This window comes from Narcine bancroftii, chromosome 8 (assembly GCF_036971445.1).
Source record: "Narcine bancroftii isolate sNarBan1 chromosome 8, sNarBan1.hap1, whole genome shotgun sequence".
NCBI lineage: Eukaryota > Metazoa > Chordata > Chondrichthyes > Torpediniformes > Narcinidae > Narcine > Narcine bancroftii.
In genome coordinates this window covers 18128843-18417200 of record NC_091476.1, presented here as the reverse complement: position 1 = coordinate 18417200, position 288358 = coordinate 18128843, and the positions used below count along the sequence as shown (strand labels likewise).

The window sequence follows — 288358 nt, the reverse complement described above, 5'->3', positions numbered from 1 at the left end:
TCATGAGGAAGTCGGGGGAACACGACCTAATCCTCATCGAGGTAGTGGAGAGGCTCAAGAACTTCAAATTCCTGGGTGTCATTATCTCCGAGGATGTGTCCTGGAGCCTCCATGTTGATGCAATCACGAAGAAGCCTCGCCAGTGGCTATACTTTGTGAGGTGTTTGAGGAGATTCGGTATGTCACTGAAAACTCATGAAAACTTCTACAGGTGTACCATGGAGAGCATTCTGGCTGTTGCATTACTGTATGGTATGGAGGCGCCAACTCTCAGAACAAGAATAAATTCCAGAGGGTTCTTAACTCAGCCTGCGACATCACAGGCATCAGCATTCATTCCATTGAGGATATCTGCATGAGACGGTGTCTTAAAAAACAGCCTCTATCCTCAAAGACCCCAACCACCCAGGCCATTCCCTCTTCATTCTGATACCATCGAGGAAAAGGTACAGGATCCTAAAGACGAACATGGACAGTTTCTTCCCTGCTGCCATCACATTCCAGCGGGGCAGTGGGGACCGGTGGGGCAGCGTGAGTCATCGGGGTGGCCAGTGCGGGTTGGGACAGCCACACCGGGACGCTTCAGCCTTCGGGGCCACTCTCTGTGGCTTAAAACACGGCAGAGCAATGGCCGCCTTCCCTACCGATAATCCCCCATGCAGCTGGAACTGTTCTGGGAACCATAGAGTGGTTTCAGCTTCATGGGGGATTATCAGTAGGGAAGTCGGCCATTGCTCTGTCGCATATTGATGATAGGTGGTGCTACGGCACCAGTTTCCCCACCTCCGTGGATCCGGAGTGTGCTACGAGACGCCTCTGGATATGAATGGGATGCTGGAGCAGCCTTTTAGGACTGCTGTCTGAAAGATAAGTTCAGACTCTTCTATTCGCTCCGTAGCCGGTCTCAAGGCAGAGGTCCAACATGACATGGCCTATTGTGTCATATTCAACCCTCTGTCCCTCGTGCTGGAGAGAACAAAACCAAAAGTAAAATTATAATGACCAGGTTTTGTTGAAACTGTATATTTTGACATACTATATCCAGATATAGTGCCTTCTCACAGCTGTGCTACTGTTACCTCACACCCTCAAATCAATTTATTTCCATTTAAAATGTACTATGGAAATATCGGGTTCAATGAGTACCTACTTCTAACAAATAGCCTGTGGCCATTAACTTTTGACATCACAGTGAGAGTCTCATCCCTTCTAGCATTTTTAGTAATCTGTAGTCAATAAAGCTTAACTTCAATGAACTTTTGCCCGGAGATAACTAACAAAATTTCCATTTTATATATTCAAACTATAAAATAATGATTTAAAAAAAAACACACCTGCCCAGACGAAATGTTTCCATTAATAAACTCTTCGTAGTTCAGAAGTAAATAAGGACAGTTTTTACCTCCAATATCCTAATAAATTAGACAGAAGTATTACAAATGCTAGAAATATGAAATAAAAACAGAAAATGCATGAAACACTCAGCAGATCCAGATCATTCATGTCGAGAGAACCAGAACTAAAGTTTCAGAATTGGGAAGAGGAAGAGCTACAATAGGTTTCATGGTGGGGAGAAAAGATGGAGGGATGGAGAGAATGAAGGAGGAGGTTTGTGAAATGGGGACAGTGAGGAATGATAGATTTGTAGAAGTGGCAACTGAATTGGGTGAAAGGGGGGTGTGAAGGTATGGGTGAAAAGTAAGGTAAAAAAGGCAAGGCTGGAGACACAAGAGACTGCAGATATTCAGGGTTTTCGCTAACCAGAAGCCCTGGATGAACAATTAAATCCAGAACCTGCTGAGAGCTAGATCACGGCATTTAAGTCCAGATATCCAGATCACTATAGAAGGATCAGGTATGACCTACTGAAAGCCATTTCCTGGATGAAGTGGAGTTTCCTGTCGAAAATGGAAACAGCGAAAGGTTACCCGATAGCTGTGGCAGAGCCTAAAAGATATTACCTGCTATAAAACCAAATCTGGTCTGATAGAAGCTTCACTTCCAGATAAACTCAATGCCATCTACACCTGATTTTCCACAAGAACAAGGAAGAACCACCACTCCCATGCCTTCTAATGATCCCCACCTGTCCATATCTGAGGATGACAAGCAGGCCACCTTCAGGTGAATGGATCTGAGAAAAGTACCCGGCCAAATATTTAAAACCTATGTTGATCAAGTTGCCAATGTATTCACAGATATCCTCAACATGTCACTTCGACAGTCAATAGGCGTCAGTCATACTGATGCCCAAGAAGAGGGTAGTAACCTGCCTAAATGACTATCGATCAGTGGTACTCACATCAACAATGATGAAGGGCCAGGTGTTGAAGCATATTAGCTCCTCTCTGAGCAACAACATGATCCATTCCAATTTGCCTACCATTAGCAATAGCTCTATGGTGGATGCCATTTCACTGGCTCTATACAAAGCCCTGGAACATCTGGGCAGCAAAGATGCATACATCAGGATTATCGACTACAGTTCAGCATTTAACACCACCATCCCCTCAAAATTAATCAGCAAACTCCATGACCTGGGACTCAACACACTACTATGTATTTGGATCCTGGATTTCCTCACCTCCAGACCACAATCAGTGAGAATTGGTGGGAACATCTCCTCCATCAGTACCGGAGCACCACAGAACTGCTTTCTTAGACCCCAGCTCTACTCACTATACACCTATGACTATGTGGCTCAGTACGATAACAACACCATCTACAAATTCGCTGATGATTCCACGGTAGGGGTTGCATATACAGGGGCGATGAATCAGCATACAGGAGGGAGATTAAAAACTTGGCTGAATGGTGCACCAAAAACTCAATGTCACCAAAACCAAGGACTTCAGGAAGAGAAAGCCAGAGGTATATGATCCAGTGATTATTGAGGGATCAGAGGGTGAGCAAATTTAAGTCACTAACTTGCAGGATCTTTCTGAGACCCAATACTCTAATGGCATCTTGAAGAAAACACGTCAGTGCCTCTACTTCCTCAGGAGTTTGCCTATGTTTGGTATGACATTGGAACCCCTGGCAAATTTCTACAGGTGTGTGATGGAAAGTGTGCTGACCAGCTGCATCACAGTCTGGTATGGGGATACAAATACCCCTGAGCATAAAGTCCTGCTAAAGGTAGTGGATATAGCCTAGGACATCACAGGCAAAACCCTCCCAACCATCAAGAACATCGACAGAAAACGCTGCTGTCAGAGAGCAGAAGTGATCATCAAAAGTTCACATCACTCAGCATATGCTCTGTTTTTGCTGCTACCATCAGGAAGAATTTATAGGTGCCACATAATTTGCACCAACCTGGTTTGGGATCAGCTGCTCCCCCTCCAACATCAGACTCCTCAACAACAAATTCATTCAGGGACTCATTTAAGGACTCTTGCCTGTGCATTTTATTGATTGTTTTTTTTCTTTCTGTATTATACAGTTTGTTTACATTTCTTTATTGTTTACATATGGACGTTGAGTACTATTATTTTACACTATCGATAAGTGATAATTCTGCCTCACCTGAAGGAAAAAGAATCCCAGGGTTGTATGTGATGTCATGTATGTACTCTGATGATAAATCTGAAATCTGAGATGATGGAATGTGGAGCAAAAACAAATAGCATCTTCACAGGGATCTGAGAAAAGTAGATGTTTTAAGTAAGAATTGCTTTCTCTCCACGGGTGTCTTGATCAGCTGAGTTATTTCAGTATCTTTTCTCACGGAGTCAATAGAAGTCTTATTGGAGAAAGAGGTTTTTTCAAGATTGTATTCCTGTAGGAAAAGTTGATTTGAATTAAGCAGGACAAACAGAAATCCAAAAAGAAAATACTTTAGATGTAGTGCTTAATTGTAAAGTGGATCGTCTAGGTATTTGACTAAAGAGCAAAATAACAAAACAAAATCATTAACCAAATCCTTAATGACATTTTGTCATTTTGACCTTGGTACCTGCTGCATCCAAATCATAGACAGATTAAAAAAATGAGCAGGTACTGTCAGAATGTTTCAAGAGTGTCTGGACGAGCCCTTGAATTGTGAAGATAGAAAAGGCTATGGACGAAATGCTGGGAAACAAGATTTGTGTAGATGAGTACAGAATCATTTGCATGAACAGGGTATTTAATGGTCCACATGAACAGAGTGGGCCGAAAGGGCCATTTCTGCACTTTAAAAGGAAATGACAGCTTCTCCATGATGAAGATTATGTCAAAGGCAGATCAGAAATAGGGAGATACTGGGAAAGCTGTAGATTTAGCTTATCTCGTCCAATCTGGAGTAAACTGAAAAATCTGTAGACGCTGAGGTCTAGTAAATTTCAAAAAAGTTCTCAAGAAAACCAACGAGACATGCAGTATCCTTAGAAAATAAAAGGCAGTTGATGTTTTAGGCCTGAGCCCTTCTTAAGGAGCACCTGAATAAAAGGGTAAAGGAAGGGAAAGGGAAGGGGAAATCTGATGGGGAGGAGAAGGGGGAAGAACACAGGCTAATAGTAATAGGTGTGTACAGATGGGAGGCGAGAAGAAGAAGGATCTGAGAAGAGGCAGAGGGAGAGATCCAAATTCTTGGTTAGGTGCTTTTCTGTGCATGACAATAGGGACAATGGCTACCATAGGCTCCAGGGGCACTGCAACTTCAGGCTAATTGAGCCAGTATGTTTTTTTTTCTGAAGAATAATAGCATTTTGTAATGTGCAGCATGAATCAAAAACTGATTCTAATCTTGGAGGCCGGGACTTAAATAGAGCTAGCTTCTGGTAGATTTTGCAAAACCTAAATATTTGTAACAATCATGGCTTTATTTATGCACAGGTTTGTTCAGCTGTGATATTATGTCCAAGTTTATTATCCCTACCTCAGCAAGAATAGAGGGAGTGCAGTGAGTTTTCACTGTAATAACTCATGGGTTGGTGGCTTTGTCGAATGAATGAGATTAAGCAGACTCAACTTATATATACTCTGTTGAGTTTAAAAGAATGAAAGATGATCTCATTGAAATGTGAAAAATGTATAAGGAACTTGACAGGGTAGATGCAGAGTTGATGAGATGTCACGAACCAGATGTTACAGTCTTGTATTAAAATGTTGAACATTCAGGTTAGCGATGTGAATTTTTTTTTCATCCAGACGATTGTAAGAATTTCCTACACAGAAGGATTGTGGAGGCTCAACCATTGAGTCATAAGAAGGTATGAGTAGAATTGGGCAATAGGACAGGCCCAACAGTAGAGAAGGTAAAGAAGTAATTAGCACAGCAAAGAAAGGAAACAAAATGACACTTTGACAAGATTAAAGATAACAAAACATTTTATTAAAGGTAAACAGGGAAAAAGTATAGTCATTAGGGATCAAAGGGGTGATCTGTTCATTAAGCAAGAGGACATAATCTAACTCTTGAATGAATATTTCTCATCTGTTTGCACTGAGAATAATCTTGTAACTGGAAGGTAGGAGTAAAACCTCCAATGAAAGGATTAGATTAGATGGCTGAAAGGATTTTGAAATGGATACATCCTCAGGATCCAATGATCTGTATTCCAGACTGCTCGGGAGGGGATTACGAGAGGCCTAAGAAATGTTTTGATACTTTACCAGCTGGAGAGAAGGTGCCTGATAACTGGACAACTGCAAATGAGCTTCCTTTATTCAAGAAGGGCAGCAAGGATAAGACAAGTAATTAACTGACGTTTCGGGCTTGAGCCTTGATCAAGGTATGAAAGAGTGTCGGCAGGCATCCGAACAAAAGGATGGGGTGGGGAAAAGGGGGGCGTGGCAAAGACAGGAGATGATAGATGGGAGGGGGACAGCAGCAGAGATCGGGGGGAGGGATGGCTGGGTGGATGGAGGGGGAAGGGAGGGGAGAACTGGAAGCAGAAAGCAGAGATGTCAATGTTAATGCCATCTGGCTTGGAGAGTGACCAGATGGAAAATAAAGCGTTGTTCTTCCAATCTGCGGTGGAATGGTTGACTACTGGGAGGTCTTCTCTTGTATATCCACAGGACTGATTTACTGCATCCGGTGCTCCCTTTGTGGCCTTCTCTACATCGGAAAGACCGGTGCTTCGATGAGTACCTCTGCTCCCTCTGCCACAATAAAGACCTCCAGTACCAAACCATTTCAATTCTGAGTCTCACTCCCATCCTCACATGTCTGCCCATGGCCTTTTGTACTGTCCCACCCTGATGACCCGTAGATTGGAGGAACAACGCCTTATATTCAGTAGGGGAACTCTCCAGCCAGATGACATTGATATTGACTTCTCTGCTTTCTGCTAAACAGCTCGCCTTTTCTTTCCCCTCCCCCTTTCCAGTTTTACCAGTTCTCCCCTCCCTTCCCCTCCACCCATCCAGCCATCCCTCCTCCCCTATTGCTGCTGTCTCCTCTCTCCCTTCTCCACCTATCATCTCCTGCCTTTGTCACCACCCCTCCCACTTCCCTCCCCCATCCTTTTGTTCAGATGCCTTCTGACATTCTTTCATACTTCGATGAAGGGTGAAAGCCCAAATGTCGGTCATGTATTTTTTACCTTTGCTACATAAAGGACCTGCTGAGTTTCTCCAGCATTTTGTGTTTTTACTTCAACCACGGTGTCTACAGATTTTCGTGAAGCGAGGTCATTGCTGGCGGGAGAGTCTAACATTAGTGGTAGGGAATCTCCTATGACCCAATTCCATAATCTGCATGGAGTGGCAGGAACAGCTTTGTCATAGAGATATCTTGTCTGATGAAGGTGATTGAATTTTTTTGAGGAGGTGACTCAGTATTTCAGTGCTGGTCATTCAAGTAACATAATCTACATAGACGTCAGTAAGATCTTTGACATGGTCTCCCATAGGTCCAGAGATTAGAGCTCAAAGGATCCTGAGAAAATTTGGTAAATTGATCTAAAAATGGATTTGTCACAGGAGGCAGAAAGTCATGGCCAACATTGCTGGTAGCCTGGGTTCCATGGAGTACTGCAGGTATCAGTGCTGAGATTATTGCTATTGAGGGGGATAATCTTTGATAATAGAACAATATTTATCAATCGGAAATATGGACAGTGAAATGGTAGTTGGAATTTAATCCTGAAAATTGTGAGTGATATATTTTGGGAGGGTTATTAAGACTAAGATCTAACCATTGACTATGAGTCAAGGATCCTTTGCAGATGACCAAGAATTGTGTTGAAAGAGGTAGATAAGATGATTAAGGACGATAATTTTATTCATTAATCAGGGCATAGAATGCGAGAAAAGGTCACTTTTATATACAATTGCAGTATATAAAGCACTAGTTAGGCCACTACTGGAGAACTATTTGCTCAATGGGAAGGATATTTACGTACAGTGTGGTAACAGGCCCCTCTGGCATATGATGCCCAATTATACCCAATTGACATAAAACCCTCGTGTGTTTTGAATGGTGGAAGGAAACCGGAGCACCCAGAGGAAGCTCACACAGCCACAGAGAGAACATATAAAATCCTTTCAGACAGTGCCGGATTCGAACCAGGGTCGCTGGTGCTGCAACAGTGTTGTCCGAACTGCTATTTTAACCATGCTGCCCACATTTGCATATATTTGCACTAGTGAGGGTGGAGAGAAGATTTAACATAATTTTGCCTGAGATGGAGCCATGATGGAGAGATGCGATAGACGGGTCGCTTTTCTTTGTGGGGGGAAAAATATGAAAAGGAAGGGACGTCTAATTGTACGACACAAAATTATGAAGGGCATGGAGATGCAGATTCTGAAACTTTTTCCTTTTCCAGCAGTGTCTTTTTACCAGATGTTATACACTTAAGGTAAGGCCAAGAAATATAGGGATTTGAGAAAGAATGTCTTAGCGAGTGATTGAATTCCAGAGTTCACTAGAGTCAAAGAGCCGTAGGGTGAAACAGCATGGTAGAAGGCCTTTCTGACCACTGAATCTATGCCAACTATCAATGATTCATTTACACAAATCCTACATTAATCTTTTTTTGAATTTTCCCCATGTTCTCATTCTCTTCAGATCCTACTGCTTCCCTGCAGATTAGGAGCAATGTGCATTTGCCAATCTGACCAATCTATATACCTTTGGGATTTGGAGGAAAGCCACACAATCAATGCTCCAAATTGCAGTTTGGAGAAAATGCAAACTTAATACGGACAGCACCTGAGGTCAGGATTGAATCTGAGTTCTGGATCTATGCGATGGTGCCTCTACTAGCTGCTTTCCATTGTGTTAGGTGGCAGTCGGGGCAATATCCTACAATATTTATGAAGTACTCAGATGAATATTTAAGCATGACATGACATTTATAGGCTGAAGTATTGAAAGGAAATCAGAAATGGGGCTGTTCTCATTAAGCAGTGCAGCAGGTTCAAGGGCTGAATGTATAGACTCCTATGCATGCTGCGAGAGTGGCTGAGTTCTTCCAGCATTTTGGGTGTTTTTACTACAATCACTACATCTGCAGATTTTTGTGGTTGACTCCCCTCGAGGGCTGAATGGTCAACTCCTGCCTCAATCTCTTCAATTCTTTTGATTTTCCTCCTGTAGAATTGCCACCAACAAAATATTTTTAAGTTTAAAAAAAATCATATGTGTAAAGCATTCATTTAGGAGCTACATATGTTTTGTCTTTCAACAGGCTCCAGCTCGCCAAGATAAAACTGTTCTTCTCAAGTGCATTTAGATTTTTAAAAAGGAGGCTGGTCAGGTTCTGTGAGGGTTATAGGCTATCAGTAGATGACACCGTGCTGCAGTAACACAGGCATTAAACCACAATGGCTGCTGAAGTTTAAAACATGTTTTACTCCATTAGTTTGCTGACGCTTTTCAGCATTTCTAACCTCTTCAACCCCAGAAGTAGCCATGTCCAGTCCACTGCCCATTAGGCCAATTCCCTGAGGGATAGCTCACCACTCTATCCACTACAACATCCGATGTAGCTAACCCCAGTATCATTTCCCGCCACAATTTTGTGGAGTTCCCACTGCTGAGTTACATGATTTTCTGATGCAATGAACAGGTTCTGAGCCTGACATTGGACCACTTTCTTGTCATCCAGTTCCAAATGGCTTGTGTTGTATTTCATTCTCTGTGAACTTAAGATTATTTATATGAAAAATGACAGAAACTGTGCAATTAAATACTTCTCCTCAGAGCACCCAGTGACAGTAGCATAACCGCAGATCAGAGAGGAAGTGTCTCAAGGGCATTTGTGAGCTTAGCTTTGATTGATGGAACATGTCATTTGAGCCTGATCATGGACAGACCTCCAGAACAATTCACATCTCTTTTTGACATCCCTTCTCTTAGATTGTCCCCTCTCTTAAACCAAGTCACTGAGTGAATGCCATCAAAGGGCAGCCTTGTGCTTTGTGTGCCTCGTAGGCAAACTTGACTGAGGTTGCCATTAACTGCTTCTAACAAGGGCATTTTGGCCACTTTGATCTCGTGTTCAGGTGTATTAATCAGATTAAGCCAGGGAGATAAAGCCGAGGACAAAAAAAATTGCTTTCAACCCTCAAATACTTCAATTCACCAGTTTAAATTCCAGCTACATTTTGAAGCTTCTCAACTCTTTAAATCCACAACCTCGCAATCGTGAATTGGAAATGAATTGCATTCATCTTCCCATCCAGTAAACAAGAAATATCAGAATTTAATCCATCTGCATTTATTTGAAACATAAGACGAAGACAACCTTAATGTTTGATTTGTAATCAGATTCTATACCACGGGATGAGAATTATTCATTTCAAAATAATTTCTGCTTGTTTTCCCTGATATATTATGAAGATTTGTGATAAAAGAAGTGCCTATCCCTCAGCAGCCTGAGATCATTCAAAATCATTCTCATGCTGAAGAACAGGAGTGGATTTGGAGCTAGAGAAGGGAGGATTGGGAAGCTAATCTTCACCCAAGGACTCTGGTGAACTGGGTGGGTCTTTTATTATTTGCTATTGGTCATATTTGAACTCATAATTTTGATGTTATTGATTCAACAATGAACTATTAAGATAAATATTAATTTAAAAGTAAAAAAACAGAATAGGAAATATACAAGTCAGACAGAATCTTTGAAGAAACAAAAGTTATAATTTTCCATTGAAGATTATTCATCAGAAAAGGGAATGATTGAGTTCATATGCAGCAAATGAAGACAGGAGAGGAAAGAATTACTTTTAAGGTAGCCCATAGGGTGGAAGGTAGGAGAGATCAAATGACCAAAGGATATGGTGGTTCAAAGCAAAAGGGGTAACAATATAAATAAAGGAACCAAAAGGTCTAGCAGATGTACTAATTCAAACTGCAATATTGTTGCTCATTTCTGGTGTTTTAATAAAAAGCCTGAGCAGCATCTGCAATGTAACATTGTTGAATTCTATATTGTATGTAAAAAAAAATGTCATGTGTCTGATGAGAGCCAGAACTGCCATTTCTCAACTTTGTATTGAGCTTTTCTGGAACATTGCAGGCAGCAAAGGACAGACAGGGTAGGAGAAATGGAGCTGAAAATTAAAATGACAGTAGACAAGAAGCCTTGGGGCCACAATAGCAGTCTGAAATTGATCACTCAATTTACATTTGTTCTCTCCAGTCTTGTAGAGAATGTGTTATAGAATGTATATCAAACTGAAGGATCACAGATAAATAGCTACTTCATTGTAATATTCAGGATCCTGAGTATTCAGTGGTGCATCAGTTAAATACTCATAATCTGGACTAACATTTCCAAAGACCAGAGTTCACATTACATCACTGTAGCTGCGGAATTTAAATTCTGAGGCCAATTAAGATGAAGTGAATAAAGAAGTATTCTGTGTATTGATGCTTATAAAACCGAATGCAATATAGTAAAAGCCAATCTTGTTGACTAAAATTCTTCAGGGAGAAAATCTGTCATCTTTACTAGGTCTAGCTTATGTAACTCCAGACAGTCCCATGTGATTGACCACACCAAACCATTTGGTTCAAGGGTAAGTGGGATGGGTAATAAATGCCAATCTTTATATAAAATCTATATATAAAAAAATTAAAATAGTTTTTGGACAGGGTGAATGTTGGATGTTGCGGAGGAAATACATCCTTTGAAATGCTGAGCTGTTGGCATCATACTCGATATGGTAGAAATTATGCGTTCAGTTTTTTGACATACAGTATGTTTATTTTTTTTACTTCAAACATGCCAATCATGGTTATTGTTCAGAAGTACTTATACTGTATCTATTATCCAATTGCAAACATTTTCTCCAACATACACAGCTGATGATTCCTTTTTTATCTTTTTTTTCTCTGAAGGGTCCCTTTTGGATTCTCTTCTTTATATTGTCCTTTTATCAGAAACATTTTCTCTGTTTTTAATCTGCACTTTGAATGACACTGCTTCTTGGCTTAACACTAGCATGTCTCTTTTTTTTAGATCATATTTCCCCATGCGTTATAGGATCAGAAATCCTTATCCTCTAGTGAAATACAGTATCCATTTTCTCTATATGAGCCATTTAAAATTATGACAACACAAATCAGACTTGAAATTCCACTGCAAAGTAGAATGGCTGATTTGTCTATATCAGCTCAGATCATTTTATTGGATAGCTTGTCATGTTGAAAAACAAGAGATGCATTAATTAAGCATTTCATGCAAGTCTTTAAGATGAGAATACCATGTGCATCTGATGTGTCAGTAATGTTATCTGGGTGGTTTCTCCAATGTTATCATCTATAACTGCTGGATACACAGGGCTCTTTGTTCTTATAATTGTGGAGTAAGTGCAGTTCATTGTAAATTATGGTTAAGGATTAGCTTCATGATCAGAGGGTGAAACAGCGGTGTTATTTTGATACTTAATGTAATCCAACTGATAACTGATACACATCTTCTAAGAGTTTCCTTGAATGCTTCAAAGGAAAAAAATCTTTATAATCAGAAATGCTTCAAGTATTCTTCAGTTCTCCATTCTTCACCATGCTATTTGAGAGGGGAAGGGATTGAGGTCTATAAACTCAGTTTAATTTGAACTACTAGACCGAGGGGTCAATTTTCAGCTTGTTGCTGTTCTGTTTATGCTCAGAAATTGGACAGGAAAATAATTCCACTCACTTACCACTTTTTTTTATACTGGTTTTAAGACTGTATATCAGCCATTTATTTGGAAATGGCCCCCTTAGGACTTCTCAGAGTTTATGGGCCCCTTCCCTGTAAAGCAGTCAAGTTTTGGTTTCTCTTGTATTTCTCTCCTATTGACTAAATATTTATGTTCCATGATATTTATGTTCCATGAGAAAACAAGGCTTTTACTTAAATGTGCTGTGACCCCCAGGGGGTGCGGTGGGAAGGGGACGGGGGGTGGGGGTTGGTAGGGGGAGAATCGCAGTGCCCAGTTCGAGAATGGTTACTCTATATGATTATTATTCCTTGCAGACAGAGCTTCTTCCTGAATAAGTGAGTCTCATAAATATTCAGTGTCAAGTGACATAATTCTGCTGCTGATGTGATTTTCCAATGTCTGCTGGTCTGCTCGCAAAAGAACTTCTTTCATTGTATCATGATCCATCAACAATGAACTTGAACTTGAGCAGTTCTTGTACCACACAGTTTCTCTTCCCACAGATGTTGCCACTTTAATTTTGGCCATGAAGGTCTGGTATTGCTGAGAGAGAACAATTTAAAGTCTCCATTTTAATATTGAATTTTGTGGAGAGTTATTTAATTCTTACTTAGAACTATAGAACAATTACAGCAGAAAAACAGGCCACCTCAGTCCCTCTGGTCTGTGCCAACCACTTCTTCTTGCCTAGTCCCACTGACCTGCATTCAGTCCATAGCCCTCCATACCTATCCCATCTATATACCTCTCCAAATTTCCCTTAAAGGTCAAAATTCACCCCGCATCTAACACTTCAGCTGGAAGCTCATTCCACACTCCCACCACTCTCTGAGTGAAGAGATTTCCCCTTATGTTCCCCTAAACTTTTCCTCTTTTTCCCTTAACCCATGTCATCTTGTTTGAATCTGATCGACCCTCATTGGAAAAAGCCTATCTACGTCCACACTGTCTCATAATTTTAAACACCTCTATTAAAATATGCTTCATTCTTCTACGCTCCAGGGAATAAAGTCTAACCTGTTTAACTATTCTCTGTAACTCAGACTCTGAAGTCTGTCAACATCCTAGTAAATCTTCTCTGCACTCTCTCTATCTTATTGATAAGCTTCCTGTAGTTTGGTGACCAAAACTGCATACAATACTCCAAAATTGACCTCACCAATGTCTTACATAATTTTAACATAACATCCCAACCCCTATACTCAATACTTTGATATATGAAGGCCAATATGCCAAAAGCTTTCTCCACATGTGACACCACTTTCATGGAATTGTGTATCTGTATACCCAGATCCATCTGTTCTACCTCACTCCTCATTGCCCTACCATTTAAAATATATGTCCTTTCTTGGTTTGTCCTTCCAAAATGCAACATCTCACACTTGTCTGCATTAAATTCCATCTGCTTTTTTTCAACCAACTTTATCAGCTGGTCCAGATCCCTCTGCAAGCTTTGAAAATGTTCTTTGCTCTCCATAATGCCTCCAATCTTAGTGTCACCTGAAAATTTACTATTCCTATTTACCAAATTATAGATGACAAACAACAATGGTCCCAGCACCGATCCCTGAGGCACACCACTAGTCACAGTCCTCCAATCTGAGAAGCAATCATTCACCACTACTCTTTGACTTCTCCCATCCAGCCACTACTTCATCATGAATACCTAGCATTTGAACCTCCCTGACTAACCCCTGACTAACCTCCCATGTGGGACCTTGTCAAAGGCTTTACTAAAGTCCATAAAGACAACATCCATAGCCTTTCCTGGTGGGGAGGGGAAATGAAAATGTGCAAAAGGTTGAAGGTGAGGGAAAGGTGCATGTTTGCTGTGCGTGAGTTTGGCCGTGCATGAGAGGATATATTGCAACTACTAATATCCAGACAGAATCAGAGTAGGTTGGAAATGTCATGGTTGGTTTGTAGTATGACATTGAGTCCTTATTAACCCCACTGCATGTATACATTTTTTTTTGTATCAGTGCCTGTAATAATCTACTGAATAGCACATGCTCTTCACGAAGATGATATTAATGCAGATTAAATATTCAGCTTGTTCACTAAAATATATTTGCTAAAAAATAAATAATCCCTTCTGTGGATTATACACAGGAAAGATATTTCAAAAGGTCAAAGAATTACCATAATATTGTTATGGGGAATATTATATTTTATATTATATATTAATATGTCTTTAAAAGAGATAGATTGTGGGGGTTTAGTTTGTAGGTCACTTCACAAACAGATACTTACAAAACACATCTAATTTAAAATGCCAGAGCTTTGCTCAAGCCATTCATCCAGGCTCTGAGTGCCTTTGCAAAGACAATGAAATTGTTTTGGAAGGAATTTCAAAAAGCAGATGAGTCCTATGGACTACTTTAAATTGTAGGAGAGAGTGGTGAGCACATAAAGATGAGGCATTAACCAATTTAAAAAGTATGTTCTAAGTTTCTTCACTGATTGAAAACTGTAGGCCCTGTTCCCAGACATTTTTTTTAATTATCGAAAGGAGCCCTTCTTATTAGATATTGAACCATTATAAAAAAGTTGAAAATTAAAAATTACAACTATTAAATTCTTGACAAAGCTCTTAGGAAATTTATATAATTAAAATTTCAAAAAAATCTCTAATCTGCAAATAACAAAAAAAATGACCATTTGGTAAACTATATTTTACTGACAGTTTTTCAAAAGAAGCAAGACTTCATTCAATAAATAGGTCTTTAAAATATTTAATCTATATTTATACCATTCTTTAAAAGTTACATCAATTATTGAAGGTTTAAAGAAATAATTTTAAAAAAATAGGACTAGAAAGAGAAAATCTCAGGAAACCAAAATGTTTTCTAAATGGGTCCAAATCCTTAAAGTATGTTTAACTATCAGATTATCAATTCATTTATTTAAAGATAAGGGAAGTAAAGATCCAAGAAGAGATCATATAAAATTTTGTAACAGAATTAGATTCCAAAGTGACCCATACTGGACAATCTTCACAGCTAATATAATATGACCAAAACGTATGATTTTGTATCTTGACTGCCCAATAATAGAACAAAGATTGGTAGGACTAGACCTCCATTCTTTTTTAAGTTTTCAAAGGTGGACTTTATTTAGGCAAGGGTGTTTATTTTTCCATATACAAGATAAGATTGAGTCAAGGGAATTTAAAAAAAGACTTAGGAATAACAACACGCAGAGCGTGAAAAAGGAGTATAAATTTAAGTAAGATATTCATTTTAATAGAGTTGATTTAACCAACTAATGATTAAAAAAAGGTGACCAGTTTGATAATGCCCCTCTCACATATTTTATTAAAGTAAGAAAATGCCTTTAAATAGGTGTTTATAATACCTAGTAATTGTTACAGGCTCCCATTTTTCAGATTTATATTTGTGTGGGACTGTTCCTTTAGGAGAATAAATTTTGCACAGCCCTGCAGACTTTTGGAAAATGACTGTGAACTGGCATAATGATCTTAAAATAGATCCATTTGGAGAGAGGCAAGTCAGTGCCCCTAAATCCCAGGTGTAGAGACCATGTGACCAGCTTATTATAGAAGCAGTACAGAGCTTTACTCAGGGGCCACTTTAAGAAGACAGCACAGGAGCAATCAGCTCTTCGATGAAATACTGTGCGGAATTGACCTTGTGTGTGGCTGTAGGCAATCTGTCTGATTTCCTCCTGTTTGTTATAGAGGAATGAGAAATACCACTCTGCAATGAAAAGAGTGAAGGTCACTTTTGTTTGATTGACCAACATAAAGGTTTCTAGTTGCAGAAAAAATACTGTGCTTGGATAGTGACTAGAGTGAGAGTCATCTGAGTTCGACTGACCTATGGAAAATTAGCATCATTTGCTTTATGTCCCCTGTGCCAAAGAAGAGGGGAGTTTTGGTTTGCACTTGTCTAAAAAGGACATTTTGCTGGAAACACCTCAACAAAGGTTTCATGAGTTCTAAACATTCTGTCACCCCCAGTCTCTTTCACCCATTTCATGAACTGCTAATTTCATCTAAGGCATGTGTGTCTCATCCATCTAAAGCCTGCATGTCACATCCATCTATCACCTGTGTGTTACATCAAGCCTATGTGTCAACACTGAATTTCCATAACTTTACTTTGAACTGCCTTTTGAGAATTGTGCCTTGAACTCTCATAGGTTGGGGTATTACACACACACACACACACACACACACACACACACACACACACACACACACACACACACACACACACACACACACACACACACACATCAGTATATTCACACATAGTTGGGGGGTTAAGTTAGATAAGTGTAGTTAAGTTTAGATCAGTTAGTAAAATTAGATAAAGTGCTATATTATCATTAATTAATAATTTAAATATTATTTTAAATATTACACCATCTGGATTAATTCCCATTGCTGTTGTCTGTTCTGTAACACACCCAAATAAATAAATTGACCTTACAATTTTAAAAGGAAGGTTGGTATTTATTGATGCCAAATTATTCAAAGGAAAGAGTTCACTTTTATGTAAATTCAGCTTATAACCTGAAAAATTGACTCGAATGAGAAATTTTTTATAAAAAGCATAGAAGACAATGAAGTGTCAAGATTAGAAATTAAAAGGAATAAATTATCATCATAAAGTGAAACTTTATGGTCAGTGCCCTTCAGTAAAATACCATTAGATTTTCAAAAAGTGATACCTAAAGGTTTTGTAGTGAGGTCAAAAAGCAATGGACTTAAAGAGCATCTTGACTGGTTCCATATTGGAGTTTAAATGGATTAGAATTCTGAAAATTAGTAAGAACACAGACAGAGGGAAATAGATATAATAATTAAATCTATTGAATAGAGTCAGCCCCAAAATTATTTTTTTTCTGAAGTCTTAAATAAATAATTCCATTCAACCTGATCAAAAGCCTTCTCCATATTCAGAGATATCACACATTCTAAGAACTCCTTAGGAGGAGTATATAAATAGCATATATTGAAATGGGAATATGGATTCTTAATAAATTCAGTCTGATAATCAGATATAATAAATGGCAAAAAATTGTCAAGTCTACGAGCCAAAACTTTGGAAAAATTTTGGTATAAATGTTAAGTAAAGAAATTGGCCTGTATGAGGAGCAATCGACTGGGTTTTTATTCTTTTTAAGAATAAGCGAGATGGAAGCTTCATAAAAAGACTGTGGCAAGTTGCCCAACTTAAAAGGATCAGAAAAAAATAGAGCATAGGTGAGGTGTAAGTAATGAGGAAAAAGCCTTATGGAATTCTTCAGAAAACCATCTAGACCTGGTGCCTTCCCAGAGTGTAATGTACATATAGCCTAAGCAATTTCCTTATATGCAATAGGTTGATCCAATTGCTTTTGATTAGCAGCAGAAAGCACAGGAAAATTCAATTTATCTAAAAAAATTATTCATTATAATATTATCCTCAGGAGAGTCAGAACTATAAAGTTCAGAATAAAATCCCTTTATGATATCATTTATTTCTAAATGATCAGTTGTCATATCACCATGAGCTTTGTGAATTTCTTTAATTTGTCATTTGGCTACTAAAGTTTTTAATTGATAGCCAATAATTTACCTGTTTTATCTCCATGAATATAAAATTGACTTTTAGCTTTTAAAAGTTGGCTTTCAATTGGATATGTTGGAAGAAGATCATATTTACTTTTAATTTCAACATGCCATTTATATAAAGCAAGGTGTGGAGCTAGAGTATACTTTTGATCTAATTGTTTCAGTTGGTTAGCTAAATCATGTTTCTTTATATTAACTTGCAGTATAAGAAATAATTTGCCCCCTAATAAAAGCCTTGAACATCTCCCAGACCATAACACTGGAAGTCTCTTCCCCTGTATTTTTTTTCAAAAAAAAAGTAATTTGTTCCTCAAAGAACTTAAAAAAAAATCTTTAACAGATAATAAGGTAAAATTAAAATGCCAATATCTGTTTATTTGGAAGAGACCAGGGAATTTTAAAGATAAGAATGCAAGAGCATGGTCAGAAATAACTATATTTTCATATTCATAAGATCAAATGAATGGAATCATTTGACTGTCAATAAAAAAAATCGATTTGCGAATCTATGTGATGAATGTGAGGAAAAAAACCTAACTAAATTAATAATTTGATCCATTTTAACTATTTTAAATAAAGTAAGAGACTGGCAAATAAATGGCTTATTCCATTTATGATGAACAGATTTTGGAAACAAAATAGCCAAAAACAGATGCATCTTTTCAGAGCCAAAAGAACTTTGGAGGAAAATTATAACCCTCCCTCCACCCTCCTCCCAAAGACAATAGACAGACTTCAAGCTACTAGCTAAATTTCCAATCCCCAAAATTTCTGCTGGCAATAGTATAATAAACAGGGAGCTAAGGAGTGAAGATGCAAAGTCCCCACGGGTTCCAGCCACCCAGTCTCTGCCGTCAGCTCCGCACAGGCTTTGGAAGGGGCATTGAAGGAGACGATGGTGGTTTTATTTGAGAGAATAATCCTTGACAATCTGAATCTTATGACCTTGGTAGCCAATCATTCTTCTGTGACGAGATTCACATTTTAAACGCTCCTTAGTTTGAAATTCATGAAAGCACAGTATAACCAATTGAGGTCTCTGACTGGGAGCTGGTTTAGGAGCCAGGGATCTGTGTCCATTTTCTATCACAGGGAGATTCAGTAGAACTTCAGGTCCAAACAATTCTGACAGAAAACCTTGCTAAGAATGTAATAGGTTTTCCACCCTCAGTTGATTCTTCCAAGCTCATAATTTGCAAGTTATTCCTTCTGCTTTTGTTTTTAAGGTTAATAATCTTCTGCATCAATTTTTCGTCAGCATTTGATAGCTTTTTACACAGCTCTTGCATATCATCCATTCTTCCATCCAAAACAGTCGCAATTGCTTCATTATCTTGAATACATTTATCATGTTCTTCTAAGGTTTCTTGAAAATAATCCAATTTTGCACCCTTTTACTTAAACTCCTTTCTCAATTCCTTTCTGAATAGTTGTAATTCATCATAGGATTCTTTTCTATGTTGTCAAAGCAATTCCATAACAGATTCCAAAGATGGAAGAAGATCCTTTTCTTTTTAGCCATGTTAAAGACAGTTACAGTTGTTAATCCAACTAAATTCAAAGTTTAAGAAGGACTTAAAAATGTTGGAAACTGTAAGTTGGAGCAACTTCAAAAAGCTGCTACTCCATCAGCAGCCAGCAGGAAGTTAGCTTCAAGGAGCTGATGTGTTGTAAATGTGGGTGAGAGCTTAAAAAAAATGGCAGTGCTGCCTCTGGATCAGAAATTGGGAGAGCAGGGAGTGGAGACATAGTAGGGTTCTACCTCTCAATCCAACAACCAATGGCTTTAAGTGGCCCGTTCAAAGAGCTGATGTTGTTTTATTTAAAAATTCTGAAACCGGAGATTTGGACCCAAGATGGCGGACCCTGTGCTGGCAGAAACCTCAAGGGGTTGCAGACTCTGGAGAAGCAGAAGCAAGGCACCAGAAAATAGGGAGAGCACTGCCTGTTTGAGAAGGAGAAGCAGAGAAGAAGACCCTATGGGATGATGACCACGGCGGAGAACTAGCAAGGGGCTCTGTGCCTGAAAAGCACACAGATGGCAGGCTTTTAGCAACTCAAGGTGAGGAACCCATGCAGGCTGCGGGCCACTGGTGACTTGCGGTTGAAAGACTCACACCAGGTTGTACACTGCTAGGGACTGGCTCGAGATTGGCTGAAGGGGTAGAGGGGTATTGGAATGGTATGCAAAAGATGCCTTGGGCACTGAAGACTTCCTGAGAATGTCAGAGGTTTGCATCTGGAGCTCAGGTGTGTCTTTAGAGAGTACAGGAGGTGAATCCACGGTCATTCTGTGTCTCTGAAGGGACTCTTTTGGTTCTCTTTTTCTGACTGCAATGGTTGCAGGGCAATTTCTGCTGATGGTGAATCTTTGTCTGCCTTACAACAGGCTAAACACAATTTTGTGTAATATTATGTCTATTTTATTACATGACAATAAAAGAAACTTGAACTTGAAACTTAAGGTCATGATAGCCTACATTGTTCTTTTTATGATGTTTTAATACATGTCCTACTGACTCTTCAGAATGGATAAAAAAAGGAAGAGAAAAAGCCACAGGTAAGGTTGATACTGTGGCAAGCATTGAAGATGAAGGGACAGCTGGACACTGGCCAGACAAGAGTACATCAGTAGGTAATTATTAAAATCTGTCATGGTTTTCAGGGAGAGGTATAGGCATGCACCTGGGTCTGGCCTACCCTGTCTATTGAGGTAAAGTCACTGTTGCCCTCACACCATCTCTGAACCAGCGATTCAGCTGCGGCTGAACTGTGCCACATTTTGCAGATTGGAGCTTGCTGCTGGATATGAATGACTTCTCTTGAAGGGAAGTGATTTTATTTTATTTTTCTCCTTTTCATTATAAAGTATCAAGCATGGAACCTGTGTGGATTTTCCAGTGCTAAGGTGAACTTATCTTGTTCTCTGGGCATCACATGTGGACCTGGCTTTCACTTTACAGAATCGCAGATTCGCAAAATGGTTTTAATTCAGAAGAAAGGTTGTCAGGCTACTGGGTCTATGAAAACCAAAAAACATCTGCAGACACTGGAAAGGTGAAATAAAAATAACAGAGAATGCTGGAAACACCCTGTGATGATACACTGTGGTACATCACTCGGCTAACAGGTGGCCTAGAGACATGGCATCTGGCCTAATGAAATCTGACCACAAGGTGGGGCCAGAGGGCCCATGGTATAAAGCTGAGGTACCGACCATGTGCTCTCTCTCTCTCCCTGGCATCACAGCTAGTAGCCAACTAGATATTTATGTGAGTGGAATAAAGCTGTGTTGTCCCAAACAATATTGAGCCTGTGTTTTCCTTTGGTGCAGCCTGCCACACATTCAGCATCTATGGGAAGAAAAACTGACTGGGCCACTTCATTAGAACTGGGAATGAGATTATGGGAGTAGGGATAGATAAATTGAACAAAAGAAATACATCTGAAATGGTGAGAATGAGTAGCCTCCTGAAGAATTCAAGATTAGATTAAATGTCTTTATTTTTGAGGCTTGTGACTAACGATGAGGCTATGGGACATGCCCAGCAGGCCTGACAGGACTGAAAAAAAGATGAAAAAACTGATGATGGGCAGAATTGTTTTCTTTTCTGATACATTTGGAAAGGAAGGGTCATTTATCTGATGTTGGAGACTTTGATGTTGAGTCCTACAGGCCCCAATGGAGGATGAATTGTTCTTAGATTTGCATTGGTTCCACAATAAGTGCCAGATGCAACAAATGGGAAGTTGCACCTGGTCTCATAGTTGTTAAAAATAAACTGGATTTTAAGCAGACGTTTAATATTAACCAGACAATGGAGACAGACAGATGTCAATCAATCACAGGAACTACAACGTGACCCAGCAAAAACTGTAAAAACACAGAAATGCTGGAGCTACTCAGCAGGACTCACAGCATCCATAGGAGGGAAAGATCTATAGACAATATTTTGGGCCTGAGCCTTTCTTCACTGCAAAATCTCTTCAAGGAATGCCCGCCATGAAGAAGTTGTTCTCCCGCCTAAGGATGTTGTGAGACCTGTCGAGTTCCTACAACATTTTTGTTGTTTTGATACAATCAGAACATCTGCACACTTCTGTGTTTCATGAACAAAAATTCTGAGTAATTACATCTCGGAAAGTAGATTTATGACATTTTGAGCCAAAATGGAGGAAGAACCTGAAGGAGAGGGGATGATGTCAAGCTACTGAGTACTGACATCAGAAGTCAGCTTACCATAATTGTGTTATCAAATGACATCTAGAACATAGAACATTACAGCATAGCACAGGCTGTTTGGCCCACAAAGTTGTGCTGACCTAAGTAATTCTACTCAACAAATTAATCCTTCCCTACCTTAACCCTTTATTTTTCTTACATTCATGTTACTATCTAAGAGTAAATGTCCCTATTGTACCAGACTTTCCCCACCACCTGGTAATGCACCACCAGGCACTGTAAGGTAAAAACATCATGAGATGGGACCGGAGAAGGAGTCACCCAGTACTAAGGAGTAACAGAATGCAGATGTGACCTTGTACACTCAAGATAAGAGTGGGGATGACAAATTGATGTGCAGGAAACTAGCAGAGAAGGATAGCAACAGTTTATTCATTGGACAATGTCATGATAATTTACTAAGTACGTATCCTAAGGTATATAAAAAACACCACTTGCTGATAACGGCAGAATGCGCCTTCTCCAACTAACACTATTAGTTGCAAGTGTTACAATCCGGCAATAAAGAACAAAGAACCTTGATTTCGACTCAGTCTGGTGTCTGACTCACTCGTTCATGAACAAAGCAGACCTAGCAGCACCCAGCACTCTGTATAAAATCTTAAAAAAAACTTGCCTCTGACATCTCCCCGAAACTTTCCTCACTCACCTTAAACAGATGTCCTCTGGTATTTGCTATTGTCTCTGGAAAATAAGTGCTGGCTGTCCATCCTATTGATGTTTTGCATATTTTTATATACATCTATTAAGTCACCTCTCATCCTTTGTCGCTCCAAAGAGAAAATCCCTATTTCTGACAATCTGGCTTAATAAGACATGTTCTGCAATCCAGACAACATCCTGGTAAATCTCCTCTGCACCCTCCCTAAATCTTCTACATCTTGTCTGTAATGAGGTGACCAGAATGGAACATATACTCAAAGTGTGGTCTAAGCAGAGATTTATAGAGCTGCAATATTACTTCACCTATCTGAACTCAGTTCCCGTACTCATAAAAGTCAATTCACCATAGACCTTCTTAACCATCCTATCAACTTGTGCACCAATCCTGAGGGATCTGTAGACTTAGACTCCAAGATATGTCTGTTCCTCCACACCATTAAGAATCCTGTGATTAACCATGTATTCTGCCTTCAAATTTGACTTTCCAAAGTGCATGACTTCACATTTATCTGGAATGAACTCCATCTGCAATTTTAAACCCTGTGACAAACGTTTACACTATTCACAACATTTCTAACCTTTTATCATCTGCAAACTTACTGACCTGCCCCTCCACTTCTTCATCCATGAAGAGCAAGAGTCCCGGAACAGGTCCCTGCGCTACACCACTAGTCACTGACCTCCGGGCAGAATACATTCCATCTATTACCACCCTCTGTTTTTCCAGGCAAGCCAATTCCAATTACACACAGAAATTTGGATCTCTGACTTTCTGACTGAACCTACAATGGGGAACCTTGTCAAATGCCTTACTGAAATCCATATACACCACATCCACCACCTTTATATTCATCTATGTCTTATGTCAAACCCTCAAAAAACTCAATTAGGCTCATGAGGCATGACCTGCCCCTCGCAAAGTCATTGTGACCACCCCTCTCCAATGGTCTGCAGACCTCTGATGTAAGACCCACTGATATATAATTCCTAGAATTCTTCCTGTTACCATTCTTAAACAACAAGACTATATTTCCCATTCTCCAATCCTCTGGTACCTCTCTTGTAGCTGAGACCTTCTGTTAGAGAAGCTGATGGAATCAGATTTTTTGCTATGTTTAAGAGACATTTAGACAGACACTTAAACAGATAAAGCAAAGAAGAATATGATCCTAATACAGGTACTTGGGTTAATGCAGATTATCAAAAAGGTTGGCAAGGAAAGAGTTGGTGGATGAGTAGGCCATCTCAAACACTCTTCAAGATTCAAATTATTGTCATTGTCATAAAACAGTGTAATATTACATGAAATTCCTTTTGCCTGCTGTAAGGCAGACATACTTGCCATTGGCACCTCTTGAAGCCAGAGAAAGAGAAGCAAAAGAGTCCCCTCAGAATCACTGAGTGTCCGTAGATTTGCCTCCAGCACGTCCGCAGCCTCCGCAGCCACATAGAGTCCAGTCCAAATCATTGGCGACCTGAACTCCAGATCTGAGCCTCCGACACGGTCAGGAAGCCTTTAGCACCTTCGATACCCCTCACGTTCCTGATATCCCTTCAGCCAGGTTCAAACCAGTCTCCAGCAGTCCGCAGCTGGTGCATGTCTCCCGACAGCAGTCTCCAGCAGCCCACGGCCTCTGTGGGTTCCTCGCCTCAAGTTGCCAGCAGCCCGCCGCATTTCAGCCACAGAGCCCCCTCACTGATCCGCCACCATAGTCACCATCCCCGTGAGTTGTCAGATGAGAGATGGTCTCTCCATTTTCGGGTGCCCTGCTCCAGTCCTCTGCTTCCCCAGAGACTGCAACCCCTCGTGGCTGCTGCCGATCAGAGGTGCCGCCATCTTGGGCAGATTCCCTGTGTTCACGGGATTTTAAATGAAACTACCATTGGCTCCTTTAACAGGCTGTTCAAAGACTGTGCAGAGCTGACAGCAGTGACTGGGTGGTTGGACCCTGCACGAGCGCAGTATCTCTGTTCCACTCCACGTGGGTCCACACCAGTGGCAGCGCTGCCGTTACAGTGGCTCCAGCAGTGCTGCCATTTTTTAATGTTTTCTGCTCAATACAATGCTCCATGAGTATTCATTAAACTTATTGTCATTCAAGTATGACAATAATGTGTGAGTAGAAATGTAAGCAACAAAGGACAGATGGCACCACGAAGCTCAAGCAATGATCCACCTTCTTATGTACCTGCACTGGGGAGATACACGAGGTTAAAGTGATGTGGAGTGCATCTCTTCCCCACCATCAGTTTAAAAACAGAAGATTTTCAAAATACTCAGTTGGTCAGTAGCATCTATGGAGAGAGAAACAAGAGGTAGAATTTCAGTTTGTTCCAGGTCATGAATATAACTTGATAACTGGAATACGCTTTTAGACATCAAGTTGGGAATCATGAATTAATCGGCATCAGCTATACTTGATAAATACCCCAGGATATTGGTAGCATTCAAGATGAAAATGAAGATTCACCTGAAGAAATGTATGCACTTCGGTTCTTTAGAGTTTACAGTGTGAAATAAAAGGGTCTGTAAGAGCTAGAGACACTGCAGGGAGCAGCTATCATTGAACGAGTTGATTTTTAAAATGTGGCTGCTCCAATTTGCTCCTGTAGTGAAGACAGATGGCACTATTAAGAACCATGAAGATTACAAGATAACAATTAGCAGCCCAACAAAGGGAAGCTATCTCTGAATGATGGTTTGCTATTTAATTGAAAATAGGATAAATGCTCTCAATTTTTGATCAGCCGCGTTTACCAGCAGATCAAATTTGTAAAGGCTCAAGGAAATATTTCGTGCTTAATGGTTACCTTGATATTTTTAATAACTCTTGCTTCCTTTTTTCATAAATGTTTTCCAGAGGACAGTAGTAAATAACTCTGTCAAAATCTGGAAAAAAACAATATAGAAACACAGGAAGAATACTGAAGTAGGCTTCCATTTAAAAAAAAATAGCAGGAGTATGATTGTTGAAGGAAAATAGGCAGTTTTTCTGTCTCAGGGAGAAGTTTTTTTTTTAGAATTTAAACATAATAGCATGGTAAAAGGCCCTTTTGGCCCACAAGCCCATGGCACCTAATAACACCCAGTTCACCTACAACCCTGATAGGTTTTGAATGGTGGGAGGAAACCGATGCAGACACATGGAGAATGTACAAACTCCTTACAGACCGTGCCAGATCTGAATCTGGGCTACTGGCGATAGAGCAACATTGAGCTTATGTCTACACTAACTATTCTTCCCTATCTTTATCAAATGCGTGTTGAATGGCTATGAATGTTTCCTTTATTTTCATAGGGGATAAGTATGTGAGCACAAATCATGCCCTAATAAAAATGGCAGAATAATGTGGTTCTGTGAGGCTCTAGAATTCTGTAAGAATGAACTGTTATTTCGAAGTAATTGCATGAAGGACACCCGCTATTGTCTGTTTCCATATAACCATTTATGGAGCGGAAAAAGGCCATGTCGACCTTTCGAGTCCGCACCGGTTCACTAGAACAACTCCACTAGCTCAACCAAACTGCTTCCCTGCAGTTCTTTGGGAAGGTTGATCGGGGTCCGCATTCTGCCTCGTCTGTTTATGATGCTCGCCTCAGTTCAATTTCTTCAATTACACCTCCTAAGATGTTAACAAGCCTTTTTGCTCTCCTTTTCACTCTTACACACGAGCCCACATACTTAACACCAATCCATATCATCTATTTTCTTTCTTCTCAGATATTCCTTTGTTCTCTCCGTGTTATCCACTTCCCTGCAACTTAATCAAAGTCTGGTTTTGAAAATTTCTCAGTTCCATTGAAAAGGTTATTGACCTGAATTCTGCTTTTCTCTCTCCAAGAATGCTGCCTAACGTGCGGAGAATTTTCAGCAATTCAAGCAAATACCCATAGCTTTTATTTAAAGCTGGGAATGGATAAGGAGGACATTGTATCAGAATATACATGATATCAAGGGTATCCCAAGAATCTAGCTGTAGTTCCACCCAGTCTTGTCTGAACAGACTGTGGTGTATGTGCATTTTTCAGATCCATTCACAGGAAGAATGTATTAGATTCACATGGAGAAATCAGTGCAAGAGCTGTTGTGATCCCACTGTTATTAATTCCATGTTGAATGGAGAATAACAAAAAATATTTTTAATTGTGGGGGAAATTGCTGAACTGTGAAAGGTGTTTTCACTCAATGTTTGCATACCCTTAATAGTTCTGCTTTTAATCATCCCCATTCACCAGGCTGAGAATCCACATTGAAAGGTATGAGGTCACTGATCTTTTGCCAAGTCTGACTGGTCTAGATTTGAAAAGGCAGCAGCTCTCATCCATTTGGTCATGAACTTTGAGTAGTTTGAAAGGGCTGACTACAGTCAATTCAATTCTACACATTGTTTCAAATCAATGACCTTTCATCAGAACACTGACCTGATATATTTGTTTCTCCTGTTACAAATGTTGCCTGGCATGTAAGGTATTTCCAGTATTTCTGTTTTGACTTCAAATTTCGTATAACTGTGGTGTTTTACTTCTGAAAACTCATGGTCCAGGAAAGTCCCTTAACACCAGCTCCTCAGCCAAGAAAGCCCAGCCGCGCCTCTATTTCCTGCGAAGGCTGAGGAAAGTTCATCTCCCACCTTCCATCCTCACTAGATTCTACAGAGGACGTATCAAGAGCATCCTGTGCAACTGGATCACCGCCTGGTCTGGAAGCTGTACCTCCTCAGACCCCAGAACCCTGCAGAGGATAGAGATGTCATTGGAAAAGATCATAGGGGGTTCTCTTCCTACTATGAAAGACGTCTACAACACTCGTTGCAGGCGAAAGGCAATAAATATTGTGAGCTGCTATCCCTTCTGCCATCTAGTAGGAAGCACCATAGCACTCAGGTCCTTATGTCCCTGAGCCATCAGGCTCCTGAATTCCCAGATCATATGAGGATAATGTACCATGGACTTTTACTGAACATGTCTTAATATTTTAATATTTCAATGTGTTTAACTTCTATTCTAACATATTTATGTAAATATGTCTGCAGTCCTAGAGAAACACTTGAGAATGTGTTCACTGTGCGAGCATGGTATGAATTATAAATAAAGGTGACAACTTGACGACTTGAGTATCTGCTGAATGGATGTGGCAATCAACACTTTAATCCTTGGATCCTTGCTCCAAGCCTCAGGTTCAAATGAATGTGTGTTAGCTCATTTTCTTAATTGTGAGTGTGACTGTGCCTTCTGGTAGTCTTTTTTGAATGAGTTGGGGTGAGTGGTGGTAGGGTATGATAGAGGGTATGGGTTAGTGGTAGAAAGAATCAAGGTATCAAGCTGTAGACTATTTCCTAAATGGGAAAAGGATTCAGAAATCAGAGATTGAACAGGATTTAGGAATCATAGCATAGATCCCCAAAAGGTAGACTGAGTCAATAGTAAGGAAGACAAATGCAATGTCAGCATTCATTTCAAGAGAACTAGAATATAAAAGCAAGGGTCTGATGCTGACCACGGTAGGGATGTTTCATTATTTTAGAGCACAGGTGAGGTGCCATAAAATTGGAGGGTGGTAATATTTTGCCTTTATTTAAGCAAGTCTGCAAGGGCATCTGGGAAATATTGATTGTGAGCTTAACATTAGTCATGTGTACATTAACTGGAGGGAGCATAGGAGGATGAGTGGTGATCTCATAGAAGTATACAAAATTATGAGAGGAATAAATTGAGCATAGAATCAATAACTAAAAGGCATAGGTTTAAGGTGATGGTGAAAAGATTTAATAGGAACTTGTGGGGTAATTTTGTTTTACAGAGAATGGTAGGTGTATGGAATGGGCTCCCAAGCAGGTGGTTGAGGCAGGTATAATTGCAATATTTAAGAAAAAAATTGGATGAACTCATGGATAGGATAGAGTTAGAGGGGTAAGAGCCAAATCTAGGCAGGTGGGACTAGAGTGTGTGGGATATTTTGGTCAGCATGGGGAAGTTGGGCCGAAAGGCCTTTTAGCATGCTGTATGACTGTATGACTCCATGATAATGTTGGTGAATTGGGTGCAGAAAAATGCACCACAACGAACTGACTTCTGAACCGTGCATTGAGAAGAGCAGGTTCACCCAGGAGTGTTCAACAGTGGTTGCTCCAAGGATCACATTTTCAAAATTCCTTTGATGCTTAATTCAGAGTGTTGAACACTGATTTGCATCATTCTGTGGGCTTCAATAGAAAACTCATATCAGCAACATTGGGAATGATTTATTCCCAGAATAGTCCTGCCAAATTTTCGTGTTAATATGAAATGACTTGGAAATGATTATCATGAAATTTCACTCAGGGGAACTGCATAATGCTAAAAAACACTGTTATAAAATCAAATTTATTTGAAAGATGGTCTTCCTAAGGATGCATACTTTGGATGCAATGTCTGCACTGACTATTCTTTTATCTGAAGCAGTGATTTATTAATTGTAGTTTACCTGCTATCACCACTACTTCTCTTCAGGAGGTCTGGATTATTTTCAATGCAGTTTTCTGTTGCTACGACTATTGACTTTTCTAAGCTACTGATTAAAATGAAAATGCATCTCAATTCATCTTCTTTCTGGCTATGGATATGAAAGGAGAAATATCAAATCTGTAACAGCAAAGGGGCTGTTTTCCTTCAGCTGATCCCTAGCTGGAATTCCAGTGATCTACTGAATGGAATTAAGGCTCAGGTTAGCATATTTCCCATGATCATTTCCTTTCTGATGTCAGACTCTCTGGCCTGTGCATGGAGTACATTTTGTTTTGCTGTAACCAATGTGTTTTGGTACAGTAAGCAAGTTAAAAAGCAGATTTTGAGCAGAAAGGAACATCATTGTCATCTATCTCTTCCAATTGTAAATACGAAGAGGGGAAATCATTTAAAAAAAATTTAGACATTTAGGGAGAAATCTGAATACTGACAATCTCACCATTTAACAATTCTTTCTTAGTTGTCACTAGGCCATTTATTGGACTGAATCATGAATTTGCTTTACAATGAATAATGTCTGCAAGTTTAGTCAAGTCATGTCTATTGTCATCTGATTGCACAAGTACAACCTGACGAAACAGCATTCTCCAGTCCTTGGTGCAAAGCACACAGACCCACAACCAGTCATAATACACATGCAGACAATCATATACATATGCAGGACAAGTATTGATATAAGCAAATAAATATTGTTTCATGAAGATGAGAGTCTCGGCTGGTTAGTGTGAGCTGTTCATTTGGACGTTCAGCGTTCTCACTCCCCGTAGGAAGAAGCTGATCCTCAGCCTGGCGGTGCTGGCTCTGATCCTCCTGTATCTCTTTCCCAATGGGAGCAGCAGAAAGATGATGTGTGCGGGGTGGAAGGGGTCTTCAGACCACGATCCTGGTAGATCACATCGATGGAAGGGAGGGAGGAGAGAAATATGTCAATGTGTTTGTAGGATAACTTAATCCTCAGAGAATTAGATATTCTACACTATAAAACTGTATCTGAGATCATGAGTTTGAGCTTTATGTAGAGACAGTGCCAAGTTAGCATATGGTGGGAAAGAACTTGTCATTATCTTCACCTTAGGAAATCAAAGAAATGGATGGGGCTGTTCAAACAGACTGTATTGACCCAATTGATCTACTGATGCTGTTATAAATGAATGATGGCATTGATAGCTAATCCTTTCACTTTCAGTAACAATTCATTTTTTTTAAAAAAATGCATAATAAAGACCGTGGCTACATTTAAGATGTATAAAAAATATCAGTTATGACGTTCAATGAAAATTATGCATTTTTAAATGCAAGATATATATAAAAATGTTTAACTAGTGCTACAAACATTAAATTGCCTGATGTATTATTGATCAATTTAGAAGTTCGCTTATTAGATTTCTGTTTTGCCTTGGGCATGTCAATTTCAAGTGAGCTGATGGTAAGTTAACATAATTGGTATCAGCACATAGATGGGGAGGTAAAATATACTATGATTCCTGATCCCTGTCACTCCGCAGTGATCCTTATTCAAGACATACAAATAAATATCAGGGGAGGAGAGAATTGACATATAAAGGGTCTGGCCCACTGACACTCACTGTCTGTTGAGATACGTGAACATAATTATCTGTTTTGAAGGATTCCACTGGTCCCCTTTCAGAGATCTGGCAGAAGACCAAAGGAATAATTGAAGAATCTTATGTCACTACTGTCAAGAATAATACATGAATATTGTACATTAGGCTGCTGTACTGGAGGCCTAGTGACTCTGTGGCAATTATATTTAGTATAACTCACTATCTTAAGAAACAGAGATAATAAAACTCGAGAGGGGAAGTGAATGATTGGAATCCGAAAAAATATTTAAGACTTAAATTTTGCACCATTTTACCTTGCTGTCACTTTCTGATTATTGATGGAAGGCATCATTGCACATAAATTGAATAGGGAATCGTTTTTTATCTTGAAGAGAGTTAAGTTTGGAATGCTGGAAACACCGACTCCAGTGTACACAGATATAAGAGCTTTGGAGAGCAACAAAACTTCACTAAATCTTCACATTTGATAATGTCTCACCAACACTCCCATCTACCCTACACTGTTTTACCCTACCCTCTTAGTTTTCTTTTTTTTAGACATACAGTAACAGGCCATTTCGGCCTACAAGTCTGTCGCTCAATTTGCACCCCATTAACCGACACCCCACGGTACTTTTTTTTAACTGTGGGAGGAAACCAGAGCCCCCGGAGAAAATCCACGCAAACACAGGAAGAACGTATGAACTCCTTACAGATTGAGTGAGATTCAAACCCTGGTCAGGTTCCAATTGCTGGTACTGTAAAGGCATCCCACTAACTGCTATGCTATCCGTGCCACCCCAGCACGGTTTCCAAATTGCCTGAGATATGCATTTTTCAGAGATTAGGCTATAGAGAGAAAGGTCAGGGACAATCAATTCCAGCAATCAACCAACACTGAATGATATCTTGCTTTAGGTACTTGATAAATAAGAGCTTGGGACTCCTGTTAAACACCTAGACATTCCAACATCTGTATGATTGTTTCTAAAATACTTTGCAAAGACTGGAATTAAAGAACAGGTGGGATGATAAGCATAGTGTTTAGCAACATCTCCTTGTGTAGGTTTCCTCTGGGTGCTCCATTTCTTCCCAGCTTTCAAAATGCACAGGAGTTGGAGGTTAATTAGGGTATTTGCACGGAATGGGTTCTTGGGATGGAAGGGCCTGTTACCATGCTGTATGTCTAAAATTGAGCTTGAGATATGTTTGAAATCAAAGTCCAGAATTCTGAGCAATAAATCTAAACTTTGGAACATTGAGGCATGTTTCATTTACTTTTAAGAAAGATCCCTCATGGTGCTGTCCTGAGATCAAGTTATATTGTGCCATGATCTCCTTGTTTTTTTAACCGTATCTTCATCAGTACAAATTGGAAAACTCAAAATATACTAAAGCAAAACAAAGCCCATTGTCTAAAATGAATTACAAATTCTTTCATCCAATTTGTGATTGGATCCCCTTTTGCCTCTTCTCTCTAGAAATATAAATGAAGAGAAGTTATCAGAGGGCTTTTTTAAAGGTGTATAATGAGCTCTATGCAATGTTCCATGTATAATGTGCCCAAGTCATCTATTAAATCCAGACACAAACATTGTGCTAATCATTACTTCAACTCAGATACTTGGTGTCATTTGAGGACAGAGTCACAACACACAACACATGCATGTCTGAACTTAAACTTTTTCGATGAGTCTGCAAAGCAAAAGGCTTTCTATCACATCAAGAACACATCCAATGCCACTGTTTTGAAGAACAGGGTGTTCTCCATGAGGTTCTAGACAATATTAATCAGTCAGTTCAAATAATTGAAAAGAGTAGTATGCTCCTTGTTATATTATTTGTGAGCTGATACTGTGTACATTTTGACTGTTGTGTTCACAAGAGCACAAGATGTGGGAGCAAAAGTAGGCTAATCAGCCCATTGAGTCTGCTCTGTCATTTTGTCAAGCTAATCCATCCTCCCACCAGCTGGCTTTCTCCCAGTGACCATTGATGCCCTTGACTAAGCAAATACCTATCAATCTCTGCCTGCCCTTAAATACACCTAACCACCTCGTTTCCATAGCCATCTGTGGCAACAAGTTCCACAAATTTCTCCGCAACTCTCTTTTAAATTGATGCCCTTTTGTCCTGAAGTTGTGCCCTCTTGTCCTGGATTCTCCTACCATAGGAAACAACCTTGCCATGTCTACTCTATCCAGGCCTTTCAGTATTTCAATGTTCCCTGCCCTTCAGTAATAATCAAATTTTAAAAGTAATTAATTGGCTGAAAAACATTTTCAGGCATCTTGAGGTTACAAAATGCTTGACGTAAATGCAAATTCTCTTTCTTATAGAATCTTGTGGCTTTTTCAATTATTACCAAAGATTATGAAAGCAAAACCAGGCATTTCAGCTATGAAATTAAAGGTTTCAGATGTTTGAAACTTTGTGACAAAATTCTCTTTTGCAAGCAAGCATTCCCAAAGTAATTACCACAATATTTTGCAAATGTATTGCTGCTTTATATGGATTTGTATATCAAACCAAGAACCAAGCCTTGATATCTGACCTTCCTTATTTCCCTTGAACTGGCTGACTGGGAGCGCGTGATTTGTGTTAAATCGTTATTTAGTTCTGTTTGATTTCAAGCCACATGGGGAATTGTGTAAATTAAGAAATCATTCTCTTGCCAACTGTTGCTTGTTTTTCTTTACGATTTACCCTTATTATCCTGGTCAACAAGTGGATTTAAGAAGTTAATTCAACATTCAGGGACAAAACTAGCTGGGAATCATCCTTTCTGGACACTTTTTCTACCGAAAGTTTTAATTTATACATAGAATAAATGATCTTTCTTTCAGTTATTCTGTGCTACGCTGTACTTGTCGTGCACCAGTGTGTACTGTCCTCTCAGGTTAGGCATTATGGTTCCAGGTTTCCCTAGTGCTTGCTATAATCAGGTTCTGGGAAGTCCTGCAGGATATTCGGAGCTGAATTTTAACTTCTAATTCACAGGAGCAGCAATAAACAGACTAACTGCTTAAAAAAAGCACCCAAAACGATTTGGTTCTGTATTCATCAGACCGTGTCAACTGAATTACTGCATTGCCATTTCTAGCTTTACCAACAAATTAGACAGGATGGATATGATGCCAACTCAGGCAATTCAATTCAGCTCCACTATTTAAAGATGCATCAAATCTGATGAGTTCTGCACAAAGAACTCAAAGCATTTGCTGCAAACACACTAAGGACACTTTGGATGCAGTAAATCCTTGCAGTATATCTTGATGGAGACTCCCAAGGGAGTGTCACAATTTCTATTAATGGCAGGCAAAAGCCTCTTAGCATCATTATAAAATATGTGGCTGAAGGTGAACAGGAGCACGGTGATCCCTATTCCTGGATAAAGGTAAAGGTTCCATTATTGCGACATAATACTACATTTAGGATGTAGCATACATGAAATTCTTTAACTTTTGACTACTGTAAGGCAGACAGAGAGTTGCCAATTTGTCCAGCGCCCCTCACAGAAACCGACAACACATGATGTTCCAAGGCAGTCTCCCCTCCAGGTACTGATCAGTCCTGTGCCTGCTTAGCTCCCAAGATCAAACAATCCTAGGCGTATTCCACCATCTGCTGTCGTTTAGTGGAGCAAGCAATTTAATGACCTCGTTGGATCAACAAAAGGTGAGGAATGCCAAATTCTGATGCACATTCTGATGCACACATTATCCCTTCCCTTCCATATTCTCTCTTAAATTTAGTCCAGCACAACAGATTGGACACTCTTACCCCTGTATCCATCACTCTATGTCCATGTATATCATTGTTGAATTGAAACTTATTATCCTGCTCTGTCAAGTCTGTTCCTCAGAAGTATTAAAACATTGACAAGAAGGCCAAGAATGAAAAGATCAGAATGAGAATGGACAAAAGAGTTGTGATGGGTGGCTAAAAGGTCAGGATTATTCTAGCAGACAGATTGAATGTATTCCAAAAAATTAATACTCAATCTAGTTTGGTCTCCACAAAGCACAGATCATACCCTAAGCAGAACTGTATATTATAGTGGAAAGAATACAAGTTGAGTTCCTAGGAAGTGGAAAGAGAGGAGCTAAGAGCTCAGGTTCAACATCTCCTGAAATTGCATAGGGAGAAGGGGAGTTGCATTCAGCGAGATTCAGAAGTAAATCTGAGTTGCAGGAAGACAGAGGGGGAGAAGGAAGAAAGATAATGTGGTGTGATGTTACTTTCATTGTGATAAATAAACTTGAGTTCTTTTGTATTACATTTGTATTATGTAGAATTGGTTTCACCTTGTTGTCTGGCTCCTCATCTGCCTCTGACAGTGTATCTCCTAGAAGGTGGATTTCCTTCAGACCAAACTGACATTTTTTTCTGTTTAGCTTTAATCAGCAGTATGTTTGACATAGTGGTTAGCGCAACGCCTTTACAGCACCAGCGTTAGGGGTTTGAATCCCATGCTGTCTATAAGGAGTTTTGTATGTTCTCCCCAGGTCTGTGTCTGTTTTCTCTGGGGGGCTCCAGTTTTCTCCCACCATTTAAAACATACCGGGGGATGTAGCTTAATGGGGTATAAATTTGGCGGCAAGGATTCGTGGGCCAAAATGGCCTGTTACGGTGCTGCATGTCTAAATCTTTTTAAAAATCTATGCTTTCAGATGCATTGTAGCACTTTGATGTTGTATTGCTCCTGTGTGGATCCCTATAGGACCATTTCATCCATGTACACATATACTCCATTTATACCTTCTATGATGTGCTCCATTGTCCTGTCGAACATTTCAGGAGCTGAGAAAAGGCATCTTTAAACAGGAGTGTTGGCCAAACGATGTATTAAATGTATAGTATTTTCTGCTATCTTATATCAATTTTTCCTTTCTTCAGTAAATTTAACAGTTTCTTCCTTTCGATTTGGTTATGTATTTTGTTAATTTTTAAAGTCATATAGTTCAACATGGCCATTTCATATTTGTTTATCTTTCCTTTCCATTTCCTCATCACCACCTTCCCTTCTTATCCATTTCTGCTTTCTTTTTTTGAACACATTGTAAGACAACATTTCTAAAACATAAAATATTTCCACTATTCCCATATCTAAAATTCCTTTAACCCCAATAGTCCCTCCCTTCTCTGAGTTGCCCTTTGTCCCTTGTCGGGCAACCACATCTCCCCTCTCCATTTGGATTTGCGAATCCGCTCGCAAGCATCAACTGATTTCGCAGTGACTGTTATTCTTCCCCACCCAGCCCCCCCAGAAAAGATTTTAATCTTCATATATAACAAAGCTCACTCTCTTAATTCTCTCCTTCCTTTCTTCCCTTTCTTTCCCTTCTTAGTTCTTACTTATACTTTATTCTTCTTTTTTATATATAGTTTGTTGTCATTTTTGTTCTTTTTACATCTCTTTATCTCTCTGTCTGTTTTGTAGGTGTTCTGCAAATTTTTGTGCTTTTTCCGGATCCGAGAAAAGTTTGCTTTGCTGCCCCGGGATAACTATTTTAAGCACCGCTGGATATTTTAACATAAATTTATAACCTTTTTTCCATAGGGTCGATTTTGCTGCGTTAAACTCCTTCCTCTTCTTCAGGAGTTCAAAACTTATGTCTGGATAGAAAAAAAATTTTTGACCTTTGTATTCCAGTGGCTTTTTGTCTTCTCTTATTTTTTTTCATTGCCGTCTCCAATATATTTTCTCTTGTCATATATCTTAAGAATTTTACAAGGATGGATCTTGGTTTTTGTTGTGGTTGTGATTTAGAGGCTAATGTTCTGTGTGCCCTTTCTATTTCCATTCCTTCCTGTAATTCTGGCATTCCTAGGACCCTTGGGATCCATTCTTTTATAAATTCTTTCATATTTTTGCCTTCTTCATCTTCCTTAAGGCCCACTATCTTTATATTGTTTCTTCTATTATAGTTTTCCATTATATCTATCTTTTGAGCTAACATCTGTGTTTCTTTAACTTTTTTATCAGATTCTTCTAATTTCTTTTTTAGTCATCTACCTCCATGCAATTTTAATTGCCAGAAGTTCTGGGTTGCATCCAATTTGGTAAATATCTTTGCACCGACTATCTCACTTGCAATTTCATCCCTAGTTGGAATCTGATAATATTCCCTCTTTATATTGGAATTCAAGTCTTTTGGGTCCATGCACAGATATAGGTCACCGTTCTTTTTGACACATACCATTGAATTCACCCATTCTGTGGGCTCCTCCACGTTCTTTATGACCCCAAGTGACATCATTCATTTGAGTTCCTGCTTGAGATTTTCTTTTAGTGATATTGCAACCTGCCTCGGGGCATGGACTACTGGCTGTTCATCCTCCATTAATTGTATCTTATAGGTGAATGGTAGAACTCCAAACCCCTTGAAGATGTCTGGAAATTAATCCAGTATTTCCTCTACTCTGTTATGAACATGGTCACTGTTAATGCGATACACCATCTTGACTAGGCTTAAGTTTTCACATGCTTTGTCACCAAGTAATGAGTCATGTCCATCTGAGACTACTGCAAACATGAGATGGTTCTCTTTATCTTCAACTTTCACCTTGAGACTACATGTGCCTTTCATGTCAATGCACTGTCCATTGTAGGCCTTGAGCTGAACAGAATTTGGATGGATGTGTGGCTTTATCTTCATTGCCCTGATGTCACGCTCACATATCAAATTGTCCTTTGCCCCTGTGTCTTGCTTGAAAGGAATATCTGCTCTATTTGCATACAATGGTACCAGCAACTTGCCTTGTTCAACTCTGTTCATGCTTAGCTGTTCAATATCTGTTGGTTTGAAACCTTACTGGGCTACAATACCCACAAAGAATGTATCACTGAGGGCAATTTCTTCTATTGTGTGCACATTTTCACATTTGTTTTGTTTCTCTTAGGAATAACATTGCTTTGCATTGTAATTCTGCCCTTTGCACTTGTTACAGACGTTTCCATGGTCTGGGATTATTTTGGTGTATGCATCCAAACACTGTGGCTATGGTTGTGCTTTCATTTTTACCAGCCCTTGCATTCTCACTGATCTGTTTTGCATGCTGTAGAGCTAATTTACTGGCGTGGCATATCTTCGCATCTCCAGCTATGGTAAACTCCATCTCTCGTGGCAACTTCTCTCTCACTTTCCTGTCAATAATTCCGAAAACAATTTGATCATGGATCATTGAATCTTGCAGCAATCCAAAATTGCATGTCTTGTTTTCAATTTCAAGTCCATTAAAAAAATCTCAAAGCTCTCTGCCTGCAGCTGCGTGTGTGCATGAAACACGTACCTCTCAAATATTTCATTTTTCATTGGTGAGCAGTGTCCATCAAACATCTTGATAACCTTGTCGAACTTGCCGTGGTCATCTGCCTCAGCAAAAACAAACATGTTGAAAACCTCTATGCTTGAGATCCAGCCACAGTAAGTAGCAGAGCAATCTTCAATGCATCCGGTTTGCTATCAAGTCCAATGGCTTGCAGAAACAGCATGAATCGCTTGACCAACTGCCACTCATGGTCAACATTCCAATTCCAATTCACAGCATCAGGCGGCTTCACACTTTCCATGTGTCCTGCTGATACCCACTGATACTCCACTCCTGGTACCATGTGATGTTTCTTCTAAAGTGATAAAGCAAGATGGTTTCTTTTGTATTACTTATATTTTATTATCAATTCACAACCTTGTGGGATACATCCTTGTGCATTTAACCCAATGTGGGATAGTCCATCTCTGACATCCTCTAGTGGTCAGAAGGATCACCAACTCCCAAAAACCAAAATTCGGCTTACACCTTGTAACTCGAGATGCAAGTAAGCAAGAAGTGGATACAGACACAATAGTGGAGCAGGTTCATTAAAAGGAGCAACAGTGTCCAATTTGTAAAACTGGAATACAATCATTCATGTTGAAGGACAGTGAATGAGCAGGACATTTCTGGATCAGCAGTAAAGATTGCGTGCTGTGATGGTGGGTGCCTAGCGTTAATGTGGATACCTGCAGAGAGACTAAAGCAGTTCATCTTTAAGAATAATACCTTCATCCATGAAAACTGTAAGACCCCAGAACAGTTGGGAATTTAAGTTTATTTTAATAAATGAATACGAACTCTGTTGTATTTGACAGGAATTACCCAGGTTGCTGATTTTATGTGCATTAATTCTAAAGAAAAGAAAACCCCTTGAATGGGATTCAAGAAAATGTTCCCCTTAATTGTTCACAACAAGATGATTGTACTAGTTGACTGTCTTCCTGGTCACTAAACACCAAGGACCTGGTCAGCATCAGCTGTAATATTTTTGTTGCTATTGGATGTTAGCCAGGAAACTGACCATGCCACACCTCAAGTTGAATTAATCTCTTTTGGGAGTTTCTGTTAATTGCACCCATTTGTTGTCCTTCAAGGAGGTTCTAAAAAATGTAAACTTAAACTCCTGGTTACTACAGGAATTTCATAGCTCTTGAATATAACTTCTCAATTCACTCAGAAACTGACTACTGTAGTTCAGTTGAACTAAGGAATGATTCTGTATATTTTGAAGTAATTTTCTGTAATTTAAAATTAGATTATTCACAGGTGGTGGATTGGCCCTCTGATATACCCCTTTTCTGCTCATTAATCAAACTGCTTCTCATTACACTCTTAAATATATCAAGCAAAAAAATTGAAGCATTTCCTTTAAAAATTATGTTTTAAAACTTGACATGATTGCAGTGCTTTATGGCAGATTTTATATTCATTGATATTAATTTGAGCAGAAATTCTTCTCAAATCTAATACAATTTAAGGCATAATTTATGTTTCTTTTGCCAATTACAACTCAAGTTGCAATTCATTCCTTTGGTGTTTTCATTCAATGGCCACACAGACTCTCACACATGGACCTTGTAGCCAGGAGAGTGGTTGTGAGTGGGAACTCCTGCAAGATAATGTAACCTTGCATAAAGTGCTAATATTTGAATGGTGCAAGCAAGCTAAATGTGTTTTTGTTTAAGTCATTTTTAAATTGAGCCCTCTCCTGTCAAGTTTAATGAATCAGTAATATATACGTGAATATATTGCATTGACATAGTTGGTTTACTTTTGCCTCTAAATCAGAGGTTTGGATTCTAGTCCTATGTAAGAGTCTTAAGCACAAATATCTATACAGAATCTTCAATGTTCAAGGTTCCTATATTGTCACATAATAGTACATTAAAAAGATCATGTATGATATACTTTCAATGTTTGCCTGCTGTAAGACAAAGAGCTGATAATAGTATTTCCCAGCGCCCCTTAGAGAGAGAGGGAAAGAAAAGCAAAAGAGAGTCCCTTCAGAGTCACTGAGTGTCCATGGATTCAACTCCAGTGGTTCCACAATCTCTGTAGCTGCAGAGGAATTTAGGAATGGGAGTGCTGAACTATTTGTAAGGTGTTGAATGAAAGACCCATTTGCTCTCCCAGATGGATGTAAAATATTCCTGCCCTGATGTTGTATAGATCCATAGAACATTACAGCATAGAATCAGGCCTTTTGGCCCAGATTTCTATGCTGAACTGTTATTCCGTCTAATCTCTCTGATGAGCACCTCCATACCCCTCCCAGCATTTACCATTTCAGCTGGCAGATCATTCCCATCCTCACCTCTCTCCGTGTGAATTTCCCCTCAATGTTACGTTAACCTTAACCCATGTCCTCTCCCTCTCCTCTCATCCAACCTCATGGTAACTAAAGGTGCATTTGTAATAATTTTTGTATGTCTAGCAAGCATTTTGTTCTAGGGCCAACCATTGAGAAATGCAACTCAGAAGGCCCAAGCCCTGGCACATATACAGTGCATTTCTTTTTACATTCTATCATTATGGGCTAGACAAAGAAAATAGGACAACTAGAGTTGGGGCAGCAAAGAGGAGCTAGAGGTGGATGTGGTGGTTAGGGATCATAAGGCCAGCTAAATGGTGGCTAGTTATAAGGTGCTTGATAGTTGTGGGACTGGGAAATTGAGGCAATTGTGATCAGGAGTGAGCTTGGTAGGATTTCTTTTCAATACGGAGACATTGTTTACTATCACTAATTTAAAAGATGGTGGTAAGGTTTTTTTTTAAGACTTTTATTGAAAATATTCCAACTGCATTGCTGAGTAAGGATGCAACAGGGGTTTAGATCCAGCAACAAGGAAGAAATGTCAACATATTTCCATCAATGTAATTAGAGAACCTGCAGGCACTGATGTTCCCATCTATTTGTTGCCTTGCCCTTTTTGGTAGTAAATGTCGTTACTCTGGGGGTTGGGTTCAAAGGATGATTGAGCCATGAGATTAGTATCTTTTGTGGGGGGAGGTAGGCATTGTAGTCAAGTTATGAAAGCAGCAGCTGGAACTTACACGATTCAGTTTTAGGCAACACAAAGTTGTGGTCCCTGATGTCTTCGTTAATATTTATCTTTCATTCAATATCTGAAGAATAGATTATTTGATCAATATAACATTGCTATTTGTTAGAACTTCTCTATTGGCTGCACAAAAAGAATAGAGTTATATTATAAACTATAAATCACTTTGAGAGAACGAGACATCATGAAAATCTTTGCTTTCAATGCAAACCTTTTTCTTCTAAACTAGATAGATCATTTGTTTAATATTTAGAAGAGAGAGATTTTATTTTATCTTTTTAAATTTGACATGCATATAGCAGGTAATTCATATCAAATCAGAGGTGACAGTGTTTGAAGTTTACTCATCCAAGTGTGTAAAACCACTAATCTACAGTGAAACCATTCATTTGACGGCTGGTCTAATTCTAGTGTTCTCTCATTACAGACTAAACATGAACTCAGCTCCATTTTTATTTTATTTATCTGAGATTGAGTCTCTCAGGTATGCAGCGGCTTCAAATCACAAGCCAATCAAAGTATCATTTCACGAAATACTGTGAACAGTTGGTCTTTCTATTATAAATAAAAACATAGGGAGACACAAGAGAAGGTGCAAAAAAAATTGCAAGAATGGTGCCAAGCTTGGCATTAGGAAAGAAAGAGCAGTTCAGGTTCCTTTTCCTAATAAGAGCTGAAAGGTGACCAAATGGAGATCCTCAGTTAGAGAAGCTTTGACAGGACACCCAGGTTTTGTGTTCTGTGTTCAAGATGCATTATTACTGTCTTTGTGGTGCCTGCTCAGAATCCATATCTGACCAATACTAGCTAGACTGGAAAAGTACCAGAGTTTCACCATGAAGTTCACTTTTGAGAGTGGCTAGTGCAAGCTCCAATCAATAGCTTAAAGTCAGTCTGCATTTAAAAGTGTATTAATATCACAGCAGTGGTGGATGTTATTCCACATGTGGTTGTAATTTACTGGAATAAAAGGCAGAATGTGGGTGAGAATAAGCACCTTCAATTTCTATCACTGCCCTGAAGGCTTTGGCCAATGAAGCGGAGAAGAGATATCCTCGATGAACAAGGGACTAGGAGACCAGGAGGCCTTTCTGTCATCGCTGTAGAAATAGGAGTGGATACAAACAATAGTATTTCAGGTTACCTGGACACAATTTCAAAATGCTAGTGACTGCAATGGTCAAAATAAGTAAATTAATCTTCAACTGTTGTGCCAAACCATCTGCATCACTAGCCCCCAGACTTTGCTCGGTCGCTGTTCATCTGCCAGCAACTGGTATCAAATTAACCTATGATTCAGTTGATAACTGTCTTCCATCTGAATCTTCCACACAAGAGAACCAAGCTCAAAATTCTAGGCTAACATTCCAGAAAGTATTTCAGTGTTGGAGGGCAGGATGTTTAACTGAGGAACTGGCAGGTGGATATAACAATTCTCATGGCACAATGAAGATGAGAAGGGATTGATTGGAGGAAGAAGCTGAGCATCATGATAAAAGTGAGGACTGTGTAGACGAGGGGTCATTGAGGGGGTGAACATTGAGGGAGTGGTCATCGAGGGAGCGGTTATCATCAGAGTGATGTGGATTTGGCTCAACAATAAGAGGTGAGGGATAGTTGGAGTTGAAGTAATAAAGCGACACCCTATTTGTGGAACAAAAAGAATTCAGTAAGTAGGCACAGGTAAGGCCAGATGTTGGATATCAAATATTTTTGTCCTCTAGTCATAAACAGTGGGAAAAACAGCCAAGGCAGGGGAATGTGGGTCAACAGGGAAGCCAGTAGTATACCTGAAGGCTTCATCTGCAAGAAGTACATCCAGTTGCAGCTACTGACAAGCCTAGTTAAGGAATTGGAGCTGGAGTTGGATGAACTCTGGATCATTTGGGAGGCAGAGGGGGTGATAGGCAAGAGTTACAGGGACACTATCACACCTAGGAAGCAAGAGGATGGAAGATGGGTGACAGGAGAGGGAAAGGGACAGGCAGGTAGTGCAGGGCACCGCTGTGGCCGATTCCCTCGATAACAAGTATACCATTTCAGATACTGTTGAGGGACAACCTACCAGGCACTAGCCACAATGATCAGGTCTCTGGCACAGAGTTTGGTCTTGTGGCTAATAAGGGAAGGGAAGAGAAGAGGAGAACTGTAGTGATAGGGGGATTCCAAATAAGAGGTTCTGTGGAAAAGATCAAGTAACCCAGTTGGTATGTTGCCTCCCTGGTTCCAGAATCCAAGATATCTCAGATCAAGTTCACAGCATTCTCAGGAAGGAGGGCGAGCAGCCAGATGTCGTGGTCCATATAGGGACCAATGACATGGGTAGGAAGGTTGAGGAGGTCCTGCAAGGAGAGTTCAGGGAGTTAAGCAGTGACATGACTTCCAGGGTTGTGATCTCAGGATTGCTATCCATGCCACGTGCTAATGAGGTTAGAAATAGGATGATAATGCAGCTTAACATGTAGCTAATGATGGTGCAGAAGGGAGAATTGCTGGATCATTGGGCACTGTTCCAGGGAAGGTGTGACCTGTTCCAACAGATAGTTTGCAACTGGAGGGGGACTAATATCTTTGTGAGAAGGTTTGCTAGTGCTGCTCCGATGAGTTTAAACTGTATTTGCAGGGGGATGGGAACCAGAGTGCCAGAGCAGGAAGAGGAGTGGAGGAGGGAAAAGATGATGTGATAAATTACATGCACTGTTAGAAGTCAACAGGTTGCATGTTGTGGAAATTTTGTAAAGTACATCTATTTCAATGCAAGGATTATTGTAGGAAAGGCAAACGAGCTTAGAGCTTGGATTGGCATGTGGAATTATGATATTGTGGCCATTAATTAAACGGTTGCAGAAGGGATGGGACTAGCAGCTCAATGATCCAGTCTTTTGTGCTTTAGATGCGATAAAACAGGGGGATGAATGGGAGAGGAGTGGCATTGTTCGTCAGGGAAAACATCACTGTTGTGCTCAGGCAGGACAGACCAGATGGCTCATCTACTAAGGCTATATGGATGGAACTGAGGAAGGGGAAAGGTATGATCACACTCATGGGGTTGTATTATAGACCGCCCAATAGTCAGCGAGAATTGGAGGAGCAAATCTGTAGACAGATAGAAGGCAGCTGCAGGGAACAAAAGGGGATTTTAATTTTCTGGCTATTGACTGGGACTGCCATACTGTAAAAGGGCTGGATGGTTTGGAGTTTGTCAGTGCGGACTAGAAGGGCTGATAAGGCCTGTTTCCATGCAGTAAAATGTTATATGGTTATAAATGTGTTCAGGAAAGTTTTCTAAATCAATATATAGAGGTACCAACTAGAGAGACTGCAATACTGGTTCTCCTTGTAGAGAATGAGATAGGACAGGTGACAGAAGTATGTGTAGGGAAACATTTTGGGTCCAGTGATCATAATGCCATTAATTTCAAGTGAATTATGGAGAAGGATAGGTCTGAGATTTGGGTTGAGATTCTAAATTTGAGAAAGGCTAATTTTGAGGAAACAATGAAGGATCTGGAATGTGTGGATTTGGATTTTTTTTTCAGGCAAGAATATGCAAGGTTAGAGGTGGACCTTCAAAGGTGAAATTTTGAGAGTAAAGTGTTTGTATGTTCCTGTCAAGATTAAAGGCAAGTTTAGTAGGCATAGGGAACCTTGGCTTGAGGGATATTGAGGATCTGGTTCGGAAGAAGAGAGAAGAGTATAGAAAGTATAGGCAACATGGAACAAATGAGGTACTTGAGGAATATAAAAATGCAAGAAAACCCTCAGGAAAGCAACAAAATAACATGAGCTTGCTTTGGCAGATAATGTGAAGGAAAATCCTAAGGGTTTCTACAGGTATATCAAGAGCAAAAGGATATTAAAGGACAAAATTGGTCTCCTTGAAGATCAGAGTGGTCAGCTTTGTATGGAGCCAAAAGAGATGGCGGAGATCTTAAATGTTTTTCTTTTCATCAGTATTCACTCCTAAAACAGGTACAGAGTTGTGGGAAGTAAAGAAAATAAGCAGTGAGGTTGTAGCACCTATACAGATTAAAGAGGATAAATAAGGGTGAATAAATCCCCATGGCCTGAAAAGATATTCCCTTGGGCCATGAGAGAGGCTAGAGTAAAAATTGCAGGGGCTGTGGCAGAAATACTTAAAATGTCCTTAGCCATAGGTGTGATTCCAGAGGATTGGAGGGCAGCTCATGTTGTTCTGCTGTTTAAAAAAAGGCTCCAAAAGTAACCCTGGATATTACAGCCTGGTGAGCCTGACATCAGTAGAAGGTCAATTATTGAAAGATGTTCTAAGAGGTTGGATATACAATCATTTGGATAGCCTGGAACTGATTAGGGATAGTCAACATGGCTTTGTGCGTGGTAGGTTATGTTTAACCACCCTTATAGAGTTTTTTGAGGACATTACCAGGAAAGTTGATGAAGGGAAGGCTGTAGATGTTGCCTACATGGACGTTAGTAAGGCCTTTGACAAAGGACATTAGTCAGGAAACTTCAGACGTTAGGTACTCATGGTGAAGTAGTGAACTGGATTCGAGAATGGCTGGACAGGAGAAGCCAGAGAGTGGTGATAGATGATTGCTTCTCAGACTGGAGGTGAAATTGGTAAAAGTGTGGCATAGGACAACATGCAAGCTAAATAGTGGAAGTCGATCTTGCTGGACCTTCAGCATCCTAATCACCCAAAGTAACTTCAGGATATCTCAGGGCCGTGTCTACCTTCAACAGCTTCATCAATCATTGTTCTTCTGTTAGTTAGAAGGTTGGGGGGATTGGGGGAGGTGTTTATGTAATGATTAGTTCCAAATACCCTTGAAATGAAGCTGTCTATCCTTGCTTGCAACAATACATGGAATGTCCAGGGAACACACAACTCACCAGACAATGATCATCTCCATAAAGAAACAATCTAACCACTTGCCTTTGAAACCCCAAATTATTCTCTTTATTTATGCCATATACGTCCTCTCTTCTTGCCTGTATGTATGATGAAGCTCATCACCATTCAGGACAAAGCTACTTGATTGACCGGCACCCAATCCATCACCTTTATAGAATCTCCCAAACTCACAACTTCTCCCTCCGAGAAGGGCATTCGCTTTAGCAGTAGATTAGCCATTCCCCTGCATATTTTCCTACATGTCACATGTCATCTTAACTTGGAAATTCACCATTGCTCCTTCACCATCACAGAAATATATCCTGGAACTCCCTATTGAATACGACTGTGGGATTCACTTCTCCAGAAGAACTGCAGTGTTCCAAACAGACTGCCTTATTAAATAAACATCCAAATCCCATAAAACTGCAGTAGCTGATTCACTCAAGTAAATTTTGTAACACGTTTGTAACAATTGCTTGCACATATTCCCACTTGCAGGAGAAGGTGGCGTAAAACTAAATCCAGCAGCTATAAATTGGTGGAGGCAAAAGCAGATTTACCTCACATTCACACCCTGGAGGTAAGAGTGCAGGCACAACAGTGGTCAATAATGGAAAAGGGACCACATGGGTGTGATCATTTGCACATCCCACTACCGTTCCCTCTTTTCTATTTCCACCCTCTTCAGATTTGTCATCTTCATGTAGTGTAAGCAATACCTGTTACTTCTGCCCCCCTCCTTTCATCCTTCACTTAATAATGATCAAAGTATTCAAGAAACCTGATCACATCAACATCTTACAACAGTGAAAAAACCGGGACTGGAGGAAGTAGCATGGGATAAACTGAGCAAATGAATTCAGGTTATTGGAAAGAGAAGCAAAGGACGTCTTGTCTCCAGTAATGAGTGGAATAGGAAATAATTTTTAACTCTCAAATACAAAAAAAACTGTGAACCTGCCAGTGTTGGGTTTTGTTAGATCTGTGCCTTGGAGTATGCAACAGCCTGGTGGTGAGTTGGTTATTTAAATAGTCCATTGACATCAGGTTGTTCTTTCCTTGTTTAACATGCTGACCGCTTTCCCGGACTATGGGGATCTCAGCAAATAGAGAGGGATGAGGACTGTTATATGGAGAAGATAAGGCCTTGCCACCATTACCTGTAGATTAAAGAGAGCAGGAGTGTTTCCTCCCACAAAAACCCGCCCTTACAAAGCAACCCATCCTGTAAACTGAATCCTCTATGCACAAGGCCTTCCTCTAAACCATTAAAATTGGACACCAATCCCAAAATAGTTTCAGTCAACCTACAACCCACAATCACTGATTCACCTCCACCCTTATGATCATTAACATTCTCTCTATTTCCTTCTATATTAAGGCTAATCTCAGGTTCAGGAATTGTCTCTGAGATGTGACCTCATCTGACATCTGTCAGGCTAGTATAGGAGTAAAATAATCTCTTTTAGAAAATACACTCAATCAGTGAAACCAAAGTTTTACAGCTTTCAAGGGAAGCCTACAAGAACTGTCCCACCATTTACAAACACTGCCCCATAAAATTTTGAGGCCGCCGTATCAGAGACATGGGTTAGAGAAGAAACATAGAGGACTATGAGATATGAGATAGAGAGAGAGAGAAGCTTTAATATGAAGTTTAAGTGTTAAAATACAAGTTGCAAACAGCCAGTAGATGTTGACATATTTCAAGCTGTCTCCTAGTAACATCTTTCTTCAAGGTTACAGCTAATTTTCTCTGCATGTTTGAGATAAAATTTTCAGTTTGATTTTCTTTGGTTTACGAAAATGGAGATATTAGAAGAGTTCCAACTTCTTTTATTGACCGTTTAATGATAGTTTTAATATTGTCAAATGAAGTTTTAATGTCTTGTAGTAATGTAGTAACTGATGTAATATTTAATAAAACTTGGAAAACCCAACTCAACTTTAGTATGGATTTGTTTGAAAGAGTTATAGACAACAACGACATTCCAATTTCTGCAAGCGATTATAAAGGAAAATAGTTGCTACATGAAAAGATAGCAGTTTTTTCAAGGAATATTTCCAGTGATAGAGCACATGATCCTCACAGATCATCCCAATGTTTTCTTTTCTTTACCAACAATGTTGTATTGAAATCAATGTTGCCTTATTTAAATTTAAATATTGCTGCAGTAATCAGATATGCAAATACTCGGCTTTTCAAGGGAGTGTTTTGAGCTCATTTAGTATTGAGGATTAGACTGACATAACCTTCCCCAGCTGCTGTAGCCTTTCAGTCAATTCTTCTGAATGCCCAGGGAATAAGAAGCTTACACATCATGTTTCATTAATGTATCACAGGAGCTGTTATCAATAGAGCATCATGTTGCTGACCAACCATTCTGTTTTGTTGCTGGGTTATCTTCTAATGGATTGATACATACTTGCTAAATCTACAAAGGGTCAAGCAATCATGAACTCGTTACACTTATCAGGTACTTACTATCACCAAGACAACAGAACATAATAACTACAGTTCCCTAGGGGTGACCTCCTCTCCCCTAACAGACATGAGTGACTCTCTTGAATCCATTTTCTCTTGAACTTTTAAAAAATTCATTGTGGAGCTTCATATCCAGTCAGCATGTTGCCATAGATTAACTAATAATTTGGAATTAAAGAGAATCTTTGCAGATATTATTAATCTGTTGTGTGCGCGCGAGCGTGTACACACACACACACACACACACACACACACACACACACACGCACACACACATACGCGCACACACACACGCGCGTGCACACACATACATGCACACACACGCGCGCACACACACACACACACGCACACGCGCGTGCACACACATACGCGCACGCACACACGCGCGTGCACACACATACATGCACACACACACGCGCGCGCGCACACACACACACACACACACACACACACACACACACACACACACACACACACACACACACACACACACACACACACACACACACACACACACACACTTCGGAAACATCACTGCCAGAGTTACAATGTGATTTTATTGTCTAATAACATCATCTGGTTGTCAACCATTTCTGAACAATTTATATCCTACCTCTTCAAATCAGAAAGTGAAATTTAAAAACAGACAATGTGTAGAAACTCACAGTTGATTAGGTACTTGGCCTGAAGGGGTCTTATGCTCACTGGAAACTCCTGGTGTGACGGAAGAACGTAGAGAAGTCTTGAGTGCCAGCTGACAAATTTGGTGAAGTTTTCATCAAGAAAACTTCTGTGGGGCTTGTGTTTAATTCAAAATTGATTGGGGTGAAATTCTGTCTTGCTAACATGAGTTTCAGTCATCTTAATCCAACTCCCCATAGGCATGTGGAGACAGTATGAGGCTGGCTCTAATTGGACAATTTCACTAGGGGTTTACAAATTGGATTGTAACATGAGTTTAACCTGCCAAATTGGCAGGTTATCTACCTGTGTACAGGCCAATTGGTGGGCAGAATTTAAAATATATTGCATGGGTAGGCAAACCACCTCAAAGGTGGATTGTCTACCACGTACATGCACGGTGTACCTGCTTCTGGTTACTTTGTAAGTGATCAATGGCTGCCCTGGTAGAAAATGACATCAGGGCTAGCGTGCAATGGTTGTTTTCCTTACCCATAATCTCTCATGTTGCTGAAACTCCAGAGCGGTTCCAGCAGCATGGGAGATTATGGGTAAGAAGGATAGCCACTGCTCCTGCCCCAATTCCGCTCCCCGCCAGCCTGAAAGCATTTGCCCTCTGGCCCGACAGCGCTCGCCCCCAGCCTGTCAGCATTTCTCCCCGACCCTGACTCACCACGTCACCGAAGGGATGGAAGTGCCCTTAAATTGCCTGGTCACCATTACACAGGTAGGATACTCGGGTCTTGAGCAGCCCCAGTTTGTAAAAGCCTATCATTGCATCCAGGATGGCTGGTGGGTGAAATGGATCAAAGTCCATCTAAAGACCTCTTTTCACCACACTTTGTGAATCATAAAACCATAGAATATTACAGCACAGAAATAGGCCTTTTGGCCTTCTAATCTGTGCCAAACTATTATTCAGCTTAGTCCCACTGACCTGCACCCAGACACTGTCCCTCCAAACCTCACCCATCCATGTCCCTGTCCAAATTTTCTTCATGTTAAAATTGAGCCCACATTCACCCATTCATAGTGTTTAGAGGACTAGTCTTTTAAATCAGGGGTCATGAGATCATTCCTCGCATAGGACTCATTTCTGTGAGGGGCATGGACAGTTGCAACGCTCTGTCTTCCCTACAGTAGACAAAGAATTTCATGTATGTTTCATTCTAAATGTAGTATTACATGACAATAATGGAGCCTTTAACCTTTTTAGCTGGCAGGTTGTTCCATACTCACACCACTATGTATGAATAAATTCCCTCAAATCTTCCATCTAAACCAATGGTTCTCAACCTTTTTCTTTCCACTCACATACCACTTTAAGTAATCCCTATGCCATTGGTGCTCTGTGATTAGTAAGGGATTGTTTAAGGTGGTATGTGAGTGGGAAGGGAAGGTTGAGAATCACTGCTCTAGACCCAATTGTTACTGAAATATTTTGCTTGAGAAAAATGGCCATTGGCCCATTTGCTTTGGAGTTATGAAACCATGCACTTAAAGACAATTAAAACAGTGGCTTTCAAACTTTTTCCTTCCATCCACGTACCACCTTAAGCGATCCTTTACTAATCACAGACCACCTGTGGCATAGGGAATACTTAAAGTGGTATGTGAGTGGAAAGAAAAATGTTTGAGACCCACTGCTCTAGACTTTTCCCCTTTCACCCTTAACCCATGTCCTCTGGATTGTATCTCACCTAACCTCAGTGAAAAAAGCCTATTTGTATTTACTCTGTCTATACTATATCAAATCTCCCCTCATTCTTCGATGCATTATGGAATGAAGTCTTAACCTGTTTAATATTTCCCTGTAACTCAGTTCCTGAAGACCCAGCAACATCCTAGTAGATCTTCTCTGCACTCTTTCTCTCTTATTGCTATTTTTCCTGCAGTAAGGCAATCAAAACTGCACACAAAATACTCTAAATTTGCCCTGACCAATGTCTTATACAACTTTATCATAACATCCCAACTCCTATACTCAATACTTTGATATACGATGGTCAAAGTGCCATAAGTTGTGTTTATGATCCTATCAACCTGTGACACTACTTTCAGGAAATTATTTATCTGTATTCCCAGATCACTCTGTCCTACCACATTCTTCAGTGCCCAACCATTTACAATGTATGTCCTACTTTGATTTGTCCTTCCAAAATACATCTCCCACTAAGTCTTCATTAAATTCCATCTATCATTTTACAGCCCATTTTTCCAGCTGGTCTACATTCCTCTGCAAGGCCCAAAAGCCTTCCTTGCAGACCACTACACCTCCAATTTTTGTGTCATCTGCAAACTTGCTGATCCAATTTACCACATTATCATCTATAATATTCTCATAGATGACAAACAGCATTGAACTCAGCACCGATCTTTGAGACCCACGATTAGTCACCGGCCTGCAATTAGAGAAGCAATCATCCAATACCACTCTCAGGCTTCTCCCATAAAGCCATTGTTGAATCCAGTTTACGACTTCACCATGAATACAGAGCAACAGAACCTTCCTGACTAATCTCCCATGTTGAAAGCAAGCAGCAATTCTGGACTATTGGTGACTTAGCTAAATGAAGTGTTCATTCAGTACTATGACCTCCTGTCGGATTAGGACCAGATCTTCAAAACAATGTCTGCTTTTGATTTAGGGAAAAAAATTCATTTTTTCTGGTAAATCCCTGAAGCAACTTCTGATTAAAAAGAATATAAGGTAGATACAGAGAAAAAATCCTTAATTAAACCCTGCAATGCAATACAGCATAGAAAGAAAGCAAGGCACTTCAAATAGACCCGATTGATACTGTCTATTTAAAAACAGAATTATGTAATTTGTCCTACCAATCTATTTTTATTATCCTGTGTTGGGGACCTCTGTTCAGTATGTCACCGAAGGCTCTTGAAAACCTCTGCAGGTGTAATGTGGAGAGCATTCTGGCTGGTTGCATCACTGTCTGGTACAGAGATGCCAACTCTCGGGACAATGTTGTTAACTTGGCCTGCGACATCACAGGCACCAGACCGCTCCATCAAGGACACCTATAAGAGGTGGTGTCTTAAGAAAGCAGCCTCTATCATCAACAAACCCCACTACAAAGGACATGCCTTCTTCACTCTGCTACCATCGGGAAAAGGTACAGGAGCCTAAAAGTGAGCACTTAGCGGCACAAGGACAGCTTCTTTCCCTCAGCCATCAGATTGAATGACCAATGAACCACAAACATTGCCTTACATTTTTGCACAATTTTTATTCATTTGTAAGGTGGTTTACATAAATGTTTGCACTGGTGATACTTCCTCGCAACATGTTCATGACAACAAATTCTGATTCTGATTCAGTTCTGCTGGACAGTACTTTTGTTTCCTTAGTCGCATTCTTAACCCTTTTGAATGATACTGTCTCTGCAACTGTTTGTAACTGGGTGGCCTTGTGGCTAAATCATTCATACTGTTTATGGAACAATTGACAAAGATGGGCTCTAAGTTGCTTTAAGTCTCGAATAGGTTTGTGTTCAAGGACCAGAGAAAATATCATGTTTCCCACCCCAGATCCCTGATCTACATAATTTATTGCATCTTTTGCTCCTTGCATCACCCACAACCATTGTATGGAGGCAATCAAATAGGTTGAATATGGGCGGCATCTCAGCACAAAACTGAGATGGATGGACTTCTATAAATATAATGTAGACAGTATTTGCTTTTGTAAGGTTCAGCCAAACTATCTTCAAAGAGATGCAGGCTGCAGAGATACTAACAATTATAATTCAGTACATGGTGCTGGAACGAGTTGCACCTCCATCCGAGATATTTCAAAAGAGTTACAACAACTAATTTTACTGTTAATATGTTAACAATTGTCTTGGTATGTCCTGTACACAATCATCAATGTCCTTCCTTCCATGAATAGGTAAAAGATGGAAATAATTGTTGACAATTGTGCCAAGTTAAATTCCATATGCTGATCTGTGGCAAATAAAGCATTTACATGCCTGGTTGCAATGAGCCCCATTGGGATGGCAGGCAAAATCAGAAATAAACAAACACATAGTTGATGATATTTAAGCCTGGGAACTGAAAAAAAATACTTACTTTGGTTGGAAGAATGAGAAGAGACAAATTTTAAGGGAGACCTGTGAGAAAACAAGAGGCATGCTAAACTTTTTCCAAAACCCTGATTAGTCTGAACCATAGTGCTGTGGACAATTCCAGGCATTGCCTGCTTCAATAGTTCTTAAGATGCAGAGGAGAATCTCTGCAGTGATACTTTCATTAGGTGGAGAAGTTGCTTTTGTGCCCGGAGAGATAAAAAAAATTGTTGAAGGTAAACTTGACTGAAGTGTTTTATTCTAGGATTTGCCAGAAAAAAATTAAAGTGAAGTTGAAGAACGCAAATTTATTTAATTGGATAAATAAATATTAGGACATATTTAATATAGTATTAAATGAGTAACTTTCAAAACTAAAACAGGAAAATGTTTGGAAGGGAATTATTGTATTACAATGGGAAAACTGCATTTTTAAAGCATACTGGAACATAAAATGGTTGGGAGGACTAATTTAGGGCTGTGAACCACACTAGGAGTACTCCTGATCGCTAAACTGGAAATGAAATCTGTAAATAGCACTAAAAATTATCTATTTTATCTTTCATGCTCTCCATCGTTACCAAATATTTGTTTCAGCTTTTCTTTTTATTCTCACCTTAACCTGCAACTGATGGTCCTAGAGGGATTTTGGTTATTGCAGACTCTAATTGGGAATTACTCATCCACTGAGATATTTGATGACATTCAGTAGAACCCAGCACTGCCTCTGATATTACAGTACTCTGACGTCCGAGTACTAGCAGGGCCAATTCATGCCTCCCAGTTGCAAATCTGACTTGACTCACCACGTGGATTTTATGGGTATTTGATGTACACCAACAGGGAAGTTCAGAGGGTTCTGATTGTGCACAATTACCCAGCATTAGGAAGTGATGATAAAGGCAGCACTTGAACTTCAGCATTCATGGGAGCAAATTAGAGCCAATAATGTTGCTAAAATCTGAAAGCTCCACGGGGATAAGAAATTATGTGTAAAGCCTTTTTACTGCAATTCCATATGGACCGAACTTGATTAAGACAACTGATTGCCTAATTCAAAAAATGCAATAGATACTTTTCAATGTATTTTCTGAAATTTTAAACTGATGTTGAAGATTGCAAGGTTGAAAAATGCAGAATTATAATTTGAGAGAACTTGCTTGCCAAGAATTGTTATGCTTGGATTAAGGTAGCAAAATGCAAGGAAAAAAATCTTTGTCCCACTGCCCATTTAATTAAAACTAACAAATTCAGTGAATCATTCATTTCATACAAAGACTCAAATTTTGTTTAATTATAATACAGTACTAGATTTAGAATCTAATTGTTTTATGCTTGCAAGGGTAACGTTATCCATCTGGGAATTAGAAAGAGGAGAGGTTCCTTATACCTCCACCATCTCAAGATATTTGCTGGTGTTCCTTTTCCTGATCCAGTCAGCACTGCCTGAAATAATGAGCACATGAATGTAAGAGAGCTGCAGCAAGCTTGACTAAAGTGGTATCTGATGTTTGAACAGTGGATTGAGTCTTCCTCCTTAGCTTTTTACAAGTTCGGTGAAGAAATGCCAGCATATGTGAATTGTACAGGACCATAAAAGGAAAGAAAAGAACAAGTGGATTATGGATTGTGTGGAGTAGATTAGAATGTGATGTACAAGGTAAAATAAATTCCTTGCTCTGTTTGAATTATAAACAACAGCAACAAAAAAGTAAAGAAATGACTCACTGGGAATGTTCCTTTGCATTATGTCAAATTTGAAAATCTTTCATTAGTCGGAGCATACACGATACATCTGCCAGAATTCATCCATTCGGAGATTCTGGGTGGAAGTATCACAAAAGCAACCTAATTGTTTCTTAAATGATTCCTGGATTGCCAACACTCTAGCTGGTTAATGACGACAGTTTCATTTGAAAAAGAAAATGGAAGAGACAAACAAAATTTGAAATATCAGGAGTGAAAAAAATATAAAATTCTGAAAATGTGAGATGTAAAACTGATATGGTTGATTATCTGAAATTGTTCAGTTACACGTTGAGTCCTCAGGCTATTTCTTGAACCATGTTGGAGTAGTGCAACAGGGAAGCAATGGAGAGATCAGAAATGACAATGGGTTAAACATTAAAATTATAGGAAATAAAACACCATGTTTACCCTTGCACATTGAATGGAGCCATTCTACAAAGCAGTTACTCAATTTGAATATGGTTTCCCCAATTGGAAATTGTCCACACATTAGCATTGAACTCAGTGCACTTGATTGATTAATGCTTCAGTTGGAAGATAAATGTTGTGCCTTGGGTGACAGGAGGGAAGGAGGTTAAATGGCAGGTGTTGGAAAAAAATGGCGGTACTGATGGAGCAGCTGCAATGGCAGCACTGCCACTGATGTGGACCCAGGGAGAGCAGGGATCGGAGAGACAGATCTCCTTAGCATCATTCTACCACCCAGTCCTGCTACCGACGGCTCTATACAGTTTTAATACGCTGCGACCACAGAGTCTCGGCTGAAGATGGCGGCGCCTGTGTTCGGCAGCAGCCTCAAGGGGTTGCTGACTCTGTGCAAGCAAAGGACTGGCGCATGGAACCCGAAAGCAGGGAGAAAGGGAAGCAGAGAAGAATACCCTATGGGACAGTGACCTCGGCGGAGGATCAATGAGGGCTCTGTGACTGAAGAACACACAGGCGATGGGCTGTTGGCAATTTGAGATTAGGAGCCCACGTAGGCCGCAGGCTGCTGGCAACTTGTGGTCAAAGGACTCGTACCAGGCTGTGGACTACTGGAGAATGGCCGGAGACCGGCTGAATGGATACCAGGTATCGGAGCAGGATGCGAGGGTGCCGAGGGTGGGAGGGTCTCCCTTTAGGCCTCAGGCTTTGAAGCTTTCCTGAGTGTTTCAGAGGTTGGATCTCGAGCTCGGGTTGCTGATGGTTTGGACTGAAGTCTGGGTGGCTGTGGAGGTTTCGGGAAGGCTGGAGGTGATTCTACAGACACTCAGTGACACTAAAGGGATTCTCTTTTGCTTCTCTTTCTCTGAAGATAAGGGTGGCGGGCAATTTCTGCTGATGGTAAATCTGTCTGCCCTTTTACAGACTAAATGCAATTTCATGTAATATTACATGTTTTATTACATGACGATAAAAGAATCTTCAGTCTGCAGTTGCATGGGAAGATGTGATGAGTTGGAAGTGGGGTACTGGTGGAGATGGAAGAGGTAAGGATGGCAAGGTTCCTTTGTGTATTCTCGGTCTCCACATCAGGGCATAGGTTAGCAACATTTTCAAAAAGATGAAAATGTTGAGGGAAGTCTGTGCCTTCACATTGAAGATGTTTAAAATTATGGAAGATGATCCAATATATGTGGAGATTCACAGACTGGAAGGTGAGGACAAGGGCAATTTGATCCCTGCCCTGAGTGGGAGGAGAGTGGGTGAGAACAGAAATGCGCAACATGGAACAGATGTGGTTGAGAGCCTGTCAACTAAGATGAAGGAGCCATCATGAAGGAAAAAAGAGGAAGATATATCAAAAGCATTGTTGGCATTGTCAGAACAGCTGCAACAGAGACACAGACACTGGGAGTCCTTGGAGAAAGCAGTGTGGTAGGAAGTGCGGTCAAGGGAATGTGTGGTTGCTAACCTATGCCCTGATGTGGAGACCGAGAATACACAAAAGTAAAGAGAAGAGTGATAGTTTGACCAGGTGAAAATGAGAGGAGGAGTTTGCCTTTGATCCAATATACAGGAATTTGGAAATCATTCAAGATCCTGAGGCAGGGGCAAAGTTGCTTTGTTATCCACTCTGGAGAGAAACTTAGTGGAAAATTTGTCAGAAGCAATAGGAATCAGTGTGGGTGATCAGAAATGCTCGCACTACAGCTGAATTAAATAGAAATAACTGACTGTGTAGGGTGTAGGCCATCAACACAATTTTATCTGGTGAAAATATTTACCTGAAACTCTAAATACCAGGTCAGTTTGGAATTGTTGATATTTGTGTAGGGTATTCCTTCAATTTCTTCACTTGAAGCAATGAGAACATAGTAATATTTCGAGGAATAAAGGTGGATTGGATCAAACATACCATTGAATTTTGACCTATCATAATTCCACCTGCTCACTATATCTCCTTTTATTTCATGCTTCCACTACCAAAATATGTGTGATATTTATGGAATTACAGTATTCATTTTTGACTTGTATCAGATGTCTTCTGATGTTCCCTGATTCTGTGTCCCTGACCAAAAGGCTAAGCTTCAATCAGACCTGTTCCAACTTCTAAATATTATTTTAATGAAGCCATATCCCAGAAAATATGGCAGTGTTAAAGTGATAAAACCAGCAGAAATCTTTTGGTGAACATCACTCCTTTGAAGGAAGGACATACAGCATGTTCACATCTGTACTTCATGTTCCTTCTACTGACGCATGTTTTGTTATTAATCTCAAACTGTCAATATCAGCCTCATCTCAATATTTAGCTCTGGACGCAGTTATTCTGAGTCACACTCTCAAGCTCACGTGCCTATCCATGGTCTTTCACACCACCCCACCCTGACCACCCGCAGATTGGAGGAACAGCACCTCATTTTTCATCTGGGCACTCTCTAACCCCAGGGCATGAACATTGAGTTTACTGCATCAGCTTGCCTTTTCACCCTTCCGACCCCCCTCCCTTTAACTAGTTATTCCAGTTCCTACTTACTTTCTCTCTCCACCTAGCCCGGACTCCTCCCCCTCCCCCCTCCACCTATCATCTCCCACCCTCACCACCATTCCCCCCCCCCTTCCCACATGTGTTCAGACATCTCTCATGTTCCCCCACACCTTGATGAATGGCTCAAGGCCGAAGCGATGTGATGTATCTTTACCTTTGCTCCATAAAGGCCCTGTTTGACCTGCTGAGTTTCTCCAGCATTGGTGTGTTTTTTCAATATCTAGCTCTATCATTGATTGTGAATGAGTCAGTGTTTCATTTACTCTTTGCGGATAAAAGTGTTGTATGCTGCAAAACAAAATACTATGAACCTTGACACTCTTATTGGCATTTTGTGTTAACAATTCCTAATCCTGGCACACATTATTTCACTGTGTTCTAGGTGGGCATTATTTCTTATCATGTTTTTTTTTTGTGGCTTTTTAGACTTTTACAAGACACTGCATTTAATGGAGGTCTAATAGGCCAACGTAGATAAACACATCATTGCCTATTGCAGGGAGCAGGCATTCATATGCATTATTTAATTATTGTCGTAAACCAAGGTTTCTGCTCACTTGACCACATCAATGTGACAATGTTTTATGGGATAAGCTTAATTAACTGATATTTACAGCTCCTCATATCTTTTTTGAGAGAATGGGTTTCATTTGAAACATCCACAAAATCAATGTTCCTCTGCTGTAGAACACTGGTTGGTCCCTGACAATAAAATTCCATGATGAGATCCTGCAAAATGGGCAACTTTCCAAACACCACTCCAACTCCATCTATAAAAAAAACATGGGTGACATCACCATTGCAGGCAAGATCTCAAACAACTATGAGTCAGTGGAAGTAAGAGGGACTTGGTGCCAGGACATCATCTTTCTCAATGTCAGCAAGACCAAGGAGCTTGTCATAAACTCCCACAAGAGGCAAGGAGCTCACTCTCTGGGCTACAGTAATGGTGTTGAAGTGGAGATAATGGACAGCTGGGTGAAAGCATCTCCAGAATCACAAAACACAATGACCAGGTGGCCGGGTAAGTGGATCAGAAGTTTGAGGACACCTGTGTCCCTTAGCGAACTCTACAGATGGATCATTTTTGAAAGGATCCTGTCAGGGCGTATCAGTGGGTGATATGGGACCTGCCATACCCACGACCGCAAGAAACTGCAGAAGGCTGTGAATGCAGCTAAGTCCATCCCATAAACCCCTCTCTCCTTCATCTGCATTTCATGCTACCATCCCAGCTACATTCTTTGGTCCTCTCCATACCCCCCACCCCCCCCCCATCTGAAAGAAAATTCTCCAGTGTGAGATCACGCATCACAAATATCAAGAACAGTCATTATCACCACTCATGAATATTCCTCACAAATAGTAAAATGGTGTCTTTGCTCTGTATTAACTGATCTCTTTCTGTAAATTTACACTTCTACACTGTGTTTTACTTGCTGTACTATGTCCCGCATCGGACTTGTCAGTCACCAACGAGCCTGCAGCAGACGTGGACATACCCCTCCATAAATCTTTGTCCGCGAAGCCAAGCCAAAGAAGAAGAATGTATGGAATGTCTTGCCAGACTACTCACAAATCAAACTTGACCACTGAACCTTGGAACATATGACAATAAACAAGAATTTGAACTTGTTTTGCAAGAGTCACCTCACGGCAAAGACAAACGTTGACTGACTACCTTTATTAGGGTGAAAGAAGATTGCTCAAAGATCAGGGTCTCAATCCCAAGTCATAGCTCATGGTCTACAGGGAACCATTCAATCACAATTTCACCCCCCACCCCCATCTCCGCAACCTCCGGTATACTTCTAGGGTATTAACTACCCATGGAAGAAACCTAATGGCACTGCAGAGGTAACACTGATGTGCCTTTTATTAAATCATTAGAAGGATAAATGAAACATCAGCATCCATTCCCAAACTAATCTCTACATCTTATTTACATTCCTAACACTAGACCTCCAAAACAGGCAATCTACACTGAATTACATCCTAGGAAGAGATTACTAGAGGAACAAAGGAAGTGGTTCAAGAATGTTTGTGAAGCATTCACAAATATGAAGGCTTCACAAACATTCTTGTAAAACTGTAACATGACCTCCAGTCAATCACTTAGAACCTTGTGTCTCTCTGCTAGGAGGAATGGCAAAAGCCTCATATAAATGTCAAAAGGAGACCACCATCTCCCAATATGATGGACTCTGTAGGTCATCCATTAGTCCATTACTCACCTCAGAGAATAGGAATGGAAGAATTGTCCAAAGGAATTTGTCATAATTTTGTGATAATTATGAAAAACAGCTACATAATAGCAGATATTTACAGCTTTGCCAGGAATATTTAATTCCTTTTCATTTGCTTTGCCCCTTTGACAATGAATCATAGATACTCCACTTTGTTCTTTGATCTCTCCTTGAAGAAAGCAAAGAATAATAAGTAATATATATCAAGGTCAAGGCAAACAATAAGGAATGAAAAGATTTTTTTTAATTTAATGTAAAATATAATCATAAATTTTATTTACAGCATAAAAGTATATGATTTTGGCCATTTAAAAACCTGCTGCCTAATTTTTTTTTTTCTTTGGCTTGGCTTCGCGGACGAAGATTTATGGAGGGGGTAAAAAGTCCACGTCAGCTGCAGGCTCGTTTGTGGCTGACAAGTCCGATGCGGGACAGGCAGACACGGTTGCAGCGGTTGCAGGGGAATATTGGTTGGTTGGGGTTGGGTGTTGGGTTTTTCCTCCTTTGCCTTTTGTCAGTGAGGTGGGCTCTGCGGTCTTCTTCAAAGGAGGTTGCTGCCCGCCAAACTGTGAGGCGCCAAGATGCACGGTTTGAGGCGTTATCAGCCCACTGGCGGTGGTCAATGTGGCAGGCACCAAGAGATTTCTTTAGGCAGTCCTTGTACCTTTTCTTTGGTGCACCTCTGTCACGGTGGCCAGTGGAGAGCTCGCCATATAACACGATCTTGGGAAGGCGATGGTCCTCCATTCTGGAGACGTGACCCACCCAGCGCAGCTGGATCTTCAGCAGCGTGGACTCGATGCTGTCGACCTCTGCCATCTCGAGTACTTCGACGTTAGGGATGTAAGCGCTCCAATGGATGTTGAGGATGGAGCGGAGACAACGCTGGTGGAAGTGTTCTAGGAGCCGTAGGTGGTGCCGGTAGAGGACCCATGATTCGGAGCCGAACAGGAGTGTGGGTATGACAACGGCTCTGTATACGCTTATCTTTGTGAGGTTTTTCAGTTGGTTGTTTTTCCAGACTCTTTTGTGTAGTCTTCCAAAGGCGCTATTTGCCTTGGCGAGTCTGTTGTCTATCTCATTGTCGATCCTCTTCAGCGCTTGACGTCCTGATTTGCGGAAACTGCCAAAATGTTTGGCCTGGAAGTCAGCCTGAAGAAAACTGAGGTCCTCCATCAGCCAGCTCCCCACCATGACTACCAGCCCCCCCACATCTCCATCGGGCACACAAAACTCAAAACGGTCAACCAGTTTACCTATCTCGACTGCACCATTTCATCAGATGCAAGGATCGACAATGAGCTGCCTAATTACACTTACATTAACCTACAACCCCCTACATTTTGGAGGGTGAGAGGAAACCGAAGCACCCAGGGAAAACCCATGCAGACACAGTGAGAAAATGCAGTCAGTGCTGGATTCAAACCTGGGTCAATGGCACTGTGATAGCATTGCGCTAATTGGCAAAGCTGTAAAGGTCGCTAATATGTAGATCTTTACATAAAATCAGACAGGTCTCTCGCTTAGATCATGCAATGTTTATTATGCCAGGTGTCAATCAACTGAGTATTTCCAGTATTTTCTACTTTCCTGCAAATGTCCTGCATTCAATATGATGTTTGTTAGTTTGGAATGCAGTCTACCTCTGTTAACAGAATGAAATTCTGATAGTAGGTTTAGGGATGAAGGGATGTAATATTGATCACACCTCTGGGCAAACCTAGCACATGGCAAAACTAATATGCTCCTTCATGATTTTTAGGTGGAAAACAACAACGCATTTAGCTATGGCAAATTAGGTGTCTGCTTCCAGCGTTGTATGTGGGTACACCGCTGACTGGGATATTTAGCAAATATCCTCAATTGTGTTGCAAAGGTTACAGTTGTGTGAAGTTTTCAAAGCAGTGGCACTATTTTTGGAGTTGCCAAAAGTGGTGCTGAATAATATGGAAGGAATTTCATCATTTGCCATGTTTCAGCAAAGAATAATTGGAGTGGAAATGCTTTGAGGAATGGAGAATTAGGAAGTTATTTCTTCCCAATATTCACAATGGCTTCTTAGCTTCCAATTCTATGGACATTTTCAATAAATAATAACAGATAAATTTAATTCATGAATTTATGAATTCTTTGCCTTGAAATTCACCCCGTGCCAGTGTTAAATGCATCATATATTAATTTTAGAGCTTTTAATTATGCCTCAGAAATTTTGTATTTGAAAATTAACACTGTCGCTTCTATATCAGCTGCCTACATGAGGAACCAGATATGAACTTCTCGATCATTGTTTTACTGTTGAAAGGTTTAACATATTGATCGATTATAGTGTGAGATGGCGTGCAATTGTGGCATTTGCAAATTGTAGCATTACCATGGCTTGCTTACATTCTTAATGAAGTTGTTCTAAATTATGAGAGATTCAGAGAGGTCTGAGAAAATACATTTTTGGCATAGGGATAGATAATTGGGTCAAAAATTTGAATGGAGGAAATTTTTTGACTCAAAGTAGTGGGATCTGGAACTCATTGCTCTAAATGCTACTTAGAAAGTATCTTGATTAGCTATAACCTTCAAGGCCAGAGCTACAAAGTGAAAACGATCAAATTAAGTCCACTTTCAACTAGTATGGACATGATGGGCCATCTGTGCTATAATTGTTTTCATGCTTTTATTTATGACTATAAGAGAATGTAATTGCAGACAAAGCAATGTACACGTTCCAAAAATAATGAAAAACAAGCACAAACATAAATATAAAAACCTTTAGCCTGTGGAGATAATTCAATAGATGAATGTGTTCATAGAGTAGATAATATACACCAAGTACATTAAAATTCCATGAATCCCAGGGTCCGGATCCTTGTTTTTCTCGAAAGCTCAGCAGGCCTCTGGCCCCTGCATTTTTCTGAAAATTCCTGGAGCCCCAGTTCCATGCTGTTCTGCAACTCTGTGGGGACTATGTTCCTACTGTCTCCTGAAATTCACTGGGGCCATTATACCTACGCACAAAGAAATTCACCAGGTTCCAATTCTCATGCACCCATTAAACTAACTGGGTTCAGTAGAACCTTGTAATATCTTAAAAAGAGGAATATGAAGTGTGTTTGATATTTATTAGAACAACATCCAACAGTATGGAAAATCTGCCTATTCAACACAACCAAAAAGATGAGCATGCCATATTATATGTTTGAGGATTTGAGTAACACGAATTACTTTTAGAAGGTTAGCAGTATTAACCCCATTTGGAGTACTGTGTACAGTTTTGGGCCCCCTACCTTATAAAGGATGTGATGTTGTTGAAGAGGGTGCAGAGGAAATTTATTTGGATGATTCCTGGAATGCAGGGGCTAGCATATCAGGAGCGTTTGACAGCTCTTGGGTTGCATTCGCTGGAGTATAGGAGGACAAGGGGGGGGGGGGGGGGGGGGATCTCATAGAGACATTTTGAATATTGAAAGGTCTTGACAGAGTGAATGCGGCTAAGATGTTTCCTTTGATGGATGAATCAAGGACAAGGGGTCATAGTCTTAAAATGCGAAGTTATCCAATTAAGACAGAGAGGAAGAAGAACTTCTTTAGTCAGAGGGTCGTGGATCTATGGAACTCACTGCCACACAAAGCAGTGGAAGCCAGATCACTGGGAGTATTTAAACAGGAAATGAAAAAGTACCTCATTAGTAAGGGTATCAAGGGATATAGGGAAAAGGCTGGAAATTGGAACTAGGTGTGAGCATAGTTTATCTTAGTGTAGAGCCACAGAACAGACTTTTTTTTTAAATTATTTTTTACACTATGAACCATACTGACCAAAATACACACAAACATTTCCCTCTTGAATATACACATTTTCTCCCCTTTTCCCCCCTCCCTTCCCTCCCTCCTTCACCCCCCCCCACCCACTCAATGTTCAACATATATGATACATTAAACCATGTCATCACACAATGAAAATAAATAAGAAATTTGTATCTTCTACTTTTACATACTGGGTCAGTTCAATTCGTCAAGAACAGACTTGATGGGCCTAGTAGCCTGTTTCTATTCCTTTATCTTGTGAACAAGAATGGAAGAACAATACAAGTGCAAACTCCTGCAGGGTGGCAATTACTGTGATAACTCCAGGAGAATTGTAAAAAATATTGTCACATTTGCATATTACAATTCTGCGGAGCCATGCACTCTAAACACAGTAGAAGTCCAGAAATCTGGACCTCCTGAGAATCTGGACTCTTCGAAAACTCTCAAACTCTGTAAATTTAGCTGGCTTTTGTGTGCGTGCGTGCATGCGTAAGCGCAACAGATGTATAGCGGCAACAAGCAACCGCTTTATTTTTCCTTAAGATACCTCATTTTGTGAAACAAAGTATGCTATATTTGATAAAAAATAAACTCTCAAAATGTTATCTCTTCATTATTCCTCCTTAAATTTGAATGTTAAATGTACTGCCTGAGAATCCGAGCAGTCCAGATATTTGGACTTCTGCTGTATTTCTCATCAAAAAATATCACCCTTACCAATATATTGCTGCTGAGATATAGCTCAGTATTAAATTTGATGCTCCTTGTCAGAGAACTGAAAAGGAAAATAAAAAGAATGTATGGATAGGTCCAGCAGGGATTGGGGAGGTGGGGGTGTGTGGAGGTGGTTGGAAAGGTGAAAGATGGTGTATTAACATGGCATATTGAACGTTTTTGACAATTAGATAGAGACATTAGAGGATTATCATAAAACTAATGCTTCAGTAGGGTTTTTCTAATATGAAAAGACTGGGAGCAAGGATACATTTCATGGCTTGTCAATATGTCTGTGAGAGAACGAAAAGCTAAGAAAACATTAAGCCAGACAGCATGACAACATGTCACTTAACACAAAACTGAACTACTCCTTTCCTTCCTAACAAGGTGATTGAAGGGGTTGACTCTCTGTGAACCTTAACAGTCTGCTGTTTTGAGGCTTTTGAGCTCATCTGTCATATTCTGGCAATCTTGATTTTTTTTCAGGGTTTGTACAAAAAGACACTAGATCTTAATTTGAGTCATATGTGGCATAAATGCATCTTTAATATTGAGATTGAAGTAAAGCATGGAAGATTGCATTTGCTTTGTAATAATGTTGTTGTAAAAAAAAACATTTTCTCAACTTCGGAAACCAAATATCACCTCAGGGAAAATAAGTGATACTTTAAAATCTTTTTTGATAAACTTTACTGCTCATAAAGATAAATGTTTTGGGACAATGTGTTGCGTCAACCAAGAATATTAAATGACTGACTCACACTCTTTCATCACATTAAATCCCACCGCTGAAATATTTGCACAGAAATTTGGCCGTAGTTGATTGCCCTAAAACCTGATGGGTATAGCTACGTATTCTACAGCCTTCTGAATTCAAATCAAGAGGGCATGCTCCTCCTCAAATCCTGTTTCTCAAGTAACTCTTCCTATCAATGGTTTGTAATGAGCCAGATTTGTGAAGTCTCCTCCTTTACCTGCATTAGCAAAGTAAAAACATGTCTAGGCATGTAATGTTATTCATAGAACATCTGCTTGATGTAGATATTGACTTCAGGTCATAGGATTTGATGGATATGACTTAGTAATATAAAAATTCAAGACAATATTGACATACTAGTTAACACCCTTTTCTGTCTTCAAAGTGATTTCATGGTCTGGTTACAGTATATTGCACTATTCTGTCATAGCTTATTGGTAACTCAATTTCTGTACGCTGCTCTCATGGACACAGTCAAAGATTAAAGCCTTTGGCTATACAGATCAATGAAAGAAAATGGGTGGAAATTCAAGTGGTCAAGATATAAATGCACCATATTTGTCTGCTTCTTTTTAATTCCTTTTTCTCCTCCAATTGAAGAGAGCTTTCCACTCAATATCACAAGTGTAGAATGGGTTTTTACAATTGTTCTGGATAATATTCATAACTCTGTGTTTAGCTTAAATAGTGGAAGTAAATGAAGCAAATAAGAGGAAAGTCATGGTTCAGCTCACATGGTAAGCTGGTCTGGAATGTTGGAACACAAATGATCTGGTATATTGGATATAGAATTGACTTGATGATGGTAGATGGAAAGTGGTCATGGAGGATTGTTATTCAGAGTGACCTGTGGTCAGTGGTGCGATGCAGGAACTGATAGTGATTCTACTGTTAATTGTCATCAACAGTGAAGAAGGATCTAAACAGGATCTAGATCAGCTATTCTCAATAAGAGTCACTGCACATTTAAAGGGAATGAAATCATAAAATATTTTAATGTTTTTATGTAGTCAGTAGGAGAGCAGAATGGAAGAAACCAACTAAATGACTGCTTCAAGGGAAGAGGGCTATAGCCAAAAAAAGTTTGAGGATCTAAATGAACAGGGAAAGTGGGTCAAGGAAGGGCAGATGGAATTAAATGCACATAAGGAGCATAAACCCAATGAAGCAGCATTCAGTGCAAAACATGTAGACACACAACCAGACATAATACACATGCAGACAACTAATACATATGCAGGACAAGTGATTTATCTATAAAACTAAATAAATAAATATTGTTTTGTACAAATGAGAGACTCGGATGGTTAGTGTGAGTAGATCCTTTGGTCATTCAGCATTTGTACTGCCTGTGGGAAGAAGCTGCTCCTCAGCCTGATAGTTAGTTACCTGATACCCTAAAGCCAGTCTCCAGCAGTCCACCACCTGGTGTGATTCCCTTGATCACTGCCTCAAGCAGCCCACAGCCTGTGTGGGTTTCTCTCCTCGAGTCACCAACAGCCCGTCATTTGTATGTTCCTCAGCCACAGAACCCCTTACTGGTCCGCCACAGTGGCCACTGTCCTCTGCTTCTCCTTCTCCTCAAAGTGTGGTGGTTGGGGGGGATGGTCTCCCTGTGTCCTGGTGCCCTGTGTCAGTCCTCTACTTCCCCGGTGCCTGCGATTGTGGGATTTTAAATAAAACCATCATCAGCTCTTTTAAAAGGCCATTTAAAACCTTGATGGAGCTGATGGCAGTCAGACTGGGTGGTTGGACCCTGCGGGAGCACCATGTCTCTGCTCCCTGCTCTCTGCAGGTCCGCAACAGTGGCAGGGCTGTCATTGCAGCACTGCCATTAATTATCTGAACGCTTGCATCATTCACTGATGCTTGAGAGTTGTGTTCAAGATTTCTGTCATTTGCTTTCACATGAAAGTTCTGCAGCCAACTATGTGTGTGTGTGTGTGTGTGTGTGTGTGTGTGTGTGTGTGTGGAATCTCTCTTCCTTTGCCTCAAACATTTACACTCCAACATTTTCAACGATACACATAAAAGGTCGCCAAATACTAAGGAAAATCTGTGCACGAAACACGAGCATTCAGACCTGCCAATAAGTTAAGCATTTTGGTGCTGATAACCTGCTTATTTTCCAGAGATAGTCTCAATCAGATCCTTCCAATGTTTTGTGGATGAAAAAGAAGAAGTGAATCCCACATTCTGTTTGTAAGTTGGAATCCATCATCTCTGCCAGTGCACAGCTGCTGGAGAAAAGCCATTATCATGTGGGAGATAATGAGGCCTTTTGTGGCCCTTTCTGACGGCGATTTTACTCGCCTAATGCATGGTAAATCTTTTGAGTGGTTTGTTTTAATGGTGAACAACAGGGTTTCTAAATGAGACATATATTATGCATAAGGACATCTGTGTCACATTATAGTGATAATGTTTTTAGTTACATACTGTGGCTGCAGGATGACAGTATTTTTTCTGATGTGTTCTCCCCCTATGCTTTTTTAATTGAATAAATGGGGTGAAAAGGAATCCCCATTCTTTCTGAAGTCAAAGACTGATTTCTATGATTGTGAGTTATGCTTATTCTTGCCAAAGAGGCATCTTAATATTGGGAAATAGAATATATTTCTATTTTAGATATCAAGCACTTTCTAGTACCTGTGCTGCACATTGCAAGTGACTAAAGCCATCTTTCTTTCCATAATGAGCTTCTATAAGCTTTGAAAACACATTCCCCTGAGATAGTGTGATTTTGTTTTGAGTGAGATTTTCAATTGATTGCCAAATTAGAAGCAGCACTGTTTTGCTTTGCCAACTAAAAACTGAATTGAAACTTCTGAAGGTCACTTTGTAGATATCAGAGAGACCAGACTTTTAACCTATCAGTTTAACTTGTATTTGAGCACAGTCTCAAGGACTGAAAAGACAAGTGTCTAATTTACTGCATCCTGAAAGCATGTGCAGATTGCACATTAGTTGCAGATTCAGTCAAGGCCTTTCAAATATCTACATATATACGAGCAGTAACAATCTTTGACAAGCTTATCGTCCACATTCAGGCAGGTGGCTTGGTTCAGATAGAAACTGCAGACAGAGAGCACATCACCAAATATTACTGTTCCATGATTTATAATCTCCAAGTATTTAAAGGGACAGTAACCTGCTGCGATTCCTGACACCTGGCTGCAAAAGAACCAAAAAGTTTGTGAATATATTTGCTGAAAAGAAGCTGTAGGAAAAAAAATTATGAGGACTCTTGTTTTCTATTCTCTGCCCTCTCAGATGAAATTTGAAACAAAATCATAATCGGTTTATTCTAAAATTGAGGCTCGGCCTGCAACATCACGGGCACCAGACCACTCCATCAAGGACACCTGCAAGAGGCGGTGTCTTTAGAAAGCAGCATCTATTCTCAAGGACCCCCATTCAGGCCATGCCCTCTTCACTCTGCTACCACAACGTCAGCTTCTTCCCCGCTGCCAATAGATTCCTGAACAATCAATGAACCAAAGACACTGCCTCACTTTGATTTTTTGTGCATTGTTTTTTTTTATTGCTGTAGGCTGGTTTATATAAATATGTGCCCTGTGATGTTGCCACAAAACAACAAATTTTGTGACTTGTTCATGACAATAAATTCTGATTCTGATGCTTCCTTTCTCATCTGATGCATTAAAAAAATACTAACAAAATATACACTTTATAAAAAATCACATGATTCATCTATAGAATAATAAGCATCACATGGCATGTAGAAGAATGCTTTGATTATTGTAAAAGTACTTCTGACTTAGCAAAAGCAATACCACAGGAAAACCACCAGCATACGTAATTAGTTCATGAATTTAGTTGGTGCTTCATTCATGTGTTTAGAGTTATATTTTGATGGATGTCATGACTCACTGCATTCAGTCTTCATTGCCTATGCCATGTTCTCAATAAAGTTGCAATCAATAAGTTATTCACAGTGGGTAACCACAAGCATCCATCCCCAGAGAGCACATACAAAAGAACCCCTCACCTGAGCTACGGTGAGTAACCGCAGGAATTCTACAATCAAGCAAGGTGGCAAAAATGTTGATTTTTAACAAAGACTTCATCACTTAGGAATGTAGCCATGTAACTAGAATCTTTTCCAAATGGTCAGGTGATATTTGCGTAATGGTTTTATGTTCCTATCAGTTAAGTTCTTCCAGATCATTCATAGTTAACTGTAATGCCCAGAAAGACACCAAATAGATGTATTAGAAGGAAAAAAATGATTGGGATAAAGACATCTATCATTTTCATAATTTGGAGAAAGATTGTTTAAATAAAAGCAGATTATTGTAGAGACTAAAATTCATCTGAATGACTCAAAAATAATAAATGTTTCCTTATCTATCCAAATAGATAAAATGGAGAAATCAATGTTTGCAGTAAGAGAAATAAAGGGAGAAGTTGTGGTACATTAACACTGCTTACAGACAAGCTGGAAGAGGACCAAACCACAGGAAATCATTTGTGGCTGAAGGATAGATACCCCTTGGCTGCGTGCATACTAACAAAATATTTTGAGTGTTCTGGAAACTGACTTCACTAATTTCTTGTACATCAATTAATAGATCTGTTGATTTTTAACTTGGCGAAATTGTTCCTAGAATCAGGAAAGAACTGCAGACTGCCATTATATTGTTAAAAGATTGGCCAAAACTGGATCTGTATATTTCATGGGTTTTTGAAAAATTAATGTCAGCCAATTGGGCAGGGACAAAGAGGAAAGTCCCAGTTATAAGCATTTAACATGCACTTTGATGGATGAATTAGAGGTAATAGCTAATCTATTGTGTTTGGAAATTCTCTGGATTTAAAACTCTGCTGTGTCACACAATGTTTATGTACATTATACAGAGAACTTTATTTCAAGATTGATTATTAAATGGGATCGGCAACAATTCAACATTATTAAAAATAACTTCCAACTCATCCATACTTTAATGCCAGAGGTGGCCTGATATCCATCTATATATAAAACATATTTAGACTCCACTTCTGAGAAATTAAGTCACACAACCATGGTCTGTGGCTGATGTGGGCCAGACCAGATCAGGCTTTTTCTGTGAACATGAGCTCAGCTTTTGCAATAATTAAGATTTATGGTTATAAAGCATGGAATCTGGGGCATAGAACTGGATGCCTTTTAAATGAAGATCTTATCAATCTCTGTAGATCTCCATGAGGTGCTTTCCCTATTTCAACCTTTTTCCTCGTTGGACTATCGCTCCCACTCTGCACCTTGTTATCGAGCTCAACCCATCCAATTGTGATCCCAAGCCCCAACCCTCTCCACTAGCTAATCATGGGAGCTTATTTGAAGCCCTAATCAGATGCTCACTCAACTTCTCCCTTCCCCCTGACCTATCTCCAACGTGAGCTCCTGTGACTGGCAATCTGCAATCCATGCATTCCCTGAATTCTCCCACTTGTTTCACAATGGTGGAACAACAGAGATACCAGTATTATGTGTTAAATACGAAAGACCTCATGTTCTATAGAATAAAGCAGCAACAAGTCTTCATGATTCACACAAACTGCTGCTCTGCATTTTAAGCATCATTCTTGTTTTTTTGCGAATGATCCAAACCAATCATGCTTGAATGGTATGCAAGAAATGTGTAGGATACCAAATGATCAGACGAATCATATTTGAATCAACTGTAATAGCCAATATCCTTGATCACTGAAAGTGAGAATACTGTCCCATGTAAATAAATGAAACATCTTTTCTACAACTGTTTGAAGCATTGTTTTTAAACTGTCTTATCTTCAATCCAACTACAGTTTGAAACAAAGATTTGAATCTATTACTCCCATGTAATTTATGCTAGCAATGAAATTGTATGTAGCCAATAAATACTTTGTGAACGAGCAGAGGGAAGTTCTTTACATTAATTTATGCTTTAACTGTTCTAGTTAGAGAAATACTGGAGGAACTTTAGTCAAACTTTCAGTTTGTATAGACTTGCTTATTGAAACACACTCCATGAACAAAGCCAAGGTTTTGGTTCTCTCAGTTGTACACAGAGGTATTACAGGGTTTAATTGTAAAGAGTGCATTCCAAAGCACTGCTCTGAACAATCAGAAGTCAGATAAAAGTGTAAGAATGAAGTTTAGATAAAAACACCCCATCTCGTAACTTCCAGAACATCTGTACATTTCGAATTAGTACCTAAGTATTACTCACTATAAAGCATCCCTGATTTCAAGAGATAATATAACTAAAAGCAAAAAGGTTGTGTACATTGGTCAGTATTGGAATTGTTTCCATATTTTTAATGACATAATTAATAGTTCTCTTTTCAACTTCACTGAAAAATCTCTGCTGGATATAGACCATGTATAAGATTTTATGGGAATATCTATAGAGTAGAAGAGTAGGCCCTCAGTCTCATTGATGGAACTACCTCCAAATGCTAGTCCTAGTGGAAATCAGCAGAGCCTGGATCATCACAATCCTTGTATGACTCTCTGATTGTAATATCCATTGGAAAGGTTTCCATGAACAGATGGGTCATCCTGTAGCTAACTCAATGCCAAACAGACCCAATCTCCAACTTGTCAGGGAGGATGGTCAGCTGTTAATAATTCGCCGTCGACAAGCATAAGTTTGAGCTCCTGTAATGTGAACCAAACAAAAGCTCCTTATGAATTGTATGGAGAGGATAATTTACATTAAAGCATTTCCATCATCTTAGTTGCAATAACATCCAATAAATGATACACAAAGGTTTCTCCAGCTCTTTGTGCATTGCACGCAACCCAGCTCCTGCAGATGCTCTGGTTTACCTGAGTATTTACTAACTAATTTTAGCCTCCTTATAATGTCCCCAGTATCTTTGAAGCCAGTCTTCAGGTAATACAATTCATTCCACGTGACACCAAAGTCCACCAACAATATCCAGCCTGTGATATTCTAAGCTTACAGTCTAGAACCAGCTAAACCTGTAGTTAAGCCGCCTTGTATAGCTGCGACATGGTATACATTTGTGCCCATATAGGTTCTGTACAAAAAAGGAAGGACCAATTTCCAAGGGATAACTCAACTACGGCATTCTAAATCACCACCTTTTGGTGAAAGTAGAATCCTGTGAATTAATTTTAAAAAGTTTGTGATTTCACAAGCTGAAGGTACAAAGCTTCAACAGCTGCTTTCCGGCCTATAATCCTTGGGTGGGTTGAATGCATGTTGCTACATTTGACCTCCAGGTAATGCTTTCCTTAGCTGGAGAACAGATGGTACCATGGAATTGGACTTCGCCAGGGAGGCTTTGCCTTCAGAATGAGATGAGAAAATTGGCATTAAAAATGGACAAAATTGGAAAAGATGAACATAGCTAAAGGCTGAATAGAATTCAGTCTGTACAAACCAAGGTATACATTTTCACTAGTGGGGTAGATTTTTCCAATCTTTGAACTACTGCCTTGGAGCAATGGGATTTGCTGTTGGGAGCCCTCTGCACACTTGGCTTGCAGCCAGGGCAACTTTACAGAAGGGGAACGAAGGATATCACCTCCTGGTTACCATCCCTGAGAGAAAACAGCAGGGTATAAGCTGGAGACTGTGGAATCATCATGACTGACTGACAGACAGCATTAACCTTACCCCATCACCTCTCCTCTTCCCAAAGTCAGCGGGGGAACATTGGCAAAAATCTAATCGCTTAATTGAAATTGCAACAAGATGACAATTTCTCATAGCTCTCCAGTCTTGTTGGACAATCTACTAAATGAAGATTTCACCTTGTTCATGTAAAACAATTGATTCAGGAGAAATTGCCAGTAAAATCTCACAATATCTATTCCACTTTTGAGAGGAATTTTTCATTTGATTGCCAACAAGAGTTTAGTGATCTGTAAAGAGCAGGAAAAATTTACACACCTGTAACTTTCACTGATCTACCCTAGGAAGTCTGGTGCCAGCAAACTCTGCGCCTATGGAAATGACACAATAGACAATTAATCCTTCACACCAGATTTGGCCTAAAGTTAACATAAATGACAGATTTTAAAGTATGTTTTACTGTCTTCCCTGATAGTCTGCATTCCAGGACACTGAAAGATGTGGCTGCAGTGATGGTAAATGCATTTTGATAATTATTTTAAATTACCTGGAACATTCCCAGCAGATTGGAAAGTTAACAAATGTTAACATTACCATTCAAGAAAACAAGGAGAGAGAAATAAGGAGCCATCACCAAAAAATTAGATCAATCTTATCCAGCATTGATCAAAACACTGATTGTTTCCAGGTGAAATTATTCCAATTACAAAACTGGATCAAGTACTTCTGTGCATAATCCATGTAAGCAAATTATTGCTCACCCAACATTAAACACACATTAGTCACACACAGCACATTTCCATCTGTACCAACATAAAATGAAGCTCAAAACTTCATACAGCATTTCTTGTTGAACAGTCTAAGTACAATTGGGAGCATATCCTTTACATTCTTGCTTTCTAACCATTTAAATGGACAGTACTGATTGAAGTGCCCCAGAATTGCCATTGAACTGGTCAAACTGCCATCAAAATCCAAAATCTACACAGCCACAAGGGTAACATGACCATTTCATAAAGAGAGGATTAACCCCAGATCCTTAGAGCATAAGGCAGAAGCACCCCCTGCTGCACCACTCTCTTGGAGAACATTTAGCTATTTCTTGGAGCAAAACTTACCACAAAGGTTGCAATCCTGTGTCCAGAGAGAGCACCACTCCATCTGTGAACGGCATCTCTCTGCATAGTGAGGACAGTGGCTTATCCCTGTAGTTTAGGAGCTTCAAACTGTTCATAAGTGGCAGAGAACAGGTCATTAATTCAGAGTGAAATTGCATAGGAGCATTTCTAGTTCCGTCAAAGCAATTATTTGGATGTTCAATGTTACTAACATCCAAGAAGAATGGATCATTGCATACATGTCTGAGCACTTGAAAAAATCCATTAAATGAAAGTATTATTCATCGGCAATGATAGATGTAAGCTTTCATATTAAGTTTTGGTATGTGACACTGAACAGTGATTATATTTAGCTGTCTTCCACACACCTTTTAGAGGTACAGTTGGAAGCATATGTTATTAGTGATCACTTCTATGCCAGATTTTCAAAAGGAAATTGCATGAAATAGAATTGATGGAATAGAATAGATGTCAGGGAATAGAGTCATTGCTAAAGAACGTGAGACTGAGGGTTTTGGGTTTTGGAAGAAGAAATTCAAGACCATGATAAACATTCGAATATATGTCTTCAAAGGTGCAATCAGGATGGAGTTATGCTAAATCAAGATAAAATTAAACATCAGCATAATAATGTTCCTTTTATTAGGTGCTCTGTAATGTGGAACTGTGTGTAGATACAGCCAAAGTTAACTCTTTGGAATCTGGCCATTTTTAACCTTTCATAATATATACTCTTGTCTGGGTCCATGGGTTAATGACACGACGAGCACCAGTACAAGCTACCTGCTGGTTGCGTATAAAACCAGTTCTGGAAAACAAGGTCATGGAGTATATGCATTTGTTGGTAGTCCCTGAAAAAAAAGGTAATGGAGTCCAAAGGGTTAAAGTAGTTCTGAAGGTGTTAACTTGAAACAATGCGCATAGACCAATATTTATTTAACCTTGAATATGTTTCTCCCACATCTATCAGACATGCTCAAAGTGTTCAGAAATTTACAAAAAAAGGTATAAAATGGTTTGGAGTGGACATGCACTATAAAGTAGTGGTCAGTGGGACACTGCATGTAGATATTATATACTTAGGGTGAAGTTTACAATGTTCTGCAGCTCAGTATTGACCAAGAGGAACAATGATGCAAAATTGACCATTTGTCCAAGTAATAAGGACATTAAAAAAAAGATGAGATTACCAAAACTCTAGAGGAACTCTTGGCAGTTCTACTTTTGTGTGATGAGTGAACTAAAGGTGGATGGTCGCAATCAAATGAAGAATAAAACAGACCATTGTCATAGGAAACAATTTTTCCCACATCTTACGCCTTTCAACCAAGAAACTTCAGTGAATGTTTCCGAGGAAGGCACTTGTACAATAATTACACAAGTTTGGAGACTTTTCTGAAATGCAGATTCTCAGTGGTTCTATAAATGTTCACAATATACAAAGCAGGACACAATAATTAAAAGAACAATTGGGGATCTCATGAGTCAAAGTCCGATTGTACACCTAGAATGCACTGCCAGCCACCAACATGATTGCATTTTTATTGTGCTTGTGGAGTTGATACTTGCTTCAGTTAAACAGTGATTTTTTTTGGAGGGGAAAGGAATGGGGGTGGGGTGAGTGGGGGGGGGGGAATGTCTAAAAGGATAGATGAACTCACTAAATAAACACTCTTGCTGGTGTCAGTTGCACTTGTGTAGGCTCATTTAATTACATTGTTCCAGGGGTAAAATACTTGCCTCTCCAAATTTTATGTAGCTGCTTTATTGTTGTTGAAACTAAGATAAAGCCACACTGCAACTGGTTAATTAATGGCAAAGATCTTTATTCATCATAGCACACATGATCCTGGAGAACCATTCAGTAGAGTCTTACCAAGCTCAAAGTACATTGAATTTTTATATTCTGAAGAGCAAAGGTAACAGCAGGTGATTTGATGCAATGCCAATAGATACAATGACCCAATTTACTTCAATATTTTAGTCAGACAAAAGGTTCCTTTAAGTTACACTTTTAAAATGGGAGCACATTGCAACTGACAAGTCATCTCTGAATGTTCAAAATGTGCTGGGACAAACTAATTCATATAGATGATATACAAGCTCTGAAGACAGACAACCCAGGCAGCAAAAATTAGTGTGATGAGGACTGATTCTCTGGGTACTCCCCAACGTACGACCATAATTGGGACTGAAGGACCGGTCATATCTCGAAATGGACGCAAGTTAGAATTTTGCCCCACGTGCTTGGAGTACTAAAATCTTAAACTAACTTTTTAATCAAATCTATTTTTCATCATAGATTTGACAATAATAACTTAAACGCTCCTGAATTTGTTGATCAACCTTGATGAATCCACATTAAGGTCCATATTACCGTGTTAGTCGGCGTCCCGGTGTCTTGATTCCTGTTCATATGCGCGAGTCTTTGGTTGGCCCTAACATTCGCACATACACCAACCAAACTCCAATATGTGAATACACTGCGCATGCACCAACCTAAGACTCCATCCCTGTTAAAGTTTGTCAAATACAACATGATACCTGTAAATTTTTTCTTTTTTTTAAAAAAATATATTTTCGGGTATATGTGCTGATGGACGGAAGTGGTGTAGGTCATAAGTCGGGGAGTACCTGTACTCCAATTATTGATAGAGAGAGGAAATATGCCCATAACATGTTTGATGTGATAAGTAACAAACCTTCCCTGATTACCATGACAATAATGTAAAATAACTTGGCTGAAGATGTGTGATGCCAAGGTTTGATGTCGGCTAATTAGAATATCCACATTTCTCCAGCATTGTGTTTTTACTTCGATCACTGCCTTTGCAGACTTGTGTATTTCATAGCATATCCCCATTGTCTTGCATTTGGTGAATGCATACAAGAACATTTCATGGTCATGTCAGTTTCCAAAATATCTTTTGAGTGACGTCCTGCTGTAGGCCATAACCTCTGTTGATAGTACTGTTTGTTGACAAAGCTGAAATTTTACTTAAAGTTTGGTTACATTATTGAAGACTGGTTCTCATTTGTGTTTTTGGCTGATTTCCACATAACACAACTCCTGAATGATCGCTCACACACCCCCAGTAGAGCCTTGGGGAGAAATCGGTCCTCGGGAGGCCAAATTTTAAGGGTTCTAATTAAGTAGGGCAGCAGGATGTCCTTCACTAAAGATTTCCTACCCCAATCACAACACTACCATTTCCCATTGTGGACTTAAACATTCTAATTTACTATCTAAATGATCTAGCAAAAATGGCAATAAAATGTTGTTCCAGACATGTCACCGCTTCCTTTACTTGGATACATTTTATCCTCTAAATCATTTTACCTAGTATTTCTAAATGATGGGTTGTCATTTATGGCACTCTGCTATCCAGGGGTGCAGTGCTGCTGGAGCTCACCAGAGTGTGGTTCCAGCACCTCATGGGTCCTCTCCGGCAATGACGGCCCCCCTGCCAAGCGCTATTCTGGATATATAAGGAACCCGTTTCTTCCACGACTGCTCATCCTCCTTGCTCGTCCTATCGTTTGCTCTCAATTAGACATTGCCAAATACAACATGGTAGCCACCAAGTTCAGGTCTCGCGAGACCTCCTTGTCAGCATTTTTGGTGAACTCCGGCACCTAAAATGTTAGCACTGCACCCCTGCTGCTATATCTTCCTCCACTGGTCCATTGCAACAGATATTCCATTCTTATGTTCTATATGCGGTAATTCTGCCTTGCCCACAGGGAAAAGAAATCTCAGGGTTGTATGTGATGGCATGTATGTACTCTGAAAATATATATTTTTTAATTTTTTTATTTTTCACACTATGAACCATATTAACCAAAATACACACAAACATTTCCCTCTTGAATATACACAGTGTCATTTTCTCCCCTTTTCCCCCCTCCCTTTCCTCCCACCCCCCTCCCTACCCACTAAATGTTCAACATATACAATACAATAAACCCATTAAACAATGTCATCACACAATGAAAATAAACAAGAAAATTGTGTCATCTACTTTTACACACTGGATCAGTTCATTTTGTCTTCTTCTCATTCTGTCATTTTAGGGGGTGGAGGTCCGCAGTAGGCCCACTCTGTTGTGTTCCATGTACGGTTCCCAAATTTGTTCGAATACTGTGACGTTATTTTTTAAATTATATGTTATTGTACCATTGCTGTACTCTCAGGCTCTCTTCTGATTTCCAGGTTGACATTATACATTTTTTTGCTACAGCTAAGGCTATCATAATAAATCTTTTTTGTGCTTCATCCATATTGAGGCCTAGTTCTTTACTTCTTATATTACTTAGAAGAAAGATCTCTGGATATTTTGGTATGTTGCTTTTTGTGATTTTATTTAATACCTGATTTAGATCTTCCCAAAACTTTTCCACTTTCTCATATGCTCAAATTGCATGTACTGTTGTTCCCGTTTCCTTCTTACAGCGAAAACATCTATCTGATACTGTTGGGTCCCATTTATTTAACTTTTGGAGCATGGTATATAGCCTGTGTAACCAATTTTATTGTATCATGCGTAACCTTGTGTTTATTGTATTTCTCATAGTTCTAGAGCATAGCTTTTCCCATTTTTCATTTTTTATCTTATGTTTAAATCTTGTTCCCACTTTTGTTTGGGTTTACAGCTTATTTCATCGTTCTCTTTCTCTTGCAGCTTGATATACATGACTCTGACAATACATCTGACTCATTTGGTTAATTTTGTCTCCTTATAACTTTGAGACCATCAGACAGGGCTAGCAGTAGTTACTGTGTGGGGAAAGGACCATCTGGATAGCTTGATCTATCTCAGGATCACAGGCAGATTTTGCTTTGTTTTTTGCTTTTGTTTTTGTTAAAGATTTTTGAGATTTATTTAACATTGGGTCTAAGCAACAATTAAACATTACACAATAGTCAATTATATTTGCAAGTGTGGCAGTCCATGAAGAAACATTCGTAATAACATTCAGTCACAGGCTGCTATGAAGCAATCTCATGTGCCAGGCACTGTCCATCTCCAACAAGAGTACCGTAAATATTCAAGTATAATGCAAAAAAAAATTCCCCTTCAAAAATAGGGGGGGGGGGTCGCATTATACATGAGAGTAAAATTTTAAGTGTTTTTTCTGCAACTCAAGTGACTCGGGCAGCCAGCCAGGTGGGCGGGCGACCGAGCAGTAGACGGCAGCGTGACTCAGGCAGGTGAGGGGAAGGGGGGGGGTCGTGAGAGATGGCTGTGCGACTCGGGTGGGCAGGTGAGCGGCTGGCGGGTGAGGGGAGGGGGGGTCGTATTATACACAGGGGTAACATTTTTCCCTCAAAAATGGGGGGGTGGGGGTCGCATTATACACGGAACGCATTATGCACAAATATTTACAGTAAATCTTAAAACCAATTCTTGGCATTCAATGGTTTTACATTGCTTAAATCCCCCACAACCAATATCCTGAGAGTCACCATTGACCAGAGAATCAAATGTAAATTCATGGTTGCAAGAGTACTTATATTGAGAGAGACTCACTTTCTTTTTTTTAAAACTTTATTTAGTATTTTTTCAATAAAAATAAACAGACTTTTACAGAATAAGTAGTCTAATAATAAAACAATAAAACAAACCCATCCTCTCCCCCCCTCCCACAACAGATCCCTAAAGGGAAGCATTAAAAATAAACAAAAACATTCAGTAATTTACAATTTTACTAAATTCATATTCTTCATATAAGGTGTCCATATCTTAACAAAAAAATAATTATTATGTAAATTATATGTTATTTTCTCCATATAGATACACGACTTCAACTCATGATGCCATCAAACTACATTTAACTCCGCTTAATCTTTCTAAGACATAGCGATACATTTACGAGCAACCGTCAATGCTAGACGAATAAAAGCCGTCTGAAACTTATCCAACCCCAAGTCCACTAACGGAGTAAAGTAACCTAACCAAAATATTTTTTGGATCTAAAGGAAATTGAATTTTAAACAAATTTTGAAGATAAGTCCTAATTTTAAACCAGAAAAGATGAACTTTATCACAAAACCAAACAGAAGGTAGAAATATTCCAACATGTTTCTTCTTTGGCTTGGCTTCGTGGACAAAGATTTATGGAGGGGTAAATGTCCACGTCAGCTGCAGGCTCATTTGTGGCTGACAAGTCTGATGCGGGACAGGCACCTAAAACACAAATCTGAATTACTAAATCCATATTTTTTCAATTTTTCAATATAACTGATGCAAAAAATTGTAATTAACCAAACTATATCTTACATTAATTTAGTCAACCCATCATAACACCTATTTTCCCAATCCACCTGACTAATCTCACAACTTAAATCATGCTCCCATTTAATCCTAGATATATCTAATTTTTTTAACCATTGAATCTTGTAATAATGCATATATTTCTGATATAAAACCTTTATCTGAAAAATATGAAACTATAAATTCAAATTTAGTTAACTTAGAAATTTTCATTTCTCTTCCAAAATTATCTTTCAAGAGAGACTCACTTTCTGAAATCACACCTGCTTGAATTAGCAGTTCCAATGAAATGCAAGAACCTTAATCGAGGACAAAGAAAAATTAATTAGCATCCTTTCCATAATCAAAAACATTTCTTTCCATCTACTGCTAATTCATCTTGACTGCAGTGTTACCATCTACAAAATGCAACAGTTACTTTCAGATCAGATGCTATTTATTCTCATTTAATAAAAAAGAGATATAATATTACACACAATTGCCTCAGGCAGACAAAAAAAAATCACTACTTGCATTGTCCAGTGCCCCTTACAGTCAGAGAAAGAGAATCAAAAGAGAGTTCCCTCTGAGTCACTGAGGGTCCATGGATTTGCCTCCAGTTCTCTCTCAGCCTTCACACGACTCCAGTTCAAAGCCTTCAGTGCCTTTTGGGAGCTCTTCTTGCCCTCAGAACCCTCTGGAATCCCAGTTCAGATACCTGGTTCTTATCTCGCCTGCAACCTGGTGTGAGTCCTTTGACCTCAAGTTGCCAGCAGCCCTCAGCCTGTGTGGGTTCCTTGGCCGCAAGTCACCAGCAGCTCGCCATATGTGTGTGGGCTTCACCTGTCGAGCCCCTCACTGGTCCACTGCCATGATCACTGTCCTTAGGGTGGTCTCCTCTACTTCTCCTTCTCATTGGGAACAGGAGGAGGGTTCTCTCCCTGATACTGGTGCCCTGTGTCAGTCCATTACTCCCCAAGAGTCTGCAACCCCTCGTGGCCACTGCCAAACACGTGCCGCCATCATGGGCCAGACGCTGCAGTTGCTGGATTTTAAATAAAACAACATCAGCTCCTTTAAAAGGCCATTTAAAGCCTGTGCAGAGCTGTCAGTGGTAGGACTGGGTGGTAGGATCCCATGGAGGAGTGCTGCGTCTCTGTTCCTTGCCCTCCCTGGGTTCGCACCAACAGCATCACGGCCCTTGCAGCAGCTCTGGCAGCGCCACCACTTTTTTTTAAACCATGAGTGGATATGATCCGGCACACCTGCTGACAGAAAAGTAAGACTACTACAGGGAGCAGCATGGAGACCCTGCCACTCCACAGCAAGGAACTGGCATTGGACCGCATGATGCATCACATAATACAGGCAGAAACGAGCTTCAGAGAGGATGGCCATCTGGATACAGGAATATTGCACAGTCCAAGGGCAACCAAAGAGTTTATGGGAAACTGGATGCCACATGGCACCAAGAAGGAACATAAGAAGCAGGAAAAACAATTGGTACATTTATATATTTTGGGGGAAAAACTGTGCCGGAAAAAGATGAGGCCACTTGGACTGTGATATTCTTAAATATACTCTGTTGAAAAGTCAGGTAGGTGGAGATGAGCCAATTATCAAATCAGCCATGATCACTTTGAATGGTGCAGCAGGTTGGATGGGCCGGATGGCCCACTCCTGCTCTTATTTCTTATGTTCTTACTCTGAATTCTGTAAATTATAGAAATAAATCCATCATTCCATGCTGGCTTATTCATTTAAATGAATATTATTGAAATGTTCATATAATGCTCTCATTTTCTCAGATGGGGATTGGGTTAAAGAATTTTTTTTATGTATGAAGATTCTGACAAGGATTTCATACACTTTGAGATATAATAGACATTAGAAAAAATCCTAATGATCAGTACCATAGGGCATGTTTAAATTTACAGTGCAGAAATAACTTAATTAGCCAGGAATCTTTTTTATTTCTTTGATGATCACCGTTAATATAACTGCTTAGTTTTTTTTAACCAGACTTTCCCAATTCTTCGTCATTTTGAGGATCTCATCATTCACTTAGCTACAAATTCCATCAGGTTGGGCTAATTAAATTTACACTGTACATTGAGAGTAGATTTCAGGATGTAGACAAGGGATTGTGCCTATATACCTTTTCAATCTTGTGCTTTTCATTCGCCGAGACAGGTGTAAATTTATCATCTTTCTTCTTTACAGGCAGAGACTTCTATTTTCAGAGAACTTTGTTGGACTCGCGTCGTCTGCTCTGAAGTAGAGAGTTGTGTTTTGGGCTGAGAAATCCAGTATGCAGTAGACAACGGCTTTTCGTGGAATGGGAGAAAAGAAGGATATTATTTTCCCAGTCTTTCTCCAGAGTCGTAATGGCAGCTATAGGAATAACACCCAGTCTCTTGATAAGAATTCAACAGTTCTTAATTTTGTACTAACACCCATTCTTTGAGCATTGTTATATTCTCCAGGAAAACGGAAAGATCCAGAATTTAATTGCAAATGTAATTACAGGAGGTTTTATGGGAGCATGTTGGTGCAAATGGGTGAAGTGTGTGGGGGGCAGGGGAACGGAAACTGTCCTTAACCCAATTCAAACATAATATTACTTCATTACTTCAATGAAATGGATAAATAATGTTTTGTTCCAATGATACTGTAGCACTATCACACTGAGCGTCTTCACACACTAGTCCTCAGACAAAGATTCCACTGCTCAGCTTAATGAGAGGTTAATTGCTCCTGTAGTTTTTCACACTGTTTTTCTTGTGCTGCATTAGTGCACCTCTTATGACCATTCAGTGATAGGTTTGTAAGCTAAAAGCCAACACTGTGATACTAATTCAAGGATTTATCAGAAAGCATGTTCAGGATTCTGGCACAGGGCTGATTGTATTTCTGCCATTCAAGAGGCTGGCAACTTTTCAGTCAGAGGTATTTTTTTTTATGCAGAGAATGGTGATGCCTGGAATGAATTGCTGGGGATGGTAGTGGAGGCTGGTACAATAGGGACATTGAAAAATCATTAAAGATAGAAAGTTTCAATTTATAAAGTTGTAGGGCCCATTCTTAGAATTTTATTATAATTGGAAGAATTATCATGCACTCTCCGATGTTTTGGGGTCACCAATGGATCCACATTTATGTTTTTATTTATTATATAAGGTAACCTTGATTTGATGTAGTTTTTAGTTTCCTTTTTTTCTTTTTTCACCTTTTTTAAAAATTTGGCTCAACTCATCAAATGAGTTTTATATATCAATTCAAATTATTGTTTCTTATGTTTATTAAAGAATTCTTGACTTAGTTTCATCTTTTTTTGTGTCCTTATATGTATACAAATGATTTATGCGCTTTATTTTCTAAAGTTCTGTATGAAAACGTATAGGTTAAGCTCAATAAAAAAATTTTTAAAAAGAAAAGGCATAAACTATGGATGTAAGAAAATAGAGGGTTTTGGTGTGAGGTAGAGAAAAATAGAGGGTTTGGGTGTGAGATGGGGTAGGCTTACAAGGGTTGGCACTACATTGTGGGCAGAAGGGCCTGTATTGTTATAATAAGTATACATGTATGATATACACACACAAAAAGAAATGCTCAATGAATGTATCATGAATGCATACAAACATAGAAAAAAACTATATCCTTAAAATGCACATTAACCTAAAAATAATGCCTCTGTACCATAGAGAAAGGAAAAGAAACAGTGGATAGAGAAGAAGAAAAAGGAAAAGGGGAAAGAGCTGATATCAACATTTAATACGATCAAAAAAGAAATAAAAATAAAAAGATTAAATTACTAATGAGTGATGAAAATGAAATATAAAATATTTAATAAATAGACTAAACTATCCAGCATTTAAATAATTCAAATAAGGCCTGCCAAAATTTTATGAACAGGTTATATACATTTCTAAGATTATGTCATTTTCTCCAGTGGTAAACAATTTTGCATTTCCATATTCAAACAATGAATATGTAAGAAGGAATTGAATTTCCATGTAACCTGGCTATTGACAAAGTGATTTTAATAAATTTGGATTTACTTTTGGGGAAGTTAAAATTCACGACAGCCAAATTCCCCAAAAGAAGCAATTGTCGATCAAGAGGGAAGTCCACCCCCATAATTTTCATTAATATTACACCCAAATTCATCCAAAAAGGTTTTAATTTCATGCATAACTAGGTAGAATGTATAAAAGTATCAATATCTATGCCGCATCTAAAACACAGATTTGAGATTTCTGATTTACTATTATGTAACTTTTGAGGTGTGAGGTCTCGTTGATGTAAAAAATTGAAATTTATAATTCTATATCTTGAATTAATAAGAGCTGTCATACTATCTAAGCATAAATTTGACCAGCATTATTGATCAATGCTCAAATCTGATTCCCATATCTCCTGAGATCTAGATAACCCAATTTTTGGGCTTTGATCCTGGAGCAGGAAATACATAATAGAAATAGAGGTAAAACATTCTGTTGACAATGTGGTTAAGTGAAAAAAACACACAAATGGTGGAGAAACTCAGCAGGTCAAACAATCTCAGGTGAATTCAGGCTATTAGGTTCCAGCAGTATATGTGGGAATAAAAATAATAAGAAATAAAATTAATATTTTTGGTCAATGATGTGATCAAAGTCCATTGGTTTGAAATGTTAAATTGATTTCACTCTTGACAATGCTGAATATTTCCTCCATTTTTGGCATTAATGCTTTTGTCATATTGTTGAAAAGATTCAGTCCTCATCATCGGTCTGGTTAGTGTAGCGAGCTGGGTTAGAATCCTCCACTGTCTTTAAGGAGTTTGTATGGTCTCTGAATCCGTGTGGGGTTCCTCCAGGTGCTCTGGCTTCCACCCACATTCCAAAGATATATGGGGGTAGAAGGTTAATTCATCATATGGGTGTAATTGAGTGGCCTGGCTTACAGGCCAAAAGGGCCTGTTAACATGCCTCACCTCCAAATTAAATTATACTGACATAAGCCTTTATCCAAAGCATGCTCTATATTTTAGAAATGTTCACAAAAAGAAAACAGCTGCAGAAGCTAGAAATCTGAAATTAAACAGAAAATGTTGGAAATATATGACAAGGCAGACAATATCTGTGAAGAGAGAAACACTTTGCGTCAATGACCTGTCATTCAATTTGATAAAAGGTCAGTGACCTGAAACAGTAACTCAGTGTTTCAGTGCTATACTGAAATGCACACAAGGAGCATCAGGTATTCTTTAGGAAACAAGTGGTGGATTACAGGTACAACAAAAAGCTTTTTTGTGCTGTTAGGGAACTGAACCATATGGATTATTGAAGATTTCCCATTAAAGGTTTGACATTTATTTTGTTCTAACTTATCTGATCTTAATAATAGAGTTTCAATTGCTTTGGAAGAAGAAAATGGTCCGGCGGGGTTCTGTCTACTAATCCTGATTAATGACATAACACAGTTTCATTGTCTTTGCTTGTGCACAAAGCAGAATTGAGTCAGGACAGAAAAGGAACAACAAAAACAAGGGAGAAAGCTGGTGATCCAGGTACTTATATTCATTCTAATCTGAACACTTGATTATTGAGCAAATTTTTATGAATTATAAAGTAATTTTGTCTTAAACTCAACAGCTAAACAAAGCCAGGTCCTTCAAGCATGACACAATTCTCTAATTTCAGTCTTTTGTGTACAGGATATGGACATTGGGGACAAGAGGTGATGTGATTATAGAGTTTTACAGCATGGATTCAGGTCCCTAGGGCCAAATGGTCCATGACAACCTTAAATCTATTCCATCAGTGAGATTATCCTAACTGGAAAAAAGACTATTACTACAAATGGACAGCATAGCAATTAGTGTGATGCTGTTACAGTGTCAGCGATCGGGACCGGGGTACAAATCCTGCACTATTTGTAAGGAGTTTGTACATTCTCACTGTGTTTGCGAGGGTTTCATCTGGGGTCTCTGGTTTCCTCTCACAGTTCGAAATATACTGGGGGTAAAAGGTTATTTGGGTGTAATTAGGGCAGCACAGGGTTGTGGGCCGAAATGGCCTGTTACCGTGCTGTATGTCTAAATTTATATTTATTCTATACCTTACTTTTGGCCCTTATGATATTGTAACCCCAGATGAGATTCCCTCCTCAGCCTTTTATGCTCTAGGGAGAAAAATTCCAGTCTCTCCTTATAATTTAAGCCTCCCAGTCCTGATAACATTCTTATCAATCTTCTCAGCACCCTTTCCAGTTTAATGACATCTTTCCGATAGTTGGTGACAAGATGGCATACTATTCACCAAACTTCTTTTACAGTATGACCATTCAAGTACTCAGTGCCTTGACTAATGCAGGCAAGAGTGCCAAATACATTTTTCGCCACCCTGTCTACATGTGCCATGAAACTATTTGACCCTAGATCTTTTCATTCTACTTATCTCTCCAAGGGCATACATTTCAATCTGAATAACCTTCCACTGTCACCTTGTATCTCTTATCATCCAATTGGCCAGCTCATAGTTTCTGCTCTGCCCTGGTGTAATGTACCAAAATGCAAAAACTCACATTATTCTGAGTAAAATTCTATCTGCTATTCCTTTGACTCTTTCCCAGTTCATCAAGATCCAAACATCAGTGGATTCAGCAACAATCCCTGTGCACACTACTGGTTACAGGCCCCTAACCTGAAGAACAACCCCACTACTATCAGGCCAGTTTGCCAGCTCTCTCTGGATCCCAAGCAATCGGTCCTTCTGGACCTGCAGGACAAGACAAAGTACATACAATTCACATTTTGACTTCTTCTATGTTTGATGCCTGTGAATTGAAAGACTACACATACACGGATACAATTTCAATTGAAGAGTCAGCCATATCTTGGGATCAGCCTTACATGGTCTACCAGCATTTGAGAAGGCCTTTAATTAGCAGATAGGCCATGATCACATGTTCCACATCCTCATTGCTGATACCTTGCCATTCTTAATATTCCAATCCCAAGAACTGCTCCATTTCCCACTATTCCTATCGCCAGATGCCACTTGTACACCCAGTGCTGACTTGCCCTGTGATAGCTCCCTTTTACCAACATCTGTGAATTCCCTTGAATTCCCCACCTACTTCTTCTTCTGAACACCTTCTTGAATCCACCACCCAACTGATGAAGCCAGCAACAATGGTTAGCAATGATAATACCCTCGGGTGAGGTTCCTCATTTGAAATAACAGGCTTTATAAAGGGTTGAATTTCAACCACACATAAAACTGCCTTGGACACCTATTTTAACCTGGCAAGGAAGAATTTCCAGAACAATGAGTACAGAATTTTCTTGGAATGTAGTGAAAAGACAGGACAGGATTAATACCAATATTCATATAATAAAATAAAGAAACAAGCTTCAGCTCAGGAAAAATAAATGTGTAAAGACCAGACTTGCAATTCTGAACTGAATTAACTTATGTCAGAGTCTCAGTAAATGCAGCACAACGTAACAATCGGGTGGAGCGCTTCTGTCACAATGCGGATTGCACTTATGCTTATCTAGAAATTTGAAAAAAGTCTCTTTTAAAAGAAACAGAACAGAATAAAATTGTGGTATATTTAAGGCAAATGGCATGAGTGGAGACTGGAGGAATTCCAATCACCTTTGAGGTCTTACGAAGGTTCAGAAGAGCCTTACATGGTTTGGTTCTCATGACCTCTAGAGTTGGTTTAGAGAGGACTAAAGAGTGAAACTTGGATTTTTTTTATTGAAGCAGTATTGCATGAATATGAACTAGCATTAATATGTCCAACCTTACTCTGTAATGTTCTAATTTCTTTTTCTTTCCTATTTTATTAGCTCCACACTTTCTCAATCCAATAATTTTAAATTTCCCTTTATTCTTTTAAGATCTTTAATATCTTCCTCAAACCAATGCTTCAAAAAGTTAGTGATGCCGAAGGAGTCTCACCTTGGAAAGCGTGTACGTCATTGTCGCATAGATTCTTGTAAAAATTTTGTGGTGCATCTCCAATTAAACAAAAGTTGTTTCCATTACTTGGTGCTGCAGTAATCTTTTATTCAGTTTTGTTTTTTTTCTTAATAAATTATGCGGTGACATGATTACAATTAATGAACTGTCAGTTAAAATGGGTTCCAGGAATACACCTCAAAATAGCTCGCTAGACATCAATTAGCTTCAAGCAGTGGGAGACAGGTACTGAATCCAGACTAATTAACATGTAGGCCATTTTGCTTTCATATAAAACACTGACAATTGCTGCTTGTGATAAGCTGACAAGATCTAATTATGCTGCAGAGAGGAAACGAGAAGAGGGTTGAAAGTGCAGATATTGAGCAAACATTTCAGGAATTAGCTTATCTCATTTGTTGATGCTTGACATTTTCACTCTTTAATAATGGTTCAAACAACAAATTTAATAATACTTGTGAATTTTTAAAAAAAAATCTTTTTCAGCAGGACTTTCCCTTCTGCCACCATCCTGTTTTACTCCCTCCACCAATGCTGGTCTATCTTCAGCTACCAAGTTCCTCCTGAAGATCATACTTCATCCTCTGCTGCCTTCAACCTTCAAAACATTTCTCTTGGTTCAGCTACCTTCATTTCTCTGTACGTAGAAGACAAAAAGAGGATGAAGACGAGTGAGCCGCTTAGTGCCTCAAGTTCACCTTGCCACCCACCATGGTTGTGACTGATCTCAGAATTAAAATTTCATGTCATGAGCGTGCCACAAAATTCAAAAATGATCTGCTGCAGGACCCCTCTCTTCCTCTGTGCCAGTTCCTTGTAGTCTTCAATTCCTGATCTTTCATAAATGCATCTACTTCCTCTTTAAATATATCCAATGATACAGTCTCCTCACTTCTTTGGAGATTTCCACCTGCAAGGAAAATTCCATTTGGCTGATCTGACTCCGTTTCCCTGTGCCAGTCAAATGAACTATTGGACCAAATATCAAGAAACCTTGATTTGATCACCTTTCTCCTTCAATTTTCCCTCTGAACAAGACTACTGAGATGAAATAACCCATAAGGTCCATGGAACTGAGGTTGTGTGCGTAGAAAATTAGCTGTAATGTGACTGATTCTTTAGTAGAATGGCAGGGTTTTCAAGGAATATGTAATATGGCACTGTAGTATCCTGCATTTGTTACAGATAATAAAGGTTAAACAATTAAAATAGATGGAGGTTGGGTTAATCCCACACACTTTAATTGGTTGCATATTAAATACAAGTGGGAGAAGAGGAGCTAGCAAAGCAGAATCCTAAACTCACCCTGGGAACTAAATTGAAATCCTGGCAGAGCCAGAACAGAATTATCTCATTCTAGTGAATGTGACATTTAATTAGATCCTCTTGAGCTCACACCTCAGGTCTGTCTTTTGAGTCTCTGAAAACACAGTACTATTTGATACCCTACACAATTATATGTTTCCTTTGAAAAAATAAAACAATGTTCCCCATCATGTAAGTTTGAAAGAATCGTGCTTTCTCAAAGAATGATCAAATTTAAAGAAATCTTAGATAACCTGAATAGAAACGTTCAAGGTCCTGACAGGGGTATTAAGGTCAGTGATTGGCTTGTGAATTTTCCTGTATGACTTTCTTCATGCAAATGTTCTGCTCATTAAAGTGAATAGTGTCAATACAGGGGTAGAATTATTCTATACATTCTATGTGACCAGATGAAAAGTTCAGCTTCTTTTAAACATTCCATTAGCTTTGGACGTATTTTAGATGTTACATTGGAAAAGGAAGGAGTATACTGTACAATTTGTATGAATCTCAATAAGTTTTCTCATCCTAATCCACAGTATTTTTCTTACATAAGTGTTGTGGAAACTTCTGTTAGATCACAACCAAATATTATGGCAAAACCAATCCTAAGTCCTTACCACTTATATTTCAGATACCAGGGACATCTTTGTGGGTGGTTGAGACTTTGGTCCTTTCCTTTTTTCCATACTCTATCCGTTTAAAATAAATATGAATGATTTGAAAGTGTAACAAGTTCAAGTTTGCAGACAATACAAATCTGGTAGGTGAGCAGTGAGAAGGAGTGGGCCAGTGGATTTAAATACAATGCATTAACTGCCACCATGCGAGTTGCAGTAAATACCACTGTCTCTGTGCTGGCCCTCTTATGCCATTGGTATTATCTGATTGAGAATCCTTTTCATACGGACATCAGAATTACATTTTAAGGATCAGAATTACATTTTAAGGATTATGAGATGAAATACGCTTTTATTAAGAACATGGAACATTACAGCACAGTAAAGGCCCTTCAGCGCATGATGTTGTGCCAATCTATATAAACCTACTCCACAACAATGTAATCCTTCCCTAACTCACATTCGTAAACCTCTGTTTATCTAACAAATATGTACCTATCTTAGAGCCTTTTAAATGTCCCTATTGCTCCACCCTCCACACCACCCCTAGCAATACATTCCAGGCATTCAATACTCTGTTAAAAAAAATGTACGTTTTGAGAAAAGAAAAAGCAAGGGCCAGAAAACTTTGGTGGGGGTATCAAAAATGGTCCAAAGAGTAATGGTGATGTTGGGCAAAGTGTAAATCAGGAAATTAGATGTTAATGTAGTAAAAAAAATATTAAAAATAGGGACAGGAATAGGCCATCTGCCCTGTCAAGCCGGCTCCACGATTCAATAAGATCATGGCTGAACTTGTGCAATATTCATGGAATTTTTATAGCTAAATAGATTGGGAAAACTAAATTAGCAGTTTTAACATGGAGGATAAATTAAAGAAATATAAATGCGATGGTTATCTAGACTAGAATGTGTTGATCAACAATTTTGGATAGAACATTGTGCAACCTGAAAAGGACAATTACAGTAATAACGTTACAACTGAATTTTGCAGCTAAAGTTCTTTCAGGTTATGTTATTGTGTTTTATGTAAAATTTGAACGCAATTTAGTTCAAATCATAATCAGGTCATAAATCTAAATTAACCAAACTATGAATGTTTAAGGTAGGAGTAGATTAAAAGTAAACAAGAAATTAGCTAATATTTAAGGAACAAATACATAGTTTCCATAAATATATATCCCTTAAGGCAGAAGTGAAGTAAACAAAAATAATTTAGATGTTGCCACTATTCCTTTTAAAATAGTTAATAATCAATTTAACTATCTAGGAACAGGTGCCTAACCTTTTATTTAGGATTGTTGGGACCAGACACCTGCGTTGTTCAGAATCTTCTGGATTTCAGAATCATTTTGATTTTGGTCCCTTTAAGCAAATGCCTCGCTCCTAACCCTTGGCGATTGTCTCCCCCCCCCCCTCCCCGCCCCCCCGCCCACTCTGCCTCTCCCGGCCATCTGTCTGTTGCTGTCCCCAGCCCTCCAATGCATCCCCCACCCCCCCTAGCCATCTGTCACACCCCCCACCCCACCCCTGGGCTAGTGCCAGACTATTTTATGCCCTAGGCTGGGATGTGTGCAGGGCTGGGGGTGGGGGGGGGGGGTGAATGCTGACTGGGCTGGGGTGGGGGTACTGACCGGGCTGAGTGGTGGTTTGACTTGCACCATACAGGAGGCTTTCCACCCACCAGCGCATCAGTCAGGTGGAGATTGGAGGTGACAGGATGCCCCAGGAGCTCGGCCAAATAGGCAGCCAGCATCAACTGCTCAGAGCCAATGGCCTAGCGGGGCAGAAGGATGGACGCAAGTTGCAGAGCTGCAAAAGGAGCGGACCATCGGGGCGATGGAGCCGAGCGCCAGTGGCTTTTATAACACAGTGCTGTCTGTCACCCTTCCAAGTCCCGATGTAGCAGCAGGGGTGCATTGCTGCCGAGCCCGGAGTTTACGGAGCGCCGCACCAAATCATGGTGACAGCTCAATGCAGGAGTATTGGCGGTCTTCCTTATCCATAATCCCTTATGCAGCTGGAACTGCTCTGCCAGCACCAGAGCGGTTCCAGTTGCGTGGGGGAATATGGGTAAGGAAGACAGCCATTGCTTCTGTCTTGAGCTAGCCATTGCCTGCTTCTCTCCCAAGTGGTGCTGGGAGCTGAGAGTCCTCTTTCCACTGAAGGTTAGAGAGGGTGCCCAAGGGGGGCAAGACAGGAACGGAGGGGTGGGGGGGGGGGTGTATCTCTCTGAAAATGGAGAATTTTTAATTGGAAATTAACATTACTTATGTATAATGTCATTGACCGAAAAAAAGTACCGGTTTTTGGAGGTTGCCTGTGTTCGGAATTCCGAATAAAAGGTTAGGCACCTGTATTACCATTACTAAGAAGTTTAATAATTTGTTTAAAGAAAACATTCTTACCTTAATGAATCATGTCATGACATCCTTGACACAGTGGTCCCCTCTTTTGATGACATTAATTGGATGCATCAATATTATTAAGATGAATATCCTACCTACATTTTTATTTATTTTTCAAGCTGTACCAGTACTTGTTCCCAAATCCTTTTTTGATTCACTGGACTCTCTCATTTCTTCTTTTATATAGAAAAAAGAGTGCCCCCATCTTAAAACTTTTTTCTTTAAAATATAAAAATAATGGAGGTTTAGCATTGCCCAATTTTAGGTTTTATTGCTGGGAAGCCAATATTAGATATGTTTTGTTTTGATCCATCCTCAGGAACATCTAGGTGCTTTAAGATAGAGTAATTTAGAAATTAAATCTGCTAAGTTGTTCTTTCGATGCACCATTACCTTTCTTGACTTCCATATTATCTTATGATTTTGTTGTCAGAATTTGGTTTCAATCCAGGAAACATTTTGGGTACCATAGATTTTTATTAATTAATCCTATTCCTTCTTTTTACCTTCGGTTTAAGATACCGGTTACCATCATTGGTCAAATTTAAGTACCCAGTCTTTTCTAGATTTCTTTATTGACCAAAATCTTGCTCCTTTTGTACAATTATCCACCAAATTTGTAATATCAAAGCATCACTTTTTTTATTAATTAGAGGTTATGAGCTTCTTGAATTCTTTAATTTTGAGGCTCCCTCAAGATTTGGAACATATGATAGAGACATTTATAATTTTAAACCTGATCGCAAACTGTTGTTATCAGTCCTTTATGAACTACTTTTAAGATCTAAGTATAGTTTCCTGGTCAGAATTAAAAAACTACGGGAACAAGATTTTCAACAGTTAATTTCTGAAACTATATGGGACTCGATTTGAAGCGAGTGCATTCATCCACTCTTTGTGTTCGACACCCATTATTACAGTTTAAGGTAACCCACTATTCCAAAGTCCAATTAACTCTATTCTTTCTTCTAAATGTGATAAATGTATAACTGAAGAAGGAACACTGTATCATATGTTCTGGTTATGTCCCTCTCTCCAATTTTTGGGAAGGGGTATTTCATACCTTGTCTTTAGCTCTTAACTTTATTTTGACTCCTAAACCTTTTCTTGCTCTTTTTGGAATAAATGGGCCAACAGGTCTGATATTGACGGCTTCACATCCCATGTAGTTGTATTTGCTTCTCTTATTGCTAGAAGGGCCAAATTAATGAGAAGATGCCATCCCTCCCACTCACACTCAGAGGCTACCTGATATGATGGCATGTCTGACAGAAAAAATTAGATGCTTCACTACTGAAATTAATCTTAATTTTGTTTCCTTATTGGGTTTTTAATTATTTTCAAAATTCGTAAGGTGTTGTTTACTTTTTGCAGATGTAAAAATTGCAGGATTCAGTCAAGAAAGGAACACAAAAAGACACTTAATGTTTCTATAAAAATATTAAAAAAAGAAAAGATTGGCAGAAGTTGACATGAGTCCCCCACAAAATGGAATGGGAGAAATTACATTGGCAATTCAGGAAACGCCAGAGAAATGATATGAATATTTTGTATTTATCTTCATTGCATCCCAAAAACAGGGTGTAGACAACAAGTATAGAGTTAACAAGAATCTAAAACAAATACACAACAAAAAGAAATAGGGACTGAAAGACAATAAATTCATAGTACTTGATCATTTGCATTCCAAGGTCTGGATTGAAATGATGCCAGAGATAATGGATACACCGTTTGTCACCTTCTCAGATCTCACCTATCCTAGTATGGCTCCCAACTAATTGGAAGGTAGGTGAGAAGTATTCTCGCTGAATTCTCATGAGGCTTGACAGGATCTTGAAGGATTTTATCCCCATGTTGGGCTGTTCACAATCAGGGCATCCCTTCTCAAAATAAGATGTCAACTGACCATTTGGGACTGAAGCAAAAGACAATTTCATGCAGAGAGCTGATAATCTTTGCTCCTGACCCAAAAGCTGTAGGAGATGTGATGGGGACTATGTGTTCCAAAAATTCAAAGCATTTTTAGATACTAAGGGAATGGAAGGATATGGGATGAGCTAGGAAAAGTGGTACTGAGGTGAAAGATGAGCCATGAACTTGTTGAATGATGGACAAGTAGCCATATGGTCTTCAGATGCTTCTATTTCCCCATGATTCCTTATGTCCTTTGTGTCCTACGCACATCTCATTCTAAAGCTGGCCTCAGCACCAACTCCGAGTTAAGAAACAGGATACAATTTCATAAAGTCATAGTCACAGAGAAATACAGCACAGAAACAGGCCTTCATATTCAAGTTTATTGCAACATGTATTGAAAATGCAGTGATAGAAGTTTTGCAAGCAGACCAGAAAAATCTCTGTATAGAAGTGCAGAGTTACAGAGAGAGATCAATTGGTAGTGAGCAAAGGCAGTATAGTGTTACTATTTACGGAGTTTATTTCAGGGTCTGATAACAGCAGGGAAGGAATTGTCCTTGAATCTGGTGGTGCATAGTTTCACACTTGAAGAGAATATGGCCAGGGTGGAATGAATCTTTTAATATGTTGGCTGCTTTTCAAAGGCAGTGGGAGTTATAAATGGAGTCGATGGAGTGGGGGAGGGGTGTGTTGGTGGGGTGTGTGTATGATGGGCTGAGACATGTTCACCACCCTCTGCAGCTTCTTACAATCTTGGGTGGCACTGTTCGTGCACCAAGCAGTGACACACCCTGACAGGACGCAATCAATGGTGCCCTCTGAGTCTAGTGTACAAAATGAGAGCATGCAGTTGAAATCCATGTAGTTATACAAAGAATCTGCAAGCTCCACACATAGCAGAGGAGGTTTGGAACTATGGAACTACCTTCAGTGCAAGCCAACCATTTTGTATTCAGATTCTCAGCTTCACACCAGCCACAGTTGGCATGGATCCAATTTTTATTTGGTCCACAGCCTGGACAAAAATGGCAAGTGAACTTAGGAGGATTGGATTTGTTTCTTTATTTTAAGTAATGTTCATGCTTTTAATTAATTAAGGTCAATTAGATTGGTTTTAAATTCATATTGTTTGTCGTTTAAATTATTTAGTTCTTTTCAAATCCTTTAATCTTCAAAGGTATAAGAAATGAATGAAAAGGTCTTTTGTAAGACAAGCTGTCTGAAGGTCATTGGGACACAAACCTTTCAATCTACTTTCGGAGGCCTGGTGGCAGCTTACGTAGCACTGCACTTTGCAGGGCAGCCGAAACTCTGAGGCCTGGAGCTTGATTAGATCTGCGGAGCTGCAAGAGGTCAGAGCACCCTCTAGAATGATTTCTACCGGCTGAGATTAGTCCAGTTAAGCATGCTCAAGTCCAAACAGCCATGTATTGGTTTTACATGGTCACCACATTTTCAATTCACTCATAGTCTACGACTCCAAGCTCCAATCTGCCACAACTTTTGGGCTAATAATTCATTGCAAGACGGAGAGAAACAGTATCGTCAGAGGTCTCTTCAGTCATTGTTAAAGTGAGGCCAATGACGCGTTCAGACAAGCACCAAAATTCTTCTGCTTTTTATTTGATCAGTTATGATATTTTTCTCCCCCTTGTGTGTGTCCAGCATTTAATTGTTATTGTTCCTCTGTGTACTTTCTCAAATAGTCCACTTGTAAGATAATGGAGGCCATCCCAGTGCTGAGATGAATGCAAAACCAATTTGTCTTTTGTAAAGTAATTTCAGAGATAGTTATTCTGGTTATTTTTCTGCTTGCACACTTTTGTTCTCTGAATACAGGTTCTAATACGAGTTCTGCTGGTCAGACCATAATTAAATGCACTAACCTGAGAAGAGAAAAATAGCAGAACAGGTCAGCAGTAACATAATATTAAAACCGTTAACAAAAAGAAGCTGATCTTTTTTCTCTATTGATTCTGAAATGTCCATGGAAACATTCCAATAGTGTTAAATATTTTGCACGATCCCAAATGCTGATGTGTTTATTATTTTAAGAATCTGGTTATTTTTATTAGTGAGGCTAGCAAAACCTTTCAACTCTAAGCACTGGGTTTAAATTCAGCTTAAACTGATGTGATTACAGTTTCCACAGTCTGAGGGGAGAGTGGGTGGTGTGGCACTTTCTGCTTATTGACCTTTCACCTTTGGGTCATTAAGAGGTGTCTGTATACTGACTGCCTTTTTGAAGCAGTGCTTGGGGTGTAGAAGAACAAATGTCTGAACATGAACTGTGCATTTGTACACAGCAGCCAGGCACAGCCATAGGCTTCAGTTGAACTTAACGGTTCAAGCAGCCCTCTTGGTCACAGGGCAAATGCCAATTATGATGTTTCATACCTGCAAAGGCAGAGAAAAAATAATGGAAGGGGAAGATGATGAACAGAGATCTTGGCCGTCTTTGCCAATTGAAGGTACAAGTCAGTGTTGGCTAGCCACAGTTTATGGTATTAGTAATTAAAAACATCTGCAAGGTCTTCATCCAGATCTTGCTCCATAAATATTTTACTGCTACCTTTTAAGGTTTTTTTTATTGTCACATAATAATACGTTAAAAATGTAACATACACACTTTAATTTTTGTCTGCCGCAAGACTATGAAAGAGTCTCCTTGAGCCTGGTGCCCCTAAGAATAGGAGTAACAGAAGCAAAAATGAGTCCCTTTAGAGTCACTAGGTGGTTTCATGTCGAGCCTCTGCCTCAAGGCCGGCTAAATTTGTGGAGAAAAATTCGAACTTACCCTTTTATGGAGCAACACTAAAAGGCTGCTCTTGCGCTGCTTTCAAGAAGAGCGCTGCCTCGTGGTGTCCTCTGGAGCCGATGGAGATGGTGCGACTGGTGCCATAGTACCACCCGCTGAGTTGACGCCATTCACATGCGCTGAGCGTGGAAAGAGCCCTATGAGGGAGAATGGTGACCCCAGAGCAGGTAGGATCGTTGATTACGATGTTTTCAGCCAGTCTTTGTGCCCAGGCAGAAATCCTGTGCGCTGTTGGCATTTTAAAAATCCAGCTCCTCTGTCTTAGGCTGATGACGTCACCGTAATGTCATCAGCCCGTCCCTAGCTGACCGCTTGCAGCGCCAGTACATTCGTGATGCACTGTGCTCCGCCACTGAAACCACCTCGGAGAGGGATTGGAGTCGGCGCCTTGGGGCCAGTTGGGGAGCTTTATGGTTAAGTTTTCCAACATGAGGGCGGAGAATCTCCACCTTTACGTTCAGATTTTTTTGCTTTATGAAAGGGCCTGTTGAATGTCTGTGGATTTGCCTCCAACTCTCTGCAGCAGCACAGACCCCCCCCCCCCCCCAACTATTTGATTAATCAGCAACCCAATCTCCAGATTCAGAGCCCCTTTGGGAGCCCTTCTTGCTCTCAGCACCTTCTTGAATCCAGGCTTCAATATATGGTTCCCATGAGCCAGTCTCCAGCAGCGCAGCCTGCGTGGGTCCACAGGCCTTAAGTTGTCCGCAGCCTGTGTGGGTCCCTCAGCCTCTAAGCCCTTTGCTGGTCTGCTGCTGTGGTCAACATCCCTTGGGTCATCTTCTCTGCCTCTCCTTCTCAACAGGGGGTGTTCTCCCTGTCTCTGGTGCCCTGTGCCAGTCTGCTACTCCCGAGGAGTCTGCAACCCCTTATGGCCATTGCCGAGCACAGGCGCTGCCATCTTGGGCACAGATCTCAGGTTTGCAGGATTTTACTTTCAAACGCTGTCTGCACCTTCAACAGGCCATTTAAAGCCTATACTGAGCTGCCAATTTAGGCCCGGCCTGTTGAACCCTTAGGACCAATGCTGTGTTTCTACTCTCCGGTGTTCTGAATCTGCATCAGTAGCAGGAGTTGTCTATGAGGTGCTGCCCTACTAGAAATAATTTACCTAATTTGCTGCAAATTTTTATTTATTTGGTACATCTTTCCTTAGCTAGGCTTTATCACTGTGTGGATTATTTCTAGTTGAATCATGAGAAATTTATAAATGCTTACGTGAGATGCAAATCTTTGGGTGCGATGAATACAAAGGAGGAACAATTACGCTCGTCTTCCCAGACATATTGCATTTGAAATGTACCAATACAAGGGTTTTCCTCCAATTATAGATGCCTGAGAGAGGCAACAAAAAATACCTCATCAGAAAGATGACTTTGGAAAGTTATTATCTGATCTCAAAAGGTCATTATAAAAGCTTCAAGAGGGTGCAGTAGGTTGTTGACATTAAACAGCATTAACCTTTCGTTGTCCTGATTGTGATTTGAGATTTTACTGAGCTGGGGAACCTGCTCTGTCTTCAAGTGTCATTTCCATTCTGGAGATTCTGGTTGCATCCTCCAGAGGTTAGTGACTGGCCATGAAGAGACAACCTTCTTCTCATCTATCCAAATCTATGCTTTCTTATTTTAATCCAATTCTGCCCTCTCCTCTCTATTCAGTTCAACTCGTCCACCGCACTGAACTAAATCATTTTCCATCATCATTTTGACAAGTTCAATCAAGTCACTGAAAATTCTGTACTTCTCGAATTATAAAATCACAAATGCGGAAACCAATGAATTCTAGCACTAGATACAATTCTGCTCACTCCCTGAAGCTTCTCAAGAACAACAATATCCATATATTGGATAACATCTCCTGGAACCAGCACATTGCAGCAACAATGAAGAGAGCACATCAACACTTCAACTTTCTGAGAAATCTGAGGACATTTGTCACCAAATACTGTATCAAACATCTACAGGTGCTCCATGGAAAGAATACTGACTAGCTCTATCACGGGCTGGCTTGTAAATAAAGTGCCAGGAACGCCGAAGGCCTCAGATGGTAGCAAACATAGCCAAGTCCATCGCAGGCTCTGACCTACCGTTCACTGAAGACTTCAATTGCCTCAAGAAAGCAGCAAAAATCATAAAAGGCCCTCATCATCTTTGCACAACAATTTCTTGCCGCTATCTTTGGGTGGGGAAGGTACAGAAGCCTGAAGTTCAGCATCTCTCGGTTAAAGAACAGGTGTTTTAGGATCTTGAGCCTTCCCTTAACTTCCTAATCATAAACTATTTCAACACAACAAAGGAAATGTCTGCACCATTGAAACACCACTTTGTTTCTTGGTCTTCTGTAACTACAAATATTTATTATCTCTTTTCTCTTTATTGTCTTTCTGTGCAGTAATTTAACGTATACTATTGGAGTTTTTCCCCTTGGCTGCATCAGATAAGAATTTCAGTGCATATGTATATGTGTATGACAATAAACTCTTTGTTGCCTAATTCTCACCCTCAAACCTACCCTGTCCCCAGCAATTATATAAGGGAGCGAAACTAGGCTAAAAATCCAACAAATGGCTGGCTATAAGTAGTACATTTTCATGTTTATATTTAAAAGAGAAAGATGTTCAGTCTTTGTTTACTGCTTCCTCCACTTGGCTGCTATTTAATGGCAGGAACCTTTCAACATTTCAACATCGAATAAACACTAAAGTGAGTTTTAGCATCATCCAAAAAAATGTTCCTTCTTCGTCACTCATCAAAATCAACACATCTTTTAAATTTATATTAATCTATTTTGTGGCTGTGTAATTTGATGTGACTTTTTTTTAACTTGTCATTTTGTTATGACTTCAATTATTTTTGAATGTTTAACTGTTATATATCTACAACATTCATTGGAATGACTTTCATCTCCAACATCGAAGTACTCGAGCAGGCAGAGTCCGCAAGCATCAAATCCACGCTGCTGAAGACCCAACTGCGCTGGGTGGGTCACGTCTCCAGAATGGAGGACCATCGCCTTCCCAAGATCGTGTTCTATGGCGAGCTCTCCACTGGCCACCGAGACAGAGGGGCACCAAAGAAGAGGTACAAGGACTGCTTAAAGAAATCTCTTGGAGCCTGCCACATTGACCACCGCCAGTGGGCTGATCTCACCTCCCACCGTGCATCTTGGCGCCTCACAGTTCGGCAGGCAGCAACCTCCTTTGAAGAAGACCGCAGAGCCCACCTCACTGACAAAAGACAAAGGAGGAAAAACCCAACACCCAACCCCAACCAACCAATTTTCCCTTGCAACCGTGCCTGCCTGTCCCACATCGGACTTGTCAGTCACCAACGAGCCTGCAGCAGACGTGGACATACCCCTCCATAAATCTTCATCCGCGAAGCCAAGCCAAAGAAACAAAAAAGAAGGAAGAAAGAATCTACAAGTCACATCATTAAAGTTAATCTTACAAAAATCTAGACTCTTAGTGACCATGCTAATCATCTCCTTCAATTCAATGTTTTTATTCAACGATTGTTGGATAAATGTTAATTATTAACCCAGTCTGGCTCATTGGTCAGTGATATGGCCTTCGCTCTTATTGATTCTAAACGTTTTGCCCCAGAAGACTCCAGTGTATGTATTCAAGGAAACTTTTCTAACTTCACATCCCAAACTGAAAATTAAAATCCAAATTAAGAAAATTAAAAACAACTTTGTACGTGTTATCGGATTTTATACCTTTATAATTGATATCTTTCACTATATAAATTGCTTTGAAAAGGTCTGGAATTAACCCCAAAATAGGTTTTAACAAAAGGATGAAAGGAAATGAGAGAGAGAAAAAGAAAGGAAAACATTTATACTGTGCTTGATGCTCACTTGGGTGTGAAAATGAAATGTATTTCAAACTGTATTCACTTGCTATATAGGAAATATGGAAACTAATTAATGCACAGCAAGTTCCCAGAATAACCACATAATCTTTTTGAGCAAAGTTGATTGAAGGTGGTGTCTTAAGAAAGCAGCCGCTATCCTCAAGGACTCCTACCACCCAGGCCATGCCCTCTTCACTCTGCTACCATCGGGGAAAAGAAGCCCGAAGACAAGAACTCAGCGGCATAAGGACAGCTTCTTCCCCACTGCCATCAGGTTCCTGAATAATCACTGAACCATAGACACTACCTTACTTTGCTTTTGCACCATTTTTATTTAATTTGTAAGATGGTTTATGTGAATGTTTGTACTGTGATGCTGTGGCAAAACAACGCGTTTTGTGACATGTTCATGACAATAAATTCTGATCCTGATATATTAGCCCAGACACTTTCTTCTCAAAATAGTACAATCTGGTCATTGAACCCATCTGAAAGAGAAGGTATGGTCTTGTTTAATTGCTGCATTAAATATTACTCTGTCTTCAACATAATAGAGCCAAATTCATTCATCCCAAGCATCCCCGAAACTTGGCATCACACCCTCCTCTGCAATTGGATCCTGACCTGCAGGATGCAATCAGTAAGGATTGGTGACAGCACCTCCTGCAAAATCACCATCAACACAAAGGTTTCATGAGGCTGTGTCCACTGCTGTTCTACACTCATGACTGTATGGCCAAATGCTGATGCAACTCCAACTATAAATTCACCATCAGAAGTAGGAATTCACCATACATAACAGAGAGCTTGCCTTGGACATCCATCCCCTAAAATGATAAGGAGACAAAACGACTTGATTCAATGTGTAAAAACAGCTGACGCATTTTTCTTGTTTATTTTCCTTTGTGTGAAGATATTGTTTTATGGTTTTATTGTATTGTATATGTTGAATATTTATGGCTTTTGGAGGGGGGGTGGGAAGAGGGGAGGGAGGGAAAGGGAGAAAAAAGGGAGAAAATGCCACTGTGTATATTTAATGAGAAACGTATTATGTACATATTTTGGTTGATTTGGTTCACAGTGTAAAAAATATTTTAAAAAAGTAGGATTTTAAACAATGGTGAGATGGAATATAGAAGGGAAATAGAGAGACTAGTGGCTTGGTGCCAGAACAACAACCTCTTAATATCAGCAAGACTAAAGGGCAGGACATAGATTTCCAGAAGCGGGGTAGCGCTTACTCCTTGTCTAGATCTCTGGCATTGAGATAGTAAACAATTTTAAAATTCCTTTATGTAAACATCTCCAGTGACCTATCCTGGTCCACCCAACATTGACATGATGGTCAGAAAATGCCCCAGTGCCTCAGCTTCCTCAGAAGCCTGAGGAAATTTGGCATTTCAGCTGCGTCCCTCAACGACTTCTACTGATGTGCCACAGCATGTGGTGGTGCTGTCTTGCTGTCATAAGGAACGTGCTGTTCAAAAATTGGTAGCTTACTCAGGTTGCTATTCAGATAAGCACCAGTTGGAGGGCTCAAACACCAGGCAACTCTCAAGTACTGCATCTTTCTGGGTTCCACAATGGACTTTGGATAATCATGTGATATTTTGAAGGATATTCAATTTGATGCTAATGGTAAACTCAACAATACAGAAAGAATTGAGCAAGTTAGATCACAAGGGTGCTTTGGAAATACCCACAGACACTCTATGAGAAGGTTTGGTTCTTTAAATGATGAATCATTCATCAGCTGCTCTTTTGACTACGTGATTTTAGTTAGCACACAATAACGTTGAAACAGTATTACTTTTGTACTAAATTTCAAACTGGGTCACCAATCCTGATCTATCCATCTGACCACCAGAACAAGGAAGGACCACTGTACACTTCCATGCCCCTGAGGATCCTCTACTTTTGGTATCTGAGAATGACATGCAGGCTGCCTTCAGGAGAATGAATCCAACAAAAGCATCCGGTCTAGACTGAGTACACGGCTGAATACTGAAAACCTGTGCTGACCAACTTGCCAATGTATTCACAGATACCTCAACATTTCATTCCAGCAGGGCATGGTTCCCATCTTTTTCAAACATAGCCCAATTATACCAGTGCCCGAGAAGAGTGTGGTAACAAGCCTTAATGGCTACCATCTACTCACGCCCACAGTGATGAAGTGTTTTGAGAAGTTGGTGTTGAAGCATATCAACTCTTGTCTGAGTGGTGATAAGGTTCCATTCCAATTTGCCTGCCACAGCAACAGGTCTATGGCACATGCCATCTCAATGGCTCTACACAAAGCCATGGTACACCTGGACAGCAAGGATGCATTTATCAGCTATAGTTTGGCATTCAGCACCATATCATCATCCCCTCAAAAGTGAACACCAAACTTCAAGACCTGGGCCTCAATATCCCACCGTGTAATTGGATCCTGGATTTCCACACCTTCAAACCCCAATCAGTGAGGATTAATAAGAACATCTCCTTGACAATCTCCATCAATAATGGAGCACCACAGAGCTACGTATTTACCCCCTGCTCTTTGCACTTTACACCGATGACTGTGGCTCAGTACGACAACAACATCATCTACAAATTGGCTGATGATACCACGGTAGTGGGTTGTATAAAAAGGAGTGATAAGTCAGCGTACAGCAGGGAGGTTGAAAACTTGGTTGAAGAACAATCTTGCACTCAATGTCACCAAACCCAAGGAGCTGATTGTAGAATTCAGGAAGGGAAAACCAGAAGTCTATGATCTATTGATTATTGGGGGATCAGAAATAAAGCAGATGAGCAAATTTAAATTCCTTGGAGTTACTATTGCAGAGGACTTTTACTGGACCCAACAGTTTAAGGTCATTGAGAAGAAAGCACATCAGTGCCTTTATATCCTCCAGGGTTTTTGGAGGTTTGGTGTGACATTGAAAACCTTGTCAAACTTCTAGAGATGTGTTATGGAAAGTGTGCTGACCAACTTCATCATGGCCTGGTATGAGGACACCGATACCTCTGAGTGAAAAGCTTGGCTAAAGATAGTGAGCACAACCCAGTAAAATGCATTGAGAAAATCTACTGGGATGCTAGCAGCAACAAATATCAAGGTTTCACTCAGTTCTCGCTCCTGCCATCAGCAAAGAGGCAGAGATGTCACAAGGTTCATACCACTTGCTACTCCTCCTCTATTAGACTCCTAAACAACAAACTCAATCAGAGACTCATTTAAAGACTCTTACTTTTCATTATTTATTATTGAATATTTTTTCTGTGTATTACACAAGTCAGTTTGTTTCATTTCTTTCTTTGTTTACATTTCTCTCTTTGTATACTTATCTTTTCTTGAGTATAAGTGGAAATTCTGCCTGCCCCGCAGGAAAAAGAATCTCAGGGTTGTACGTGATGTCATGCATGTACTCTGGCAATCAATCTGAATGTTGAACTCTTTCGGTCTGAGCCTCCCATTCCTCACCAATGAATGCTCAAAATAACAAATGAATACATTTTTTATACTTTTGCTTTTTTAAAAACTTTTGCACCTTATAGTTTTGCTTGTTCTCTGTGTGCACAGTCCGTCGTGTACATTTATTTATTTGTTTATATGCATACATTGTGTACAGTACTTTTTGCACTACCAATAAAGGTCATTCTGCCTGGCAGGAAAAAGAATCTCAGGGATTAATGTGGTGTCATTTAAATCAATAAATCTGAAACCTAAATCATTGAAAACGACGATTCCGCCTCAAAACTGCAATGCATATCAAAATGACTGATATGATAGAGGAGATTAATTAAATTGCCTTCCATTCATTTTTTATCCAAGTGCCAACTCATAGTGCTTTTAACAAAAGGTGGTTCATCAGACTACGACCATTACGGTTCCCCAGGTACTTCATTGGGAACAGGTGGTGCTGATTTGGTGGGGATCACATACAAATCTCAAAGACTTTTTAAAGCAAAAAAAATAAAGGCAGATATCCTCTGTCTTTACATCGCTTCACTTACCTTCATAAAAGCTCCGAGGGCAGATTCAACAAGTGAACTCCGATCCATCTGGAGGGTACACTCAGAGGTGGAGCGAGGTCGCTCCACATTTTCCACTGAAAGTGCGGCAAAGGGGCACTCGGCAGTGAACCCACCATGAGTCTAGGAATGTTCATATCAGTGGGCTAGGTTAAAGTGCTCTTATCTGCTCTTCCATTGCCATTTTGGGTATAGGCCACTTTCCCTTCTTGGCGTATATGTTTGATGTCACGCCGACGGGCAGCGCAACTGCAACTCTTGGCCCACCTTCCTCAGCTCCAGAAGAGGGTTCCCAACCCTGCTCAGTATAAAGGCAACACTGGATCAGCCTTCTACCCCTCCACCTTTTTTTTATTGAGCTGGCTTTAATATGTGGTTGCCCATAAAAAGGGTATTGTTACGATCTAGCTTCAAGTAGACAATGTCTAATGAATGATTTTAAAGCATTGCTTCAAACCTTCCAATCTTCTGAGTTAGACAGCTCCTCCTGTCTCATGTTTTACAATGTCTTCCAACCTCCTTGTTTGAATTCCATCTTTTAGCTGACTGCCGGCTCTCTCATATCCTGCATTTCTTCAAGCTGCAATAGAGATATGCTTTTGTCCTCGCAAAGTTACAGAGTTCAGCAACAATCAGATAAAAAAATATCCTTTCAAGCTCAAACAGATTGCAAATTGTTTATTTGGTTTTGGAATTCTTCAGATTGCTACACTCGGTAGCTGAGCTGACTCCTAATTAACACAGCCTGTTCATTTATTACTTTTTAGCCTAAACTGACCCTGAGACAATTCTGTATAAACTGGGAGGGTCCAGTTTACCAAATAACCACCGAACTGCCTGGTGTGCTAAGGAGAATTCAGGCTGCATATCTCTTCTGTGATGCATATGGCAGCAGGTTGTTTCCTCTCATCAGTTTCAATGTCTTTGTGTTCTGAAGATGAAGATATGGGTTATTTTCCTTTTGTTGTGGCTATTTACTAGCACTTACCGGAATGTGGGCTTGTAAAATATTATAAAAACAAGAAAGTGCTTGACTACCCTGTCTTGCATTGATGAACATAATTTTCACTGTCACTCGAGATCCTTGAATGAAAAATGATTGTTTGAGTGTCCAATGAAGATTGCCAGTCTAATGTTGAACTTCTTTCAGTTGGAGACAGGAAATTAAAATTGAAAAAACAATCTGGAGAAATTTAATTTAGCTCAAACCATCATGCCACAATAAAAATGTCACTGACAATTCAATACCCACCCTTATACAAATTGTTCTGCAATCCAGTCCAGATACAAATATTTATTTCAGGTATTTCCTTGATATTTCTCCTCATCAGCTGTTATAACTTTAGGAAAGAGATCCATTTAGAGGAATTGTGCAGATTTTCAGCTGAAGGAAACATCCTTGATTAGAAAAACTCCCAAGGAGTTCTCTAACTCCTAGAAAATTGCAGTACACATTTCTTTCTCTACTTGATCTATCCATGCCAAACCACCTGGTCCCATCCTCTACTCTTTGATATTACTTTCTCCAACAACTATTTAATTATTTTAAGATGTTATGGACTTTACATAATCAATCTGACATTCAATCTCAAGATTATTTTTATAACCTCTTTTTTTTCTCTGGTTATAGTAACTGAGTACTATTCCATAATTGCCTTGCCGGTCAGTAGCAACAAACATTCTTATATAATCTGAAAATCTTGTAGCTCTCTTTCAGATCACTGTCAATCTTCTCTGAAAACAACTCCACTGACTGACTCTCTTCTTAACACTTACCCACTTTCTCCTGACAGCCAAATACATTGATGTTGCACTTTTCAGTTGTTTATAAATCCTACCTTTCCAATTCATTGTTAGTTCAGTATGATGTCTTCATTAAAAAAAGACAATTAGAGGATATGAGGTAAATATAAAAGCCAGGTATTTATTTCCCCCCCCCCCACAAATGTTAATCTTTGTTAGCAAGGTAACATGAAATAAGAAATTTTGAATGAAAATTGATCATTTGCAATGTTATCTACAGAAAATGTTTAGCTTCTCAATGGTGGTGTAATCAAGATATTCTAAAGGCCAAACATACCTCTGGATTCTGTTCTTTGTCTTGAGGTTGGAAACTAATTTCTACTTAACTTTTATAACCTGTTTATTTCACCTTTAATAATCTTTGTCTCCTTGTGTGTCTACATACCAAAGTCCCACTGCTCTCTTATTTAATTTCTTTTTTTTTAATTATTTCAAAATATATGGCTGCTCAGTAATAAAAGGTCATCTATCTTTGAGGCATTTGCCCAATTAGATCCATCTATGAAGTCTCTATTGGCATACCACCAGTATTATATCACAGGTCCCTTATCATGCATTGATCCTGTTATGCATTTGGAAGGTGCTATCTCTGTCTTTGGTCATTTGAATTTTCCTTTGCAAGCATCTTACTATTTAAAATCCTACATTCCTCTGTATGATTACCTTAGCCATCTCATTTGAATTCTGAAAACCATTAATCTTTCTTCATATTCAAGCTTCTAATAACTTCTTTATAATTTCAGACATATTTTAACTGTCTTAACCTGAGCAGCATGAGAGCCAAGTGATTTTTTGCATGTATCAGGCCAGTGTTCCTTTAAAGGTACACAAAAACTGTCAATGCTGGGATCTTGAGTGAACAAAGAGAAGCTGAAGAAACTCAGTGTGTCAGGCAGCCATCACAGAGAGAAAAAAATCAGTCAACATTTCGGGTTGGGTCCCTTTATCAAGGTTTCATCTCAATAAAGGTTCCAGATCAGTAAAGTTGGGTGACCATTTCTACACATGGATGTTTACTCAGCCTTCCAGCTAAAACTGGCCGCAATTGGAAACTGATCATTTAGATAGCAGAAGAGCATCCCTAAATTGGATTTCTATTACAACCCACGAACCCTCACAGCTATCTGAATTATATCTTTTCCCCTCCCTTTATGAAGATTTCCACCCTTTTTTTATAATTCCTCTGCCTCCACCACTTCTATTCCAGGATGAGGCCTTCCAGTTCAGAACATCTGAAATGTTCTCTTTCTTTAATGCCCCTTTACTGTCATTGACAGTATTGCATCCCTATCTCCTCAATTTCTTGTGTGTCTGCACCTATCCCAGCTTGACCCAAGCAGTACAAAGACATTGTCTCTCTGGTTTTCAATTTCCACCCCATCAACTCCCACATCTGACTCATTATCCTTAATACCCACTTCAGCTCAATATCGCCTCCAGCCACATCTTCACTTCTATCTGTTCTGGATGAAGGTAAGTCTCTCCCTAGTCTCCTTTTCCCTTCCCAGCCACTCTTTCTCCCCTTTGTCTCTTCCCACTGTAACTGCAGAAAGAGAAAAACCTGTCCCTACTTCTCCTCCCTCACCTCCATCCAGATTCACAAACAGACCTACAAAGTAAGGGAGAACGGGGGCCAGGGAGGGGAAAGGGGTGGGGGGGGGAAGGGGGAGTTAGTGGCGTACTGTAGCTAGGTTCTGAGGTCAGGGCCAGGCGGAAGGAAGGCGAGTGGGTTGAGACCAGAACAGGGGGAAGGGGGGGGGGTGGGTTGAAGCCAGAACAGTGGAAGGAAGGGGGGAGGAGAAAAAGAGGGAAAAAAAAGACCTACAAAGTAAGGCAGAACTTTACATATACATTATCCAACTTAATCTACTACACTCAGTGTACCCCTCGACAGTGACCTCCTCTACTTTGGTGAGACTACGTCATTGAACACCTTCGAATTTACAGAAACAGAACTAATGACATTTGGTGGATTTGAATTTAATCTTTCTGAAACCAACCATTTAACTCCCCCACCATTCTTACTACATGTATGATTTTGGGCTCATCCATTGTCAGGGTGAAGCCAAACATAAACTTAAGAAACAGGTTCAGCAATGTTCATGTGTGCAGGCTTCAGTCTGCCTTGCGTAAAAGGTTCTGGTTGACCACCAATGTCCAATAGCGCTTCTGTAGCCCCTGCAGCCACACAGAGTCCAGTCCAAACCAATGACAACCCGAGCTCCAGATCCAAAGCTCCGACACGGTTAGGAACCTTTCAGTGCTCCCTGCACCCTGATTCCAATGCCTGGTACCCCTCCAGCCAGTTCAAACCAGTCTCCAGCAGCCCTCAGCTTCCGCGGGTTCCTCGCCTTGAATCGCCTACAGCCCGCTGCATGCACTGGTCCCTCAGCTGCAGAGCCCCCCCACCCCCCACTGGTCCACCGCTGTGGTCACCATCACCTCTGCTTCTCCCTCTCAGACAGTGTATGATCTTCCCATCCTCTGGTGCTCTGCTCCACTCCTCCACTTTCCTGGTGTCTGCAGCTCTTCGTGGCCGCTGGAAATTAATAGGCGCCGCCATCTTGGGCCCAGACCCGTGGGCGTGGGATTTCATCTGAAAACAATGCCAGCTCCCTCAATGGATATTCAAAGCCTGGGCAGAACCAAAGGCAGTCAATGGGGCAGCTGGACCACGTGGGAGTACTGCATCTCCACCCCCTCACTCCCCGTGGGTCCACACCAGCGGCAGTACTGACGTTACAGTAACTCCATCAACACCACCGTACTCATTGGAGTTGTTGGCCTGGAAGAAGATCCTAATGATGGTTCTCTTACCTTTCTGGAGAATTCTGAAGAACTTAGAGAGACTGCATTAATGACATTTTTCCAGTGAGGTGCCTGCTGTAGGAAGTCCTAGTCTCAGAAGCATACAGGAGGACAGAGATCACTTTTTTTTTGTTAGGTCTGAGGTCTCATTCTTCAAATACCCTTTTCCTCATTTGACAAAAGATTGTGCTTTCACATATGACAAAGTACTGACTAGCAAATGTGAAAGGTGACCCGCAAGTGAATCCTCATAGGTATCACTTAAAGTGAAAATTGGATACTTGGTAAAGGATTTTCTAAGCTAACTACGTTGGTTGGGAATAATCTGTTGCCTCAGCAAACTGTAAATATAAAAGATGAGACAATAAGTAAACCAGCCTCCAGTCTTATCAGTCTGGGTGGCCATTATCTCAACAGCAACTAGATTATCTCTCAGCTCAAGGCTCCACTCAGGAACCTGACACAAAAGTAATGATCGAACAAAACTCCTCACTCAATAGCCCTTTTAGATAAGAAAGAAACACAGATAAATATAGAAATTGAACATAAACCATCACATTTTAAATTGCTTACACATGACGGTAGTTTTGTGGTTCCTATGTACCCATAGCAACTCTTCTCCTCATAATTCTTGAACAGAATATGTCATAACTAAACATTGAGAAATATATTTCAAAATTCAATTTGAGATCCATGCTCACATAAGAATTAAAATGCCATTTTGCCGTTTCAGATGGTACACATCTATTACATTAGTCTTTCCCTTGACTGGAGTCATTAAATGTGTTATCCTACATTCCCAGCAGGAAGCAGGATTTTCAGGTCAGAGACTTGGAAGTACAATAGTGTAGCCTTGTCTCTGACCCATATTTCTCACCAATGCCCCCTCCCCACTGAGTCTGGAGATTGTGGGAATTAACACTTAAATTCCAACCGATAGTTCTCCCCTGACATCTGGTATCGAATGTACACATACAAGCCCTGTTGTCCATAACTCATTTGCAGCATTCCACACCAGTGATGGGACAAACTATTTTTACAGTCACTCAGAATGCTGTGGGTCGTCCTATCACGGTCACCATCCAAGTGAATTGCTTTAATGTAGAGTACAAAGAAGAAGAGTCAAGGAGGAATACTTAGGAGAGGTTAAGAAATATCTTTGGGATTGATAGGTGTAAACCAAGAAGGTGGTTTCCTATAATAAAATGCATTATAAAATATATTATAATTGCAAACATTGAGGAAAAGGGACCTTGGAAGAGGAGGGTGGGTGGGCTAAATTAGAATGCTGGAAACAGGCATTGGAATTATGGGTTGGTGTAAAACCATGGCTATTTAACTAGGTATAAGTAGCGTGGAAAATTCACACCTTGACATTGAACACAACTTCAATGATTGACCACTGTTAACTGTAATTTTGCTGAAATCATCTATAATTCTTCTGAAATAAACACAGCCACAGAGGTAAAGGAAATCGCTCTGTAGGTCTTTGGGGCTTTCTTGATGTCGTGGCGAAAATGGGCGCCCCAATTCGTATGCTCAGCGATACAAGGTGGAGAGAACGAAGGGTGAGGAGAAAGTCCTCATGGCAGTGGGAGGAGCTAAAGAACAAGATGAATGACAGCCTCAGAGATGCAGAACCAGAAGTATAGTAACAACGAAACATGGTAAAACCAATCAAATTCCATCTCCATCAGCCTTATGTACAATAATCCTATTGATATCTCTATCATTTAGGGCTCCAAGCCACCATTCAATTACCCCACACACTCTTCTACAATTAACAGTGACACATCACCCATATATATTGACAAAGTCTCGTTAACACACTTCCCTTTATTTATACATTTATTTCTTTTAAATTTAGACATAGAGCATGGTAACAGGTTCTTTAGGCCCACAAGCTTGTGCTGCTTAATTACACCCAATTGATTTACACGCCCGGTCCGTTTTCGAATTGTGGGGGGAAACCTGAGCACCAAGAGAAATGCGGTAAAGAATCAAACTAATGAAGGACATGCCTGCAGCAGCTGATCATGATCATTGAAAATCAAGGCATGCTGAGAACTAATCCTTCCTCTTTATGTCACCGACATTCTACAATTGCCGTAGGTTTATGCTGCAGGTGTTGTTGGCATGCATTTCTTACCTGTGCCTTCCCCTCTCTCAGTAATCCTTCCCTTGTGCTTTTCTTCTTTCACACACCATTGCACTCCCACCTGGCCAGGTACAAGCGACAGAGCAGCGTGGAGAAATGAAAGGAGCATCTCATCATTCATTCTGAGAATCACTGTCACCTGCTCAGATACTGTCGTAAAAGTTCTGCAGCTGGAACAAGGAGGGAAGGAAAGTCTGCAAGGTCACACATTACATAGTTTTCAGAAGATTCACTAATTTGCTGACTGCATGAATATGGTGAGTAACACACTGCTGCATTTTTTAACATCATGTTATTCATCTGCTCTGAAATGTTGTAGTTCTATTCCCATTTACTAAAACTGTGGATGAACTTGAGGGATATTGTACGGAGAAATACCATAAATAGTGGCTTTGCATATTAGGAAATGGCTGAACATTTGTCTGGAAATTGAAATTTGCCTTCTTTTGGTGCACTCTTCTTTTCTTTTCTTTCTTCTTTGGCTTGGCTTCGCGGACGAAGATTTATGGAGGGGGTAAAAAGTCCACGTCAGCTGCAGGCTCGTTTGTGGCTGACCAGTCCGATGCGGAGAAATACCATAAATAGTGGCTTTGCATATTAGGAAATGGCTGAACATTTGTCTGGAAATTGAAATTTGCCTTCTTTTGGTGCACTAAAGCATGTACATGTAGTAATGTCCAGGACAGTACTGTAAATGTCGTATTATTCACAAGTACTGAGGAATAGTACTGTGGTATTTTACAGACAGATTCATGCATTTAAATCACACCTCATCAATTTCGATTGGGAAATGCATCTTTAGTGCACTGATTACAACTCTCAGCCCTCCCTATGTACAATGAACTGATCTGATTAACTCCAATCCAGCAACTGGCTCCAAGCTAATCCAAGCTACAGTTTGATTAAGTGGTCAATAATTATTGCATTCAGATCATAAAACAGGGATCAATGAATTACTTAATGCCATCCTCACAATTGAAAAATGGGATTCATAAACTCGGTTCAGAGGACTCCAATGTGACAGTAAAAATATTTAATTTTCACTCCAATACTAAACACTGTTCTTTTGAGTTAATAATGAAGCTTGTAGGGATCCAAGATGGTGTTAGAGGAGCGTTAGTTGGTTTCTAGAGCTCCCCAGACAGTTTAATATAAAAGTCAGAAAAAATAAGAAATTCCCCCAGAATTTTAATAGGAAAGGATAAAAATAGCACAAGAAGGAGGAAAAAATGTTAAGAAGAATGGGAAAGAAGACAAAACATTGATTTCAGAAAGAATGGGAAAAATAAAGAACAGGAAGGACTCACCCGACCACAAGGCCGACGACAGCACTGGAGTCAGGATCACAACATCATGACCTCTGTCAGGACAAGAACTCCCCTGGGCTGATCTGAGAGGAGGTCAGCAGGTAGCAGGAGTGCGGTCTGAAGCGCTGTCGGGCATTGTCAACGGGAAGGCCCATACATGAGGGAGTCGGGCTGAAGTGGTGATGGCAGCGGCGGTGATGGACAAGGGAATTCAATGAGTTACAAAAATGCAACGGGTTTCACCTGGGGATCAAGAGGAGGCTGCTTGTCAAGCTCAGTCGGGAAGTCGAGTCATTGAGCCAGTGGGAAGCAGGAGTGGCGAGGCCAAAGAGGCGTTGGGAATGTAAGGCAGGAAGAAAGGCTGGATGACTCGATGTCGGAGAACAAGGTGGATGAGTAAGATGGAGGAGAGGAGGAAGACCACGGGGGAAGGAGAAAGATGTTAAATAGAGAAGAACAGAAAAAAAAGGATGTAGAGGGCTTGATGCCCTCTATCAGGGACATAATGGTGATCATTGGGGAGATTAAAAAAAACATTGAAAAATTTCATGGCAGGTCAGGGGTGATTAAGGAAAGGCTAGATAATGACAGAACGGGTGACAGAAGCAGAGGAAAGAATTGAGAGGGTGGAGGAAAAGTTGGATAAGAGGATGAAATGGATGTTCAGGTGAGGGAAAGGGAGAGACTGTGAGAAAAGATGGATTATTTGGAAAATTACAGCAGGAAGAATAATATCAAGATTGTGGGGATGAAAGAGGGTATGGAAGGGAGAGACCTAATGGGGTTCTTTAAAAAGAGGATCCCGGAGGTGCTGGGGAGGGAAAAAATTGGGGAAGATTTGGAATTAGAGGGAGCCCACCAATTTCTTGCGCACTCCTGCCCCCCCACCCCCCCCCACCACCCCCCCACCGCCCAGGTCCAAACCAATGACACTGCTCTGTCCTGGTTAGATTCCTTTGCTACCAGGACAGAGAGCAAGTTTTACGGATGGCAGCTTTGGGAACAAAGAAAAGGAAGGGTCCAGTGGTCCATGAGGGAGTAAAAATATTTTTTTACCTGGACATTCGTGCGGTGCTTTTAAGGAGGGAATTAGGTGTGGTGTGGAGATTGGATCCTTTATCCTTTCAACTTGGCTGTGTACAAAGTTGAAATTCTTCTGGGTGGACCTGGGGAACATTCTGAAAAAATTACAAAGGTGGATTTTCCACAGGATTCAGAATTGTACCTTCTGGGAAACATTATGGATGTCTGTTTTAAACTGTCCAAGTACCAAAGTAGCTAGGAAATGTATAGCAGTCACGTGGAAGTCCAACTCCCATCTATGTATAACACGATAGAATATGGAAATGCAGAGTTGCATTTCCCTGGAGAAAATCATGTACAATTTAAGGAAGAAATATGACACATTCATTAGAGTGTGGCAACCCTATTTGAAACTCAGGTATATTTCACCCTTCGGAATAAAGGAAATGAAGTAACCCATCCCAGCAAGGAAACGATCAGGATCAAAGAAGTGGGATGTGGTGCAGATGATGGGCTCTTGTTTTTTTTGTCCCTTACCCCTTTTTATTTAAGTAGCTGTGTTTTATTCAGTTTTTTTTTGAAAGGGTCGTTGGCCTCACTGGTGTTTGTGAGTTTTTTTTTTGGTTTTCTTTGTATTTATATAATTTATATGATTTTATTCTTGGTTGTATTGGGGCATGGTGGGGGAGGGGGGAGGGGGGAGAAACAGACCCAGGATATGTTGCAAGGATTGTAAGAAAGGGTATTGTTCTCTGAATTTATCTGAGTCTTTGAAAATCAAAAATAAAATATTCAAAAAAAGAAGCTTGTAGGTTTTCCCCAAAAGCTCTAATTTCTGCTAGCACTGCTTGACCTGTGACATCATTAACTGTGTGACTGAAGTGTGCAAATGCCAGCCTTGTTAAGGTGAATCATCTTAGGAAGTGCCCTGACAAAGTTCCCAAATGATGGCACAATCAGATAAGTGCAAAATGGGGCTTTGCGTAAATGAGAAATCTTGATTGCTATGTTAATTTTCATTCATTATATTTTGCACTTAAACTCAGCTGCTTGTTCATTTTTGCACTAAGGTTAACATGATAAAGATTTCCTCTACTTCTTAAAAGGGAAAATGATACTTGACATATCTTTGGAGCCATCTTGGTGATGGAGGGCTTGACCCAAAACTTCATTTTACCTTATGTTAATTTCAGGCATAGCCAATCTCTCTGTTTATTTCACACGATAAGCTTTTTCCCTCAGTATTATTGCTAGGTGAAACTGAAACAGCTTTTTCATTCCTTTGGTATTCTGATATGGTAAAAGAGAGAAAAAAATTCTTACCTTTTGAAGTTCCACGGCATAGTTAGCGTAGCGGTTAGTGTTAAAGCGCCAGCAATCGGGACTGGGTTTCAAATCCTGCGTCGTCTGTAGTTTGTACATTCTCTCTGTGTCTGTGTGGGTTTCCACTAAATGCTCCGATTTTCTATCACCCTTCAAAACATACTGGGGGGTTGTAGGTCAATTGGGTGTAATTGGGTGGCATGGCCTGTTATGTCTAAACTTTTTAAAAAAATGTAAATATCAATTTGATGCTATAATAGTTAAAATTAATTCAAGTATGAGCTGAGTTTATGCTCAACTTAAAATTGTGAATTTAACATTTAGAAACTATTATTAACTCAATACACAAACATGCTGGAGAAACTCAGTAGATCAAGCAGGATCTATGGGAAGTAAAGGGTAGCCAATGTTTCAGGCCTGGACCCTTTGCCATGTACCTTATGAAGGGCCCAGGCTTGAAATGTGGATTATTCATTACTTCCTGCTGATTTTATCCAGCATGTCTGGGTATTGCATTCGACCTCAGTCCTCAGCATCTATCGACTTACATCTAAACTCTTTTAGTTCATCAAAAATTATTTTTGAATTGTTCATGTTTGTAGCCTCCCCAAGTGTCCAGAGGTGCATACATTTTAAGTGCTTAGTTAGAATTAGTCACAGAACGTGATAAAATATAACTGCATCTTTGCTTGTGTTTTCTTCCTGCCCAGTCCCACTGTTGGTTAAGTCCGAGCTTGAGCAAGAACCCCTGACAAGTAAACATTTGGTCCATTAGAAAAAGAATCAACTCGTTAGTGATATAAAAATGCTCAATTTATCCATGAGAAGTCTTGTAGCCAATTCATGCTCTGTGATAAGTTTGTAAGGTTGACATTTTTAGCATCTAGTGCAAGCATCTAATGCAATTTTAGGCATGTACGTTATGTAAAATATTGCCTCCCAAAATTCCTCACCTCCCATTTATGTGTCAGGTTTTCTGAGATCTGGGAAACCAGGCCAGTTAATTAATGCAAAAGGCTTGAATGTGTTTTTTTTTTAATTCATTATTGATGTTTTTACAGTTTTATTAATATTTCAAAAAAATCAGATACTTATGTCCATTGGAAAAAAGTTCAATCAAGAGATGCAGTAAAACTCTCTGATGAGTGCAACTCACTCAAGATTTAGTAACACCGGAAAATGCCGTTTCCAAGTGCTGTTTGAGATTTTAAAAATTTTAGAATTCGTGCTGAACTCAATTCTGTCGTTAAATTTCTCCCAATATGTCTAACATGTAAAATTAAGCAGTGAAAGGTTTTGTTCAAAGTACCGCCACTATTTAATGAGTATGTTTTTCTGTCTCGCACATATAAGATTAGTAAGCCAGTGCTGAAATATACCGAAGACTTATATTTTTAATGTGCAGAACTCTGCCAAAACCTGCATATTGTACTGATGCAGATAGTTTTCACTCTGAATATTTTAGAACTCTATGCAAAATAAATTAATAGAAAAAAAAGCTTTTGCAATACAGGAAAGTGTAGATACTGTAGACTTGACTCATACTTGATCATCTGCTGATTAATCTGCAGAATTTCAAACAGACATTTTTCTGGAGTAATTGGGCAATTTCTCTCACGAAGCGCCATTCTCATCAACTCTCTCCCCATCGCCTAACAGAATTTTGATTCCTTTTTCTAAGGACACCAAGGGCTTCTGATGAGTCATGAGTATTGTGCAGCCGTCTTAAACCAGCCATTTCTCATATTTTAGCTGCCAGACACTTGGCACAACAGCTGTGGAAATAAGAGCCAACACAAATTACCTCTCAGCTCAAAGTGCCTGGAATTGCAAACCTTCTTAGTACTGCTGTGTACAGAAGCTAGACAAATGACAGGCATTAGTGAGTACATAGTGATAAGGAAATAAGCATTTTGTGTGATCTTTTTTATTGAAGAGAATCTTAACTGTGCATTAATCACAATGTTCATCCTGATCAGATGATTTTTTTTGGAGATCTTTTAACATAATTTAATCTGTTGATGAACCAGGACATGTATTACAGAAATTGCTGCACCTTGGAGAATGAGGTATATTACACCATCGCAGGGCAAGTTGAGAGGATAATAGTAAGGTATGTAATATGAATAAGTACAGTTAACAAAGAATATAAAATGTTTTAAACTCTTTCTTCTGAGACAATCCTTCATAATCAAGAACAACAATCTCCCAGTCTGATTTTGATGGGTCCTCAGGTGGTCAATTGAGTAAGGTGCAAATTCTTCCACAGACAGGAAGTGGTTCATGGAGGAGGAAGCTGAAGGTGGAACACTTGTTCTCCAACTTACAGGGAGCATATGTGTTCTCCGAAGCATGGCCTTGAGATTCTCAAGGTCACTCTGAAGGCTCTTTCCCCTTTGAACAGTCACTGACCAGAATTCCCAGGAGATAATGTGGATGTTACAGTTCTTTAAAGGCACATAAAGAGCAGTCTTGAATATATTAATCCATCACAGTAACAGCCACCTGGATATATCCTGAAATATTATGGAGTAAGATGTGCTGTGGACTTTTACATTAAGGGAACAGTATATACATGGTTGAGAAAAAGGTTGGCATGGAATTGTTGTGACTGTGAAGGAGCTGCATGGAGACTGGTACTGTAGATGTAAAATGCTTTTATTCAGCAAAATAACCAGGTGTTCTCTGCAAGGTACTTTCTCTAGGAACTCTCAAAATTCAAAAGTACACTGAGGCTTTTGCACCTTTTCAGTAGTCATAATTATAATGCATTTCAACATTCAGGGTGGAGACACATAGCTATGTAGAAGTACATTATTTACAATGGGAGTACACCTCAACTATCAAAAACACATCTGCATATATGGTTGGGAATCCATACAAGTAAAACTGCCCTTTATGCATCTTTAAAGAAATGTAACACCCTCATGATCTCCTGGGAACTGATCAGTGACCGTTCAGAGGAGAAGGGGCCTTCAGGGTGATCTCGAGAAACTCAAAGCCATTGAGACTTAATAATTTCTTCCCAGATGAATGCAGGGATTGTGCTTTCCCAACTTGCAGTGTCTAAAACCAGGAGTTAAACTAAACTCAAAATAAAAAGTTGACCATTGATGTTTGAGAGGATAATTCTTCAATCAGGGAATGATGAATCTTTAAGCGATCTAAAGAAGCTCAGTTATTGAATATTTTTAAGATAGAGCTGAATAGATTTTAGAATACTTAAAAAAAAACCAAAGGATTAATGCAGACAACTTAAGTTACGGTAAATGGTCAGCCTTGCTTTGATTCAACAGTGCAGTTGATTCAAGGAGTTGAATGTCTTTCTGTTTCTCATGCCTGATCTTATGTTCTTGAGTGACATGAAGTACATACGTAAACATTTTAGTGATGGGTACAGTTCATCAGAAAATGCTTTGGTAGGAAATTAGTCAAAAATATTAGATGATTTTGGAAGAAGGGGAATGTTGTAAGCTTCCTGCAGCTCTCATTTTCTCATCTTAAATGAACACTTTCCTACAACAGATTGATTAGAGTTCAACCCACAATAACCACCTCCTCTCATTCTTGAAAGGGACCCACTATTTCTTTCCAGGGTTGATTTCTTGACACTCTTCGTGGATTTATCGACAGTAGGTTCAAGAGAAGCCAAGGAAAGCATCAAAGCATCAAATTACTTTCAGAGAGAAAATTATCACAATTTAGTAAGCGCCAACATTGGAATCAAAGCAGCTAAAAATGACCTGTGGAGGCTCTGGACTGAAAAGAGGATCGTCATCGAAGACACTGTTAAGACAAAATGAACTTATAGCTATGACTTTCAACAATAACATTTTGGAGGCCTGGTATCATAAGTGGATACAATGACTGGAAGATGATTATGAAAAAGGACTTTTTATGCAATTTGAACAGCTGAAAAATAAATATCACTTATCCAATAAGACCTTTCTTTGTTACCTTCAGTTTTGATCATTCCTTAGGGCTAATTTGGGCCCTGAAATGACTCTAACATGACTTACTGAAGAGGAGAAATTATGCCATGAAGGAAATTTATACATTTATTTATATAATGTACTTTTTATTGATGAGTGAGAGCCCAAAGCCAGGTTGGCATAAGTCTAAGGTGAGATGGGAGTCAGACCTAGACACAACAATTGACGAACAACTCTGGGAAGTTTGTTGGCTACTTTTTCTTTGGCTTGGCTTCGCGGACGAAGATTTATGGAGGGGGTAAAAGTCCACGTCAGCTGCAGGCTCGTTTGTGGCTGACAAGTCCGATGCGGGACAGGCAGACACGGTTGCAGCGGTTGCAGGGGAAAATTGGTTGGTTGGGGTTGGGTGTTGGGTTTTTCCTCCTTTGCCTTTTGTCAGTGAGGTGGGCTCTGCGGTCTTCTTCAAAGGAGGTTGCTGCCCGCCAAACTGTGAGGCGCCAAGATGCACGGTTTGAGGCGATATCAGCCCACTGGCAGTGGTCAATGTGGTAGGCACCAAGAGCTTTCTTTAGGCAGTCCTTGTACCTTTTCTTTGGTGCACCTCTGTCACGGTGGCTAGTGGAGAGCTCGCCATATAACACGATCTTGGGAAGGCGATGGTCCTCCATTCTGGAGACGTGACCCACCCAGCGCAGCTGGATCTTCAGCAGCGTGGACTCGATGCTGTCGACCTCTGCCATCTCGAGTATTTCGACGTTAGGGATGAAAGCGCTCCAATGAATGTTGAGGATGGAGCGGAGACAATGCTGGTGGAAGCGTTCTAGGAGCCGTAGGTGATGCCGGTAGAGGACCCATGATTCGGAGCCGAACAGGAGTGTGGGTATGATAACGGCTCTGTATACGCTTATCTTTGTGAGGTTTTTCAGTTGGTTGTTTTTCCAGACTCTTTTGTGTAGTCTTCCAAAGGCGCTATTTGCCTTGGCGAGTCTGTTGTCTATCTCGTTGTCGATCCTTGCATCTGATGAAATGGTGCAGCCGAGATAGGTAAACTGGTTGACCGTTTTGAGTTTTGTGTGCCCGATGGAGATGTGGGGTGCTGGTAGTCATGGTGGGGAGCTGGCTGATGGAGGACCTCAGTTTTCTTCAGGCTGACTTCCAGGCCAAAGACTTTGGCAGTTTCCGCAAAACAGGACGTCAAGCGCTGAAGAGCTGTGCTTGTTGGCTACTATCAATGCCAGATATAGATTGGTCCATTATAATTTTCTCCATCAACTGTACCTTATCCCACAGAAATTACATCAATATAACCCTGTTTTAGGTGTGATGTAGAAGTTGGTTCCTTTTTACATTCTATCTGGCTTTGCAAGAAGGTGAGGCCCTTCTCATATGACCTCTGTGATACCCTAACTAAGATCACAGGAGTCACCTTCCCAATAGACCCAGAGCTTTGCCTTCTGGGAAACTTTATCATGGTTTGTAAATCACTAACTAATTCTCAAATTAAATTCACAAAAATTGCCTTCTGTATGGCCAGGAAATGCAAAGCGGTAACATAGGTGGTCTTCGGAGATGAATAGTTGCATCCTACTTGGAAAGGTTACATACAATCTCAGGGAGGAATATAACACCTTCCTAAAAATCTGGCAGCCTCATTTAGAGCATACAGGTACCTCACTAGTGCCAATATAGAGTTGTGATTGCTACTGGACAGCCAGTAGACCTCTGTAAAGATTTTAACAATGTGGTACTATCATGTCTCCATATGTTTTACTGAATGCACCGACAATGGGATGATTTTCTTTTTCTTCATTCTTTCTATGTTTAATAGAACATATAGAGGGGAAGGGTTTTCTTGATGTTTTACATTTGGTATGATTGTTGATTGTTAAATATATTAAAATGACAAATAAAATATTTTTAAAAATCAGCTAAAAATTTAGACCAGCTGTTCTCAATTGAGGCCATTCAGCCCCAGTGAGGGTCACAGCACATTTAAAGGGAGCCGTGGACTGAAAACATAAAATATTTTAAAATATTTTTCACATAGTCGGTATGAAAGAAACCAAATGAACTTGACTATTTCGCAAAGAAGGGGCCCCATAACCAGGAACTGCCACACAGCTAAGAATTAACAAAATAACCCTTTAGCTCTCTGATGCATTTGAAAGGCGTCAAAGAAATGTATTTATGCAAGCATGAGGCTCTCAACGTTGATGTATAATTTTTATTCAAATGCAGTTTGCTAATATATGTTGCTGGTACTGTTAAAGGCCATTTCATTTTGATGAGAAAATGCATGTCCAACTCTCATTAATATGGGATGCAGGTCCTCACAAGGGCAAAATAGCTCTGACTTGCAAACTTTTAACACCATCTTCTTTGCACCCATTACTGCATACAGATAGGAGAGGGCATGACAGCTGACAAGGTGCTAGTGAAGATCATTGAAACACAGATAAATTTATCATGGGTCATATCCAGATTAAGTGATATCCCAAAGCAATACAATTGATTTTACATTTTGTGGTTATTTCTTCAAGGATGAGTATCAGTGGGTGAGCTGCTAAACAAGCTTTTCTGTTTTTCACATCTGAGGGTCTGCTCTTCAGGAAGAGGTCAGTCATTCTGATAATGACTCATGGGCCTCATTATATCTGATGCCTTCCTGTCGACTGAAGCCCAACAGAATGTTAAGTCTTGACATCTGGGAATAGCCGGATGTTACACACATCTGATGCATGTATTTGAGTCACAAAGACCAATATGTGGATTGTCACACAATGGGAGCATCAAGCCAGCAGGCGTTTGTATGTAGGAAAAGATGGCTGAATTTTCACAGAACATGAAAATGAACAGAGATTGCCATATGAACAGTAAAACTCCTGTTATCTGAAATACAAGCAACCAGTGAAAAAAATGAAGAAAATAAATAGGTAAAAAAAACAAAGGTTCAAAATTGGCACATCTCACCAATTATTCAACATGTAGTCTCAAGCAAACAGAAAATTCATTTATCCAGCATCGACCAATCACCATTGGTGCCAGATACCAGAGATTTTACTGAAGGACACAAAAATGCTGGAAAAACTCAGCAAGTCACACAGCAGCCATAGTAAGTAAAAGAGAGTCATTGCTTTGGACCCAAACCCTTCCTCAGGAGTGCCAAAAATAAGGCAGATGCCCAAGTGAAAGGTGGGGGAGGAACACAGGCTAATGGGTGAGAGATAATAGGTCGATGCAGGTGGGAGGGTAGAAGAGAAAAAAGTTGAGGAAACATAGGGGGAGGGAAGGCAGACAGCTAAGAAAGATAGCTCTTGATAGGAGAAGGAAGTGGGGAACAGGAGGAAAGGAAATAGAGGAATAAGGAAAAGTGATAGACTGGCATAGGGGGTTAACAAAAATGTTAATATTTAATATTAATATTGAAGGTCAATATGGATGCCATCTTATCCACATCTGGGAGACTAGACACAGACTGAGAGATCACATTGTTGAGCACTTTTTCTCTGTCCCTGCAATGGCAAGGACCTCCCAGAGGCCAGTCACCCCAATACCACATTGACCTGTCTGTCAATAGCTTTGTGAATTCCCAAATTGAAATTACCTGCGAAGTGGAGGAAAAAGCACCTTGTATTCCATCTTGATCGTCTCCAACCAGACAGTGTAAATATCGACTTCTCTAATTTCCATGAAATCCTCCCCTGGTCTCTTTGTTTCCTTCATCCCTTTCTCCTTTCCCCTCATTCTCCTTTCAGAGAGCTGTCTCTTAGCATTCTGCCCTTGCCCCATGACTTCTCAACTTCTTTCACTTCTTCCCTCTCATCTATTACCTCTTACCTGTTAACATTATTCCTCCCCACCCTCATTTCATTTATGCGTCTGCATATTTTTCAGCACTCCTGAAGAGGGGCTCAGTCCCGAAACGTCGACTTCCCGCATGTTTCACGTATAGTAAAGACCTATCTATGTGTGTAGGTATACTGTACTGTACTTTCTATCATGGCTCCCAAACACAGCAAGACCAGTGCTAGTGGTAGCAGCAGCAAGAGGCAAAGGAGAAGTATCGATTTGGAAGGGAAGCAACACTAAGGTGGAAAAACATGCTCGTAATTTACGCATGTTGCACTTGACAATCGTGACCATCCTCAAAACCAAAGTTAAAGGATTAGCTCCACTGAAAGCTACAAGTCTAACAAAAATGTAAGAGGGATCCATATCATAGAAATTGCTAATGACGTGGATTGAGGACCAAATACAAAAACGAGTCCCTCTCCGCACGTTGGCGATCACTGCTAAGGCACGAAGCTTGTTCCAGATGCTTAAAGAAAAAGCAGGACCAGACTACGATATCGATCTTCGTGCTAACTCTGGGTTGGTTCAAGCACTTCAAATGTTTTTCGCTGCATAATGTGAAAGTGAGTGGTGAGTCTGCGAATGCTGATGTGAAGGCAGCAGGAGAATTTGCTGAAACCTTAGATAAACTAATTGTAGAGGGAGGTTATTTGGCCCAGGAAATTTTGAATATGGACGAAACCTCCTTATCTTGAAAGCAAATGCCTTAATGGACTTTCATCCATAAGGAGGCCAAGTCAATGCCAAGCTGTAAGGCTTTAAAAGACAGTGTTGTTAAGAGGCAATGTTGCTGGTTACAAGTTAAAGCCTATTCTTATTTGGATAGTGAAAACCTTCAGGAACATTAACAAAGATGCCTTACCAGTTTATCACAGGAGCAATAAAAAGTCCTGGATGACACAAACACTGTTTCAGGATGCTCTCGCAATTGCTATGCCAGTGAAATGGAGAAGTACTGCTTGGAAAAAGGCACATGTTTCAAGATTTTGCTGAATGTAAACAATGCCCCAGGACATCCCCCTTTCATTGGTGACCGCCATCCCAACATCAAAGTGGCGTTCCTCCCACCAAACACCACCTCTTTAATCCAGCCAATGGACCAAGTGGTTATTGCAGCGTTCAAGGCCTAAGGAGAGCCTTTGCTCAGGGTGTTGCTACAACTGATGGCACTTGTGGTTTTTTAGACTGCAGGAATGTAACGGCACAATCAAGGGAGTTTGCTGCTACAGGGGCAGTCTAAAAAAGGAGTGTGCAGGAATTTTGAATCAATTCCTGCACTGCATTTATCCTGCAGGACCCCCTACAACTTTTTGGAGGAAGCCTGCAGTGTAAATCATACCAGAAAAATTTCTTAACGGTCATCCACTCTACTGCACGTTCAACCACCAGGATTGTTGCACTCAGGTACTTGCTGTCTAAAAAGGCGCCCAGTGTGAACAACCACACAGGCAGTAATTATGTTAATTTTTTCCTGACATAATTTGAAAGACTCTGATGCATTTCTGGAAGGAGCACAACATTTACCAATGCATAAAGAACCTTGCTTGGCCCTGGGATGATGTGACCAAAGAGTCCGTGAATGGCATATGGAAAAAATACTGAAGCAGTATGTGCATGACTTTAAGGGATTTGAAAAAGATGATGAGATTGCAAGGATTAACTGAGTTGTTGTCAACATGGTAAACAACAACCTGAACCTAAACATAGATGATGAGGGCACTGAAGAACTCCTAGAGGTGGTTCCTGAGGAACTAACAGTAGCTGAAGAAAAGGCAAGGGAAAAAGAAACTGCAGAAGGAGAAGAACAGGTGCAGGAGAGGTTCACTGTGATGGGGTTTTAGCCAAATTCTTTGCAGATCTTGCTGAAGAGTTGGACTCAAACACTGAATGCTTTTCCCTGATTGAGTGGAATCCTTATGCAGTATTTGCAAGAAGAAAAGAAAAAGAAAACTTGTCAACAACACTGGGCATATTCCTGAAGAAGCCAATAGCTCTCCAAGAAGAGCCTCACCCTGGTCCTTCAGGCATTATAGTTCATCAGTGGAGGTAATTCCACCTGATCCTCTTTGTTAAATTGTGTGCGATATAGGCTAATAAAGTGTTTACATAAAAGTTTTAAAAGAGAAAAAAAAAGTTCCCAGACTTTCTCCCTCCCCCTCCCCACCCTCTTATTATGGAATACCTGAAGAAGGGCTCAGGCACAAATTATGGACAGAAAGAATAATGCTTTCTGTCCAGCCAACCAGTAGATTGATAGATTTCGACAGTAGTTAACTCTTATTGTTACAATCAATCTCAGATAATTTTGTACCATTTTCAAATTTCTTAAGAAAAACTCACTCATTTATTTTAATCATCAAAAAAAACAAGAGACCTCTTAATGAGCGTCATGGTATTCCAGTAATGTGCAACTCTCCTGTCACTACTATGTTGCCTCCTGCCACCGAGATGATATTGAAACCAAATTGCCTTTTTCCCTTAAATCCCATGGGCTTTGACTTCAATATCCTTGTTCAAAGACTTCTAAGATCCAATATAGGCTATTTCAAACATATCAACCTCATCAAACATCTTTCTTACTTCCAAATAATACCTTTAAAAATTCACTCCTCTGTAGGCCCCAAAAAAGGAACCAAATGCATTTTCTGATGCTTTACAAAGTGCTTCAATGCCACTTCTTCCACTTTTCAATTTATTGGAATTAAATGATGCTGTTTTTGGGCTTGATTTTACCAGCCTTTGCTGTGTTAAGGAGATCAAGGCACAGAAATGCAACATTAGTCTTTAATTGTAGTTCCAGAGAAAATAGGTCCAATCAGGTGGAATCCATCTTACAGCACTTTGAAAGATGCCCCTATCCTCATTGAAATGTTACTCAAATTTGGGACAGTATTAGGGACAGAAGAAAATTACTTCCATTTCATTATATTTGATAGTTGTGTTTTGGTTCCTGGTTCTCCTTAAAGGTGAGAAAGCTGTTCAAGGCTGAACATTTTAATGTGATTGGAACAACATCCAATTTATGTTGTTTACAAGTACTCCAAACTAGCTAAAAAAGAAAATCACAAGATCACAAGACATAGGAGCAGAAGTTGGCTCATTGCCCCATTGAGTCTGAGTTGATCCATCCACCCACTCAGCCCCACTCCCCAGAATTCTCCCCATAATCTTTGATGCCATGACTAATCAAAAACCTGTCAACCTCTTCCTTAAATACACTCAATGGCTTTGCTTGCTTCCACAGCCACCTGTGGCAAATAAGTTTCACAGACTCATGACCCTCTGACAAAAATAATTTTTACACATCTCTGTTTTAAATTAATACCATTTTATCCTGAAATTATGCTCTCTTGTCCTAGAATCCCCTATCACAGGAAGCATCCTTGCCATATCTACATTGACCAGGGCTTTTAGCATTCAAAGTCCCTCTAAGAAGTTTCCCCCTTAAACTTCTGTAATCCAACGAGATCAGTCCAAGAGCCAACAAAAGTTTCTCATATACTAACCCTTCCATTCCTGGTATCATTCTAGTAAATCTTCTCTGAAAGCTCTCCAATCCCACCAAGCCTTTTCTCAAATACGGCACCCAAAACTGTACACAGTACTCCAAGTGAAGTCTTATTAGTGCTTTATTGAGTCTCAACATTACATCCCTGCACTTGTACGCTATCCCTCTAGAAATGAATACCAACATTGCATTCGCTTTCTTCACCACCAACTCAAGCTGGAGGTCAACATTCAGGTTACTCTGCACAAGGACTCCCAAGTCCCTTTGCATCTCAGAATTTTGAATTTTCTCCCCATCCAAATAATAGTCTGCCCGTCTATTTCTTCTAGCAAAGTTCATGCCCGTACTCTTTGCAACACTGTATTTCATGAGCCACCTCTTTTCCCATTCTCGTAATCTATCCAAGTCTCTCTGCAGCCTTTCAGTATCCTCTGCACCACCTCCCCCTCCACCTATTTTGGCATCATCTGCAAATTTAGATACAAAGCCATCTATTCCATAAAAATCCAAATCATTTAATTAAGTAGAGAGAAATGTCTCCAACACTGACCCATGCAGAACACCACTGGTAACCAGAAGCCAACCAGAATAAGATTTCTTTATTCCTACTCTCTGTTTCCTGCCGACCAGCCAATGCTCGTCTTGCGAGAATCCTTCCTCTAATTTCGTGGGCTCTCACCTGTCTAGAAGCCTTGTGTGTGGCACCTTGTTGAAGGCCTTTTGAAAGTCCAAATACACAACATCCACAGCATCTCCCATGTCTGACCTACTTGTTATCTCTTAAAAAAATTGCAAAATGTTTGTCAGGCATGATCTCCCTTTAAGATCTATAATAAAAAGCTAGGATCCATTAGTGAAACTGCAAAACTATAGGATTAACACACTAACATTTATGTTGAATAATTCGCTTGTTAAATCCATGCCAGGTTGACAACTTTACAAAATGATTGGCAGGTACAGATTAATTTCCATTTTATTTTCATCAGTTGATTTAGAGGTATCTGGCTGTTTTATATTAGTCTAATGTTTATTAGTATTTTAGCCTATATAAATGATCATTTAATTTTTAATAGATTAAATATACTTAAGGGATTTTGCATGCTTGGGCTCCTAAACCCATTCACAAATGGTCAATTTTATCAGCCAGTCTACTTGGGGGAAAGGCCTCTTTGGCTGTCAAAATGATTTGAGCATGGAGCAACTCAATTTTGCTTATGAAATCCCTGTTCTGTCCAATAAAATAGGAGCTGCCTTCCCCCCAAAAACTGTACCCAGCAATCTTTAAAAGAGGGAGTTTGTGTGGCTTGCCAATCAGTGCAAGATTGCTCCCCACAAAGGGATGAGGAGCTTTATATTAGTTTGTAGTTGTCACAAGTGTAGTGTTGTTTACATTGGAAATACCAAATTCAGATTGGGCGATCACTTTGCAAAGGATTTGTGTTTCATCTCAGTGATGACACTACACTTCCTCTTTCCCTTCACCTTATTCTTCCTTCTATTACATGAGAACCAACATCAGCTTGAAGAATAGAATTTCCTCTTCCATCTGGCCAAGATGCAGCTTTCCAGACTCTATACTAAATTCAACAATTTCAGGTAGCTTGTTTTCCCTAGTTGTATCAGAACGAACCAATCCTGCTACAGTAATATTAACTCAGTTTTTCTCTCTCAAATAGTGTGATTTAAACTGCTGGGCGTTACCTGCAGCTCTGCATTTCACAACTTTTGTGTTTCCTTCTTGACATTCTTTCTCACTAACCTCTCAACAGCTTCATCACCAGTGGCACGATTAGAGCCACGCTATTACAACGTCAGGGACCTGGGCTTGAATCCAGCATGTTCTGTAAGAAGTTTGTTTGTTCTTCCTGTGCTTGCCTGCATTTTCCCTGTTCTGTACAGGGGTTGAAGGTTAATTGGGTGGCACAGGTTATTGTGCCGAAAGAGCCTGTTTACATGCAGTAGCTCTAAATTTTAAAAAAATCTCACCCTCTCTGAGTTGTACCCTTCATCCTATCCACTGCTCCTCACACTACAATGTAAACTTGTCTTGTTTTTCCTAGTCTGGCAAAGTGCCTTTATCGGAGCACAGTACAGGCCCTTCAGTCCACATGTCTGTGCCAAACATGATGTCCCAATCAAAATAAAAATCTGCTGTACTCAGTTTGAAACTTTTCTGAAAACAACCTCCCTGCTTTTACACTCCGTATCTTGAGTAATGAAGCTCAGCATTCCTTGTACCTATCTAACCATTTATCTATTTGTGCTGCCACCTTTAAGGATCTCTGGACTTGCACTCCAAGAACTCTCCATTCGTCGTTGTTTCCGATGCCTCTATCATTAGCACCAAACTGTAGCACCTCACATTTATCTGGACTAAATGGCATCTGCCATTTATCATCCCATTTCATAATACACCAGCTTCACTCTAACTAAAATTACATTCCAAATGATCCCAGCACTGAACCTTGAGGAACATGTAATCTCGTTTCTAAAACAACCCACTACCATCACCCTGTGGCTCCTATTGTCAAACCAGGTTTGGATCCAGTTTGCCAAATGGCCTTGGATCTCATGACTCTAATCTTCTGGTCATTTTCCCATATGGGACCATGTCCCACTGACAGTCCCTCTACTGAACCAGTTTCAGTAGTTTCATGATTCTCTTTACCTCATTTGTCCATCTACATACCGTGTCAAAAGTTCTCATACTCATCTCACAGAGTTCCACCCCTCTGAGCCTTTTAGTCTTGGGCATTCCTGATTAATATTTGATTAATTAAAATCTCCTTGTACAGGTACACGATCCTTTATCTGAAACCCTTGGGGGACAGTGTGTTCCGAATTTCAGATTTTTCTGGATTTCGGAAAGCCCACCCGAATTGTGCTGCCATATCCACCCCCCACCCCTTTCCAGTCGCCCGGCTGTCTCCCCCGACCGCTGGTCCCTCAGCCGTCTCCCCCAACCATGGAATCTCGGCCACCCGACCACGCCCCCAACTGCAGTCCCTCAGCCGCCGGCAGCCTAACCAAACCACGTTCCTTGGCCGCTCGGGAGTCTACCCCGGCCGTCTCCCCCAACCACTGGTCTCTCGACCGCCCGGCAGTCTCCCCCATCCGTGGTCCCTTGGCCGTCTCCCCCGACCCCCAGTCTCTCGGCTGCCCGGCAGTCTCCCTGGCCACTGGTCCCCACTTGCCGGATTTTGGAGCTTTTTGGATTTTAGATGTCCGGATAAAGGATCGTGTACCTGTACTATTTTATTGCAAGTTTCTGATATCAGCCAACATATCTTTCACTCTGGAGTAAAACACAAAAATCTGCAGGCACTGTGGTTGAAGTAAAAACACAACGCTGGAGAAACTCAGCAGGTCAAATATTGTCCTTTATATAGCAACAGTAAAAATACATTACCAACGTTTCAGGATTGAGCCTTTTTTACCTATACTATATAAATGACACTGTTTTTTGACCCCCTGAGTTTTTCCAGCATTGTGTTTTTACTTTTAGATCTGTGTCTCTACCACTGCAACCTATTGCTTATATAAAAAAAAAGTCCTCATGTTCAAAATTCCCAAAAGAATTTTGCGTTAAAAAAGCAGTTGTCAGGAGATGAGTAGGGATGGGACAGGCAAGAACTTAATTTTTCCATAGCTGTACCAACTGACAATGGGATTGCTGTTGAAGAAAGAAGATCAGCCTACCTTTCCAGCAATACTTTTCTTAAAATGTTACCTTTATGCTAGAGTGGAGAGCCTTCAGCAAGACCCTTGGCTCCCATTTAGACAGCTGTTTTTAGGTGCATTGGGATAACTCAGACTTGGAAGAAAGCCTCAGCAGGCATTGTGTTGGGCCACCCATGAGCCCTGAACACTAGTCAAGTTTATTGACATCCGTTTTGTTCAAGTACAACCCAACGAAACAGCATTCTTCAGTCCTCGGTGCCAAACACATAGACGTACAACCAGACATAACACACATGAAGACAAACAATACATATTCAGGACGAGTATTTCATCTATACAAATAAATATATATTGTTTCAGAAATATGAGAATCTTGCATGGTTAGTATGAGCAGTTTCTTTGATCATTCAACATTCCCACTGCACGTGGGAAGAAGCTGTTCCACAGCCTGGTGGTGCTGTCTTTGATCCTTCTATATCTCTTTCCTAATGGTTGCAGCTGAAAGATGCTGTGTGCAGGGTGGAAAGGGTCCTCAATGATGTTGCGTCCCCTCTTCACACAACGATTCCGTTAGATCATGTTGATGGAGAGGAGAGAGATTTCCAGTGATCCTTTCTGCCACTTTTATGGCCCTGTAGATTGACCTCCGATCCATTTCTCTCCAGCAACCTTACCACACTGTGATGCAGCTGTCCAGGATGCTCTCAATAGAGCTCCTGCAGAAGACTGACATATATGGTGGCCAGTAGCCTTGCCCACTCCAGTTTTCTCAGGAAATGTAGTCACTGTTATGCCTTCCTGACAAATGAGGAGGTGTTGAATGTCCATGATATGTCACTAGTTAAGTGAACTCCAAGGAACTTGGTGCTCTCCACTCTCTCTACTACAGAGCTGTTGATGTGTAGTGGAGGGTGGTTGTTTTCGGTCCTCCTGAAGTCCATGATCTTCTCCTTTATCTTGTCAATGTTGAGACTTAGGTTGTTACTCTCTCACCATTTCACGAGATTTTCCACCTCTCTGTAGAGCGACTCGTTGTTGTTGCTGATGAGGCCAACTACTGTTGTGTTATCTGCCAACTTTGGAATTGGATCTGATGATGTAGTCATGGGTCAGTAGCGTGAACAGGAGTGCTTAGCGTGACGGTGTTCAGCGTCCTGCTACCAACTCAGAAAGATGGTGGTCTTTCCATTAGGAAGTCCAGAATCCCGTTATGGAGGAGTGTTGGGTCTTAGTGAGGACAGCTTCTCCACCAGCCTCTGTGGAATGATGGTATTAAATGTGGAGCTCAAGTTAATAAACAGCAGCATCATTCTTCAGGTGGTCAGGACAGAATGAAGGGACAAGGCATTAGCATTGTTTGAGGAATGGCTTCTTCTTTAGGCAAATTGAAATGGGTCTCTGGGACTTTGATGTATTCATTCATAATTGTGACAATCAGTACCATAGACCGGTAATTAGTGAGGCCTGTTATGGTCACCCTTTTAGATACCATGATGGTGGCTGTCTTGAAACCTGTGGGAATGATGAAATTCTGCAGTGAGGTGCTGAAGATGTCCATAAAAACCTCTGTTGATTGGTCTGTGCTGTCCTTGAGGTATATTATCTGGTCCCGCTGCCTTACGTGGGTTCACCTCACCTCATGGGTTCTCCTCACCTCGAGCATGACTCTGTGGGGGGCCTCGTTTATTAGGGGGAAACAAGACTTTCTTTGCTGTCATCCAGTTCTTCTCAACAAACCATGCATAAAAAAGTTTGGTCTGACTCAAAGGGGCGTGTCATTGTGCACCACCAGTATGGATTGCATGCCCACTCTTTAGATTTGATACCAGATGGTCAATTTACAAATACCAAATAGTTGGTGCTTTGAAGCTGGGATTGATTGAACAATGGAGGATAGATTTGTTTGCACATGTGGATTTCTACATCCAAAGTACTGTTGAATGTTTCTCCATCATTAACATCCTTCACTATCCAGTGAAGTACTCTTGAATTAAATATGCACGTCTTAATTTACAACATAGTTAACATAGGCTTTCTAATCTGAAGGGCGTGGCCTCATTCAGAGCAGTATAATTATTAAAATATTTGGGAAGCAAGCAGGCCAGGAATGTCTCCATTCAGATTTCTGGTTTGTGCTGTCCTTGAAGAATTTTACAGCTAACTTCCTGTTTTTCAGACATGTCATTATTTTATTTACTTCTAGATTCAATGAACAAACTCTATAGGCTACACTTGCATAAGCTCTTGGAGATACGTACTTCCGTTTAAATGGAATACTCTTTTAGATCAGCAAGAGCAATCCAGCTGGTGGCCCTCGATATGGACCAAATGGAACTTAACATCTTATTTTTTCCTGTCCCTCTCTGACATCCACTGGACTCCTGGGATGATCTGGAGCCAAGTCCTTGGACTTCAGAACGTGAAGGATTTTATTTCCAATAGGATTGCACACCTGGACAATGCCATGAAAATCCTTCAAGGTCAGGCCAATCCATGATTGTGCTCAGACCTTTTTTGCCAATTTACAAATGTGTTCTTTTACCAAGGTTTTGCAGGAAAACAATTTCTCTTCCTTGTCATTTCTTGGGAAACTCTGTTAGGAACAGCTTTACAGAGGTACAATGATTGTTTGATGTTCATCTGTGATGCACATAGCCGAGAAACAACTAAGCAGATATTTAATAGGATAAACTGAATAGAGGTAATGAAATTAATGTTCAGTTAGGTTGTGTGTTCTTGTAAAAATCAGTGATCATTTTGAACAAACACATTGTAATTGGCAGCTTTGAAATTTAATTAAAGATGGAAAATTCTGGGATAATTCTGATTGTACAGCCTTGATGAGTCAATTACTCATGATTTTGATCTGGCAAAATTTTAGTGTCAGGAGGCTGAATATTCCGAAATGCAAAAAGGTGCTTGAGAATGAATCAATACCCAACCTTATTTGAAAGGTGAGGGCAGATTGATTTGAAATTTTTTTGAAAGGGAGCCCACGCTCACAGATGTATGAAAATGTTTCTTTAACCCTGTGCAGTCACCCTCTTAATAACCGTCTGGCTGTATTATGGAAAGTAGGTTAAAACCAGTGCAGAGAAATAACAACTATATTTGAAGGCTATATATAGAATGATGGATGAACCAGGAAGCATAAAGCACAAAAATCAGAGTCCTCCACTGATAATTTGTACACATGGACAATTCCCCAGATTATAGTTCTGCTTAATGCTATGCACCTGCTACAGAAAATATGTCCAGATTATTGCTGAGCAAACCTGCAGCGTATAATAACATAACATTACAAATAGGAGTAGGCTATTTGGCTCCTTAAGCCTGCAGCACTATTCATCACAGTCAAGATCAAGCTTGATCTTTTACCTCAGTATTATTATCCTGAATCTATCCCTTTATTTCTCTAATATCTGGCAGAGTTAATGCTACACTATGCCTTAAAAGAAGATTTTTTGGTAAAAATATCTGCAGATCTGAATTCAAACTTATTATTTAATTCTAATATATATAAGACCTCCTAAATTATCTATGATTCCATCTAAAAAGAAATCATTTTATTAGAATGATTATATTCACGTTTGTAACATATCTGGTATTCTCTGAGAAAACTTTTGTGAGGGTTTTATTTTTCTTCATGCAGTGAGCTGGAGAGGGCCTTTTTAATATCTAAGCAATGATTTGCTGGATAGAAAATTAGAGACATGATTACTTTACTTCCTGATAAAGCACTGGGAACTTTGGGATTTTAACATTTATTTTAAATTGTTATCTGAACCCCTCAGTGAGATTTTAGTTAGGAAACCAGTCCAGGATATCTATTTCAATAAATAAATAATCTAACCCCCTCAGATAGATTGCAATGACATTTAACATCTTTACCCAACTGTGATAGAGCCAGAATTTCCAATTCAGTGCTTTTATTTGCAGCTCTCTTCCTTCCTGGTTCACTTTCTTCTATTTCCTTTGGGGAATCAATTGAGTCCTTTACTTCCAATTTTGCTGAAACGTGGACAACTGAAACTTTAACCTATCTCTCATGTGTTTCTCTTTTATTTAGCTCATTCCCATATACGTTACTCCATACTGAAATCATCTTATTCACACAGATTCCGGTCTGTAACACTCCCAGCTAGCTGTCATTCTGAATATAATCATCCAAACCTATTAAATTCCAGCATGTACCTCATTTCTATGACTACACCAACAAATGTTTTAAATACAGAAGAGTATTGTGGATTAGTGAGCACCCATGGAGATGAAGGACGCACAGTTGCTTTCATCCAGCTTCCTGTTCTGTCTTTACAAAATGTAATTTTGACACATCCTTTTTTTCCTTCAGCTTTCAGTATTTTGCTTTATATTTCCTTGATAGCTTTTTAAAAAATTGATAAATGTAACATAAAACAACTGTTTTACCTTCTGGATTTTCTGGACTCCCTCTGTACAACTACATCTTAAATTCTCCTTCATGTCTCCTTGTGGCAGTATGATATCCTTGGTGTGCTGACATTTAATTTTAGCAGCTGTGAACAAACATGTGATCAGAGGTACTTGCAGGCTCATTATTCTCAATGGTCTTTGCTACTCACACTTCACTTTTGTCTCTTTTCTGCCTTCCAGGAGAGGAGGACAATGGGGTAGTTCTGGATTGCAAGAACCTGCTGTAATTTAATTATATTTATAGTATTCAGTTTTTCTCAAATCTTAATGAATATTCTTCTTCCTGTTATATCTTAAACTTCATTTCCTTACCTCCTTATTGCAGTGTAACCTTTCCCAAGTTAGTTTTTGCAAAGGACAACAGTTTCTTCTAGTTTCTCTTCCTTTTACAAACTGTAGATTTTAAAAGGAAAGCTTGCCCTTCCTTTTTGATTTACCTTCTTTCCTCTTCAGTCCTTTAAAATTTTGATGTCTTCTCCAGCCTTTGATGTTTGTACCACTTTCTACTTCCTATTTTCCTCTTCCCTGCCCTCCCAGACACACCAGCTTTAAGGATTCCATAAGCTCAGTGTTGGGTGAAGCTTCCATTGCCTACAAGTTGGAGCTCAACAGTTGGAGCTCAGGCACTGATGCTCATTGCAATCTCCTGAAAATAGAAAAAATTAAGCAAATGTACAGTTAAAGTGGCGCTATTGCATTTAATTCACCAACTCATGAATAGAAATGGGACTTATGTGTTTCTTGTAAGAGCCAGATGAAGACTGGTATTTGCAACTCTATCCAATGGAAAGTGAGTCTGTGCTGAAAGAAAGCTCCATCAAGTAAAGACTTTTTTGATCGATAAGAGAGGTCCTACTTTGATGTTATCTACTTAGAGTGAATTGGAATTATTGATTAGTAATACTAATGTAAATAAATTTATTTCACATAAATCAATTAAGATGAGAAAGAGGAAGATTGGAGGCAATTATGTAGGGATAATATAACATATATAATTAATGTTAGATACAGATTAGTTCAATATAAACTCTTTTTGCATCAGTTATATTCCTCAAAAATTAAAGAAAAATTGAACCCTATATTCTCGGACATATGTTTTCAAATGTGGTCAATGTGGTGAATGTCTGCCAAGCTGCCTGTCTCCCCTCTGGCGAGCCTTGCTGTACTAACATTGGCTGTGCATTATCTCTACTGTTAAGGACACTCCCCTTGGATATAACTGTATATGCATCTATTGTCTTTCATTATTATACCATGACTTTCTTGTCCATTGATGAGAATGTCCCATTCCAAGTGGAAACTGAGTCTCAGATTGTGCCTTGGCAGGAACCCTTCTCCCGCATATTACACGGACCTGAACTTAAACATCCTGCCATTGAAAAAGAAGCCCAGGCTATTATTGAAGCTGTTCGCTACTGGAGACACTTTCTAGCTGGCAGAAAATTTACTCGTCACTGATCAGAAATCTGTAGCCTACATGTTCAGAACTAAACACAAAAGTAAAATCAAGAACAATAAGGTGGCATGCTGGCGAATAGAACTCTCAACTTATAATTATGAGATCCAGTACAGACCAGGCAGTTAAATGATCCCTCTAATGCATTGTCACAATCTGCTGCTGGTGCTCAGCTGGAGAAGCTAAAAGAGATCCATATCAGACTGTGCCACCCAGGAGTCACGAGATTCTTCCACTACATAAGGGCTAACAACCTTTCTTACTCTCTGGAAGAAGTCAGGAAACTGACTAAAAGCTGTCCTGTTTGCGCAGAATGCAAACCGCAATACTTCAAAGCTCCAGAGGTCACTCTAATCAAGGCAACCCCACCTTTTGAGAGGATTAGCTTAGATTTTAAAGGGCAATTACCTTCCAACAACAAAAATGTATATTGTAATTGGCGAATATTCCAGGTTTCCCTTCGCGATACCCTGCCCTGACGTCTCGTCACTGCCTGCCATTAAGTCACTTGACAGAATTTTCAGCATTTTTGGTTTTCCCAATTACATTCATACCGATAGAGGCTCAGCATTCATGAGTGCTGAACTGCGGTAAACCCTGCTACAAAAGGGGATTGCCACCAGCTGTACCACAATCTACAATCCGTAGGGCAATGGGCAGGTTGAAAGGGCTAATGCTACAGTCTGGAAGACTGTTAATCTTGCTTTAAAACACATGGTTACCCTGTTACCCGGTGGCAGGAGGTGCTGCCTGAGGCACTACATTCTATTCGGTCTTTATTGTGTACTGCAACAAATCAAACACCTCATGAACGTATGTTTGCCTTTCTTAGGAAATCAGGAACTATGATGGACTGGTCAGCCTGTTTATCTGAGCCTGGAACCATGCTGCTGAAGAGTGATGCTCAGGTGCGTAAAACAGACCCCCTCGTCCAACTAGTTCAGCTAACCCCAACTATGCTCATGTTAAATTCTCAGATGGGAGAACTGACACTGTACCCGTAAGAGATCTGGCCTCGCCTGGTTCGCCCATTCCTCTCACCCCTACCCAGAGTGAGCCTGAGAGTTTGGACTCACCACTCCCCCCCCCACCCCAGCCTGTGACCCCTACTAAGCTTTCAGATGGCCATGCTGAGGCTCCACTGCCTCATGCTGACAATTCTGGAGTGGGTTCAGAAGCCAGACCTTCCCACACTACAGACCCAGGATCTGTACCAATTCCCAAGGTTGCAAAGGAGCCACCTGTTTTGAGATGAAGCACCAGAATTCGTTAACAACCTGATAGGCTGACATATTCATAAAACATCTCATTATATTTTGATCGCTTGCTAGATACTGGCGTATTTTGGCTGTTAAGAGTATCTCAAGGCCAAACATGGTATCCATGTATCGCTTGCTTCAGTCTTTCCTAGCAACTGTCCTTTTGATTTTAACCCTTCTTCTGTCATGGGGAGACTGTGATGAATGTCTACCAAGCTGCCTGTCTCCCCTCTGGCGAGCCTTGCTGTACTAACATTGACTGTTCATTATCTATACTGTTAAGGACACTCCCCTTGGATATAACTGTATATGCATCTATTGTCTTTCATTATTGTACCATGAATTTGCTAATAAAAGCCATGATTATTGTTTGACCACATTGTCTTTGTCTACTTCATCAGCTGGCACTTCAGTCAAGAAGTTGGATTTTTTTTTACATTCCACTTGGGAATGTCTTAAAGTTAAACAATTTTGGTTGAAAGTTGGGAATTATTTTGAATGACTAATGGGAATTAAGTTCCCACAGGACCCAATGCTATGTTAGTTGTGTAATATTAAGATTATAAGACCTAACTAACTATAGAGCTCAAGAAACAGCTTACCAGAGAAGAGTTTATCAACTGCTTTTTTATTTTATTTTAAACAATTGCGCACTTCAAAAAGGGGAGTGATGTTGGTGCGCTTCATAAAGGGGAGTGATGTCGGTGCGCCTCAGAAAAGGGATTGAAGTTAGCATGCTGCAGTCATTGCCTCTCTAGTAACATGCCAGCAGGGAAGCAACACATCGTCAACCTACGCGGGTCTGCAAACATGGGCTTCTCCTTGGCAAAGAAGGGGAGCTGCACCATTCTGTGCCAGCCGTTCAGTGTAGCGATTCTGTCTGTCCACTGTGCGGTCGCTCGGCTCACCACATCACACCTCCCCCCCCTCCCCCCAGAATTGTTGCATGGCTGCAATGTCACAACTATGGGTATTTTAGGAGGGCATCCCTGGCACTTGGGAGGTGGGACATGCACACGTTCAGCAGTGTTCATGTGTGCAGGCTTCAGTCTGTCTTGCGTAAAAGGTTCTGGTTGACCACCAATGTCCAATAGCAACACAGATCCATTGTGCTGTAGCATTTTATAAGACCCCTCGTAAGGTTGCATTGGATGGATGTTGAATAAAAAGGTAAGAAATAGAGTCGAGAGCAGCAGGAATGTGTGTATGCGGTGATCCATGACGAGTTGCTGGAACTGAAGCCAGGGAGCCCATCTTCTTTTTTAGTTCTTAGTTCTTGTAATTCCTCTGTATCTGAGAATCTATCTTTGCCTGGAGAAGGAGTGATGTCTGCTGGTACTAGGAGTGGAGTGCCATAAACTAATTCTGCTGGAGAGGTCTCCAGGTCATCCTTAGATGCCATTCTAATACCCAACAGCACCCATGGTAACTCATCTGCCCACTGAGGCCCATTAGGTCTTGCCCACAAGGCTTGTTTCAGATGCCAGTGGAAACGTTCCACTAGCCATTAGCCTGCATGTGCTCCACTGCAGTATGGTGTAATTGTGTACCACAAAGACTCGCCAGGTTTGCCCATGAGATTGAAGTAAACTGAATTCCCCTGTCAGAGGTTAGATGGACTGGTACTCCAAATCAAGCAACCCAGGTCGAGGGAAAAGTCCAAGCACACGTTTCAGCCATGATGACCATCATTGGTGTAGCTTCCGGCCAGCGGGTAAAATGGTCAACCATTTTTAGTATATACCATTGACCTCTGGACACAGGCAGCAGGCCCATAATGTCCTTGTGTACATACTGAAAGCTTTGAGTCATAGGTGGAAATTGTTGAAGCAGTGCTCAGGTGTGCCATTGGACCTTAGATGCCTAGCAGGGGAGGCATGTTCATGTCCAGTGAGTGACCTGCTTCCTTAAGCCATGTCAGACATATTTTGAGGGCATAAGCTTGACGGTTGTGCGGACAGATGGATTGGACCGGCCTTGAATGCGGTCAAAAAGTTTCCTCTGCCAAGACAGTGGGATGATTGGTCGTGGGCAGCCAGTTGAAGTATCACAAAGTATGTTCACCTGGTCGGGGCCCAATGGAACATCAGCTAAGAGCAGGTCTGTAATAGCTGTACAGAAAGCTTTTACCTCCTGGTCCTCTTGTTGGGCTATTGCAAGAGCCTGGAGATCCAGCCATCCTGTAATCACATTGACCTCTGTCCTGGACAAGGCATCAGCTACAACATTGTCTTTACTGGACAAATGCCATACATCAGAGGTAAATATAGAAATATAGGCTTGATGCCTCTATTGACATGCCAGCCAGGGATCTGTAACCTTGGCAAGGGCAAACATTACAGGTTTATGGTCAGTAAATGCAGTAAAATGCCTTCCCTCGAGAAAATATCTGAAATATTTGACGGCCAGATAAAGGGCTAACAACTCCTAGTCGAAAACGCTGTACTTTAATTCGGGTGGGCAATGGTGGCGACTAAAAAATGCCAGGGGTTGCCAGTGACTGTTGATTTTCTGTTCTAGGACTGCCCCCACAGCGATGTCTGATGCGTTTGAAGTGAGTGCAAGCAGGGCGTATATATGGGTGTGCACCTCTTTTGCTTTGTCAAATGCTCCTGTGGCCTTTGTAGTCCAGAGCAGTTTTTTTTAAGTTTTGCCAGTAAGGATGTGGAACAAGGGCTTCATGATCCTGTCAGCTGCTGGGATGAACCTGTTATAAAAGTTAACCATTCCCAGGAATTAACTGTAATGGGCTTTGAGAAGGCCCAAATGACTGATAATTTGTCTGGAAGTGGGGTTGCGTCTGCATTCGAATTCCTGTGTCCCAAAAAAGTCATTTGTGTTTTTGCCAAATGCACTCTTCACAAGGTTAAGAGAGAGGCCAAAATCCAGAAGCCTCTGGAACAACTGTCGCAGGTGTTGTCTGTGCTCTTGTGTTGACTCGCTGGCCACTAAGATGTCATCGAGGTAGATGAAAAGGAAAGGCAAATCTTTGTGACAATGTCCATTAAATGTTGGAATGTCTCAGCCGCATTCTTAAGGCCAAAAGGCATCCTCAGAAACTCAAATAGACCAAATGGAGTAATAATGGCCATTTTAGAGATGTCCTCCAGGTGGACAGGCATTTGAGGATAAGCTTTTACTAAGTTTACCTTCGAGAAGATACGTTTGCCATGGAGGTTGGCAGTGAAATCTTGAACGTGTGGTATCGGATTCCTGTCCGGTACAGTTGTGCCTTTGAGGCGTCGGTAATCACTGCAAGGTCTTAGGCCACTGGATGCTTTGGGCATCATATAGAATGGCAATGCCCAAGGACTATCAGACCTTCAGATGATGCCTAGTTCCTCCATAGTTTTGAACTCTATTTTTGGCATGCACTAGCTGGTCAGGGGGAAGTGTGTGTGCCTTGGAATGTAGGGGAGGGTCAGTGGTGGTTATGTAGTGCTGAACTCCATGATTGGAGAGATTAAATAGAAATCCAGTGTAAATAGTTCAGAAAACTCTGCTAATAAGTTTGCAAGATCATTGGTGGTGAGTGTTTGCACACATAGCAGTGTTGCCAGGCGATGTCCTAAAGAATGTGGAGGTATGGAATAAATGGTGCCTTCTCACGTCTATTAACAAGTCATGTGCCCTCAGAAAGTCCGCTCCCAAAATGGGCTGACCTACAGCCACTAGCGTGAAAGTCCAGCGCTAGGGAATGTCACCTAATACCAGTTGTATCGACTTGGAACCATAACTGCTAATTGTAATGCTACTGAGCAGAGCTCCATTGTTGACTAGCAGTTTGCATCCTGTGCGCTAGTGGCATATAACAAGCTGGTCTGTTCTCCAACCGCTGAGGCCATCAGTGATGATTGGCATTGTCATTTCCCTTGGAGTCAACCATGTAACTGCATGGTGGCACACAGCGGTGCGCATTCCTGCCCCTCTTTCTGTGGTAGAAACATCATTCACTGCTCTCCAATGGCTCTTTCTCCCTCGGTAGCTTGTGGAGGGCCATAGAACTGGTGGCTGCATTGACTTGACTGTCCAAGGTGACCTGTTGAAACTTTGCTATGGGAGGCTGCAGTACCCTGATCCATGAAGCCTGTCTGCCTCCCTTGCCACTTCCCTTGGTTTGGAGAAGTCAGCAGAAGAGAATAGCAGGGTGATGTCATGAGGAATCTGTTCCAAGAAGGCTGCCTTGAATATTAAGCAGTTGAAATAGCCGTCTGCTAATGCAAGCATTTCATTCATCAGTTCTGATGGCCTTCTGTCCCCCAAATCGTCGAGGTGGAGTAAGCGTGTGCCTCTTTCCAGGTCAGACAGGCTGAAAGTTGCCTTAAAAGCACTGTATTGATTCTCCTCAGGCGGGTTGTTAATAAAATCATCTACCTTGGCAGCAGAATCTTCATCTAATGAGGCGACTACATGCCAGAATTTGGTGGCTTCATTTGTTATGTTCCTAATGTGGAACTGGACCTCAGCCTGATGGAACCATGGATGTGGTCCATGAGGCCAGAAGGTGGGCAGTTTCATAGCTACCATGTTCAGCACAGTAGTGGCATCCATTCTGTAGGCTTTCTCACTACATTTCACTGTTGGGGCTCAAAAGATGTCAAGCACCCATCGGGGTCACCAATTTAATGGGACTAACTGCAGAGCTCTAGAAACACAACTTACTAGAGAAGAGCCAACTACCAACTGGTTTTTATTTTAAACAATCATGCACCTCACAAAGGGGAGTGATGCCGGGGCGCCTCACAAAGGGGAGTGATGTCAGCACACCTCACGAAGGGAAGTGATGCCAGGGCACCTCACAAAGGGGAGTGATGCCAGGGCACCTCACAAAGGAGAGTGATGTCAGCACGCCTCACAAAGGGGAGTGATGTCAGCGCACCTCACAGAGGGGAGTGATGTCAGTGTGCGCCTCACAGAGGGGAGTGATGTCAGCACGCCTCACAAAGGGGAGTGAAGTTAGTGCACTACAGAATCATTGTCTCTCTGGCAACATGCCAGCAGGGAAGCAACGTGCTCCGTCAACCTACGTGGGTCTGCAAACGTGGGTTTCTCCTGGGCAAAGAGGAAGAGCTGCACCATTCTGTGCCGGCCACTCGATGTGGCTATTCTGCCTGCCCACTGTGCAGCCAGTCGGTCTGCCACATCTAAATTGAAATTAACTATGTATCAAATTGGATTTGTACAAATTGCTTTAGCAGTTTGTAGGAAGTGTATAGCTGTTACTTGGAAATCAGATATTGAGTTGGGAATGGAGAGGCAGCATGCAGAATTACATAGTTGTACACCACTTGAGAAGATTATTTATAATTTACAAAATAGATAACAGGTAATTTTGAAGATTTGGTGCCCTTATTTACATGATGTAGATATGAATGCAGACTCCCTCTCTTGGTAACCCCTGACATCAATATATTTACTAAAACCTTTATGTTATATAATTTATTCTCATGACATTCTCCAGTCCTTTTTGTTTCTTTTTCTTTTCTTCTTTTTGGGTTTTGGGGGAGGGGTGGGTTGGAGGGAAGGATTGGGGGGATTTTTTTATACCACACGTATAACCTTTGAAAGTATGTTATTGAATGAAATTTATTTATTGATGTGGTTTGAAAATTGTTAAATAAAACATTTTAAAAAAGAAAGCTCCATGGCAGCAATGATGAAAACTAGAAGAGCTGGGCTTGGAGGGGAGGTAAAATGTGGCTGAGATGGGCATGGGGAAGGGAAAGAATTGCACGAAACCTGCTGCTCTGACCAACCTTCTCTACCATTCATCTCCTGAAAACAAACACACAAGTCTCATTTTATCACATGAATCAGTATAGTAAATGTTTGGGTCTGAATTTCAGGCTCATCAGCGGGTCAGTGATGGCACCTTACAGCTCAAAATGGATTCTTAAAAATGGGCTGGGGTTAGTGAAGGAAGTCCCATTGATTAATGGTACTTAATGACACTGAGGCTCTAGGATACTGTGTGCAAGACCCAAATGTGACAGTGCAGACACTTTAATTGCCTACTTTTTCCAAAACCCTTCCAAATGGGTTTCTGGCTTTTTGTTTGTAAGCAAATGCAGCAATTATAGCAGGCATTGGAATAAATATGCCCCACATAACAATAGCTACTCAATCTACACCTGGCAAACCTTTGCCTTCCTGACAATTTCTCAATGGATGATAATGATATCATCATCCACTGGGAAATGGTCAATATTATGGTCAGACCTGCAGCGAAACACTTACTTGCTGTTCGACTAGATGTGGCACATGTAAATAGGTCCCATTCCTGATTGCATCCTTTCTAGCCTTCTAACTTCACTATCTAAAATCCAAATTTGTGGACATCCATTACAGTTTGAATTTCCAATAACCCATTAATTATGGAAATTGGCAGACTGTATGATGCTTTGAAGCATTACCTTAAAGAAGTGAAGAATAATACTTTGGCAGAGTTACTGTGGATAACTCTATTGGATTTCAGCTTGTGAAGAGTGAACTAACATACTGTCCACCACAATGAGCAATAGTGCTTGAAAGAGGGAAACTAATGGAGAGAAAGGAGAAAAAATAAAGGGGAAATGGGGAACAGAAGTTAAACTTTTTAAAGAGAAAGCACAGAGCTTTCAAAAGGCAGCATGAATTATTTTCAAAATTCATGTCAGGAATTTCAAAGTTATGGGGTATATTTTACTGTGTTTTTGAAATCTGGTTCCATTGAAGTCAATACTGATAAATTTCAGGTGTACAATGCAATTTCCCTGCAACACCATATGTTTAGCACATTATTTTGTAAAATTGGAAAATAATCGAATTTTGCTTGTGAATCTATTGGAGGTGAAACTTTCAACATTCTGACTTATTGGAATGTTGTAAATTCGAATAAGGAATGGGGCAGTGGGTGATGCAGAATGATCTTTCTGTGTGTGAGCACTTCCTCTACTCAATCACTGATCTCATCCACACACTCAGTGAAAAGTTAAACTTCTCTGCACTCCATCACGGCCAACTCTGTCAAACAAGTCATAAATATAGTTGGAGAGAGTTCTGCTCCTTGAGAAACCTCATAAACCTGTGTCTGTTTGGAAGACTATCCAGCAGCATGTTGTTTTAATCGATGATCCCTGACTTGAAATTATGTGGTTAGTAGAACATGATGAAGTACAAATAAGCATTTGAAAAAGTAGAAACAAGGATGGATAATTTTCATCGTTGTTGCTTGGGTGGTAAACTAGCTGAGTGGATCATGCCTGCCCATCACCATCTCTCCACCCAAAATCCCCTCGACCCCATTGCAAAATCTTGTTCATTCTATAAGATGCCGGTGCTGCCATAACTGCAGCTAGTACGGATCGAGGAGGAGCAGAGATCCATCTCCCAGCGCTCCTCCACAAGTTCCTACTACCCGGCTGTCTCACCCATGGCCCCATCCAGGTTTAATCATCTAGAACAGGACTAATGATATTTTTATTGAATTGAAGAACCTGCAGAGATCTGTGCCCAAGATGGTGATGCCAGTGCTTGGAAGGCATCAATACAGAGTAACAACCCCCCCCCCACCCCCCACCATGCTGAGAAAGAGAAGCCTGAGATAAGTCGCTACAGGATCAGAGATAACAACAGTGTGGGGGTTGGGAGCTGAATATGCTGCTGGAGGCTGGCCAGGGCTATAATGAGGGTTCTGATACAAAGCAGGGGTCCTGGAGGGCCTCAGCACTGACAGTTTCATAATTGTATAGGGGGGCTCAGAACCAGGGGCTGAGGGGAATGACATGGATCCTGGAACTTTGATTCACAGCTGGAACAGACAAGGAGGAGGCAGAATCCATGGACACTCAACGTCTCTGAAGGGATATGAATACACAAAATTTGCTTCTCTTTTTCTTCTTGGCATGGGTGCTGGATTAATGGTGCCTCTTGTGTGCATTTACAGGAAAAGAAACAGAAGCAAATTTTGTGTATTAATGTATATGGCAATAAAGGAACGCTGAACTTTGCTAATTGGACATCCCATCAATTTATTGTCAAGGTAATGAATATAAAAGTTACCCCAAATTAGAATCATTCTATCTTTCCTTAGCTATTTCAAAATATGTTCCTTAATGAGGCTTGGTTCCAAACCTCAACACAACATCTGAGATGTGAAATCACAGTGTTAACTCAAAAATAGTGGAGGAACTCAGCAGTATCCCTGGGTGATAACGATATAGAAACAATGTTTCAGGCCTAACCCCTTCTTCAAGATGTGAGGAAAAAGTAGGCAGGTGCTTGAATAAAAGGCTGGGGAGAAGGAAAGAAAGGGCAGGGGGCCAACAGATAAAAGATAATATTGGACATGGATAAGATGAAAGGTGAAAATTGATCAGGGGACGGGTGGCTTAGTGAATGAAGGAAAGGAGACAGAGGGATGGGGAAAGAGGAAGGAAAGGAGAAATAGGTAGAGATGGGCCAGTGGGCCTATGGAAACAGGAGCAGTTGATCTTAATAAAGCAAAATTTCCAAGCCAATTGTTACCACCATGAAAAATCCATTTATTTTTCTAATGCATTTTCAGGTGGATCAGTTAGGTCCATTTAAACAACAAAGCATGTTTGTTAATATAGTTGCATATTACTGCAGCAATTTACTTTGGAATGACGATTAACGTATTGCAGATTTCAGATTTACTGACAGAGTGCATACTTGACATCCTATACAATCCTGAGATTCTTTTTCCTATGGGCATGCCAGAATTACCACTAATTGGTAGAGTGAAAAAAACTGTATAGAGCTTATACATGTAAGCAAATAAAGAACTGTAAACAGCTAATTAATGTAAACAAACTGATTGTGCAATACAGAGAGAATTAAGAAGAAAATAAATGAAGTGAACAACTAAGTGTCCTTAAATGAGTCCCTGATTGAGTTTGTTAATTGAGGAGTCTGAAGGTGGAGGGGCAGCAGCTGTTCTTGAACCTGGTGATTTGGGTCTTGTGGCACCTAGACCTCTTCCCTAATGGCAGCAGCTGGACAGAGCGTGTGTTGTGGATCTTTGATGATCGCTGCTGCTCTCAGCTGGCAGCATTACCTGTAGATGTATTCAATAGTGGGGAAGATTTTGCCTGTGATGTCCTGGGCTGTAGTCCAATAATTCTTTGGTGGTTTTACACCCAGGGGAATTGGTGTTTCCATACCAGACCATGATGCAGCTGGTCAACACACTTTCCACCATACCTCTGAGAAATTTGCCAGGGTTTCTGATGTCATACCAAAATTCTGCAAACTCCCGAGGAAGTCGAGGTGCTGATATACTTTCTTTATGATGCCATTGGCGTGTTGGGCCCAGGAAAGATCTTTTGAGATAATTACTCGAAAGAACTTAAATTCGCTCACCCTCTCCACCTCTGATCCCCCACTAAGTTGTTCGAAGGCGTGTGTGCCCTTGATGAGGTGTGCCTTATCGGGTCGGAAGAACTCCGGCTTACATTTGGTGCAGACCCGGCAACGTCTGGTCATGGAAAGGTTCTGAGTCTTAATGATCACTAGATTGTATACCTCTGGCTTTCCTTTCCTGAATTCAACAATCAGCTCCTTGGTTTTGGTGACATTGAGTGCAAGGTTGTTGTTGGTGCACCATTCAGCCATGTTTTCACTCTCCATCCTGTATGCTCACTCATCCTGAGGTTCTCCCTATAAGTTCTGCTGGAGGAGATCAAGGCGAGGAGCAAATTCCTTTTTCCATCCATTGAACAGAAGGATTATTAAGCATTGTATATGTTGAATATCTGCTCCAAACAAATAACTGTTCTCAATTTAGATACTTTCAATATGCAATGATGTCATTGACTGAGAGATAATGAGCTATTTTAAACTCTTTTTTCTCTGTTATCTCTCATTCTAGCATTAAGTACAAATCTGTGCTAATATTTAACAGAGTGGTTTAGTATTGCTTGGCAACTTGAATATGGTTATCTAAAGAATGTTTACACAGCCATATTGTTGTTGGATAGCAGAGATGTTGATTCTATGTCACCATGTCTCATAGGGGGTCGCTAAACGTCTTGCAGATCAGCACTGATTAAAATTTAGTTTTGTCATTTTGTCGGCAAAATTAATGCCTGTAATTATTCTCTAATTCTCATACTTCACTTAAAAAGACCCTGAGAAAGTGAAGCAATGTAAATTCCTTTCCAATTTTACCCACACCTCTCCAACAGATACAGAATTTGGCGCCACCATGATCACCACATATTTCAACAATCACAGATTCTAGGCAGAGCATTCCCGGTCACAAGAAGTCTGCAGATGCTGAAGAACTAGAACAATACACAAGACTGCTGCAGGGACCCTGCAGATCATGCAGCCTTCCATGAAAGGCAGTAGATCACTTGGGCTTAAGTTCATCAGCAAGAATGGCAATATGTAAGAATTTGCTAGAATAAGGTGGTTGGGGTGGTGGGGTGGGGGAGTAGCACAGGTTTGTAGATGAAAGGTAGAAGAGGAGGGAGCAGAGAGGTGATGAAGGAGGGGGAAAAGGACTGAAAAGATGTAATGAGCAGGGGAAAGAGAAGGAAAGGAAATGAGTCACCTTTAACATCTCCCTGAGAAGAACTGTGGTCACAACGGGCTTCAAGCTGCTACCATTGTCTCCGTGCTGAAGAAGTCATCTGTGTCCTGCCTCAATGACCACTGCCCTGTCACCTTCATGCCCATTGTCATGAAGGGCTCCAGATGCTTGTCTTAGGGCACATCAAGCTCTTGCTGCCCCCGTCGCTAGACCTCCTGTAGTTCGTATACAGACTTTACCGCTATACAGATTATACCACCGCCCTCCATCTAGCCCTCACCAACCTAGAAAACAAGGACTCGTATGTTCGAATGCTGTTTATTGACTTCAGCTCAGCATTCAACACAGTACCTGATAAGCAACTTGAGCCTGCTGGGTCTAAACACTTCCCTCTATAATTGGATTCTTGGCTTCCTGATGGGGAGATCTCAGGCAGTCTGGATCAGTAACAGCATCTCTAAGACCATCACAATGAGTTCAGGGGCCCCTCAAGACTGTGTGCTGAGTCCACTGCTGCTCACTCTGCTGACCCATGACTATGCAGCTAAATGAAGCTTGAACCACGTCATCAAGTTCACTGATGACACAATCATGGTGGGCCTGATCAGTAAGAATGACGAGTCAGCGTATAGAGATGAAGTGGAGTCGCTAATGGACTGGTGCACCTCCAACAACCCATATCTGAAAGTTAAAAAAAACAAAAGAGATAGTTGTCGACTTCAAGATGGGCCATGATCCGCTGACCACAGTTGAGGTCATCAAGAGTGTCAAGTTCCTAGGAGAACCTCACATGGACCCTTAACACAAGTTCCATAGCCAAGAAAGCCCAGCTACACCTCTACTTCCTGGGAAGGCTGAGGAAAATTCATCTCCCACCCTCCATCCTCACTTCATTCTACAGAGAATGCATTGAGAGCATCCTGTGCAATTGGATCACCGTCTGGTCTGGAAGCTGTACCTCCTCACACCGCAAGACCCCGCAGAGGTTAGTGAAATCAGTGGAAAAGATTATAGGGGCTCCCTTCCTACCATGAAGGACATCTACAACACTTGATGCAGGTGAAAGGCAATAAACATTGTGAAGGACTCCACACACCCTTCATCTGGTAAGAGCTACTGCAGCACTCGGGCCCTTATGTCCAGATTTGGCAAGAGCTTATCCCCAAGCCATCAGATTCCTGAACTCCCAGAACATTTGGGGATCCGGTACCGTAGACTGCTAATGTACAAATATTAATATTTTAAATATGTTGAACTGCTATTCTAACCTATATTTATGTAAATGTGCTCCGTGGTCCTGGAGAAATGCTATCTCATCATTACCATGTGAGCATGGTATGAACGATAAATAAAGGTGACTTGACTTGAGTAGTTTCTTTAGACATTCAGCATTCTCACTGCCCCTAAGAATGTTCTTCATACTGGTGGTGCTGGCTCTGATACTCCTGTATCTCCTTCCCAATGGGAGCATCAGAAAGATGCTGAGTGCAGAGTGGAAGAGATCCTCAATGATTTTGCGTGGCCTCTTCAGACAACAATCCCGATATATCACGTCAATGGGGCGGAGGTGGGGGAGGAAAAGAGAATCTCCAGTGATCCTCTCTGCCACTCTTATGGTCCTGTGGATTGACCTCCAATAAATTTCTCTGTAGCAACTGTACCACACTGTGATGCAGCCGGCTAGGACACTCCCAATAGAGTTCCTGTAGAAGGGTGACATAATGGTGGCAGGTAGCCTTGCCCACTTCAGTCTTCTCAGGAAGTGCAGTTACTGTTGCACCTTCATGACAAGTGAGGAGATGTGCGTGTCCATGATAGGTTATTAGTTAAGTGAATATCAAGGAATTTGATGTTCCTCTTGCTCCACTACAGAGTTGTTGATGTACAGTGAAGGGGTTGGTCCTGGTCCTCCTGAAGTCCACAATCATCTCCTTAATCTTGTCCACGTTGAAACTCAGGTTGTCACTCTTGCACCAAATTATGAGATTTTCCTCCTCTTCTCTGTAGGATTGCAGATGAGGCCAACTGCTGTTGTGTAATCTGCAAGCTTGATGACGCTGTTGGAGCTGGATCTGGTGTTGCAGTCATGACGCAGTAGTGTTGTCAGGAGCGGGCTGACCACCAGCCCAGAGGTGCACTATTTTCCGTTTGACAGTGCTCGATGTTCTGCTTCTGAGCCAGACAGACTGTGGTCTTTCTGATAGGAAGACTAGAATCCAGTTATAGGGAGGGGTGTTTAGTCCCAGAAAGGACAGCTTCTCCACTAGCCTCTCGGGAATGATCATACTTAACACCGAGCTGAAGTTGATAAACAGCAGTCTGGCATATGAGGCATTGTTCTCCAGGATGGAATGGAAGTGCAAGGCTAAAGCATTGACTGAGAAACAATGAACCTGTAGTTGTGGATGTTGGAAAGAATAGGAAAAGATGGATATAATAATTTGAAATTTTGTGAATTGTTTAAACCTATTGGTCTTCCAAAGAATGTAAGCAGGTTAAAGCAGGCATAAAGGGTGAATATAATAATTATTCGATCCCACTTTGAAGCACACAAAAACAAACACAAAAAATACACACAGTCACATACACATACCATAATTAAATGTACTAATTAATACAGTAACATAAAATAAATCATACTTTAAAAGAAACAACATTTCATGGTTATAGGAAGATGAAAGGATTTGCAAGGAAGATTACAATTCACAATTAGTTACACATTCGTCATTTGCAAAGTTAATTACTGTCAAGCCCTGAACCATCTGGGCTCCAGATCTAATGAAGCATTAAAAATGTTGACCTTAAATATTGCTGTAATTGCTCTCTGAACCATGTCCTTATTAATTGGAGAAGAAAGTATCCAAGACAAATTACCCAGGATTCAATGGCAGCAAGAACACAAGGGATCTATCAATGATTGAAATTTTACACCAGTTACCAGAGGTGGATAATACAATCAAACAACATTGCATAATTAAATCTAAAGAGCAGGCTAGCACTGCAAAAGAGGAGTTTAGATAGGTTTCTATTACATTACAAGAAAACAAAAACTTATAAAATGATCTAAAAGGATACAAATTCTAAATTTAAGGTTAGTATTTTTTGGTCTGCAATCTATTAGTTTCCTCCCAACATGGAACTCATAAGCAAAAAATGTTTTTTTTTTAATCTGCCCAAATATTTTTTTTAAAACCTTAGAAATGTGAGTCAGGAGATTGGGAGAGAACATTAAAAATATGAAATGCTGGAAGCAGCCAGCACGTCAAGCAGATCCACGATCAGAGTTAACATTTCAGATCGATGCACTTCCTTCAGACGGCAGTTCTGAAATGCTACTGGCCCGAAATATTAACTCTCCCTCTCTTTCTGACCCTCTGCTTATATTTTAGAGGCACAAAATCTGCAGTTTTCTTGCTTTTTTCAAACTATGGCTAAATATATATTTACTCGAAGTGAAAGATTGATCTGACTATTTTCCCATAATTTTTTATGGATTTTGTTAAATGCATCCCATAGCTCCTACTTTTCTCTCCAGTATAATTATTTTGGTAAAATGTATCCTATCAAACTTCTCCTGTAATTGCAAACATTTCCACCAGATTCTCCTCCTGCTCTGTTTAATTCAGCCCATTATGCAACATCCAAACAACTCACTACTTCTGATTTGTATCTTCCCAACAGAGCAGACGACAAAGAGGTTGCACCAGGATCTCTCCTCACTTCAGCCTGGTAAGAACCAATTTCAATGGCAGCATCCACTATAATATTAACTGATGGATAGGGAGCTTCAAGCATCTTCAAACTCCCAAGAGGAGGACTTGGCACAAGAATTTTATACATTTCTTTTTTACTTTCTATATACGGAGCAGAGGAGCAGAGGTTATTTCTAGGGCCCCACAATGAGACCACGCGGCCACTCACACCAGAGACATCTGCTACTCACAAATCTCTACCCACTTTCTGAACATGGCGTCACAGTGAGGTTGAAGCTGATGCTTCAACTTGATGACACTGTTGGAGCTGGATCTGGTGATGCAGTCACGACTCAGTAGTCGTTTGGTGTCAACAGGACGTCTACAGGCAGAATTATTTCCTGCTGCTTCTCACAAGCAAAATTTAAAATAGTTAAACTATTTCAGGTCTCACTCCTGCCTCTGACTCTCAAAAAAATATTAGATCTTGCTTTTTTTTTGTTTACTGTGTTGGTGTGCTCAGTAAGAGCTGGTGTTTGTGGAAATGTCATGCACAAAAGATGATAGGACTTAAGAAAGCTGCCAAGGCACATCTTCATGACTACATCAATAATTCACCATGAGTAGCCTGAGGGAATTGGATAGTTTACCCTGAAGTATGGAGGGAACTGAAACTAAAATCACTTTTGGACAATCCATTAGCCATTTGAGTGATACATTTATAAGCAGCAAATTGGCTTCTACTTGGATCATCACTGAGCTAAAACATAACAAGGAAAAAACTTGTATAATTTTCCCCATAGGGATTGCTATTGGTCTCCTTTCAGCCATTGGCACATTTCGGTAATGGGTTTGTACTCCACTGGAGTTTATTCTTGGAGCAAGTGATTGACTGTGGGCAATTGCATTCCCTTTCTGATACCATGGCAAGAGCACAAGCCACTATATTGTTTCCAAAGTCTGCATTCTTGCAAGAGATCCTGGCACTGTCAAGTTCTTGCTCTTTCTTACCTGTAAGCCAAAACCTTACCACTCTGACTCAGTCCACTTCCTTATTGGCTGCTCTGTTACACAGTCCCTCACTATTATTGTGATACTCAGCTTCCCCCCCCATTAAATTCTAACTGCCGCCGCCCCTCAGATCACGAGTTTTCTCTCTCTCCCATCAGCTTCTAGCTGATGCCTTTCTCCTTTTTAATTTCCAAGTGCCACCGCTCCTCAGGTCAACTGATCTCTCTTGCTCTAATCAGCAGTGCTTCTATTCTTTTCTGACCAAAGCAAAGCTTCAGTGAAATCAGGTGGATAAAATCATTAGGGTTGGAATCACTGGCCCTCGAGAAACAAAGTACCTTTTTTTCCCAGCATTACAATTATGCAAATACATAATTTCAGTGTAATTTATACTTTTCAGTAAATTAGCTTGTATTGCAGCAATTGCATTACTCACCTAGGGCAGAAGCATGTGGAGCAGGCAATGGCTGAAGACAGTGTTCATGCAATGCTAATTTAATATCAGTATCATTGTATTGCATCACATCATTTCCGTTATTTTCATATGTTCATAACTCAGAGCTCACTTGGTGTTTAATAGTAGATGGAGTTCCCTACCCTCACTACCACATCTGCCCCAAAAACCAACATGTGATATTGAATGAGATTGTTGATGAGTTACAGGATTTTGGTGATTGAATGTGAGAACAGTTCATTGATAAGATGTGCCATGAAATCAGTTTCTAAAGAGGCATATTTCTCCGACTTCCTTAGAGAATGCTGCTGCAAAGAATTTTACCTTGTCATCTGGCACAAGTTAGGGGTGTTGCAGCATTCTTATCAGTTAAACACAAACAATCCATGATATTATCCAAGACAATGATTAATTTCCACGTCATTCATCAGCCCATCATTGATATTATGTGTGCTATATACAGACTGCAGAGCTGAATCTCACCAGACCCCCAATCCATGCCAGAGAGGAAGGTAAAGGCAGCAACCATGTGGAAACAAATCAAAGTTCACTTGCAACTCAGACGATCTCTGCCCTGGCTTGGACATATATTGTTATTCCATGATCATCACCAGGTCAAAATTCTGCACACCCTCTCTAACAGTATTTTGGGGGCACCGTTATGCAAGAGGACATGTCTTTAGTGTTTCTAAAACCACAAACCCCCTTTGTACACAATGATTTTGTGTGCCTTCTTCGGACAATGATCCCAGTAGGTCATGCCGATGATGGGAAGGAGACTCCAGAGATCCTCTCTGCCACTTTCTGGTCCTGCGGATTGACCGCCGATCTATTTTCCAGCAGCAGCCGTGCACACTGTGATGTATCCAGCCAGAACGACAATCTTTCCAAACAAAGCAACACTGCACTTCTGACCCTGCAGGGGTCATTTACTGCATCCGATGCTCCGATTACAGCCTTCCCTATACTAGAGAGACTGGATGCAGACTGGGAGATCGTTTCATTGAATACCTTTGCAGCAATGGTGGGGATCTCCCAGTGGCTAACCATTTCAATTCTGTGCCCAACTCCCGCGTTGCCATGTCTGTCCACAGCCTCATGCACTGCCATGTGGCCAACTGTAAATTGAAGGAACAACACGTAATGTTCCAAATGGGTACTCCTAACTGAATGGCATTAACATTAATTTCTCTGCTTTATCTAAGGCCATCCCCTGTCTCCCTCTCTTCTCCATCCCTCTGTCTTGTTCCCTTCAGTTCTACACCCCCTTCCCTCTTCATTCAGAAGTCTATCCCACCCATGTCAAACTTATCTGTGGGCCTGTGCTTCTCCCCCTGCCCCTCTCCCCCACTATTTTATTCAGATGCCTGCCTACTTTTTGATCACACCTTGAAGAAGGACTCAGCCTTTAACATTGGTTATGTATCTTTATCTTTGCCTTATAAAAAACATTGTGTGACTTGCTGAGTTTCTCCAGCATTTTTATGTTAACTACAATCAAACAATTTATAAAAGAACGTAGGAAAATATGGGCACAATTTAAAAAAGAGTGCGGGAAACTATGCGCCCAATTTGATAAATTATATGCGCACAATGTATAAAAGAGCATGGGAAAATCTGCTGCAAGTATTGATCTACAGCAGTGATTTTTAAATTTTTCTTTTCACTCACATACCGCCTTAAATAATCCCTTACTGATCACCGCTATCCATCGTTGGAGGCTGGTGACAGATAAAGAAAGATAACATTGGTGGCTTCAGACTGTTCAAACTGAGGACAAACCCACAGACTAGCTTGCTCACAGCACCAGGTGACTAGAGACACCTGGGGACAGCTGAGAGTGGGGCAGTGGGATCAGTGGGGGGGGGCTGGTGTTTTATCACAAGCCTACTCCTTTACACTAATCGCCTCTCCCTTAATATCTGAAGGTCTGTCAGTGACTCTCTTGAATAACTGAGCATTCACACCCTCTTTCTGTAGAGTTTCAGATTCAGTACCCTTTGATACATACTTTTTATCTTATTCATGAATGATCAAGCCCTATTTTGAAAGACCAACAGCCACCCCACATCTGTCCTGTCAAAACCTTGAATTATGTATTTATGAATTAAATCATCTCTCATTCTCCTCCCAGCGACACATCAGTACTTCACCCTTCAAACAAAACAGTGAGTCTAATAGAACATACATCACTATTTCATCACCAGTTCATTTCATCTTCAGCTCCAGCCATTTCATCTACTGCTCATTTCAGACTTCTGCATTTATGGGAGGATGCATAGACATCCGAGATAAGCTAAACCCCAAGTGCCTGCCACAGTTGAGATTGCCCTCATTCTTCTCCATGAGCAGCCCACAGCAACAGAGAGAGCAGGCAGCAGGCTGCCAGAAGAGAGCAGGACAGCGGGATTATTATTAAAAAGATATTTTTTGTTCTCCTACTTGCATGTTTTGTCCAAGTTTTTTAAAGACACAAAAAAAAGTACTGTACACAAACACATCCATTCCTATCATGGTGTCGGAATGCCAGATAGCCCCTTTTACACAGACAGCATTCCGGCGCTGATACTGTGCCTGCTGCCAGAATAAAGCCGGGACTGCTATGACCCCACCAGTCCATATCGGTGCTTTTTAGACAGCAGGCATAGTGTAAAAAAACCCACAAATCCCAGAACGAAACGGCTGTGTAAAAGTTTCTACAGCATCTGCAGATTTTCTTGTTTAACTTATGGTTATTGCTGACTAACTGTAGAAACTTTATTGGCCAGGCAGTATTAATATTGCATATATTTTGCAATGGGTCAAACAGTCTTGGGTTTATCTCATTTAAGCTCTGGTATAGATTTAATGGTGTGGCCCATTTTCCCCCTTTGAATAATGTGTAAAATTGACAAACTAATCTATTAGAATGTGGAAAATACAGTGTTAGAAGAGCAGACAAAGCAGACAATGAGCCACGGTGATCATCATGGTCTGCATTTTTAGAATAAAAGCTGTAAAAAATGCAAGAGACTGATCGTCTGCAAATTAACATAAAAAGCATAGCAACATGGAGATATAAAAAGCGCAGATAGAGGCAAGCCAAATAGATAAGAACAGAGCAGATGGGGGTAATAGAGACCCAGACAAGGACCAAATTACAAGGTTGCATCGTTTTTCAGGATTAACTCAAAAATATACCAGAGGATCAGCTGAAACACTGGCAATTAAAGCATTTGCTTTGGAATTATTGACAGGAGCAATATGCTTTCGTTAATATCGTGTATCAATTAAAGCACGACTGCAGACATTAGCATGAACAATGGCATGAGGATGTTGTTACCAATAGTTACAAAAATAATACAGCATTCCAAATCCTGTAATTGAACAGTAAGGCATTTAGCTCATCTTATAAAAAGGTGGAGCCCTTTTTTTGGATGCAGTGAATGCATTATTTCTCACTGTTAGCCCAGCTGTAGCTAATAGGGTGTAACTAAAGCTAATATATACAGCTGTAATGGTACAAAGCATAATGAGGAGATAGTGTGATAATGGCATCTACAGAAGAATCCATGCATGGCGATCTTGGCAGCAGTGAGACCCAGGTTCATCAGTACAATTAAGCATTATCGGCCAGTGGCAGAGTGCCAAATGTTCAGGCAGAATATTAAAAAAAAGTGATCAGAATTAAAACTTGGAAGCTGGTCAATGAAGTTTCTCTTTTTATAACATTAACATTATCAATGTGTAGGATTGTCTTAAATAAGATGTAAAACCTTTCTGAACTGGAATAGTGAGCAGCTTAGGAGTACTTTGTTCTCCTGATTTTAATGCTGTCATTTCAGTATTTTTTTTGTAACATGTAGAGGATTGAATCTCAGAGGAGCCAGTGTCAGCGAGGGGGTGCAAAACATCAGGGAAAAGTTTATGCATGCAACTGTGGGTGGGGAACAATTAGGAACATACAGTACATCAATGACTCCAGTGCACTTTTCAGTGTAACTGAGAAGCTCCTTCATTTGCCTGCTAATTGCAGGTATTTGTGCCATTAATAGCATCTTTATTGAGGCAGAAAAAAAAGCACTAGCTCCAATTTAAATTTTTAACTTGGAGAAATAGCAATGGTAACAGGCCTTTCTGCCCCATGATCCTGTGCCGCCCAAATAACCCATGTGACCAATTAACCTATTAACCCCGCAGGACCCAGTGGAAACCCATGCAGAGATGGGGAGAACGTAGAAACTCCTTACAGAGGGAGCCAGATTCGAAACTGGGTGGCCGGCGCTGTAATAGAGTTGCACTATCCGCTACCCAGTCCTTTTCCTGAAAGCTCTGAATTAACAAACTCTACACTCTTTCTTCTTTAATGACCAGGAAATTATCTTTACCCACCTACCTCTGGCATTTGTCAGTACGATACCATAAGTCACAAGACATAGGAACAGAAATAGACTATTTAGCCCATCAAGTCTCCCTCGCCATTCAGTCATGAGCTGATCCATTTTTCCACTCAGCCCCACTGCCCAGTTTTCTCCCCATAACCCATACATTGGATCTAAACTGGTGAGCACCATTCCCAGAAACAATGATGCAGGAAAGCTGGAAGTTCTTGCCTAGTCCCTGCCCTTATTTCCCAGACCAGTTGAAATCCCAAAACCTAGCTATAAAGCTAGGTTTATAGCTTTATCGAAAGTTTCCTGCTAAAGTAGGGGCAGAAACCCAACTGAACAGCCATGGACTTTAGGAATATTTTATTTAATTTAAATATTATCTTTTTCTGTCCAGGAAGAACATTAGGGTATGATAATGAATGGTCTTTTATACCTTCCCAATGTATTCATTCTTCGATCATGAGTGTCCTCCATGAAAAGCCACAGTGAAGTCAAGGATGCCAAACCTGATAACGATGTGAGGCTACACTATGAATCAGAAGTAATCATACATTATGCATATTTTTTCTTCTGAAACCCCTGTTGATTAATCCAAATATCCACTCCGGCTGAGATCCGTTATCTCAGTACAGACTGCTATCACTGTGTCAAGTTCATAACTGTGGAGAACCATTACAAATGAGATTGATCTTACTCCAAGAAAAAACAGCAGTATTAAATAAGATATCCAGTTGAATGTTTTTTTCTCAAAGTTTGACAGGAGAATTTGCAAAGTTGTAAATGTTTGCAGCCAATAATTTTCATATCAATGGCTGTGAATAAACATAGAAAACTAGGAAATAGGACCTGAAGAAGGCAAATGGCAGCTCCACCATTCAAAATGATCATTGCTGATTGTCTATTTCGGTTCCCTGATACTACTTTGTTCCCATTTTCATTGAACATTTTAGCATTAAAAATAAGTTAATCTCCTTCTTGAATACTTTTAATGATTTGGGCACCATCATCTTCTGTGGTGAGGAAATTTCTCCTGATCTTCATTCGAAATGGCAACCCCCAGTTCCTGAAGATGTGACCTTGGTTTTGGACTTCCCTGGCATCAGAACTATCATGGACCAGATTTTGTCTCTTTAGTCTTGTTGGAATTATGCTAGTTTAAATGAGATTCCTAAGCTCCAGTGAATATAAGCCATATTGAACCAATCTCTCCTTCTACGTCATTCCTATCATCCCAGGAATCAACCAAGTAAACCTTTGGTGTACACTCTGCACTTGAAGAATGTCTTTCCTCCGAGAAGGAGAGAAAATCTACACTCAACACTGAGACAGGGTCTCACCTGAGTCTTGTTTTGGAGAATATACACATTTCTGGGAAATCCATTTTCACATGGACTACTAATGGTACAATGAAGACTCACTGGAACAATATCAAAAATTCAAGATTCTAATTGACAAAAAGACTTGAGGATAGAGGGAAGTGTTCTACTGGGAGTGTTCAGAATGAAGAACATATTGATTTGCTTTTTAATAAAAATTATTCCCACAGAACTGGTAAGAAGAGATGTTGTCAAAATTGTTTTTATGAAACGTGATGTAAATGTGAAGATTTTGTTTTGTTAAGATAAGAACTGAGTAATCTTTCACACAAAGCACTGTAATCTTATTTAAAATGTCATTGAATAATTATTCATAAAAAGAAGGCGATAATAGAACAGTTAATTAAATTAAATACTTCCAGTTTCAAAGTTAACATGATCAGATGAGCAATGAGTCAATTTCGTTCTTATTGCTATAACTGAGCTACCTCAGTTCTTTAAAGTTACCTTGAAAATTATAGCTTTTGAATTGGACCTTCATGGAAATATGTTCCATAGAAAAGGCTCTGAAATGGGGTAAAAAAAAAACAACAATATGTCTCTTCAAGAAAGCTTGACATTGTCTTCTCCTCGAAGAATTTAGGACTGGTTTTCAAGCAGATGGAAAGAAAAGTCCAAGAAGCTTACCCTGATCTCTGAACTGATGAACAACTCTTTGTGATGACTGCAAAGCCAAGACAAAGCTCCAACAGTTTGGGAGAGGAGTTATTGCAGTGCATTACAATAAATGTCAGATTTGAAGGAGTGCAGTTGAGAGGAGCAAAGGGAGGTCTGCAGCCACAATGGGACCTGTTCAATATCCAAACAAATGTTTATAGACATGAATGTAAAACAATGCGTCTGGGCAGACTTCGTTATGGCAGCAGCAGTGATTGAGGATACTGATTCGCGCGTGCTGTGTGTGGTCGAAGGTGTAATTTCTCCACATTCAGTGTTTAAACTCTTAATAAATCTCATTAACTGTACAAAGGCAATTTAATCCTCTGCTGATTAGAAATGTAAGGCCAGTCCTGGTGTGTAAGATGAAAAGCGAGAAGGACTACATAGGAGAACCAAAATAACTTAAATATGCTCTTATAAGTGCTTTTAATGAAGCTCCGCCATCAGAGATTCTAATTCATCCAAGAAAGGGGGCTCTCCCGGCTTTCTGTACTAGTCCTGCTGGACAACTTTCATCTTTTATCTTTCAGATGCCAGTGGAACTGCTGTGATTCCAATTTTTATTTCTTAATTGCCAACACTATTCCTCAGGGCAGAGACTCGAGACATTTAATAGTTCATAAAGTTAAGAAGCTGCCGAGTTACAAAAGAAATTAGATAGATTGAATAATATTCTCCTCCAAATGGAATGGGTTATTCCAATAATGAAGTTCACAAGTACAACAGTATGGCCTGAACTATTTGTCATACAAGGATAGCATATGAAATAAGAATGACTACCACAAGAGCAGGCACAAAGCCTAAACAACGGTCTCTGTGGGAAGAGACATGGAAAGATTATTGTAATGTTTTATAAAGGGGTTCACATGGACAAGAGAGTACATATCAAAGGAAGGTGTATGAAAATGATAATGACTTTATTGTCATACACTTTGTACAAAATACTTAATTGCTGTAACTGAACAAGTACTTATAAAGAAAAAAGATAATAGCAAACTTATTGAATCAAATTAATAGAGACAGTATCTACATAAAATTATTAATAAATATTCACAGTAATCTTAGTTTAAAAAGTGACTTACAATAACGTAGACCATCCATGATTAGTATATTAAAGTGAGGTTCAAGAATCTGGCAGCTATCAAAAGAAACTGCCTTGAAAGTAGAGGTGCTAGATCTCAGGCTCCTATATCTTCTGCCCAATTGTATCAGTGAGAAGAGGTTGTGACCAAGGTGATGGGGGTCCTTTATGAAGTCAGCTGCTTTCTTGAGGCAGTGCCTCACATAGATATCTGCAGGTCAGGACCTATGATGGACCTGGCTAAGTTTGCCACCTTCTACAGCTTTTATTTTGTTCCTGGGCATTGTGTTGCCAAATCACACTGTGATGATACCTGCCAGTACAGTTTCTACAGTCCAATAAAAATGCTAAATCTCCTCAGACAGAGTAGAGGCATGAGTGTGTCTTCTTCACAGTTGCCTCAATATGCAGGAAAGGTCTGTAATATGGACTCACATAAACTTGGCTCTGAATCTCTCCACCTCATTCCTAAAATACACAATAAGCTCTTTGATCTTGTTGTTCTGGCACCACCTGACCATGTTCTCGATCTCCATCCTGTATTATTACTAATAAACTTGGCTGCGCAGTCATGGGCGTACAAGGGATAGAGTAGGGGACTAAGCAGGCAGCCTTGGGGTGCCCCTGCGTTAATAGTCAGTGTGGAGGATGTTGTGTTGTTCTGCATTGATAGGGGTCTGCTGATGAGCACATTGTGGATCCAGTCACAGAGGGATGGACAGAGTCACACATCCTTTAGCTTGGTTGGAATGATGGTGTTGAATGCCAGTTGTAGTCAACGAACATCAACCTGACATAGTGTTCCTGTGGGCTAGGTCAGCTACTCTCAATAGGGAGTACACTCCCTGAGGGCCACAGCACATTTAAGGGGGCCATGGACTGAAATCATTAAATTTATTTAATGTTCTTTATGTAGTCGGTAGGTGCACCAAAGAAGAGGTACAAGGACTGCCTAAAGAAATCTCTTGGTGCCTGCCCCATTGACCACCGCCAGTGGGCTGATCTCGCCTCAAATCGTGCATCTTGGCGCCTCTCAGTTCGGCGGGCAGCAACCTCCTTTGAATAAGACCGCAGAGCCCACCTCACTGACAAAAGACAAAGGAGGAAAAAGCCAACACCCAACCCCAACCCACCAATTTTCCCTTGCAACTGCTGCAACCGTGTCTGCCTGTCCCGCATCGGACTTGTCAGCCACAAACGAGCCTGCAGCTGACGTGGACATTTACCCCTCCATAAATCTTCGTCTGCGAAGCCAAGCCAAAGAAAGAAAAAAAAGGAGAGAAGTACAGAAGAAAGCAAATAAACTTGACTGCTTCACAGAAGGGAGGCCCATAAAATTTGAGCAAAGTCCTAAGGGGACCGTGGCCAATGAAAAGGCTGAGAATGTCAGGTCTAGGTCTAGATCTAACATAGAGTGGAGGGCCAGGGAAATGGCATCTGACATTGACCTGTTGTGATAATTAGTGAGCTGAAGTGAATCCAGGTCCTTCCTGAGAATGGAGTTGATTCGCTGCATAACCAACCTCTCTAAGCACTTCATCGTGGGAGACATCAGTGCCACTTGGTCGTCATTGAGGCTGGTCACCTTGTTCTTTTTTGGGCATCGTAATAAGCTGGAGAGGGAGGTTGAACGTGTCTCCAAAAACTCCAGCCAGTTGGTTTGCACCACTTTTCAAGGATCTGGCCATGTACACCTTCTGGCAGGGACACTTTCCAAGAATTCTCCCTCTTAAAGGTGCTGGTCACCTTTCTCTCAGAAACTGGGAGAATAGGGTCCCTAGGTGCTGTGGGGGCTCATGAAGATTCTTAGTGATATATTAAACAGGAAGCAGCATGGACTGAACAATTCATTACAAGTGAGAACTGGACAAAATCATGGCAAAATATCAATTAACACTACAGGGATAAATCTAACAAGATGGATTACAAGGCTTTGTTCACAGGAAGTAACAACTGTACCACAGGATAGTAACAGGTTTTTATGTCATTCTGGCCAAGAGCAGTGTTTCATATCACATGCTGCAATTTCAGTATTCAATAGCTTTATATTAAAGTTGGCCATAACAAGATTAATTTTTCATTAGGTAAAGGCAACATTTAAAATTACAGTAGGCTTGTTATCATATTGCAAATCATTGTTTAAAATCAATGAGAAATAGCTCAGCTAGAATGTATACTGGTAGTGCCTGGTTTAATATCATGCCATTTAGCCGGGGGTGGGGGGGTGGGGGGTTGGGAACTGTTAGTGTAATGGTTAGCACAATGCCGTTACAGCGCCAGTGACTTGGGTTCGAATCCCCGTGTCTGTGTGGGTTTTCCCTGGGGAGCTTTGGTTTCCTCCCACCCTTCAAAACATACCAGGGATGTATGTTAATTGGGTGTAATTGTGCGGCACGGGCTGGTAGGTCAAAAGGGCGTGTTACCATGCTGTATGTCTAAATTTTTTTTAATTTAAAATTTAACCACAGTATTTAATATCACACTGGGTTTGTAGCTGAAAATGAAGACATGGCTCAATAACAAGGTAAGCAATGCATTCAAGCAATGTGAATGAATGTGATGCTACGGGAAATGGATCCCACAGTAAAGGAGCTAAGTGCGTGAGCAATAGCCTGACATTAGTGGTTCTTCCTCGTGTTCAGCACTTGGAGCAGATGGCCACATCTGGGCTGACTTTTAGTGGTTGAGAATTTTCTAGGATTTCCCTGGAAGATTAAAGCTTGGGATTTCATCCTTTGGGTAGACACAACCTGGTTTTGGTTATTAGAGTGCCCAGGAATGCAGGAGGTAGCAAGCATAGTTAAGACTTTGATAGGCTCCAGCCTCCCATCGATTGAAGACATCTGTGAAATGCTGTCTCAAGATGGCAGACATCATCACGAAGTACCCACATCACCAAGATCACAACCTCTTCTCATTGCTTCCTTGGGGAAGTAGGTACATATGCCTAATGTTAAGCACTCTTCAATCACTTCTTAAACAGTCTTTTTCCAACAGCTGTCAGGTTCTTGAACTTCCCTGTAACATTCTAATCATGAACTAACTACAAAAAGGCCTGTATTAGTGAAACCATTTTTTTTCTTGGGTGACTGTCACTATGAATATTGGTTATAAATATATTTTTTATTTATTATCTCTGCCCATAATTTAATGTTTTTACTATTGGAGTTGTTTGTATTTTACAAAATGTGTGTTTGGCTGAAGCAGATACAAATGTCAGTGCATATGGACCTTGCACATATCTGTATGACTGTAAGCTAATGATCATGTTATCATACTAGGTTGATACTGTAAATGTGCTCTTCATTCTTATATTCTTCCATTTAATAACATTATTGGCAATTATAGGGTTCAATATCATATTAGACAATTATAACATCCAATATGTTATATTCTTTCAGATAATATTGGGTAATAACAACACTTAATCAATATTACTGTAGGAAATATCAGAGCTTTGTCATTGGATTGATAACAATATTGGAATTCCTTGCAGTTATTTGCTTGTTTTGTATCAGCTACCAGAAAGTGAATTGAAGGAATTTTGGTTCTTCCTGGATCCATTGTCACTTCTTCGCCATGTTCCCACACCTTTTCTACCAGATGACAGAAAATTCTCATCGAGATTTGTCCCTTTACTGAGGTAGCTGTCATTCAGAAACGGGCGAAGACTATGTGCAATAGCAACCTATTGAAACCCAGGGACCATCATTGATGAGCTGAATCCTTTCCTCCGCAATTCTGCAGGAACATTATGACATGATCAGCAAATGATGATATTGTGTCCCTCGCTAATACAGCATCACCCCAAACCAATTGAGGATTAAACATAAATTCATGATCAAAAGGCAAAACTGCAGCTAATTGACATCTGAAATAAGCAGAAAATTCTGGAAGCTCTCAGTCGTGAATGCAGAGCAATATTGTTAATGTTTCAGTCCAATGTCTTCAGATCAACCTATTTCTCTCTCCTAACATGCTGACTGGCCTGGTGAGTATTTCCCGCTGAGTCTATGTTTCCCTGAATGAGGCCACGATAACAGATTTTCTATTGCTATTAACACCATATTTTTAAAAAGTGAGTCAGGAGAATGTAAAAATTCCCTTATATACCTGAATAACAGACAAAAAAAATGTTAAAGAATGAAAAGCCAGAGTAAAATGAGAAATCTTTGTGAGTAAGTTTCCTGCTGTGCCATGTAGCGAGGAATGCAATGAGAGAACAATGTTAGAACATTAACAAAGTCCTAAATTATTCACCCTGCGAAACAGCAAGCTCAGAAAACAGATGTAATTATACTGTAATTAAGATGGAACTAATCTCCAGTTAAGTAGGAACTAAGCCTTTTAATCACAGTGGTGGGTGTATGGTTTATGTGACTCTATAGCTACTTAGAGCTCATTAAGTCCAATATTTTTTCTTCTTTCAGTTCATAGCAAGTTCTGTAAAATGGTGATTGGAACAGAAATGAGATCATTTGTCAGACAATACTGTGATATCACCAGTCCTTGGTAAAGTTGCAAGTATATCCCATTCATAAAAGGAAGGATTCGGGGTCAGATCGGGTTCCCCGATGATCCTCACAAAAATCCTCATGAAAAGCATTATCAATGATATCTTCTGAAATCTATTTGTCTCAGTGGATACATCTTCACCAATAGAGAAAACAGTCCAAAAATTAATTTGCTAATATTTCTCCCCTATGCTTTCCTTACTAGTTTAGAAAATACAAAATTTAAAAAAAATGTTTTTTTTAATTTTCAATGTAAACCTTTGCATCATTACCACAATGAATGGTATGTGTAAAGCAAACATACATCTGAAACACCAAAATGAACAAACACCTCTGCATTACAAACTCAGGAGTGCCCCGCTGTTTTATTCTGCAATAACTTTTCCTTGTCTCTGGTTTTAATATACATGTGTGTGTAGAAATTGAGGAGTGCCCCAGCCATGCCTTTTTATCTGAGCCAATTCTATACTTGTCCCACTGATCCTGTTGGCTCTCCCATTGTCGTTCACCCAATGTGATCTATGACCTTGAGAACATTTTTGCCTTATTCTTTCCTGGAACTGCCACATGCAAGGTCTAATTGGGACTGCTGCAAGCCAATAAGTGGGTGGTGTGCAACTGCACATGAAATGTACAATGGCATAGGATGTACATAGCATTGTTGTTTAGTTACTTCGCTATCGATCAAACCTGACTTGCTTCTCCAAAGACACAAGTTCAAATCCCATCATAGCACTCGGAAAACTGAATTTAAATAATTATATCACTCGGATGAAAGGGTAGTATTGACAATAGTCAATGTGAAATTAAGTCAAGTTTATTGAAATCTGGTTGTACAAGTACAACCCAACGAAACAGCATTCTCTGGTCCTTGGAGCAAAACATGTTGACGTACAACCAGACTTAACTCACATACAAACAAACAATACATATGCAAGCAAGTATTCATCTATGCAAACAAATATTATTTCATGAATATGAGAGTCTCAGATGGTTAGTGCGAGCAGTTCCATTGGTCGTTTGGCATTCTCACTGCTGTGGGAACAAGCTGTTCCTCAACCTGGTGGTGCTGGCTCTGATATTTCTGTATCTCTTCCCTGTTGGGAGCAGCTGAAAGATAATGTGTGCAGTGGGGAAGGGATCCCCAATGATTCCAGTAGATCAATTTGATGGCGGGGGGGAAAGGAGACTCCAGTGATCCTCTATGCTACTCATATGGTCCTCTGTATTGACCTTCAATCCATTTCGCTGAAGCAACTATACTACACTTGGATACAATCAGGCAGGATGTTCTCATTAGAGCTCCTATACAAGGTTGGCATAATGGTGGTAGGTAGCTTTGCCCACTTCAGTCTTCTCAGGAAGTGCAGTCACTGCTGTGCCTTCCTGACAAGCGAGGCGATGTTGAGTGTCCAGAATAGGTCACCAGTTAAGTGAACTTCAAGGAACTTGGTGTTCTCTATACTGGGTACACTTAAAGTTTAGCCTATAACATGACTCCAAATCTGCCAAGGTTGGGGACTCTCAAGACCCTTCTGAAATAATCTACGAGTGAGGGATGGACAACGAATGTTGGCCTTACTGGTATTTCTTATTGTGAGGAAGTCGTTTTTTTTTTAAAAAAGAAGACCATTCCAAAGTTGACAGGATTAGCAGCAGGTTCCTGAAGAATGGTTGGCCATGTGGGGAACAGTGTATTCTGATAATATGATACCATCATGACTTTTTGCCTGCCTTACATATTTAGTTCAGGCTGCATTTTGTAATTTTTTTTTAATCCTTTCAGAGTTTCCCCTGTAGGCTTTCTATTTTTACACATTTATCTTTTTTTTAATGTTTCTAAAACTAGGCCAGAGGATGAATCTTTCCAAACTGACCATTTATTATTCTCAGCCCTTAAAATCAAACCATGGAAGAAATATGGGGAAAACGTTAATGATGGGATGAGGTGGGGAGAGTGAGTGGGGTGTGGTGGGGAGAGTGGGAGGTTAGGGTGGGGAGAGTGAGTGGGGTGTGGTGGGGAGAGTGGGAGGGTAGGGTGGGGAGAGTGAGTGGGGTGTGGTGGGGAGAGTGGGAGGGTAGGGTGGGGAGAGTGAGTGGGGTGTGGTGGGGAGAGTGGGAGGGTAGGGTTGGGGCATTGTAAAAATACAAATGATGACCCATGACATCATCAGCACAAAAGGTGAGATCTGACCTGTGTGATCCCTCACTGTTGATCTAAGATAGGACCTGCAGAGTCAGGAAGAGTACTGACGTTTTTAACATTCCAAATTGGCCAGAAGTCAGAATGTACAACCAAATCTCTTATTTGAAGATGGATCATTATTCGTTTCCTTCTACCATCTCCCATCCATAGTCATTGTGATCTCAAACTCTTCATCCAATTCCCTGACATGCTCTTTCTGCACTTGAGGTTCTCCAGCTTCCCTCTCTTTGACCATGCGGTTTCAGTTCAATAACTGAGAGCTGGCAGGTCCTTGTCTTTAGGTCAGCTTTCTCACCATGATTTTGATGACCTCATCCACTCTATGGAATCTTCATTTTCACTTTGGTCATAATTACAAGGAAGCTAGGGCTCTCTACTGTCAGTGGCCTATGACATACAGCAGTCTGAACTATGAAGATTCCTGGATTATCAAATAGTGGCAAATCTCAGAGTGGATTGAGGCTTAACCTGAAATCCCCAGCAATTTCCTGATCTTCAAAGCAAAAAAGCAGCCTGGTTATGACTCCACCCTGAGTCCACACTCTGTGTGGATTGGGCTCCTCTGTATTCCTGCCACTGCAACACTCAACACTTAGGCTCAGAAAGCAAGAACTGGAGTGGTCAACAACAGAACTGGGCTGAGTATCATCAATGCAACAAAGGATAACATATTGACCACAGTGATGTGAATTTCAAGATCAAAATGGTTGCCTCCAATAAAGCAGTTAAAAATGACAAAGGACTGCTTTTCCCAAAGTTTCTCCAAGCAAAGCCACAAGGAAGACAAAAAGTGAGATTCAAACATTTCTACATAATTCCCATCTGAGCTTTAACTCCAGGGAAACCCACTGCTGTAAAATCCTTGATTGTCTGGGGAAGGGTTTTGTCTGACATTGCATTAGATTTTGTACATTTTAGCATTCTTGTCATGGCATTCCCATCTCGCCTCACCAGCTTTACACAGTATCACCAGATGTGGGGAAGTTTTAACAGAGCACAGAAATAGAGCTGATTTCTCTTTTGTTTCTCTTTGGCATTACTGATGTGTACTGATGTGAGCAGAGATGTACACTGAGTGACAGGGAAATTCAAGAATCCTGTCTCTGGACACATGCTGAGCATGTTTCAGCAACAACCGGGACCCTTGCGTGGGGAATTTCATATGTTTACTACCTGCACTCCCCCCAAAAAGGAATATTTGTCATCATCAATATCAAAGGTAGTTTACATAAACATCTTCTTCGTTTTTGACACAGATCAGAATCCTCCAGAGAGAAAGGATTTTTAACTGAATTTTCTCACTGAAATGCTTCAAATGTTTCTCTCTCTCAGTGTAGAATAACCTCTCAATAATTTCCTTGGAGAGATATCTGTGCATATTCTCAGAGAAGATTTACTCAATCTTGCAAAAGTGTTTTTGAGTGAATACTCCAGACCCTCAACGCATTACTGCCTGGTGTCTCTTGGTTTCTCGCAGATACACTTTTACTGGTAAATACTTCTCAATTGTCTGTTGTTTCTTGGGTTTCAATTTGTAATTGCTAGTATAAGGATATGTGAGAGATGAAATTCTTTACTGAATCTCCAGTCCTGTGGCATGAACAGACTAGCCTTTTCTTTCTAATGCTGACCCGACCACTAGCCCCAAGAACAGAACACTTGAATATTTTGTGAGCATTTTAGCACAGTTGGCAACATTGAAAAATTATGTTTCTCATTAATTATCTTTGAAGTATTGGTTGTATTTTGTCCCATCATAGGCTTTTTCTTTTCATCGTCAATCAGGTATCTTTTCCATTTGTTCTGATACTTTGGTTTTAAACAATTGTGCCATTTTAAAAAAAATGGCTTCTAATGGTATCTTGGCAAACAATATTCTCTCAAATAATCATTCTAATAGTTAATTGTGGGATCTTGTATGATGCACAAACATGCTGGAGAAACTCAGCAGGTCATGCAGCATTGATGAAAATTAAAAAGTAACCAACGTTTCGGGCCTAGACCCTTTGCCATATAGCTGAGGAAGGGCCCAGGCCCAAAGGTTGGTTGCCATTTACTTCCTGTGGATGCTACGTGGCCTGCTGAGTTTCTCCAGCATGTTTGTGTATTGCTCTCGACCCCAGCTTTTGCAGACTTTCTTTTTTAACTCACTTTGTGGTTCATGGTCTGTCGAAACTTCTGCGTGGACAACTCCCTAAATGTTTGTTTTTGAGCACAATGTAAATACAAGCTTTTACTTAACATTCACATTTCCTTTCTGGCTCAGGTAAACAAGCAAAAAAAATATTTCAAAGCACTCATAAATTGCTTCTGAAGTAGCAACAACTATTTTAAAGTAATGTCTAATAATACTGCAGGGAGCAAAACACTTTTATCATCGTTTATCAATCCCAATATTCTGTACATCAGTACCCATGATATTTATTCATGATTTACTAACTAATAAATTCATCAGATTATTCAATTGACTATTAATTTTAATCTCATTTAAGTGAATCAATTATGTGTGTCATGTCCCACATGATGTAATTAGTGTAGGATTAAAAATAATAATCAATTGTATTTCTCCACTCACGTGTTTAATGAAAAGAGTGATTGAGGTCATTTTATTGCATGTTTATAAAAAGAATGTCTCACTCAGAATGAAATCTTCATTTTATCTATGACAAGAGTTCAGAAACATTACTGGATCTTCCAGGACAGTTTATAGTTTCTCATTTTATCTACGAGATCCTCTGGAACAGGTTGTAAATTTAGCAGGAGTTTCGACAATGTCTGGATATTATCTTGTTGAGGCTCATGAGAGAAAGATGTCAGAGCAGAACAGGCTTGCCTTCTGTTAGGGAATTAGTTCACTAATATGAAATCTGAATGGTTCTTTGGGGAATTGGAGACATAATTTAATTTCAGGTGACTATATTTTGAAAGTGTCGCTAACTGAAATCATAAAATGGTCCTCACATGGTGTGGCATAAATGGAGAGAGGATAATTTTTTGACAAATTCCTTATTATTTTATTTTCATTTAGCCTTCACTTTGGCTCCACTGGTAGCATTCTCACCTTGGTCTGAAGACTATGTTCCAAGTCAATTCCTACTCCTGTGATTGGAATGCAAAAATTGAGACTGATATTTCAATACAACATGGACAGAGTTTGACAGCATTGCAGGTACCAATTTTTGGGGGGTGAGGTGTTAAACTGAGGGCATAATACCGCAAATGAATGTTAAAGTGCCATAGAAATTCACAGATGTGCATAGGATTTATTCCTGACACCCAAGCAAATATTGAGCTTGTATTCACCAACTATGCAAATAAAGATTAACTCTTTCAGTCCAGGTTTCCAAAGCTTTGTAAGAGTTTATGAATGTCTCTGATAAATAGAGTACACTTATTTATTAATAATTACAAAATAAATTTTAAAAATTATTAAAATCAGAAGGCACATCTTTGTGCTGGAAATGATGTATAGACACAGCTAGGTTTCATTCTTCCTTTTAATATCCAGGTTGGGCATTCCCCTTCAAATGAATGGGGATTCCAATCCTACCCTGTCTAGTTAGCATGCGATTACTGTGATGGATTTGCAGTGTAATACTGAAAATCTCAGCATAATTAAACTCCACTATTGGACTACACAAAGAGGCCAGCATTGAAGCAGAGCGGATCTATCATTGTCTGTCATTCAACTCATCACAGACTTAATGCATAGTTCCCGTCTCCACCAACAGCTGAATGCAAGACCTTAGAGTCAGCTTGGCTTGGGCCATTCTATTGAAAATACATTTGTGATTATAGTCTTCTTTTTTCTGATAAGATTTTTTGATTTCACCCAATTCTTTCATTCTCTTCTTGCAATCTCACTGTTTTACTCTCTTCTTTATGATACTTTTTCTTAGTTTCCTTTATCTTTCAATGTCAGTGTCCTCGTCCCTTTGTCACTTTGTAATGATCTTGTCAGTCAGTTTCATAAAGTTCAATTGAATGACAGTAAAACGGCTTTGTGTGTGTGTGTGGAGGGGAGGGGAGGGGAGTATGGGGGTGTATGCTCGTGTGTGCGGAGGGAAGGTCAGGGGGAGTATGGGGATGTGTGTGGAGTGGGAGTATGGGGGTGTATGGGTGTGTGCGTGTATGGAGGGGGAGGGAAGGGAGAGTATGGGGGTGTATGTGTGTGTGTGTGTAGGAGGAGGGGAGGGGAGTATGGGGGTGTATGTTCGTGTGTGCGGAGGGAAGGGCAGGGGGAGTATGGGGATGTGTGTGTGTGGAGTGGGAGTATGGGGGTGTATGGGTGAGTGCATGTATGGAGGGGGAGGGAAGGGAGAGTATGGGGGTATATGTGTGTGTGTGTAGGAGGAGGGGGAGAGTGTGTGTGTAGGAGGAGGGGAGGGGAGAGTGTGTGTGTATGTCTGTGTCTAATATATCAATTTCACACAGAGAAATTATGAAAAGGGTGCATAATGAGGAAGGGAGGGGAGGGCAAGGGTGAGGTAAGATCAACATATAATCATTGTAATTTTAAATTTAATCAATATTTGTTTATTAATTACATGTATGGAAATTCTTAAATAAAATATTTTTTTTAAATGATGGAAGATGTTGTAATGCTTAGTAACGCAGCCAAAACAATGTGATAAATCTGTAATTATACTTTTCTTGCTTTCTTCTCTTTCTCCTTCTGGTGTACTTAACCACAGAAGAATTTTTCTGTAGATTTCTTGGAAATCAACCTTCATTTCAGAAAGTCCGACCCACAACAAGTTTCAAACACAAAATCTTTCAATGTTCTTTCTTACTTATCAGACTCAAAATTAGGCCCTTCAGTCCATTGGTTTTATGTCTGTACATTCTGATTGTATTTATTTCTTTGTGCTACTCTAACTTATGATCTTTCACCTACTCAACAGCAGGAGTCCTACATTTTCTGAGATGCAATTTTCATCATTGTTCAACTTCTGTCAAGGACCACATTTGCAATAAGCAGTAGCTGCATGGGACCCATACACAAACAAAAACACTACTATCATCGAATGAGTCCAGAGACAGGCAGCCTGATTTGTCACAAATACATATGGAAGAGAAGTGAGTGTTACAAAGGTCTTGGATTTATTAAAGTGGATGAAGCACACCGCCTGACCTGAGTTTACAAAATGCTAAATGACCAATTCTACACTGAACCCAAGCCTGCTAGCAGCAGATGAGGGCACGCAACCCAATTTGTAGAGCCATCTTCCAAGACAGATGTGTACAGCAATTCATTCTTCCCCTGCACAATTAAAGCATGGAATAATCTTCACCCGAGCATACTCACACAACCAGACCCAATTAAATTTAAGACCACTCTTCTTCAAAAATCTCCTCCTTAAGCCCACCCTCCCCCACCTCCAGTTTAAATTCCATATGGAATATTTTGGAGGATCAAGAACCAAGAACTCTCCTTTGATCTTTTTGCCTATTAGCTACTTTACCAGTGATTTATAGTAGCCAATTAACATACCATCACGTTCTGTGTGTGTAGGAGGATACTGGATCACCTCAGGGAAACCTATGCACTCATATGGAGAATATACAACTTCACCCAGATAGCACATGAGGTCAGGATTCAACTCAAATCACTGGAGCTGAGAGGGAGCACGAACTCTCCGCCAGTGTGATGCCTCATAAACAGTCAAATGTTTGACATTTAACTTCAATCCCCTGCAAGGTTTTGGTTAAAGAATTTTAAAATTGTCATAATTGCAATTGCACTTCCAAATACATACCAGACTCCCTACGCATATCCTGAAGTAAAGGACAAAAGGTAACTGTAGGCAGGTACAGTTTTTAACTAAATACTGGGAGTATAAAAGACTGTGTAAATCTGTGTGACTCTTTCTCTACATTGTTACAAATATAATCAAATAGACATTCCCAGACTTGTGTCTTTAGATTGTTGTGTGGGAGTGAGAAGGAAAGATTACTAAGCACAATTTAAAATAAAATGCTTTTCATGTGGTATGTCATTGCCAGAACAGCAAGGATCCAAACCAAACTTTTATTTGAAGCTGGCATTTTTGAAGCCTGATTCTAATTTCTCTTCTATCCACAATTACCATTCTTTAATGAAAGCTTAATATAAATGGAAATTAGAACTTTGTATGCTTCTTGATTGATGTTTTGTCATGTAAAAGTTGAGCTATATACATAACCCTTTGTTTATTCTGTTTTTTATCAATATCTCATAAATCCAAGATTCACCCAGGATCAACATAGTGAGGGGGAATAAACATACAAACATATTCTAGCTGAAGCAAGAAAAGGTTCCTTTTCAGATAACATAAATCCTTTTCTCATCTCCACAATCCTTGTGTATTTGGCTACATTCATTTCTCTTTTCGATGAAACAAATATTTTTTCCCTTCTCTGCAAACCTGGACCCAGATGCTTATTTTTTGTTCCTTCAATCTCATTTTAGCTGAATGTGCAAATGTCTGTAGGCAAAGGAATCTTTCAGAAAAGCAAAAACAAAGCTTCTGATAATGGATTGTTGATCTGGAACATTAAACTCTGCTATGTTCTCTACAGATGCTGTGTGATCTGCTGAGTTTTTCCAGCATATTTTTTTGGTTCATTTCAAGGAATATTTAAGCTGGCTTTCATTTCTGAGTTCTCTTTCCAGAAATGATATTCAGTACACCCATCCCAATATGGCGGGTCAATCTGTAAATTTCTAAAATAATGATGCAACATCATGATCATTTTGGGCTCTTTGGATGCCTAATGTGATAAATGGGATGCCATATTGTCTGGAAATAGAATATATTCACCCCTGCTGTGATTGTTCAAATCAGGCATAAGATGTGCTTTGTCGAGGTTAAATTGAAGCAGTGATCAAATTGCCCCATTAGGAAAAAGGACCAGGCCTCTACACAAAATGTTCCTCTTGCTTCCAATATGTTCCCGACAGGAGATGCACACCGAATGGTGTTAGTAATTATGCAACATCCATTTAGACCTTGCCTACATTTAGAATTCTATCTGGAGCTATTGTTGCTCGGTAACAGTGCAGTTGGTGAGTTGTATCTGCTGACTTCCAAAGTTGATTATGCTTAAATTGTCAAGGAATCCTCTCGTCAGCATTTAGCTACTGAAATACTTACTCAACAGGTGTCTCAGTGGTGACCTGGGACTATATTTGGACATACAGGGTGGTGGGCACTTCAGGAGAGGAGGGAGAAGTCATCTTATGAAAATATCACTTTCACAGACTCTTCAGGGCCATTACATCTTTCTTGGACCTCCCAGACAAGCAATATGTAAAAGCTCAGGAGTTCCAAGGCTGTCATTGCTCAAATCTGTGGGATGACCTGCAGTCATATTCACATGCCTAGTCTGCTTAGAGGTCAAGGTCACGTCGATTCTCATTCTGGAGTCCCTCAATTAGCTGACAGCAGATTTTAACCAATATGATGAGTACTGCAGAATCTGGTGCTATGCTTACACATCAATTGATTTAACAAGGGAAAGGTGGTGGCTAGGGTTTTTGGACTTGCTGGATACTCGTGTACAGGCAGCCATTGGCTGCACTTAAATGCCCATAAAGGGCTTCCATTGGTATCCAACTTATCATCAATGGTTAATCCTAGAAAACCTTCCTTGTTGTCAATGCCCATTGCAGGAAATGCACAAGATATCCTCATACTCAGGGAGTTTGACCTGCCAAACACATGTTCTGGGTAGCACTAAACAGAGGGAGGCATCTGAGGGACAAGGGCTATTCCTCCTTGGCTCCTGTTGCCAATTCACAGTTCTGTATAGTCGTTGGAGCGACTTCATCACCAACATCGAAGTACTCGAGATGGCAGAGGCTGACAGCATCGAATCCACGCTGCTGAAGATCAAACTGCGCTGGGTAGGTCACGTCTCCAGATTGGAGGACCATCGCCTTCCCAAGATCGTGTTCTATGGCGAGCTCTCCACTGGCCACCGAGACAGAGGTGCACCAAAGAAGAGGCACAAGGACTGCCTAAAGAAATCTCTTGATGCCTGCCACATTGACCACCGCCAGTGGGCTGGTCTCGCCTCCAACCGTGCATCTTGGCGCCTCACAGTTCGGCGGGCAGCAACCTCCTTTGAAGAAGACCGCAGAGCCCACCTCACTGACAAAAGACAAAGGAGGAAAAACCCAACACCCAACCCCAACCCACCAATTTTCACTTGCAACCGCTGCAACCGTGTCTGCCTGTCCCGCATCGGACTTGTCAGCCACAAACGAGCCTGCAGCTGACGTGGACATTACCCCTCCATAAATCTTCGTCCGCGAAGCCAAGCCAAAGAAAAAGATAGTCGCTGGGCATTATTACAATGAGAAGCACACAGGCCCCAGTATCATTGTGGAAAATGGCACTGGCCTTCTGAAAGTGAGGTTCTGCTCCAGCATATGTTGACCAGGTGTAGAAACCACCCCAATTTAGGCTTCACGCTGTATAACCTAGTGATCCAAAGTCAGCAACTGATGTCAGAAGAGGAGCAGCAGATACGTCCAAAACCTAACAGGCATGAGGTGCAGCCCAGCAAGGGGCTAAAGGGAATAAAGGGAAAAGAGGATGAGAAAAGCAAGAGGGAGAGTTTCCAATGGAGCGCAGAGCTATCAAAAACTACAGAACCGAAGCAGGCCTTTCAGCCCTTCCAGTCTGTGCTGAACTATTTTTCTGCCAAGTGCCACTGACCTGCTCGAAGATCATAGCCTCCATATCCCCCTTGTCCATGTATCTGTCCAACATTGTCTTAAATATCAAAATTGAGTCTCCATTTACCACTCCAGGTGGCAGCTTGTTCTACACTCACACCAGACTGCTTGAAGAAGTTCCACCTAGTGTTCCCTTTAAGCTTTTCCCCTTTCATCCTTAATTCTTGATTTCTTGTTTTTATCTTACCTAACCTCAGTGGAAACAGCCTATTTGCATTTACTCTAGCTATATCCATAATAATTTTATAAATGTTTAGCAAATCTCCTCTCATTCTTCTGAACTCCAGGAAATAAAGTCCCAACCTGTTTAACCTATCCCTGTAACTCAGGTCCTCAAGCACTGGCAACCTCCTTGTAAATGTCCTCTACACTATTTCAATCTCATTGATCATCTTCTTGTAGTTAGGTGACCAAGACTGCACACAATACTCCAAATTTGGCCTCATCAATGTCTTATACAACTTCATCATAACGTCCCAACTTCTACATTCACTTTACGACCCTTTTCATGGGTTATAAACCTGATGCGAATTTCATGGAATTATGTTCCTGTATTCCTAGATCCCTTTGTTCTACCACACTCCTAAATGTCTTACAGATTTCAATATGTGTCCTATCTTGGTTTGTCCTTCCAAAGTGCATTATCTCATATTTTTCTAGATTAAATTTTGTCTGCCATTTTGCAGCCCATTTTCCAGCTGTTCCAGATCCCTCTGCGAGCTTTGTCCACTACACCTCCAATCTTTGTGTCATCTGCAAACATGTTGATCCAAGTTACCACTTAATCATCCAAATCACTGATATAGATGACAAATTACAGTGGGCCCAGCACTGATCCATGAGGCTAATCACAAGCTTCCATTCAGAGAGGCAACTCTGGTTTCTCATGTAAAGCCAATGTCTCATATAATTTACTACCTCACACCAAGTGACTGAACGTTCCTGCCTAGCCTTTGTCAAAGGCCTTACTAAAGTCCATGTAGACAACATCCATGGACTTTTCTTCATCCACTTTTCTGGTAACCTCCTTGAAATATTCTATAAGATTGGTTAAAACATGACTAACTACAGACAAAGTCATGTTGACTACCCCTAATCAGTCCCAGACTATCCAAATACTTGTACATCAGATCTTTTAGAACTCCTTCCAATAATTTACCCACTACTGAAGTCAGGCTCACTGGCCTATAATTTCCCAGATTATTTTTAGAGCACTTTTTAAATAGTTCAATCTTAAGGTCCCTCAGAGCAGTCAAATGAAGCATTGACTATACTAACATTAAGGGCCTCTAACGATAGAGAGGTGCCTTTTATAATGAGCCTGGTCACCAATCCAGACAAAATGACCCTCCTCAACCTCAATCCATAATACCAATATTGTTCACCAGTAACACATAATATTGACTCACATTGCCCTAAACAAGAGACTCTGCATTGATCAGAACACCAGTGAACGAAGCTCTACTGTATTTGTTTAATATAATGCTGTTCAATTAAATTGGCTTCAGAGGTGTACAGCTTCATATCAGGTGAACATCTGAAATGAAGGTGTGCATTGTTTGAATGAGTGGAGGCTCTCATTCCTGCCAGATACTCCCTCAGTGGCCACTCCCTCAGATCTCCTGCTACCCCTGGCTCAGAGTCTCACTGCTGGCTTTCCCCTCATTGATAAGAATGGCACATCTCTTTCAGTAAGTCTCTCCCTCTGCTCTGCAGACTTTGTTCTTTCATTTACAGCCACAGTATTCAAACCATCGCTCTAATTTGATTTTCATATTTTTATAGAAAGCCCGTTTGGTCCATCGAGTCTCATCCACTCTTTTGTTTTCCTCTCACATCCCATCAACTTCCCATTCATTCTCCTGTCTCCTACCAACACTAGGGTTAACTTACCATCAGCGGAAAATCTTTCAGCGTTAGGTTAGGACATGGGAGGAAACATTGATAACATTTCACAGGAAGAACACACAAATTCAGCCTGTACATTCCCTCCTCCCCACTCCCTTCCCTTCTCTGTACCATCCCTAGGGCTAAGACACCATTCCTCTATTTTCAGGAGGTTTTCTGGATATTTCCATGAACACAGACACAAAATACTTGTTTAATTTCTCTGCCATTTCCTTTGTTTTAATTTCCTCAATGTATAAAAGCCTCGTTTTTGTTTCTTGTGCTTGTTCAGCCACCCACTAAAAGTCTACTCGCATGTGTGTCAGTTAGAGGGCACCAAGTACAGTCAGATCAGCGTACAGAGCAAACCTTCTGTTTCAGTGCCGGCAGCAACATTTCCCACCCAAAAATCGCCAGCTTCTCCTCAACAAAATTTCATCCCCTGATTTTTTTTTAGCTTCGTCTCAAACAGTGAAGATAAAGACTGGTGTTGAAATGTTACACTGGTACAATTGTGGCTGGGATGTATTGGCACAACCACATAGAAGGAGCTTTACATAATAATTGACCCATGATGGACCTCCTCTGGGTGTGCCTGATGTTGACACTACACTCCGTGCAATCTCCAGTACTGACACCCCGAACTTGTAGCAGCATAGAGGATTGACAAAGTAAAGGAAAATTATTTTTTTTAAAGTTCATTAGAAGTGACTGTTCATCTTGTATTGTCGTTTTATCCTGTTTACATTACTCAAGCTCCCTGGTCTATATACACAGTCCCTGTCTGTTTATTCTGCGGCATGCCAAACTACAGCAACTTAAGAGTAGTCAAAATATGCAGAATACTGCACAATGGTGAAATAAAAGGCTACAATTGTTTTTATAGCTCTGGCATATCAGTGTGGTTATGGGGGGGAAGGCAAATCGGCATTGAACAGGAACTAACAAGATAAGCTTCCCTTGGCTCAGAAGAAACAATTAGGGGGAATTCTGTCAGACACACAGTGTCTGACTTGTGAACGCCTTTGGATTGACTCAACTCTATTGCTGTTCTGAGGGTCAAGTAACCCATGAAAACTTAAGACAATGTTCAGAAGAGAAAAAAATATTTCAATAATGTAGGCCTAAAACTATTGCTTAACTAAGTGTATTTAAGAACATCTTTTGGTGGGTTCCTAATTGACAACGCTTCATATCCAATCACCTGTCCAGAGAGGCTCGAAGGAATAACTGAACAGATTATAGATTAGACAGGTATTTAATTCCCATCACTTTTTTTATCAAGAGCAAGTCCGAGAGGTGTCTTATTGTTCGTGTTCAGTGCAGTCATGCAGAAAGTGAATGATGTGAATCTCTGCCAAACTGTGGAGATCATCCTCCACAAGGTGTAAAGAAGTGTATTCTCCAATACATACAAAGTCAGAGCATTTTGCAGTTTTCAACAAATGAGTGCACTGTATCAACTGTGGTCCTACCAGCATGCAGCGACATAGAGCCCCTGATTCAAAGGGGGTACACATGGAAGTTCATCTTGGCAATGTACTTCTTGCTCCAAGTAGAAAGACCCAAAATGGGCCTTCATAAATCAAGGCAGAGGTGGGAGTGTGAATTAGGAATAACAATTGATGAGCAGTTTTGATCCAACCAGTGTCAGACCAGCATTATTAATGCTCAGTACAGGCTAGTAAAATGCAATTACTTACACCACCTGTACCTGTTGCTGCAAAAATTGAACAGATCTAAATCAGAATCATCAGACCAATGTTTCAGATGTGACATTCTGACAAGAACCTTTGTGCACGCAACCTGGATATGTACCAAGATGAGACCCTTCTGGGTGGAACTGGACCAAGCCCTGGAAAAAATCATAGGTAAAGAATTCCACAGAACCCAGAGCTGTTCCTGTTGGGAAAAATAATGGACATAAGGCTTACGATGAACCTGTCCAAATTTCAAATCCAATTCGTAATGATCGTATTGGCAGTGGCCAGGAAGTGCATAGCAGTTACCTGGAAGTCCAACTCCTGGCTGAGCAGAGTGCATTGGAATGCAGAAATGCTGTGTTCCCCTGGAGAAAATTACCATAACTTAAGGAAAAAAATACAACACCTCCTTGAAAATATGGTAACCGTACTTAAATTCCATAGGAGCAGAATTACAGTGTGGACCATTGCACCTCGCTGCTCTACCTTCCCTGTCAATGGGTGGGGGGGGGGGAATCCTATCCCAACCAGGAAAAATTAAGAGAAAGCAAACAGCCTGAGCACTGGCTGCCGCGATGTGACAAACCCATAAACCTCCAAAATACGTCTCATCCCTTTGTTGTGGACATCCCGAATGTTGTGTTTAACTGTGGTTGGTTAAATGTTAAATGTGGCAGGGATAAGAGGGGAGGGAAGGGGACAGAAAAAATCTTGAACGCTACAGAAAACCTTGTATGGAATTGATAATTGTAAACTGTAATCAAATTAATGATGTCAACATTAATATCGACAAAATAGATAACTGAGTTTAAGTTTGCAAAATCATAAATAAAATATTTATCAAAATAAATGAGGGCACTGCAGGTGGCTTCCCTGAACATCACTTCCTCAGTGGGGCAGCTGTATGGTATTCTAAGTTACATATTCACTCCAAATCTACCCTCATAGTTTAAACTCACTTTCTCCTGATCAACTCAAAGCAATGTTTCTTGTGTGGCCGCACTGCAAAAGAATCAAAACTTTTAAAACATGGCCATAATTAGCATGCAACAAACACAGGTTTCATTCATTTCAGCTTCTGTAGGGAGATAGATCTTTTAAAAGGGATTGAAAAAGAATCACCTGATACCTGCAGCTTGTGGGCTAAGGAATGTCAAAGATTTGTATCCTTTTGCAAAAGAAATGTTTCCTTACTTCAGTCTTGAGTGGTGACCCATCATTGGGAGACTATGCCACCACTACCATAGAAACCCACCATGCTTCACCATCTCAGTCAGCACAAGGCCAATCTACATGATTCTTTCTCACTCATTCTAGGAATCAACCAGCAAACATCCTCTGTACTGCCTATAAAACTTTAGGTTTGAAATGATGCAGGGAGTAGGCAGGGAATGGATCAAGGTATGTATTACATTAGGTATAAGCCCAATTGTGGAAAGGATTCCCTAATGTAAAATTCCCTCTTACAATAATTTTAGGCTCCACCATATTACAGTTCATTGGTCTGCACGATATGAGTAACAGCTTTAAATCATCTGTCTGTTAACACCATCATTCTCCCCAAATGAGATTTCCAGCCATTCCTCTGCTGCCTCAAGAGGGGACTTAAGTCTCGTGTCACATAATGACTGTACAAGCTTCTAAATACAATGCACATTGATGTAATGGGCAGGATAAAGCACGATTTAAGCTGGGAACTCCATCCCACACTTGATGGACTAGAGGGATGAGAAAGAAGTTAAGAATAAGCCCAAGGAGGAGTTAATACAAATAAAATGAAATTTTAACTATCATTACAAGAAACCCAAGTCTATCGTTAGATATTTACAACAAGGTGGATGAGCAAGACGTTGTGCAAAGTGAAAAACTGAGAGCCTGGTTTTGAAGGAGCTGACTTTACAGAGGATCAAAGAATGAAAGCCTACGTATTGAAGTAACAAAATCTGGAAGTGACAAAGTCATAAATGAAGATATCACTAATAGCCACTGAAAAGTAAGGCCAGGAATGGCAGATATTTGAAGTAATGATGTGAATATAAAGTTTAATGGAATAATACAAACTTTCTGTTGCAGTTTGAGAAAATGACTGCCAATAGTTTAGGGCAAGTCTAAAATTCATGCCTTGTCAACTTTTTCATATATTTTATGAGAAAACAAGTGCTTCTTGAACAAGTAAAATAAGAAAGTCTGCAGTCTCTGCGATTATAGTCAAAGGGCTGGAGAAACTCAGCAGGTCCCATAACATCCATAGGAGGCAAAGATATATAACTAATATTTTGGGCCTAGCCAAAATATTGTTTGTATATCTTTGCCTTATATGGATGCTGTGGGACATGCTGAGTTTTGCCAGCGTTTTTGCCTATTTACTGTTTGAACAAAACTGGGCATCTTAGACATTTACTTTGACAGCACAGAATAAATGAATTCAAAAGTGGTGGTGAAAATGTAAGGTTGAATGGCATGTTGTATGTTTGGGAAAAAAAAGTTACAGGGAGTAGGAAGGGAAGGGATCAAGGTTTAGCATTTGGAAATGCCCAGATGACAGTGTGAAATGAAAACTGCCCTACATGGAGAATGGCACAACAAGGAAAGTTACGATTCTGCTGGACAAAGGAAGTAAAGTTTGGAGGAGGATATGTTGGCCAACTTATGCTGGAGATTGCAGAGGAGTCGAAGAGGAAAATCAGGAACAATTGTCCATGGGCACCAAAACCAAAAATATTTCTCATTGCTGTCAGTGGGTCCATTTTGAATCTGTGTTTTGTAATTTGTGGTTATAAAATAATGACAGCAGCAAAAGTGACCAAATTCTATTTGGATTGAAATGCCAAAAATTATGGTAATACTTGGTTCATGAACTGAAGCTTTGCTTCATCATTTTGTCTGGCGGAGGTTCACACACATTAAAGCCAATTTTGGAATGTAAAGCAATTACTGTGTAAGCTATCTTGACAGCCATTCTTCACCACTGATTTCCCATGAACTGCCTGAAAATGAATTGATTAGTTAATAGCTTTTGATGTATTGTTGGCCAAAACACCTGGAGGACTTCCTGCCCTTTGCCATTGTACTGTGCAACATTAAAGTGCGCCTAAATAGACAGATCAAGCCTCCAGCTTAACATTTCCATTGAAGGGAAGAACAATTGTCCAAGGAAGTTGGACACTGGGCTCCCTGAACAGTTGGGAAGAGTCGGCACTATCAAGACGTGAGAGAAGTAACAGCAACAGGAAAAAATCTATCTGATGAGAATTGAACAAGTCAGCAGAAAATTATAGAAAATTAATGCATAGCCAAGGACTGCTTGTTAACTTTAGCATTGGAGGTGAAAGGTCAACACTGAGAGTACTCACATATGTTTTCAATTCAAAACACCTGTAAAAACATAATTTTCTGCTTTATGTAAATTTTTGGAGTTGAAGACTAAGCACAATGATTGTCAGAAATATTCAGCTCTAATGAATATTATTTTGTTCCAGAGTTGGCTCCTGCTCCAATGGCTTTCTGAAACTGGAATTGTAATCGTGCATTAAGTATGCATGTCCTCCCTGTTCTAATGCTCCCCTGCAAATGATTAACAGAATGGGCAGAATTTTACACTGTATCTAAATCCATGTTCTTGATGATTAGTTGGTAAGAAAGAGTAAAATGAGTTTTGCTCTACATCTAACCCATAGTGAATCTTGATGCAACTCTGGAATCTACTCGTTGTTTGCTTGTGAAACATGCATTACTTTCATTATTAACATCTGATTATCGTGCGAGAAACAGAGGCCCCAAAATGTTTTATCAATTATAAACAAAAGGGTCGTTCAAATGATGAAGGAGAAAAGGATGTGAATGTGTAGAGGTGAGAACAGTCTTCATACTGAATAGAGAGGGAAATCAGAAAGTCATGTCAAGACTTCAGTTGCAGAAGAAAGTCTGCATTCTTCAGTTGACTGTTTTCTGTAATGACTTACAGACGATGCTGACAAAGAAATTCCTTATGAAACCTTCTCCATACACGCTCTTTTATCTCTGTAACCAAACAAGACAATGGCATCAGCAATGTGTGTTTATCAACATTTACGTATAGTGCTTTTCATAGTAAGTAAAAGAATGGTACCACGTGTCTGTTGATCGACTCTAATCCTTGACCCTCTCGGAAAAAAAAAGCTTCAGATGCAGAATACACTGCACCAACCAGGATTCCATGCAAATAATGATTCCTTGTGATTGATACAAATGGATATTAAAGTCAACCTAATATTTTATGAAAGTAAACAGTGAGAAATTTATCAGGAGCTTTGGAAGACCACAGTCATTACAAATTGGAAACAACATCTCCTCCTTACTGATCATCAACACAGGCTCAACCCGAGGATGTGTGCTTAGCCCATTGCTCTATTCGTTATACACCCAAGACTGTGTGGCCAGGCACGATTCCAATATCATCTACAAGTTTGCCGATGACACCACAGTTTCTGACAGAATCACAAACGGCAATGAGGAAGCTTACAGGAGGGAGATAGATCAGCTCGTTGAATGTTGTAATGACAACAGTGCTTAATGTCAGCAAAAGCAAGGAGATGATTGTAGACTTCAGGGGGAAGTCAGGGGAACATGACTCAGTCCTCATTGAGGGCTCAGTAGTGGAGAAGGTCAAGCACTTCAAATTCCTAGTTGTCAACATCTCCGAGGATCTGTCCTGGAGCCTCCAAGCTGATGCAATTACAAAGAAGGCTCGCCAGCACCTATACTTTGTGAAGTGTCTGAGGAGATTCGCAATGTCACCAAAGACTCTTGTAAACTTCTACAGGTGTACTGTGGAGAGCATTCTGGTTGGTTGCATCACTGCCTGGTATGGAGGTGCCAACACTCAGAACAAGAATAAACTCCAGAGGGTTGTTAATTCAGCCTGCGACATCACAGGCACCAGACCACTCCATTGAGGACATCTACTTGAGGTGGTATCTTAAAACAAAGCAACCTCTATCCTCAAAGACACCCCCCGCACCCCCACCACTCAGTTCATGCCCTCTTCACTCTGCTATCATTGGAGAAAAAGGTACAGTAGCCTAAAGATGAGCACTCAATGGCACAAGGATGGCTTCTTCCCCGCTGCCATCAGATTCCTGAATAATCAATGAACCTTACTTTTCATGCAATATTATTGTTATTTTTATTTTATTTTATTTTTTATAGTAATGTCATAAGTTGGTTATAATATGTATGTTTGCATTATGATACTGCCACAAAACATCCAATTTCATGACTTGTTCATGACAATAAATCCTGATTCTGATTCTGGAGTTACTGAGAGTTTTGGGCCCAAAATATTGGCTCCCTATTGCCTTCCATAGATGGAGGCTGAATCTTTCACTTCCTCCAACATTTTGTGTGTTGCTACAGCAGTTGCATATGTGGCGACATGTGGCTGCCTACCATATTGGTGAAGATTAGTATGTTCACAGTTAAAAGGCCACCAGAAGTATTGATTACATAACTTGTGATATCAAACACTAGGCAGTGCTGTGTGGAAAGTAGCACAGCCATTATGGAACTCCAAGCTTCATCTAGCACCTTCATAGTGAATAGTTGGACATCTTTTCAATGGATTTTTGAACCCTCCAATAAGGCTATTTGAAAGGAGATAGCGAATTTCTGATCGACTTTCATCTCGTTGTCACTAGGATTCTACAAGCAGTTGGTGCTTTTGAAAATTACTTAAATTGTTAAGTCAACAGGGATCAGTGTGACAGCTACCAAAGGACTTTAACTGACGTTTGGAATTCCGAGCAAACCAATTGCTCAGGGATGAGCAAAAAAAAAACTGGCTTTGTTTGGGAGTCCATGTGTACAGTAGTGGAGAAGGTCAAGCACTTCAAATTCCTAGTTGTCAACATCTCCGAGGATCTGTCCTGGAGCCTCCAAGCTGATGCAATTACAAAGAAGGCTCGTCAGCACCTATACTTTGTGAATAGGTGTCACTATTATTCTGTGCAGGACAGGCAGGATCTGTGAAGGTAGAAGCAGGTTTCTTCGCCAGAGAAATGCCATACTAGCACTTTATTTTTCATTTCAGATTTCAGCAGTACTTCATGTGAGTATAAAGATATAAGTGCATTAACTGATGTGGACTTTGAAAAATCCATGCCTGTGAAAGTGGGCAGACATTGACAAGGGAGGAGGAGGGGGGAAATCCAAACCATTTTTGAAGTATTTCTTCCACCTGAATCATAGCAAACGACAATGTGCCTGATATAAGAATCAAAAAGGAAATACATGGCTTGTAGCCGCTGCAGTTTACCTCCTCTTTAAGAGGAGCCACATTCTATGTGGTGCAGGATAGTTTTAAATAGTGCAAGCCTCTTATAATTTTGAGCCTCTTAACAATATTTGAGCTCAATGACACTGACTCATCACTGAAATCAAGTGATCAGTACAAAGTTGGCATAGTGACTCTATGGATTAATCCCACACCACAAACTTCATATCTGTTTTCAATTGAAACTATCTTCCAGTATCTTCCACCCCATCTCTAGAATGTGCAGTAACAATTTGATCTATAATTGTTCCAACTCCATTACACTGCTATGAATAATGTCTGGAGTGCACAGCATCAGACTTGTCATACTTCGTTAAAAAGAGTTGAAGTAACCACCGATACATTACAAGCCTTTGGAGCATTGTTTTAGTCAGCTTTCCTTGTATTAACTGTTAAGATGTGATTGAACACGCAGAGAATGTAAATGATGTTTTCTACATGTGATTATCTTTGAATGACAGCTGTAATATCTGCAAAAACACATTTGCACGCGTTCATTTGGTCAGCTTTGCTAAGGTCTGAACCCCCATGTGGTGAACACAATGCAAAAACTCTCAATACGAGAAGCACCTGATAATGTCAAGTACATGGTGTGGATTTAAATGTACATTTTGTTTGATGAATTTTTAAGAGATATGCAAAAGCATTACAAGTTTTAGACAGCAAATTTGCACAGAGCAAACTCTCCACAGAGATAATGATTAGATAATCTAAATATTGGATGGATATGATGGATAACTTCCCACATCTGCTTTAGAACAGTCAGAAGATCACAAGCTCACAAGAAAAAGGAAGAGAAGTAGGCTATTCGGCCCATCAAGTCTGTCCCACAAATCCACCCTGAGCTAAATTGTTCTCTAGTTCCAAGTTCTGGCCTTTTTTCCATATCCCTTGATACCTTGATTAATTAGATACCTATCAATCTCCACAATGATCTGGCCTCCACACCTGTATGTGGCAATGAATTCTACAAATCTTCGACCCTCTGGTTAAAGAAATTTCTCATTTCTGTTTTAAATGGGTAATTCTAAGACTGTGCGTTCTTGTCCTGGATTCACCCCCAAAGTGAATTGTCTTATTCATATCTACTCTGTCCAATCCTTTCAGCATTCAAAATGTTTCATTGAGATCCCCTCTCATTCTTCTATATACTCTAATGAATAGAGTCCAAGAGCCGCTAAGTGTTCCTCATATGTTAGTCTTTTCATTCCTGTAATCATCCTGGTAATCTTCTCTGTACTCTCTCCAACATTACTACATCCTTTCCAAGATAAGAGGCCCAAAATTGCACACTACTACTCCAAATGAGGTCTCACCAGTGCCCCATAGAGCCTCATCACCACCTCTTTACTCTTATACACTATTCCCCCGAAACGAATGCCATCATAACATTCACTTTCTTTAATGCCGATCCAACCTGGTGGTTAATCTTTAGGTTATCTTGCTCAAGGACCTCCTCGACCCTTCGCAATTTTGAATTTTGAATTTTCTCCCTACCCAAATAATAATTTGCCTCATTTCCTCTTCCAAAATGTACAACCGCATCTTTCTCAACATTGTATCTCATCTGCCATTTCTTTGCCCACTCTCCTAAGCTGTAACCTTTTGGTTTCTTCTATATCTCCTACTTCACCATCTATTTTGGTATCATTTGCAAACTTGGCCACAAAATCATAGTCTAAATCATCAATGTCGATTGTTAAAAAAAAGAAGCGGCCCCAACAAAGGCCCCTGCAGAACACCACTAGTAACCAGCAACCAACCAGAACAGGATCCCTCTATTCCCATCCTTTGCTTCCTGCAAATGCTCCACCCAATCTAATATCTTTACTGAAAGTTCCATGGGATCTTTCCCTTGCCATCGAAAGAATAGACAGAGTCTTGGTTAATCATCTGATACAAAAGACAGCACCTCCAGCTGTGTAGGAATGTCTCAGCACAGCACCAGTGCAATAGCTTAGTCACACGATTAATTCCTAAGAGAGGAACCTAGACCCACAATTGAGAATGTTACTAATTAAGCCACAGAGGAGGAGATGGAGGAGCAATGAAGATTGGCTATGGAGCTGTAATCAGAAGGTAGGGTAGAGACAGGATCACACTTGGGAGAGAATGGAGAAGGAAGGCATTGGGCCTGAGATTGAGACCGGAGTTATGGAGGATGACGTTGAATATGACGACGATGAGAGAATATAAAGATCTGAAGCTTTTTATTGTGTCGTCATTTAAAAAAATTTTAAAATGTGTGGTTCACCAAATATTGCTATAAAATGACAATTTTTAAAAAAAATCTCAAATTGCTTTCTGCCATCTGCAATAAACCTGAAATAAAAGGAATGAATAATATCTCACCAACGACTTCTGTTTGAGAGCATCATGCAGCCTCAGAGTTCCATAATCTGAATAGACTAATGTGACAATATATTTAAACGTTTCAGGACTGCAGGTCTCATATTATGTTCGTATACTGTAAATACTAAGTGTTGCACAAATTAAAAAATAAACATCCTGTGAGCTAATAATATACTGCTGGTCTATGAAATGAGGTCATTAATTTACAGCATCATGAGCCTCTTTTACTTACAGGAGGTGTGGAAGCCTTATTCTTTTTGTAGAACAATTTAAAACATTTTCTGGGTTTCTCATGCAAATTCATACAGTGTAAAATTTTATTCCAAAATTAGAGTCAATTGTTTCAGGTCATTAAATTTTTTTTTAATTTTAAAAAAATGTAGACCTACAGTCCATGAGCCTGTGCCACCCAACTACACCCAATTAACCAACAACTCCTGGTAAGATTTGAACAGTTGGAGGAAGCAGGAGAACCCAGAGGGAAGCCATGCAGACACAGGGAGAACATACAAGCACCTTACAGACAGCGCGGGATTCTAACCCCAGTCCTTGACGCTGCTACGCCAACCGAGCTGCCCATTTAATAAAGTTCCTGCAGCACAACAATAAACTGTAGATGCCATTTCCTTCTGCTAGGTTCAGCAACATTATATTGCTGAATCCAAAATGAGAACACACAGCTGCGCTTCTGTTTCTTCATGTTGTAAAAGATCCCAGGAGCTTTGCAGAGGTATAATCAAGCAAAATCTGGCACAGATTCATGCTACAGGGTATTAAGACACTTGACCAAATAAATAATTTCATTCTACCCTGTCAACGGCTTTCTCTGCGTCAAAATCAACCGCCACTGTTGGAGTCTTCTTTCCTTGTACTGCATGGATTAAATTAATGAACTTAGAGATATAGTCCATTGTTTGTCTTTTCTTAATAAATCCAGTTTCATCAAGTTTTACTATTTTTGGTACACAGACAGCCAATCTGTTTGCTCATAGTTTTGCTATTATCTGATTCCACCTGCACTGAATTCGCCCATCGTTATTGAATGAAGATCTACCGGGACCAATGCCTGAAGAGGGCGCACAAAATCAGTGAACTCGAAAGGCCAACATGGCCTGTTTCCACTCCGTAAATGGGTATATGGTTATATATGGTTATGGTTTGACCATAGAGATTGGTTTTAAGGAATACCTAAATTAAGGGAAGAGTGTTGAGCATCTTTAGGAGATTGAGACTTGGAAGTTGAAGGGAAAATAACCAATGGTGAAGCGATACAAAACAAAATTGAATGAACGCAGTGATCACTGAGGGTTGTAGGCTGGATAGAATAATGGCGGTAGGTTGGGAGGGGGAGGGTAAAGACAACAGAGGTTTGAAAACAGGGACGTGAATCTTTAAAAGAAGAGCTTGCTCGATCCATGAGCTGGATTGAATGGGTAACTAGGATGAAGTGAATTAAGAACACAAGCAAAAGAATTTTGAATGAGCTCAGTCCTACTGAGTGGGGAAAGTGGAAGTTTGGCTGGAAGAACATTGGAATGATTGATGGTAGACGAGACAATGACATCGATGAAGGTTTCCACAGCAGAGGAACAAGGATGAGACAGAGAGAGAAGCTGAAAGTCATGGCAACGCAGGAGAAATGAGGTCAGAACTCAGCTCAATGTCAAATGAGTGCCTGGAGCTCTGAATGGTTTTGTTCAATCTGAGACTGTGGTTGAGGTGAATTTGGTGGCTAGGCAACAGTGACTGTGGCCAGCGCGGAAGAAAATGGTTTCTGCTTTTCCCAGTACTTATCTGGAGGATTTTTCTGCTTACTTGAGGATCAAAGTCAGATCGATTAAACAGTACATAACTTCTTGCAATTTCTCAGAAGAAAGATATTATGGTAGGCAGATTGTGGGATGGAAGGGGGCGGATGATGAAGGTGGGGGAAAGCCATTCTCTCCAACAGATTAGGAATGAAATTAAATGAAGGCTGTCCTACCTGAGCTGAATAACTGTGTGGAGCAGGACTGGAGTACGAAGGTGTACATTGGAGGATAATGGTGATTTAATGTTACAGGATGTCATTTGTGAGAAAATAGTATGTCCCAAATTGGAATATATTTACCAAGGAAGGAACAACACATTTACAATTTAAATCTGCAGAATCATTAAAATTAAGCAGGTAAAGAGGAAAAAACAAAGATAATATTACTAAATTTGTGTAACAGATGGAAATGATGGGGAATGCACGCCAAAATTCTTGATCTGCTATCTCTTCAGCTGGTGCTTTGCAGTAAGAATTCAAATGTGTAATAATACCCCTGATAAAGAGCTGATCAAACCTCCCTGCAGTAATTTCACAAGGCAAATACTCTAGTTAGAAACCTGCACCACATTCATTCACTGGCACAATTTGGGATCAACAGAGTGAAAACAACACATTTTGAGGATGGATCCCAAGATCGCCTTGAGAAAAATAAGCATGTAATATAGAATCTTTTTTTTTTGTGCTAATGGAAGTTGCCTTATTTAATTAATCACATGATTATAGCTGAACAGAGGACACTGGGTACCAAGAAATTAATCTGAGTTTAACTTGCACCCACTGATTCACTAAACATATGGTGGAGGTAAAAGAAAGCGACTCTTGGCAAAAAAAAAATAAACTGAGAATGTTCAGAAATCTATTTGTTCTTGCTGATAGCTAGGACTCTGTCACATGCTGTTCAGCATTTCGGAACAATGCAAGTGCATGTATTGGCAGTGTTTAATAGCAATTGTATCCTGTTACTTTTGGCAAGAATGGGATCACAAACATCTGTGCTGAAGAATGGCTGAGTATTTAAAAGGATTATGAAAAATAAACTTTTAAAGTCCAGAAAAGATCAAAAAATATGAGGAAGTAGGAAGAAAACATGAAGACTTCACGTCCTGAATATAACGGCTGTCACAGAGATATTGTTCAAGACTCCAAGGCTCTGATATCCATGCAATAATCACAGTGCTTTGCCTGGCCACAAGGCTGACTGTACGATGGATCCAGCTCGTGCTAACGCTCTCACCTTAGGGCAGGTGTAGAAAGAACTTCGGATCCTGGTGAGAATTGTTCAAATTCAAATTTATTCTCATGTGTCAGGATACAGTGACAGAGGGTGATTTGCAAATAGAACGGTTGACATCTCGTATATAGTACAAGACTCGGGGGGGATAAAAAGTGCAGTTACAGAGCGAGATCAGTTGTAACAAAGCAAAGTGAGCAGAATTTTACTATTTTGGGGTCCACTCAGGATCTGATAATGACAAAAAAGAATCCCGTAATGGTGTGTGATCTCATACCTGTGAATCGAAGTCAGGGAGTGGGGGGTGGGGGGGGGGGAGGTTGGTGGTGAAGAGTGTGGTTGGGGGTGGGGGGAAATGAAGCTTTTAATTTGTTAGCTGCATTTCCAAAGCAGTGGGAGTTATAAGTGGAGTTACTGGAGTGGAATCGGGCACGTGTGATTGCCTGAGCTATGCTTATTAACCTTTGCAGTTTCTTGCGGTCTTGGGCAGAGCAGTTCTTGTACCCTAGTATGATGCACCCTAATAAGATCCATTTATGGTATAGCTGGAGAAGATGTAAAGGATGCAGCTGGCATGCCACATTCCTCAGGTTCCTGAAATAGAAGTACTAATGTACTTTCTTGCCATTGCATTAATGCTCATGGATCAGGGTAAGCCACTGAAGATAATTATACAGGAACTTAAAGTTGTCTATTATCTTTACCTTAACATTGTTCAAACAGACAGGAGAGTAAGCTCCTCCCTTTTCCCAAAAGTATATAATCAACTCCTTTGAGTTGATTTTACTATTGTGCTACCAAACACTAGTCCCTCTATCTCCCTTCATTGTTCAACATTCTGGATATGACAACAGTATCATCCACAAATTTCTTGGTGCAATACAAGTAGTGTTTGGCCATGCAGTCATGTGTGTACTGGGGGTACAGGAGAGGGTATGAGCATGCAGACTTGTGGTGTCCCTATGTTGAGGATAATTGTTGCCACACCTCACTAATTGTGACCAGCAGGATAGAAAAATCATTGATCCAATTGCAGAGAGAGGTGTTGAGACCGAAAGTCATGTTGAAGATCAGTTGGTTTGGCCCCATTGTGTTGAAAGCAATGTCATAGATGATAAATTTAGTCTGATGTAGGTGTCCTTGCTATCTAATGGTTCCAAAGCTGAACCAGGGGCAGGGAAGTGCCATCTGCTGTGGACTTGTTTTAGCTGAATGTGAATTGGAATTGGTCAAGGGTGGCTGGTAGACTGGAGTTAATGTGGCCCATGACTCATCTCTTGAAGCACTTCATGATGGTGGATGCCAGAGTCATTGGTCATCATAAAGTGGATGGAAATGCAGGAAAGTAAAACAGAACAAAAGAAAAACCAATTCCCAGACCCCCAAGTGACACACTGGTCTTTCGAATAAGAATCAGAAATCAATGTCATGAAACATGTCATGAAATTCATTATTTTGTGCCAGCATCGCAAGGAAAACATTTAGATTTCAAATTTCATTTATAGTAACAAATAAAAATAGTACAAGGAAAATACAAAGGCAACGTAAGGCAGCGAATCTGATGGAAAAGGGAAAGAAGCTGTCTTTGTTCCTCTGAGTGCTCGTCTTCAAGCTCCTGTGCCTTTATGCTGATGGTAGCAGAGTGAGCATGGGCATAGCTGGGTGAAGGGTGTCCTTGAGGATAAAGGCTGCTTTCTTAAGACACTTGTAGATGACCTTGATGGAATGAAGACTGGTGCCCGTGATTTTGCAGGCAAGTTGACAACTCTCGGGTTTTTTTTTGTTGCCCTGAGCATTGGCATCTCCATACCAGGAGGCGATGCAACCAACCTGAATGGTCTCCACGATCCTCCTGTATAAGTTTTCGAGAGTCTTCGGTGACAGACCGAATCTCCTCAAGCTCCTCACAAAGTAATAGCTACTGGTGAGCCTTCTTCAGAATAACATCAGCATGGAGGATCAAGGACAGATTCTCAGAGATGTGGACACCCATGAATTTGAAGTTCTTGATCCTCTCCACTGCAGAACCCTCGATGAGGGCTGGTTTGTGTTCTTCTGAAGTCCACAATCATCTCCTTGGTTTTGCTAATGTTGGATACAAGGTTGTTGTTATGACACCACTCAACTAGTTGATCTATCTCCCTCCTGTTCGCTTCCTCATTGCTATTTGTGATCCTGCTGACTACCATGGTGTCATCAGCAAATTTGTAGATCACACTGTGCTGTATATGGTTACATGGTTATATTCAGTGGGACTAGGAGGGTGGGGAATTGTTCCGGCATGGACTAGTAGGGCCAAACTGGCCTGTTCTGTCCTGTATATGGTTATATGGTTATATAGTTATATAGTTATACAGTGGAATTGTGCCTGGCCACGCAGTCATGGGTATATAATGAGTAGGGCAGTGGACTGAGCCCACATCCTTGTGGTATGCTGGTGTTGATCATCAATGAGGAAGAGACATTATTTCCACTGACTGTGGTCTTCAGATGAGGAAGTCAAGAATCCAGTTGCAGAGAAGGGGGCAGAGGCCCAGTGTTTGGAGCTTGTTGAACAGCACTGAGGGAATAATGGTCTTGAAAGTTGAGCTGTAGTCGATAAAGTGCAGCCATATGTATGAATTGCTGTTTTCTAGGTGATCAAGAGTTGAGTGGAGATCCAGTGATGTTGCACTTGCTGTGGAGCAAGTTTGACAATAGGAGAATTGAAGTGGGTCCAGCCCTTTTCTGACATGGCGAACCTCTCAAAGCATTTAATCACAGTAGGCATTAGTACTACTGTGTGATAGACATTCTGGCAACTCACTCTACCCTTCTTGGCCACTAGAAATATTGATGCCTTTTGAAGCAGCTAGGAACCTCTGACTGCAGCAGTGAAAGATTGAAAATGTTCTTGAACACTCTGGCCAATTTGGTTAGCTCAAATTACTAGGTACGCCATCAGGGCCAGATGCCCTGCGTGGGTTCACCCTCTTGAATGACATTCTGACATCAGCCTCAGAGACAGATATCACAGGGGCCTCAGCCTTGGCAGGAATTCTCGAAAAAACACTGTTGAATTCCTTCTCAAAGGGGACATAGAAGGTGTTCAGCTCATCGGGAGATGAAGCATCACAGCTGTCTATTGTCTTCACCCTCGCTTTGTAGGATGCAATGACCTGCACTTCCTGTCCCTCGCTTCCTCCACAATTGATTCTTTGTTGCACAGATAGCCTTCCACAGGTTGTTCCTGGATTTCTTGTCGAGAACACCCTTGATCAGGCCCTCAGCAGGTTGCGAATTCTCTGATGCATCCAAGGTTCCTGGTTGGGGAACTTCCAGTATATGTAAGTGGGCACACACTCATCCACACAAGACTTGATGATGAAGGCAAGCAATCCTGCAGGCTACTCCGCTTCTCTTGACCATATTTTCAACATCCTCACCATTGGTGCTGTAATCTCTGCTTGTACACTGGGAGTAGAAGTACAGCCAGGTGATCAGATTTGCCAAAGTGCAGTTGTAGGTTGGCTCAGTAGGCATTCTTCATGGTGGTGTAGAAGTGTTTGAATGTGCTGACTCATTTGGTCTCATGAGTGATGTGTTGGTGGTAGTTAATCAGGGACTTCTTCAGGTTGGCCTAATTGAAGTCCCCTCTCAGGTAGAAGGTGGTTTCAGTGGCAATAAATCATATTGTTAGTTTCCTATCCTAAATTCCTACAGTATTGTGGAATAATAGATTAAATCCAGCAAACTTTTGATTGCCTTTAGCTACAGAATGGTCTGAAGGGTGCAAATAAACTTTTAATAGCCACAGTGAATGCACTAATGGATTCACACGAATGGTTCTGTGAACTGCAGATCACTGGAATTGATGGGTTTCTCATCTATTCTGCAAGTTTCTGGGTTTCCCTTCATAAAATGGAGCACAGCGGTGACATGCCATTTCAATGCTATGACTTCTTGATATTTTCCAGTTTCAATTTTCCAGTCAGGAAAAATGTACCATTCTTTATGTTCCACAAAACCTTCGGAATGATGGTGTGGACAAATCAAAGTGCATCCTTTCGATCCTAACAGAGAGAGGAATTTCGAACCAAATATAAAATCATGTTTAGAAAGTGAAATTAGGCGAGGGAAATAAAATAGAATTGAAGGAGAGAAATTAAAAGGTAAACATGTAAAATGAAAAGAATATTTAAAAAAAACACCAGTAACAATTAAATTCTGAATAAATGATTCCTCACAAAATATAAGGACACATTTTCGGCACCAGAAAAGCTGTTGCCAATATCTCACAGCAAAGCACAGCAGTTTTGCACACTTTGTATGTTTTAATGTAATAGCACCATGAAATTTGTAATGGAGGAGTGCAAGTGGAATATCATCTTCCTGATTTCCTCCTTTTACTGAGCATGTGATGCTGGAAACAGTTACTTGCTATGATATCTCCACAATTATGAAAGCAAAATATATCACTGTTTAAGACTATTGCACTTAGTTATCTGTCCAGTAGAGGGAGTCTAGACATGGACCAAATGCTATCATTTATTACCATTAAAAGATTAATTTGTACCAGTGCATCTGATATGATTCATTTGGAATACCATCCCTTTTGTCTTTCCATTGCAACATCAAACTGTTTTTCACTCTAGGTTCAACCATCTTTCCGGTGATCTCACTGTTAATCATCCCATTGGCAAATAAAATGTTCCCCAGCAAGGGTGCCAAAGTTTTTCAAACATGTACCCAAGTCTGATAAAAGAAGTGGATTATTTACAATTTTATTCCCATTCAGCTGTTCACACAAACACATGGTTGAGAAGAGAGGCGATTTTAGTCATTAATGCTTGGCATTTGTGTGGGAATGCATCTCCAAATATTTAATTACAGTAAATGAGCATAGTATGGTGCAAAAAAAAAACAATTATTGATAAAGATTATCACTGAGAAAAACGTATAATGACCAAAAGACCAAATGTAGGACAGTATCAATGTTGAGAATTGTAGGAAGTAAAAGCAAGGTAAATGATCAGTGTTTGGGCTGAACTTCAATGACCTGTAGATTATAGGAAGAGTTTTGAACCTTGAGTAAAGCTATTAGTTTTGTGACAAGAATTATTGGTGAAGTGAACAATTTGATGAATTATGACTTTCACACAGTGAGACTGTTCAAAAATTGCAATTTAGACGTTAGCTGAAATTCACGGGGTATTCTGTATCATCATATGAACTTTAGAGAAAAAAATGTGAGATTTGTTAGTTTACAGTGAAAAGCAAATTGCTGGAAGTGAATTGGTGATTTGGAAAGAACTATTGGAGTAGAACAAAATAATTTAATGAACCTTCCCAAGTATAGGTCAACGTCTGAGTCCAATCAGCACAAAAGAGGCTGTGTGAGGTAGGTTTTATTAGTTTGATCCAAACTCTTGGGTTGATGACCTCAGTAAGAGGAAATTCTTGACTAGATTTTTTAAACTTTTTTTTTACTGTCACGGAATGACAAGTTTTGAAAATGTACAAAACATACAGGGGTTGTAGGTTAACTGGGGTATCTGAGCGGCAGGTGTTCATGGGCCAGAAGGGCCTGCTACCATGCTCTATATCTAAATTAAACAATAATATTCATAATGGCGTGCAAGGCTGTTTGGCCATCTTATCCTTGCTAACAGTAAAAACACAATGTTGGAGAAACCAACAAATCAAACAATGTACTTTATATAGCAAAGATAAAGATACATAAGCAATGTTTCAGGCTTGCTAACTCTTGTTGGAACAATCTAATATTAATCTCAGCCCTCTCCATGGGCTTTAAATAAATATTCAAGCTTTCATTAAATGATGCCTCTTTCACTGTCTATGGAAAAGTATTCCATGCTATGGAATGATACCTCTTATATAATACCATTCTCCATCAGCAATCATGTTAAATTAATGATCCTTTTACATTACTTTTGCAACCAGAAGCATGAAGCAGACATTTTAATGCCATTGAAATGCAAATTTTGCAAGGGGTTATCCTTTCTCAGAAGTGTGAACGGAACAAGGGAATCATTAAATAAAGACAAAGCTTAGGCCTTCCCATCTTAATTTTGGAATAATTATGATATATAATCACAAATTATGCCTGATCTATGGGATGAGTTCAGAGAATTTGAGATGGAGAATAAAAGGAAGGCAGGGAATAATGTGAAGATGATCGTGTGTAGTTCATAATCAATGTAGATCACATTACCTGATGAGTGGATGAGAGTCTCCAAAGTTGAGGAAGCAGCCCACCTACATGGAAAGCAACATTTCTCAGCTCTGAGGCTGGATGAATATGAATATAATTTTTTAATTGGAGGTTTCAGGCCTTGGTAAAATATTAATATAATTCAGCAACAAATCCTTCCACTCCTAATTTGTTCTTTCATCCTAATTAAGGATCACTATTCAAAATCTTCAAGAGGAAATCAAATTGAACCTTCTTTAACCTATAAATATGATATTCCTTTGCAGAGCTGTGTTCTGTTGCTTGGCAACAAAATATGATCCCTGGTGGCTGAGATTAAAATGGAATAGGTAAGTGTTACAGCGCAGAGACTTGGTATTGTCTGAAAGCCACAATGAAGAATCGCGCTGCACAGATATTCCAGGTCTCAATGTTGTTTCTTCTGAGGGTACAGCATGGTTGGCAGAACAATCCATGCTCCAAAAACTCCCTTTGTTCATCTACAACCTTTATTGTCTTTCCATTCAGAGCATGCTCCTATTCCTTGGTTTTGCTTCGCAATATATTTACTCATCAAATTTAAACTCTCTTTCACTCTGTAAATTCTTGTCAGATTTCTTGAAATCATTTTTAAATCCACCTCACAGTTCAAAAACGCATGTATTTATATTAACGCAAATTCTGAAACTGCACTCTCTCCATACAAATTGAAGACATCCATTTTTACTGAGAGGAAATATGAATCCCTTGCTGAGTTTGCTTTGCAATACTTCCATTAATTCTCCAATCCTAGCAACAACCATTTACCTGGTTACATTAGAGGGGAGTCTTTCTGCCATCTGCTGCTTGCTGATCTGCTCACAGTTTCTGGATCTGGGATAGCTCTTCCCAGAGATGTATAACACATCTGAGACACGCCAGGAAAGACCTGCTGTATCAGACTGCCTATAGTGCAGTTTTTAAAATACAAAGAGCATCCATAGATCTCACTTGATGGCAGTGCTCCAGCAAGTACATTACATCTCAAATGGAACGTATAAATATGTGTGTTCTTTGCAACAGCACGTGGTCACCGTGGCTTATATTCCAGTAATAGTCATCCACTATTTGACTGCTATATAATTGTGTGCTTTGCCTAAAAGGAAAGCGATGACAAGAAACAGAGATACTGAAATAGGACACCTCAATGCAGCAGTCCATCTTTCTTGCAGGCGTCAAGACAGTCACCATCATCTCGGTACCCAAGATGGCGACAATAACAGACCTCAATGACTACTGTTGTGTGGCGCTCACCTCCACCATTATGAAAAGCTTAGCGCGTCTGGTGATGGAATACATCAAAGCACACCTTGCAGAGGCACTGGACTTATTTCAATTCATCTGTAGAAGAAACCATTCCACAGACAATACTTGTCCCTTCACTCTGTCCTGACCCACCTAGAGAACAATGCCTCATACACCAGGCTGCTGTTCATTGACATCAGCTCGCTGTTTAATATAATCATTCTCCAGAGCCTAGTGGAGAAGCTGTCCTCGCTAGGACTCAACACCCCTCTGTGCAACTGGATTCTGGATTTCCTAATGGAAACCCCACAGTCTGTCTGGGTCAGTAGCATAACATCAAGCACCGTCACGCCTCAGGGCTGTATGCTCAACCTGCTACTGTTCACTCCACTGGCTCCCAACTGCAATGCCAGATCCAGCTCCAACAGTGTCAACAAGTTTGCAGATGACACAACAGTAGTTGGTCTCATCAGCAACAACGATAAGTTGCTCTACGAAAAAGAGGTGGAAAATCTCATGAAATGATGGGAGAGAATAACAACCTGAGTCTCAATGTGGACGAGATGAAGGAGATGATCGTGGACTTCAGGAGAACCATTACATATCAACCACTCAGTAGCAGAGTGAGTGGAGAGCACCAAGTTCCTTTGAGTTCACTCAAGTAGTAACTATCGAAGGAACAACAGAGACTGCACTTCCTAAGAAGACTGAAACAGGTAATGCTACTAATCACCATTATGCCAATCTTCTATAAGAGCTCTATGAGAGGTGTCCTGCATCACAGTGTGGTACGGCTGCCACTGAGAAATAGATTGGAGATCAATGCAGAGAGGATCACAGGAGTCTCCTTTCCCCACAACCATCGACGTGATCTACCAGGATCATTGTCTGAGGAAGGTGCACAATATAATTGAGGACCCCTTCCACCCTGCTCACAGCATCTTTCAGATGTATCCATTGAGGAAAGATAGGAGTATCAGAGCCAGCACCACCAGGTTGAGAAATAGTTTCTTCCCACGGGCAGTAAGAATGCTGATCGACTAAAGGAGCTGCTCACATTAACCATCTAAGACCCTCATATTCATGAAATAATATTGATTTATATGGATGAATACTTGTTTATGTGTTGTTTGTCTACATGTGTGTTATGTCTGCTTGTATTTGTGTACATTTTGTACTGAGGACTGGAGAATGCAGTTTTCTTGGATAGTATATGTTCAATCAGATGACAATAAACTTGACTTTAAAAGAACTGTGGGACCTAGACACATATTTAAACAGATCTGTCAATATTCAAGAGCAAGTAGATAAGATTAATTTGTCCAATTTTTCCAATATTAGTTATTGCATAGAATATACAAGTGGGAAGTTAAATAAACATTAATTAGACCACGACTTCAGTATTGTATTCCATTCTGGTCACCACATTGCACAAATGATAGAGTGGGCAGAGCAGATTTATGTGATGCTGTCAGGAATGATTGGCTGAGTTGTTTTTGTTTCTTTAACAGAGAGGAAGTTGAGAGGAGATTTAATTGATGTGTTATGAGAGGCTGAAACAGAGTGAATATGAAAGCCCCATTCCCTTTACCGAGGAGGTAAATATCTAAGGAACATAGCTGAAACGTAACACTGGACAACAAATTTTTTCAAAAGGTTTGCTTCATGAAAAAAAATAATTGGAGATTATTATAGACAATTTCAAGATTAACATAAAGTTGATTAAGATTTGCTTTAACATTTAAGTAGTTGGATAAACATTAAAAGAACTTTTATTGAATTGAGCATGTTTAATTGTATAATGACGCTGACACATCGCGTTAGTTCAACTGACCTATTTCGTTAATACTTAGCATCTGATGCCTCTCATATCAGTGTGCAACAACAGTCAGCCAGCATTGATGGATTCCAGTTGGCCTGGTTGCAATGTCCTGGTGACACCTTTCACCATGTTCATCACTGACTGCACCAAGATCAGCAGGGAAGAAGTCCAAGTGCGAATACCAAAATTGAATTTTCATTTTGCACTTCATGGTTTTATATTTTTGAAACATGTTAAAAATATGACAGGAAATCACAAAAATAGGTTATATCTAAAAAAAAGAACAGTGAGTGATGGGAACATTTTAGGGTGATTTTAATGATCAGCAGTGCAGAATCTATAAAATATACACAAAAGTGTTCATGAAGCAAAACTTTCATGGTAATTGGCAGGATTAGAGAAGAACTGAACAAAGAAGTGTTTACATGAAAAGAAGAGTGGCGGATGTCCTGAACTTGCTGTCTAAAAGGAGGTAGACACAAAAAAATGTGCACAGGAAAAAAGCATTTGGATGAGCACATGAGCTACAGAAACTACTGAAGTAAAACACGAGACTCTGCGGACACTGTGGTTGCCGTAAAAACACAATGCTGGAGAAATTCAGCATGTCAAACAGTGTACTTAATGTAGCAAAGATAAAGATACGTAACCAAAGTTTCGGGCTTTGACCCTTCATCAAGGTTCATCCTGTAGTTAGAAACTACAGGACTACAGACCAAGAGCTATGTAGAAGGATTATCTTAAACTGAACATTTGTGGTTAGCATGGATACAAAGGGCAAAATGATATTCTGTGCTCCAAATTTTTAATGACTCTTTGATTGTATGGAAAAAGTATGAAAAAATGTCTCAAATTCCTGGTATCCAGGAACCAATTAGAAGTGTAGAAAGTAAGTTGTTAAGTATTTAGTAAGAGTACGATCTTTCTTCAAGTTTACTCACATCTGGCAATGTGAATTTCCGGTAGATGTCTATCTCAGTGAACAATGCCTTAAAAAGCATCCAGATGACTGGCTTTACCATCTGAATTAATATCTTTGATCTTAAGATGATTAAAAGTGGGGGGAGGGGGTGGAATGTGTAAAAACTCATACAAGCAAATACTGGATACCTTTTTTTAAAATGTTTATATTATTGGTGAGACATTTATCGAAATTTCTGATGAAGGCCCTTAGCTGAAGCATTTACCTACCTGTTCTTGGTATCCATACTGACATATTTGCTGTAGTACCAGCAAAGACTCTAAGGCAGTGGTTCTCAACCTTTTTTCTTTCCATTCATGTACCACTCTAAGTAATCCCTGTGCCATCGGTGTTCTGTGATTAGTAAGGGATTGCTTAAGATGGGATGTGAGTGGGAAGGGAAGGTTGAGAACACTTCCCAATTGTTACTGAAATATTTTGCTTGAGAAAAATTGTGATTGGCCCATTCCCTTTAGAGTTATGAAACTGTGCAAATAACGAGTCAATTGGTTATGATTAAAACAGTGGTTTTCAACCTTTTTCTTTCCCCTCACATACCACCATAAGCAGTCCCTTACTAATCACAGAGCACCTTTGGCACAGGGAATACTTAAAGTGGTATGTGAGGGGGAAGAAAAAGGTTGAGAACCACTGCTCTAAGGTATTTGAACAATTCAGCAATTTCCATGAGTAATATCCCAAGCTTTCCAAAAACTTGTAAATAAAACTTCTGAGACAGTCTTACAAGAATGATTGGTGGATGGTAAATCCACTGATAAATTGTCTAATAGCAATTTGGGGCATGAGCCTCTGTGAGTAGTTCCATATCCACCCTTTATTAAAATGCTCCTTGTAGCTTGGGCTTCTTAAAAGTATTTGTGCAAAAAGGTTATGGTTGCACTCAATGGCTGAAATCATAGCTCCTAGAGGATTAGTGGGAAGTAATTTTCAAATTCACTGGGGTGAAAAACTAACAGTAGCATGTGAACGCCCATTAAACTGATTCAGAAAAAGTTGGAAGGGAATCAATTACAAAGTTATTGATTACAATAAACCAAAAAAAAAAGAACAAAAGCTGTGATCGTCACTTTAGTTCATGAGAGGAGAAACTGGGTGGATATTAAAATCTCTTTACAGGGGTGGTTAGACACTATTTTCCACCAACATGATCCCTCGTGCCATCCATGTCTGCATTTGGGCCTGGAAATTGTCAGACAAATCAAATTGTACTGGAAAATTGAGCATTTGTAATTCTCTCCCAATCTTCCATGATTAGCACTGATTCTTAACCTTATGGAGCCCACATACACTCATGGATAAAATTTATTCTGTCCGGTAATGTCTGAGAAAGAATTCCACAGGCATTCAACTGGATGTCAATTTGGTATGAATTACTGAAATAAAATATTTTGGGTGCTTTTTCTTTAGCCGGGTAGGGGGGAACCTCAAAAACCTATCCCTGACCCTCATCCAAGATCCACACACATTATCACAGCAATCACTGTGCAGTGATCAGGGATAGGAACCCAGCACAAAGAGAAATGCAGAGAAAATTATGTTCGGCAATTATTGTAACAACTTTCCATACGACATTGATGAAATAATGTTTCATCAATAGAACCATTTTAAAAATGCAACAAATAATTTCCACTCTAATTTCTATGGGATTTAATTGACAAAAATACTAAAGAATAAAACTGTAAGCAAGTTAAAATTACAGCATTTATACAAGAATCTGTTGTCATTATAATTGGCAGTTTTATACATTTATATGTTCATTTGGTCTGTGCAAAGTGGGCAATAAATGATGACTACATCTCAAATAAAAATGTGCAGGAAGTCTTCGACTTTCTACTTATGCGAGTTATGTCCACCTGCAAAAATTTTTTTTAAAAATCTTTATCAAAACTACTGTACAAGTTCATATTTTGTATTAAAAATGCTGCTCACAGTGGTCCCTGCTCCTGGCAGCAGCCCGAAGTCCCTGCTTCCTGTTCCCCGTGGAAGCAAGAGGTCCCCATTCCCTGACTTTCGACCAAACCTGACTTTCAACCAATTCTTCCGTCCCCATTACAGTTACGGACTACCTGTACAGTTTTATCATTCTGGGTGATCTGAATGGCTTATCTGTCTCCTACAATTGAATGGTAACTGTTACAAAACAATAGACCCCTCTGGCATGGCTTATAGAATCTTATTCACCCCATGACAGTGCACAACTACTTCCCTCAGTGACCTGGTGTAAGAAGAGGTAAAGCTCAGCCAGGATCCGGTTTGTGATAAATATTGTCTGAACACTATTGGAAAAAGTATGGTGTGTGGTAAACAGGAAAGACTCAGATTCGCCTCTGACCCTCCATGCAATCTGTAAAGTTTGCATGTGAAGAATAATTACTTGAATGAACTTCTGGAAAGCTGCCAAATTTTAATAATTCCCTGGAAAGAGGCAGCAGTATGAAAGTTGGAAACAAAAAAAAATATGAATATGTCAACAACAGGATTCCTTCCATAAAGAAAATGTACATTAAAGATCAAAGTGCTTTCCTGATTATTCTACCCAATATTTTATCAGCATTTGAAATTGAGTGCAGCCTGCATTTAAAAATTAAGTTATAATTTCCATACAAAATAATGGTACATTCTGAATATTTATGAATTGCAATCTCTCCAGATCCACATGTAACGATATGAGTCCTTCCTGCACATGTGATGTGCTTGGAGCTGATAAGAACCAATCCATCTCGCCCACACAAATGAAATTCACTCAAGTGTTAGATTAAAGTATGAAGAAAAGTTAACTTTTAATTTCACTCCATTCTTACTTCTACTGCTAGCTTTAGTCAAAACATTATCTCCATCTCACAGAAGCATGAAAGGAAGCCAATGAGGTGATACATGCATTGGCTTAATGGGTAAACATTATTGCTTGGTCAGTGAGGTTCGGATTCTTAGCTTCAAACTATTTCTCTGTTGACGTAGCAGATCTCTGAAAAGAGACCAAGTTGGACAGTAGAACTGGAGCCAATGCCCTTGGAGCCTATGGTCCTCTTTCCAATATTGTGTGTGTGTGTGTGTGTGTGTGTGTGTGTGTGTGTGTGTGTGTGTGTGTGTGTGTGTGTGTGTGTGTGTGTGTGTGTGTGTGTGTGTGTGTGTGTGTGTGTGTGTGTGTGTGTGTGTGCGTGCGCGCGCGCGCGTGTGTGTGCGTGTGTGTGTGTGTGTGTGTGCATGCACGCGCACACGTATAAATTAATAACAAAATATATATCCAATAAAGTAAATGTATATTGACAAATAGCTTAAACAACCTCTGAAAGAGATGAAAAAAACAAAATATATATAAAACAAAAACTATTCTAATGATCTAACCCTTCCCTTGTGAAGTTATGATAAACATACATGTTTCATTGATGTATGAAACAAAGGACAACCAAACTGTAAAATGGGATCCAATAATCTTATAAATTCTGAAAATAATTAAAGAAAGGACCTTATAAGTCTAGAAAATTAAGGCTCATTACATTAGTAGAGCATCTAATTTTTATCCAGAGACAAGTATGCCATCACATCAGATAACCAATGAGTATGTGTAGGAGGGACAGCATCCTTCCATCTCATAAGTACAACTCTTCTGGCAATAAGAGCAAAGGCGACTACATGGGATTGTAGCCCATATTTCAGCTGACTTATTCCAAATTGGGCAAGAAAATGATTAGGAGCCAAATTAACATAAAGAACTAAAGACGAGATACAAAAGATACTTTCCCAATAATTAGAAAATGAGGAACGTGACCAAAACATGAAATAATATACCTTCTTTAGTCTTACATCTATCATATTTTGACAAGAAATTAGAATAAAGTTTAGCCAATTGAACTTTGGAGAAGTAAACTTGATATACTACTTTAAATTACAATAATGAATGTCAGGCACATAGAAAAGATGAAATAACCACTTCAAGATAGAATCCCTTGTAGCATCAGAAAATTCCTGTTGAAAATCTTGCTCCCATCATTTCTAGCAATTCCAGGAATTACCACTAGACATCAATAATATCAAAGAACTGATAACAACTTTTTAGTATTCAGTTTAAGATTATAAATCTTCTTTATCATCTTTAATTCCAAATATTGAGGGAGTTTTAATACCAAGGAATTTACAAAGCTTCTAATCTGTAAATATCTTTTAAAATATGTTTAGATATTTTAAATTTAGAAGATAATTGTTCAAAAGAGGCCAAATTTTGGTCAATAAATGGATCTTGGAAAGATTGGATATCAAACCAATATTTTATACCAAAGATAAAATAAAAGGGAATTAGCTAAAAGAGGACCAATTAATAAAATTCTCTGGCATCCAAAATGTTCTCTAAATTTAAACTAAATCCTCAATGTATGTTTAACAACAAAATTATCAGTTAATTTAGAAGCAGAAAAGGGTAATGGAGTTTCAGGAGCCTAAGGTGCGGACTGAGGAGGTAGAAAAGGTTTCATGTTCCTCTTTTTAACTGTTACCCACCCAGTCTTACAGGTGCACCTTGATCCATTTCTTAAAGAGAAATTACACTACAAAAGGATCTTTCCCAATTCCCTGTTTTTCTGGGCTTAATGTTTCATTTTTCATCCTAGCATTAGTCCTGACTATTACTTCCGAATTTGAAGATCATGAGTTTGAACCACTCAGAACCTTACATGTGTAACTTTAGCTGATTCTTCAGTGCAAGCAGATAGAATACTATCTTGTTACAAGTCGTCTTTCTCCTGTCTGATGTAAAACAGTGGCTTTCAAACTTTTTCTTTCCACTCACATACCACTTTAAGTAATCCCTATGGATCGATTTGGACTCAGATATAATATGCCCACATGATTGATACTGTGGCAGGGGAAGAGAGTAAAAGATGCAGGGAATCATCTGGAATTGGAGGAAGCTTTCATCCTTGCAATCCAGTCTTGTGGATCCACGTGAACCTTCAGACTGGGAATGCAGGGAATTTTAACCAACTATCTCACCCACTTAAATTAGGTTTCCCATCTCATACTGTACCAGGAATGCTGTTGGTTTCTCCTAGATGTACCAATGGTAGTGAGAATGCTTTGTTAGACTTTTTCCTCAAGTCTGGAAGTTCTGCTTCCCTGAGTCACTGCATGTGAATAATGGAAGAACATGTACTTATACATCTCCTTTCAGTGAGCTCTCTTATCACATGAGATCACATTGCATTATACAACATATTAGGTGATTCTTTTAAAATGTATGTACTATTATATAATGCTTCAGAATATGGAAGATAACATGGTCACAGAAAGACACAAACAGAAAAAGCTGGAAATATTCAGGTAGGCAATCTATTGGAAGAGAAACTGAGTTAATGTTTCAGATCAGAGACCCTTTATCAGAACTGAAAAAGAGGCAAAAGAAGTTTGTAAAGCTACACTAAGGGTGGAGGATAGGGTTTTTCCAGAAAGGGTAAAATGAAGGTGACAAGCTGTAAACATTCTTGTCAGAGAATTAATGGAAGTAGTTGGAGAGTGAGAATGTAGAAACACTTTATAACCCCTACATAAAATAATATGGCCATTATGAAATGCAGGACAAGTCCTACAGGTTGGTCTGGGTAGGCCCTCCACTCTCAGCAAGACACAATAAAAGGAAAAAAATAAACCAAATAAAAAGCCAAGCTAATGTTACAGATGGATGGCTGACACAGATTGAGAAATCAAGTTACCTGAAGTTGCAGAATTCAATACTGAGTGCAGAATATACAGCAAGGTCTGCAAGTCAACCATTTGGTGATAGATCAGAGAATTGGTTTTGATGGTTGGAATGAAGGATAGAAATTGGCCAGGCATTTAAGAGAATAGATCTGGTGTCATTCACTTAGTTTAACATGACCTTTTACATCAGTGGTTTTCAAACATTTTGTTTCTACTCACATACCACCTTAAGTAATCCTTTTGCCATAGGTGCTCTGTGATTAGTAAGGGATTATTTAAGATGGTTTGTGAGTGGGGGGGGGAAAGGTTGAGAACCACTGCTCTAGACCCAATTGTTACTGATAAATTTTGCTTGAGAAAAATTGCCATTGGCCCATTTCCTTTGGAGTTATGAAACCGTGCACATAACGCGTCAATTTAATACGATTAAAATAGTGGTTTTCAAATTTTTTTCTTTCTTTCCACTCATATACCAACTTAAGAATTCTCTTATTAATCACAGAGCACATATGGCATAGGGATTACTTAAAGTGGTATGTGAGTGGAAAGAAAAAGTTTGAAAGCCACTGTTTTACATCAACCATTGTTTTATATCAGACAGGAGAAAGACGACTTGTAACAAGATGGTATTCTATCTGCTTGCACTGAAGAATCAGCTAAAGTTACACATGTAAGGTTCAGAGTGGTTCAAACTCATGATCTTCAAATTTGGAAGTAATAGTCAGGACTAATGCTAGGATGCAAAATGAAGCATTAAGCCCAGAAAAACAGGGCATTGGGAAAGATCCTTTTGTAGTCTCATTTCTCTTTAATTAGCCCGCAAAAGGTTGGAACCATAGGCAACCATTAGAGGGAGTTCCCTTCACTTTCCTGTTCTGATATCTGTAATGAAGTACCTGTACAAAAGTAATCCAGAAAATTATAGGCCAGTGAGCCAGACATCAGTAGTAGGCAAATTATTGGAAGGTGTTCTGACAGATCTGATATACAAATATTTTGATAGCCAGGGACTGATTAATGATAGTCAATATGGTTTTGTACATGGTAGGTCATGTTTAACCAATCTTTTTGAAACCTTTGAGAATGTTACCAGGAAAGTTGATGAAGGAAAGGGTGGGGATGTTGTCTACGTAGACTTTAGTAAGGCCTTTGAAAAGGTCCCACTTGAGAGATTAGTCAGGAAGGTTCAGACACTCAGTATTCAAGGTGAGGTAGTAAACTGGATTCAACATTGGCTCTACAGGAGAAGGCAGAAAGTGGTAGTGGATGGTTGCTTCTCAGACTGGAGACTGTGACTAGTGGTGTGGCTAGGAGATCAGTGCTGATTTTCATCATTATCAATGATAATGTGATAAATAGAATCAGCAAGTTTGCAGGGGACACAAAGATTGGAGGTATTGTGAACAACAGGGAAGGCTTTCAAAGCTTGCAGAGGGGTCTGCACCAGCTGGTAAAATGGGCTGGAAAATAGCAGATGGAAATTAAAGCAGACAAGCGTGAAGTGTTGTATTTTGGAAGGACATACACAGAAAATGGTAGGGCACTGAGGAGTGTGGAAGAACAAAGGGATCTGCGAATATAGCTAATAATTCCCCAAAATTGGTGTCACATCTAGATAGGGTTGTAAAGAGAACTTTTGGCATGTTGACCTTCATAAATCAAAGTATTGAATATAGAAGTTGAGATGTTATGATAAAAAGATATAAGACATTGGTGGGGCCAAATTTGGAGTATTGTGTGCAGTTTTGGCCACTGAACTACAGGGAAGATATCAATAAGATTGAGGGCGTAAGAGGAGATCAGAATCAGAATTTATTGTCATGAACAAGTCAGCATCACTGAGCAAACATTCATATTTTTATAATAATGGTGTAAGATGGTTATAATAAAAATAATAGTGCAAAAAAGTAAGGCAATGTCTTTGGTTGATTGATTATTCAGGAAGAAGTTGTCCTTATGCAACAGAGAGCTCATCTTTAGGCTCCCATACCTTTATCTCCAATGGTAGCAGAGTGAAGAGGGCATGGCCTGGGTGGAGGGGGTCTTTGAGGTTGGAAGCTGCTTTTTTAAGACACCTCCTCATGTCGATGTCCTCAATGGAGTGAAGTCTGGTGCCTGTGTTATGAACTAACAACCCTTTTAATTTTTTTGCTTGGGACTTAAGGAACTTTGTTAGCACTAACAAAGGTACAACAATGGAACATTCACCAGACAATGGTAAATTCAAAATAATAATTTTTATTAAACTATTAATAACATAACATTGCATACTTATCTGAAAACTTAACTCTAAATTTAACCCCACTACGCTCAAATGTAAAGTGTGTGTGTGTGAATTTTTAAAACTTCAGCATCATTTTAGTCTTGCTTGTAGGTCTTAAATTCTCAGTTCAGAAATAATAATAAAATGCTTTTAAACAGGGCTCTTTACTCACAATTCTTTTGATGAGATATTCTTTAAATAGAAGTGACCACATTTTGAGCCACCAATGTGCTTCCTGTGAAAAGGAGAATGCAATTCCTGTCTTCCCAGGATCAAATATTCTTTTTACTGAAGATTTTGGAATCTGTTTTCCACATGAAGAATTTGTCCTCTTTTCAAAGAAACAGTGATGTGGCTATGTTCTTCCACAATAAATTCACAAGCCAAACAAGGGTTAAATGAAGTGACCATACAAAAAGGGACCAAGTAGAATTCTGTCCTCTTTTCAAAAGAGACAGTGAAGTGGTCTTCCTTATTTCAAAAGCCACTTATTCTGTGTTCCCCTTTTCCCATGAGTAACACACAATAGCACCTATTCTGGTTACTGTAAGTCAACTCTGTCTTTCACAAGGTTCCAACCCCTGTGTGTCACAGGGTTTTGACTTCAATAATCTCCAAACTGAATTGATCCAAAAATGTCTGAATTCAATGATATATTTCTCCAAATCATATGACAGTTACGTCATTAACGAGGTCAGTCCCAATTTTTTGGAATCATGTGATCAGGTATTGGAATTTTAAACATTTGCAAACCTCAGTTTCTTGTAAATCATGTGATCCTCATGCCTCTTGTCAATGACACAAATCTGAAAGATAATCTGTTTCAAAGGCTTAAGTATATCATTCACATGGCTCAGAGTTTCATTTCTCTTGTTCAAGAGGATTTAAGTGGCTTATTTTAAAAACAGATGGCTTCCTTCAGCAGTTCTTATTGAGTACTTAGATACTTGTATTTTTAATAAAGCAAACACTCCATTGTTCTTCAACAGTTAAGTCCCATTTCAAATCCATTAGCCCTGTCTTTCCAAGATACGGCGACTCCAGAAAAGACTGTTATTTACTTTACTAAAATATTTTTATAAGAAATATAACTTAACCTTCACCTAAATATTACTATTAACCTAGATCCATAACACCTGTGATGTTGCAGGCTGAGTTAACAACCCTCTGGAGTTTATTCTTACCCTGAGAGTTGGAGCCTCCATACCAGGTAGTGATGTAACCAGCCAGAATGGTCTCCACAGTACACTTGTAGAATTTTACAAGAGTCTTCAGTGACATACCAAATCTCCTCAGACACCTCACAAAGAATAGCTGCTGTGGACCCTTCTTTGTGATTACATTAATGTGGAGACTCCAGGACAGATTCTCAGATATGTTGACACCAGAAATTTTCTAGGATTTACTAAGATGTTGCTGGGATTTCAGGAAATGAATTATAGGGAAAGATTAAACAGGTTAGGACTTTATTCCCTGGAGTGTAGAAGAATGAAGGGAGATTTGATAGAGGTATTTAAGGGGGATAGACAGAGTAAATGCATTTTCCATTGAGGGTAGGTGAGATACAAACCAGAGGACATGGATTAAGGGTGAAAGGTGCAATGTTTAGGGGCAACATCAGAGGAGAACTTCACACAGAGAATGGTGGGAGTGTGGAATGAGGTTCCAGCTGAAGTAGTGAATGCAGGCTCAATTTTAACATTTAAGAAAAATTTGGATAGATATGTTCATGGAAGGGCTATGGATAGGGTACAGATCAGAGGGACTAGGCAGAATAATAGTTGGGCACACACTATAAAGGTCACAGGTGTGTAATGTTCTATGATTCTTTGATTGCACCACTTTTGGAGGTTTCCTGTCCCCTCTTTTTCTAGAATTGGAACAAAGTCCTTTTTGCAACATTAAATGTATTTCTTCACTCTTAGGTACCTTAATAAAACAGGTTGTAGCTGAAGCAGATCAGGAAGGATTTGGGGGGTGGGGGGGCAGCAAAAGAGTAATCTCAAATATTCGGTCTGCTTTTTCTTCTCTCTGTTTTACGTAGTTAACTACCAGGTGACCCAAATTTCAATAAACCATCAGGAAAATAATACATTTTCTGATAGGTTCTATTTTCATTTCATCCATGCCTACACTATTCCCTGAACAAAAAAACAGCTGATCTGCATATTCTCTGCAAAGTTGCTGCATGAAGGGGCAAGAGGCCTTCCTCCACTCTACTGATTCCCTTCTGTGTCTTGGCAATCCACATTGATCTAACCTCCAGTCGCCATAGCTGAAGTCAGGCTGTAATTGCACACAGCACGAGAGAAACCCAAATCCAAAAGCGGCCATTGAAAGAGGGAGAAAGTTATTTTAAAGTTTTTATATAATTCATGACTGAATTCTGCAGTTACTATCACTGAAGAGAAATGCTTCAGAAAATGTCTTCACAGCATTGACACACAAGTAGCAGAAACTTGTAACAAGTAAACTCTAGGAAATGTTTTAATGCTGATTGTAGGATCAATATTGGTCAAGGACACCATTAGGAAACTTATTGTGCTATGTTGGGAATTCCTAATTTGTTTACCTCTCCCAGCTGTAACAGATAGGGCTTCAAGTAACTTTTCAGCTCGATGGCCTACTTCTGATAACTCAGTCCTCATCAGCCTACATCATACTGTTCAGCTTTCTGAAGCAGAACCTTGATCCAAATTTTTCTGACTCAATGCCAAGTATTTCAGCAACTGAATGGAGGCCAATGAAGTGAGATTACATCTCAGTCCTGCAGTACGTCAGGAACATGACATCTTCAATTTCAAGACTTTCCACAGACCTGTTCAGCCTTGTCCTTAGTTTTATCCGAGTGTGTTTCAAGCTACCATGCAAAATCACGATGTTTCCTCTCATTTGCCCCATCATTATTTTCTTTCCAGTTAGAGATAAAGACATTGCACTTCAAACAACACCGCACAGGAACAGATCCATCGGCCTATTTGTCTGCCGACCATAATGTCCAAATCAAACCAAATCATGCTGAAACTATCTCAAAGGTGGAGAGAGTTAGTACTATACCTCCAAGATCCTGGGAGTCCATATCTCAGAAGACCTTTCCAGGAGCCAGCACATCAAGGCAACAATGAAGAAGGCACACTAATGCCTACACTTTCTAAAATGTCGGAGTGCATTTGGCATGTCATCAGATAAACTATCAAATTTCTACAGCTGCACTCTGGAAAATGTACTGACTGGTTTGGTCATTGGAGTACTCAGGAACACAGAAAGTTACAGAAGGTAGCAATCAACCTTCCATTCACTGAAGGCATCCATGTGAGGCACTACCTCAAGAAGGAGGTCACACTTGGAAATCAGAAGAGAGCCTGAGAGTACAGCAATGGTACATGGAAATGAATAAATGTATTCCATTGGAAAAAAATAACATATAATTCAAAAAATAAAGTCACATTATTCAAACGAATTTGGGAACCGTGCATGGAACATAACAGAGAGGGCTTGCCTCGGACCTCCACCCCCTAAAATGATAAAATGATAAGAAGACAAAATGACTTGATCCAGTGTGTGAAAGTAGATGACACAATTTTCTTGTTTATTTTCATTGTGTGATGACATTGTATAATGGTTTTATTGTATTTTAGATGTTGAAGATTTAATGGGTTTGGAGAGGGGTGGGAAGGGGGAAGGGAAGGTAGGGGGGGGGAGAAAGGGGAGAAAATGCCACTGTCTATATTTAAGAGGGAAATGTTTGTATGTATTTTGATTGATATGGTTCACAGTGTGAAAATTTTTTTAAATTAAAAAAGGAGGTCACAACCTTTTCTCACTGCTAACTTTGGGTGGAAAGCTACAGGAGCCTGATTCAACAATAATTTATTCCAAAGGTAATCAGGATCTTGAACCTCCCCTTGTTACACTAATCATGGACTTTTCCAACACCACCAAAAAATTGTTGGCACCATCTTGTACAACAGTTTCTGCAAATATTTATTTATCTTTTGTAGTTATTAGAAGTAGCGTAGAGGAGAGAAGAGAGGAATAAAACACGAAAGTCTGCAGACACCTTGCTTTTAGTACAGTAAAAGCAATGCTGGAGAAATTCAACAGGTCAAACAGTGTACTTTATATAGCAAAGATAAAGACACAAAATGAACGTTTTGGGCTTGAGCCCTTCATCAAGGTATGTAGGGAGGTGCCCAAACAACAAGTAGTTATTACCTCTTTTTACTGTAATGTATACTAATGTAATGTATACTATGACAGCCCCTGATCAACTGCAACAAGCGAAAATTTCAGCATATGTACACTGTTCAGTAAGTATGACAATAAATTAATCATCATTATGTATGGCTTCACGAAGCTCTTTGGACACACTAAATAAATTTTGCCCAATCTAAACCTCTAGCATACAGGATATCTCAGGTAATATTGAGGAAATTGATGGCTTCCACTATGACAATTTTTCATAATCTTTCTGTCTACATATTCTTTCCTCCATCTCTTCATGCCTATTTGGAGGCCTAGAGTATAGCCCTATCAGAGTGATTGCACCTTTCTTATTACCCACACTGCCTCAGTAGTTGAGCCCACCATTATGTCCTCTCTGAGTGCAACAGTAACATTCTCTTTGATTCTCAATGCTACACTTCCACCTTCTACAACAACAAAACCCTGGAAAAATGAGCTGTCCCTCTTGTAACTCTGTGCCCTTAATAGCCACAACATCAAAATTTCAAGTGCTGATCCAGTCTCTAAGTTCATCTGCCTTACCTACATAGTGAGATACAGCACAAAAACAAACCCTTCAGCTCACTAAGTCCACAACGAATGTCAGCCACCCATTTACACCAACTCTCAGTTGATCCAACAGTTTTTTTATTCACTCCACATTATCATCAACTCCTCACAGATACTGCCATTCACCTACATGGCAGGAACAATTTAGACTGGTCATTTAACCAATCAGTTTTCAAGTCTTTGGGAAGTAGGAGAAATTGAAGCACTCAGAGGAAACCCAGAAAGTCATGGAGAGAACATGCCAACACCACGCAGACATCACACCGAGTCCAGATTGATCCTTGATGTTTGGCACTGCAAGGCAGAGGCTCTACCAGATGCGCCACCATTCTCCTGCATCTGAGTCAAATATGTGTAGTGCTATCAATTAGACCTGACAGAATAGAAATCGAGATTAATCAGCTATAAACGTACAGGCATATCTTACATGCTATTGGCCCGATTCCAAGGGAGTACTGAGGGAGGGGATTGGGCGGTACTGCCTTTATTAGAAATCCTGAAGAGGGAGGAGTTACAGTATCAGGGGTGGGCCAAACAGTACATTGCATATATTAGTGTTCCACCAAAATGTGTTTGCAGTGTGTACACCAGACCCAGGAATACACACTATTCTCTGTTTCATTCTATGGATAATCTTATCATCAGTCATATGAATATTTTGATCAAGGATTTTGAGCGCCAACAGCATTGTTGGAAACAATCATCTGCAGTCATCTCAGCTGAGAGTAATTTAGTAATTTTTCTGTGAATTTTATCCCCTTTGGATAGGATAAGGAAGTGTTAACAGAATGACCACAGGACAGTTAATATTCAAGCTGTTTTTTATTTGAAAGAATTCTTAAAATTGGAATAATGGCAATAATATGTGAACTTGCATAAAAAGAATTGTAATTCGGAACATGACCCGGGGGGGGGGGGGGGGGGGAAGGTGAAATGGTCAGTCTGCTGAATTGCTTCACTTTGCCAGTAATAGGTTTTATCTTCACTCTTATAGATAAGAAGCACCTGAGAAATCCACGACAGGCATTATACAATGCCAGACTGTGTATTGCCGCCAAAACTATTGGTCTCCAATGTGAAAGTGAGGGAGGACTATTAATGTCTACTGAATACACTGTAAAACCCTAGCCTCCTCGTTGACAATAGTTCTCTTTTCATTCCCATGTTGATTTTTTTTCTGATTCATTAGCTACTTCCATCAGCATAGGAAGTTGGACTATTACCCTTTTTAATTTAACAAAATTAGCCCGCAGACACTAGTTATAATTTTTTATAAGTGGAATTTTAAATCACTAAAGTACTTGGTTCTTTGCCTTACGGGGATTGATCATACATTTTACACAGCCTACTGTTAAAAAAAGGAAATGAAAATTGAAGTTGTCTTTGCTGTAGTTACGCTGGAATATTTGGTGGATCTCAACAGGATCTAGTATTTATTTTTAATTTTCTGGATGGATTTTTACGCTGATGCTTGGTTAAGAGTAGATCTATCACCCAGCTATCCTTTCACCTACAGATATTCACAAAAGATGTATCCAGAGGTAGACCTATCTGGAAGTGCCTGAAAGTATCACTAACCATTAAATGGACTTGGAGGAGATAGTAAAGAATCAACCACATTTAGATTTGGAATTGCTTGGAGGTCAAGTCAGTTCAGAATGAGAGGTTTCCTTCCCCGAATGAGATTAATGAAACAGAGGGATTTTTAAAGTAATCCAAGAGTTTTACTGAGACTGCCTTGGCCAGATTTCTGAACTTCCAGATTTTTATTTTATAACTTGAATTTAAATTCTCCGACTGACAGCGTGGGATTCAAACTCACAGCTCTGGATCAATGGTCCAAAGCCTCTGTTGGTATTCCAGTAGCTTAATCATAATGCAAACTTGCCCTGCTTAACCTCACATTTAAGGCAAATTCCTTGACTGTGACATGAAGCAAGGATTTAAATATTATCGTTCATGGACTTAAAGCAGAAGGCAACACTAAGTAGTTTAGCAGGGTAGAGACCTGTGTCCCATCCCTGGGGAATTCAAGAAAAAGTCGATGCAATTACATTCAAGTTCAATCCAGCTGAAAGATGTCACTTGGAATAGAAACATTAAAAATATAATCAAATATTTGAGCCCTTAAACATGTCATTCAGTAAAATTAACTGCTACATCAATATCTCTTTATTTCAGCGCTACTGTCTCTTAGATCCCCTTCAGGTCCCAAATCCATGAATCACAGGTCTGCAATCCTCAGTGGAAGAGAATTTCAAAGATGCATGGAAATCTGAGGACCAGAAATTCATCACCTCATCCACATGACCTAACCTTTTATTCTGAAAAAATTAAGACCATTGTTCACTCTAGATCCAATTTGCTAGGCCTTTAAGGACAGTGGACATTTAATGAGGCCAGCTCTTATTCCTTTAATCAGCTGCAGGATGGGATGGAGGTGTGGCAGAAATTGGAGACCCAACCTGGCAAGAGTACAGTGCTTACTGGAAGTTGAGAGTAAAAGCCATTGCAATGCATTAAGATAAATTGAAGGGGATTTACTTGTTGGTGATTCCAAGTCCCATTCTTCAGAGGCGTGTTGGTTGGCAAACCTCCTTTAATGTTCACTGAAGCAGAATTCATATTCTGGGCCACATAGTGGAAGTGACATACAAATACAGATATTACATATCCTTGGACATTACTGAGCATGTCTGGATCACATAGATAGAAGTAATATGATTATTCAAAGATGGAGTAAATATCTCATTTCATATTGCAATAAATTATTTTGCTTGGCATAAGCATTCCACAGCATGTCAAAAATTCTATGGCAATATTCTTTTGTAACATATTATTTCCACACCTACTTTTGTATAATTAGTATGATACCAAGAGACTTGGGGAACTTTACTGGGGAGGAAGGGGATCTAATGGATATCCGGATCCAGAAGCAGGAGGTTATGAGTAAATTGTTGGGACTGAGGGCTGATAAATCCCCAGGGCCTGATGGGCTGCATCCTAGGGTGCTTAAAGAGGTGGCTATGGAAATTGTGGAGGCACTGGTCGACATTTTCCAAAGTTCCATAGATTCCGGGGAGGTCCCTGAGGATTGGAGAGTGGCTGATGTGGTGCCGCTTTTTAAGAAAGGAGGGAGGGAGAAAACGGGAAATTATAGACCGGTTAGCCTGACATCAGTGGTGGGGAAGATATTGGAGTCCATCATAAAAGGAGAAATAGCAGAACATTTAGTCAGTAATAATAGTATAAGGGCTAGTCAGCATGGATTCCTTAAGGGTAAGTCATGCTTGACTAACCTTCTGGAATTTTTTGAGGATGTGACAAAGAGGGTGGACTCAGGAGAGCCAGTGGATGTGGTGTATTTGGACTTCCAGAAGGCCTTTGATAAGGTACCTCACGGGAGTCTAGTGGGCAAGATCAGGGAGCATGGTATTGGAGGTAAGGTGCTGACATGGATAGGAAATTGGTTAAAAGATAGGAAACAAAGGGTTGGAGTAAATGGGTCTTTTTCAGAATGGCAGGATGTGACGAGTGGAGTGCCTCAGGGATCGGTGTTGGGTCCTCAGTTGTTTGTAATTTATGTTAATGATTTGGATGAGGGGATTATAAATAACATGAGCAAATTTGCAGATGACACTAAACTGGGTGGCGGTGTGGGGTGTGAGGAGGATGTAAGGAAAATGCAGAGGGACTTGGACAGGCTGGAGGAGTGGGCGGCTAAACGGAAGATGAATTTCAATGTGAACAAATGTGAGGTTATTCATTTTGGGGGAAGTAATAGGAAAGCTGAGTATTATTTAAATGGAGACAAGCTAGGGAGTGGGGAAGTGCAAATGGATCTGGGTGTACTTGTTCACCGGTCACTGAAGGCTAGCATGCAGGTTCAGAAAGCTGTGAAGAAGGCAAATGGAATGTTGGCTTTCATAAAGAGGGGATTGGAGTATAGGAACAGAGACGCCCTTCTGCAGTTATACAGGGCCCTGGTGAGACCCCACCTGGAGTATTGCGTCCAGTTCTGGTCTCCAAACTTGAGGAAGGACATACTAGCTATAGAGGGTGTGCAGCGCAGATTTACAAGGTTAGTTCCAGGGATGGCAGGGTTGTCATATGCAGCAAGGCTAGAAAAACTGGACTTGTATCCACTGGAGTTTAGAAGGATGAGGGGGGACATGATTGAGGTATACAAAATCATCAGGGGGATAGACAAGGTGAAGTCTGATTACTTGTTCCCAATGATGGGGGAGATGAGGACTAGAGGGCATAGTTTAAGAATACAGGGTAGGCCCTTTAGGACGGAGATGAGAAAGCATTTTTTTACCCAGAGAAGTGTGAATCTGTGGAATGCTCTGCCACAGAGGGTGGTAGAGGCGGATTCGCTGACTATGTTCAAAAGAGAGTTAGATAAGACTCTTGTGGGTAACGGAGTTAAGGGGATAAGGCTGGAAAGGGGTACTGATGGTAATGATCAGCCATGATCTAAAATGGCGGTGCTGGCCTGACGGGCCAAATGGCCTACTCCAGCTCCTATTGTCCGTTGTCTATTGATAGTACAGGATACTATCACCAATGTATATATTTGTATATATTTACATATAGTAGTGGTGATTGGCTGAGAGCCGTAGCCACGCCTACTGGCAGGTCATAAAGGCCTGCTCCTAACCAGACCCAGGTCAGTCTGGACTGGTCGACCTCGATGTAATTCACTCCAGTCTTTTGCTAATAAAAGCTTTGGTTTGAGTCAACAAGTCTTTGAGTCATTCAACGCGCTACAATCAGCAAATCTGACATACTACTAGGTCCTTTCAACCGAATCTTGGCAATAGGTTATAATTAACTAACACCTGAGCACTGGCACTGTGGACATGACAATTCACTACCTCTCTCCCCGATTTTCTTCCCCCTGACTTCTTTCCTCTGGCTCTGTCTTTCTCTCTCTTCCTTTTCCTTCTGTCTTCTTCCACAGTCATTATCATTTCTCACCTTTCCTTTTATTATACTTTTTGTCTGTTGGTCTCCTCCCCCTCCCATTCTTCCCCTTTTTTTTCCCCCAGCCTTTAATTCAGATGTTTGACTTCACATCTTGAGGAAGGGCTCAGGCCCGGAACTTCGATCATTTTTTTTTAACCTCCTATGGATGCTATGAGACTGGCTGAGTTCCTCCAGCATTTCTGTATTTTGACTACAATCACAGCGTCTGCAGGCTTCCATATTGTCACCCCTGGGTTCAACTCATTATCCATTTCTCACTAAATAATAATATAGTCTCGTCAATCTCATGAACTCTAAACTTTCAGAACAATGTCCGTGCATCTCTTTCTGAAATGACTTCTGAAAATCCAATGACACCACATTTACTGCATTCCACTTTTCTACTCTAGTTATATCTGCAAATATTTTGATGGATTTATCAGTAGAATATCTAAATAAAATTGTTATTTTAACCTCATTATAAACTGATTTTCTAAATAAGTTTATGCAGTATCTTCAATCAGAAATGCTATTATTTCTATGCAATTGATGCCAGGCATTGTTTATCAGTCGGCCTGAATTCCATAGAATTGATTGGACATGATTCTGCAGGAAGTTGTACCACGTTTTTAAGTGGTGACATTTACTGATGGTTACTCTACCTTCACCCCATCTTCCTTGAATTCAGCTCCGCTATCTTTCACAAACAATGCATGTGCCCTTGCATCATTCTGGGACTTGTTATACAATGAGTGCTTCTGACCTCAAAGTAATAATTGTCCCTCTTGGGTATCTATGAACTTTATTCTTTTTTTCCTTCTCTAGGTCTCTCTGAGAAATCACCAGCTGCATCATTCAATCTCGAATAGAATCCATCTGGAAAAGGCTAGAGTGCAAGAAGGTTTATTCCAGAGGGAATAGATTTAGATTTTGGGCACCAGAAGAAAGATAAAATACAAGCAAAAAGGATGGATATTTCCAGCTGCTGGAAAGTTATTAAATATATGATTCTTCCAGACCTTACTGCACAAAACCTTCCTCAGCAAACATATGGAGCATCTGTGAGTTTTCTCATGAATGATTCAACAGATGGTCTTTGGAACTTTAGGCTCCAGTGTCCATGGTTTGCCCATCAGGGTTCAGTATTCTGGTAAAAAGTTTGATTCTTTAATGACTTCATTACTTCATTGAGGCCTATTACCATGTTGAGCACATGGTACATTAAGGCAGTCTTTGTCAACAGTAATATGCAATAACATTAAAGGACACAGCATCACAAAATGCTACTATATCCGTGACTGTACAATTCCACACTACCTTCTCAGAAGTGACGCTTTCTGCCATGGGGTCAACTTCTGCACTCAACCCATGAACCAGCCTTTCAAATTGATCACAGGCTTTCCTTACTGACTGCCATCCCTGGACGCTGCTCGTGCATATGATCAAGGGCATGTCTTGAAAACTAAAAATACCAAAGACAGTGATCAATGTAGCAGATGATTTGAACTGCATTTTATTTGACTTGAAATTATTTAGGTTTATGTTGCAGAAGATCAATAAAAGGGGATGCACTGTACGTGAAATCAAGACAACAAGGAGCATGATATTAAGTAAAATAATGCACTGTGCCCTTACATTCACATTTGCCTTTTCCAAGAAGACCTCCATTTACATTGCCCTGTTAAACCTCTCTAGGGTGGCAGATCCTGTGCATTAGACAAACACTTTGGACTTTGGCTTGTTATAATCTTTGAGGCCCACTTCATCTTTTTCCTCCTTTTCTCTCCCTTTGTATGACATTGAAGGAGATAATTTGGCACATTGTGATCAAGCTGTTCAAAATACAGCAACCCAATCCAACCTTGCCTCCTTGCCATATTTCTACAGCTCTTCAAATAGACACCCAAATGCAATAGGGAGTTTCTGCCTCATTGGCTGTTCAGGCAATGATTTCCCTACCCTTGCTATACTCCAGCTGAAAATAATTTTTCCTCATCTCCTCTGTAATCCTACAAATTACTTCATATCTATTGTCCATCTATTGAGGGAAATTGATCCTTCCTATTTAGCTATGTTCCTTATAACATACCTGTTGGCTTCCTCATAACATACATGTTGGCTTCCTCATAACACACCTGTCGGCTTCCCCTTAGCTTTTTGTGTTCTAATAACAACAGCCTTGTGCAATCTTCCTTGTCGACTATAATTCTTGCATAACCTCTCCACCCTTATATTCCATGCATATAAAAACATTCTTCTGCCTTTAAGATTTATGGATCTACACTTCAAAGATTTTGACTCCCAACACTGCTCAGTAACATCATATTTGTTGAATATTGCCCAGCTTTGTTTGATGCATTTCCTCATATTTCTCTCAATTTCCTGCCAAAGTGACCCTACTATCCATATTTTGATTCTCATATGTATAATGACATTTTGCTAATACCTGCTCTTAGGGAAGCTACACTACAGTAGAAATCCTAAAATCTGAACTGCTTGGGGATTGGCTCCATCCAGATTTTCTGGATTCTTAGCAGTAAAATTTAAGGAGGAATAAAGAGGAGATAAACAGGTGAATTTTGATAATTTATTCATTAGCAAATACAGCATACTTCATTTTAAAGAAAAAAAAGGTTAATGCTTGATAAAAATATAAACAATTTTTTTTCACTGCACAAAACAGTGCATATCACTCAAAATTATGTTTGAAAATGAACATTGTAAAAGAAAAATAGAGTCAACAGATGAATTTCTTTGTAATAAGATTACCTGTATTAAGAGTGGTTGTTTGTTGCCATTGTACATCTGTGGTGCTTACGGATGGCAGTCTCTTCAATCTGAGGCGCCTGCAAGCTCACACCAAGACACAAGAACAACTTGTCCGTGAACTACTCTTTGCAGACGATGCCGCTTTAGTTGCCCATTCAGAGCCAGCTCTTCAGCGCTTGACGTCCTGTTTTGCGGAAACTGCCAAAATGTTTGGCCTGGAAGTCAGCCTGAAGAAAACTGAGGTCCTCCATCAGCCAGCTCCCCACCATGACTACCAGCCCCCCCACATCTCCATCGGGCACACAAAACTCAAAACGGTCAACCAGTTTACCTACCTCGGCTGCACCATTTCATCGGGTGCACAACGAGATAGACAACAGACTCGCCAAGGCAAATAGCACCTTTGGAAGACTACACAAAAGAGCCTGGAAAAACAACCAACTGAAAAACCTCACAAAGATTAGCGTATACAGAGCCGTTGTCATACCCACACTCCTGTTCGGCTCCGAATCATGGGTCCTCTACCGGCATCACCTATGGCTCCTAGTACACTTCCACCAGTGTTGTCTCCGTTCCATCCTCAACATTCATTGGAGCGACTTCATCCCTAACATCGAAGTACTCAAGATGGCAGAGGCCGACAGCATCGAATCCACACTGCTGAAGATCCAACTGCGCTGGGTAGGTCACGTCTCCAGAATGGAGGACCATCGCCTTCCCAAGATCGTGTTCTATGGCGAGCTCTCCACTGGCCACCGAGACAGAGGTGCACCAAAGAAGAGGTACAAGGACTGCCTAAAGAAAGCTCTTGGTGCCTGCCACATTGACCACCGCCAATGGGCTGATATCGCCTCAAACCGTGCATCTTGGTGCCTCACAGCTCGGCGGGCAGCAACCTCCTTTGAAGAAGACCGCAGAGCCCACCTCACTGACAAAAGACAAAGGAGGAAAAACCCAACACCCAACCCCAACCCACCAATTTTCCCTTGCAACCGCTGCAACCGTGTCTGCCTGTCCCGCATCGGACTTGTCAGCCACAAACGAGCCTGCAGCTGACGTGGACATTACCCCTCCATAAATCTTCATCCGCGAAGCCAAGCCAAAGAGAAGAAGAGAGACATCAGTGGTGCTTACATGTGCATGCCATGCACACAAAAGCCCGCGAAATGTAAAAAGTTTGGGAGTTTGGAATCCCTGGTGGTTCCAATTTATGGCATCTGAATTTTTGGAATTCTACTGCAGAAATCCCAAGACCTCTATCCTTATTTCCCTGTGGCTCTGTGTCTTTCACATATTCCCAAATTGACTCCTTTCTGCAATCTGAGATGTTCCTACTCATTGTTAATCTTGCAGCTGTTTACTTTTACCATTCACTAATTTATTTATCACCACGTTTTAGGTATAATCAATAAATATTACAAAAATCAACAGACTAAGCAGTGAACCATGTTGAAGCCATCTGTACATATTCCTAACTATTTTATCCCATTTACCGGCTATTTAAATGGGGTATCTCTTTGACACTGAGTATAACCTCATCCTGTAAGAGGAATAATTTCACTCTTATCCCAATTTATTTTATAACCCAAAACTTTCCCATAGTCTTCCAGTTTGAGTACAGTTTCTCTAATGAAGTTGCTGGTTCTATCAAATATATCAATATGACGTCAGCAAATAAATTAATTTTGTATTCATTCTGAAGACCATAAATCCCTTAATATCTTAAGTGTAAGAACTGGCAAGCAAAACTGGTCTGAAATATATCAGGATAAGTATGACTAATATGATAAATGTAATATATAGATTAATACAATATAATATTTTGCATCAGTTATATCTCACACCACAGAAATTAAACCAATTAAAATCAGATCTATCAAACAGATGTTTTAGATGTGGTAAGGAGGTAGGAACCTTTGTACATTCAACTTGGACATGTTCTAAAGTGAGACCTTTATGGGTAGATTTAAGAAATTTCTTGGAGCAGATTACAGGAATTGAGTTTCCACAAAGCCCAGAATTATTTTTACTGGGGAATATTATAGGGATAAGACAAACTGAAACTATCCAAATACCAAGCAGAATTTGTTAAAATTGCATTGGCAGTGGCCAGAAAATGTATAGCAGTTACTTGGAAGTCTAATTCACATCTAAGTATGGCACATTGCAATCCAGAGATGCATAGCTGAATTCCCCTTGAGAAGATTACCTATAACTTAAGAAATAAGTACAACATATTTTTACAAGTCTGGCATCCATATCTACAAATCTTAGGGATAAATCTTTAGTTGCGCTTCTTTCTAGTCCTCGAGACCTACGTTGATTCTCTTTAAAGAAAAATTAAATAGAATATGAACTTATGATCCATGGAGTGTGTGGCACTTTTGAGCAGTCCATTTTGCTTTTCTTTTCTATTTCTCTATCTTTTTCTTACTTTTCTTTTTCTAAATCCACATCTTCTTTCTTTGGGGTCTTCTTGGGTCAGTTGGGGTTGGGCGAGTGGGTTACAACGATCATGGAGTAAATGCTGGAATTGTTTTTGTACTTGTACATTATAACTTTGTACTTTGTATGGTCAAAAATTTTAAATAAAATATTTTTTTAAAAATTAGCCATTACTCGTTGCATCATCATGCCATTAGCATCGTGTCACTAAGCCAATTTAAGATCCCAAGGGCTTTTTTTTGCAGCCCTGTCATGTGGGATCCTGTCAAAAGTCTTATTAAAATTCATGTAAACAACATCAAAAGCTCCCATGATTGGACCTTCTTTGAAGTTTGTCAAAAGGTTTAAGCATGTTAGTCAGATCCAACTTTATTTAATCCATGCTAGCTCTCTTTGATTAATCTTTAGTTAGACCCTCTCTGAGCAAGGATTTTAAATCTTGCCTACCATCAATAATTTGCTCACTACCTGTAAATACTTGTTTTATTCCATCCCTCATTTCTGAACAATGGTTCAATATTTACAGTTTGCTAATTCTCCTCCTTCAGTCCTGTGGCAAGGGAAGACTGAAGAAAAATTTTCCGCATCTGTTTAAAATTGGCATCCTTTTATCCTGAAGCTGTCCCCTCTTGTCCTAGATTCCCCTACCGTGGGAAATGTCATTGCCACATCTACTCTGCCTTGGCCTTTCAGCATTAAAAATGCCTCTGAAAGGTCCCACCAAACCCTAACCCTAACCCTAACCCTAACCCTAACCTCATCCTTCAGTTCAGAAGCTGACAAACTTTGCTAACCCTTTCATTCCTGGTATCATTCCAGTAAGTCTTCTCTGAACTATCTGGAATGCCAGCACATCATTTCTCAAATAAGGTGCCCAAAACTGTGCACAGTATTCCAACTTTTGTTTCTGTAAAAGGGTCCCAACCAAAAGTGTTGACTGTCCTTTCTTCACCATGTGTCCTGGTGATTCCCTCCAGAATTTTTTGTTTGCTTATAATTCCAGCATCTACTGTCTAGTGTTTCTTAGGGGAACCTCATAGATCTTTGAGTTTGGCGGTCTCCCAATTGGTTTTCCCCAAATGAAGCCATGCATGTGTTTCCAATCTACAGGACGCTGCCTGAAGGGATATGCCACAAACCTTGGCATTCTAATGTTTTCAGTGGTATTATGCTGGCTATATTTGGGCCTTACTCTTCCTGAAAAAGGAAGAGATATTGAATATGCCCCCATTTTATACAGGCTTTTAAAGTCTGCAATCATTTCATGGAGATCTCAATGAAGTCAGCAAGAAGAGTGGTAGAACAAAAGTGAATGATCGCAACTCAGGAGGGTTCAGAGCTCCTTCTGGTATTTTGCCCTGATTTCTATTGAAGGATTTTAATTGTCTTGGAAATAAGGCCTGGGCTCTCTCATTTGACACAATATCAGTGATTTCAGACTCCAACCAGATCTGAATCATATAGATAGATAGATTCCAGAATCATTGCTCAAATTCCTGAGCAACTCTGGTCATGTGCTCAACTCTAGTCACTGCAAATCCCCCTGTTGCTTTTGAAAAGCAGTCATTCATCAAAAATTCCACACTTGTAGCCATGGTCCATGGGACTGATATCAGAAAAGGACATCTCTCTCTTTTGCCTTTGCTTTCTTCATCCCGACTGTTGTAAAGCTGAATGCAAAGTCAGTCGGCTGACCTGTTGATGAACAGTGTTGTGGTGGGGTCTCAAAAGTCTCCTAAGTACACGAGTGCATCTGACAAATGGCTTGAAGCATCTCTGAATGTTGCCTCTAGCCTGCCATGGTCCCGATATGAAGTATTAGTATTAAACAGAACAGTTAAGTCCTACAATTGTTTTCTTCTGATCCTAGGGAGGAGAGACATTTATGTTAAACCTGAATTTTAATATTTAGTGCTAAATTCCATTACACAATGCCTTCAGATTTTCATGCTCTTTAACATTTTCTGGTATATTTTTGGTCTGCCAACTTACTTCATGTTTATGTAAATTGTAACTCAGGTTACAAAGATGGTAATATTAGAAAGTTCTGCATCAGTTTGCAATTCTGGGGCTTAGTGAAGCAAATAATAAGGCATCCACTAAAATGGCCACTGCAACGAGGGTTCATTGTCAAATATAACTTGGATGGAGAGATTATTGTTGATATGGGTGTCTGAGATTTAGATGTCATATTTAAATTGTAAACTAAAAGGCCAAGAAATATAGTTGCTGCAATCTGAAATAAATGGAGAAAATGCTGGAATGATCAAAAGCAAAACATCATCTCTGTTTCTCCACAGGGGCTGCTTGACATACTGAATATTTCCAACATTTTCTTTTGTTATTATATTTGCCTTTATTGAATAACATTGGTTTAAATAAGGAATTGGTTGTGTGAGCATTTCGGGACATAATGTTGGCCTTTCAAATTTGATGCAGGGTACAATTAGTCATTCTATATCCTGTCTCTAAGTCTGTCATCTGTGGCTCAACCTTCTGGTGAATGTTCACAGGTAGAGGCGATATCTTGACTGAAAAAAAATATCCTTATCAGTGCATTCTTTTTTCAATTAAAAATGCAAATGTATTAGATTCCATTCATATTTTTAAATACTCATCTTTCATAAGTCAAGACATTTTGATTTAATATCACAGACTCTCAAAATGCTTCCAGGTGTTCGGTTCATGGACGGTAGGGGGAAGTTACCAAGGGATGTGGGCGGACTAAGTGCATAGCCAAATCTATGGCAGATGGTGCTCAATGTGGGGAAGTATTAGATCATCCATTTTAGATCTGAGAAAGACAGAGAGGATTTTTTTTTCTAAACGATGAAAGGTTAGTATTTGTGAAAAAGCAAGGAGATTTAGATGTCTGTGTACATAGATTAATAAAAGCTGGGTTACAAGTGCAGAAGTAATCAAAATAACTCTTAGAAAGTTGGGCAAGATGGTTGGAATTCACAAGAGAGGAATTGACATTTCAGTTCCACCATGTAAAATATTGCAATTCTAAAGATGAAAATGAAGTCTGCCGTTCCTGGTCATTTGACCATGTGTCAATTGCACACAATCTCAGTGGGGTTATATCTTGCTAGTATCCAGTCACAATGCTATCAGGAGCTTGTTGTACCAAACTTGTTCAACAGTGTCTCTTTAGAGTCATTCCTTTCATCTTATTTCTCTAACAAAGATCGATATAGCATTTCTTAATTGGAAGTCATTGCTGACAGAACATGTGTGGATTGCTTTCTGACACTAAATAGCATTTTAATATTTTTTTCAGTAGTTTTAATTTCTTTAAATAAGTGCTCCCTGTTATAGTTTGTAGGCACTTGGCTGGTGGTGCTCCAGGGTAATTTCAGAGCTATTTACAAGTCTACATGTTTTCATCTTGATAACACGAACTGACCCAGAAATGCTTGAAGCTTGAAATCAAAAGCTGCTTCTACTTTTACCCAAAGCTATTTTCTTTAGGCAAGAATAATTTCCCCCCCACCCCCCGTCCCACATTAAATGCAATAGAAACCTGCAACTCCTTCCGTCTAAAGGCTGTGGATGCTGGATCAACCAGAATTTAATAGACTTTTATGAGGTGGATATATGTAGGCATAATGGATCTAGGCTAGTAGATGGATTTAAGATAGAACTTTCATCATTTGTATAGTGGAAGAGGTCAAATGCCTTTAATGGCCTTTTCCTACGTCTATGATTTCATACGATAACATAAATCAGGTGGCGATATGGTTGGAGCTCCTTAACTACCATTCTTTCTGATCCATATTACACAATCTGTTCTGGTGTTATTCTGTGGCAAAATGAAGCATAACACCAGCACTTAACTGTTTCATTGCCTGTTTTCCTTTCAGTCACATGAATTCCATGAGTTATTGAAGACCATGAAAAGTCTGCTGAAGAACTATCAGGGGGGAATTATTTGGACTCTACCCTTATTTGATGAGGTCCTTTTAATATTGTCCCAAATAGGATCAACTAGTCAGAAGGAATCTGGTTGGTTTATGTAGAACAATGCAAATTATGAACTGAAATCTATTTGAAGGTGTTGAGGTGGTTTATGTGTGAGAAATGGAACCCCTGAAATAGGTCACAGATTGGAATTTAATCAAGGGGCTTGGATAGTTAACATATGGAATAAAAGGCATCAAGACATAAGAAACAAGCAGAAATCTAACATTAAAGTTTGAATGGTTTACACATGTTCACTCCTGACACGGAATCTCTCCCATTAAGCACACATATATGGAACTCAGTCTCCTCAGCTTTTCTGTCCATTAACTTTAATGCACAGAACTAATGCGCTGAATACATAAACTTTGCTGATCTACACTTGCACAGGCAGAAAATGTATTCTCAGCAAAAATGAGCAACTGAAAATTAGAGAGTGGATGAAGCACTTCCTCATGCATCACCTGTCATTGCCCTAATTATGTCTCCGACAAATCCCAGAAATACAAAGTTGTCACATTTTGTCAGCAAACCTTTCTTAATGGTCTATCCTTTAATTTGGAGCATTAGCTTATCAGAAAGTCTTGGGATCATTTGACTGTTCCACTTATTTTACTCTTGCTTCATGGCTTATCCAAATGAACTCCAGCACGTACCTGGTTCTGGGGCCATCAACTTTGTACAGGTGGCAAAAGACACTAAGCAAAGGCTTGACCAATCTTGCAGTATCAAAAAAATCTAATTTGAAATGCAAAATGTCGATGCATTCGCACTACTGGTTGTGCAACTATCTCTCAAATCCAGCATTCATTTCTGACCTTCTGTGGTGTTTGTCCATTCTATGATGGAATCATTTTCTGTTGAGTGCTCTGGCTTCCTCTCACATCCCAAATATATGCTAGTTTGTAAGTTCATTGGCTGTAGTAAATTATCCCCGGTGCAGGTTGGTAGTATGCATAGGGGATGGAATATGGAGAAATGAGGGGACCAGCACAAATTTGATTAGCTGACTGGCTCCCTGCTATATCACAAGAAAATTTGAAAATATGAATCAAAAATAATGCTGTGCATTCAGTGAGTGCAGAGATAGCAAATGAATCACAATAGTTCTAGGAAAAGCAATAAAGAATGAACACAAGACCATAAGATATGTGAGCACATGTAGGCCATTCAGCCCATTGAGTCTGTTCTGCTATTCCATCATGAGCTGATCCATTCTCCCACTCAGCCCCAGTCCCCTGCCCTCTCCCCATAATATTTGATACCCTGACTATTCAGATAATTATCACTCTGTTCCCTCAATACACCAATGACCTGGCATCCACAGCCTCCCATTACAGCAAATTCTAGAGGTTCACCACTCTGTGGCTAAAGAAATTCCTCTGCACCTCTATTTTAGATCGGCACCCTTTGATCTTGAAGTTGTGTCCTCTTGTCCTTGACTTCTCTACCATGTAATTTTATTACATCTACTCTCTCCAGGCTTTTCACCATTCAAAATGCTTCAATGAGGTACCCTCCCCCACCCCCATTCTTCTGAACTCCAAGGAGTACAGTCCAAGAGCTGTCAAGCATTCCTCATATGCTGATCCCTCCATTCCAAGAATCATTCTTATCATTTTTTTTCTGAGACCTCTTCAATGCCCAAAACTGTATCCCGTAGACCAAGTGAGGCCTCATTAATGCCTCAACATCACATCTCTACTCTTACATCCTATGCCTTCAGATATGAATGTCAACACTGCATTGGTCTTCTTCACAACCAACTCAACCAGGAGGTTAACCTTTTGGGCATCTTGCAAGAGGACTCCAAAGTCTACATTTTGAATTTTCTCCCCATCCAAATAATAATCTCCCCTTTTATTCCTTCTACCAAAGTGCATGACTGTACACTTTCCAACATTATATTTCATTTTACATTCTTCTAGTTTAAGTTTCTCATCAGCCAAATTATTCTTCACGACTTGCCCATTCACCTATCTTTGTATCATCTGCAGAGCCATTTATTCTGCAATCCAAATCATTAACATACAACAAAAAGAAAAGGCCCCAATAATGGTCCCTGCGGTATTCCCACTCCCCGTTTCCAGCTGATCGGTCAAGTATCTTTCCTATGATTCCATGGGGCTCTCATTGTGTGAAGCAGCCTCGTGGTGTAGAACCTTGTCAAAGGTGCATTGAAAGTCTAAATATACAATGTCCACTGCATGCCCTTTGTCCAGCCTACTTGTGGTTTCCTCAAAAAAATTGCAGAAGGTTTGTCAGGCAAGATTTTCCCTGAAAGAAACCATGCTGACTTTGACTTACATCGTCATGCACCTCCAGGTACTTCTTAACCTTAACCTTTGCAATCAACTCCAACAACTTCCCAACCACCGATGTAAAATAGCAACATTCTCACAAACCAGTTGCCATCACATTTCACTCCAGGCAAACATGCATAATATTGGAATTATGTGGTTAGATTTCTAGATCAAAATTCTTAAGGTTTTTAAAATTACAAATGAATTTGGTAAATGTTAAAAGCTCTTATACATGCTTTTGGTATCTGCTATGCATGTAATGGCACTATTGCGAACTACTTCTTGAAGTTTTGGCTTTGCAGCATTTGTCCATTTTGCAATTAAAACATCACAGACTTATTATAGTTTCCATTTTTGATTCTTTAGAAGAAATACTGATTCATTTTGTGATTTTAATGAGAGTTCACTTTGCCTTATGGTGAAACTGGCCCAATGCAAATTAATAAATATAATTTTGCTTTGCAGATCATCTCTGTGAACTAAACTATTTTAAATATATAATATTTCTCAGAATTCATCAATTTTTCACATGAGTATACAAGCATAATTAACCACATGATGGTGATTGAAATGTAAACTAATTTAATGAAGTAGATTAATCAAATGCACACTCATTTCCATGGGTCATTCTGTGAAAGTGACTTATTGTTTTAACTGAAGATCAATTGCAGGGTTTGTAATCACCCTCAGGTTTTGTTTAGATTTGCTCAGAGCCACATTAGCAAACATCTTCATGTCTGAAACGGATGGGAAGGGGATGGGCGGCAAATGCCAAGAGGTAAACAAGTTGACATTCAATTTTCTGTTGGCTCCCCACACCCCCCCCCCCTAAAACATGGGGCTTTGGATACAAACAAGGGAATTTCTTGGGTGGGAGATGTTCATAAACTTTTCTTTGAGGCAAAAAGCATTTACCCTCTCCCAACTTCATAAAGTCAGATATCATAAGAAAATTTCAATGGCATTACTGAACTCGGATCTACTTGTATATGAAGAGAACCTTCCAGCTTTGGAAAATTCAGGATGTTGAAATCCAAGACAGGACATTGGTCTTCTTATTTCTATTGGGTGGTTGGAAGTAAAAGAGGTCATTTACTTCGATATGCACAGGAGGGCTTTTGATGTGAACTTCTTACCTAAAGAGCAGATATCCATGTTAAGATAAGAAATTTTCTGTCATGATAACTCAGTTAGCCAGGTTCCTAGTGCAATGACCTTGCAGTCTATTCCTTGCTGAGTGCTCTCCATCTTGAGAGATCAAATATAGGCATCCTTTTGTTGCACAATTCTTACAGAGTTCTCATACTTTGGAAACGTTACCTAGAGTGTTAATAAATCAATTCTGTTACTTTTCACTTCATGTGATGGCACTGCAATTCAAGAGAAATGAAACAGGATTCAAACTTTGCTCCAGGCAGTTCTGTTCGCTGGATGCTGGAATCCAGCTCTGAATTTTGAGTTGGGTCTTTCATGAAAATTTTAAACAGGAGAATTTGTTTGTTTCATGCACAGAAGCAACCCTGATAAGCATGGCTACTTGGGAAGAATCCTTTCTTGAGGCTTACTGCATGGCAAGTTACATCAACTCTATGAGTTCTTACACTATTCTAAATGAGCTAAAATATTTAAATATGTTTAAGAATCCACACCTTATCGCCAGCTGTTTAGAGCAATTCAATTTAAAGCTCTTCATAAGTGGATCTTCTTCTTCACAGGATATAATTAATTTATTATGTTTTATACATGAAATAATGGATACTTTCGAGCCTGTAAGTATCTGCCTGATGGGCTTGATTATTCCACTATAAAAGCAAATTATATTTATGAAGAGAAAGGTGTGATAGTACAGATCTATCACCAATGTACATAGTGTATATAGTTACTGTATCTAGACTGTGCTTACAGCGATTGGTTGAGAGCTAAGCCACACCTATTGTCTGGGCCTTAAAGGGTTGTGTCCCTAGCCAGGTCGGATCATTCCGGACTGGTCAGCCACCTGTGAAGAGCTCCGGTCTTTTGCTAATAAAAGCCTTGGTTTGGATCAACAAGTCTTTGGTTCTTTCGACGAGCTCTACAAAAGGTCAATATGCCAAGCTGATGATTTATTTTCAAGACACCAGAGATTCAGTTATCATGGAGCACTGCTGTCCACTTTGTGAGCAGGTGCTTGGCAAGCACCTTGAACAATGTCAGGCTAATATCATACTCAATCTGGGCAAAACTGGTTGGAGTGCTCCTTGAAATCCTTCAATTCTGTTGCCTTCCTGCAAGTCTAATGAAGGCGATGCAAAATATATACCTGTTGCTCAACGGCCAATAGATCCTGATTCCATGTGAGCAAACTATGAGGGAAGCTCTGAATATATCTGCTACTATGATTGGGCGAGATATATCTGCTACTATGATTGGACGAGTGCCATGAGACATTGTCCCATGACCTAACTAAAGATGTCGATGACAACAAAAAAATCTGTGGCACAGAATTTCCATCTTTGTAAATTAACTTCTAACTTGAAACACAGAGATAGTCTCAAATTTTAATTTCCTCCAAATTGAAGTCTGAAACCATTATCTTCAATCCCTTCACAGGAATCACTCCCATGTTATCTGACCACTCACTCAGATAGCAACAGATTGCTTGCAATGCTCTTGTTCAATTTGACCTTAAACTGAGCTTCTGAATACATACCCAGAACTTCAATTGGTTCATTGCTTGCAAATTACTTTCCAGTCAAGGATACATGTGATCAAGAGCACATTCTGATTCATAGGAAGTGCAAGCATGCCAATGAAGATTATTTTTTTTATTGACAGCTTGGGTACTTTGAGAATGGTATTGAATTATCATGTTGGCTTCAAGCCCCAGGCCCTTTATGGGCACTGAGATACCAATAGGTTTACCATTTTTGAAGGAAATCTGACACTCTCTCAGTAATTCAGGACATTGGAATCATCACCTGACAGGCTCTAAAACAAGCTCACGACAGACAAACCAATATCGATAATGCATAGGAATTAAACAATTTCCTGTCCTGAGGAATGATTAATGAAAAAAGGATAATGATAACTATCTTCCCAGTGAGATTGTTATCAGCTAACTGCCAGAGAGTATCTTCTTCATTAAGGGCATGTTAGGAATTGCTGGTGACAAGCTCTTTGAAATGCTGTCTTAACATCAGGGGCAACTGATCTTCCTGATTACTTACATTCGGAGCTTGTATACATATTCCTAAGATGTGCAGAGATGCTAGCACACGAACAAGCATCAGTAAACAGAATGTCAATGAGTAGATGTGATGCTGTTAATATTGATACTCCTATCAGTTTGCAGTGAAGGGTAGGTGGCTGAAAGAGCAGTTTTGCCTGGACCAATTCATCAAGGAGAAAGCATTTAGCTGAACTCTAGTCAAGTGATACCAGTCTCGAGATTGATTATTTCTTAGGCTGGAAACAAAATTATAATCTTGCTCTCAAAGTTTTCCTGGTGACAAACAACTATCAGGAAATAGGGTGAAAAATGCATTTTAAGTTAAAAATTTATTTCTATAACACGCTTGGTCTTTCCAAAATCTGTTGATAAGAGCATTTTGGAAAATGTCCAATCTCATCTCAACTCGAGGTCCACCTAGTTGGAGAGTTGGAATTATAAGTATTGGTGCAATTTTTGTACAGCAATTTCAAATCTGAATTATGGTGAGCTTTTCCAATAGCATCTCCAGAGGTCTTCTATACTTGTTCAAGTAAAAAATTACGGATAGTCCCAGCATTACTTGCAGGGGGGGGGTTAATCCTGCATATTTGACCAATTATGTCCATTGGAAAACATGACTGAAGTAATTTTGTTCATGGGTTATTGCCCCCTTCTCAAAACTCAGACAAACAGCAGGAACAATTTTCATTCCAGAGCATTTCTTTTGAATAGCTGTAAATCTTTTGACAAAATTTAAAATAGGGGTTCAAGGATCTACAATACTTCTAGATTTTTACTTTGATCAATGTAGTTCCTCTACATTTGCACCTTCTTACTGTCTCTGAAGCTCTTCTTTTTTAATTTTTATTTTTCACACTATGAACCATATTGACCAAAATACACAAACATTTCCCTCTTGAATATACACAGTGTCATTTTCTCCCCTTTTCCCCCCTCCCTCCTTCCCACCCCCCTCCCCACCCACTCAACGTTCAACATATATGATACGTTAAATCCATTAAACAATGTCATCACACAATGGAAATAAACAAGAAAGTTGTGTCATCTACTTTTATACACTGGGTCAGGTCTTTTCGTCGTCTTCTCCTTCTGTCTTCTATTCATCATTGTGCTCTTTGAAATATCTTCCATCTCTTGTTTCTTTCTCTATTTGTGGTTGGAATCATGTCTGCTGAACTTTAACAGATAAGCCCTGGTACAGAAACGTCCCATTCTTTTGAATGGCTGCAAAGACAAAAGAGGAATGTTAACTGGGCAGGATGCTTAACGTAGCAGTTAGTAAAATGTTATTACAGCACCAGTGACCGTGGGTCATATCCGGCCCTCTCTGTAAGGAGTTTGCAAGTTCACTTGGTTTCCTCCAGGTGCTCTGGTTTCCTCCCACTGTTCAAAATGCACAGGGGTTGTCAGTCAATTAAGTGTAATCGGGCGGTATGTGCTCATGGGCTGAAAGGGCCTGTTATCATATTGTAGGTCTAAATTAAAATTAAATTGAAATTAATTTATAATTTTTCAAAATTCTTTTCAATGGTTTGTGATTAAAAGTTTTTAAATATTTATGAGATTTAATTAAATAAAACCTTAATTTTTAATGAATTTGAATTAAATATTTTGAATTGTCAGAGGCATTCTGAAGCATTTAAGACACAAGACAACCAGCAAAGAGGGAATGACTGCACCAGATGACATCAATCTGTAGTTTTCTCATTGCCCAGCTGTTGCCCCAATGCGATGGCGTAAAGTCACGAGAAGCCCAGTTGCCTGATGTTATATTATGACATCCACAAAATATGAAACTGAGCTTTGTATTAATTTCCAATCATTTTGGTGAGTTCATTTCCTCATTTCTAATTATTTTCTATATTCGTCCAGCATGTTATCTTCCCCTCCATTATAATAATTCCTTATTTTAATTTATTACATTATTAAATCCCCTGTGGGGATTCCATTCCTTTCACTCAATTCCTCCATCATATCTGTTCTTATGATAAGGTCTTCCATGCCAAAAGATTAGAGAAGTCCTCCTTTTTCCAACAAAATGGTTTCCCCTCTACCACCATCAACTCGACCCTTATCTATATATCCTCCATTACCACCCTGGCCCCCTCCACCACCACACAAAGAGCAGAGTTCCTCTTTTCCTCACCTACAAACCCACCAGCATCTGCAGCCAACATATTATCCTACGCCAATTCTGCCACCTACTACATGATCCCACCACCAGACACATATTCCCCTCTTCTTCCCTCTCTGCCTTCCATGACAGTGAGAAGGTGGTTGCTGGAGGATGAAGAATGGTTACAGGACTTCCTTGAGTCAGTGGATTGTGCAGTTTTCAAAGACTCAGCTAAGGATGTGAATGATTACACCAGGGCTGTTACAGACATTATCAAAACAGCCCCACCAGATTGTTTAGGGATTTCCTAAACCAGAAGCCCTGGATAAAAAATGAAATCTGGAACTTGCTGAGAGCCAGATCAATACAAAAGGAGCAGGTATGTCCTATGAAAAGATATCTCTCCAGCGAACTAGAGATTCAGGATGAAAATGGAAACAAGAAAGGACACCCGACAGCTGTGGCAGGGCCTAAATGACATAATCTGCTACAAAACCAAATCTAGTGCAGTAGTAGATGGCAAAACTTTACTCCCAGAGGAACTCAATGCCTTCTTCATCCTCCACACTCCCACATCCCCATGGAACCCACTGTGTCTCAAAACTGAGGATGATGTGGGGCTGAGGAGTAATGGCTCTTACTTTTGCATTCAGGAGAGTGAATCCAAAAATAACATCGGTCCAGACGGAGTAACTGGCTGAGTATTAAAAAACTGCACTGACTAACTTACCAATGTATTCACGGATATCTTCAGCATCTCACTTTGGCAGGGCATGGTACCCAACAGTTTCAAACAGACATCGTTCGTACTTGTGCCCAAAAAGAGTGCAGTAACTTGCCTTAATGGCAATTTACTTCAATGGGGATGAAGTGTTTTGAAAGGCTGGCATTGAAGCATACCAGTTCCTGTTTGAGAAGTGACATGGATATGTTCCAGTTTTCCTATCAAAGCAACAACGGATGCCAACTCACTGACTTTACACAAAGCCCTCCAATGTTGCAACACCTGGACATCAAAGATGCATTCATCAAGATGCTCTTTATTGACTACTGTTTGGCAAACTCCAAGACCTGGGATTCAATACCCCGCTCTATAATTGGATCATGGATTTCCTCGTATCCAAACCACAATAAGTGAGGACTGGTAATCTCCTCCACAATCACCATCATTACCAGATGAGCACAGGGCTGCGTTCTTAGTCTCCCTGCTCTACTCACTTTACACCAAAGACTGTGTGGCTCGCTACAACATCAACACCATCTACAAATTTGCTGATGGTACCACTGTAGTAGGTTGTATGAAGAAAGTCAATAAATCAGCATACAGGCAGGAGATTGAAGCAAACTTGCACTCAATGTCACCAAAGCTAAGGAGCTGATTATTGACTTCAGGAAGGGGAAAGCCAGAGGTGTACAATTCAGTGAACATTGGGGGATCAGATGTGGAGAGGGTGAACAAATTTAAGTCCTGGGAATTAATATCTCGGAGGATCTTTCCTGGACAAAAGGCATAGGGATAGGGAAGAAAGCACGTCAGGACTTCTACTTCCTCAGGAGTTTGGTGTGACACCAGAAACCCTGACAAATTTCTACAGACGTGTGGTGGAAAGTGTGCTAACTGATTGCATCACAGTCTGGTGTGGGGACACCAATACCCCTGAACATAAACCCCTGCAAAGAGAGTGGACATCATAGGGAAACCTTCCCCATTATAGAGAACATCGACAAGGAGTACGGCAGTCTGAGAGCAGCAGCAGCAATCATCAAGGATCCACACCACCCAGCATGTTCTTTTCTTGATGCTGCCGTCAGGAAAGAGGTCTAGGTGCCACAAGACTCGCACCACTAGGTTCAGGATCAGCTGCTACCCCTCCACTATCAGACTCCTCAACAACAAACTCAATCAGAATCTCATCTAAGAACTAACTCTTACTTGTGCACTTTATTGATTTTTTTTAAATTCTCTCTGCATTGCACAGTTTGTTTACATTTGTTATTTGTTTACAGTTCTTTATTTGCTTACATGCATACACTGTGTACAGTTGGGTGTTTTTTTTGCACTACCAATAAGTGGAAATTCTGCCTCCCCCACAGAAAAGGAATCTCAAAGTTGTATGTAATGTCAAGCATGTTCTCAGACAATAAATCTGTCATCTAACATTTTCCATTTCCACCCTGAGAAAAATAATTTGATATACTTTTATGAGGTCAACCTTCAATGTTCCTGGTCATTTGACTATCTGCCAGTTATACTATCTATCTTGTATGGTTTATCTTTCAGCTTGTTATCCCCAAGATCTATTGTTTTTCATGGCTCTTTACTTGCAAATAGATTTTTATCCATTTGAGGTACAAACCATCTCTGTATTAGGCCAGCTTGTCTAAACACCTCCAGTGCTGTGCAGCTGATTTATTTATTCACAGAATTGCCCACTGAACCATTAATAGAGTTAACAGGATGAAACAAAAACTATCTGAAAGTAGAAACGTGATATTTGTCTCATTTCTGACTTTCAAATGTAACATTAAACTCCGACACAATCAGAAATTATCGCACACAATTGAAATCTAAAATTAAAAGAGAAAATATTTAGCAGGTCAGACAGCATACAAAGAAAGAAAAATACCTTTCATATTTCACCTTTCATAGTCAATGAGATGCAAGGTCATTGTCCTGAAACATGAACAGTGTTCCTTTCTGCACAGATGATGTATGGAGTGAGGCCTTTTGAATATTTGTAATAACAACACTAAACTCCATCATTTTGATTGCTATTAGTTGAAATTTGTCATTCCCTTAGGCCATGGTCAATTACTCTCATTCAATCCAAAACAAAACCTACCATTTTGTTGCTTCTGGGACATAATGTTGCAGGGAACTATCCTGAGCAGACTCAAGATTTTATTGTCTCAATTTTATCTAAAGTTAAATTTCCTCAATAAGTCACACTGGCTTTATCTAATCCTTCAAATTCAACATCAATTTACAATTGTTAAATGGACCCCATTAAAAAAAACCCCAACCACCATCAAGTCCTTTACTATCCTCATTTCTAGCCACTTTGAAGTTCAACAGGTCACTTAGGTAACTGACCACATTTTGCTAAGTAATTCTGAAGGTGATTTCAAAAGTGATGCTACCAAAGGACACCCAGGTTGCTCAAAATTTGGACCATAAGTACATTGGAATTAGGCCACAACTACTCCAATCTAATTAATTTTGTGGAGCTTATTATGAACTCCATTACATGTGTTGTTTTAGTTTAATGGGGTTGTGGTTATAGCTGGATAATTCAGTAATTATAATGTAATTCACATCAATACCTTCTTAATTATTACACATTTTTTGTAATGTAATCTAATTACAAAGATAATTAATACATCTCTCCTTGATGGTTTGAATGAAGCATTTTACTTTGCTAAATAGACATAAGGGTCAAAGGTTTACCAGGGATTAGTTGGGCAATACTAAAGATACAAAATCTTTCTTTGTTATTCATCAACTAGAGAGGGAAAATGTTGCAGTGTTCTCTATAATGTTCAGTCTCAAAATGGCATCTATTTGGAACAGATGATGACAGATCAGGATGACTGGTAATGATGACTGCCAGCATTCACTCTCCAAGGAGTTACAATGAAGCAACAGAAGAAATATTTACCGATTCCTAGTCCTGTGGAATGGCAGCATATCAAGAGCTAGTTAGTTTAACTAAGGAGAAATACAAATAACTGACATAATTTAGTGATAAATAATGACAATCTAACCATTCTCCTCATACAGGCCCGAGAATCAACCATTATTATCTCTTTGATGAACAGATTGGGAAATATCATTAAAATGAAGTGTTGAGTGGCTTTCCATCTTCATTAAGCCTTAGAAGGATCATAAAATTATACATTCACAGTAATTTGCAAATCACCCACCAGCACATGAATATCATATTTAAAAAAATAATAGCCATTGATTTTGTAATCAACCTCAATTAGCACAAAGAATATTTGCAGATAAGTGAAAAGACAATCAAAAATCCTGGTATAAATGTATGAATTAAATTAACTTTTTGAACTGATTCCAGTTGCTGCCACAAACATCTCCAAGCCACCATCTCCTTCCCAATAGGTGAGGGTTTATTTGATTGTTCTCAGCCTTGTCGATGTATTTACAACTCAGGCAAATCTCCTTCTTTCTCTCACTTTGTACCAAATTCCTGAACCTAGTAAACAGATCAACCAAATATTTACTCCTTGTATGCAAACCCATTGACACACCACCTCTATTGGCTGATGTACAGTAGCTCCAGGTCCTCGAGTTCAAGTTCGAGTTTATTGCCATCTGATCGTCCATATACATATACAACTCGGCATGGTTGGTGCCAGCTGGGTTTCGAGTCTGTAAGGAGTTGGTATGTTCTCCCCGAGCCTGCATGGGTTTTCTTCAGGAGCTCCAGCTTCCTCCCACCATTCAAAATGTACCGAGGGTGTCGGTTAATGAAGTGCAAATTTGGCGGCACAGACTCATGGGCCGAAATGGCCTATTACCGTGGTGTATGTCTAAATTTAAATTTAACCCAATGATACAGAGCATCTCCAGACCATAGTGCACACACACACAATACACCCTACAGATAAATGTCAATCCAAAATAAATATAGTATGCATAAAAATAATTTATGGGTTTCCAAAATTGGTTCATTGTTCTTCCTGACTGTTGGAGGAAGGTGTTCCCCAGCCTGGCAGTCCTGGTTTCTATACTCCTGTAAATCTTTCTTGAAGTTAGTGCCTCATAGATCCTGGAGACCAGATGGTAAAGGTCCTCAATGATTCTCCAGCAGCCAAGACTGATCATTTCCATCCTTGGGTTTAAATATTTATCCACATGCCCACTTCCCTCTCTCTGTCATTTCTTCTAAATTAAAAAGGATATTTTATGTCCAGGTGCCACAAGATTCATACCACCAGGTTCAGGAACAGTTGCTATCCCCTCCACAATCACACTCCTAAATAAACTCAATCAGAGACTCATTTAAGGACTCTTACTTTTCCCCTTATTTATTAATGAATATTTTTCTGTATTGCATTTCTTTCTTGGTTTACATTTATTTCTTTTGTTTATGCATCTTTGCTTGAGTACAGCATTGTACACTATCAATAAGTAGAAATTCTGCCTGGCCTGCAGGAAAAAGAATGTGATGTCATGTATGAACACTGACAATAAATTTGAACTTTGAACCATCCTCAAAATGCATTTTATCCAAATACTTTTTTAAAAATTTTGACCCATGAGTCTATGCCGCCCAATTTACACACAATTAACCTATGCCCCCATTAGGTTTTGAACAGTGGGAGGAAACCATAACCCCTGGGGAAAGGCCACGCAAACACGGGGAGAACGTACAAACTCCTTACAGACAGCATGGGATTCGAAACCCAGTCCGGTCCCGATCGCTGGCGCTGTAAATGCGCTGCACTAACCGCTACGCCAACTGTGCCTTGCAGCTTCCCCTGGACCATTGTTTCTCTGGGCAGTTGAATCCACTTCCTGAAATTTTTCACCTCTCTTCCTTTTAAACCACCCATCACCCTTTGACCCTCTGATCCCTGTAACACGACCTTGCTCAATCATTAAGCAGGGGGTTTGATCCATTTCCCTTCATGGATGTGGTCTAATGCACTTGAATTCCTCTAGCAATGTTGGGGTTTTTTTGCTCCAGATTCCAACATTTACCCCCTAACCAAAGTCAAAGATCTTTCTTTGGATATGTGTGAACCTTGATATCTAATTACACTCTTGTATGGGACCTTGGGACATAATACAACAGAAATGTAAGTCATTATTGACTGCCGTCAAAATTATTCTGACAAGGTGACAGCTCTGGAATGATTTCATATTTCATATAATCAAACAGCGAAGATAAACTTAGTAAAGTTGGCCAGGCAGGGGATAAATGAAAGGTTTATCATATATTCAAAAGGGGAAGATTCCACTTCATTTGATATCATTGACTGATAACATTGTTCCTTTGCCCTGAGGACTGAAAACAACTTTTTCTTTCACTTTCTAATTCCCTACAATGAGCAATTTCCCTCTCTCCAATTGAGTGCTGGGATTTTAATCAGTTAATAGAGATAAAACAAGATTCCTCTCCGAGAGACAATTATCTCCACAGAAACCTTTCATGAATCTTTCATGATATATTAATGTTTACAGAGAATCTGGTGGAAAAATGTCCCTGTTTTATCATGGTAATTTGATCTCTGGGAAAACATCTCTGGACAGGGGCCACATTCCTGCAATATTAGATATAATTATATTTTAATTGTTCAATAAAATCCAGCATGTCTGATGATAATATTTTAATCAGTCTGCTAGTGCCTAATTTAAAGTAGAAGTGTCACCATCAAAGAACAGGAGGTATTTTGTGCTGACTATTGGACAGCCGCACAAAAGTCACAGTGCTTCATTGGTTTCTGAAACTGGTAGTACTTTATATTGAGAGGAAAGCTAATCTATCGATTCACCTTTCCTTTATCTCTTCTAACTAGCTGCAGCTGCACTGAGAATCTCCTAAAATCAATGATCCCAGCACTCTCTGCCCATCTTCAATAATCCAAAGGAGTCCATGCACCCCTTTTTACCAAAACTGAAAGCATCTATTTTGCAAACATTGCTGCATCTTCCATTCCCTTTGGCTTCTAAACGAAACAACATTCTTGGATACCCAAAACAACACATTTGCTATTGCGATACTTAAAAATTTTTCTTGATATTTGTCCAATTTCAATTTTATATCCTTTTCATAGATATCCCCAATAAAAATATTCTTGGATCCCTTGGTATAATTTATCTTCATAATTTGTCCTAATACTAAACTCAATTCATTCTAAAACCTTTCCACTTTTTCACAAGGCCACTCTGAATGCAAAGAAGTCCCTATTTCTTTCTCACATCGAAAACACTTATTTGAATAATTAGGATTGTCCATTTAACATTTGGAGTATAATACAATTGATGAAGAAAATGATATTGAACCATTTGATATCTAACATTTACTGTATTCATAACATAATTTTGACCAAATCTCCTCCTGAATTTGTATATTTAAATCTTTCTCCCATCACATTTTTGATTTATATAAATCTTTTTTATTTGTAGTCTCTTGTAATTTTATATACATATTAGTAATAAATTTCTTAATAACAAATGTGTCTGTTATTATATCTTCGAATTGACTTTGTTTAGGGAGTCTCAAATCTGCTCCCAGTCTCTTTTTTAAATACATTTTTAATTGATAATATGCAAAAATTGTATTATTATGTATATTCTATTTATCTTTTAATTGATCAAAAGTTAAGAAAAAAGATCCTAAAAAACAATGTTATTCTCTGTAAACCTTTACTAAACCAATTATCAAATAAAGAATTATTCAAAATAAAAGGAAGAGGTGGATTTTGTTTTAATAACATATTTGGTCATTGATAATTTTTAATTCCTCTCTCAATATGAATTCTATTTCATATTTTTAATACGTATTTCAATACAGAAAAATCTTTAGTTCCTTTAAACAACTCACTATTCCATTTATACAAAATTAACTCCGGAATAGTTTCACCAATTTTATTCATTTCTATTTGAATCCAAGCTGGTTTTTCACCCCATAGATAACAGGAGGACAAAAACCTAATTGAGCTGGTTTAAAAATAATTCTTAAAATTTGGTAGTCTTAATCCATCCACCCTGATCAAATTTCCACATTATTTTTTCTCAACCAATTCTTGACATCTTAGCTTTCCAAAAAAATTCACATATTATTCTATTCAAATTTCAAAAGAAAAATTTTGGTACTTGAATGGGCAATGATTGAAACAAATATTGTATTCTTGGGAAAATATTCATTTTAATACAATTCACTCATCCTATTAACGTTATTGGTAAATCTTTCTATCTTTTCAAATCTTCTTCCTTTTTTTTAACAATGGCAAATAATTTAGCTCAAAAAAATTACTTATATTTCTACTAATTTTAATTCCTAAATATTTCATTGGTTCATTTTGCCATTTAAATTTTGTCAATCTTTTACATTAAGAGTAATCCATATCCACTATAGGCATTCTTCTTCTTTGGCTTGGCTTCGCGGACGAAGATTTATGGAGGGGGTAAAAAAGTCCACGTCAGCTGCAGGCTCGTTTGTGGCTGACCAGTCCGATGCGGGACAGGCAGACACGATTGCAGCGGTTGCAAGGGAAAATTGGTTGGTTGGGGTTGGGTGTTGGGTTTTTCCTCCTTTGCCTTTTGTCAGTGAGGTGGGCTCTGCGGTCTTCTTCAAAGGAGGCTGCTGCCCGCCAAACTGTGAGGCGCCAAGATGCACGGTTTGAGGCGTTATCAGCCCACTGGCGGTGGTCAATGTGGCAGGCACCAAGAGATTTCTTTAGGCAGTCCTTGTACCTTTTCTTTGATGCACCTCTGTCACGGTGGCCAGTGGAGAGCTCGCCATATAATACGATCTTGGGAAGGCGATGGTCCTCCATTCTGGAGACGTGACCCATCCAGCGCAGCTGGATCTTCAGCAGCGTGGACTCGATGCTGTCGACCTCTGCCATCTTGAGTACCTCGACGTTAGGGGTGTGAGCGCTCCAATGGATGTTGAGGATGGAGCGGAGACAACGCTGGTGGAAGCGTTCTAGGAGCCGTAGGTGGTGCCGGTAGAGGACCCATGATTCGGAGCCGAACAGGAGTGTGGGTATGACAACGGCTCTGTATACGCTTATCTTTGTGAGGTTTTTCAGTTGGTTGTTTTTCCAGACTCTTTTGTGTAGTCTTCCAAAGGCGCTATTTGCCTTGGCGAGTCTGTTGTCTATCTCATTGTCGATCCTTGCATCTGATGAAATGGTGCAGCCGAGATAGGTAAACTGGTTGACCGTTTTGAGTTTTGTGTGCCCGATGGAGATGTGGGGGGGCTGGTAGTCATGGTGGGGAGCTGGCTGATGGAGGACCTCAGTTTTCTTCAGGCTGACTTCCAGGCCAAACATTTTGGCAGTTTCCGCAAAGCAGGACGTCAAGCGCATATAATGCACTATAGGCATTACTTCACTTTTATCAACATTAACTTTGTAACCCAATACTAACCCATACTCTTTTAATCTCTCATTCACTTAAAGATATTTCTGGTCTCGTTAAATATACTATAACATCATCAGCAAATAGACTAATTTTATGTTCTTTATTACCTACTTCAAATCCTTTAATTTCATTATCAGTTCTAATTATTTCTGCCAATGGTTAAATTGCTAATGCAAACAAAAAAGGTGATACAGGACAACCTTGTCTAGAAGACCTTTCAAGCAAAATGGATCATGAGATTTGTTTATTCATAATCACTTTTGCTTTTGGTTGATCATACAATGACTTTATCCAATCTATAAAAGTATTTGGAATCCCAAAAGCATTAAGTGTCTGGGTCTATATCTAATGCCCCAGCTACCGCTGGAATATTCCTATTTTGTGCTATATTTATCAAACTTAAAAATGTAACTATGTTATCTGTTGCTTTTCTATTTTAATAAAACCAGTTTGATCTAAGTTTATTAATTTTGGGAAAAATTCAACTAACCTATTAGCTAACAATTTTGATACAATTTTATAGTCTGTATTCAATAATGATATAGGTCTATATGAAGAAGGCTGTAAACGATCTTTCCTTTTCTTTGGAATTACAGTTATTAATGATGTTTCAAAAGATTCAGGTAAATTATGAACATCTTTCATTTGACCTGATACCACCATCAATACAGGTATTAATAACTCCTTAAACTATTTATAAAATACTGGTGAGAAATGGTCTTTACCTGGTGCCTTATTATTCTGTATAGACTTTAGAGTCTCATAAACTTCTTTTTCTGAAAATTTTCCCAACAGTCTTAACTTTTCATCCTCCTTTAACTTGTCTCGAATGATCTCTTATTTTATTATCATCTCTCATCAATTCAGAATAATAAAGTTTAGCATAAAAGTCTTTAAAATTATCATTTATTTTCTGCATTTTGTAAGTTATCTGTCCTGATAATTTCTTTGTTGCAATTATTGTTCTAGAAATCTGTTCCGCTTTTAATTCCCATGCTAAAACATTACGAGTCCTTTCACTAAACTCATAATATTTTTGTCGTGTTCTCATTATATCTCTCTGCACTCTATAAGTTTGCACCGCATTAAGTCTTAATTACTTGAACTCTAACAATTTTCTCTTCTCCTGATCTTTATGTACTTGAATTTCCTTCTCCAATTTCATTATTTCTTTATCTAATTGAGTTACTTCTTTCATATATTCTTTCTTTATTTTTGAAGTATCTTATTATTTGACCTCTCAAATATCCCTTCATGGAATCCCATAATACAAACTTATTTGCAACTGAATCTTTATTAGTATCTAGAAAAATTTTTATCTGTTGCCTCATAAAATCACAAAATTCCCTTTTCTTCAACAAAATAGTATTTAACCTCCATCCATAACCTACCTTTTGTTCTTCTTCCAATGAAACAGACAAAATTAAAGGTGAATGATCTGGTAAAACTCGCACTTGATATTCCACTCCTTGTATTCTATATTGAAATTGTGCAGAAATTAGAATCATATCTAGCTGAGAATATGTTTTAAATCGAAAAGAATAAAAAGAATAAGCTCTTTCACTTGGGTGGATTTTTCTCCATATATTCACTAAATCTATATCTTTCATCAAATCTGTTACCATTTTTGCTACCTTATTTTTCACCATTCTATCTCCTGATCTATCTAATTTAGGGTCTAAAGCAAAATTAAAATCTCCTCCCAATATAACTTTTCCCTTGGTATTTGATAAATTCATGAAGGCATCTTGCATAAATTTGCCATCATACACATTGGTGTATGTACATTCATTAAGGTCCATTGTTCTGAATAAATCTGACAACTCTCCATAACATATCTTCCTGCTACATCAATACTAATATCCAATATTTTAACTGGTAAATTTTTAATAATTAATATTACTGAACCTCTAGCTTTAGAATTAAAAGATGATGCTATTACTGTTCCTACCCAATTTCTTTTTAATTTTTGATGTTCCATTTCCATCAAATGTGTTTCCTGTAAAAAAGCTATGTCTTTTTTAATTTTTTTCATATAAACTAATAATTTGTTATTATTTAATTCTGAATCCTATTAATGTTAATACTAATAAAATTCAATTTATCAGCCATCTTAACTTACATAAAATCCAATAACCATCTAATTTTCCATTTCCACTCTTCCCACATCAAAATACTAACTAAATATTTCATAATTACAATTTAGGTGTATTAAAGAGAAAAAAGAAAGGAAACAAAAAGAACAAAAACCCTACCTCTCCCCCCCCCCCCCCAGGCATACATTATTAAGTGTATTTTTACACCCTTGATCAAAAGGAGTTGTGATCAAAACCACACCTGGGCTCATACTCTCATCTAACTCCCCCAAAATTATACTATCTCTGATGCCTCAAATCTACTCAAACTTACAATGATCAATTCTTTTTTTATATACAGATAAAAACTGTCCTCCCCTAATATTCTCTTACCTCCTAAACTATATCATTTCATTATACATCCTCAAATGCAATCTTTCCATTTCCTCTCTCTCTTCAAATATCCCCCAGTTCTCGTCTCATTTTCTCAGGCAACGAATCTGCAAATATTTTTGCTTCATTGGGTTCCATTAAAATTCTTAACACTGCTGGCACCTTAAAACAAAAGTGTAACCTTTTTCCCATAGCACATTTTTAACAGCATTAAACTCTTTTCTTTTTTTTCAACAAATCAAAACTTATATCAAGGTAAAATAAAATCTTATTATCATTATAAATCAATAGCGATTGCCTCTCCTTCGCTTGCTTTGCAGCCAGCTCCAAAATCTTCTCCCTCACTTCATAATGAAGCAACTTGACCAGAATCGAACGTGGCTTAAATTGCCTCCATTTTATTTGTGCTCTGCAATGTTCAAGGTCTCCCCAGCTCCAGGCCTATCACCACGGGCACCTGCCTTCTGGAGAGCTCTAGGATCATTCTTTGAGGTTGGCTTCTTCTTTATCAGCTTCTTTTTCTTGTTCATGTTCTTGAAAAATAACAATTAGTTTATCTTTCTTAGGTGGCATTGTTTATTGTTCTGAAGGCCTTCCGATAGCTTCATCTTCTATTTTCTTGCAGTCAGTTCAGGCTTCTTAACTCTTTTTTATGTATTTTTTTTCGGAGAGTGTAGAGAATTCAAGTCTAGCCGCATGTCATCAAGTGGCACACCCCACCCCCCCCCCCCCCCAAGACCTTTAAGATTTCATCTTTCTTTTTCTGCAGCCATGTCAAAACTGCACACTTTCATCCAAATCTGATCCTTTACAGCAGTGGTTTTCAAACTGCCCCCCTAAACCACATTCCATCTTAAGCAATCCCTACTCCATAGGTGCTCTGTGATTAGTAAGGGATTGCTAAAGGTGGTATGTGAGTGAGAAGGGAAGGTTGAGAACCACTGCTCTAGTTCCAATTGTTACTGAAATATTTTGCTTAGAAAAATTGTCATTGTCCCATTTCCTTTGGAGTTATGAAACCATGCACATAACGAGTTAATTAGGTACGATTAAAATAGTAACTTTCAAACCTTTTCTTACCACTCACATACCACAAGCAATTCCTCACTAATCACAGAGTACCTATGGCATAGGGATTGTTTAAGTAGAATGTGAGTTTCGGGGGGCAGTTTGAAAACCACTACTTTATAGCCTAAGCTCTGAGATACCTCCTCAAACTTTTCTGCTTCTCCAGTTTTTAAATTCTTTCCTCTCCATCAAATATTTAATCTAATTTCTCAACACCTCTTTGGTTCAATGACAGCTATCTGATTATGTGCCTATACAGCAGTTTGGAATTCCCTACATTAAAGGCAATGCGCTAGAAATTCCACGTCATTTCTATGCACTAAAAATGTGACTTGAAGAGCAAAATCAATTACAAAATCTGATTGGTTTCAGTGCAGGCAATGAAAAATTTAATTTTTGGCTCTGAGCCTGTGAGATGTCTACATACAGAAGCCTCAGGCCACAGGGCAGTGAGGCACATGTGACATTGTTGCTGTGAGACTGCTGCAGGAAAATGCACTGTGTGGACCTCACCCAGAAAAGTGCAAGTTAACCAGAAACCAATTATTTATTTGAATGTAAGCTAGACGGCCAATCCCTTCCTAAGTTACTGCTGAGAGCTCTTCCTGAGAATCTTCACCCATTGAATAGATTCTTTTTTTCTGCTAGATGGGAAGTATCTGTTGATTCCCATATTCTGTTAGTATTTTATTGTTTCTTCACTTCTATCCCCATTTGTAAACTCCCTGAAATCTTCTGATGACTAAGACACATCTTGTAATCCTTAAATCCATTCACACGAGACTGCAGACCATTCACCCTTGCTGGCCTCTGAGCCAGTGCTATTATTCCTCTTGGCACCTATACCTCTTTTCTGATGGCAGCAGCGAGAACAGAGCTTTTTCTGGGTGGTGTGAATCCTTGATGATTGTTTCTGCTCTCCGATGGCAGTATTCCCTATAGATGTTCTTGATAGTGGGGAGGGTTTTGTCTGTGATGACCTGGAGCACTTTACACTCAGGGATATTGGTGTCCACATACAAGAATGTGATGCAGCCAGTCAACACACTTTGCTCCACTCTTCTGTAGAAATTTGCCAGGGTTTCTGGTGTCATATCAAACCTTTGCAAACTCCTGAGGAAGTAGAGGTGTTGACATGCTTTCTTTATGATGCCATTAATGTGTTGGGTCCAGGAAAAATTCTCCGAGATAGTGACTCACAAGAACTTAAATTTGCTTACTCTCTCCACCACTGATTCCCTAATGATCACTGGATCGCATAGCTTTGGTTTTCCCTTCCTGAAGACAATAATCAGCTCCTTGGTTTTGGTGACATTGAGTACAATGCTGTTGTTGGTGTACCATTCAGCCAAGTTTTCAATCTCCCTCCTGTATGCTGACTCATTACCTTTCTTTATACAACCAACTACCACGATATTGTCAGCAAATTTGTAGATGGTTTTGGGCTGTACCGAGCCACACAATCGTAGGTGTAAAGTGAGTAGAGCAGGGGGCTAAGAACACAGCCTTGTGGTGCTCTGGTACTGATGGAGATTGTGGAGGAGATGTTCTTACCAATCCTCACTGATTATGATCTGGAGGAGAGGAAACCCATGATCTAATTACACAGTGTGGTGTTTAGTTCCAGATCTTGGAGTTTGCTGATCAGTTTTTAGGGGATGATAGCGTTAAAAATGTTGAACTGTAGTCAATAAAGAGCATCCAGATGAATGCATCTTTGTTGTCCAGGTGTTGCAGGGCTTTGTGTAGAGTCAGCGAGATGGCATCCACCGTAGCTATGATAGGCAAACTGGAACATATCCGTGTCGCTGTTCAGACAGGAGCTGATATGGTTCAACGCCAGCCTTTCAAAACACTTTATCACCATTGATGTAAGTGCTACTGGTCGATAATCATTAAAAGGTGACTCTTTGAAACAAACTGGGTGATGTGCCCCTACTGGACGGAACTGTGCATGACAATAAACTCTGAATCATTATTAACAAATGTTTGTGGCCTAGCTCAAGGAAAGAGAGGAAGTAAAAGAGCAGTTTCTACATCTCTTGGGATTGCTTTGGGAAAAAAGGGCTTTCATGGAAATGATTAAGAGATGTTAAGAATATTGCCGAAGGATCATGTCATTTAGTTGTAAATAGGAAAATGAATAAATGATGATTTTCACGTGCATTGACTGTTTGAAACCTATGTCTACGATTTGAATGAGGAGACCATGTGAATGATATCCAATGATCAAATGATGCAAAGCTGAGTGGTGGCAAGTACAAGAAGGTAGATGCAAGAGGATGGAGATAGATAAAGTACATCAGTGAGGATGTTGCTGCTAGAAACACAAAGGGCATAATATTTTTGAAATAGTAATAGATTGAAAAATATAGATATTCAAAAAGACCTGGGTGCCCTTGTGTGCAAATTATTTGAAAGTTAACATGCAGATACAGCAAGCAATGAGGATAAAAAAAACACATATTTTTGGCTTTCTTTGCAAGAGGACTTGATTACAAGAGGAGAGTATTATAGGACGCTTGTGAGACAACACCTGTAATGTTGTCTCCAGGTCTAGACCCTGAATCGAGGAAGTAGTACACAAATTATATAGGAAGTGAAACAAATGTTTACAGGTTGATTTATGTGATTTTAAGGAGGAAATATTTAATTTTTAAAAAATGTATAATTTTGTGACACAGCACGGTGGCAGACCTTTCCTGGCCATGAGGCTGTGCTACCACATTAAGAAGCCTTGGCTTGCATTTCCTTCGTTTTAGAAGAATGAGCGATGATCTCATTGGAATGCACAGAATTGTTACAGTGCAGACTAGCTGGAGTGTTCAGGAGGAGTATGGGGTGCACATCATCTCTAACTAAGAGCTTGGTCACTCAGGACTGAGAGGACAGGAAATGTTTTTTCTTAATTCTCTGAGTATATTTGACAGAGGTTTGCAAGAAATTTGATATTATGGTCATGGGGGAGGGGGGAGTATAAACTAGCAAAAAAAATCTGGTGCTGTAGTAAAAATTTAACCATGATATTGAATGGCAGAGCAGACAGGAAGGGTCAAATATCCTCCTCCTACTTCTCCGTTTTTTTATGTCAGCACCAAATCTAGGGAATTTCTTGACCACAAATCAAATAAAATAAACATCCTCGTTTGCAGCAGCCATCTCTTGTAACTATTCTTGTAAGTCCAATTTATCTGCATTCCAACAGTGTCCATCTTCTGCCTTTAAAAATTTTCAACGGTTGAACAGGATCAGAAAAATTGACAGAAATTAGTCAGGAACTACATCCTCGTCATTCTCACAGCAACGTGGTCATCTCAGAGACTGTGTGAAAACGTTGTGGTTGCAAGGAAAAGTAGCAATAAATGAACCCTGAAGATTCACTCCACTGACAAGTGCTCAGAATGATTAGATCAAAGGGAGACTGGAGAACTTCAGGCAGTTCCATTTGCTTGCTTGGCAGCAGCCCTTGATTAGACACAGAGTAGCTCATTTCAAAGTGAAATTATACCAAGGAGGTTTCACCATTGCAATGGCATTTTGTTCTTCAACCAGAAGCAAGCTTCACAGGCAACCTGATGATATATATAAAAATCAATGTTAAATCCATGTAAAAAAAATTACCAGGTAGTTGCAAAATTCAAACATCACAGCACCTTTGAACAGTTCTGTTCTACTAGAAGTTCTCAACAAAATTGATAGACAACTTCAAGCTGAACACAAGAATAATGTCAGATCTGCTGTATCACATAGGAAGTTGGAGAAACATTAAATCAACTTTTATTGAATTTAGCATGTTTAACCGTATAATGATGCTGAAGAAAACTGAGGTCCTCCGTCAGCCAGCTCCCCACCATGACTACCAGCCCCCCCCCCCCCCCCACATCTCCATCGGGCACACAGAACTCTCTCGGCTGCACCATTTCATTGGATGCAAGGATCGACAACGAGATAGAAAACAGACTCGCCAAGGCAAATAGCGCCTTTGGAAGACTACACAAAAGAGTCTGGAAAAACAACCACCTGTAGAAACACACAAAGATCAGCGTGTACAGAGTCGTTGTCATACCCACGCTCCTGTTCGGCTCCGAATCATGGGTCCTCTACCGGCATCACCTACGGCTCCTAGAACGCTTCCATCAGCGCTGTCTCCACTCCATCCTCAACATTCATTGGAGTGACTTCATCACCAACATTGAAGTACTCGAGGTGGCAGAGTCCGCAAGCATCGAATCCACGCTGCTGAAGACCCAACTGCGATGGGTGGGTCACGTCTCCAGAATGGAGGACCATCGCCTTCCCAAGATCGTGCTCTATGGTGAGCTCTCCACTGGCCACCGAGACAGAGGTGCACCAAAGAAGAGGTACAAGGACTGCTTAAAGAAATCTCTTGGTGCCTGCCACATTGACCTCCGCCAGTGGGCCGATATCGCCTCCAACCGTGCATCTTGCCGCCTCACAATGCGGCGGGCAGCAACCTCCTTTGAAGAAGATCGCAGATCCCACCTCACTGACAAAAGACAAAGGAGGAAAAACCCAACACCCAACCCCAACCAACCAATTTTCCCTTCCAACTGCTGCAACCATGCCTGCCTGTCCCGCATCGGACTTGTCATTCACCAACAAGCCTGCAGCAGATGTGGACATTACCCCTCCATAAATCTTCATCCGCGAAGCCAAGCCAAAGAAGAAGAAAAGATGCTGACACAATTGCATTAGTTCAACTGAACTAAAAATATTTTGCCGCAGATTTTCATTGGTACTCAGCATCTGATGCTTCAAGTGTCAGTATCCAACAATAGTTGGCCAACATTGATGGACTCCAGTTGCCCTGATACCATTTTTCCATGGTCGCAATGCCCTGGTGGAACTTTTCACCATGTTCTTCACTGACTGCGCCAAGATCAGCAGGGAAGACGTGCAAATGTTAATTTTCAATGGCAAGTTGCATTTCATGGCTTTGTCTGCTTGAAGCATATTCTCAATCAGCTGGATATATATGTGAGCTGCTTTTATCGCCTGTCTGCATCTATCCTGACCAAACAAAACCCGGCCTAAGACAACATTGGCACAGCACCTGCACTGTCCAAAAGAGCTTGCTTTGTGGGCAATGTACTATTTAGACTTAAAATATGACAGGAAATCACAAAAATAGGTGAGATCTGAAAGACAGTACATGATAGGAATTTTTTACAGTGATTTTTTTTGTGATCAGCAGCCCAAAATCCATAAAATACACCCAAAAGTGTTTAGGAAGCCAAATGTTTGCATCTTATTAAATGGATTGAACAAGAAATAAATACATAAATTAAGCTACTCTGATCCTATTGTTTTGCTTTCTAATCCTCTTTTTTCTTCCCTGATGTCTCACATATCTATTTTTATGCACAGTTGATTTTGTAATCTTAAAGATATTTTTACACTTACAAGGTGAATGTGTCACATCTGCACAGTGAAAGATACGTTGGACATTATCAGTTTAAAGATTCCCTGCATTAAGGACAGCTTAAATTTGCTTGCGTCATCAACAATTTTTCGCTTGAATATCGTACAGGTTATATACATATCAAATTAAATCTGGTTGATGAGGTTTCTTAGCCTCCTCGTAGATTGTCATAAGCACAAATTACTTAATTCTAAATATGTGCTTTAGCTCACTTACTCCCACAAGGTATTATGAATAGAAGCAGGAAAACTTTCCAAATTGCTATTCCGCTGTTACGAAACTTTGATTTTTGGGCAATACATCATTTTACTTGATGACATCAAAAGAAGAAAAACTTGAATGCCTGCAATTAAAGATGATTCTCTCTTCCACTTTGGTACATCACAAACTATTACTACCTCACCTTCTTTGCATTAGATTTTAACCTTAACACTGAAACTTTTTTTTGCCTCATTGTTGTTGCAAACTCTACAGAAGATGCCTGACTATCTGACTATCTTCAATGCTTTCTGCTTTTATTTCATATTTCTCACATCATCTGATGTGATCAGTCGAAACCAGATATGTATGTATTTGAATTTTATGTTGCTCAGATGACCCCTTGACAATCTTCCCAGCAAATTCTATTCCATAGACTACATCTCCCATATCTTACATAAAATAAAATAACATTGTACTTTACTTCAAACTACTTAACCATCAAGTTTAATGAAGCCACAGTAGAAGTCTGAAAATCTGGACTGCTTTCAAGATTCACGGGCAGTACTTTTAAATTTCAAATTTAAGGAGGAATAAAGCTGCTCGGCTTGTGGATGGAACATTTGTCGCTTCGAGGGCATCTGCTTGCACTATCTGACACTTCTTTTGCTTCCTTTGAATACTTTTGTATATCACCTTGTTCCCAACTTAGTAATTTCTTTGTGATAAGATTTCTCTGCACCATGTGTGCAAGCATGATGACTTGAAGACTGAAACTATGGTTCTGTTCTACAAATTTACTAACTGTTCCATGGATTATTCTGCAGCAGCCTTTTTTATATCAATTATAGACTCCCCATTTGAACAGTATAGTCCACACCACGTTCTTGTTTCTTAATTATTTCAAGATTGTGACTCTATCTCCAGTTGTAAGTGCATAGGCTAAAAATCGTTGTGCATCTGTGGCACTTACGCATGCACGCTCATGCAAAAAAGCCCGCTAAATTTGAAAAGTTTGAGAGTTTTCGGAAAGTCTGATTCTCCAATGGCCAGATTTCTGGCATTCATATTTTTGGACTTCTCCTGTAGTCAGAAATAGTTGAAGATTTTAGAGGTGAAATTAGTATTGAGCAGTTGTCCATAATGGTGATAATTAATTGGCAGCTCACTTGAATTTCTTTGTACTGGAGAACAAGTTAATGTTGATAGAACTAGAATAAAAAGGCCAGTGAAGGATGGCACCACTCCTGTGTTGGCTCCCTACAAAAAGACAGCCTGCAGAGGCAATTTCTCTCAAAGATTACGGTGTGAAAATATATTCTACATTATAAAAACAAATATGAATAAAATTATACTCAACAGAAAAGAGGACAAGAAAAAAAATCCAGATCCAACAATAAAATCTAAACATCTCCAAAGCTGTTTATCTATTTGCTTCTTTATTCCAGTTAAAAGAGAAGAATTGTTGAGCTATCAAAGGAATTTTCTTGTGAATTTTTTTGATGTCATGTCATGTTCCCCAGTTATATCCAGTGACCAGTGACCATCTTTTATGAGTGATGAGCTGTGGCGGTACTTGTTGGCCAGAGGCATCGCCACGAGCAGGACCACAAGTGGAGAGTGGAGATGGAGAATGCTACGGTTTGGAAGGCAGTCCTTCTAATACTGTGCTCTAAGGGTCTCTCAGTCACCTGGAGGCACTCCACTCCATCAGGTCCCTGCTATGTATGGCCATAAATGCCACACTGCATAAACATATGTTTTCCTTTCCCGGGAAATCTGCAACTGGGACCACACTAAAGATGAGGCTGACATCCCCCAGGGCCTATCCTACTCCAGAAGCATGTGAGGAGACATAAGTCTGACCCGCTGATTGAAAGGTCCACCTCCTCCATGCCAACATCCAATATGCCTACATGGCATACCGGATGGACACAAAGACACCATCTCTGTCAAAGACTTGGTTCCCTCTGGGGCCCTGGAGACCACGGCTGTTCCCACCACACTTTCCTCACCCATGGTACCCTGCCTCTGTCATGAGAGAGGTTACCCTAGACTCTTTGGTGCCTACCCACCAGCAGAATACTGATGAGTATGTACAGGCGCTGGAGACCATCCAGGACACCACCGTGGCACAATCACTGCTAAGATGGTCCCAGTGAATGACCAGACCACCTAAAAGACTGAACTTGTGACTGAATTGTAACCTTGTAAATCCCCCTTCACCCCAATGGACTCATTTTTAAAAACATGGGGTGACTGTGATAAACCATTGTTACGTATAATTGTCTGGTTGGGCACACCTTTTGGCTGGTTGTATCTTTGGCCCCTTCCCACAGGCTCCTGTATAAAGGTGACTGTTCCACAGCCCCCTGCAGTTCAGTGCAGGACAACTGAACAGTAGGGATGTGCTTGTGTTCTTAAGTGAATAAAAGCCTACTATAGTCTCTACCATAGTCTTTCGAGTAATTGATGGTGCATTACCTCTCTTACTCCACCATTTCTTACTTGCCAAAATAATATTGCATTTAATAATAAAGCTGGAGAGTGCAACAGGACTTCTATAAAGTACCTATGGCTCTGTCCAAATACTGCTTCACCATTGTGAGTAATTATTGCATACACCTCACTGTCCACTTCAGTGGTTCTCAACCTTTTTCTTTGCACTCACATACCACTTTAAGTAATCCTTATGCCATAGGTGCTCTGTGATTAGTAAGGGTTTGCTTAAGATGGGATGTGAGTGGGAAGGGAAGGTTGAGAATCACTGCTCTAGACCCAATTGTGACTGAAATATTTTGCTTGAGAAAAATTGTTAATGGCCAATTTCCTTTGGAGTTATGAAACCATGCACATAGTGAGTCAATTGGGTACGATTAAAATAGTGGTTTTCAACCTTTTTCTTTCCACCCACATACCACCTTAAGCAATCCCTTACTAATCACAGAGCACCTATGGCAGGATTACTGTGAGTGGAAAGAAAAAGATTGAGAACCATTGGTCTACTTGCTTCACCTTGTTTATAAAAGTATGATTATCCGAGAATAAAATCAAAGTCACATTTAAAAAGTCTGTATGCTTTCACAGGACTCATAATTCTCTGAATGTCCTAGGTCACCTCTGTGGATGTTTCATGGGCAAGCTGATCAGACGGTACACTTACTAGCAGAACATCAGGCAATCATTTGATCATTCATCTCCAAAGTTCATGGATTTATACAGGGAAGTTAAGGTTGCTGACAGAAGGCCAAACAGTAAATTATGTAGAACAACACTAAGATAGAGGACCAGCAAAATTAATCTTGTTGCTGTTATCTTGGATTTACTTGCAGGGTTCTGTAACAGCAGGAAGAATTAGACTGGCTAGAAATTGTATTATTCAAGGAAACAAATGAGTAAAGGCATGTAAACATATTATGGAGAAATGTCATATAGATATGCTAATTCATCTGTGACAAATGGCATGTGCCTTCTTCAGGTCTTCATTATCCACACCCTGTGGTCAAGCGCAATTGTAGAGAACAGCACACAGCGATGCTGTTATGAGGTCAGAACCCTAATTCCACTCTAGTATATATTTAACTGAAGGGTTTTCTTCTTTATTTAATAAATCTGTAACGTATAATTAGTGAACACATCTTTTCAATCCGCTATCGTACATCACAGCTTTCAAAACATGTTTTTGCAGGCCTGATACCTGATAGTTTTAAATTGCAGTGCCAGCCAGAACCATAAAAAAGCATCATTGTCCCTTTCATCTGCCTCTTAATTCATGCTGATTAGAAGACTGCAGCCATCGCGTCAGATTTGAGTAATTGCCTAAGTTAAAAAAAATCACAGGACAATTGTTGTAATTAATCATGTGAGGTGAGGCCTTTCTGATATCTGCTTCCTGTGAACTTTAGAATACCATGCTCATTAGAGGTAGAATTTTTTTTAAAAAAAGAAATGAGAGAGAATGGGGATGAGGAGGGGATAGGGGAAATGAAGACAAGGAGAAGACGTGGGGGGGGGGCTGGGGTGGAAGGGAGAAGAGTATCCATTAGCATCTTCAATTATTACCTTTTTTTCAAATATTTTCATTCTCTAAGTTCTGACTTACAACTTGCTTTTCTCTCTAACCAATGAAAACAACATCTTGTCATCCATTTACTGATCCTCAGTTTGACAATATTCTGGCCTTAGATCAAATGGACAATTTAGATGTCTTTCAATAAAAGTTTCTAACATTGTAAATATTGTATCCCAAATCTATTTTATCCTCTTGCTAATGTGCTCTTTGTTGTAGATGCAGAACCACCTCTATTTTAAAGTCAGAGATTGTGTCTCCCACAAGAGATTGTCACAGCACAAGGATAACCATCAGTGCAGTATGGAAGGCTTGCCTGCCTTCTTTCATGTGAAACGTTATACTGACACTGTGCATAATCTCCCAAGGGGATGTTGAAGATTCAATGAAGAGAGGGGAGTTATGCCTGGAGATTTGGTCAATAGTTGTACCTTCTTCAGCGTTACTGAAAGAGGTGAATCTGTCATCAGTGCGCCTTAATGTGAAATCTTGTTGTTTACCAATTATTTGCTGCATTTCCTGCAGATAATAGCATCATCATTCAAAAGAGCCTAATTGACTGTAAAGACCTTTGAGATAATCACAAAAAATATATGCAGAGAAATACTGTGGGCATAAAATTCTTTTGTTTCTTTGCTAGTTTTTTTAATGCGATCAAGCAAATATACAAGCAAACTATTGCCATCATCCCCATCTGACAATGTCTCACCAATTTATTACTCACTCCTCCACCACGCTCTTGTATTTCTTTCACATTCCCCTTGTTTTCAAATTTGATGACTTGGATGATTAAAACTGTTACTGGTTGTTTCATTGGTGAATCCATCCCACATTAAGACACAAAGGTCTGAACATCTCCAAACTAAAGAGAATATGCTTATGTGGCCAAGAAAAACAGACATCTGAGAATCATGGCATCCTTGACCAAACTGATCCCAAACACTTGTGGAAGTTTCAATCCACAATCTTGCTGGGCTGGACATAAGGGCAGGTTTGTGAGACTTACTAACCACCTTTGATCAATTATTGATTTTTAAAAATAAGCAGTGGTCCATGGATTCATTAACAATACCAAGGCAGATGGAATGGTGCTGTAGCTCCTCACTTGAAGGCTTGAATTGGTTCCCCCCTAAACTCATTATCCCTTGAAATTGATAGCAGTGGCTCTCCCACTTTACCTCTGATTGGGCAACTGAAGAGAACTTAATGGAAGATCATAGCCGGAGTATGACTGGCCATCCATCAGCAAGACATGGCACAATCTGTAATACAAGATGAGGTCTTCCAGTTCAGATCATCTGAAATATCCTCCTTCTTCCATAAATGTGGCTTTCCCTCTACTATCATCAACTCAGCCCTTACCCACAACTCCTCCTTTTCCTGTTCATCTGCCCTGAGATGCAACAACAATAGGATTCCCCTTGTCCTCAGCTACCACCATACCATCCTCCACAAGTTCCATCACCTACAACATGATTCCCCCACTAGTCTCTCTTCCCTTGTTCACCTTCCTTAGGGTCCGCTCCCTCCATGATTCCCTTGTCCACTCATCCTTTCCCACCAATTGTCCCCTTGGCACCTTCCCCCCTGGCTGCAGGAAGTCACACTTGCACCCACACCTCCTCCCTTCTCAGTGCCCCAAATAGCCCTTCCAAGAAAAGCAACACTTCACTTGTGAATCTGCAGGAGTCATCTACTGCATCCGGTGCTCCCATTACTACAATGCGTAATATTCCATCTGGGCACATCGACCTCTGGTTTCTGTTAATCCACTCCTCATTCTCCCTCACTTTCCCATTCCTCTCTCTTTCTTCCTCCAACTCTCCACCCCCTGTCCTTTCCATTCACAGATCTATCCCTCTCCCCCATTTGTTGGTGTGCCCTCCCTCCCTATTACCTTCTGCCTGTGGGTCTGTGCTCCTCCCCTGGCCCCTACCCATACCATTTTAATGAGGTTCCTCCCTACATCTTGCTCATACATTAATGAAAGGCTCAAGCCTGAAACATTGATTATGTATCTTTATCTTTGCTAAACAGTATAAAGTGCACAGTCTGACCTGCTGAGTTTCTCCAGCATTGTGTTTGTACTTGGCACAATAATTCTGTTTTGCTAATATGCAGTGAAGACAGAAGGAGTGATAACTCCGTCCTGGTAGACAGCAATGAAGCCTGTGAGATGATAACTCTGCCCTGCTTGTTAGCAGTGAAGGAAGTGAGAACCAGGGCCAGCTTACTCTAAGCAAGGGGATGAAGACTGATCTGACTCCACCTGAAGTAGAAGACCAATCTTGGAGAAGAACAGAGTCCAGGAGTCCAGTGAAGATGTCTGTGACCATCCCCAAGAGAGACTGGGACTCGGACATATTGTTAGAGCCTATGAAGTATTGCAAGATTAGCTGTGTGTGTGTGTGAGAGAATAAAGCTGTGTTTCCATCGGAATCCAACCAACAGCCCTTTTGTTTGTCTCGAAAGTACAAAGCATCTGGGTATTACACACTTTAGATATATTATCGAAATGCTCAGAAAGAGTAAGTGCCACATTTTCGACTCCTGTGCTTCAGCGGTATTGCCACCTTACAGGTGAAATTTCAACAGGTTATCTGGAGTTAAGCTTCAGGCCTCCTAAACTCCTGCTGCAACTGATTATCTTTCATACCACATAAATGTCCTCTGTTTAACAGTTTGCTACACATCTCTTATCACACCTCCCCATTTTTCCAACTTTACTACAATAATTTTATAGCTCCCAGGATCCCTCAGTGTCTACTGGAAGAGGAAGTTTTTTTTTTAATGAGATGGAAGTAAATTTCTCAAGGGCAGAAAAGCAGAAAAAATTAAGGTTACACCTGGGCAATTAAATCATTTTAATTATTCCCCCATTTGTTCAGCATCAGGAGCCTTTATCCTGGTGAACTTTGGGCTGTATATGCCATAATCTTTTAGTCATTTACTATCAGTTGACACTTAGAATCAACCAATCTTCTTATGAAATCAAAAATGTTTTCAAATATCGCCATTAAACTCTTTCGTATACACTCCAGTTGGAATTCTAAGTAACTGTTTCCTGTTAATTTCCATTACCTTTCCCTTGGCACCATTTCACAAAAGCTTTGTCTAATTGCACCATGGCATAGACTTCTAAAGGCCTTGGCTAATAATTTTAAAAGTGCAAAATTACAAAGGACCAAACTTAGAATACGCTCCAGTAACTTTAGTAATATTTTTTCTACAATGTAACAAAATGTCAAACTTATTTTTGGCAGAATAGCTGAATGAATGATGAAATGGGATTGTTTTTTAATGAATCTGTTCGCCTACAGTTTACAAGTACAGATCTAAATGTAAAGTGGTCTAAATCTGTCAGTTTGCTATTGAATAAACTGGCACCTGCCCATATTAATGTTACTATTTCATCATTTCAAATAAACTATTCCAATAGATATCTGCACAAGACAAGGGCTTCATGTCCCACATGTATTTTAATATCTATGTTTTTGAGGTTTCCAGTGAATAGTGTTCCATTTAAGTCGGAAATGATCCCTATAGACTTGTATTATTTGGAATATTATGCATAGAAGTGTTTATGCCTGCATAATAGTGTATGCATAATGAGGGAAATGAATCAGGACAAATGATGCATTCACCCCAAGAGTCACATGTCAATGTTAATGAACCATACCTCCGATGCAGTTTCACGTGAAAGAATACACAAAGTGGTGCAGGCGTGGGATGGAGCAGAAAATGCAAGTGTGTTGTTGTCTGAGTTTAAACGGTAATATGGTCACAACGGTTCCCATGTTTTGCTTAGTTCAATGCAGTCAATTTATGTCAAAGCAATTCATTGCCTGCGGCACTTTATGACATTTCTGAGAAAGTTAGCATGGTGCAATGTAAATCCAGCTATTTTTTGTTTTCTTGTACTTAACAGTAAAATGTGTATTTGATACTTTCATTACATTTCTTGTTCTCCAAACTGTTGACAATGAGGTAAACTAGGAACCACATGTTCTCCCATAGAAAATGAAAGAAAATTAAGGTGTTATCAATACCGTAATAATGAAGGCAGAAATGTTTCAGCATATTGGCAAAGTGGTGTCACAGTCTAATTTAACACACAGTTGATGTTCCATGGATAAAATTCAATATACATACTATAGAGCCTTAATGTCATGTTTCACTGTTACTTCTCCAAGGTCTCTCAGCTTGTTTTCAAGTTTTCAATATCTGAACACTGCATGATCCCTCTGGAAGAGTCGATTAAAATCAATAGTTTCAACCATCTAAGCTGCAGTCTGAAATTGTCAACTGCGGGTATCCCACTTTGGGTGAGTGGGTGGTTTGTTTTGTGTCAACAAAATAACATACTGGATATGAAAGAACTCAAATGTCCATAATACCCTGGAAATTACAAGGTAAAATGTTTTTGTAAAGCATATACATGCTTTTCTTTATTCACAGGTTAATATAGATGGAATTTAACATAGGAACATAGGAAGTAGGCCAAAATGGCTCATCGAGCCTTCTCCGCCATTCAGTAAGATCATGGCTGATCTTATTTATGACCTCACTCCACCTACCTGCCTTCTCCCCATATCCCCTAATTCCTCTATCATGTAAAAGCATGTAAAATTGGCAAAGCATTTATTGATCCTTAATTGACCTTAAGAAGAAATTCAAAGGCATTATTATCACTCAATCCCCTTCTGTTAATATCCTAAGAGTTACCATTGATCAGAAAATGGAGTTGCCACTCTGATTTGTGTAGAATAATCAAGTTAAGACACTGAGGGGCCATACAATTGATTTTTATCATTCCATAATTATAAAAAGTAATAATATGCATGACTGGTTACAGCTTCAGATTGGAAACTTTAGTAAATTACCTGGAAATCATACATAGAGAAGAATGTTGGTCACGCCATATTCTTAATGCAGTCTATGCCACAGATGGGGCGGGAGGTGATGGGATAGCTAGAGGGCAGTTTGAGTGTTAGTGTACTCCTTCTGCCATTGAAATAGGGGTCCTGTGTGTTTTTGTGGGCACTGGATACTTTTCCATTTCAAGCAAACATGAGCCAGTGATTCTGGAAGGTCAGTAAGGATGTTGCGTTTTGTAGAGGAGGTGTTCAGTACATCTTTGAATTATTGACTCTGTCTGCCTGGTAATCTCATCCAATGAGAAGGTCAGAATTAAATGTTCTCTTTAGGAGTCTGCTGTTAAGCATAAAAATGGCATGGACTGCCAACAGAACTGACTGAATTTAGAACATTTTGCAGGGAGAGTGTTGTTGGCTTCTTTCTGGTACAGTATCTTGAGGTGATGGACCATATTTCTGCAGTATAAATGAAAGGAGGCATTCCTGCTACCTGTGGTATTTGCCAGGACTGAGGTCTTGATCTGCAAACCTATTCTCTCCATGAAACAAAGGCTGTTTGTACTATTGCATTCTTTCTTTTTCATTCTGTTTATTGAGTTATATTGAACAAGAGGATATACATTCATGTATTTACAAGTGTATAAGAAAAAGAACATATTAGTATTTAACATAGATATATAAACCATAAATTTCTTCTCCTTTTTTAAAACTAAAAGAAAAAAGAGAGAAAAAATTTAATTTTTATTACAAAATGCCCTCTAACTAATCCAAAAAAAGAAGCAGGCTCCAGTCTCCAGTGGTATGATTCCAAAAACAGCTGTAAATAGATTTGGTTAAAGTTCTAATCCTAGAGCTTTTGTTAGGGTTTCAAAAACATCTTTCCAGAACTTATCTAGTTTTGAACATGACCAGAGAATATGAATTGAAGTGACTATATACTATTGCATTCAAGGAAATTATAAATTTTATCACTGATATTTGCATGTGATAAGCTGTCTCTAAAGATATGGAAGTGGTCTATATTTCCAGGGTCTTGACATGAATCTTAATTGTCAGAAGGCAGTGGGTTCAGGTTGGTAAAAAAAAACATTTGTCTTGTAGTAGTGTGTAATGTCCATTCTGATCTATACTTCACAAAACAGGTCAACCACGGCTTGAAGTTTGGTCTCTGAGCATATGCAAATATTATCAGCATATTGAAACTTAACAATGAGGTTTAGTGACCTTGGTTCAGTCAAAGTAGGTTGAAATTTCCAATAAATTGTGAAGATTAGCTTTATCCTCAGTGAACTTTTTTTTTAAAAGGTCAAGTATAACAATGAGATGAGTAAGTTTGAAAACTTGACAAGGCAGTGTTTGCTAAGAGTGCCTCTGTTGTTGACCCATTGATTGGGGTAAAGGCATGCATGCCATCATGAAACAAATATAAAAAGATGACACATTTTCATGGACAGTCAAATCTAAGAGGCTGCACAATTCATCTCAATTTATGAAGATGAAGGCAGCAGTGAGATCAAAAAAGAACATTATAAATAATAGGAACAGTTGGCCATCTGGCCTGTCAGGCCTACTCAGCTTCCTTAGAGACTAAGGAAAGTGCTGGAAGCAACAAGGAAAGCAAACCTGAAGATGACTAGAGAAATGTATGCTCGGGGTTACAGAACTAACATTTGTAGGCAGTGAGGGCATCAGACCAGATCCCAGAAAGGTGTCCGCCATTGGGAACATGCCAAGGCCACAATGCAAAAAGGACGTACAGAGGTAAAATGGAATGGTCAACTAAGTGGGTAAATTCATATCCAACCTCTCAGAAAACATGGCTCCATTGAGAAGACTAACAGAAAAGAACATTGAATGGGAGCGAAATCATGAACACGAAAAGTCATGGAGCGAACTGAAGAAATTTCTCATAGAGGAACCAGTTCTGAGGTTTTATGATCCATTGAGTTCCATCAAGCTATCATCAGACGTAAATTGTTATGCCTCACCAGCAACAACTGAGAGATGCATAAACATATGAGTTAAGTTTAACACAAAATTTAATAACAGATTAACATGTCATACAAGTCTTTTCCTCTGAACACCCTGTTTTGGGTCATCAAGTGACCCCTGTCACACAAAGTCCTCCTCTTGGAAGGGGATTGGGGCAGCCCAGGTTGAGTGACACATACACAGGTTTTCAGAGTGGTGCAAACTGCTGTCAGGACAACAATATTTGCATCCGTGAACAAAGCAGCTCAGTCTCCTTTCTCCCACTGAAGCTACTGGGTGAGCTCACTGACAGACTGTAACGTGCTAGCGCCCGTGAACAAAGCAACTCAGCCTCTTGTTTGATGAAGCTGCCAGGTGAGCATGCATACACAGACCGACCATCTGACAGACTGCCCTCCAACCAGCTAACCATCCAGCCAGTTCAAAACTCAGTGTGCTGGGCTCTTCAACTGCCCCAGTGCATGCCTTCAGCCCTCCTGAGTGGTGGAGAGAGGCTGACTACAGTGGGCGCACTCTCTGTGAGCCCACCGGCTTCCATTGTGTGGCTCTCACACTGACAGCTGTCAGTTTCTCAGCGCTGTTTCAGTGCTTCCCACGCAGCTGTCAGCTTTTCCAGCGCTACTTCAGCGCTTCACAGCAGCTGTTGACCCTGGTCCGAAAATAAAATTGCCCAGGGTCCATAACAAAACAAATAAACTAAACTAAAACTAAAACAGTTCCATCCTTACCTTGTATTTTGATGATCATTTCTGTCCATTTGATACATCCATTGAAGGATTCCTGTGCTTTGTTGTAACTGCCAAGATTTCCAATACAACCATATTGTGACCAGAACACCAATTGTACTGACATCCACTTCAACTCTCACTCAACTTCTCTTTTTTCGTTGGAAAATATTCCCCCTGTGCTAACTTTCTTCTTTTAGATCTCAGATTTGTTGTGATTAATCATGAGCTTTTCAGATTCACCGTACCATTACAACCACCTGGTCACCAAAAACCCCCAATGACTTCATTCCTTTTGATTGGGATTCTTCACCATTCTGCCCTGCCACCTGTCTAAGTCATGTATACTCTGTGATCTATTTAACTAACAGTAATAGAACTGTAGTCTTATAACATGCAAACAGACCCACAGGCCCAGCTTATCCATGCCGAATAATGTGCTCTTCTTTTGTCCCACTTCCCCGCACTAGGGTCATACCTCTCCAATTCACTCCCATGTAATTATCCGTTTCACAAAGAAGCTAATGACAATTCAAGTTTACAGACTGAAACACATGAGGAGCTCAAAGTGCCAAGTGTATTCAAAGATTCTACAAACTCCACTGTCACAGTCATACACAAACAATTTATTAAACCATAAATGTTCTCAGATAGATTTACATTTATTATACAATGCTGCTAAGGTCCTCCTGGTTATCACTTTTATCTGAGCCTTCCAGTCCTTTCAGCAGATGGACTAGAACTAGGTAAACATTCTTGTGATGCAATTGGGTCACTAAATCCCATGACTCTGTTTAGTTCCATGCTTTTTATTTTTTGCTTACAGATCTCAGGCAAGTAGGGCCTGATTTGTGAGCAAACCAAAAATTATTCAAACATGGAATGCTGCAGGACCTAATTTTCACCAGGATCAGCAGGTTAAATTTGAAGGATTTGGTTCATGCACTGAAATATTGTTTTTCTAAATCCAGGTCTAAATGTTTCATGCCTACATTCTCAACATGCCCGCTACTGCTCTTTTTCTCCAGCGCTGGTTTTAATAGACATGCTTAAATCAGGAACCATTATTTAGTTGCTTCAGGTGGGAGTCTTCTTTCAGTTCAAGTTTGGCTTCTGTTTGTCCAGCTAGAGAGACAGTAAGATGAGTTGTAGAATTTTATTATAGTCGGGGGAGGGGATGACATTGGTGCTGGAAGTGTAATTAATCAAACAGTAAGCGATTACTACTGTCATAAAATTGACTGCTTATATTCTGAAATTGGTCCATGTCGGATAATTATTTGACCAGAACATTTATAACTAGCTTCCTTCACCTTAGAAAAAACACAGTGCAATAAAAAAGGGATTTGAAATGAAAGATTATTGCTTCTCCTGCTGAGCTGATTTGTGCACAGCTGCGCAAATGAAGTTGTTTGACTGCAGACTTCACACATTGATTTATCTACACAGCGATGATGAATTAGATTTTTCACAGTGCGTTAGACACAGTGGGGAGTTCCTGTAGAGCCTTATGCTAACTTTATTTGATATGATGATTAATGTATGTATTATATCTGTATCGGGTCTAAACAAAAATGAGACCTCGGAAGATTTCTGTAATATGAAACAAGAGATTTTTCAGTTCAGAATCACAAGGACTTGGTGCTGATTGGTATCTCGGTGGCTAAACCTAAAGAAAATACTCCAGTATATCTTTGTCAAATGAAATTAGATTCTAATAGCTCTTTGCAACAAGTTTGTGATTACAGAGCACAGTCATGCCCATTAATAACAGATGGAACTGTATCTCTTTGCTACCCTTTCCAATTGTGTCTGTAGGCTGCAGATTTCCACCACTGTTATGTTTCACCCTCCCCAACCTCTTTCCCCCCCCCCCACCGCCCCCACCAAATGTTGATATTTGCCTGGTATGATTTGATAGGACTGGATAGTTACCAAGAACAAGAAATCCACGTGGGCAATTATGGGGTCCCTATGATCACCTGGACAAAGAGCTATTAATTCACAATTGTGATGGATTATGTTATATTTTATATTATATATAGATTTGTTTTAAAGGAGATAAATTGTGGGCTTTTTTTAGTGTAGGTCACAAGCAAACAGAAACATTTCATAAAAACAGATCTCATTTAAAATGCCAGAGCTCTGCTCAAGACATGCTCCTAGTACCTTTGTAAAGACAATGGAAACTGCTTTACTGAAGGACTTCACAAGTAGGTGTTCATTACTGTGGAGTAATGGATTATTACTTTGGAATGCAACAGATGAACGAACTCAGAAGATTGGGTCCGGTGCCATAATCTGTCTGAATGCAGTTTGCTGTTCTAAGAGGGTAAGAGGGTCATGTGGTTTTCTCTGATAGAGAGAGACAGAGACAGAGACAGAGACAGAGAGACAGAGAGACAGAGAGAGAGACAGAGAGAGAGAGAGAGAGATTTCAGTTCTACAGTTCAGCAGCAGCAGCTGGGACTGGAACATGACAAGTTGTCAAGCTTGTGGAAAACCCCCATTTTGAAGACAGGTTTTGAGTTCTTAGTTCAGCCTGTTCAAAGCCCTTGTGGTCCATACAGGAGGAGATGACTGACTGTATAATGTTTTGCCTAAGATATGGGAAACAGAAAAGGAACTCTGTGGTGACCTGAAAGAAAGAGCCTATCATCTGGAAAACCCTGATGGGGCAAGTTACTTCGGCAAGACACTGAAATGGCTGATCGGAAGGAATCAGATTGTGTCCAACAAGCAACAAATCTCTTTCTGAAAACTGACAGGAACTTCCTGAGTGGTAACCATTTACTTTTCAATAACCAAAGCCTGGTGAAGATTCATAAATGTTAAATTCTGTGCACAGAATAAGAATTGCCTGATACAGGTGAACTTGGAGGAGCGAGAAGGGAGATTGGACTATGAATCGAATAACTTTTCTCAACTTAAACACACATTTCATACACGTGTTTCTTAGAATTAGAATGGGTTAAGGTAAATACTTTGATCCTGCTTTCATGTTTAAAGATCATTAAAATAAACTTTTGCTTAAGTAACCATTTTTCTTGGTGAATTTCTATTGCTGCTCGGTTTTAGGGTCCTCTGGGCCTGTAACACAATAGATTGAGATCAATCTACAGGAGCCTAAGAGAGGTAGAGAGGATCACTGGGGTCTCTCCATCCACCCCCCTATCGATGTGATATACCAGGATCATTTTCTGAAGAGGGCTTACAAAATTGTTGAACACCCCTACCACCCAACGCACTGCATCTTCCAGCTACTCCTATTGGAAAAGAGATACAGGAGGATCAGAGGAAGAAACACCAGGCTGAGGAACAGCTGCTTCCAACAGGCAGTGAGCCTGCTGAACAATGGATGAACTGCTTATACAACCCTCCAAGACTCTACTATTGATTTAACAATATTTTTTTAATTTAAGCATATACATACTGAGTATGTATTGTTTTTCTATATGTGCGTTATGTCTGTATGCATGTTTTTGCACTGAGGGCTGTAGAATGCTGTTTTGTCAGTTTGTACTTGTAGAACTGGGTGATAATAAACTTGAACCTGAACTTCAACAGAGAGGGCAATTCAATGCAATGTTCCCATCAAACAATGAGTGCTTAAAAGTTCATTTCTTTCCCTCTAGAATGGGCATCTTGTCACTTCCCAACTCTCCTTTCACCAGCTAGGCAAATGGGTGCAAAGTTAAGGCAGAGGATAACTTCAATCATAAATTTCCCTTCACTATTATTTCCCTGTGAGGGATGAGCAGATGTTACAACTTGCACAGAATCAAATTTCTGGAGTTTGTACCGATCCCTATTCATTTGGAAAGATTAACAGCCTCATGGCCTTATGCTTGCCAATGAGTATGACTGATGAACCTTCCCCAACCAAGACATTCTGGGAGACAAATGAACAACATTTCAACTCAATCTGCTTTGTCTGTGAGAGACAATTTAGAAAGCTGAATCCCCTTGCAGAGAGCATGGCTTGCTGACATCAAATCTTGATGATGTGTTCAGATTTGGTGTAGATTTAGAGAAGCAAGCCAAACTTCACACTCAGGTGAGGAGGAGAAAAGTCAAGACAATCCTTTGTTTTATGAACCTTGTTTCACGAACCTCCTTACTTTTCTCATGGTATCAATAGTCCCAGAGCCCAATGTGTACTTGGACTGTGCTCCACCTTCAGATTAACTCTTGCAACATTGATCAAAGAAACACCTGAAATGTTCTGCACAGATTTAAACATTAGCTTCAAGTCTAACAGAAATTTTAGGCTGGAATGCATAAAGTTGCATTCAAATCAAATAAACTAGACTGGGCTAGAGTCCAAAAATGTAATCAAACATATATAACCATAGAAACAGGCCAATTCGGCCCTTCTAGTCCATGCCGAACACTTTCTCCCACCTCGTCCCATTGACCCACACCAAGTCCATAACTTTCCATGCCTCTCTCGTCTATATACCTATCCAACCTTTCCTTAAATATTAAAATTGAGCCCACATCCTCCACTTAGGCTGGAAGCTCATTCCACACTCCCACTGAGTGAAGAAATTCCCCCTCACGTTTCCCTTACACTTTCTCCCTTTAATATCAATCCATGTCCTCTTGTTTGAATCTCCCCCACTCTCATTGGAAAAAGCCTATCCACATTTACTCTGTCTTTCCCCCTCATAATTTTAAATACTTCTATCAAATCACTCTTCAATCTTACATGCTCCAGGGAATAAAGACCTAGCTTGTTTAACCTTTCCCTGTAACTCAAACCCTGAAATCCAGGCAACATTCTTGTAAATCTTCTCTGCACTCTCTCTATTTTGTTGATGTCCCTCTTATAATTCGACAAACAAAACTGCACACAATATTCAAAATTTGGCCTCACCAATGCTTTATACAACATTAGCATGGCATCCAAACTCCTGTATTCAATACTCTGATTTATGAGGGCCAACATACCAAACGCTTTCTTCACCACATGTGACTCAACTTTCAGGGAATTATGTACCAGAATTCCTAAATCCCTTTGTTCTATGGCACTCCTCAATTGTCTACCATTTAATGTGTATGACCTTTCCCAATTAGTCCCACCAAAATGTAGCACCCCATATTCATCAGTTTTAAACTTCATCTGCCATCTTTCAGCCCACTCTTCTAACTGCCCTATATCCCACTGCAAGCTTTGATAACCTTCTTCAGTGTCCACAACACCACCAATCTGCATATTTACTAATCCAATTTACCACACTATTATCTAGATCATTAATATATATGACAAACAACAATGAACCCTGGGGCACCACTCATCATCGGCCTCCAATTTGATAAGCAATTTTCTACCACTACTCTCTGGTATCTCCCATTTCACTACTTCAATATTAATACCTAATGATCGAACCCTCCTAACTAACCTCTTATGCAGAACCTTGTCAAAGGCCTTACTGAAGTCAATATAGACAACATTCACAACCTTCTTAGTAACCTCCTCGAAAAACTCTATAAAATTTGTTAACCATGATCTACTATGCACCAAACCATAATGACTACTCTTAATCAGTCCCTGTCTATCCAAATAATTGTATATACCATCTCTAAGAATAACTTCCATCAATTTACCTACCACCAATATCAGAGACACAGGCCTATAATTACCAGGTTTATTTTTAGACCCTTTTTAAAACAGCGGAACAACATGAGCTACCCTCCAATCCTCTGGCACCTCCCCCATGCCTAAATAACATTTTAAATATTTCTGTTAGGGCCCCCACTATTTGTACACTAACCTCCCTCAAGGACCTAGGGAATATCTTGACAGGACCTGGAGATTTATTCTCTTTTAAATAGCCAGTACTATTTCCTCATTGTTTTCCCTGACCTCATTTTTTTTTAACTTTTAATGTACCTGTAGAAACCCTTTGGATTTTTTTTTTACCTTGCCTGCCAAAGCAGCCTCATCTTTCCTTTTAGCCCTTCTAATTTCTTTCTTAGGATTTTTTTGGTACTCTTTATATTCCTCAAGCACCTCATCTGTTCCCTTTATGTCTATATCTATTGTCCACATCTTTCTTCCTCTGAACCTAATTCCCAATATCCCTTGAAAACCAAGGTTCCCTATATTTTCTAACCTTTCCTTTAATCCTCACAGGGACCTACTGAATCACTATTCACAAAATTTTCCCTTTGTATATGCTCCATTTATCTGTTGCACCTTCCCCAAAAATAAATTTCCCAATCCACACCTAAATCCTTTTGCATCTCCTCAATATTAGCCTTATTCCAATTAAGAATCTCAACCTTAGGCCAGTCTTATCCTCTCCATTATTGAGCCAAAACTAATAATATTATGATCACTAGACCCAAAGTATTCCCCAACACAAATCTCTGTCACATGACCTATCTCGTTCGCTAATAGGAGATCCAATACTGCCCCCTCTCTAGTCGGTTCTTCTATGTTTTGATTTAGAAAACTGTCCTGAACACATTTGACAAATTCCAATCCATCCAGTCCTTTTACAGTATGGGTGTCCCAGTCAATGTGTGGAAAGTTAAAATCTCCTTCAATCACCACCTACACATATAATACTATCTCCTTTCAAATGTGCTCCTCTAATTCCCTCAGCCTATTAGGTGGTCTCTAATACACCCCCATTAGAGTTTTCATCCCTTTCCCATTCCTCACTTCCACCCAAAAGCCTCCCTTGTCGAACCCTCCAATCTATCCTGTCATTGCACCACTGTAATGTTTTTTTGAACAAGCAATGTGTCTCCTCCACCTTTTACCCCCCCCCCCCCCCCCGTTCTATCATGCCTAAAGCAATGGAATCCTGGAACATTTAGCTGCCAATCATATCCCTCCTGCAACCAAAATTCACTAATGGCTACAATATCATATTTCCATGTGTCAATCCATGTTCTAAGCTTATCCACCTTACTTACCACGCTCCTTGTATTGAAATATATACTCTTGAGAGAATGTCCCCCACATTCACTCTTTTAATAACCATCTACTTTTTCTACCCCCTCTCCATTAATTTTAACAATCTGGTTCCTTTCTCCCTTCAAATCTAGTTGTCCTTCTACCTTAATCTCTGCACTCTCATTCTGATTCCCACCCACCCCCAACCCCCACCCTCCACCCCCGTCAAACTAGTTTAAACCCTCTCCATCAGATCAAGCAAACTTGCCTGCCAGGATACTGGTCCCTTTCCAATTCAGGTGCAGCCCATTCTTTTTGTACAGGACAGACCTTGCCCAGAAGAGATCCCAATGATCCATAAATGTGAACCATGCTCCCTGCACCAACTATTTAGCCAAGCATTCATCCACCACTCTTTCCTGTTCCTACCCTCTCTAGCATGTGGCACAGGCAGCAATCCTTGAGGCCCTGCTTTTTAACTTCTTCCCTAACTCTATATTCTTTCTTCAGGACTTCATCCCCACTTCAATCTATGTCATTAGTCCCCATGTGGAACACGACATCTGGCTGCTCGCCCTGCCCCTCCAGAATGCTGTGTACTTGATCAGAGACATCCCTGACCCTGGCTCCTGGGAGGCAACATACCATCCAGGAGCCTTGATCTTATCCAGCAAACCTCCTATCTACTCTCTTAACCAATGAGTCCCCAATTACAAGAGCTCTCCACTTTTCCCGTCTTTCCTACTGAGCCAAGGGGGCAGCCCCTGTGCAAGAGGCTGACCACCATGACTTGTGCTTGGTAGATTGTCCCCCACCTCCCAACAGTATCTAAAACAGTATATTTATTATTGAGGTGAATGACCACAGGGGTACTCTGCACTGTCTGTCTTGTCTCCCTCCTTCCCTTTCCTCACAGTCACTCAGTTAACTGACACCTGTCTGCTGATGGATTGTCTCCCTGTAACTCTTATCTATGATTGCCTCTGCCTCCCTTATAATATGAAGCTCATCCAGCTGCAACTTCAATTCCCTAACTCAGTCTCACAGGTACTGCATCTGTATGCACCTTTTGCAGGCATAGTTATCAGGAACTTTTGTGCTGTCCCCGACCTCCCACATCCTGCAATCAGAGCACTGGACTACCTCAAATGCCTTCATTACCTACTCTTAAATTAAAATGGATTAATTAAAATGAACTTAACAACCTTACTTCACTGGAAGCTCTTCCTTATCCTTTACTCACTAAAGCCTCGCGAGCCAAAAGTTGAACTCTCCACTCCTTCACTGGGCCACTCATTCACTGGCCGCTCATCCAACTACTCCTCTATTTAATTGTCCTTGCCAATTAACTCAAGTACCCCACTAATCTACTAATTTATCCCGCTCACCTCGCTGACATCACGTGCCTGCACAGTCGGTCCTTCTTTTTCTCAATAATAAAAATTAAATTTCCTTCACTAGATTAACTGTCTCTCCAAATGGCTGCCCTGCATTCAGTTCAAATCAGAAATTAAATCCTACAAAAAGTTCTTACCTTTTTAAGCTCCTCCACTCTCCTCGCTGATGTCACGCACCTGGTCAGTCAGTCCCTTTTTTTCCAGTAATATTAAATATTTTTAAATTATATTAATTAATGTAATATAGTATATAGGCAATATACCAACTGAAAAAAAAAGCTTAGCATTCCTAACTCAATAGTTACAAAAAAAATGTTTAAAAACTGATCCAGGTTCACAACAAAACCTCAAAATAGATGTACAATTTTCAGAAATATTAAATTCTTGGCATAAGCATAGCTTGAAGCAGGTCATTTGCTCAATAGAGCACTTTATCTAATCATTTAATGTTGACTCTCAGACACAATATGGGTCACATGAAAAATAAAGCAATCTCGAGTGTTCTAGCCAGCGTTTCTCATCAAGCATGGCATTGGTCAAAACTAGTTTAATGCTCTCACCACTGAGACTTGAAGCATTCCAGTCAAACACAGAAAGAGGTTGGAACTAAGGCTTGGGCAGCAATTTAAATTTGAGGCCTTTGGTTTTGCTTTTCTAAAATGTCACATATTATTTCCATATATAAATATCCTCTTTCAACCAAAGAGAAGCTCAGGCTATCACTTCAGACTGAAAACAGTTGTTCTACTATATTTGGGAGACCAAACACAGATTGGATGAGGACTTTGAAGAACTGCTGCCTTCAGTCTGCATCCCTCTCCAACACTGACCTATTGATCTGTGGTCTCCTCCATTGCTGCAAAGAGGCCAATGCAAGTTTGAGGAACAGCATTTTTACCTTCCATTACTTTTGCTTGCTCTTGCCCCATTGAACTTATAAACTTTAAATTTAAACATACAGCACAGTAACAGGTCCATTTGACCCACGATTCCATGCCGTCCAATTACACCCTATTGACCTACAACCCCGGTACGTTTTTGAATGGTGGGAGGAAACCGGAGCACCTGGAGGAAGCCCACACAAACACAGGGAAAACATACAAACTCCTTACAGACAGCACTGGATTCGAATCCAGGTCACTGGCACTGTAACTTCATTGCACTAACTGCTACATACCTTGACCCTATCCTGCTCCCCTTATCCAATCTTTTCCCATCTAAATTGGGTCACCTCATATACCTTTCATTATTTTGACAGCTTCTGATTCCCTGGTCCTCATTACCTCATCTTCATTATGGATGTCCAGCCTTTATGGACATCCATCCCCTTCAGAAAAGTATTAAAGTATTCTGCAACAAAAATCCAAACAATTCCCCTCCCTCAACACTCTTATCCCCGGTCAGAACTTTCCGTTACCCTGAACTACTTCTCTTCATTCCTCTCACTTTCACAATTCACGAGACCAGCTTTGCATGCTTTTTTCTTGGCAACTGGGACATTCCTTATTCCAAGCCTACACTGAAACCATGTCCTTCTCCACTACATTTATGCCTGCATTGATGCTGCTTTCTACAGATGTGCAGAACTCTTTAATTTTATCATCTTTGCTACTAATTTCGATCCTATGGATAATTTCTAACATTGCTCCCCTTCGTCCACATCTCTCTGTCTCTATTTCAGGAGACAAACTATCCAATACTATAAACCCACTGATTCCCACAGCTACCCAGACTATACCTCCTCCTCCTCTGTCTATTGTAAGGAAGCCATCCCTTTCTCCTAGTTTCTTGGTCTCCACTGTATCTGCTGTCAAGATGTGGTTTTCATTTCAAATCATCAGAAATGGCCTCCTTCAAGAAACGTGGCTCTCTTTTACTGTGATTTATGAAGTTCGCTCTTACATTTCTGTTCCCAGACTTCTGCACTTGCTTCTGTTTCCTCTAAACAGAACAAACCTTCGTCCCCATCTTTCACTTCCACATACATCTGTTGCATCATCATTTCTGGCTATAACTTGCCCCCCACCCCTCTCTCCTTCCCACTGCTGAAAGATGCAACTTTCACCATATCAGTTAAACCAAGTGTAGACAAGGCGACAGGTTGGCAGAGCACCTTTTTTTTGTTCCCTTTCCCATTTTGCTTCTCCAGACACCAGCTCCCATTTTGATCCCCTCCTTCATCGTGTTCCACTCACCTATTACCCATACCCCTCAGCCATTTGGTTTCAAAGGGCAGTTCCCATTATCACTTTCCTTATGTATCAGATTCCTGTATTTGTAGCCCATCAGCAGCTGTCTCCACCTTTACCCTCCTATTCACTCCTCAACCTGGCTCCATGTCTTTTTATCTCCTTGACAGCTTCCACCTATCTCCCGCCTGTTTCTGCTTCCAAATTCCACTCTTCTTCCTCACCCACCTGGCCCCATCTGTTCATCATCATCCCTCACCCCTCTTCTGTCCACCTACTGTCCCCTCTCTCTTCTTTACACAGGCTATTCTCACTCTTCTCTTTCAGACCTGATGCAGGATCTTTACAGCAATGTTGGAAAAATTAAACAGAAATTAACATAATAAATCAACTTGTGGGCATTTTCACTGCACGCTTTAAGTTCCTGTGCACGCTAATTCCCGGTGCTTTTACATGGAGCAAAGTGTCCTGCATCATCAGCTGGACGTCGAATTCATGACGCGAGTTTCATGGTGCGATTTAGATGGCAGGTTTCCTCCAAAAAGTAGTAGGGGGTCCTGCAGGTTAAACCGTGGTGCAGGAATTGACTCCAAATTCCTGCATTTTCCTTTGTCGACTGCCTAGGTTACAGCAAAAATCGCTGATTGTGCTGTTACATGCCTGCAGTCCAAAAACCATAATCGATAATTTTCCCCCTCCCTCCACAGATGCTGCTCCACCTACTAAATTCTTCTAACACAGTGGTTCCCAACCTTTTCCTTTCCACTCACATACCATTTTAAGTATTCCCTATGCCATAAGTGCTCTGTGATTAATAAAGGATTGCTTAAGGTGGTATGTGGGTGGAAAGAAAAGTTTGAAAACCACTGTTTTAATCATTCCAAATTGACTCGTTATGTGCACGGTTTCATAACTCCAAAGGAAATGGGCCAATGACAATTTTTCTCAAGCAAACTATTTCAGTAATAATTGGGTCTTCCTACTCACAGACCACCTTAAGCAATCACTTACTAATCACAGAACACTTATGGCATAGGGAATACTTAAAATCGTATGTGAGTGGAAAATAAAAGGTTGGGAACCACTGTTCTTACACTTTGTTATTTGCTCCAGATTCCAGCATCTGCTATCGCTTGTGTCAGGATCCATCCTCCCATCTGGGCACCTTGCAGGTATTTGGATTGAAAGCAACTTAAGTTGTTAATTTCTGTCTGTCTCACTTGTGCAATGTGATATTGTATCATCTTCTGCATTCTCCCTTTTTTTCTCCTCTAGGAGTGGATGACATGTTATCTGAACCTGCCAGTCACGTCTTCCAATTCTGCATTTCGTAACACCTATATCCTTTCATCAATGTTATTTTATCTTCTCACTCTCGGATTATTCCAGTTCACCCATTAACCATATAACCCTGTTTATAGCTTATCCCCATGGTTACTCTGATCTTACCCGATCAGAGACACACCAGTCCCCACCCGCCTGCAACATAACCAGCTGCTTTGCTCTCGTTCCCAGCTCTGGTGAAAGGTCTTCAACCTGAAACATGAGCTCTGTTTCTTTTGTAACAGATATGACCTGATTTACAGAGTATTTGCGCCATTTTATATATTTATGTTCTATGGTGAGGCTCTGTCATGGGAACACCCTGAAAGACATTGAAAATTCAATGTTTTTTAAATGTATCTGCTGAAAGGAAATTTTAAAACAAAAAATAAAAATGCTCTTTAAAATACTGTACTAACAAATAATTGAAAATATTTAAATAAGGTAAACAAATATAATGAAATAAGGCACTTAACTTCTCAAGGGTCAGGGCCCTCTGAAATGATGGGGGTGTTGCTTATAAACAACCCTCTCTGGTGTGAAGCTGAAGGTTACGATGAAAATAATGTAGACCCTCACTGGGATTCTTGGTCCTCAGTGCTTCACCATACATACAGAACTGCCAGCTCTTGGTCAGCACAATTGGTCTCTGTTTTTCAGAGGAAATGCCATCGCCCTGTGGCATTGAGAGCAACTCACACCCCCGCCCCCGTCCCCTCCACCCACCCTTTCTCACACTTCATTCTGAGCATGCCCTTAGGTTATATCTACAGCAGAACTCTCTCATAGAATTCACATCTCAGTCACAATTCACATGCAGATGAATGAGCACTTACTATTTTGCACCAAGCATTTATAGGTTGATATAATATATGTTAGAAACTTAATAAAAGTAAATCTTTTGTTGCGTTCAGTACTTCATGGTTAGGTGTATTATAGATTAGACAGAAAAGAAATGTCCTCTCTGGCTTTATCAAGCAGATGAGACCTAAAATTATGAGGGTGGTGGACAGTCAGCACCTTTTTTCACAGGGTGACCAAAGCATCAGAAGACATCAGTTTAAGATGAGTGGAGAAAAGTTTAGGGGAGATGTCAGGGATGTTTTTAATACGGAGAGTGTTGGTTACCTGGAATCCATTGCCGGGTTGATGGTGGAGGTTGGAACAATAGGCTTTTTTATGGTAAAACTCCACATTAAAACCGGCTCAAGTTTTTTTTTAAAAAAAGCCATTTTACTTTTCATGGTGATATCCTATAGTGTGGATTCCACATTGCCTTTATGCACTGCTGAGTCGGGAGCTGGCTTCCAGAGCTGAGGGAGGTAGGGTGAGTGATGCAAAGCGAGACGTCAAATATATGCACCGGGAAGTGAAAGCACCAAGTTCGCAGATGAGTCCAGCAATGTGTGTTTTTTACTCTGTTCACCTGCTGAGTTTCTCCAACATTGTGATTTTTCACTTTAAAAATCGTGCTTGGGTCACAGGCTGATGACATCATTTTGATGTCATCATTGTGACATCATCGGTCCTCCCCTTTGCAGCTACTTTCAGCGACGTTCCTTTTACGGAGGTGGTGGAGCGACTACACTACCTTTAAATGTATCCCCCTAGGCAGCAAGAAGCTGGAGCTGATTCCAGCAGTCCTTCCGTCTTCAGACCTTTTATGGAGGTAAGTGCAGCGATGTCAAGATGGAGAATCTCTGTCTTTACATTCTCCATAAAAGGGCCTAAAGATAGGCCCATGGATGTAAGATAAATAGGTTATGGGAGTGAGGTAGGGAAATGTTGAATACTAATGGAAAATATGGCAAACTAAAGGGTATTTGTGTAAAATTACATTTCTGTTTTATTACATGTCAATAAATGGTATCTGATCTGATTGGCACAACATCGTGGGCTGAAGGATTTACACTCTGCTGTATCGTCACAAACCACACAGTCTAAATCCACAGTAAAGCTTTATCACCACTGTTCCTTGATCAGTTACAGCACAGATTAAATACATGAAATTACCCTCTCAGTACAATCTTTAAAAGAGTGGTCTGGCACCCGACCGAGGCCGGGGCCACCGCCTCCCCCTCGCTTCTGCCCGGACCGGGGCCTCCGCCAGCTCTTCAGCGCTTGAAGTCCTGTTTTGCGGAAACTGCCAAGATGTTTGGCCTGGAAGTCAGCCTGAAGAAAACTGAGGTCCTCCATCAGCCAGCTCCCCACCATGACTACCAGCCCCCCCACATCTCCATCGGGCACACAAAACTCAAAAAGATCAACCAGTTTACCTATCTCGGCTGCACCATTTCATCGGATGCAAGGATCGACAACGAGATAGACAACAGACTCGCCAAGGCAAATAGCGCCTTTGGAAGACTACACAAAAGAGTCTGGAAAAATAACCAACTAAAAAACCTCACAAAGATTAGCGTATACAGAGCCGTTGTCATACCCACACTCCTGTTCAGCTCCAAATCATGGGTCCTTTACCGGCATCACCTACGGCTCCTAGAATGCTTCCACCAGCGTTGTCTCCGCTCCATCCTCAACATTCATTGGAGCGACTTCATCACCAACATCGAAGTACTCGAGATGGCAGAGGCCAACAACATCGAATCCACGCTGCTGAAGATCAAACTGTGCTGGGTAGGTCACGTCTCCAGAATGGAGGACCATCGCCTTCCCAAGATCGTGTTATATGACGAGCTCTCCACTGGCCACCGAGACAGAGGTGCACCAATGAAGAGGTACAAGGACTGCCTAAAGAAATCTCTTGGTGCCTGACACATTGACCACCGCCAGTGGGCTGATATCGCCTCAAACCGTGCATCTTGGTGCCTCACAGTTCGGCGGGCAGCAACCTCCTTTGAAGAAGACCACAGAGCCCACCTCACTGTCAAAAGACAAAGGAGGAAAAACCCAACACCCAACCTCAACCAACCAATTTTCCCCTGCAACCGCTGCAACCGTGTCTGCCTGCCCCGCATCGGACTTGTCAGCCACAAACGAGCCTGCAGCTGACGTGGACTTTACCCCTCCATAAATCTTCGTCCGCGAAGCCAAGCCAAAGAAAAGAAAGAAGAGTCTGGCACCCACCAATATGATGAAACCCGGATGTGTGATGGCTTAGTATTTACATAAACAATGGAAGTAACTCTCATTAACATGTTAAAGAGTGTGCTTCCATTTGCCACAAACTAATTAAAAAATAAAAATAATCTGGTGTGTTAAAAAAGAACCTCCCAAATCCTGAAGTGGATTTGATGCCTTCTAAATGTGGATGTGGATGTCTCTTGTTCTTCCATCTAGGGCCTAAGATGAATAGGGTCTGGTGTGGTAAGACTTGCTAAAGTGTTATTAATTGCTAATTTTACAAGGAGCAAAAGAACAGATAGATCTATTGACTTTACTAATGATAGAACATTCTCTTCATGAACAGGTAAGAATTATATATTCAAAATGCCCCTAATGTCTGAGTTAAATTCACAGGTTATGCTTTGGAAGTCATCTGAGTACAAATAAGTATGTTTTCTCTGTTTAATGATCATCCTGCCCAGGTTTAACCGATGAATTGAACCTAGCCAGGGGCAAAATCAATGAGCTGGTTCCACTTGGCAAATTTAGACATATAGCCTGGTAGCAGGCCCTTTCGGCCCATGAGCCCATGCTGCTCAATTACACCTACTACCCCCAGTACGCTTTTGAACGGTGGGAGGAAACCGGAGCACCCAAAAGAAACCCAGGCAGACACGGGGAGATCATACAAACTCTTTAAAAACAGTGCAAGATTCGCAAGGCCCGAGGGCAGTTTGAATATTCCTGATTGGAACAAAGAGGTTTCTGAAGTTTGGGAAAAATGACTGAATCTGAAAGAGGGGCAAAATTAGTTGGAAAACCTATTTTGAGGAGTAGTCAAACACGAATTAGAATAGTTCCACATTGAATCACATGGTGGATTCAGAAAGCTTAGCAATGACATGGAGGTCTTTGAATCTGCTGTCAGCCCAGGAACAAAGCTCCCTATGTTGGTCTGACGAGAATTTCAAAGACTTTGGTTGTCGAAAAGCACAATAAAGCACTACTGCAGCAGTGTTAATGTGCCTCTGTTCTCATCACAGCACACATTCAAAAAAATCCATGTTTCATATAGGGAGAGGGAGGCTGATATGTGGGCTTTTAGTTATTTGTCTACTATGGTTTAACTTCAAAACTGCTGTCGAAGTCTTACATGCTGTTGTCAAATCTTCCCAGATCAAGAGTTCTACGGTATCAATTCTTTTTGACAGCCTTCATGCGATTGCCAAGCCTTTTCATTCAGAAAACTAACTGCTGAATGCTGAACTCCAGATGGAGCTTTAAAAAACATCAAACCTAATGTGATCATTCACATTGATTTCCACGCCCCCCCCCCCACCCCATGTGCTTGAGGTGTTAGATTATGGACAGCTTCTCAGCCCCATACAGAGTGGTAAAATTTTATTGATTTTGGTATAAGAAACCACATGGAATTCATTGTTTGCTTTTATTCTTTAAAATTAAAATTCCAAACTTCCCAACGAAATACCAGCAATCACATATGGTCACACACACACACACACACACACACACACACACACACACAGACACACACACACACACACACACACACACAGACACACACACACACACACACACACACACACGCACGCACGCACGCACGCACGCACGCACACGCACGCGCACGCACTCACAAACACCCTCCATCTAATGGATTCTTTCTGGAATTTCACTCACACATAAATTCTTGGAATTGTACATATATATTCAAATGTACGTGTGCACAATTCCACAGAGATGTTCCAAGGGTTTCATGGCCACATTTAGTTAAAATGCCTCATATAACAACTTTTAAATTTGTTTGGAGCCCAATTCCTCTGGAGATTGGAAAAGCAACCTTTAATCAGACTGATGCCATTTTTGCTTTGTAATCTAACTTTTATTTGGGCTAAAAAAAAAAGCTCAAAAGTAGATAAAAATGAGAATCCCGAAATGCTCCCAATACACCAGCACAAAGTGCTTCTCTTGGGCAATAGAAAGCTCAGAGGATCAGTTTCCTGAAAGTGGGATTGGCTCCCATCATATTAACATTCTGATAGAAGCATCATCTCAGCCAATGTCCTCGCTGGTCAGACTTCCCTGCCATAAGAGATATGGTTTAGTCTTGGGATCCCTGAATTTCAAGGCAGTGTTACTAATGCTTGAAATAGAAAATACTTTTTAAGGGGCTAAATTTGATCAGTGACCATCAAAAGATTAATACACTGGCCTCAAGGGGGCGGGGGGGGGGTGGGAGGGGGGTGGTGTGCACACCGCGCTGGGTGACACCATCAGAGGGGGTGAAACCAAAATGACTGTCTATAAAAAGCTTTAGCTGTGTTTCAGCAGAAATTTATTATTTTTATAAAAATATCCCTGTAGTAGTTCCAACAACAAAAACATTTTTCATACATCGTACACTTACAAGGCTAAAACTCTAAGCTAACTTACTTTTTGAACCATCTAATGCACTCAGGTCAAAGCTGTGATTATTACCCAATTACAATGAAACTTCGATTCATGTGATTTCATCTGCATGCACTACAAGCACACGCTGTTGTTTTTATTGCTGCTGGCATTTTTATAGTCGCTGCTTTTGTCAAACTTTCTTGTGTTTTAGCTACAATATTGTGGTAATTAGCATTTGTAAATACATTTAGGCTGTGCATATAATATTGTAATTTAAAGGTATAATTTTAATTTTGCTAGTTGTTTGCCATTACATTCAGTGATGTACGGGAATTACGATTTCTGAGTAACATTCGAACTAAAAGCATTACTAAGGATTCTGTATGGTCTTGTATAGGAGAAGTCCATGGAGGGGGTGGGGGAAGGTGTGGATGACACCATGAGTTATCGCACTAGGTGACACATTAGTGATGCCATTGGATTAATGCAAACAAGTTTTGTTTAAACATGGGGGCGGCACAGTTAACGTAGCGGTTAATGAATCCAGCACTGACTGTAAGGAGTTTGTACTGTGATATAATATTTGGGAATGTTTTGGGGAGATAAATTGGTAAAATTAGAGTAGGTTACATACACACACTTTAAAACAGATCTTATTTGAAATACTGAAGAATTTATATTCTGTGACTTTACAGAAACTATGGAGAATGCTATACACATTTTACAAGTAGGTGCTAATTGAAATGATGTCATGAAATGAATGGACTATTGTCTTGGAAGAACAACCAGAGCCAGGTTGTTTGTTTTGGACCTTTTTGCAAGGCTTTTGACCTCTCTGAAAAGTGCATAGCCAGAAGGACCTGTTACTGTGCTATATGTCAAAAAAATATGGCAGACAACACCCTACAATCCAGAAAGAAATTGACCGCTTCAATTTAAACTATTGGAAATATGCATTATTCTAAGAACATGAGGTAGATTTAGAATGACTGCAGTTTTAAATGCTGCACTTGTCTTTCAAATGAGCCTTGAACCATCATCTCTTGCGCTTGTAAAATACTCATTGTACTATTCAGTGTCCACCAGTGTTTTAATGAATACTTCGCCCTCAATGGTGAAGTATGTACTCTGACAATAGATCTGAAAAAAAATCTGAATTGACATCACAAGAATAGTTTATCTACTCATTATCACATTAATATATATGGCAACTTTCTCTTCACAAGTTGACCTCAGCACTTCATACATCATAGATGTACATTCAATGGGATTTAATTGGCTAGAGAACACATTGGAATATCTTGAGGCAGTGAAAAAGGCCACATTTTATTTCAGGAATATAAAGTACTAAGAATATTGGAAGTGGCTCAATGTCTTAGTCACACTGCACACAAAGAGACCTTTGGGTCCATCATCTTCCTTTTTTACTGTGCCAGCACTGGGAAACCTACTTGTTTATGAAAACATTGGTTGCTAACACATTTCATTTGGAGTCTTGATGTTTAAGTGGATCAATATTTTATCTAATTGGAGTTTCAGTGACAAGTTGAATAGCCTGGAAACAAAAGCATTATATATGGGACTTCTTCGGAGAGATTTTGCAGGAGTTAAACAGCCACCAAAGAAAGTTTGCCCATTGGAGAGTTGATATTTTTGCCTCACCCCAAGGCCCAGTCGTAATTTTGGGAGTGGGAGAGAGTGATAGCATACATTTCTCAAGTCATATCCACAGCAAACAGGAAAATAATTGATGCATTCAGAGGAGAAATGTTTCAGATTCTTAATAAACCTGAGAATCAGTATCTCATCTCTCCTTTATGCACCTGACTGTATTCTAAATTCAATGAGTTCAACCACTTCACATCATAACCAGTTACTCCCATTTTTCCTACGGCAGCTCTTCTAATGGTTTTGCTATTTTCATTAAATTCTACAAGACATGATCTTTTATTTCATGCTTGCCCTTCTTCATTAGTTTTAGCATTACATCACTCAATTTACCCTCTCCTGCTTTCCACCTCATCATAGACATTCTCAGATTCAGATTTTAGATTTATTGTCAGAGTATATACATGACATCACATACATCCTTGAGATACATTTTCCTGCAGGCGAGGCAGAATTACCCCTTATTGGTAGTGTAAAAAAAACTGACTCAACGTGAATGTGTAAACATATAAAGAATGTAAACAAATTGACTGTGCAATACAGAGAGAGAAAAAAATCAATAAAATGCAAAAATAAGAGTCCTTAAATGAGTTCTTGATTGAGTTTGTTGTTGAGGAGTCTGATGGTGCAGGGGGAGCAGCTGTTCCTGAACCTGGCAGTGTGAGTCTTGTGATACTTCTACCTCTTTTCTGATGGTAGCAACGAGAACAGAGGGTGTGCTGGATGATGCAAATTCTTGCTAATTGCTGCTGCTCTCCAAGAGCAGCATTCCCTGTTGATGTTCCCGATGGTGGGTAAGATTTTGCCTGTGATGTCCTGAGCTGTGTTCACTTCCTTTTGCAAGGCTTTCCGCTCTTTGCTTTCTCTCTGTTCTCTTCTTACCTTGCAAATGTTTACAAATTGTACCATCTCCAGCATTTTCCAGTTCAGAAGAAACATCATGAATCTGAAATGATAACTTTCACCACTGATGTTGTCTGACATGCTGAATACATAATTATGGCAATTTCTCACTTGTCCCCATTCTGTGTTGGTTGTTTAGAGTGTGATTCAAATCTGGATAGCCAAAGCTCTAATCTTCCCCCCACCTGCTCCCACATCTTTCTACCAAACAAGTAGGGCTTGATTATTCAGTCTGAGTTCTAACAAGATGTAACTTTAAGGATAAATTAGATTAAGCTCAGCTACAATGTTCACCACAATGTAAAAATGAGTCAATATCCATAGCTAAGGTTCATGTGATATTGGAAACCATCTGGTATTCAGGGGCTCTTGACTCCAAGAAGGAGCAGCAATTTAGGGTGAAGAGAAGACAAAAGATAAATAAAAGTTTAAAAAAATTATGAACTGTTCTCCCTGAACTCAAATTATTCCTTTGTTTGAAACATACAAGATCTTGAATGTTCTTGACAGGATGGTTGTAGAGATTATGTATTTGAAACCAAGGTCTCCAATTAAAAATTTGGGGTTGCCTATTTAGAGCAGAGAGAAGAGCGATTTCTATTAGTTTTAGGAAAGATGTGTCTTTAGAGCTCTATTGCTCAAAGGATAGTTGAAGCAGACTCTTTGAATACTTTTAAGTCAGAGGTAAATACATTCTTGATGGGAGAGAAGAATGGAGAGGGATGGCAAGTGGAGTTGTGTTGGAGTGGTATGCATAGAATTTAACTATTTGACTTTGATATATTATTGTACATTCTCATCTACAGAATATCCCTTGACTCTTCACCACCTTTCCATGATCAGAGATGGTCCTAGTTCTAGGGGAATAATGTGTTGATGATTAGGAAGGGAGAGGGGATCAATCAATTGTTGCAATTGCCCAAAGGCAGTAGGGAGGGAGGAAATGGAAAGGTCATTGGATAGAGTATGGGATTATAGTGGGGAAAAAAAAGGAGTGATGAAATTTTAGAATACTGCAAAGGAACACCAAGGAATTAGTCAGGAAAAATAAAATGGAATAGGAGAGTATACTGTGGAGACTTCAGTATATATGAAAAGATTGGACTGAGGCAGGAGAAAAATAAATATTTTTGAGTCTATTTTCATGGACAATAATTCAGATCATAAATAAGGAAGGTTCCACAGGTCTAGTGTGAAAATGAGTGACAAAAAAAATCAGTGATAGTAAAAAGAATAGTAATTAATGGGACTGAAAGATAATAAATCCCAGAACCAAATGACATCCCCTCACCAAGGATTTTGAAGGAAGTCACATTGGAGATGATGGATAGATTGGCCTTGCAAAATTCCATCAATTCTGGAATAGTTGGCACAGAATGTTTCAGAATGAGGGAGAAAGAAAACAGAATATTGCCAGTTGGTCTGATAGGAATAACAGGGGAAAATAGAATCAATGATTGCAAAAGAGATAAGAGAACTCTTAGAAAATAACAATGTTATTGGAATCAAGACAGCATTGTGAAAATGCTTGACAAGTTCGCAGTATTTTTTTTAAGTTATGAGTAGCAGAATAGAATGGGACAAACCAATAGATATGGAGCACTTAAACTTTCCAAAAACCAATAAAATGTCATACAAGAGATCATGAAACAAAATACGAGCACCAGGCTCTGGGTAATAAATGGGTGTAGATCAATGATTGGTTAACAAACAGAAACAGAATAGGAATAAACACATCTGCAACATTTGGATTATGAAGCCATAAATAGTACAACTGTTTAGAAATTGGTAGTTTTGACATTGGAGCTGCAATAATCACAAACAATATTCATGATTTGACAAAGGGATCAAGTGTAATATATACAAGTTTGCTGACAATAAAAATAGGAGGTGAAGCAGGTTGCCAAGTGGAATGCAGAGAAGCTTTGGGGACATACAATGGAAAAAAAA

At 40.0% G+C, this 288358-nt stretch overlaps 1 long non-coding RNA gene across 4 annotated transcripts; it reads left to right on the top strand.

Annotated features, from left to right (window-relative positions):
• Nucleotides 1-142817: 142817 nt before the first annotated feature.
• LOC138740427 (uncharacterized) lies at nucleotides 142818-278684 on the top strand. Of its 4 annotated transcripts, XR_011342902.1 has the most exons (6): nucleotides 142818-143185; nucleotides 152078-152125; nucleotides 170789-170929; nucleotides 200770-200856; nucleotides 278156-278214; nucleotides 278318-278684. It is a non-coding gene; the product is annotated as an uncharacterized lncRNA (long non-coding RNA). The 4 variants fall into 4 exon arrangements; XR_011342900.1 differs by lacking the exons at nucleotides 278156-278214; nucleotides 278318-278684 and adding an exon at nucleotides 220607-222355; XR_011342901.1 differs by lacking the exons at nucleotides 278156-278214; nucleotides 278318-278684 and adding an exon at nucleotides 220607-222355 and having other exon boundaries at nucleotides 200770-200914.
• The last annotated feature ends 9674 nt before the right edge of the window (nucleotides 278685-288358 follow it).